The sequence below is a fragment of the Topomyia yanbarensis genome, chromosome 2 (genome assembly GCF_030247195.1).
Source record: "Topomyia yanbarensis strain Yona2022 chromosome 2, ASM3024719v1, whole genome shotgun sequence".
Lineage (NCBI taxonomy): Eukaryota > Metazoa > Arthropoda > Insecta > Diptera > Culicidae > Topomyia > Topomyia yanbarensis.
The window spans coordinates 139,148,376-139,436,733 of record NC_080671.1 but is presented as its reverse complement, the minus strand read 5'-3'; the positions used below and the strand labels follow the sequence as shown (position 1 = coordinate 139,436,733).

The window sequence follows — 288,358 nt, the reverse complement described above, 5'->3', positions numbered from 1 at the left end:
GCGCTATATGTCTAATTGAAACAGAGAAAAAGGGATTCCGCCAACTTACCTCAACCGCCAACTAGCCCCGGGCTCCCCTACGATATTTTTTGCTTCTGTGGTTTAGACAAAATGATACACGGGTAGATTTATCTGTTGGTAGCGGTGGAGCAGTTTTTAGCTTTTGTTCTTAGCAAGAATAAGGTAGCAAATTCAGCTCGTAATTCTCGTTTAACCCTACAACGGTTTCTTAACTTTTTCTATACGTAAACGGTTTTGTGGGGTACATTCGTACCCCAGAATTAAAACCGCTCTAATATGCCTAGTTTTTATTGAATTTATAATTAAATTAGATAGTTTTATTCAAAAATAAGCCAATCAAAGCAGCCTTTTCAAAACTAATCGTGCTTTGCAAATTTTTTATGCACATTTTCATTTTTATACAATTTGTCCTAAAAATACGTCAACATCCCTTTTTAACCTTAATATTGCTATAACTTCGGAAGCTTCTAACCGATTTTTACTATCTATACGGCATTGTAAATATTATTAAATTGCCTTTTGAACAAATAGTAAATAATTCAAAAACCGACCAAAAAGTGCATTTATTCCGATGCTTGTTTGAACACCAAATACAAATACAATACAAATAGTAAATATACAGCAATATGCAGTAACGAAGTTAAAATTGGCGATGAAGGAACAGACCAGTGCATTGTACGTTCCAGAACTTGGGCTACAGAAGATGCGGAATTGAGTGGTGCGTAGTACATATTATATACAAATCATATTTTGACATCAAAACCAAAAAATACGATTACGATTCAAGCGCCTTTTCTAGTTACTTTGCTATAGTAGCATTATTAAATCAAATAACAGATTTAATTGTTCAGCAGTGTTGAAGCCTATACAATTTCACGCAAGTTACTATGTATCGATATTTTGCTTATAAAAAGATATAATAAATTTTCCGAATTATATACACATGATAAAACACTAACGTAAACGGTTTTGTGGGGTACATTTGTACCCCAGACAAATTTTAAGCAGGCACTGTTAGGTTATTTAAGTGAAACAAATAGGTTGCACCAGCTTTAATGGAAGTTTAATAATCAAATTGATTTATGATAAAGTTTGCTTGCAGTTAAAATAAACCGTAACGGAATAACAGGGATTGCAAATAGCTCTGGGGTACAAATGTACCCCAAAAAAACCGTTGTAGGATTAAAAATATAGAACAACCGAGAAAATTTTCTAATCATAGCTTTTATGAAGGTTTTTTTGGAAAGGAATGTGACGTTTTAATGTAGAAGTCGGCTTTAATACGCTGTTGGAATATGCAGTAATAGACAAAAAATGACACAGAACGCAGTAATAAGGAATTAAACGCAAATAAAACAACTGCGAGTACAGCGGGCAAACGACTGCTAGTACTGGTGACTGAATTGAACTGATTTGATTTCCTTATTTGGCACATAGCAATTGGCTTCTTATGGATATCACAAACATCTCTAGCGACGCCCAAAATTAGTGTTCCATCTTAACACAAAGCATTTTTGGCGAAAAATTATTTTAACGTGCTATAAAAATACAAATATACAAATAAAAATTTATTTCAATTACCGGTTAATTAAGGTCAGTCTACATTCTCATCCCTCCCGGAGTCCAAGCTAAAATCGTTCCGCCATAGATCCCCGGCAAAAACTAGCCCCACTGTGGATAAATTGTGTTGCTATTGTTTTTTTTTTGGAAATGTTCTTTGAGACCAGCTATTCGAGAAGTGAAACAATTACTAAAAGTGAAAAAGGTGCTCAATGTGGCAGGAGCTAATATCCTACAATTGCACCATATAAAACATTAATCACAGTCATTCGTTACGCGAAACAACATACAACACGCCAACGAATGCGGCAACGTTAACTAAAGCATCCCCGTATATATAGACAACGGCTCTAAACAGGTGCGCTTACACGATTTATCTCTGCCCACTCCTGACATGGCGATAAAAAAAAGTTTATATCAAGGTACGGAGCAATGGATTTAATAACATTGAGGAACATTTTCCAGGGTAATTCTAATCCTTTTCCTGTGGTGAGAATGCTTGTGAACAAACTAATTCCTTTTTACAAAACCATTTTATGCATATTAACCGGCAACATGGAACATCTCATCAGACAACACCGGTTATGCACCCAGGGTAGATTCCTATGCGCAAATTCTCCAAAAAACACTGCACCACCTAAAACATTGTACAGAAGTAGCTAAGAAAGGTCCGCCTACTATAACCGCTAACAGCACATCGTTATCTTATGCCAAACCACAAAAAGCTTCAAAACCAAGATTTGTGGATCTTACAGAAACAAATATTCACTCAATAAAATACTCCCAGTGTCTGCAATCCAACAACCGGTTCCACCAGTAAAGAAACGAACGCAGAAGAGGACGGATACGTCCGTGTGCTTGCATTTCTGTTTGGCGCTGTTCTCTTCGAAAATACATTGAATTGGCTTCTGAACGTTTTGTAAAGTATTCTGCCAATTCAAACAAAAAACTCGGTTTTGTTGACCTAGTACATAAAGTAGACAACTCCTCTAAGAACGTTTGTTTTAACAAATGTTAAATATATCATCGGGTGTCACGGTAAAGATGGACACGTCTATCGATACCAGGATACATGTTAGTGAACTCGGGTGATTCGTAGTTATACTGCCTAAGCTCGACCCTCATTAACAGAAGACAAAGATTAAGCCCGTACGATATTAAGCCACTTCTAGTTTTCCGATCTGTTTACATCACATCCTTGCTCTCACTTGAGTACTATGGCTCTAATTTTCATAAATTTCCCTACCCAGTAATCTCTAGTTAATTGAATGTCGTTAAAATGTAAAAAGAAAATGTGACTAACATAGTCGAAATAAAAAAGGAAAAAAGTTAAATATAAAATAAAGCTCTGGTATCCACAATTTCGAATTCTCAAGTTATTAGATTAAAACGTCTTTCAAATTTTTCTCCGCTTTCATCATATGACAATTTAATAGGGTGAATAATTACAAAGAAATTACAATTCTTATTTTTCTTGCTCTTCTATGAATACCAGACGTTTTCATCCATCTTCCGGATAAAAATTCGGGCCCCCAAACGCGACCCGGGCCCCAGGGCAATTGCCCCGGCTGACCCCCCCTCTCATCGGGCCTGGTTATTAGGGCAGAGAGTAATGGTTTCCCGACGTGACCGATTCATGGGCGCGCGAAAACGGACGTTTGTAGGTTTGCGTTTGAGACAGCGTTTGAAGCTTCGTAAGTGCTAAAACGTTCTCCTCATTACCGGGGTGTTATTGAGTTTCCGCGTTCGCAAACGTAGGTGTGCGTTGTTAATCGCGAAGTGCTTAAGCGTTCGTATATTAACGCGTTTGTCACGTGTGCTCGTGTTCATGTGACTTCGCGTGTACAAAACTGGATTTTGTAACCGTGTGGCCATTCCTATAAACGCGTGCGTTCTTGGATGGTCACGCGGACCTTTATTCTGATAGTTAGTTTTCGGTGTACAATTCACATTCTGACAGGGAGTAAGTTACCCCATATCACTAGAGTCCTCGATCATGTCGCCATGTAACGTGGTGTCCAGTGGATATGAGAGCTTTCTTTTTTTAATTGATCCAATTGAAGGCATGGACCTAGTCTGCTCATATCAAGGATAGAACCATCCGTAAGTGACCGATTCATGATCGTGCGACCGCGGGAGTTTTTAGGTTCATGCTTGAGACCGCGTTAAAAATTTATGGGAGTTGAGACATTCACTTTATCACCGGGATGTTATCATCTTTACGAGATCGCGGGTGTAGGTGCCGTGAATGGTCGCGAAGGGCTCAAGCATTTGTATATTAACGTGTTTGTCACGTGTATGTGACATCGCGTGTATAATTTCGATTTTATAATGATGTAGTGTTGTTTGATCGCGCACGAACCGTGAGTCAGATGTTTAATTTTTACTGTATGGTAGAAGAGAGTTCGTTTCCCCATATCACTAGAATTCCAGGTCATGTCACCATGGAACGTGTTGTTTAGTGAATATGAGCGTCACTTTTTTGATTGAAGACATTAGTCCAGACTGCTAGGACCGAGGCAAGGCTTCCGGACGTGACCGTTTCATGATCGCGCGAGTGGAGGGTTAATGTTTGAGACCGCGTTTGGAAGTTTAAAGCTATGATTTAAAGTTTATAAGTTTAAAGACGCTACGTTTACTTAACTACCGGGGCGTTTTCATGTAGGCGAAATCGCGGGCGCAAATATGTGTGGATTATTGCAATTGCATGGTCGCGTTTGTGGCCTATATAGATGTATAGATAGCGTATAGTAGAGATATACTAATAAAAGGAATCATAGCATGTCGAATAAAGAAAACAAAGATATAAAGAGCTTCATTAGAAGTGTATAAATTGACCGATACTTTTTTGGTATACATCAATGATAGAAAAGCGAACTAATAGATGTATAAAAGAAACAGACTAGCGAAGTAGAATAGAAAACACATGTAACATGCAATCAAATTCGTCTAAATGCAGCAAATGTTGTATATTTACCATTAACGACAATTGTATGCTGTTAAACTTTCATCATGCTATGGTGGCCGGGAATGGATGACTCACGTGCGTCGGTAAATTCATTGTACCCTAATTTATCCAATCCGACTTTCCCGAATGAATAGAACCAAATGCACGAATTGAGCACCAAATGTATTAGCCACCATTCTATCATATACGCCAAACCTGCATTCATTCACTGGCCCAATTGTCACAAATACTCAGACGAACACATACATAGATAGACATATGACTATCACATAACAATTGTACACTAGTAGGAAAAACTACGATTATTACAAGGCGACAACTAATAGATTTCTACCTATTTCACTAAATTAAATTAATTTAATTAGTATATGCACGATGACGAATTGGACCGATAAGTGGACACACACTAACTCCCACTGTGAGCCCCGTCCACGAATACCGCCATCAAATTGTGGAACAATATTTGCAAACACGGCACACAGCAAAAGTCAATGCACGTCAACCCGCCAGTCGGCCATATTACCGCACACAGACCAGTGGTTGCGTGTTTGTGTGCGCAGGTGCAGAGTATGAAGAAACATAGAACATAAAAAGGCGCATAAGCCCTCTCGGTCTCCTCGATGCACCACTATCGAGGCGTAATGCAATAACCATCTTAAAGCAGTTGTTCTTTAGCGCTGATGCACGCAATATGCCGGATGATGTCTGCAATACCGTCAAACTCCTCAACCTTAGGGAGGGGAGTCGCTTGTAGATATTTTTGCATGAAAAAATTACAATTCACTTCACCCATCTTTTTAAAAAGTTGACATGAGAAACTGATTTTTGCACGCTGAAACCCTAAGAACCCCGCCCCCCTCCTGAGAAAATTTATGTCAAGATACGGAGAAGTGGCTTCCATAAAAGCTGTAGCTTCGCATTTTCCCTGGTGTCCCTAACGTTGTTCTTGTGGCGAGAATGTTTCCGTACAACTAACTTTTTCAAACGTAATTATTTTATGCGGATGCGGAAAATGGGACGTTTCAGCAGACTATACTGGATACGCAACCATGGTAGATTCCTATGCGAGAATTCTACAAAAAGACACTACACCATGGAAAACTTTATGCAAAAGCAGCTAAGAAAGCCCACCTACTATAACCGTAAGCAGCACACCGTTATCTTAAGCCAAACAACAAACGGCTACAAAATCAATATCTACGGATTTGACAGGAACAAATCTTCACTCAACAATAATCACGCCCAGTGTCTCCAAGCGTTTGTCCGCGCGCTCGCATTTCTGTTTGACGCTCTATTGCTTACTTCGAAAATACTTTGAATTGACTTATCAATATTTTGTAGTGTATTCCGTCGATTCAAGCAATAAAACTCGTTTTTTAAACTTGTACACAAAGTACATAACTTTTTTACGCTTTCATCCTATAACAATTTAATAACAACTAATTACAAAGAAATTTTATTGCTCTTCTATGAATACGGGACGTGTTCGCCCATCTTCAGGGTAAAAACGCGGGCCCCCAAATACGACCCGGGACCCAGGGCAATTGCCCTGGCTGCTCCCCCTCTCATCGGGCCTGCCTACATATCAGAGCTGATTGTATAGAGATGCGCGAAGACTGAAACCAAAAGTTCCAATCGAACCCAAAACAACGGTTCCGAATGAGCAATGTAAACAAATACGGCGTATTTAGGAAGTAACTAGAGGGGAGTATTGAGATTGAAATAAAAAGAAATGCACGTAGATATGTTTACATACGAAGAGTGTAAACTTTATGTATATACACACTAAATAAATTTTATGATATAAATAAAGTGCGAGTTAATTTAAACACATGTTAAACTTTCCAAAGCCATTGATCGATAGTCTAGTCCCTCATTTTTTATAACTGGCAGATGCAAAGTCTGAACATTATAAACTTATCGCCTTGTTTTCTCCTATTATCGTGATTTTTGTCATAAATATTAATTTTGAATGGCATCAGCAAAGTGCCAACTGTGCGATAATATTGCTATTATTCATCAACTGTATTTTCTATATATTCTCTCGAGTGCAACGAAAAACATTTTCACAGGTCAGTTACTTGAATCAATGCGTTTTCGAGTTGCATGGTTGAGTATTTTGCGAAATATTTCTTAAAAGAAATTCGTCAAGCATTAATCAAAATAACAAGCCACTCGCTGTTTACAAAAAAAATCCTGGTTGTCAAAACTAGCAGACAAAATAACTTGGTAAACCGTGCACCCAAATTCACTGATTTTCTCTTCGCGAAAACCAGATCGCGTCGAACATATTTTCATTGAGGCTCGTCATTTCTTTTTCAGACGATTTTATCTTCTTCAGGTTGATAGGTTGCGAAAAAATAGAAAGTCAAAGAAAAAATAATTGTGACGTCTTGTTCCAAATAAACTTTGAACCGCAAGTAATAATAACACCCCATTCATTGTACATCAAAAATAAAGGCGGAATGCAATTAAAGTGGCGGGTAATAAGTCAAAGCTTTTCGGGGTCGCTATCTTTAATGAAGTGATCTTAATGCAGCCAATCATGATGGGTTGCTTAAAAAAATGGAAAGTCCATCTTTCAGATAAATCGAATCTTAGTATGGGTGAAGATGTACAAATTTCAAGTACGTTCGTGGTTCAACTAAGAGTGCCATTGACAACAATGTGTGTGTGTCAGACAGAATCATTTCCTAACAGGCGCTGTTTGCTGAGCTCTGACTGAGGTGGAGCATGTCGAGGAACTCCACCCGAGCAATTTTCGCCCCATAACTCATTTTCCTTGCTAAACGTTACAGTGTACAGACCACCAGACTGGCCACTAAACCAGGGGCATAAATCACGCCACCGAGAAGTTGGATATGTACATCCAGACGAACATCAGCCATACATGATTATTATTTTTGTATTGGGTAAATATTGCTATGTCAGTTTCATCCTGTTGGTGTATTTTATTTTTTTTTGCTGCAGCAGAAACATCATCAATTTCGACTGAGGTATTGTCCCTGGGATAGTTGCCTACCACCAATTTGCTAACTCTTGACACATTGGGTACGCTACAACATCTTGACCGCAGCGTTAGAGATGTTCAACAACATTGAAAGTGCGTGGCTTTGCGGTACTATTGCAACAACCCTACTCTTGGCACACCACTCTTTTTTTTCTCGGACTCCGGTAAGTACCGATCGTTGCGCTTGCACTGTCATCTGCGATGGGGTTTCGTTTTATAATTTAATTAGCACTTCTCACGGAACGATATATCATGGAGTCGGTGTGAAAACTATCGATTTCCTGTTTGGCTGACAAAACTGAAGCTAAGCAGGAAATTTATTGGTGAAATGTTAGGTTGGCTCTGACTATAAGGGAGACGCCGTAATCTAGAGTGGTACAAAATTTCAATTATTTTATATTTTTTATGATAGATGCGATGTGATTATGAATTATCTCATATCTCAGGATAGCAGGCATTGCATTTATCGCTCATATGAGTAAATGCGCCCGGATAGTTTGCTACTGCGACAATAAAAACTCACATTTTCACACGAAAAGTTATTGGCACTCACACAACTTCTCCGGATAAATACAACGTGTTATTTCTCCGGATAAATAAAACAGCCGGAGAATGAGTGAATGAGTTTATAACGGTATCCTTTTGGCGTTCCCTGCTTTGCTGTCGTTATTCCAAAACACGATAAAACAAGTCCATCATACTTCTTTGCCGCTTTTCTTTGTAATTAAGTGTATTTTTTGAAGTTTTTATTGATTTCCACGAAATTAAAATTTTATCACCTTCTCCGGTGAGAAGGAAAAAGTCAAATAAATTTTATCCGGAAAATCATTCTCACGCTATTTGTGGAGACGGAGAATTTTGCGACTCATCTTATCTCGGAAAAGTTGGACATCGGATAAGCTACTTCTCGCGTGAGTGAGAGAGAATTACAACCACTGCAGGATAGGCTTAAATTATATTGAGCTTATAAGTTTTTTATGTAAAAATGTCTGAAGAACACGATTGCATTAGAATTTTCAAAAATAAAATATGTATTGAGAGCAAAATTAACTTTTAATATTTAACTGAAAAAATCGCATAGTTGGCAGCACTGCCGCCAAAAATAATATTTCTCGCGTACTTTTTGAAATGGACCTATGTGCAAAAGAGAGCCTCTCTTTGTTTACTTTCTCTTCCGATTATCACGGCATTACCATTAATCTTTCCAATAATGATCCAGTACATATTGGAAGAGCATGGTTTTGACTAGCATATTATGCAAAGAGTTAAGCAGCAAACGCAAATGCAACAGAGTTATTAGCGGAAGAGAAAGTAAACAAAGAGAGGCTCTCATTTGCACATAGGACCTTTTCAATAAGTTTGCTTGATTTTTTCTAGATTTCTCAAACAATGAGGCTAATGAGTCTCGTTATAAAAATTTGCCGTTATTGCGGTCATCCTCCTACGATGCTATGACCCACTATATCCCAGCCTATGAAATCCCATACGCAAAACCATCTTAATTGCGTACCGCAAAACGGGGGAACATGTGCACTAAACATTTAAAATCACGAAAATTTTGGTTCATCAAGTCGAAATGAAAGAATCTAATCTATTTTTAGCAGATTTACGAATGAATTCGTTCAGCGAAGTGAATTTTTTGTGCATAAATATTTTGGAGATTCTTCGAAAAACAATTCGTTTGATTAATAAAACAGTGTTGTAATAAGCCTACGGAAGTCGCTTCGTGGTTTTTACGAAAAATTCGTAATGATAATAAAAGCGTTCACGTAGATTTACGAATGATGAAAAATTAGTATATTTTCCGAAAGTTTTCTGTACGAAACCTATTCGTAGTAGCAAAAATAACAGACGTTTAGGCTCGACTCGAAACGTGTGTAAGTACTCGCCACTGTAATTCCAAATAAATCAGACTCTGAAACACGTTTGGCAAACATTTGTAGATGGCGCAGTGATCGACTTAATGCAGTTAGAGTGCAGTTGTCAAACGCGTGTAGCAAACAGTTGCGTAGATGACAATAGAGAAACACGGATTTCCAACGCTTATCCATTTGAAAGTTTACACAGGTTTTTTATCCCTCAAGCACTCGCGCTGTTGTACTTTGTACAATACTTTAGGATTTTTCGTTATCATTTTGTTGCAAAGATATTTACCAATGCCAAGCCACTATGTATTCCTCAGAAATCATATTCTGGGCAAGATATGATCATTTTCGTGCACTGGAATACCTTAAGTACAACAATAAAATCTGACATTGTTTGTTAAAACCAGGCCAATAGAACGCGCGATATTTGAAGTTCGTTCAAACAATATTCTGTTAGAGTTTGCTTTCTTTGGCAAACTCGCTCAGAAAATCAAGAGCTAGTCTATGGATGTTCAACTAGTTTGAAATAAAATTCTGCCGCTAGGCTGCGCCAGTGAGCATGTTATTTTCTCAGCTTGCTGTATCTCAAGATCTAGATTTTTTAGAAAGTCAGTGGCTTCGACGAAGTTGCTAAGCAACTCAAAACCTAAGAGGTGCTATAATGTTTGTTTCAGAAAACTACCATTAGGCGGCTCTAGTGGGCATGTCAGTTGTTTCCTGATTTTTCTAGTGGGTCAGTGCTCTTGGCAAAGTTGCTCACGAGATCAAAACCTTCGAGGTGTTGTACCGAATAGTCTGGGATTCTTCCACTGGTAGGCACTGGTGAACCAACCTATTCTATGTCAAATTTCTGACTCTTTAGATGGTTGTTGTTTTCATTTTCCTTCGAACTAAAACCGAAAATGCTCTTTCTTACTCAACTCAACTAGTTTTATTTAACACTGATGCACATGAAATCATGTTTATTAATGCTTTTGGAATATGACACATCCTTTCAAAATACAGAATAATACTAAACAAACGCAATTGATCTTCAATTTGCTCCAAGCGCTGATTTGATTCGAGAGTCTTATAGCTCACTAATGACATGAATTATAGTATCATACTGTCTAGAACAATATTAAAAACTACTGAATAGAATAAAATAATTTTAGGTGTATCCGTTCCTTTCAGTTATTTGGTTGGTTTTACCATTACCCCAGGTCAAGGATGTTTAACATATTTTCATAAGACGCTTTGGATGTAGCTAGGATAATAGGACTACGTAGTTAATAAAAATTATCAAGAAAGATCCGGTTCGCGGTGACATTCACCTTTACCACATCGCACGTCCTGTCACAGATTTCGCCTGGTGCCTGAATTTAAAAATTCTTGAGTCAACAACTCTGGCTAAGACACTGCTCTTCTAAATAGTCAAAATATTGAGATTCAGAAATCATGAATGTGCATGTTCGCTAGCGCTACCTAGTAGCTAAGTCCTCAACTATACACTGTATCACTTCGTAGGTTTTGATCTCTTGTGCAACTGTATCGAAGACACCGCCAAGCTAACAAGTCAGGAAATCGAGATGCAGCAGGCCAAAAATGGCATGCTCACTAGCACCACTTAGTGGCAGAATATGTTGCATACCACCTCGTAGATTTTGATCTTCAGAACAACATTGTCGAAGACACATATCTGCTGGACAATCAGAAACTTTGAATACAGTAGATCGAAAAAATAATGCTCACTAGCGCCGCCTAGCGGCATAATTTCGATATATTCATTCACCCATCCAATCTACTGTCCACTTTTGCAGAGAAAAGTAGGGGTCCAAATGATACGGATCACGAGGTATCCTAAAGAGTACACGGTGCTACAGTGATTTTGTATTTTTCAACTGACCTAGTCTAGGTTGTAGATATTGCCAAATGCCACATAAGACAATGTTTGAAAAATGTTTTGTGCCCTCAAAATCTGGATTTATGGCAAAAAAAACTATTTTTGCAGACATTCGGCATTAAAAAAATTTCTCCGCGATCATTTTTCAACCGATTTTGAATTTGAGTGTTCTGGAGAGAAGAAGAAATTACCTTTCCATCGGTATGCTATGTTATGTTCTTTTGTTAAAAATACGATTTTGGATCAACAATATGAAAACAACCATAATTTTGCGTTTTTTCCTTGAAAATTCTGAAAATTGCTCCGCATTCTTCTGTAGAAGCGCCTTTGTTTTATTACAATTTTAGAGAGCCCATTCAATTTCGCATCCAATGACCTATTTATCATCAAAATCGGATGAAAAATGACAGAGTTATTAATTTTTTTCCAAATTAGAAACTTGCTCGCATGAATTCTTAAGTGGTTAGTGAGGTATTGTCTTGCACTATAAGATGCTATAATTATATCTTCGGTTATTTTCTTCAATTTCAACTAACTAAGCCACTAAGAAATAACCCCCCCCCCCCTTACCCTCACACCTCGCTCCTTCATTACTCCTCTCCCTCTGGATCACCATCACATCCGCATTTCCTTCATCCACCCCGTATACCGAAATAAGATGAAGGATTTCTGACGTATCCTCCACTCCCACTCTACTAAACCCCCACCCGCTCCACTTCCAAACCCATTCTACCAACATTTCAAAATATAATCACATGAAGATAACATTGAACTCATGTTGATTAAGTTAATTAAATATTAGGGGAGCCCAGGGCTAGTTGGTGGTTGGGATAAGTTGACGGTATCCCTTTGTCTTCGTTTCTATTAGACAATTATCGCTGCCTCTCATTGTGTAGCTCAAGTTATGTGAAACCCATTATCCAATGTGTTTTCTTTGAAAAACATTTTGTTTTGTAAAAGTTGTGGGCGATATTGTGTTTTCGAGCATACCAAGTATTTTTTTTTAAATTTTTAACACATTGTGTTAAAATGATTTTAAAACTATTTTCCACTTGATTATATTTTTCAAATGTGCGTAAAAAGAGCTTTCAGTATACGTATAGATATTAAATCTATCTATGAATTAAAGTTATTTTTTAACTAGTTTTTTTTGTAAAAATGCGGTTTGGGTAATATGGCGGTGATGCACGCGGGGCAAGTTGGGCTACTAATTACAGTGTAAATGTAATCATCAAATATTTTTATTTTTGGAATTTACTCCAAAGTAAAACTTTGTGTATCTCACCAATGCAGGGTATATTTACTTCGGCGAATCGCCTGAAGAATTTCAAAAATATGCTTTTGAATATGGAATACGCGTCAAAGTAAAAAGCCGGTGTATTGAGACTGAAATATATTGGCAATTGTCGGTTAATATACATTTTTTTTGAAAAGACATTCAGCACGAACCTTTGATATACACTAAGGTTTTTTTACACGGGGGATACGTACCGTATAAAAAAACCGTGCAAAAAAAACCGCGTTAATTGCGAAATCCGTGTAAAAAAAAACCGCGTTAATTGCGAAATCCGTGTAAAAAAACCGTGTTAATTCAGAAAACCGTGCAAAAAAAAACCACGTTAATTCCGAAAATCGTGCAAAAAAAACCGCGTCACATTCAATGCAAAAGACTTAGACGATTTTAGGAAAAGGGATGATTTCGGAGTTTTATAAAAATGTTCTAAGTCCTTTTGAAGGCAAAAGACTTAGACGATTTTTGAACAGGTTTTTTTTTTGCACGGATTATGCAAGTAGCACGGTTTTTGCTTTTTCCAATTCCTTAGGTTTTTGGAAAAGTGGAAACGTCGGATCTTGAGGTTTCCTTTTGTCCCGCACTTTAACAATATGGTTGTTTTCGGTACAGGGTTAACGAGTAGGCACCAAATATCGATGCCTGAGGCCATTTGGAATACCAAGATGACGACTTCCGGTCTAACAGAATTTTCAATAACCCAATCAGTATGCATTTTTTCCGAGCGGGTCTAATGAGCGCATGATAGAGATCAATGTCTGAGGCCATTTTGAAGTACAACATTGAGACTATCGGCTTAGCGATATTCTGTATAACTCACAACATGGAGTGTTTTGGAACTGGATTGACAAATATGCAGTTGCCAGAGGTCTGACGTCATTGTAACACCCAAGATGGTTCTGATTATTTAGTATAAATATCCAGCGTAAAACAAAAAGATACATTTATTTTTGTATATTTTGCATTTATAAGATAAGAAAAATGTGCTCATGAATGGATTTACTCGAATTTGAGTTGGTTCGTCTGCTAGAGCTCATCGAGCGAATCTTCATGCGAGACTCAAAGTCAAATCAAAAAGCTGACATAATCAGGGGGAAATGATAAAATCAGGTCTTCGCTGTATTATTAAGGGGGGCGTCTGGTGTAAAGTGCTCAAACCGAAAGTTATTTTGTTTTACGATTTTGAAGGCAAGGAAACAATGCATCTTTTATGTAACGTTAAGCTTTAAATTTGTACGTTTATTCTGTACGAAAAAAATATTTGCACGGCCTTATTCTGCGCGGCGTGTGACGTGAGACGACGAAACCCACCTCACTTTACGTGACTTTTCTCACCTGATTCTGAGAGTCGACTCGGGTGAGGTGAGATTCCTCATTGCGGTTAAATGGGAGTCTCACGTCACCCGAAGTGACTCTTCAGAATTGGGTGAAGTCACGTAGAGTGAGGTGAGATTAGTCGTCTCACGTCACACGCCGCGCAGAATAGGGTCGGCAGCCACGCAGAGCCACACATACGAGCGTTCCAAGAGTAGACGTCCAACCATTTCCACGTCGAGGAGCGCCGCGGCTAACACGATGACTCTTGATAAAATTGTTTGACACAGGAAATTAAGTAAAATTTGTAAAGCTTAGACTTGTAGTTACTCGATGAACCCAAAAAAAGTTCGAGTTTAGGAAAATGGCTTCATGTAAACCGAAAAATCTCATATTTTTCTGTAAAATTCTTGCACTTTTCTTCAAAATAATAGAGAGAACAATTTTTTCATTCTGTTTTCTGTGGTTCACCGAGAGGCTACACATATTGTGCATTTTCATAAAAAAATCAAGTCAATTCTTTGATTAGTTTTTGAGTTATCGTGTTCACAAATTTGAAAAACGCGGTATCGAAAAAACGCTATTAAAGGGTACTCCATATCAAATAGCATCACGGAAAAAATGACGTGGAAAACAATTCATTTGGTATTTTCTCTTAAAAATTTGGGTGGAAGTAGTTTAAAGTGTATTGTTCACACTGTATTTTTATCGCTGTCAGTCTTAAGAAAATTGTTGCCGATAGATTGAAATCTGCATGTGTCACAGCAAATACGCGCGAGGAATGCATGGCTGTTTAAAACAAAAGAAGTTCAGCGTGGTCACCGAGATTGCGGGAGACTATTCTAGAGGCTCAATACTAACAATTAAGCGGATAAAAAAGAAGTCGATTTTTTTGCCCAATACACCAGACACCCCCTTAAGATGAATGAGATGTACACTAAAGCAGAGATGATGCTTATAGAGATGCGCGAAGACTGAAGCCAAAAGTTCCAATCGAACCCAAAACAACGGTTCCAAACTAGCAATTTAAACAAATATGGCGGATTTAGGAAGTAATGCGTGGGGAGTATCGAGATTGAAATGAAAAGAAATGCATGTCTGCATCCTGCATCCTCCATACATTTTTTCTAGTGCAACGAAAAACATGTAGACAGGCTCAGTAACGTAAATCGTTTCCAAGTTACATGATTGAGTATTGTGGGAAATATTTCAAAAAAGGAATTCGCCAAGCATTCATTAAAACTACAAGTCACTCGCTGTTTACACAATATTCCTGGTTGCCAAAACTAGCAGACAAATAATTTGTAAAACCGTGCAGCCAAATTTACTGTTTTTCTCGCCGCGTGTCTTTAAATTTAAAACATCGTCTTGGCACTAAAATAGAAGTCACCATCTTAGATGAAAACATGACTTCCGGAATTGACATCCGGTATCTATTCATTAACGCTATTACAAAAATTCTCACATTGTTGTGGTAATTGAAAATTTTACCAAATCGAAGTAGCCATCTTGATTTTCGAAACGGTCTCAGACATTGATATTTGGCACCTACTCGTCAATCCCGTCCAAAAATACTCATATTGATTGGGCTTTGGAGAATTCCACAGAACCGGAAGTCGCCATCTTGAATTTCAATATGGCACCAGACATCGATATCTAGCGTCTATTCGTCAATTCCATTCCAAAAATACCCATATTGATTCGATTTTAGAGAATTCCAATGAACCTGAAATCGCCATCTTGGTTTTCCAAATGGCCTCTGACACTGATCTCTATCATGCGCTCTATTAGGCCCGCTCTGAAAATATGCATGCTGATTGGGTTATAGAGAATTCCACTGAACCGGAAGTCGCCTTCTTGGTTTTTAAAATGGCCTTAAACATCGATATCTGACGTCCACTCATCAATCCCGTTCCAAAAATACCCATATTAATGGGGTTTCAGAGAATTCCACTGAACCGGAAGTCGCCATCTTGGTTTTCTAAATGGCCTCAGACATGAACATTTGGCATCTACTCGTTAATGCTGTTCCAAAAGCAATCACTTCCACTTTTCCAAAAATCTTCGAAATTCTTTGCATTCAAAATGGAAAAGCAGAAACCGTGTAAATTTCAAAATCCGTGTAAAAAGAACTTGGTCAAAAACCGTCTAAGTCTTTTGCCTTCATAAGGATTTTTGCTAAAACCGTGTTGATTGCGAAAACCGTGCAAAAATGCAACAAACACTTTGATAAAATTCAGGGATGTTGGCTAAAGCCGCATGTTCTATTTTGCAAGATCTATCCACATCAAAGCGGTATAAAATGGAAACTGAAAACCCCGCAAACTAGCCCCGGTCTCCCCTATACTTTTTTGTTTAAAGTGAATCTGCGTCTACTCTCGTGGTAGTCGTGGGATACGTGCTAAGCGAAATAACAATGTAATAGACATTTCCACAATTCTATTGAACAAAACCAGCTAATGAGTCATAGTTTGGATAAATGAGAAAGGCGCAATTGCACCACTAGGTGGATTAAAACAGGTTTTTTCAATTTAATATTACCGTGGCTGTTATTACTTTTAAAAATTTTTAGAACTCGAATAATGATTTCTTTTCTTGCATATAGTTGTCATGTCATGTATAATAAAATTGTAATATGTAGGTTACGGTGGGGAATTGTGATCCATGGGGAGTTGTGAACACAGTCAATTCCCTCTAAGCTATAGATGAATAAAATGTGGAAACTACTGCTAAATGTTTCTACTGTCATGACGTCACTTTCCCATTAGCAAATGTTGCATTAACTCATGTTCTAGCGTAACTAGTGACTAAATATACCAAACAAAAAGTTTTTTTACTCAGTTATATTTGTGGTATGTGGAGTCCCGTTATGTAACTGATTTCAAAGTAAATTAGTGCAAAACATTCCTTGGGTAATTGGCTTTCATCAACAAAAAAAATTGGAAGTGTGTCTATGGAGATAAGTTTTCTTCGAAGATATGTAAAGTGGGGAGTTGTGAACCGTACATTTCAGTGGGTTATAGTATTTTTAAGTAGAACAGTATCATAATCAGGAATGAAATTATGATATAAAAATATTCAATTTTATGAGAAGAACAGGATTCTGCCACAATTTTAATTTCCCCGTGCCACAACCACGAATTCAAGTGGCTTGGCGCGAATCATGTTGTCGCCGACTCATTGCGAATTAGATCACTTTTCCATCTCATCTTAAGTTTAGAAATATCTTAAATTTATCTTCTATAGCCCTAATAAAAATAAATCACAAAAATATTTAATCACTTCTACTTTTTGCGATGGTTCACAAATCCCCACCAAACTAAAAATGCCGATTCCACGTATTTCATGCATTCTGCCATATCTCAAACAAGACAATGATTTTTTTGAATTGCTTCAGCCTGCGGATGTATTAATTTATTTATTTATTTATTTATTTATTTATTTAAACTTCTTTCTTCATCTGACCTATAATGGTCTTAATCAAGGTGGAGGATGAAAAGCCAATTTGAAGATGGATCTTCAAATTCGCGTAAAAACCTCACTATCTTTTAGCACACACATGGTTAACAAAGTTTCACATTACATTACATTTATCTTAACTAAATAACAATCAGTCTTAAAATAATTCTTCATGTTTATCTTATATGCTAAGTAAATCGTCTAATCCTATCTTTAAAAACATCACTTGATACAGAAAAGTCGAAATATTCATAAACTTCATTAAATACATTGCACATTGCCCTAATGGGCTCGTTCTGGCCATATTCAGTACGTAGAAAGTCAAGTCTTAAAAAGTCTCGCGATCTTAAATATCTGGGGGCACGTTAACCTGTGATAATATATTTGGGGCATCTATCTTACTAGTTAGAAGCTTTCCAATAAAAACAGCTCTAGATATATTTTTTCATCTGGCAAGGGTATCCATGTCTAGTCAACGGCAGCGATCGTCATATGGTAGTAGCTCCAGTGGGTTTTGCCATGGTAAAGATTTGAGAGCGTAACGAATGAACCTAGCTTGTACTGCTTCAATTCTATTTGTCCAAACACCCGTGTAAGGACTCCAGATGACAGCTGACGCTTCGAAAATAGAACGGACCAGAGAGACGTACAGAGATCGCAAACAGTACGGATCGGTAAATTCTTTTGCGATTCTTATGATGAAACCAAGGTTTCTATTTGATTGGGATATAATGTTTGAATAATGATCTTTGAAGGTCAGCTGTGAATCCAGCAACACGCCAAGGTCTCTTACAACTAGCACTCTTTCGAGTGATTTTCCTGAGATCGAATAATTCCAAGGGATTGGATTTTTTCTGCGAGTAAATGAGATCACAAAGCATTTGGACACACTGAGAGTTAAAAGGTTACGAGTGCACCAATAATAGAAGGAATCTAAGTGTCGCTGTAGTGCGATGCAGTCTTCTATGGAACGTATGATGAGAAATAATTTCAGATCGTCAGCCTAAATCAGTTTGCATCCCGGCGGAAAAATAATGCAAACGTCATTGAAGTACAAGGAAAAAAGTAACACATACACAATTCGATTCAGTTCGTCGAGATCGGCAAATGTCTGTGTGTGTGTGTATGTATGTATGTGTGTGTGTCATTTAAACTCACACAATTTTCTCAGAGATGGCTGAACCGATTTTCGCAAACTTAGTCTGAAAGGTATAACGCTCTCAAAAGCTGCTATTGAATTTTTAGTTGATCCGACTTCCGGTTCCGGAGTTACGGGTTGAAAAGTGCGGCCACACAGCAAATTCCCATATAAACTGGTACCACCATGATGTTCAAATGATGTAAAACATATTAAAATTGATGTAACATTACTCTAGTTTGCGGGTCTGGATCACTAATGATCAATCAAAGCAGCTTTGACCACATTGGCCACCTATGACGGTTCATGACGCCCCCGGGGAACCCGCCAAGTTCCTAAACTAATATCACACCCATTCCACAACGAATTCTCTACAGATTTTTACAAACTTGATTTCAAATGAAAGATACAGTAATACCATTGACTGCTGCTGAATTTCATTCGGTTCTGACTCTTGCTTCCGGAGTTACAGGGGTGCTGGTAAGGATACACTGGAATTTTCCATATAAATCAGTACAATCGTAATACCTCAGAGGCTAAAAACTATTGAAATGGTCACCAAATTACTTCTAATCGCAGATCTAGATCACTGATTGCCAATCAAACATTCTATGAATATAATGTCCACTATCGACGATTCCGGAAGTCCGGAATTTCGGGCATATTCCACAATTAAAATCACATCGGTTCATCGGTGATGACTGAACCGATTTTCTCAAACCAAGTCTCAAATGGAACGCAAAATATGCAGTTGAGTATTGCGTCGCCCCCCCCCCTCCGCCTTGCCCTTACACCTCCCTCCTTCATCACTCCCCTCCTCTTGGACCACCCTCACGTCCGCATTTCCTTCATCCACCCCGTATACCGAAATAAGATGAAGGATTTTTGACGCATCCTCCACTCCCACTCTACTAACCCCCCATTCCCTACAAGTTCATTCCACCAACCTTTCCAAATTATAGTCACATGAAGATAATATTGAACTCATGCTTATTAAGCTAATTAAATATTATTCTTTTGCCTTTCTTATATAGAAAGGTTATGCAATTGCTCCAAAAACCGACTTTCTAACCGAGGCCCGGAGGGCCGAGTCTCATATAACATTCGACTCAGTTCGCCGAGATCGCAAAATATCTGTGTGTATGTATGTGTGTATGTATGTATGTATGTATGTATGTATGTATGTATGTATGTATGTATGTATGTATGTGCGTGTGCGGATTTGTTAACAAAATGTCCACATCGGTTTCTCGGAGATGGCTGAACCGATTTTTACAAACTAAGATTCAAATGAAAGGTATAATATTCCCATAGGTTGCTATTGAATTTCATTTTCAACCGACATCTTGTTCCGGATTACGAGTTGAAGAGTATGGTTACAAAACAAAATTTGTTGATTTGTCCATATCGGTTTCTCGGAATTTTCTGAACCGATTTTGACAAACTTGATTTTAAATGAAAGGTCCATCAGCTGCATTTGAATTTTGTGTGGATCCGAGTTCTGGTTCCTGAATTACAGGGTGAAACGTACGATCACGCAGCAAATCCTGATTCTAACGAATTTTGCGATGAATGTAAAAAGGTGAAATTTTTTTCCAAAATGTGCACAACTGTTGAATTTGTAGATCTAGGTCCCCAACAGTCATTCAAAGGCTCTTTGGTCACACTGGCCACCATCGACGGATCCTGAAGTATCCAAATTCAGAATAACGGTTATATTGGTTTCTCGAAAATGGCTAGACCGATTTGTTCAACTTAGTCTCAAATGAAAGGTGTCGCGTCCCCGGAAACTGATATTAAATTCCATCGCCATCCGACTTCCGACTCCGGAGTTACGGGTTGTGGAGTGCGATCACATAGAAAACTCCGATTCAAACCGATACCGCGATGAATGCAAAAAGGTGCTCTTGTATATGTACTTACCAAGTGTAATAAGAATGAAAGAGATTTCCATAATGTTATATTGTACGAACCAGCTATTATATCATAGTTTGGAGAAATGAGAAAGGCACAATTGCACCTCTAGGTGGATTAAAACAGCTTTTTAAAAACGGGAAACATGACCGATTTCTTCCAACACAGCGGAAACACTGCTAGGGAAAGCGATTGATTGAAGATTAATTTCAACGGAGCACACAGTGTGCTTGCACATTTCTTCAGGATTATAGCAGGAATCCCATCTGGTCCAGCTGAAGTTGATGACTTCATTTTTCCAAAAGCCGCAAGAATATCTTCGTCAGAAAAGCTAATGTTACTTAGGTTCAACACATCACAAGGAACATCGCAGATACCGCATTCAATTTCAGTTGGGGAGGCCGAAGCCTTTTTAAATACACTTGAAAAATGCTTCGCAAACAGATCGCAGATATCACGAGGTGTGTTTTCAGATTCATCTGCCAGAAACATACTGGAAGGAAGTCCATTCTCCTTGTGCTTTCCATTTACAAAAGACCAAAAGCTTTTTGGATTCCGTTTAAGATTGGATTGAGTTTTTGAAACATGTCTGGAATATTAAGTTGTCCTTAACAAATACCAGGTCTAACATTGAAAATCGACTAATATTTATGGTAGTTATGCTCCGAAAACAGAACTATGTTCACAATTCCCCACCGTCCTCTACATTTGAAAGCTTTTAATGACTATAAACAACGCAAAAATTCTTGTGTTCATGATTGAGAAAGGCACAATTGCACCGCTTAGTGGATTAAAACAGGGTTTTTTTAATTAAAACTAAACGATAATTTTTCAGTTCGTTAAGCGAAACTCTCCGCTGAAATGAGTTATAAACCTTCATTGCATGAAATAAACAATCCATTCAACCCAATGAACTTCTTAAATTTATTTTTGATTTGTTTCATTTTATCCTGAATTTGTTCAACTCGAACGTGTTTGTTCGGTTAAATTTGTTATGAACCACTAACATATTTGCTATTTCAAACGAAAGATTTATTGAAAGTTTTATAGTATCAATTAATACCCAACAGTTTATCTAGAATTAGAGGCAACTGTACTGATTGAATCAGCCCCGAACATTCTATGTCGCCATACCAAACAGAAAAATGATTGCTTAAAATGAAAATTTTTTCATTTTTTTTGCGTGAACGACATTATGAAAATGTTTTACATTTTGAATGCTGGTTGTATACTACCCTTACTACAAAATTTGACTTAAGCGTTAACCAACTTCACGAATTCTATTTCTATCCACTCGAAATTGTTTGTAAATTTAACTCCTGTAAGATGCAAACATTCGATTCTAATAAAACTATAACACAAGTGGGGATGGGATGTGTACAAACTTAAAAAGCCATTTAATAATGCTCTCATGACCACGGTTCACTTAGAGGAGCGATTTTTTAATGCATGCAGCCATTTGCCGCGAGCACGAATACATCAACCCACAAATTGATCGACGGAGTTAGATTAGGACACGATAATTGCACCGTGCCGCTAAAAGGTTCCACTGTTTACCCATTGGTTCTTGTTTTATTTTGTGCATTTTTTCTCTCTCCAACTTCGCACACTTTCCGTAGCTTCTACCGCGGTAATGACGTACCTACTTATTTTCGTTATCGATACATAAATAAATTTATTAGTTATATCGCTTTAATTTGATTGGCTGAAAAATTGCGTGCGCAGTTGGCGGTTTCACTTTGAGCTAATGCGTTGAGAGAGTGTTTTATCCTGCGCTGGTTGAAATCATGAACTAGGCTAGGAAAATTGTTTGCCGTGAGTACTGCACATTTCTGGGACGCGAAACATTATTGAGGAACAGTTTTTCTCGGAGTCTCAATACAATTTTGCCAACCTATTGCCTGGAATCGTTGCAGCGCCGGCGGGTGAGTCATTTCCAGCAAGATTGCCGATTACTGCGGTTTTACGAAGAAACTTGGCGAAGGCGTAAATTGGCGTGCCTGGCAAGCAGAACTCAAATATTGGCCGCGTTTCGTTCGTTCATATTGGCTGGGGCGGGCGTTGATCGCTTTGAACTTGGCCGCCGCCGCTGCTGCTGCCGCGTATCCGATCGAAGAGATGAAAGACCGTTGATAAGGTCCTCTGCTGAGCGAAACAAAAAACGAGAGGAAACAAATGAGTTGGCTGGAACAACGAAATAAAATGGGGCTGAAAGGATTCGAGCGGCGCTTTCCGGCAGTCAGAGCGGTGCACTTCATAACATTCGACAGTTCATTAAAAGGTTGAAATTTAAACAATGCCCGGGTTCGAACAGGTGATGGTGGTGGAGCAACAGGTAAAATCGATTGCAGTAATCGAGTAATGAGGGAATATCGGTGCCCTTTTCCGATTTTCCTCACCGCGTCGATAGGACAAGAAGTATAGGGCATCCGGCACTAATTATCGGCCACTGCCGTCCATTGAGCCACGTAGACCGAGGCAGAGTGATGCTGATGAGGACGATAATAACGATCCCGTTGACGATTGAGATAAATGGATCACAGTGGGAATTACCACATCAAGTGAAAAGTTCAACGTCGGTCCATGGTTACTTGATTGGAACGGCACTTGTGACATGAAAAACAGGGCGATTTGAGTCATTTCATGACTTAATTGTAATTTGTCATGTTTGCGAGTTTATGCGTCATTATTATGGACCCTTTGGTGTTTCCGTTGGCTGGTGTAGGTGCTGCTTGCTTGAGCGAATGGTTTATAACCGCGTTCGGATTGAACGGATTTCGTTGATCGATAAAATGTTCTGTATTTTGTTTAAATGTTGATCCGCAAAAATATGATTTTGAAATGACAAATAAAGATTTTTGGGAAAATAATTAAAACTCATCTTTTAGGAAAGGCAATAGCTGGTAGATAGGAGTATTGATGTTTATCGCAGGTTTGACATTCATGATGGCAACTTCCGGTTCACTAATCATTTCCTGAATATGGCTATTTTGGGAACAGGTTTGATCAGGGATGCCATTATGCCAGATGTATCTGGCACAGCCAGAGTTTTTTTGCAGCTTCCAGATAAAAAGACAACCCTCTCATTCTGTCAGATTTTTGAATTATAGAAGTGTTTGCACACACATTTTGGAAATTTTGGGCACATTTTCCCAAATTTATCAAAAATCGATTGAAAAATTTCGATAACTTTGAAGTCGCTGTTAAGTGACAGATTTTGCCAGACATTTTTAAATGTTCTGCCAGATATTATTGGAAAAATAGTGGCCACCCTGGTTTTGACAAGTGTATTTCGACCGGATCGTAGCCATTATAATGACAACAGGTCTAGATGGATTGTGCTTTTATTTATTTATTTATTTATACAGTTCCGACAGCATGAAGTAACAAGTTACTTTACGCTTGTCTGGACACGCCGTAGATTCAGGTAATTCGCATTTCTAATACCAAAAGATCCTGACTCCTGCGGTAGCAGACAAAGGGTTAAGTCGCCGGTAAACTCTAAGCTTGCTCATATGACCCTTTTCATGCTTTTCTAAACTTTCTTCCTTCAACTCCTTGCTCTCCCTTGAATACTATGGGTCTTAATAATGAAAAATACACATTCCAGTCCCTTGCTAATTAAATGCCGTAACAACAGTTCACTAACAGGTTGTTTGGCAGAAATCAGTTGATAGTTCAGGAAACTAGATACAAATTCAAAAATATCTCGACTGCGCAAAAGATATCATTAAAAAAATTCTCATCAAATTTACTGGTTATCTACTGCCACAAAACCTAGACTAAGCTGATAAAGAACCAAAATTATATTGTAGACCGATCACGATGGAGTTCATTGAAGACGAAACAAGGAGACGGTGTGTATGAGCAACGAATCACGATAACTGCTTGAATAACATCCCCAACTGTCGCTGCAGTGTGCTGGAAATGTCGAGTAAGAATCAAGTAGAAAAAGTTTGCGAAATGGGATCCAAAAGGTGCAGCGGCCAAGAAAGATTGACCAGATTGAAAGTGTTTTGCGAAATTTTCAAGTTAATTGTGGTTGGAGACGTACGGCCATGAGCTTTGAGACAACTTCTTGAGACAGTAAAGGACATCAGCACTTTAGACTTTAGGTTTGTATGGCAAGTAAGAATCGGATGCGAAGTAATTGGAAAGAGTAATTCTGGTCCCATGAGCAAGTTGTCATAGTTTCGAGAACCGAACTCCATAAACAGTGGCGGATCCAAGGGGAGGGTCCTGGGGGTCCGGACCCCCCCCCCCGAATTTTTTTAACTTGTTGAGAAATTTCAAAATAACTTCTATTTTAATTCGTTTTGAACTCAAAATCATTCCATGCCAGATTCGACCGCCAAAAGGACACATAAAATCAAATGTTAAAACATGTATCGCTTAATATTCGGACACTTTATTAATTCTTTAGCAATGGTCTGTACAAGTGGTAAGACTTGGAAAGCTCCGTCAGTTTGGAAAATACACGTATTTCAGTGGGAAATTTTTGTTGTCTTGATATGATCAGAAAAAAGTTGTGCTAGATGAAAGACGAGAATAAAAAGATGAGTGAGTAATGTCAGAGACATAACCGCAATTTCAGTAGAATACACTTAAGTTTTTCCCTTTTAACTTGTGCCATTAATTGTCATCGGAAACTCTAAGTAATTCGTTTGGAATGATTTTTTTTATCAAAGAAATAGCATCGCTTTCAGTATTTTGGAAGATGCAAACAATTTAAAAAAAAATGAACACTTTGTCCAGGACAATAATTACAAGGACTGTAACTACTTTCATAGTAATATTATTTACTACAAAAAACCTAGAACTAACCACTCCTGAACGTGCCCTTCGATCATTACTTGACTCAAAATTATTTTCCCAAGACGATCGAATCTGAGTGAAGCGTGCTGCAGGCCCGTGCGCAAGTGGAGGGTTTTGTGGGCTCAAACCCCTCCTGTGAAGGTTTTGAATAACTTTTAAAAAATTAAGAACTTCGTGTTCTGGAAAAAATATACTGCGAGTCGTTATGACACATAAAATGTCATTTAAGTTCCGTCACTTTAAAAACAAGTCGTTGAAGAAATCCAGGAAGAAACCTTGCACGGATGGCTGGAAAGGGAAATAAGTTGGTCTGCTTCTCTGGATTGGCTCACGTTTCGACAAGTTTCGATATTAGCAACACTTGAGAGTAGACTATTTAAACAGAAAAGTCGGTCAGGGGGGGGGGAGTGCTAAGCAGGAACAACACGAAATCGGAGAAAATGAAAATATCGCAGTATGGAGAACTTTCACCGCCGATAATCTCTCCGTTGGAGTAATCGACATTTAAAGGGCTCGCGAAAATAGGCATCGGTATCGAGAGAAATACCGCAGCCGAGGAACTCTCAATACCAGCAAGTAGAAACATAGGGACGAGTAGCGCCAAGAAGGGTAAGAAACCCACGAAGGTTGTTGTAAAGTGATGTGAATCATTATGGTTGATAGGTCAGATATATCGCGAAAGTTGCCCCGGATTGATGAGGATTGCGATATACAAGAGCATTAGGTTTAGTCGGTAGGCTTATCTACTACAAATCAAAACCATCCCCTTGAGAAATTTCTGTGCACGGGCCTGGTGTGCTAAATACTCTTTATTCAAAACAGATTTAAATGTGTTTTAAATAAAGCAACAAACCGAACGGCACCACATATCAGTTTCAAAATTCGAAGCAAAAATATTGAAATAATAAATCAAAGCAGTCTACTGGGGATGTGACCGTTTCTGTTGCAATATTAGTTTCCCATATTAAACCCCATACTGTTAAATATGCTCTAAGGAATTTGATCCGTATAAAAACTAATGCTTGCAAACCAGTGATAAAAATAAGAACCATTCTTGGTCACTGCTCTAACAAACTCAATCTCCTCACCCACCAAAATCTCCAACTAACCCCCGCCTTTAAGTAAGCACAAACCAAGTAGAGTCCGCCCGTGCTTTAGAAATACTTACAGAAGCATGTTATCGGATGCCTTAATGATATAAACACATCACGTGTATCCAAAATATGAAACGTGTGTGCCAATAGGTTCATTACCCTAGGTACTTACAAACCCGCCGAAAGCATTTTGACTTGAGAATTTCATAGCATAAAAATAAATTATTTTTCCCAACGCTATTTAACAAGCAGCACAATCCAAACCCACCCTACCAACCTATTTTTTCAAATCACCGTGTGTTCCCGACTCGATCCGTATCATAGCATTACTACACTCATTCGTTTCAAATCGCGCGCGTGATAAGCTTTGTACACAGCAAATAAACGATTTCGAATTCGAACATGGATAACGGTGTTTAACCACTTATTGTACCATCCAGACATTATAGTCATGACGTTGCACCTTTGGCAGGTGAGCGATGAATGATTCAAACGAACAGGTGGCACTTCTATTTATAACTTCACGTTTTTGATTGAGGTTCTCAGGTGCCACATCCCCCATATTGGTGGCTCTGGCTAACCAACGAGCGATCTGCTTTTGACGGACAACTGCAATCATGCTACTATGGAGTGAAAAAGCAAACTTCCCAAGCAAACGGTCACATCCCCAGTAGACTGCTTTGATTTATTATTTCAATATTTTTGTTTCGAATTTTGAAGCTGATATGTGATCCGGTTCGGTTTGTTGCTTTATTTAAAACACATTTAAATCTGTTTTGAATAAAGAGTATTTAGCACACCAGGCTCGTGCACAGAAATTTCTCAAGGGGATGGTTTTGATTTGTAGTAGTTAAGCCTACCAACTAAACCTAAAGCTCTTGTATATCGCAATCCCCATCCATTCGGGGCAACTTTCGCGGTATATCTGACCTATCGACCATAATGATTCACATCACTTTACAACAACCTTCGTGGGGTTTCTTACCCTTCTTGGCGCTACTCGTCCCTATGTTTCTACTTGCTGGTATTGAGAGTTCCTCGGCTGCGGTATTTCTCCCGATACCGATGCCTATTTTCGCGAGCCCTTTAAATGTCGGTTACTTCAACGGAGAGATTATCGGCGGTAAAATTTCTCCATACTGCGATATTTTCATTTTCTCCGATTTCGTGTTGTTCCTGCTTAGCACCCCTCCCCCTCCCCTGACCGACTTTTCTGTTTAAATAGTCTACTCTCAAGTGTTGCTAATATCGAAATTTGTCGAAACGTAAGCCGACCCAGAGAAGCAGACCAACTTATTTCCCTTTCCAGCCATCCGTGCAAGGTTTCTTACTGGATTTCTTCAACGACTTGTTTTTAAAGTGACGGAACTTAAAAGACATTTTATGTGTCATAACGGCTCGCAGTATATTTTTTTCCAGAACACGAAGTTCTTAATTTTTGAAAAGTTATTCAAAACCTTCACAGGAGGGGTTTGAGCCCACAAAACCCTCCACTTGCGCACGAGCCTGCAGCACGCTTCACTCAGATTCGATCGTCTTAGGAAAATAATTTTGAGTCAAGTAATGACCGAAGGGCACGTTCAGGAGTGGTTAGTTCTAAGTTTTTGTAGTAAATAATATTGCTATAAAACTTAATTTTTATAGTTTACACGTGTGTCACAATTTATTTGACGACAAAGAGGCCGTGCTAACAACGTTAGCTCACTCGGTCGAATAGTGCCCACCAATTATGGTGCAGATAATTACTATCTCCGCAAAATCCATTATTTCCGCTATTTGCACTAATTGTACATTCTACGGAATTAGAAATTTTGAAATGGAGCGCTTGTTTTGAAACGTTAGAAGTAGAGATGGGCGAGTGAATTGCGAATCGATCAAAAGAATCGACTCTTGAAAACAATTGAGTGAGCCACGATTCTTTTTTTAAAAAGTTTTCTTTTGATTCTTTAAAAAAATTGCTGTTGAACGACTTAGAGCAATGTATAATTTAAACATTTTGAATGGAATAATTTGTGTAAAAGTGGCCTATTTCTGAGAGCATTTACCGAAGCCAGAATTCAGTGTCAACGCCTCCTTCATACATTCACTTCCGAGCCTACTGAAGTTTCACACAGAATCGCCTTCAGTGCAGAGAAAATGTAAATTAATTCACAAACAAAAGCATTTATTTGTTATATGTGAAGGCAGAATGTGACCTCTTTTAAACTTTGGGGCATAAAAGAACTACGTAGTCTTATCTAATGCATTTTTACTCGATTATCCCACTCAGAGCCAGCACAGAAACAAAATTCAGTTTGAAACTGAAATTGAATTTGAACCGAAAATAACTGAATGCATGCACTGCACCGAAACAATGAAGAACGATGAGCCCAAAAATATGCCGACAAATAAAGAGAGTCATCTGTGGACATGAATAACATAAAAATAAGTAATCGAAATGAACACACGTACACTTTTTTGAATTTATGGAATCAAAATATCTACTCCAGATCAAAATCAAAGAGGTATTTTTTTAATCTTCCCAATTGAATCAATTTTTTCGAGTGAATTGGACACAATTTGCTCACTAAACTGAATCGGTTTGCCCATCTCTAGTTAGAAGTATTCTACTTCAAAAATTGATCCTGCACACACCCATGCAAGAAACCTGTGTCTGCATGCTCCCGGACAAAAGTTTTATCTGGCTACATACAAGGTGCTCAGCAAATTCAAGATTGTTTAAGTTTGATTTCTCGTCTTCCATCTTGCGCAATTATTTAAAAACTGCACGTATCGAATTTACAAATTGCAAATTACAAATTTGATTTCAAATAAAAGATATAATACTCTCATTGGCTGTTATTGAATTTCATCCAGTTCTGACTTTTGGTTTCGGAGTTACAGGTTGGTTATTGCGGTCACATAAGAATATCTCATATAAACCGGTACAATCGTGATACCTTATAGGTTTAAAATCTATGGAAATGAATATCAAATTACTTCGATTCGCAGACCTAGATCACTGATGACGAATCAAAGACTATAGGAATATATTGTCCACTATCGATAATTCCGGAAGTCCCGGGTTCCGGACATATTCCAGATCTAAAGCCACTTCGGTGATGACTGAACCAATTTTCACTAACCTAGTCCCAAATGGATGGAATAATATGATGTTCGGTGTTGAACTCTCCATCTACCCCTCCACCTCCTAGCTCTCAACCGCCTCCCCTCTCTCATCCCCAAACCTCTCAGAACAACCTCCAACCTGCATTCCCTTTATCAACCCCGTATACTGAAATAAGTTAGATGATTGGTGACGCATCCTCCCTCTCCCACTAACTATATCCCTTCCATTCTCCACCATGAAGTTAACATGAAGACAACATTGAACTCACACTGATTAAGCTATATAAATATTACATTTTTGTTTGTTTCAAGTGTGTCAGTGCCGACATGTTGCTTATCAGGTTTGTGGCAGTTGTGCACTTATATATGCTTAGCAAGTGTAATAAGAATGACATTTCCACAATGTTATATTGAACGTAACCAAGCATTAAATCATAATTTAGATAAATGAGAAAGGCACAATTGCACCACTAGATGGATTAAAACAGGTTTTTGTTATAAATAATGCTTTTAGCAATATATTCCAAATCTGGCAAAAGCCAAATGTAGCTGAACAAATTATTTATCCAGTGCTATCATTATCTCGCTTCTTGAGATTTTGCGACTTAGTCCGATCTAATTTAACACTGAATTTAAATGTAAATTTAAAATAAATGCTAACATAAATATTTTAATCATTTGAAGCTTTGTAGCTAAACTAACTGCAGTGCCATTTTAAGGGGCCATACAATAATTACATTTAGGGCATATGGGGAGAGGGGGAGTTCCAAAATATCTTACAAATTCTTATCTGAGGGGGAGAGAGTGTTCGTTCTTTCTTACGTAAAAACATAAAAGAGGAATTCCACGAAGATCCGTCCTAAAATAATTAAAATCCTGACCGACCATCTTATATTCCTATGAAACTTAACACTTTTCATCGGCATGAAAGACTAAACATTTTCCACAATCAGTAAGATTATTTTGATTCAAGAGCAATTTTTAAAAGGGCGTAAACATTTCTACGTGCATTAATTTCATTTCTTGTTCGATTACTGTATTTTATACAGCAAAACTTTCTGAGAACGAGGTTCAGAGAATGAATATTTATGTGCAAAAAAAAAAATGCACAGAAAAAAATATTGTGTCATTTTTCATTTTTTTTTTGTGTTAAAAATTTAAATTGTAAAAAAACCATTTTTTCTAATTTTTTTTATTTTGTCAATAAAAACCTCAAGAGAAAAGAAAAAATTTGAATGTAATTGTATGATGGAGAACTTATCGGTAAAAAAGTTTTTCTAACAATAACTTTATACATGTTTTTAAATTTCATGTTAATTGACATACAAAACTGTAATTTTATTACAGAATATAATTCTAAGTCTCATTTTAAATCAAAATGTATTTAACAAAAATCTTCTAAAATTCGATAGTTTGCGAGATATTTGAAATTTTGTTCCAACAAAAACAGTTAATTCGTGTGATTATTCCCTTTTTAAAAGTTGTTCGCGTTACCCAATCATAAAATGTCAAAAATCTAATGTTTATCGTTTATAAGACGTAAAAGAAACATTTTTAGTGTTTTTGGATCATGGAGAAGCTTTCAATAAAAAAAAGTTTTCCTAACAACAACTTTTGAAATATTTTTATAATTCATACTATTTGCAGTCAAAAATACAATTTTCTTTTTGAATATGATTCTAAACGCTATTTTAAATCAAAATTCCATTAACAAAATATTTTTTAAATATTGTAGTTCTTGAGATATTTCAAATTTTGTTTTAACAGCATAATTCTTTTGTTTTATTACGATCTTTTCAGAAGTTATTCGCATTTCTCCTTCAACAATAATAAGTTTTTCAAAAGGCCCATAATATTTCCTGTAACTCTCTCTTTGACATCAAGGTGATATTGTAAACCATTTGAAAGCTATACGAAAACAATCAAAATACTATTCAACCATAGGCTCTTATGATTAAACTAAATAGTTCGATCATATTTTATTTACAAAAATATGTCAAAAGTTGTTGTTAGGAAAACTTTTTTACTGAAAGCTTCTCCGTGATCCAAATACACTGAAAAAGTTTCTTTTACGTCTTTAAAACGATAAACACTAGATTTTTGATATTTTATGATTGGGTAACGCGAACAACTTTTAAAAAGAGCATAATCACACGAATTCTGTCTTTGTTGGAACAAAATTCCAAATACCTCGAAAACTGTTGCATTTGCAAGATTTTTGTTTAATACATTTTGATTTAAAATAAAACTAAGAATTATATTTTGTAATAAAATTACAGTTTTGAATGTCAATTAGTATGAAATTTAAAAACATGTATAAAGTCATTGTTAGAAAAACTTTTTTACTGATAAGTTCTTCATCATACAATTACATTCAAAATCTTTCTTTTCCCTTTCGGTTTTTGTTTCTGAAATATAAAAAATTAGAAAAAATGTTTTTTTTGCAATTTAAATTTTTAACGCATTTTTTTGTTTTTGTGAAAAATGACACAACATTTTTTCAGTTTATATATTTTTCGTTCATAAATATTCATTCCCTGAATCTCGTTCTCAGAAAGTTTTGCTGTATAAAATAAAGTAATCGAGCAAAAAAAAATTTTAATTATTGCACGTAGAAATATTTACGCCCTTTTGAAAAATTGGTCTTGTAACAAAATAGTTCAATTGTCAGAGAAAATAATGGAGATTCATATACCGAACACAACTTCAAAGTTTCGTTCGAATTGACGATGGTCATGTTTCGTGGTCGGCCGGTTTTTATGGAATCCCTCAAAACAAGTATGTAAAAAGAAAATCAATAAGAAAAGTATTCTTTTTATAGGAAAAGAAACTATTTCTAATTTGTGCCATGAACATTTTGAATATCGAACAAAATGAGCACATATTGTACATCAAGGCCAAGAAAAGGCGGACCTTGAATTGCAGTGTATTTGCAGCTACAGAATATGATTGTTGAATTAGTTATGGAATTGTGTTGGTTGTTCCCAACGTCAGGAGCGGCTTAACTGTCGAGGGTTTTGGAGTTAAATTTAGTCCTGAATTTTCTTGTAATATCGTTTTTGTTATCATATTATTCAATGAATTGAATAATATGGTTTTTGGAAACGATCCCCGGGCCTCAGGGTTTTACATCGATTTCTCCGGGTATTATTAGAGAAGACGAATAATTTTAACTGAATTTGATGAGGAGAATCCTAAACGCTAAAAACTAATTTTGAATTTGTTTGTTTCAAACAAGTTCTTCCAGTGTTAATATTGGCTGCTCCTGCAACGGTCCTTAACAGCTGACCAGACTTTGTTCCTTTGTTGAAACCTCCCCAGTGGATGACGAATAAGCAAATGTTGAGATGCTGCAGTGTGCTTCCCAGACATTGCCGCTTTCCTGCTAGCTTCGTCATGATTTTCCTGCTAGATGTGGCAGAGAGCAATTCTTGTTTGGGTTATCCTCCACAGCGAGAGTGGCCGGTGCCTTTGGATTTTTTTATTGTTAGCTGGGGATGTGAAATTCCACACCTATCTGAATCGACAAATTGGATCACAAACTCGAAAAAATTATAGCTTAACGAAAAAAGCTCCCCGAAAACAAAGCTGTAAACGGTATATGTGAGTCAATTTTGGTAATCGATACCTCGATGAGTTGCAAAAAGAATAAAAAATTTACTTGTCTCATTTAAATCCAGCAGGTAGGTGTGGTGAAAATACTTTATATAGGAAGGTCCTACAAGGCGTCAAAATGAAAACCGACTCTATACTCGTATGTGTGACAATTTTTTCAGCGAATGGTAGCGTCTACGTCATCAATACCAACTTTTATAGGCTGTCTCTGTTCACTACCACTAACAATTTTGACGCATGCTGGGACCTTTTTTTGTTAGGGGAAACTTTGCCACTGCAACCACTATTCAGGTTATCTTTTGTGGCAGCCCCTGTTTGCTCTACATGTTACAAATTGCCCGAATCCAATGTAGTTGGAAGCGAGTTGTTTGTTTGTCAACATGTGTCGTCCCAACCGGGTAGTACATTATTAATGTAGCTGAGGACAGGTATGCCATATCTCGTGAGGCGTCATAAGATGCCTTCCGAAGTATCGCTCCCGTCGAAGAAATAGTACTTTTGACTTTTGCCAATATTTTCCAGATGATGTTTAGCAGGACAATGTCCCGCAAATAAACCTGCGATTATACGTAAGTCTTTACGTTTTAGATCCATCAGTTTTTTGGCTCTTGTTGTATCTGGATGTATGAATTTCTTAGATTGTTGAGCGCCTTCTACGTTACGCCAGTCGTTTAGTAGTTGGTCTCTTGCCCAAGCCGAAAGTTCTAGTTTAATGGCACAGGTAGATATACCTAGAAATGGTTCTGGTCCAACAAACGTGTTTGATGAACCACGCCTGGATAATTCGTCGGCCACTTCGTTACCATCGATTCCTTGGTGGCCAGGTACCCAGAATATCATTACTTTATTCCGAGTTGCCAGTTGTTGCAAAGATGTGATGCACTCTCAAACCAGTTTGGACTCACATTTCGACGGCCTTAATGCCAACAGTGCTGCTTGGCTGTCCAAGAAGATTGCGATTTTTGTATGTCTGTAGTTTCGTTTCCTACAGATCTCCGAGCAGGTGTATATTGCATATACCTCTGCCTGGAAAACTGTAGGCCACTTTCCCATTGATATCGCTTCTTTAATTCTTGGTCCGTAGACTCCCGAACCAGTCAGCTCACCCATTTTAGAATCATCCGTATAGAATGATATTGTACCTTGAGGTAGTATAGGACCCCCTACATCTCACATCTGACGATCCACTATGTGGACCTCATATGAGATATCGAAGTTCGGTTTAGCCTCCATTTTATCCTGAATTTTTGTCAAGACAGGCAGGGCCGGCGGAAAGCGTGGGTAGTATGGGTAGTACTACCCACTCGAAAATAACCGAGTGAGTAATTACCCACTCGAAATTTTGAACCATTTCAAAAAATTTAGATGCACAACCCATGTATCACTACACACATTTGATAACATCGATGTACCACAATTCCATTTGCATAAACGAACGTGATTTAATGTGAATGTAATATAAGCGTGTGAATTGCGAAAAGGGAAACAATCCTTACTAATGGCCCCCTCACCCTATGCTTTCGCCCCACTCGGGCGTAAAGTATTTCGCCGTCCCTGCATGGCTTCCATAGCTGTAGTGGGTGTTGATTTCATAGCGCCTGTGATAGAGAGACAGGCTAGCCTCTGAACTTTAGTTAGTTTAGCTTGGGAGGTCTTTTGCTAAACTTTGGGCAGTGGTCTGGCGATAGTCGTGTAGGACCAGTAAGCTAACCTCGATTTGAGACCCTAAGTTTTCCCGAAGAGTTTACTGCATGCCCATTAGGGTCGTGTCATCAATGTTATTTACCAAATTTTACGTGAATTAGAAGCATTCACTAATCAGTGCTAAGCAATTTTCTTTCGATTGGTGAACAAGTTCTAAGAAGTTTCGCTCAGTAGATTAAATTCTGGGTAGTTTCCATTAGTAGATTAAATCATTGCAATATATATTTTACATTGTCCAAAAACCAATGAATTCCGAAATAAAACCTTCAATTGTTCAAATATAATATTTGCTTAATCTAGGTAATCTTCTCAAGTTCCAACGGTTTTGCAGGATTGCTGAAATTCAATAGAGCTAAGGTTCTTATTCTTGCTTTGTAGTGAAAGCAATAGTTTTTTGCACTCATTTTACATTTTGACTTTTACTATAATTTCAGGGATCTAGGAAAATCAGTCTACAATATTTTTAATTCGTAAGTCCAAGTATATGAAAAGTACCTAAAAAGAATCTACTTAAATAGATAAATAGATAGTTAATCTCAGTTGCCTGATAATATTGTCGAAGATAGTCTTTAACCCATTCCCCACGAGAGTCAAATGAAACAACATGTGTAACAACAGTATCATTTAAAATGAAAATTTCATAAAGTTGAGCTAACGCAAACTTCGGATGAAGTCACAGAACAAGTAATAGTAGCAAGACGCCTGATCATGAAAATAGGAGTTGAACCTATTTTCCGCATCTACAAATCCCCTGCATTATCAGAAGATTTGAAACAAATTTCGACATTCACTTTGTTCGGACATTCTTTGCAACGGTAAAATTGGATTTCACACTGATATATTCCTATCCATGGAGACAACTTAGAGGTTGGTTTCGTTCTCCTGATTAGCAAATGCGTGTAAAATTTCGTGAGACGGGCTTTTGGATATTTTTCTACTCATTCCAATTTAGCGTCTTCTACATCTTGTCTAGAATGCGTATCATTTTCAAGCAGCCCTAAATACTTTGAACTCTTGAATATTCATTTTTGTAACTAGAGAAATTTTTAACTTGGAATTGTTTTCGCTAAGAACTTTTCATAATTACGTTCAGTTTTCAGTAAATATTTCAAGTCATCAGAATTAATACATTTATGCAATAATTTTTAAGCCCCTCCCGAAACAAAATCCTAGCTACGGGCCTGGCGTCTACGTCATCAATACTACCTTTTATAGGCTGTCTCTGTTCACTAACCACTAACCACTAACAATTTTGACGCATACTGGAACCTTGTTTAGAGGGACTTTAGGTGTGGTGGTTCTATAAAAGCCAATCCCTGGTTAATAAAAATCTCCGTGTGAAAGCATCACCGGAGGTGGCAACCCTAATGAATAATATAATTTTTTAATAACGAATAATAAGATCTTATGTAGGTGGGCGGTTGAAAAATTCTAAAAACCCTTACGTAATTAGTGTGCGGCCCCTTAATATTTGCGTCGCAATATTAGGAAAACAAACTATCATAAAATGACAAACAACCACAAAGCAAACAAATGTGCAGCCGGGTAAACAACAATTTCGTACAATTTGTATAAGCAAACACAGAACGTAAAGTGGATACTCTAATTGAAGTAACTATCCTTACGGTCCGATCGCACGCGACCAGCGAAGAAGGAATCGAGGACTACTTCGATTAAAAATCATTCATTGCTAACAGTTTATACGCGACGCGCGACTGCCCTGATGTCCCCGGGAACCTTGCTGCGATGAAATATTATTGAATGACGATGAACAAGAAACGTCATATATTATTAATTCCCTAACTGCACATTTGTTGAACTGCTGCTATTTAGGACTTTTCTACGGTTTACAACGTGCCTCTAGTTCGATTCATTTATATATTCCTGCTTGCAATGATAAAATTCAAAGTAGGAGTAAGTGATTCGTGTCCTTCGAAAGGCACTGCTACTGTATTTAATCAGCTTTTTGTTTTAACTGCCAATTGCTAACATCAGTAAGCAAATACTCAGTATAATATATTGAAAATGTTGGTTTTGGACAGGCGCCAACTTCACGCAATGTTGATTGAATGCAAACGTTTTCAGTATTACCGGCTACCGAAAGCAATTTAATTCAGTTTGCTTAATGACCAGATAAATAAATTATATAACGCGGTAGGTACCTACATGCTCAAACGAAAGTCAAGCGATCTGAGGCAGTAAATTAATGAAACGCACAACCGAGTCTGTGGATAGTTTAAGACTCTAAATTGAATTTATGATTTTTCCATGTGGTGCTCGATCAAAAACTGTTCGCGTTATTTATGAACAAGGGCGATAATTTCCAAACGTGATGCCTTATCGCATGTTCGGCTGGAGAAGCACTCGTGGAGATCATTTTTAATTACCTGAAGCAAACAAACTGTTTCGATCGTTAGCTAGTCTAAATTAAAGAATTACACGGTAAGTGGTTTTTATAGCCGATGCCGTAGCGAAAGTAATTAGACAGAATTTCGCAGTAGGCGGCGCGCTTTGGTAAAGGCAGATCTCGCTTACAACGTGCGCTGTTGAAAGGGACTTGGTTCTCTTCCGCGGGAATTTGACTTATGTGAAGGAAACTCTTCAAAGTATTCAAAACTGAACCCTGAAAATTGTGCATCGTATTTACGATATGGATTGTACAATAATTGTTATCAATTATTCCGTCCAATTTGCCACACGATCCAATCAATCCAAAACAGCCCAATTCAGGGGATAGGCTAACATTCTGAAATTTCATTGTCAAACCGACGCCCCAAGTCAAATTACGGAATCGGAAAAGTGTTATCTTAATCCGAGTGCTACTCGACTTATAACTCATTCTGTTGCCGTTCGCCAAGCATCTGGCGTCCTTTTTGAGTCTCGAATGCCTTTTTCAAAGCGGCAAACGGCACATATGTTCTCTTGCAGCAGGAAGCTAATGGTAAGTATCTCTCGTTTGTAAGCTGCCTAAATACACCCCATTAAGGTTGAACTTCCCATTGTGGGCTTCATGGAAAGTCCTTCAGAAAACAGACTTTTACACAGAAAACAAATTCCTCATCGAATCGCTCTAAATAATCGTGGTATCATTCCGAAACAACAGTACGGCTGTGCTATGTGTCAGTCATTTGATCAGTTGCTACCCCCAGATCCAAGTAGAATTCAAAGTTTTGTAGTTCTACTCGGCTCATCCGCTTTCGCAGACCTGTGTCAAGAATCCGTACTACCTTTGGTCGAAATGCAGCCGAAAAGAATCGATCCGAACCGAATTGCTGCGCCGCCGCCGCCGCCGCTAATAAAAGCGGAATCCATCTTGATAATGAGGGTAATCAACGCGCGAACCTGTTATTAGGGACATGCCGACTTTGAACATTGCCGATGAGAAGTTGCGAAAAATTGCAACCACGGGGATTTCGGGGAGTTTTTTCTCCTGCTTTCCGTATCGGGATCCCAGGACTCGTTCATTGATTTATTTTTAGTGCGATTTTTTAGCTGCACGCAGCAGTGCATTGTTTTATTTTTTTTTAATCTGAATGCGCTTGAAAGGACCATGCTTGTTTGTTGCGCCACGCAGTCTGCCATCTGGATGGCTAATGATCGTCCAATTCTGGACGCAGGTTGAAGATTATAAATTGCTGGTTCTGGTGCTGGAAACAAATGAACCGGTGCCTTTTCGCGATATTCGAGATGTGACCACAATTCGACACCACAACTGACTATTTTTCAAAGAAAGTATTCTTATGAAGTACCTTATCATATAGGGTGACCATACGTCCTGGTTTTGTATTGACTGTCCTGGTATCCTGGGAAGTCGAGGAAAATGCTTGATTCGTCCTGGTTTTTCTCCTGTAAGCCTAATATATTTCTATTTATTCAGTCTTCGATTTTCACTATGCTCCAGATCGCAGTAACGACCGACCGCAACCATAACTCCTCAATCGGAATGCACCAAACAAAACTTAATATAGTCGAATATCCCAATTGTACCTTCTGATGATTTTTTTAAATCTCTGCAAGAGTGCAATATCGATGAAACAATGGTTACCAAAAAATAATCTGGAAAAAAATAATCTGGAAGATTTTAAGTCTGTTCCTATCCAAGGAAAAATTGAAGTTTTATAGCACGCTACAAGTTTAATCTTAGTTTAATAGTGAATACCAAAAAATATATGTTTAAATTTCTTATTTCTGGGAAGGCATGGAATATATAATTCCGCCTTCAGGACAAAAAGTTTTGGGGAACGATCGTCAAGAGATTACCTGATCACAACGTAGCAGCAAGTTCATAAGGTGATCAGTTCAGCAGTCACATGACTATCGGAAAACACACGAGGAAACTGGTTCGATGTGGAGTTCCAACGAGCAACAGATGAGAAAAATCAGACTACGAGCTTATTGTCACACTGGTTATATGTTAGAAAAGTGTAGTGAGCTGAAAGCCGCTGAAAAGAAGGATCAAGAAAGAGCGCATAAGGTTTGTTAATTATGGACTAGCATGTTAGATACAGTTTAAAATGTTTGGGACAGTTTTGGGCATGTAGCGAGCAGGAGAGAGACTCGTTAAATTGATCAGTAGACAACCTGTAAGGCGTCATCAACTTTTGGGGAAAGTGTTGAACTCACTGGAGGTATGATATCGAATAAAATATGTGTGTGGAGCGAGACTGGAAAGTGGCTCCTGTCTAATGCATTCATGGTTCGCATCAAATACCCAATCGCAATAAATAGCACAGGTTTACGAAAAAAAAATTGATTTCTTTCCTAACTATGTTTTCAAAATGTATTTTGGACCACTAACAAACTTCTAAAAGTGTTTTGCATGTTTTCCTACAGAAAGAAAGCATTCTATTTTCTACTTTATTGTCAATTTGCTCAGAAGTTTTTGTTTGTCATCATTTTTCTTATAAATTTATTAGAGATTCACCCAATACTATAAATAGAGATTATTTTCAAAATTGAAAATCTAGGCCATTCACATATCTAAAAAACCTATTTTAATCCACCTAGCGGTGCAATTGTGCCTTTCTCAATCATGAATCACGAGAATGTGTGCGTTATTCATATTCATTAAAAACTTTTAAATGCATATATTACATTTTATTATTATGCAACACATGACAACTATATACAAGAAAATAAATCATTATTCGAGTTCTAAAATTTTGAAAAAGAAAAAACAGCCATGGTAATATTGAACTGAAAAAAGGTGCGAAATCGGCAGTCTCAAAAAGTCGATTTTTAGAAAAAAAAAATTTTTCGAGATGACATAAAATCTCAACGTTTCATGCATTTTAAAGATGTTTGGCATCAAAAATGCGAATTCGATTTCTGAAATTTCATGAGGTCCCCCCTTTGAAAAAAAAAAAATTTGAGTTCCGGCTTATATGGGAATTTCATATGTGATCGGACGATTTAGTCTATATTTCCGGACCCATTTAAGCGATCCGTACAAAATTTTATAGACATCTATAGAGATATTATAGCTATCATTTGGGACTAAGTTTGTGAAAATCGGCCCAACCATTTCCGGGAAACTGATGTGAGTTCGTAAATTTTGAAAGATGGCCGCTTTTCCCGGGCACTTCCGGAACCATCTATGGTGGTCAATGTAGTCAACGAAAGTTTGGTTGGCCGTCGGTGACCTAGAACAGCAAATTTAAGTTGTTTGAGAGACATTTTAGCGAAATTTTTACCTTTTTTGCTTTCATCGGAGTATCGGTTTGAATCACAATTTGCTATGTGATCGCACGCCACAACCTGTAACTCCGGAACCTGAAGTCGGATCGGGATGAAATTAAATAGCCATTTACGGGGACGCAATACCTTTCATTTGAGGCCAAGCTTAGTCGAATCGGTCTAGCCATCTCCGAGAAACCGATGTGACTGTTATTCTGAATTTAGATACTTCCGCCGGGGCTTCCGGAACCGATGATGGTGGCCAATGTGGCCAAATAGACTTTGAATGGATGTTAGTGACCTAATACTACAAATCGGAGCAGTTGTGGTCATATTTTGGAAAAAAAATCACCTTTATACATTCATTGCAGGATTTATTAAAATCGACATTTTCTGCGTGTTCGTACTCATCACCTTGTAATTCCGGAACCGGAAGTCGGATCCATTAGAAATTCAATAGCAGCCTATGGGAACGTTGCACCTTTCATTTGAGACTAAGTTTGTCAAAATCGGTTCAGCCATCTCTGAGAAAAATGAGTGACATTTTTGGTCACATACACACACACAAACGCACATATACACACACATACATACATACACACATACATACACACACAGACATTTGCCGAACTCGACGAACTGAATCGAATGGTATATGTCACTCGGCCCTCCGGGCCTCCGTTAAAAAGTCGGTTTTCAGAGCAATTGCAATACCTTTCTATTGAGAAAGGCAAAAAGCTAAAAAAAAATTTAAAGTGAAATAAAAATTATTTTTAAACTTAAAGCCTACAGTGAAAAAAATATATCGGTGGGCCATAATCAATTACCAAATCCTGACGAGGTAGAAATAGAAATAATATATTTCGTAAATATTTTGATCTGATTAGGCCATTACAAATATTTTTTAAAAATTATGACACCCCCCCCCCCCTTCAAAATCGCTGAAAAAAATCAGGGGGCAAATAATTTTTTTAAATTAACCAGAATTCAAAAAATTGTCACGTTTTATAGAACAACAATAGCTTCCATAGAGTTTTGCTTTTCGTAAGTGAAAACTATTATGGTAGTTTTAGAAATTACCATCCCATGATAATTTTTATTTTGACCATTGTAAATGTGAAGTTTAAATGAGATCATCGATCCAGTCCAACATCAAATGAAACGTTTGCTGGTCGCGGAAAGAAGAACCCATCTGTGTATTATCAAACAAACATCCCGAGCAGAGTCTGATAACAAATTGAGAACTAAACTTGGTGTTGTGATGTAGTAGGGAATGATTGCTCAGGTTGTTATCATTTTGGTCGTTTTAACGGTTAAAAGATCAAAATCAAAAGCAGAAAAATTGCACTATGACATCAAACAGAAAACTATTCATGCTATCAGTGAAAGCAAATTGAAAACTCATTGAGATGGTGAAATATTTCATTGATAACAAAATAAGTAATCAATTTGATGAAATAGAAACAAACATTTTTTTCTAAAAATGTAAGCACATCAAAATGAGATCAAAATATGATTTTATATCTGAAAAAGTTTAAACTGATATCAAAATAAGATTTCAATTTGATGCTTGATATCAAAATATGTTGTCTATTTGCTGTAATTTTGATGTTGGACTTTGCTCGGGATCTCATGGAAAGGCTAATACAGACCGACTTCTGAATCGATTCCATTTTAAACGCAACAGTCGATAGAGACATAATCGATCATTGCATTCGAAAATAATTTCGATAAGGAAACAATCTGAATTCAAATCAAACTCCTGGAGATTTATATGTGGTTCAATATTCAATATACATGAGCTTTACCGAAAGGTTTTTGACATTTAAAAGTTTCATATGGGATCGTAGTATTCATACCGTATTTCCGCAGCCATATGTGCGATTCTTATGAACTTGATCAGATCAATATCTGCTACTAAACCTTCCATTTAAGGCTAAGCTTGTGAAAATCGAATAAGCCGTTTTCCAAGAACTCGAAGAGACATTAATTCTGAAATATTCCAAGAACCAGAAACATGCGAAATTTTCGAGATAGACGCTGGAATCAAAAGAACTTTGTCTGGCCATCAGCGATCAAGAATGCTCTAGCAAAACTAAATATAGATCTTACAAATAATGGTATCATCGGCACTTACCGCAGGAAGAACCGGGAATCCATTATCGATGTCAATTTTTGTAGCCTTGGAGTAACCGGAAAGATGGACTGAAAAGTGTGCGAGGATATATCCACAGCGACCACCAAGCGATTTGGTACAGCATTGATAACAGGACTATGAACTACACATGAATATGAATATGTAGGAGATATATAAACGAGTGAAGATGGAAAACAGCGATTTTTCACAGGAACGTGTCCGTCGAAGAACTTGAATTTAAGGGTATCCTCTTCAACCTAAATGCGAACGAGTTCACGGCACTACTAACAAAGGCGTGTAATGCGACCATACCAAGGGATGGGAAACTGAGAAACGTTCGCCGGGTGCAATACGACGATTATCGATCTACGTATAAGTTGCCTCCGAGCTTGGAGAAGAAGTCGGAGATCACTTCGGTTTCTCATCTCGCTCAGTTCAGAAGCTAGAAATCGCTCCGCTGCAATAGCAGGGCAAGTAATCAAATTTATCCGCGCGACGCTTGGCAAAAATTGATTCCTTCTGCCTAGTGTGTGATACGTGAACAAACAATGAGTGATAATGCCAAGCAAAAGTATATCACGATGCAGGCAAACTGTGTTGCTGTTGACTACACGAAATATCCGGTAATACCATCAATTCATGAAGGGGAGCAAATGTTGAAGGTGAACTTGAAGTTCAACGTAGCTTGCGGTACTTTATGCGGTGCAATTCCACCACTTACGTCATGCGGTACTGAATATGTTAAAAAATATTAGTCAATCAGAATCATTCGCCTCCCAGAACAACATGAAACACATCATCGAATGTAATAACATTTTATACAGTATCCCAACGTATATAGATGTTGACAGCATTGAAATAAAGATACATGACCTGGCACCACGTACTAGTTCCTTCGCTATCAAACAAACCCTGTCAAAATACGGAGAGGTGAATAGTGTTAAGGAAGATAGTTGGAGGAACTACTTCCCAAGACTCCGCAACGGAGTTCGTGTGGTGAGAATGCGTCCGACAAAACCTATTCCCTCTCACTTGACTTTCACATGCAAATGACCTCATGGTGTTGAATATTCTCAACGAACACTAGTCACGCACCCAGGACAGATTCCTACCTGTCAATATTGTGATCATCCGCTACACCACGGGAAACCTTGCGCAGAGACTGCTAAAGAAATTCCACCTGATACGACCAAAGCCGGTATACAATCATCGTATGTTAAACCACAACCAGTTGGTAAACTAAAGGCTGCAGACCGGAAATTCACAAACATCCAACAACGATCGGCCCCAGTACCACTAAACCAACTGCCGTTACCAACATCGAAGTAACAACGATTACAGCAAATGTTTCCAAACCAACAACCAACACCACCAATAAGGAATCTAATACCGATGAAGAAGGATTTACAATAGCGACCCGTAAGCACAAACAACAAATAAGAACATCCGACGATGAGCAAGATGAATGCAGTACCGATGATGACATGGACGTAAACGAAAACGCGAGAGAAGACGGACCAAATGACCCCAAGGTGCGCTCCACGGCTCAGTTGTGCTCACGCATTGTGCCGTGTCAAATATATTTAAAATTAAAAAAGAAGTCAGAAAGCTCGAGGGAAGCGAGCTGCAAGAACCGCTCTCAACAAAGCAGTCAAGCTGTACAAGAAAGCCTTGCCACAAAGCCAACGCGAATTTCCTTAGGAGAGACCTACAAAGTTGGCATAACAAAGATAAAAGGCTCAGTTGCACCACCTGAAAGGTGCCCGGAAAAGATGGAGGTCACCATCGAAAGGTTTTCCCCCACAACATGAATCTATTTACGCTGTACAGTGAGGAGGATGATCACAAAGATGAAGATCGATTTACCAACAAACAGCTTATCGAGATGGCGAAAGCCATAAAAGTGAAGCGATACATAAGAGCCCGGATATGTTCAAAACGATCCGATAATTGGAAGCGACAAAAGCTGATGTTGCTTCCGATGCCGGGACAACATAGAAATCTTTCAGTGTAGTCAATATATCCCTTGGTAATGTTAGAGAGAAGGAGTAATCCTGAACAAGCTAACGAAGTACGCGGACCGTGAGAACGGCATCTCATGTAATTCGGCTTCCTTATAGGCAGGTCTACAATGAAATCCATCCAAACGGTTGTGGGAGCTGTGGAGACAGCAGAGATAAGGATTTCGTGGTGGTTCCCTTAGGCGTGAAGAATGCTTCAATAGTACTAGCTGGGAAGCAATCGCCCATTCGCTGTACAGCATGAGTAACTCTGCAGGATATTATAGAGCTACTTTCAGTACCGAACACTGATCTACGAGACAGACAAGGGGGAATCACAACTACAACTGACGTTCCTCGACTCGACGCTGTGGAACGCAGTGTACGATGGAGTATTGAAGCTGAACCTTCCCAGAGATATAACGATTTTCGGCTTCACGGATGATGTGGTGTTCCAAGTAATCGGACAATCGCTAGAAGAGGAGACACTCGACACGGAGACGATTGCCCATCATAAAACAGAGTTGGTGAAGACTAGCAGCCGAAAGACAGCGCGGTCGGAAAATATATCATCGACTTGAACTTTTAAAGTCACGACGATTATGTTAAGGGGAAGGCTGTGAGAGCAACCACAGCTTTGCTTGAGGCGCCAGTGTACTGGGCACCACGAACCAGTGGAAATCGCTGGACCGAAGCATGTGAGCAGACTAGTTTCACCGTCAGGGACAAGATCGAGTAGATCGAGTGAAGCACCAGCGGTGGGTCGTCGAGTTTTCAACGAACCGGAAGCAGCGAACCAGAAGCTACGCTCCATCCGGTATCGCCGAACCGTCCTCGCCAAGTACTGGTTGGCCCTTTGAGTAGGATTTATGGACTATGCGAGTAGATTGCGACAAAACTGGGAGCTAAATGACTCGCGCAACAGGCATCGGTATCGGGAGAACTTCCGACGAGGAATTGAGATGGCTCGCGAAAACAGGAACTAAATGGTTCACAGAAACGGGTGCCAAATGGCTAACGGAAGTTCACCACTGCGATTAGCCGGATATGTGTTTGGAGCTAAACCGCTCTAATGTATCATTTTGTCTTAAGACTGAATCAGCCTCCCCACGATATAACGCTTCGATGCAGTCTCGTGGAACAAAAGGAAGGAAGAAAAGTGAGGACTGTTAGTAGTGGTTAGGCACAAAAGTGAGTCCCACCTAGGGCCAATGCAGTTTTGAAGCTATTTAACCATACTATAAAACATACAGACGTTTTCAGATATCGACGAACTGAATCTAGTGGTATATGACACTCGACACTCCGGGTGTAGCTTAAAAAGTCGAGTTTCAGAGTGATTGCACAGTCTTCCTTATATGAAAAACCTTTGACCGATTTTCATGCCTTGTGTGTACAGTCGGTCCTTATGCCGCCACAACGGAACGAAAACTATTCAAGCAACCAAAAGTTAATACCTTAATGTACTCTTAAATGTTTTCATTAAGTTCATAGAGAACCTTCAAGCTTTTATTGGGAATTTAGAAATTGCACTGTTCGGAAAATTATTTAAAACGAAAACTTTAGCATCCCTTTCCTATGTGAACTTTTGATTGATTCAGTAATGTTTGCTTGAATTTTTCTAGTAAAACAAATAGCTCAACCCCGCTATACGAAATCACCCTGCGGAAACGTCCACGAGAACAATCGAAAGAAAATGTAAAAAGAAAAAAAATGTGTTTATTAAAATAAATATTTATTTTTTGTTTGCCCCCCCCCCCTTCAGAAAAAAATTTGTACTTGGACATAATTTTTAAAAAAGATTTGTAATGGCCTTACTCAAATTAAAAAAAAAATAAATTTTGTTTTTTATATCTCACCATGAATTTTGTATGAATTTTTCCACCTCTCGAGCACGGTTCATAGTACTTTTTATTGATTTTATTTATGTTGCTTTTTGTTCAGTTGTAAAACTTTTCATTGAAACATTCTTGAGTTTTGGATGCTCAAGAAAAATTTAAAAAATTATTAAAACAAGCATAGACGTCCTATTAAAATTGAAATAGCTCGTACGTTGAGATCCACTCTGATTTTTTGACAAAATTTTCCCATCATACATTCTAAAAATTTAAAAAAATCCTGGTTAGACACATTTGAAACTCTATGAATGTTATGAGCTCTTTGCGGTCGGTTCGGTTGCGGTGACTGCAATTTGCTTACAATGTGCAAAAATTTTGAAAACAGTTAATGTTTTCATAAATTCTCACGCGATGGAAAAAGAAAGAATTTATTCTGCACAAAAGAAATGAAAACCCGAGTATGATGATAAACAATGACCAAACATTTATATGTGCAGTAGGTACAACAGATTTCATGTAATGTTTGTCTGCTGTCCTGGAGGTGCCATTCATTGTGTCGTCGTTTTCTTCAAATATAGGGCTATCAAGCAATCGAGCTGGCCGTAAAGCAAAACGTTATGGTCAAAATCGCGGGTCAGAGAAATGTATGATCAGGATCTTAACAAATTCAAAAAAACGCATCTGAAAGGGTAATGAAAATTTGACTTTAAACAGCTTCCGGAACAAAAGCTTTATGTTGCCAAAGACCACATGTTTCCAAGAAGTATAAAATTGTTGTTGCAGACAAGTTTGCCGGAAAAAGCACAGTAGGAAGAGTAAATTTTCAGTTATCGTCACAAAACTCCGATTTTCATCACAACCTACAATATGAACCGAGTTATACATCTACGATTGTCTTAAAATCGTCTAGTGCTAAATTAGGCCTCCCCATGGCCCTCCCAAATTTTTACCAGATTTGGCGAGTAGCCGCTACAGTAAGAATGCGCAATAGCAGTACTGGGATAATGATGTCAACGTCATTGAGAATAGGAACTCCCCAAACTGCCCGGAATTCCACCCAATCCATATCGACACACTCTATAAATATATAGAATGGATACATGGCTAAGGATGCTATTTCAATGACCAGATACTGGAAAAAAGCAGCCAGAGGTGTTGCTTGTGCAGAAATTAAAGACAGGTATCAAGCCCAAAGTTCAAATTTTCATTCGAGACTAATAAAAACCGCAAAAACCCACAATGCACAGTGGTCACAAATATGTGCAATGCAAATATCGTTACTAAACTTGATTTTTTTAGTAAATTTTGGGTAGCTGAATCCGAATTTTACAAATTTATTGTATCCACCTAACAGTGTGATATGACATTTCTTATTACACAAATCGTTCATATTTAATTACCATTGCCTCCAAAAAATCTTCGAGAGCATGTTGTTAGATGTTATCTATCCCGCAGTAAAACACATCATCAGTTTTGATCAGAATGGTTTTGTGAGAAAACGCTCGACAACTACTAACCTCATGAGCTGTTGGCGTCGCAGATTGATAAGGTGGAAAAACGACAACAGATCGATGCGGTGTATGTTGATTTTTCGAAAGCTTTCGATCGTGTTCCTCATCAATTTGCTGTAGAAAAACTAAGGCGCAATGGATTTCCGAACTGGCTGACAAATTGGATCTCATCGTACCTTTCAAATCGCAGTGCTTCTGTGCGACTTGGAACTACACTCTCAGATCCATTCCATATTACATCGGGCGTTCCTCGAGGAAGTCATCTTGGACCTCTTCATTTTGTACTCTTCGTGAACGACCTCTGCAGTGAATTGTCGTCTTCTAGAGTCATGTATGCAGATGATTTTAAAATGTATCGAGTTATAACAACTATGGTGGACTGTTTCGCATGCAAAAGGACCTCGAAAGGGTTATGGATTGGTGTGACAGAAACGGCATGATTGTGAACATTCAGAAATGCAGTATAATTACTTTCGCACGAGTTCGATCGCCCATTGTTTTTGAATACCTGATGTGTACTGTTCCTGTGCAACGAGTCGCATCAGTCAAGCATCTAGGTATCACTCTCGACTGTAAACTACGGTTCACCGCACATGTTTCTTCTGTCATAGCTAAATCCTATGCTGTACTTGGACTCATCAAGCGCAACACTCGTGATTTCAATGATGTTTACTGTCTGAAATCTCTATACATCGCACTGGTACGCAGTGTTCTGGAATACGGAGTTACCATTTGGGCCCCGTATCACATCGTCCACATTATCTCGAACGGGTACAGAAGAATTTCATCAGGTTTGCCCTTCGTCGGCTGCCTTGGCAAAATCGATTATTGCTACCTCCATACGAAGATCGCTGCGCTCTCGTCAATCTCTCTACGCTGCGAAACAGGCGAATTTTTCTGCAACGACTCTTCATCTTCGACTTGCTTACTGACAACATAGATTCCCCTGCGCTGCTAGCAAAGCTTGATTTCAACGTTCCGGGATGGTCTTTCCGGAGAAATGATTTTTTCCGGCGCTCAACACATCGCACGCTAATAATCCGCTAGATGTTTGCTGCCAGCTTTTCAACAATGTTTATCATCTCTTTGATTTTAGTATACGCAAAGAATCATTCAAATTAAAAATAGTTAGTTTATAGTTAGATTATAGTTATTTTGTCTGTGCGATGTACCATTTTTAATCGAAGACAGCACATACAAATCAAATTATTTTTTGCTCCAACATTTTTTAGAGTATTAAATAGTACATGTTTTGATGTGGTTGCAAAAAAACCATGATTTTTCATTCAAAATTCTCGAAACTGCAGCTTTTGTGCTTGAATACCAATATTTTGATATCGTTTCCAGTGAGCATGATATCTCGTGAACCCAATTACAGACCAATCTTAAATTTTGGAATGTTGTTCGTGATTTATAATAGCAAGCTCAAACAAAATTTAATTGTGAATGTTTCCCTAAATTTTTTTTAAGAATACAGTGTTTGGTCATCGTAAACATAAAGCTTTTTGCATAAATAAAATACCCTCATTATGGTACCTGTCAACACCGCTGGGCACACTGGAGTTGACCCAATCGACTAATGTGCCGAATCGGTTGAACCCTCTCCAGATTGACAGAGGATATGTGTTGATAAACAAATAGTAGCAGAAGGAAATCGTGAATTGAATTGGCAAAGTGTAGAAGAAGTTTTTTTTTGATATTTGGGAAAAGTAGAGATTTAGTAGTTTGTAGTTGTTGTGTCGACCTGTAAGTAAAAGCAAAATTCATTTAAAATTAAGTGTTAGGCGAAACAGTTTACTTACCCGTTTGTAACCTACCTGTAGACACACCTACGAAGGAATCTAGCAGAGAAGAGGAAAGGACACGGAAGAATCTGGGATCAGGTAGAGGATAAGAATTGACATTGTAAGTAAATTGAATTTATTGAAAATTTATCTACTGATACTATTCAAGAAAACAACAGGATAGTATATTTTCGGATTCATTACACCGGACGGTGAGAAGAGATTCAACTAGGGTAAAACCACAAATTGTGAGTCGAGTGTATTTAAGTTTAAACAAACGGTTAATTTTATTAAATTATATTCACAGTTTGAGCTGCTGAAAATTAGCTGCTACACAAAGGGTTTTAGTTCTATCCGAACAATCTCAAAAAATTGTGAGATGTCGGACCCCATCTCTATCACCGGTGCGGGAAATGAGCTGGATTTGACGCTGACTCCGTGCGCTGTCTGTAGCCAAACTTCCACCGAAAATGAAGCGATGGTAGGCTGCGACGGTTGCAACCGTTGGTTCCACTACCGATGCGTCGGAGTGACCTCAGCGGTGAAAAAGGAGAAGAGGTGGTACTGCACTGATGGTGTTTGTCAAGTGCTTGCTCAAGAGTACCTGAAGAACAAAAGGCCTCGGCCGAAGAAGACATCGGAGTCGTCGGAAGCTTCCGTTTCGAAATCAGGTACGCTCACTCTAGAGCAGAGACGAAAGGCTTTGCAAGAAAAGCAAAGGCGTCTTGAGCAGGAGCTCGAAGATGAGATGTTGCTGAAAGAGGAAGAGAGCAACATGGAGCGTGCGTTAGAGAAAAAGCGAATGCTTTTCGAGGAGAAAATGCGCCAAAAGGAGCTGCAGGAAACGAGCATCCTTTATGCAGAAGCGTTGCGAAAGAAGCAGGAGCATATAATGCGGATGAAGTCCAACCAGAGCTCATTTGAGAAGGCGATGGCTGCTCTGGATGAAGAGCTAAAAAAAGTCAAAGTTGAGAACGTTAAACCGCTAAAAGTTTCCAACGTCGAGCAGTTGGAAAAAGATGCCGGTGAAAGCGATACTGCTTTGGAAAGCGACGAAGAAGACCAACCTTGTTCGGTAATTTCGGAGATTCAATCTGCGAAAAGCGTCGAACGTACTCGGAAACGATCTGAGCAAGCAAACGATGGAAGCCAATACGGGCTGGGGCAACATCGGACCGGGCCGACGAAAGCTCAGTTGGCAGCTAGAAATGGGATTACCAAAAAGCTTCCCTGCTTTTCCGGAAAACCAGAAGAGTGGCCACTGTTTTTCGGTACGTATCAAGCCTCGAACGAAGCCTGCGGCTACACCGATGTCGAGAACCTTGTGCGACTGCAGGAGAGCCTTAAGGGACCGGCCCTAGAGTGGGTGCGCGGCCAACTAATTCTTCCGCAGACCGTTCCGAGGGTAATTATCAAGCTGCAACAGCTGTACGGTCGTCCGGAACAATTGCTACAGAGCCACCTGGAGAAAGTCCGCAAACTGGAGTCGCCGAGAGCTGATAAGCTTGCCAGCTTCATCCCTTTCGGGAACGCTGTGGAGCAACTGTGCGAACATCTGGAAGCAGCAAATCTCAAGCAGCACCTCGTAAATCCGCTGCTTATCCAGGATCTCGTCGACAAGCTTCCTGACAGTGAAAAACGACAGTGGGTTCGCTTCAAGCGGTGCGCCGATGAAGTAACATTGAGGACATTCACAGAGTTTCTGTCAGAAATAGTGGCGGACGCTTGCGAAGCGAATGTAAGCATGGAGTACAAGCTCGCGACTAAACCTGCAAGCGGTGGCCAGTTCGGGAGAGAACACGCAAAAGGGAGAGGAGCAATGTACTACCATAGTGAAGAGGAGAACTTGGATGAAACCGCGAACGTCGAGCGGACAAGCTTTCGGCCGTGCAAAGTGTGTCAGTGTACTGACCATCGTCTGCGGCATTGTGCAGAGTTTAAGAAATTACGATATGTTGACCGGCTGAAGGTTGTGAATCACTGGAAACTTTGCTGTGTTTGTCTGAATGACCACAGCGGACGGTGCGGTTTCAAAATACAGTGCAATGTGGGAGAATGCAGAGAACGACACAATCCGTTGATGCATCCGGTGAATACCGTGGTTGGTATAAGTGCTCACATCTGGAATCAAACGAAAGTTATGTTTCGAATGATTCCCGCTCAGTTGCACTTTGGAGGGCGATCGATTACGGTACTGGCGTTTTTGGACGAAGGAGCGTCCGTTACACTCATCGAGAAAAGGATGGCAGATCGTCTTGGACTTGTGGGTGTCCCGGAGAAGCTGACCATTAAGTGGACAGCAGATATCACGCGAGTGGAGAAGGATTCCAGCCGGATGAATGTGTGGGCATCGGCAGTCGGAAGTAAAGACAAGGTGTTGCTGCACACGGTTCGAACGGTAGAGAAGCTGATGTTGCCGCATCAAAAACTGGACTCCAAGGAGATTTCAACCCAGTTCAAGCACATGCGGGGATTACCGATCGCGTCGTACGATGGACAACCCGGAATACTTATAGGGCTCAACAATGTGCATTCATTTGTGCCGTTGGAAGCGAAGATCGGTGCGACTGCAGAGCCAATAGCGGTGAAGTGCAAACTTGGATGGACTGTGTACGGCCCGAGACAGTCGAACACTGCCTTTGATGGTGGGTATATGGGTTATCACCACGAAGTAAGCAACGAGGCCCTGCATGACCTGCTGAAAAGCCACTACGCTCTGGAGGAATCGGTCGTGGCGGTCGCGCAGGAATCGGCAGAGGATAAACGAGCGCGAGAGATAATGGAGCGGACCACAAAAAGGGTGGGAAATCGCTTCGAGACCGGACTACTGTGGAGGACAGATGATCCACGATTTCCGGACAGCTTTCCGATGGCCCTGCACAGGATGAAGCAGCTGGAGAAAAAACTGGAGAGAAATCCGGAGTTGCACAAGAACGTTTGTCGGCAGATAGAAGAGTTTCAGCAGAAAGGATATGCACACCTGGCAACTGCAGAAGAATTGATCCGTGCGGAAACAGATAAGGTGTGGTACCTACCGTTGAATGTGGTGACAAATCCCAGAAAGCCTGGCAAAGTGCGCTTGGTATGGGACGCCGCAGCTTCGGTGCAAGGAGTGTCACTCAACACGCAGCTACTGACGGGACCCGACTTGCTGATTCCACTGGTGCAAGTGATAGTAGGTTTCCGGGAGCGACGGATTGCATTCGGTGGCGATCTTCGAGAAATGTACCACCAGGTGAAGATCGTCGAACGCGACAGACAGGCTCAACGCTTCGTGTTCCGGAAGAATTTCGGGGAGAAGCCAAGCATTTTTGTAATGGACGTTGCGACGTTTGGCTCTACATGCTCTCCTAGTTCGGCACAGTACATCAAAAACAAGAACGCAGAAGAACACGCTGTTCAATATCCAGAGGCGGCAGCGGCCATAATCCATCGTCACTACGTCGACGATTATTTCGACAGTGTCAACACCGTCGAAGAGGCCATCAACCGGGCGATGCAGGTGCGTACAATTCACAAAAATGGTGGGTTTGAAATCCGGAACTGGGTTTCCAATGTACCTGAAGTTCTCCGAATGCTGGGGGAAGAAAACCAAGTCACGCCAGTACACTTTGGTCGGGACAAGCAGAGTTGCAGTGAACGAGTTCTTGGCATCATTTGGGATCCAAACATGGATGAGTTTTCCTTCTCTACGCTGCACCGTCCGGAGATGATGGCGTACTTATGCAACGAGAAACGACCCACGAAGCAGATTGCATTAAGCTGCGTGATGGGATTCTTTGACCCGATGGGATTGCTGTCTCCTTTCACAATCCACGGCAAAATAATCATCCAGCACCACTGGCGATTGGGCTGCGATTGGAAGCAGGAGATCGACGACGAGAGCTGGCACTTATGGAAGCGATGGACTGGCCTGCTGCCAGAGGTGGATGCAGTTCGGATCACACGCTGCTACCTCGGGAATGCTGCGTCTTCAGCCGTTGAGCCGCTGGAACTTCACATCTTTACTGATGCCAGTGAACACGCATACGGATGTGTAGCGTACTTGCGAGCGGTGATCAACGGAAACGTACGATGTAGCTTAGTGATGTCACGAGCGAAAGTGGCTCCACTGAAACGTCAGTCGATTCCACGGTTGGAATTAATGGCTGCCGTCCTCGGTGCTCGACTGAGTCGAACGGGATGCACTCCCTGGAAATTACACGTTGCATTTTATGGACGGATTCTCGTACGGTGTGTAGCTGGCTGCAATCGGATCAGTACAAGTTTAAGCAGTTCATAGCCTTCAGAGTCGGCGAAATTCTTGAACTGACAAGGGTAATCGACTGGCGCTGGTTGCCGACGAAGCTGAATATTGCGGATGTGCTGACTAAGTGGGGATCCGGGCCCCCGCTGAGCAGCGACGGAGAGTGGTTCAACGGGAAATCATTCCTGTATTCTCCGGAAGAGGAGTGGCCGAGCAAGGTGATGCCGTTTGAGGAAACTAGCGAAGAGGCGAGAGGAGTAGTGCTATTCCAAGAACTGATCGACGTCAAGGCTACTTCGCGGTGGATGGGACTGGTGAGAGTGACTGCAAGCGTGGTTCGCTTCATTGCGAATTGTCGGCGAAAAAAAATGGGACAGCCGATCGTGACGTCGAAAGCCACGGAGACTCAACAGCGGTCGATTAAGTCGAAGTATTTGGCGATTGTAAAACCGCTCCAGCAGGAGGAACTCCTGAAAGCCGAAACGATCCTGTGGAAGCAGGCGCAGTTCGACAGTTTCCCGGACGAAATGAGTGCGTTGACCAAGAATCTCAATCTGGAGCCGGGACAGATGCCTTCGAAAATACAGCGGTCGAGTACCCTGGTCAAACTGACTCCGATACTGGACGATGAAGGTGTGCTGCGGATGGGAGGAAGATTCGAAAAATCGGACGACATCTCGTTCGACCAGAAGTTTCCGATCATTCTTGCTCGGCAGCACGACATCACCAAGAAGTTGATTCAGTGCTACCACGAAAGGTTCGGACATGCGAATCGAGAGACGGTTTGCAACGAGTTGCGTCAGAAGTTCTGGATTCCGAATATCCGTGCAGCGATTATGGAAGTGATGCGGGAGTGCATGTGGTGCAAAGTCCATAGATGTCGTCCACAAGTACCAATGATGGCGCCTCTCCCGACTCGACGCATCAGAGCAGGAATTCGTCCTTTCAGTTCGGTCGGCTTAGACTACTTGGGACCAGTAGATGTATCGGTGGGAAGAAGAAAAGAGAAGCGATGGGTGGCCGTGTTTACGTGTCTCGCCATCAGAGCGGTGCATCTCGAGGTGGTGAACAGCCTGACAACACAATCGTGGCCATCCGCCGGTTTTCCTGTAAGCGGGGTGCTCCTGATATTATATTTTCAGATAACGCCACTTGCTTTAAGGGTGCTAACAACGAGATGCTGAAAACGTTACATGGCGATTGTGAGGAGGAAATCACAACTGCAAGAACGGCCTGGCGATTCATTCCGCCTGGCACCCCGCACATGGGTGGTGCATGGGAGCGAATGGTTCGTTCCGTGAAGGAGGCAATGAAGGCATTGGAAGATGGAAGGAAGCTGACAGACGAGATTCTGGTGACAACACTGGCGGAGGCAGAGGACATGATAAACACACGTCCTCTCACGTACATGCCTCAGGCGTCTGCCGAAAATGAAGCTCTGACACCGAACCATTTTCTACGAGGAATAGTAAAGGGCGCGAATCTCCTAGTGGACAGCGGTGGGAATCTAGCGGAGGCTTTGCGTGACGTGTACAAGCGATCGCAGTACCTGGCAGACCGGATGTGGGAACGTTGGAGCAAGGAATATTTGCCAACGATAAACCGTCGCACAAAGTGGTATGATGAACGAAAGCCGCTGGAAGCAGGCGACCTTGTCTTCGTCGTGGATGGTAAGGACCGGAAGAATTGGTCTAGAGGAATTGTCGAGGAGGTGGTTCAAGGGTCCGATGGTCGGATACGTGAAGCGAAAATAAGGACTGCGGCAGGGATCCATAGACGAGCCGTCGCGAATCTGGCGGTGCTAGAAATCAAGAATGGTAAATCCGGATGTTCCGAGGAAATACCGGATGTTACGGGCTGGGGTGTCAACACCGCTGGGCACACTGGAGTTGACCCAATCGACTAATGTGCCGAATCGGTTGAACCCTCTCCAGATTGACAGAGGATATGTGTTGATAAACAAATAGTAGCAGAAGGAAATCGTGAATTGAATTGGCAAAGTGTAGAAGAAGTTTTTTTTTGATATTTGGGAAAAGTAGAGATTTAGTAGTTTGTAGTTGTTGTGTCGACCTGTAAGTAAAAGCAAAATTCATTTAAAATTAAGTGTTAGGCGAAACAGTTTACTTACCCGTTTGTAACCTACCTGTAGACACACCTACGAAGGAATCTAGCAGAGAAGAGGAAAGGACACGGAAGAATCTGGGATCAGGTAGAGGATAAGAATTGACATTGTAAGTAAATTGAATTTATTGAAAATTTATCTACTGATACTATTCAAGAAAACAACAGGATAGTATATTTTCGGATTCATTACACCGGACGGTGAGAAGAGATTCAACTAGGGTAAAACCACAAATTGTGAGTCGAGTGTATTTAAGTTTAAACAAACGGTTAATTTTATTAAATTATATTCACATTTTGAGCTGCTGAAAATTAGCTGCTACACAAAGGGTTTTAGTTCTATCCGAACAGTACCAAATATTTTAAAACATAACAACAGTTCATGACTTCAAATTTATTTGTGAATTGGAACTACGGATATACAATGAATTGCAACGGGCTTTCTAAAAAATCCGTATTCGAGAACATCGTTGTGGTACGAAGTAGAGTGAGCTGTACATCGAATATTCCATTCCGACATGTGTTTCAAAAAGTAGTGTCCAATAATCTATTATAACTCAAGCCGAAATTTTGTGAAAATAATAATTAAGATATATAATTTCAAGGTCTGCAGCGACAATAAATAATTTAATATTAAAATGTGAAATTTTTTCGTCTTGTATTAACTCGTCAAACATGTACAACATCTTAGATTCTCCAGGCATTTTGGGCGCAGACTTGCGCAGCTGAAGCCTAGTATAAGTGGAATTAAATAGTCTAAAGACTATTTTAAAGAAAAAATTGCTAGGGATATCGAGGAAAAAGCCAATTTCAAAGTTTTTAGTTAAATTATTCGAATACATACTCATCTTTCTGCACTCCATATTCACCAAAACCCGATAATTATTGATCAATACACAGCTATCAGTAGCGTTTCCTGATAAAAATAATAATATTGATAACTACTTTTCGACAAAAAATTCTGACGAGCAATCAATTATCAATATTATTTATCTTATCGGTAAATAACGAATCACCCTATGAATTCATCTATATACTAAAAAATCAGTTCATTATTGGCAAAATTAAGTTTGAAACAATAAAACATATATCCATAATCATATAATCGCGAGATAAAAACACGCTTTTGCTGATTTTTTGTGTTATTGTACTATGGGGGGACCACTGTGCAATGTATCTTTAAACTACAATAAATACGTATTATTTTCTTCTAATAACGTTTTATGCTAAAGCATACTTCCAATTCAAAGCGTCAAATTGGCTTTGCTTATGGCAAATCGCAAATGTTAAAAAATAAGGCAAATGTTATAAAAAATATTTAAAAATTCCATGCATCAATAGTTTACGAGAGTTATGTGGGACTGCAAAATGGTCAATTTTATTAACTTCAAAAAATAAAAAATGGAAGAAAAACGTGAGAATTGTATTGCGTCAAAGACCACGAGAAATTTTTTTTAAGGAAGTTTACAATGATAATTGATAATTTTTAAGCCTAATTAAAATGGGATGATAATAAGATACAGAAATACTTTTTTGAGAAACCAGTTTCTATATTTAAGAAATAAATGAATCAACGTGAATTCCAATAACAAAATAAAATAAAATTACTGTTTTACAATCGAAGCTTTACCAGAAATTTAACTGATAATGAAGGCTTAACATAACTGAATGTTTTTAAGCCGTTAGCCCCCCCCCCCCACTAATGGAAAAGGCTGCGCACGCCTATGTTCAACAGCAAATGTTGCAAATGCAGTTTAGACTAACGGAAGTCGTCGTTATACCAGCTCATCACATTCGTTACTGATAACGTTTAAAACTTTGGCTATAACGGAAAGCTACGCTATGGAAGACAACATGCAATACGTCGTTAACCATGGCAATGTTAGGACCAAGATACCCGTTTATATTGACAATGATAAGATTGATATGCGTCTGCATGATTTACACCTGGGTACTATTAATATTATTTTTACAACCATCATGTCGGAATACGTAACGGTGGAATCCTTTAAGTTTGAAACCTGGAGGAAATTTAGGTATTTTCAACGGTTTTTGTTTTGTGCGAATGCTAGTGACGGAACCTATTCCTTCATATCTGAATTTTCAATTCAAAGCAAAACGCGTGACCAAATCTCAAATCACGCTGTGCACGTATGAAGGACAGACCCCTGCGTGCCCTACATTGTTACACAAGAATACACACTACGAGTACATAAACCTCTAACGAAGCAATGTCAACTGCAAGCATACCCTTCATCAACATCAACTAAATCACAAAGCACTGGAGTTGCAGCTCAGGCATCAACGAATACTGGAACAACAGAACGTACGCACAGCGTGAACGATCATTGTGATGCTCCTACTACTTCCCAAACAACTGCCAGCACCACCGATAATAAAGTAAATAATGCAGAACACGGATACGCGATCCTGACCCGTAGGCCCCACCCATTAGGCATAAATACGTTAGGCATACGAATGTTTGGCATACGTACGATAGGCATAATGGACGTTAGGCATAATGGACGATAAGGAACGTTATGCATAAATTATCACTTCAAGAAAATAAATTTTTAGCGGTGATGACCTAGAATGAAAAGAGCGTAAATTTTTAAACTTTTTATATGTGGTAGAATTATTCTGGAAGCTTATCAAACTCGATCGACATTTTATTCTTCAGTATATACTGCCGCTTTGATGCCCTTGAAACGTCTTGATCACATGAGATACGGTGCAATGTGCGATTCCGAGCTGCTACAGATCTATTGTTATCCCCACGCAAAAATGTTATGAACAAATATTTTTCGAAATTTAGTCTATTGAATGAATTTATATTCATCCTAAGTGCGGGGCCCCCAAAATCCCAGGGCCCCTGGCCCAGTGAGCCCATGTGTAAAGACGGTACCGTTGTGAAGATCTTTTTAGCGGTAGTGAATTCTTTGCTTCCTCGCCAACTGTATCTTGGGGGTCATTCATGTCTCTATCGTCATCGTATGCGTCCGTGTTATTATCATGGTTACTACCTTGATGTTCGCGATCAGGTGTTATTCCTAATTTCTTCCATTACGTGTCACGAGTATGAAGTCCTCCGTCCTTGGTAGTAGCTTCCTAACTGATGGTAATACAGCTGTTGAGTTTGTGGTACTTGACGTGGATTTTGCAGTTATCAATACATTGCTTGAACAGTAGCCACAAAGTTGACAACTGTTTGGCTGTTGGCAGTTTTTTTCGCCGATAAGCTCACCTTAGCCATTTCTTGGCTGCGAGAAAAAGTGTTTTCTAAACTAATTTTAGGTCGCTGGACACGAAAATCAATGAAATTTTCTCTCCCGAAGAAGCGTTCTGGAGATTTTTTTTTTTCAAAAAACGTGTTTTTGCGTACTTTTTTTATTGCATGGGTGCGTTTCGACTTCGTCTCATCAGAAACCGGAATAGATTAGCACCACATAATACTTTTTTTACTTTTTGTTGTTATGAAAAAAAATCTGGTCGTGAAAATCTACATACGGTTTGAAAGGTGGTAATTTACCATTTTCAAAAATATATAATATGTGCAGATCACATAGAAATGCATTTGGATTATTTGCGGCCAAAGTCGGAATTTTTTATACATTTTCAGCCGATTTTTAAAGATCAACTTTGAGCTTAAGATCACTAAAACTGGATTAAAAATGCGAATGTTATGAGGCACTAAGTAAACATAGGAACTGTAATTTTCACCTAATCACAATTTAGGTCGAAAATAAGCTTTTCCACTTCAACGTTTCCGTTTGCGTTGGATTGAATATTCTCAGAAAACCATGAGATTTAATTTTCCTCCACATAGAAAATATCTGTTGACATTTTGATGATCAAGTAGCAAGCATATTAAGTGGTTAAAAATTATTTTTCGTATTATTGGTGACAATTTTTTTTTATTAAATTATGAATAGTAAACTTACCAAAGTACGACTTTTCCAATTACGTTTTTCGTTTGACAATAAAACAGGTTTTTTTTTCAAATGGCGCTGCAGTTTGATCGGTGTATGCTACTAATCTACAATGGGGGACATGTTCCGGAATAACCCTATCTATAGTGCTCAAATGTGTATTAGATTCGTGTATATCCTGCATTTGAACATAAATAGCACAAAGCGTTTTAAACAACAGATGAACAGGTTACGATAAGATTCGAGCTAACTAGAAGTCAACATTACAAATTCAACAACAACTTTCGATAATTCGTATTTCGTTAGTAAATCAAATCTTCCCCCCACACACACAGCAGACGGGAGTAAAACCAATCGCTTGGATACGCGTGCAATTTCGCCGTGATCCCCCTAGCTGAAAACATTCGACTGAGAGCGGTACCTTTCAGAACAGTCGACTCCAACTAGCTGACCGACACAAAGTGCCGTTTCCAATACAAACGATAGCGGTGCTGTCCAGTGCGCTGGTTAAATATACCTGCCAGCTGCTCTTGATTGCGACTCGACGTCCGATGGAAGGAATGAGCTCGCTCCAGAAATGGTTACATTTGAATAGTCGAGAATGACATCATTCATAAAACCACAGCGTGACGTGGCTGCCCAAATATGGCGTCTCAGACTATGAAAGTACACCCTTCTGTGCGAAAATGCATGGTATTATGACTAAGCTTTACACTATACAAATTTTCAATGTCGTAGTATAGAAAATCTTTAGTATTATCTTCTAGAATCTGTTCTTGTAAGTATTTCTGAGCGATATCTACAAAGGTCTCGAAAATTGTTCGGCTGAATTATAAGCACTTTTCGTTATACATAATTTTTGTTGAATTTACAAAGTGCTCTCCCATATCAAAACAAAACCGTAGATTACGGTCCGTAGTTTCACGTTTAAACACAACCGGGGAATCTCCCATATCCAGCATCATCATGTTAGAAATGTGATTATGTAGTAAGCGTACAAATCTTCATTTCCCCAACCTACATACCTCCGGAGCGGAATTTATATTTCAGCAGACTTTGCAGACAGACAGACTTAGAGGACAGGACAATTGCAGAGCAAATGCTATTTATTTTACTGGACGCTAAGAATTCTTCCTTGTAGAGTATCGAGCATACGACAAGTGGCCTATTAGACTAGATCCTTACCTTCTGAATCACCAGACCAAGACAACCTCTTAAAACATTGCTACTAATGAGACTTGTAGGTTTTTCCCGAGCAATGATAACGGTAATCGTGTGCTGAAAATAAGGATTAACCCGCGCTACTTTAATCTTCGTAGCTCTGGCTAATGACGTGGGCAACAGTTACCACTGATGCACGCTCTCCAATCGTTTTCATTGAGAATGGCTTCTCAACATGGAGGGAGACTGGAAAATGGAATAAAAAACTATAACGAAGTATCACAACGGCATAGAAAATAGCCACGCGAATAAGGAAATCTGAAGCACGGTTGAGAAAAATTTAAGATAATTGGGGCTTCCGTTTGAATGAATTGTGCCCTAACTGTTTTCTTCTGCTCATTCACACAAAAAGTGACAAGAAAATGCTTTCAGTGATCGCGTATACGCAACATTCCGTGCCAAGTGTGAATAAGCGAACCTCCAGATAATGGCATAAACTTTCCAAACCGTAATTTCCTCACGATTGGTGCAGTGTGTACCAAGCAAAACCTACCAAAAACATTTCAAAATGGTGAATTAACTAGCATATGTCTGAAAATGGCAATTGGACGGTGAATACCACAATCATAAACAGTCGTATGAATTCTGCCGATGCAAACGAGTAACCCTCGCTCATTGAAGGTGAAACCCACCCTCGTCATCTTTTTTTTAGTCAATTTGAATGCATCCTGGCTTGAATCAACTCCAACTGACGAGCAGAGACAGAGAAAGGGCTAATGCTATGGAATTATTCATAATTAATAGCTAACCAACCTTTATTGGTATATTCTTTTTCCTTGGCACTTTGGTCAGTCATCCTGAGCTCAGTAATCAACAGAACCCATATAAATACTTAGCCAAAAGATGAAAACAAAAACTTGCACTCTCCGGACGAAGATTAAACACCACGTGAAAATGTTTTTCTGCTCGTGACGCGTCCTACCTATTACTGCTCCTAGCGATCCTATTTCTGATTGCTTTTCACGGCTTCCGGAACGTCGTATCGAGTAAACGTTGCCAGTTATTGTGTCTGTACTTACATGCCTTCAAACGTTGTGGCTTCGCTGTTTAACAAACGATCCCAGAAACGCCTATTATTGGTCAAAACTAAGCCCCAGTATTTGTACCTTGTCTTCCTTTGCGTGGTTAGTTTTTATTCCATTCCCCCGACTCACGACACGACACCATCTCCAGCTGTCACGAGCGGGCGCAGTGAAATATGACGTAAATAAATAATGCTGCAATGGAAATTAATACCAGGGGGCGGCCGTACGGGAGGAGGAGACCGAATGATACTTTCGCTGTTGGTTTTTCCCTGCCGGGGCAGGCCCTCAAGATAGTGAAAAGTGACACTAGCTCCCGATCGTCGCGTCGTCTGCCCACCGATGGGAAATGTTTGATGTCGGTGGAAACTTTCGTCTAATTAACGTCCGTCCTTCCTCTTCTAACCTTCTGGCAGCCAGGCGCAAAGAGACTCGTTGACGTCGATGTCTCAATCGGTTTGGGGAGTGTGGGGGATGTTTCGGTACGTTTGTCGAGTTTTGTTTTCATTTGGTTGAGCATAGTTTTTAGTTTCGCTGAGATATTCATTGTTTAGGGTAACCATATAAGGCAACCACTCAGGACAATCGAAAGGGGACCCCCCTCTTCGACGAAACCTTTTGCTCTAACGTTTCTGGTAAAATTCAGTCATTAAAAATGTCTAGGCGTTTGCCAGAATGTCTTACGTGACAATTAGATCACCGAGCACTTGTTCGGAGTTCGGATTTACACACACGCAGTTCTTGCTACACAACAATCAGCGAAGGTTTTTTGTTGTTGATAGAAAAATTTGCAAACCTCATTATTTTGAGATCGTCTGTGAAAGAGTCATCAACACTGAATATACAACATTGAAGTAAAGCAGAAACAAAAGCGGTCCCAAATAGCTTCCCTTCGCTATTACTGACGTAGAAGTAAGCATGAGTGTCTGACAATCTGTAATGAACACCACTATCTCTTGATCTGTGAGCTAAAATCGAAAATTACCGTTCCATCTGTGATCGCATGGAGGGCGCCAACACTAACTTTTGGGAATTTTACCGTAATTCTTCCGAAAATATCGATATTCTATCTTTCTTCTATGAAAAGTTAGTGTTGGCACCCACTATGCGGTCACAGGTGGAGCTAAAATTTTCTAATCAAAGCATAACTCGTATTATGTACTACAATCATTCTGAACATACTATTCAGCTAAATTTAACCATTATTTCACAAAAATGTATAGTTGGTGGAAATCGAGTACTAATACACAACTATGCACTGCCAGGCCCCATGCAAAACTGACTCAGACATCACTTCGTTAATTGTTTAATAACTTCTTTCAACAAAACCGGATTGACTAGTAGTCTTCGACAAAGTTATAGACAATTTTATTATCACAAGTAAATTTATGTTAAAATCTCGCTCATTTCCCTTTTTACGGACTGGAAACATATTTGCGGATTTACATCAAGATGGAAAAATGCCAATGGAAGAAATAGTCGAAAAACATATTAAAACGGAGTCACCGAATCGTCGATGTGACAAGTACCGAAGGAAATCCGATTGCAAGACGATCTCAGCTCAGCATATAAAATTGTAAGTAATTTAAATATTCCAAAAACTTCTTCGCATCTACAACAGAACCAACAGTGTTCCTAGAATATTTTCACTTTCAACACATTATTTTCCATTGAAGTGGTCCCTTAAATTGATTTCCAAAAATTTCTTCGCTTCTTACGCTTTCATCCCAGCTAGTTTCTATTCCAAGAATTATAATAAAAGAAGATGAAATTATTTGTTGTTGGATTTCTTTCATTTTGGCAGGGTTTTTCATTCGATTGAAATTTTGGCAATAGACCCGAAACTAGCTGGGATGAAAGCGTAAGAAGCGAAAAAAATTATGGAATTCAATTTAAGGCACAACTTCAATGGAAAATAATGTGTTGAAAGTGAAAATATTCTAGGAACACTTTTGGTTACTTTGATTGCTTTGACAAGACATGCCAAACAAAAATCTAGCGTTTCATTTGAAAAAGTCGTTTTTCACTAATGTTTACAACATGCTCAACAACAAACTCGGTGTGCGAAAATAAGATTATATCCTATAATTTGAGTACTGCATAATTGGAACTGGTCAAAGCATCATGTGGCTCATTTATTATGATAGTGCCATTAGTTTTGTATTAGATTTTTCGGATTCATACAAGGCAAGGTAACGGTACACAGCATAGATGGTTCGACACACAAAGAAACAGCAGAACTTTGCCCTTCTGGATGAGACAATCTTTATTTTATAACTGCTCGGAAAATTGGATTTAGTATATATTGACTCGATTGGTGCGCACCCCATGTTATTCGAAGATTTGTGCCCAGCCATGTCCCCTTATAACATTCCTAATAAGAAGGGAAAGGGAGACAAAAGGAAGGGGAATAGAAAATGGCAACACAATAAAATCAACACAAAACAGTAAACAGCCTGAATTCTTCATTCCCGGAAGAATAATTAACTCTACTGATAAAGCCTATAGCTCTTTGCCACACTAGGTTAGGAACAATAGCATATCCTTCCTAGCTCCCTGTACAAAAGTTCGTTTATGTATATGGAACCAAAAATCCGATTACGCTATTGCATTACTCTAGAGCAATTACATCAAATGATATGAAGTTCCGTAATCGAATTCACAAATATCACACAAATAATACTCAGCACGCTGAGTACGAAACATGTGATAATTGAGTTGACAATGTCCAGTCAGTGCTTTGACTAGAATATTGCAACCGACAGCAAAGTTTCATTTGAAGAAGAGGAAATATTTTAAAAATAAAGGATCTGGTGATTTTAGTCCGTCGATAAGGATTTTTTGTACAATTTGCCATCGAGTGTACAGTAAAATATATTCGTATGAAACACTAATTGCTGTACAGAGGAGGTAAGTTTTGCACAGCCTCCGTTGTATTCAAATTATCATTTAGCTACTCAATTTTTATAAATTTTATATAACTCATATATCTACTAATTCAAAAAAAAATTGTAAGCATTTATTGCTATAAAAGATATTTGTAAAACAATAATAACGACTCTAATCAGACTGGAAATCTAGTTGAAAATTGGCTTATGATCAGATCTGATTTCGTTTCATTTGTAACACAATGATTATTTATACGTTTTACTCATTTCGTCGCTGTTGTGCTATCTTATGACAAACGCCATTTTGGGGTAAACTGAGTTAGATATGCCACATTACTTGTTTGAAAAATCTGTACAAAGTGGCGTTTTCAGAATTTTGAAATTCTACTTGGTTACTTAGATATAGCGAGAAACATGATGAGAAATTGTGAGTTTTTTGCTTAAAATCACTGTATCTAGGGATTCGCTCAAGTTATATTGAAGTTTTAGATGTTTTTATGTATGAAAATGTCTGAGGAACACAATGGCATAAACATTTTCAAAAGAAAATTACACAAGTTGTGAGAAAAACACAGTTTTAGTTTTAAACTGGAAATAAAGGATATTTGGCAACACTGTAACCAAAAATAACATTTTTTTCTAGATTCCCTGTCTCATTTCCTTCAAAATGCATTTCACCGATTGTTTATAGACCATATGAATGCAAAAATATGAATAAAAGTTGAAAATTGATGATTTTTTTTCAATGGAAAATTTTCCAGGCACGATAATGACACGTCATACAAATTTTGTCATCAATACACGCCTATGACACGTGTGAGTGCGACTTTTGTTTACATTCATAGTAAAAACTCGCAACATAGTCAACCGATCTTCGTAATATTTTAGAGATTAATGCAGAATAGATAGAAGCATCAATTGTCTTCTTTGGAATGTTTATACCATTTCTATGTTTCAAGATATTCAATCTCAAACTTTAAAAATCATTTTTCTCGAAATGTGCTAAATGGCGCTTGTCATAAGATAGCACAACAGCGACGATTTGACACTTTTTTCTCATTTTAATGTCAAACATGTTATCACAATATTTTCAACTTCTTCTAGCGAGGGTAAATTCATCATCAATCCTTTAACTGTGTTTTCATTCTCTATTTGATTGTCCGTTCTATGACAACAGCTGGCAGTTGTCCTTGTTTAATTTGATAACAAATTTCTCATCCTTTCTTTTTTGTGTTGAAAAGAGTCCCATGAAATTTTTGCAAATCTTTCCAGCAAAAGCTTACCTCGTACTTCGAAAAATCTTTCTCGTGGTACCCCTTCTTACATCGATAAAATTTTATACCGGCTCTCACTTGAATGTGTAAGTTGCCTGTATAGCCGCTGTAGGCATTCGACTCGCAGTCCAGATTTTCTCGTTTGTCGCCATTGGTCATTCAACGTCGATCCAGCCGTTCCACCGATGCCCTTTTATGATTCCTAACACTTCGTGACTGTAGTAGACCGCCTCGTGAACTTGATACCTTGCTGTGTTTAGTTTATCTCTGATTAGTAGCTCATATATTCGTTCGTTGAGCTTTTCAACATATTCTTTTGCAGCATCCTGATTCTACAGTCACTATTTAACTAAGCACGTAAGGGACGATCCATAAATGACGTAGCATTTTTTGAGTGATTTTTAACACCCCCCTCCCCCATCGTAACATTTCGTCACAAACCTCTAAATATACTACTTTTAGTATCTTTATTCACTATTGAATACAACCGGAAATACCAACAAATGCAATTGTTCAATTTTTGCCACATCGGTTCCATAAATTTGATATAATCCCTTTTCGATTAGCTCACTAGATAAATCGCATGACAGCGATGAAAGTGTGTCAACAAATCAATATTAATTCGTCAAAAGGGCGAAAGAGTTTCTTGTAAACAAACTTGTTTCGTTCATTAGTCTGCTGCAGAGCGGAATTTCATGAAAAATATGCGTTAATGTAAATTTTTACCCTTCGTAGAAGTAATTTCAATTGTTTTCTGCTTTAAAATTATAGTAAATTAAGAGAAACCATCAAAATAAAAGTTTGTTTACAAATCTTATTCGCCCTTTTGCAAATTTAGTATGGAAATAAGCGAAACTATGGGTAGATGGCCATGAAATATAATTTTTATGAAACGTGTTTGCACACTGTAACAAACGAATAACCATGAATGGTCAATTATGTCGGCATGTTTCATTCAGTCGTTGAACGTAAATAGTAAAAACCTATTTTAATCCACCTAGCGGTGCAATTGTGCCTTTCTCAATCATGAATCACGAGAATGTGTGCGTTGTTTATATTCATTAAAAACTTTTAAATGCATATATTACATTTTATTATTATACATCACATGACAACTATATTCAGGAAAATAAATTATTATTCGAGTTCTAAAATTTTGAAAAAGAAAAAACAGCCATGGTAATATTGAACTGAAAAAAAGGTGCGAAATCGGCAAAGTCCCAAAAAGTCGATTTTGATAAAAAAAAAATTTTCGAGATAACATAAAATCTCGACGTTTCATGCATTTTAAAGATGTTTGGCATCTAAAATACGAATTCGATTTCTGAAATTTCATGGGGTCCCCCCTTTGAAAAAAAAAATTAGAGTTCCGACTTATATGGGAATTTCATATGTGACCGGACGATTTAGTCTATATTTCCGGACCCATATAAGCGATCCGTACGAAATTTTATAGACATCTGTGGGGATATTATAGCTATCATTTGGGACTAAGTTTGTGAAAATCGGCCCAGCCATTTCCGGGAAACTGATGTGAGTTCGTAAATTTTGAAAGATGGCTGCTTTTCCCGGGCACTTCCGGAACCATCTATGGTGGTCAATGTAGTCAACGAAAGTTTGGGTGGCCGTCGGTGACCTAGAACAGCAAATTTAAGTTGTTTGAGAGACATTTTAGCGAAATTTTTACCTTTTTTGCTTTCATCGGAGTATCGGTTTGAATCACAATTTGATATGTGATCGCACGCCACAACCTGTAACCGGAAGTCGGATCGGGATGAAATTAAATAGCCATTTACGGGGACGCAATACCTTTCATTTGAGGCCAAGTTTAGCCGAATCGGTCTAGCCATCTCCGAGAAACCGATGTGAATGTTATTCTGAATTTAGATACTTCCGCCGGGGCTTCCGGAACCGAGGATGGTGGCCCATGTAACCAAATAGACTTTGAATGGATGTTAGTGACCTAATACTACAAATCGAAGCAGTTGTGGTCATATTTTGGAAAAAATTTCACCTTTATACATTCATTGCAGAATTTATTAAAATCGACATTTTCTGCATGTTCGTACTTATCACCCTGTAATTCCGGAACCGGAAGTCGGATCCATTAGAAATTCAATAGCAGCCTATGGGAACGTTGCACCTTTCATTTGAGACTAAGTTTGTCAAAATCGGTTCAGCCATCTCTGATAAAAATGAGTGACATTTTTGGTCACATACACACACATACATACATACATACACACACACATACACACATACATACACACAGATATTTTGCGATCTCGGCGAACTGAGTCGAATGTTATATGAGACTCGGCCCTCCGGGCCTCGGTTAGAAAGTCGGTTTTTGGAGCAATTGCGTAACCTTTCTATATGAGAAAGGCAAAAGAATAGTATTTAATTAGCTCAATCAGCATGAGTTCAATGTTATCTTCATGTGATTATATTTTGAAATGTTGGTGGAATGGGTTTAAAAGTGGAGGGAATGGGGGGTTAGTAGAGTGGGAGTGGAGGATGCGTCAGAAATCCTTCATCTTATTTTGGTATACGGGGTGGATGAAGGAAATGCGGGCGTGAGGGTGGTCCAAGGGGACGGTAGTGATGAAGGAGGGAGATGTAAGGGCAAGGGGGGGGGGCGGAGGGGCTCTGATGCAATACTCAGCTGCATATTTTGCCTTCCATTTGAGACTTGGTTTGAGAAAATCGGTTCAGTCATCACCGAAGAACCGATGTGACTTTATTTGTGGAATATGCCCGGAATTCCGGACTTCCGGAATCGTCGATAGTGGACAATATATTCAAAGAATGTTTGATTGGCAATCAGTGATCTAGATCTGCGATTAGAAGTAATTTGGTGACCATTTCAATAGTTTTTAGCCTCTGAGGTATTACGATTGTACCGATTTATATGGGAAATTCCAGTGTATCCTTACTAACACCCCTGTAACTCCGGAAGCAAGAGTCAGAACAGAATGAAATTCAGCAGCAGTCAATGGTATTACTGTATCTTTCATTTGAAATCAAGTTTGTAAAAATCGGTAGAGAATTCGTTGGGGAATGCGTGTGATATTAGCTTAGGAACTTGGCGGGTTCCCCGGGGGCGTCAAGAACTGTCATAGGTGGCCAATGTGGTCAAAGCTGCTTTGATTGATCATTAGTGATCCAGACCCGCAAACTAGAGTAATGTTACATCAATTTTAATATGTTTTACATCATTTGAACATCATGGTGGTACCAGTTTATATGGGAATTTGCTGTGTGACCGCACTCTTCAACCCGTAACTCCGGAACCGGAAGTCGGATCAACTAAAAATTCAATAGCAGCTTATGGGAGCGATATACCTTTCATATGAAACTAAGTTTGCGAAAATCGGTTCAGCCATCTCTGAGAAAATTGTGTGAGTTTAAATGACACACACACATACACACACACACATACATACACACACAGACATTTGCCGATCTTGACGAACTGAATCGAATGGTGTATGACACTCGGCCCTCCGGGCCTCGGTTAAAAAGTCGATTTTTACAGTGATTGCATAGCCTTTCTTTATATGAGAAAGGCAAAAACGCATCAAAATTGTTTTTTTATGAAAAAATGCACTGTCGATGCATTGGTCTATGTATAAAGTTAATAAAGTTTCGAAATTTATGTCTCAAAGGATTCAATATTGAATTCTGATCACATTACAACAAAATGCACACAGTGCGCGCTAACTTTGACAAATTCCATAGTGTTGCCGATATGAATGTAAACAAAAGGTTACTTTCATAAAACTTTCGGACAGAAAATTCCGATTCAAGGGCCTTTTTGATGGATTCTACTGACTTGAAGAGCTTTCTTTGGGTGTCACAAAGGGATCAAGGTGAGTGGAGTACTATTTATTTGGTAGAGGCTAAGATAAACTACCCAGAAAATCGTAGCGTCAGGTAACACTATGACGTTGCAATCTGTACTAGGCCTTTAGTTTTCTGGACAGGAAATCTTTGCTAAGAATGAATGAATTAATTTTCTATTCATTTCAAAATATTTTCTATGCTCTATTTTGGGTATTGAAGTGATTTGAACGCCGTCAGCGCTTACGGCGAAAAAATCGTTATAAGCAGTAAGTAAATATTCGCAGTTTATTATGAAGTGGTCCGTTAATGTATTCCGGCAAAATCGTAATTTGTCAGAAAAAAAGTCTGGAGAAGAAGTCCTCATAGTCATAAATACAGAAGAAACAGAAACCACGAAACACACAGAATTTGAACATATATGGGCAAAGTAGTAATATCAGAAGTGTGAGTGAGAGCATGACTTGTCTTTCCCCTGGGCTAATATATTGTTTCCTAATCCTAACCCTCGAGCATTAAGCTCACTTTGATAGATACGAGTCGAGATTGAGTGCCAACTCGAACGCTGGCAGGCAGCGATGCCAACCTTCCAGATTAAACTGGATTATTCCAGTTTTTTACAACATCCAGTCAAACAGACAATCGGAAAAATCTTCCAGTTTTTGCCTTTCTCAATAGAAAGGTATTGCAATTGCTCTGAAAACCGACTTTTTAACGGAGGCCCGGAGGGCCGAGTGACATATACCATTCGATTCAGTTCGTCGAGTTCGGCAAATGTCTGTGTGTGTGTATGTATGTGTGTATGTATGTATGTGTGTGTATGTGTGTGTGTGTATGTGACCAAAAATGTCACTCATTTTTCTCAGAGATGGCTGAACCGATTTTGACAAACTTAGTCTCAAATGAAAGGTGCAACGTTCCCATAGGCTGCTATTGAATTTCTAATGGATCCGACTTCCGGTTCCGGAATTACAGGGTGATAAGTACGAACACGCAGAAAATGTCGATTTTAATAAATTCTGCAATGAATGTATAAAGGTGAAAATTTTTCCAAAATATGACCACAACTGCTTCGATTGGTAGTATTGGGTCACTAACATCCATTCAAAGTCTATTTGGCCACATTAGCCACCATCATCGGTTCCGGAAGCCCCGGCGGAAGTATCTAAATTCAGAATAACAGTCACATCGGTTTCTCGGAGATGGCTAGACCGATTCGACTAAACTTGGCCTCAAATGAAAGGTATTGCGTCCCCGTAAATGGATATTTAATTTCATCCCGATCCGACTTCCGGTTCCGGAGTTACAGGTTGTGGCGTGCGATCACATAGCAAATTGTGATTCAAACCGATACTCCGATGAAAGCAAAAAAGGTAAAAATTTCGCTAAAATGTCTCTCAAATAACTTAAATTTGCTGTTCTAGGTCACCGACGGCCAACCAAACTTTCGTTGACTACATTGACCACCATAGACGGTTCCGGAAGTGCCCGGGAAAAGCGGCCATCTTTCAAAATTTACGAACTCGCATCAGTTTCCCGGAAATGGTTAGGCCGATTTTCACAAACTTAGTCCCAAATGATAGCTATAATATCCCCACAGATGTCTATAAAATTTCGTACGGATCGCTTATATGGGTCCGGAAATATAGACTAAACCGTCCGGTCACATATGAAATTCCCATAAAAGCCGGAACTCAATTTTTTTTTCAAAGGGGGGACCCCATGAAATTTCAGAAATTGAATTCGTATTTTTGATGCCAAACATCTTTAAAATGCATGAAACGTCGAGATTTTATGTTATCTCGAAAATTTTTTTTTATAAAAATTGACTTTTTGGGACTTTGCCGATTTTGCACCTTTTTTTTCAGTTCAATATTACCTTGGCTGTTTTTTCTTTTTCAAAATTTTAGAACTCGAATAATGATTTATTTTCCTGTATATAGTTGTCATGTGATGTATAATAATAAAATGTAATATATGCATTTAAAAGCTTTTAATGAATATAAACAACGCACACATTCTCGTGATTCATGATTGAGAAAGGCACAATTGCACCGCTAGGTGGATTAAAATAGGTTTTTTTAATTGAAAGGTATTGCGTCCCCGTAAATGGATATTTAATTTCATCCCGATCCGACTTCCGGTTCCGGAGTTACAGGTTGTGGCGTGCGATCACATAGCAAATTGTGATTCAAACCGATACTCCGATGAAAGCAAAAAAGGTAAAAATTTCGCTAAAATGTCTCTCAAATAACTTAAATTTGCTGTTCTAGGTCACCGACGGCCAACCAAACTTTCGTTGACTACATTGACCACCATAGACGGTTCCGGAAGTGCCCGGGAAAAGCGGCCATCTTTCAAAATTTACGAACTCGCATCAGTTTCCCGGAAATGGTTAGGCCGATTTTCACAAACTTAGTCCCAAATGATAGCTATAATATCCCCACAGATGTCTATAAAATTTCGTACGGATCGCTTATATGGGTCCGGAAATATAGACTAAACCGTCCGGTCACATATGAAATTCCCATAAAAGCCGGAACTCAATTTTTTTTTCAAAGGGGGGACCCCATGAAATTTCAGAAATTGAATTCGTATTTTTGATGCCAAACATCTTTAAAATGCATGAAACGTCGAGATTTTATGTTATCTCGAAATTTTTTTTTTTATAAAAATTGACTTTTTGGGACTTTGCCGATTTTGCACCTTTTTTTCAGTTCAATATTACCTTGGCTGTTTTTTCTTTTTCAAAATTTTAGAACTCGAATAATGATTTATTTTCCTGTATATAGTTGTCATGTGATGTATAATAATAAAATGTAATATATGCATTTAAAAGCTTTTAATGAATATAAACAACGCACACATTCTCGTGATTCATGATTGAGAAAGGCACAATTGCACCGCTAGGTGGATTAAAATAGGTTTTTTTAATTTGAGGCAGTTTTTACAGTTTTTTTTAATAAACATTCATTTATATAGTTATTTTTTCTCACAAATTGTAACTTTATTCACAGAATTTTCAAGCAAGCGATAGGATGATGCCGAACGCCACCTGGAAGAAGCGGAGTGCGAGGAAATGGAACTGCTGTGCGGGTCTCAAGATACACGGAAGTTCTACCAGAAGCTCAACGCATCCCGCAAAGGCTTCGTGCCACAAGCCGAAATATGTAGGGATCAGGACGGGAGCCTGCTGACGGACAACCGTGAGGTTATCGAAAGCTGGAAGTAGCACTTCGACGAGCACCTGAACGGCGAGGAGAATGTAGGTACAGATGACCACGGCAACGGAGGATTCGACTACGTGAGTGCAGTTGAGGACGGGAATGAACCAACTCCCACGTTGAGGGATGTTAAGGATGTCATCCAACAGCTCAAGAACAACAAAGCAGCTGGCAAAGATGGTATCGCAGCAGAATTCATCAAGTTGGGCCCGGAAAAGTTGGCCACTTGTCTGCACCGGTTAGTAGTCAGGATCTGGGAAACCGAACAGCTACCGGAGGAGTGGAAAGAAGGGGTGATCTGCCCCATTCACAAGAAAGGCGACCAATTGGAGTGTGAGAACTACCGAGCGATCACCATTTTGAATGCCGCCTACAAAGTGCTATCCCAGATCATCTTCCGGCGTCTATCACCTAGAGTAAATGAGTTGGTGGGAAGTTATCAAGCCGGCTTCATCGATGGCCGGTCCACAATGGACCAGATCTTCACCGTACGGAAAATCCTTCAGAAATGCCGTGAATACCAGGTCTTAGCGCATCACCTGTTCATCGACTTCAAGGCGGCATACGGCAGTATCGACCGCATAGAACTATGGAACATCATGGACGAAAACAGCTTTCCTGGTAAGCTGACTCGACTGGTCAAAGCAACGATGGACGGTGTACAAAACAGCGTAAGGATTTCTGGTGAACTTTTCAGTCCATTCGAATCTCGATGGGGACTGAGACAAGGTGATGGACTCTCGTGTCTACTATTCAACATCGCTCTGGATGGTGTGATGCGATGAGCCGGGGCACGATCTTCACGAAATCCGGCCAATTTGTATGCTTCGCGGACAACATGGACATTATCGCCCGAACATTTGGAACGGTGGCAGACCTGTATACCCGCCTGAAACGCGAAGCAGCGAAGGTCGGACTGGTGGTAAATGCGTCCAAAACAAAGTATATGCTGGTAGGCGGAATCGGAAATGACAGGATCCGGCTAGGAAACAGCGTTACGATCGACGGGGATATCTTTGAGGTAATGGAGGATTTTGTCTACCTAGGATCCTTATTAACGGCTGACAATAACGTGAGCCGTGAAATCCGAAGACGCATCATCAGTGGAAGTCGGGCCTACTATGGGCTCCAGAAGAAACTTCTGTCAAGAAAGATTCACCCCCGCAACAAATGCACCATGTACAAAACGCTTATAAGACCGGTGGTTCTCTACGGGCACGAGACTTGAACCATGCTCGAGGAGGACCTGCAAGCGCTAGGAGTTTTCGAGCAACAGATGCTAAGGACGATCTTCGGCGGTGTGCAGGAAAACGATGTGTGGCGGCGAAGGATGAACCGCGAGCTCGTTGCACTCTATGGCGAACCCAGTATTCAAAAGGTGGCCAAAGCTGGAAGGATACGGTGGGCAGGGCATGTTGCAAGAATGCCGGACAACAATCCTGCAAATATGGTGTTCGCTAATGAGCTGGTTGGTACAAGAAGGCGAGGAGCGCAGAAAGCACGAAGGGCGGACCAGGTGGAACGTGATTTGGCGAGTGTTGGGCGTAACCGACGTTGGAGAGCTGCAGCTATAAATCGAGTATTGTGGAGGCAAATTGTTGATTTAGTGTTATCATGAAATTGACGTTGAACTAAATAAATGAAATGAAGGATGATGCCGAGTGCCTCAGAATAAGATTTTAATCCACCGTAACTTGAACTCTTTTCATACCATGAGTAAAACGGTTCGGGGATGTACATTTTGACCGGCCTCTTTCGTGTGCTAGCTGTGACAGTGGCAGGTTGAGTTCTCGTAGCACAGGGGTTCCCATTGAGTTCTTGTCGACCGGTCTCACGAACACTAATGCAGTGTCCTGGTTGAAAACAATCCTATTTACTTTTCCGTCTTTGTTTATTATTTTCCACCAGTTTGTGATGTAGTATTTGTGTCGTGTGGCGTGTACGTACATGAGCCGTAGAAAAGTTTATTGATATAACAACATTAGCAACTAGCGAAACTGCACAAGAAGAAGTGCACATATTCTCCTCTGTGTATTTTCCATCTGAAAATGCTCACAAAAATCATTTGAAATATTTTTTCCAACTGTAGGATCTATAATGTCAAACATGGAACCTGAAGTAAAACTGCATATTTATGGCGACTTTAATCAACGTAACACCACTTCATTGTAGACATTGAAAACGAATATATCTTACTCCCAGCCGTCGGCAAAAATGAAACACTTCAATACTTATTTGACAAAATATCAGGAAGGGGTGGGCGTAGCGTATTGGTAAATCGATTGCCTTGTACGCAGCGCACCTGGGTTCGAGTCCCGACCCCGCACATAGGGTTAGAAATTTTTCATAAGAGATTTTTCTAACCCGAAGAGGCGAATGACCTTAAGGTTAAAACCTCTATAATCGAAATAAAAAAAAATCAGAATTTGGCCTGCACCAAATTAACAATGTAAAAATAGTAAAAATTCATATTTAGACCTCCTATTCACGAACTGCACTGAAGACTTCTGTGTTAATGCATCTTTAACTCCATTATGGAAAATGAAGTATTTCACACAAAAACCCAATATTCAATGTTCATTTATCAAAACTCTTTCCCGAACGATTTGGAGTATGAGGAAGTGCCGGAATACCATAAAACCAGCTTTGAAGAAGTCAAACGTAGACTATGTAGAATAAATTGGAAAACTGTATTCAATATGGAAGGAAATGTCAACGAAGCAGTAACTAAATTTTATTCAATTGTCATAAATTTAATCTCTGAAACAGTACCAGTGAAAAGAAGAAGAAGAACTCATGACGGTCAACAGCCTGTGTGGTTCAACCAACATATGAAAAACTTAAAACATAGAAAACGAAAGGCACATACAATATACAAGAAAGAACATAACATTACTAATCGGCAAAACTATTTTGAAATTTGCTCCCAACTCGACATAGCCATTAACACTGCACATGAAGAATATAATCGTAAATTCGAAAATGAAATTAAGATTTGTTCAAAGAATTTCTTCAATTACGTGAAAACGAAATTGAATAGTGGCAACTGTCCAAATGCATTTTGACGGACATGTAGGACATAACAGTACTGAAATTTGCAATTTATTTGAATAATTCTTTCAAGAAGTCTACTACTTTTCATTTATACCTGAATTTGACATTTCCGTTCACGAACTATATGAACACGAAATTACCACTGCACTAAAAAACCTAGACGCATCCAGAGGACCTAGACCTGACGGAATTACCCAAATATTTTTAAAAAAATCTAGCAGAAGAACTTACTTTACCGTTACTACATATATTCAACATGTCACTGAAAAATGGAACATTCCCAGAAATATGGAAATCATCATTTTTGGTGCCAATTTTTAAATTAGGCACTAAATCGGACATTTGAAACCATCGAGGGATTTGCCATTATCTCAGGCATTCCAAAATTATTCGAAAAACTAGTAATTGACAAAATATTCCAGCAAATCAACAATCAAATAACAAGCAAACAGCATGGTTTTTATAACGGCCGCTCAACAACATCAAACGTTTTAGAATTTGTAACATTCACTGTAAATGCAATGGACAATGGTAATCATATGGGAACTCTCCACACAGACTTTAGTAAAGCATTACTCTATTATTACTTTATTACTCTTCAAACTGCAAAAATATGGCATGGAAAATAAACTCTTGAAATGGCTCAAATCATATTTAACGAAACGCGAACAAACAGTTCGCTTTCAGAATATACTCTCTGAACCAATTCGTGTCACCTCTGACGTACCCCAGGGTTCCCACCTAGACCCTCTTCATTTTATTTTGTATGTGAATGACATTACCTTTATACTCAAACATCTTAAAGTGCTTATATATGCAGACGACATAAAACTTTTCATGGAAATAAGAAATGTTAAAGACGCTGAAGTATTCCAAAACGAAATCAACCTATTCCAAACATGGTGTAGCAAAAGTCTACTCCAACTTAACGTAAAGAAATGTAACACAATAACCTTCAGTAGAAAAACTTCAAATATTCCCATAGATATACACTTAGGAAACCAACTAGTAGAATAATGCAAAATTGTACGAGACTTGAGCGTAATCTTAGACTCCAAGCTCACAAATGTGGAACATTACAATACAATAATAAATAAAGCATATAGTATGCTAGGCTTTATAATACGCTTCAGCTATAATTTTGAAGACCCCTACCCAATTGAATTATTATACAATATATATGTCAGGCCAATTTTGGAATATTGCAGCGTAGTATGCAACTTATACATGTCCTGTGCGAATAACGCATCTAATCAGTCCAAAAACAATATATTTTGTACGCACTTCGTAAGCTTAACTGGACGACATTTTCTCTTCCATCGTATAAAGCACGTTGCATGCTCATTAACATACAAACACTCAAAGAACGCCGCGAATTTGCCATGCTTTGCTTTATCAACGACATTATTTCTCAACGTGTACAATCCGCATCATTACTTTCGCAAATAAAATTTTATGTACCTAGCCGACAACTAAGAACTCGTAAACTATTCTAAAAATAGCCCCGTCAATGATGCGTCATTATATTGAAAATTGTGTAAAAATTGACCTTTCCATGTCTAGAAAACAAATTAAATCGTAACAACCGTAAAAATAATGTATAGTATATAAGTAATATTTGTAAAACCATTCAATGTAGTCTACATAAACTTGACGAAAATAAATAAATAATTATTTAAATTAATACTTGTGGGTATAATACTGCAGAAATCCACATTATCCCTTAAAAGGAAGTTGAGGAGAAGATGTTCTGCTGATATATGTTTGTAATTATCATGCTTTGCCACTACTTCTCTTTTGCAAGAATCCCCTTATTTCATCAAGCTTTCGAAAGTTATCATAGGCAAAAGTCGTAATGGCTTCAATCGTCGATTTCCGCCATCTCCTGACCACCACCTCTCAAATCATACTCATATTGATGTAGGTTTTCACTGTTTTATGCTATCTGGAAGCGGCCATCTTCGATTCCAAAAGGGCCTCAATCATCAACTTCTGTCATCTACTGACAAACCCCTTTAAAATGACACCCATATTGCCGTCATCTTGTTTAAAACCCCCTAGAAATGGCTTTAATCATCCTACCACATTGGACGTTGGACGAGTTCGACTGTGTACGCGAATCTCATTTGCCTGGTGTTCACTGCCAGAACCGCCTAAGGAGCATCAGTTGAATCATTGTACTGGGCCTGAATTTCTCATATATGCTAGAAATTAGTTGCGAAACTTCCGGAGTGTGAGAAAAAATTGAGGAATGCTTGAATTTTTTTAAAGGTATAAACCAATGATTTTATTACATCAAAGTTATAACTTTTTGATAGTACAGTTTCCAGTAAAAAACAAGCCTTAGTTTATAAAAACCTGTTTTAATCCACCTAGCGGTGCAATTGTGCTTTTCTCATTTCTCTAAACTATGGCACGGAGGCTTTTTATGTTCAACATAATTGTGGAAATGTCCTACGGTGTCGACGGTGAAACACTTGAAACAAAAAAATATCATACTCCATTAGCCTAAACAGCATTAGATCAATGTTATCTGCTTACTAACTCATTTTGTCATGCGGGGGTGGGTATGTGAGGAGGGCGAAAGTCCCATGAACGAACGACTCCCCAGCATAAATTGGTATGCTTTGTAATATAGTGGTGGTTTAAAGATGATGGGGTTGAAAGGGAGGGGTATGAGGTGGTGGTCTGAGGGGTGATTTAAGGAGATTTTTAAAGGAGGGGAGTGAACAGTAGAGGGGGGTGTAACCCCTCTCTGTAAACCATCAACTACGCCCCTGTTAAAATCCAGAAACCTTATGCGAGTCGAAAAAAAAATTAGGTTGACGTTTTTCAGAGTGATTGCATAACCTTTCTATATGAGAAAGGCAAAAATGTGCAAAATCCAAAAAAGTGAATCTTCGTCAAATTTTTTTCGCGTTTGCATCAAATCTCGACGTTTTATGCACCTTGAATACATTTAGCATCAAAAATAAAAATTCTATTTTTAATTTTTCCTATAGTTTTGATGAGAAATTTCTGTGTGGCCGCACTCTGAAACCCGTAATTCCGGAACCAGAATTCCGATCGATCCAAAATTCAATAGCAGCCGATGGGAAGGTTACACCTTTCATTTGAGACTAAGTTTGGGCAAATCGGTCCAGCCATCTCTGAGAAAAATGAGTGACATTATTTGACACATACGCACATACATACACACACACATACACACACACATACACACACATACATACACACATACACACACACATACAGACTTTTTCCGATCACGACGAACTGAGTCGAATGGGATATGACACTCGGCCCTCCGGGCCGGGATTAGGTTGACGTTTTTCAGAGTGATTGCATAACCTTTCTATATGAGAAAGGCAAAAATGTGCCAAAATCCAAAAAAGTGAATCTTCGTCAAATTTTTTTCGTGTTTGCATCAAATCTCGACGTTTTATGCACCTTGAATACATTTAGCATCAAAAATAAAAATTCTATTTTTAATTTTTCCTATAGTTTTTATGAGAAATTTCTGTGTGGCCGCACTCTGAAACCCGTAATTCCGGAACCAGAATTCCGATCGATCCAAAATTCAATAGCAGCCGATGGGAAGGTTACACCTTTCATTTGAGACTAAGTTTGGGCAAATCGGTCCAGCCATCTCTGAGAAAAATGAGTGACATTATTTGACACATACGCACATACATACACACACACACATACACACACATACATACACACATACACACACACACACATACAGACTTTTTCCGATCTCGACGAACTGAGTCGAATGGGATATGACACTCGGCCCTCCGGGCCGGGATTAGGTTGACGTTTTTCAGAGTAATTGCATAACCTTTCTATATGAGAAAGGCAAAAAGTATTGATAATTGGTGGAGCAATCATGTTTCCGCCGGAACCCTTTTTAATTTAAGAGGTTTGCACAAAACTCCAAAAATTCCGTTAGTATGGGAGCATTCTTCATAACTCAACGATTAGTTGAATATATCATAATTTTTTGCTGTTGCCGGGAACATTTGTTCCAAAAAATCGATATTTTGAGCTCTGTAAATTGCATTAAAAATTCTTAACTGCGAAATACAAAAAAAAGAAATCATTAAGGTACGAGAAAAATGATTACGAGCAGTTCGAAAGAAATTAAGGTGATCGCTTGAGTAGTTTTTTGGCAATCGTGATCACGGAAAACCTATTTTTTGACAAAACAACATTTCGAGAAATTAGAACTTCAAACTCCAAGTGATCACTGCTCTTGGTAGACGAGACATGCTTCGAAGCACTGTAGCTTGCGATCTATTGTTCGGATCTCTATGAAAATTTGAGCAAATGTTCTACACTTATATACAAGGAATTATGCAAATTTTATGTAAAATAAAAAGGTATGTAACCCCTTAAATGGTAGATCTAGCTCAAAAATTAAATGTAGTACAAACATCCTAATGCTGCTTCATATCCTATAGAACTATTTATTAAATATATTGATCTAGGAAAATGCATTGTTTGCTATATGCTGTACAGATTGCTGTGAAAGAAACAAGTAAGTATACATTTATTGTCAAAATAATATTATCAATGTGCTAATATCAGTTATTCGAATCGAAATTGTTGCATTTTATTCGACAACGGTCCGACATTAACATCGATCAAGTTGCCTGGTCAACTGGTATTCGATCAATTGGCATTCGACCAAGCCGCATTCGGCCAAACAGATCTACTAAACGGCATTCGGTCCAACAGCATTTGGTCAAACGGCATTCTCGCAAAATGACCTTTTCGATAAAATGACCCTTTCGGCCAAATGACCTTTCGGCTTAACAGCCTTCAGCCAAACGGCATTCGGTCAAATGGCTTTCGGCCAATAAACCTGGAACCCTTTGAACTTGCATAACATCGGCTACACACACTTGAAATTGATTGCAATAAGTGAAACCGAAAGTTTGCTGACAAAGCCAAAAAACAGTTACGAGCACCTCTACGATTTTTTGCAATCAAATGGATTAGATACAAATTACCCAAATCAACAAGTAAATCACTCGGTTTACTTTTCACGACAAATATAAGCTCTAGAATAAAATAACTAGCAAAGTCATTAGACGGGAACCAGAATAGAGTTTGTTCAAAGAAAACATGTTAGAATCCACCTTCAAACGGTTCAGTGGAGGGTCGGGGAAGGGGTGGTAAGTGGGTGCCAACCGACAGTCGGAAAAATCAACCCAGACGGCCATTGTCGTGTTGTATTGTGTTTGATGGCTCCGAGAGAGTAGGTAGGTAATCATGGTTGGAACTCGCAGTTAAATACCACCTTTGGCTGTACAATTGTCAGGAAAGACAATTAGCAGGTGAAATTCAAACACACACACACAAACTGCTGCCATTCGATTCGCTTGCTTTGTTGGTTGTCTTGGCAAAGTGCAACTCGGTGCTGTACGACTGGTAAGAGGTTTGCTGTGTCACACTGTTGATTTGCTAGAAAACTGCGATCCAAACGATTACTTCCTGGAAAGGTTCGTCTTTTTTCCATGCTGCTGATTTAAAGTTGCAATTACATGAAGGGGGAAACGTCAGATCTGTTATTTGCCATGAAATTATCTTGTTTCAACAAGAATGCTGTTATTAGCAGACATTGACAAGCACGATTCATTTAATTTTTCGAGCGTGAATCTCCGCGTGCTTGGGACATCGAAAAACTGAAATAATGCGTTCTTTTTCAACAAGAACTATCAGTACTATTTAAATAAGTATTTTCTTCTTACAACTATGTATTTTCTCTGCATGAAACAGTTGTTGCACACAAAAATCTCCAGAGTTTCAATGTGCGACGTCTGTCTTATTTCCACAAAGCAATCCGTGAGTAAGATCCATTCGAAATTGACTTTATTGAGAAAAGAAAGGCTGTGTTAAATGGACGGCTGCTGAACTGTTAACTCGTAGCAGCATGTTTGCTGAACAAAAGGGATCTACCATTAAAAAGGTCCAATTAAAACGGTTCGCACTGATTTTCTTTGCTAGAAGTATGTACCTCAAATATCTGCAGAGAATAAGGGATCTCGATTTGAAAGAAGGCATGAAATGAGCCAACAATAGGATCTCCAATTGGATGAGAACACTTTGTGTGTGCGACCTACATTCTATCAGCGTTTACAACAGAGGGAATGTTTTGACAGGACCAGATGACGGATGAGGGTTAGTCTCATTGCATGTAGATTGTATTTATCTTTCAAGTATTCAACATTTCGGAAAACAACACCTTCGGTTGGTTTGTATCAAACATCAGGGGGTCGATTATTTACATATTCGTTTGAAATAGACGCCGCTTCAGTGTAAAGTGACCAGATGTTTTTTTTTGAGAAATGCTCATTAAAAACGACTTCAAAATTATAGAAGCGCGGGCTGAATAATTTAGATTTATATGAGATGTATTTAAAACAAATACTTACCCTAGAATTTTAAAGTCGACGCCTGAACCGAATTGCTGGCTACATTGCTAGTATTTCCCAGTTCATGTAAGTAGAAGTGAATGTAAATGGCAATTGCAACTCTTTTTTTGTGTCAATTTAGAAAAAAATCCTCGTATTGGAAAATGCGGAACGTTTAGCCGAGCCGACGAAATCTAGTGAATTCGGGATTTCCCCGCCTAAACTTGTAAAAGTTTGAATTAGAACTAGGCCTGAGTGTCTTAAAAGCCTTACACACGCGTCACTCTGACCTTCATTTTGTGAATGGCAATCAATGTTAGCCAAGGTTAGTAACAAATTAAAATAATCTTCGCTCGGCTAGAAAGATATTTTTTATCCTCCACTAACAGTAATCCCATTACCACCCAAAGCATCATGCGGCTTATCCCAATGTCAATCGATTCTTTTCGAACCTTTTCCTTCTGCTTCTAGGTTCTTCCAATCAAAACAAACAAGCCAACAGGCTCAGTCACTATAGTAATGCGAGCTAGACTTCACCAGACATTTCGGCCTCGGACATTCGTCACACCTTCGGATAATCGTCTGTAGATCATAAATCCTGTCCCCTGGAGGCGCACCAAAATCCAGAGTCAAAAGTAGTTTTGAAACCCTCGACAAAGGACATTCCGTTTTTTTCATTCTTTCTTTCATTCTAAGAGTTCGATTTCACACCTGTATGTGGTCTGCTGTTTTGCGTTTACCGAACCTATACAGGACAGTGAATAATTGGAAAAAGTCGTTCTTTTCAAGCCGAGAATGAAGAGTGAAAAAAATATTTACATTTATTTACATTCTTTCGGTAGGATAATGCTGGGTAGTGTTTTGAAAACAGAGACACTCGAGGGACAACCTCGGGAGCATGTGTCGAAGGAAAGGACGAAAATCCTGCCAGGGAATCGAACCCTCTGCGGGGAACCAGGCACATTAGCGACGAGGTAAACAGAAAATGATTCTCGGTGTGTTTCCTGGACACATACCAGTTCCATTGAAGCTATAAGCTATGGCTTATAGGCTATAAGAATATGATGGATTTTGTCAAATTTTAAAATATATCCAGTGACAGATCGAATACTACTAATTTTATGTACTTTATTTTCACGAAAATTCCTTTTATAGCAAAACAAACTTTGCGTAAAGCAAAAAGATTTTTTGAGTTCTTGTTTATATGTTAACTGTTCATTTTTGAGTTTGTGCCCGCTACTTTAAGGAGTAACGCAACCATGCACGTCAACAAAAAGCACAATAAACTTGTTAGTTTAGTGTCTTGGTTAAGTGTCAGATACTGAGGAAACGAAGTCGAAAAGCAAATTTATTGACAGATAGTTAGGCTTTGTTTACATTATGCACAAAGTGTTTTTAAACACATTTACTCCTTAGGGAGAAACATTGAATTTATAAACAGGTTGACAACATATCGAAAAAACCTCTACGTGGTTCACTAGAGGTTTTTTCGATATGTTAGTTCATAAATTACGTAACCCAAAAATTATCCACCTTTTCAACATTGTTCAAACTAGCTAGGTAAAATCCTAACAAACAACTTATACATAATATTGTTGAATGCATCTTAAAATTTTTTTAAGATGCGTTTCAACTGATTGTGCGACACATTACTGTAGAGCTGGCCAATTATATCAAGTATGCAGAAATCAGGACTTAGTATAAATAAACATTTCCCATGTTCTTCGACGATTTTAGCCTTGCCATATAGCCTTATAATTTTCCTAATGGGAAGGGAAGGGAAGGTGTACAAAAAAGGTAGGGAAGAGGAAAACGATAGCTCAAAAGCAACACAACACAATACAGTAAATACGCTAGATTCTCTAGTCCGGAAGGAATAATGAACCCTACTGATAAAGCCTTCACCACATTGCGGCAGATTACATATTCTTGAGTTTTTGCTCCCTGTAGATGGGTTCGTCTATGTATGGATAATCAAAAATCAGGATACTCAATTGTATGACTGCAAGGCACACAATTCACAAAGATCACATGAATAATACTCAGCACGCAGAATAGTACTCAAGTGATAATAGGGTTTGGAATGTTCAGTCAGTACCTTGACTGGAATACTGCAATTATACTTGGAAAAATACAATACGTTTAAAGTCATTTTTAGATTCCCATCCGGTAGAAATGTTTTTATTTGGGCGGAATGTAGCAAGCTAAATGGTTGGCAAGTTCGGATGCAAACCAATGTGCTTTTTTCCATATTTTCCGACTTATACGGAGCAAATCTTTCATGTACCTATTTGATCGATTCAACTGTCATAACTCGAGCAAACGCCCAAGAATCAGCACTACCTGAAAAGAACTTAGAGACATCGACATAAATTGTTGAGTCCACCACTAAGGGGTTCCTCTCGCCCAAGGTGAACAAGCTTCTTGGTATGCTACAACTATGAGTGAGTTTGTTTTATCCACGACTACACCCAGGACACTTGTAGAGTCATTCGTTGGATATGCCCAAAACACCTTGTTGCCAAGCTTTCTTCGTAAAGGTCACAGTTCCTAGATTTGGGATTGCGATATCTAGGAAGACGTTTACTTTATCAAAGATATGCATTTTTGTTCAGATCGTTCGGTATGAGTCAATTTCTCAACTAATGCATAACACTACCAGAGTAGAGAGATACAGATAAGATAGGTGTTGCATATGAATTCTATAAGGTTAATATATCTCAAATTGATGTCTGAGCTGCACCAAATTATGTGATAGAGATTTGCATCACTACCGATTTTGAGTGGAAGCCTATTTCGGCCTCGGTACAAATCTTTTGAAATCATCAGAAAGTGATGATCCAGTATGTGGCTAAACTGCCGAACAATAGACATACTTCTTGTCTGTCTTATCAAATTTTATAGTGACAGTGAAAACACAAATATCGCGAATTGTGAGGTCGAATATAAAAAATGCGTCATTAGCACTAAGCAAAAATATACATTTCACGTGGATTAGTTATGTAACTTTTGTTGACACATATTATCTCAGCATTTATTGTACAGCAACTAGAAGATACCAAACACGGTAGCTCATAATCACCTATAGCGAGCCCCGAAACTTCTGCTGTGTCAGAGATTCGCTTAACACAGCAAAGGCGATACTCCGTGTGCGACTGGCATATTTTAATCCCGCTATAGCTATAGCTTTTAGTCTACGTCATACAGGTACAACTTGACTGCAACATTAGTACCAGTTGTGCAACAATTCAAACACTTTTCTAAATTTCACAACCAGTCCAACAAGTTGTTTGCCATTCTACTTTAAAGCTGAACCCAATAATTACCGAGTGTTTACAAATTGCATAATTATTATGCTTACTATTTTGCAGAAAGGACAAATATGCTGCACAACATACAAGAAAATTGCAATTTTGCCAGAATATTTTCACATCTTCCAAGAGAATTGGGAAAAACAATACAGTAACAAAGTGTCTTACTAGGACATAATATGGAAACATGCAGCCATAACATGTAACGCACTTAGAGACCATTCATAAATTACGTAACGGGTCTTCTTGAGGGCTTGACTTTTTCTCAGTGTGTTCAATAAAAAGATGAATTTTAACCACATCTCCATTCTCCCCGTTCCGGTCATTCTTTCTCGGTCTATCTATTTCCCATTGGACACGTTCCTAATAGTTATTCTCATAGTCAGAGATGCGCGGAGGAAAAAACAGACAAATTGGGAACCCTTCATTTCATTGTTAAAGGTTAGCAGTGCTTCCAAATAATGGCTGGTTTGTATTGGCCTGGCTCAAAAATTTGACAGTTTCGCTGGCGGCTTTGCATATCTCTTCCTAGAGGATGACTAGTTCTTAAGTTGTCCAAAAGCGAAAGAGTTGCAAACAATGCATTGCGGATACATTTTTGAAAGTCTTTGGAATGATTCTATATCCCTCAGTGTGGAACCTTCAAAATCTTCAGTGTGCCCATGAGTGAACATGGCACTGAGTCTAATTTCAAACTGAAATAACTTCGTTTTTTATTGTTATAGTATGTTGGATGGATTAATCGAACGCAATTTTTTATTTTCACAAGAGGAAATAGAAGTTTTTTTCATTGCTTTTGTGAAAGTGAATATGGTAACTTGTGTGAAAGAGTGCGTAAACATCAATCGGTTAAATCGTGTGAAATACTCTACTTTTCGTTGAAAACTTTGTGGGCGCCTATTGCTAATCGAAATATCATTCAGATAAGTATAGTGTGTAGTCATACAGACTATTATTGCTCTGTGATTTTCAGATTTCATTTCGCTGCGGCTGGCTTTATAAGCTTGCCCGCAGTGGAAGACGCAGTGTTATATTGTTCTTTGGTATTGTCCCGCTTCTCCAGCTGTAGTTTAATTTGCCTATAATGAGCGGCCTGTGTGCAAAGTGTACGAGCACGGTGAGTCTCGCCGAAGGCCTGGTTGTATGTCTTTTTTGCGGTGATAAATATCATCAAAAATGTTCCGGGCTAACAAAGGCCATGGTAAATTGGGTGGCTGATAATGCAAGTCTTTGCTACAAGTGTGCGAAGTGTTTATCAGATCAGTCTTCTGGTGTGCAGGATGTTAGTTCGATATCCATTGAGTTGAATAAGAAGATGGAACAATTCGCTTCCATTTTTGAGTCTCTCACTGATGCCCGAAAAAACATCGATGCACAGATAAACATCGCAGTAGAAAACGGAATAGAAAAACTGATCAGGTCTTTCAACAACTCTCTCGAGAGTAAATTGGCTAGCTTGGAAAACAGTGTTGCCAAAAAGTTGGAAGATTTGAAAAGTTGTTTAAATGAAAATGTTAAGCGTGAAATTGAATTAGTTGGAATGAACAGAAAGAGGAATTTTAGTAATAGGAAGGTTCATTCTGAATCTGACGGGAATCCCAGTAGAAAACGAAAAATTTTGACGAATAAAGAAGATGAACCGATGTTAATTGAAATAGACGATGATGGAAATAATGACGAGGTTTTTGATAAAAATAGTAGAATTACTTACGCGAATGTTTTGTCGGGAGCTACTGGGACGAATAAAATTAGAACTAGAAGTCAAACGAAACGTAAGGCTCGCCCGGTCATTGTGATTAAAGCAGTCGAGCCGTTGCAATCGAGTTACGACACGAGGAATGAATTAAAAAATAAATTAGATCCAAAGGTGCACAAAATTAAAAACGGTAAAGATGGCTCGATTATTGTGGAGTGTGCAACTCGGGATAATATTGAATCGGTGAAAGAAAACATTGTAAGCAATCTGGGTGAAAAGTATAATGCTGTTATACCGATACCGGGTAAACCGAAGTTGAAAATAATGGGGATGAGTGATCGATACTCTGAGGAAGTTTTCGTTGACTTATTAAAGAATCAGAATGAGGGCATTCCGGTCGATTATGTTAAAGTTGTTGCCAATTTTGAAAATCCACGCTTCAAGTATAACAAATACAATGTTATAATTGAAGTTGATAAGGACACTTATAGCGGCCTGATGTCAGCCCGTACGGTGAACATTGGTTGGGATAGGTGTTCTGTTTTAGAGGCCTTTAACGTGCTGCGCTGCTTCAACTGTGGAGAATTTGGTCATAAGAGTACGGGATGCGTTAATAAAGAAACATGCTCCAGATGTAATGGAGCACATAGAACATCTGAATGCTCGTCAACTGATTTTAATGTGTAAATTGTATAAAAAAGAATAGTGAACGCAAAATGAATTTGGACGTAAACCATGCGGCATTTAGTAAGCAGTGTTCAGTATATCGGAGACTGCTAGAATCGAAAAAAAGCAACGTTTTGTTGAGTGAATAGCAACTAACAAACGGGAGGCTGTCTGAAATATTATGTTTAAATATAGCTGGGTTGTCTACAAACTTTGTTGCAATGCGACATCTTGTAGAAAACAAACGTCCATTGTTGGTTTTTCTATCAGAAACACATATTGTTGATGCTGATGCATTTGATCAGTATAGCATTCCGGGTTATAAAGTTGCTTTTTGCCTATCTCATTCCAGACATACCGGTGGAGTTGCTATTTACGCCAAAGAATCGATTAAGTTCAACGTTCGGTTAAACGAAGCAGTTGATAATAATTGGTTCTTGGGTATATCAGTTGAAAGAGGCATGCAGATGGGAAACTTTGCAGTAGTATACCATTCTCCTAGTTCTAGCGATCGACGATTTTTAGAAATTTTAGAAAACTGGTGGGAGAATTTCGTTGATTTAAGCAAACTTAATGTAATTTCGGGCGATTTCAATATTGATTGGCTCAACGATCAAAATTCGAATCAGTTGAAGCAGTTGGCTGAGTTTTTCAATTTCAAGCAAACGGTTAGTGAGTTTACAAGAATTTCCAGACACAGTAGAACATTGATAGATCACGTGTATTCCAATTTTGATGGGGTTCATTCGTATGTAGAGGCCGATTGTAAAATTTCAGATCATGAGACAATTTCAATTTTGCTGGAGAGTGAACCAAACCGTGAGGAGGATAAAGTTAAAATTAAGTGCTGGAAAAGATATTCGAAACAAGCCATGTCTCAACTGGTTTCGAGAAGCCTGGATTTTACTGAATTAAATGGAAATTTGGATAACAAGGCAGCTGTTCTAACTAATGTGTTAAAAGAGTGTACAAATAGTTTAGTTTCTCAAAAGTATATTAATTTAAATAACTCGAACAGCTGGTACTCTTTAGATCTTTTGCGCCTGAAACGTAAAAGGGATAAAAAGTACAAGAAATTTTGCAGAACTAATAGTGAACGTCTTTGGAATCGGTACACACACGCGCGAAATATTTATTCACGAGCTTTGAAAAAGACCAAATGTGAGTACATTCAAAGGAAGATCGATCAACATCAAAACAACAGCAAAGAGTTATGGAAAATCCTAAAGAATTTAATTAAACCTAAACCTAGTTCCTCGCAGTCCATAACTTTTAACGGGGTAGAAGAACAATCTGAGCAAATAATAGCTGAAAAATTGAACAGTTATTTCGTTAACAGTGTGCAACTGATCAATCAAAGTATTGAGCTGGTCAGTGAACCTGCGGAAATAACACAGCCGATTAATATTAACTGTAGATTTGATGGATTTCACCCAATCACTTTTGAACAATTGAAAGATATTTGTTTTTCTTTGGGAAAATCGGCTGGTATCGATAATGTCAATGCAAAAGTGATACAGGATTGCTTTCATGTCATCGGACACGATCTGCTGGACCTTGTAAATGAATCGCTACAAACTGGGCACGTGCCGACAGTTTGGAAGGAATCACTTGTGATTCCTATTCCCAAAGTTACTGGAACGGATAAAGCCGAAGAGTACCGCCCCATTAACATGTTGCACACATTAGAGAAAATTTTAGAACTTGTTGTTAAGGGCCAGCTGATGAGTTATTTGAATAATAATAATTTGCTAATTCCGGAGCAATCGGGATACCGAGAGGGACACTCTTGCGAAACCGCTTTGAATCTAGTGTTAGCAAAATGGAAAGAGAAAATCGAGGTTAAAGATACTATTTTTGCTGTATTTTTGGATCTGAAACGCGCTTTTGAGACAATTTCGAGACCATTACTTTTGAAAACTTTAGAGCGATTTGGTATCGGAGGGATAGCGCATAAGTGGTTTGAAAACTATTTATGTGATAGAACTCAGAAAACTAGTTTTAACGATTTTGTATCTAGTCCTCTCGGCAATCCTCTTGGAGTGCCGCAAGGTAGTGTCTTAGGTCCTATTTTATTTATTATGTATATAAATGACATGAGGCGAGTTTTACGATTTTGTGACTTAAATTTGTTTGCTGACGACACTGTTCTGTTCATTGCAGCTAAGGATATAGATGAAGCCGTGGCGCATTTGAACGAAGATTTGCATTCCCTTGCTCGTTGGTTAAAATTTAAACAATTAAAGTTAAATGTTGCTAAAACTAAATATATGATCATCTCTTCGGCTAATACTAGGCCTGACGTTAACGTTGAAATAAATGGTGAGACTATTGATCGCGTTAGTGAATTAAAATATCTTGGAATAATCATTGATGACAAGTTAACCTTTAAGTCTCACATCGACAATGTCATCAAAAAGATTGCTAAAAAGTATGGTATATTGTGTCGTCTGAAAAATGATTTAACAATTAATAGTAAAATTTTATTATATAAATCTATTGTTTCACCACATATTGACTTCTGCCCATCCATTTTGTTTCTTGCCAATCAAACACAAATATTGAGGTTACAGCGATTGCAAAATAGAATCATGCGATTAATTTTAAAATGTAACAGATACACTTCCTCTAGTTTCATGCTAAGCGCATTACAATGGCTCTCTGTGAAGCAAAGAATTTATTACTTAACAATGGTGTTCATTTTTAAAATTATTAATGGAATGCTGCCTCGATATTTGTGTGATCGAATTGAAAGAGGAAGTGATGTGCATAGGTACAACACTAGAAACGCGTCGGATCCAAGAACACCAAACTTTTTATTTAGTAGATCACAGAACTCCTTGTTGTACAAAGGAATAAGTTTTTTCAATTCGATGCCTAGGCATATTAAACGTGCAGCAACATTAGCGGAGTTCAAAACACTATGTATTTCACACGTAAAATCTGCTTTGTAGACAGATTTTTTGAATTTTTATATTTTGGAGTTATTTGAATAACTATGTAATACCACGAAGATTGTATTTTTTTTTCTCTTCTATTATTTGCATTTAGTCACACTAAGTTATTATATTCGCTATGATGATGATGGATTTTTGTTACTTGTTTATTAAAGTTATTAAAAAATAATGAGATGTCTACAAAAGTCTGAGCCACGCGCGCGCTAAGCAGATAGAGACTAACTTGAAATCGAACATGGTGACCAGCACTAAAAGCTCATCGGGTTGAATCGAAGCTTTTAGACTTTTGTTATGATCAGGGTCTGATTTGATGATGGAGTTGTGTTGACTTTGCTCGACAATAGAGTTAAGTTCGGTTATTGCTGCGATAGTGGTAATAACGGAGTTAGCTCGTTGAGTATGGGGCTTGATGACTCCTTCTGATAACTACTAGATATCGGGTTCAATTCCTGATCAATCAAGGATGTTCTCGGATAGGAGTATCCCTTGATTGCCTTGGGTTAATGGTAGGAAACTTTCAATAAAGGGGTCTGATGTGGATGATATAACTCGACCGGACTCTGCACTGCCACTAGGCTCGTCACTGCTCACCTTACCAGGTGGTAGTACCGATGTCTTGGTCAGGCGGGAGGAGTCTTACAGAGAATTATCGGAAATGGAAGCTATTGGGTTCAATTCCCGATTCTATCAAGTATCTTCCCGGAATGGAAATTTTCTTGATGGACCCTAGTTGTTGGCGGAATATTCGAAATGTATCTGGTTACGTTCTTTTGAAGGAAAGCTATGTCTGCAAATTGAACCAGTACGTTTCTTTTTGTTAACTGGTTTTGTTATGGATCAAAATATTAATTATCTTTTAGATAAATCGTTCAGCTCACACCTTTGTGGGGGTATGAGGTGGGACCGTCATCATCGTCATCATCAAAATATTCGCAACAACTGGAATGATCTATGGTAGGTGTACTTGAAAAAATGCCTCCAGAAGTATCTTCTTCCACTTCTGAGGTCTCACGATGGTCCCTTGATTTTCTGGCCGGATTTAAACTCGTGCCTTTGCTGTCCAGATCTTTTTATTCGTACAGTCATCTGCATTCGTACATACATTGAAGCATTAACAAGAAATGAACACAAACAAATTAAAAACTGTATCTAATCGTAATGACAAGCAGCACATCAAAATTAAATCACGGGTTTGTAAACTGCATCGTGATTATTTGGCAAAATATGAATGTTGACGATGTTGTCGAAGATGTTTAAATTTTTACACGTTCAAGCAAAACAATGGGATTGCTGAGTAATTCGGTAGAAAAATGAAGTCAAAACATCTGATGACATATTTGCAGTGGCATACACACCAAAAAATAATAAAATTTAAACGACATGTAAATCAATACGAATGTAAACATATAACGATTGAATCAAAAATTGGATTGAAAATTACGTTAAAATCAATTGAAGCATCAAACAGCATAGAATTTGACACTTTCCTTAGTGTAATATTACATTTCATTCATTTTACAGCAGCATTCGAGTAAAAATACATTGAAGTGCATCAGTTTTCCGTTTAAAGAAACTGTAATTTTCAATCCATATGTAAAATTATAATAAAATTCGTTGAAGAAAGCATGACAAGTCTTGTGTACTTGTGGTGGAACTTAATTTTACATTTATATTCATGCTCCAAATATGTGCATGAAAATAAACTTAAAATTACAAAATATTTTTTTCTGTGTACCGTTAGCAGTTGCGGTAAAACAGTCGCAGTTTTCTAACATCCAAACATGTGAACGAGAATATCGAAGCCAAAAAGTGTAGGAAGAAGTGTCCGTTGCCTTCTCCAAGGGCTCACAGTTCGCTACCATTTTGAACAAACTTGAAATTTGAAAACGGCCACGCATGTATCTCGCGCACAGAATGGATGTACGGATTCAAATTGCATCACTTTCAAATTGCTATTACTGTATTTTCTGTTGAAATTTTGTATGAAATTAGTTCAATGTCGAACTGTGGGCGCGTCGTAACGTCTACTGCTTTCTTAGTCGCTATCGGAGAAAATTTCTTCAACTTAGGAAGTACCGACTTTAAGAATAGACACACTGCGCTAGGGCTAGAGGCCCCGGGGTCTAGAGCCCCCTGCTCAGTATAGACAAAAAATCATCGAAATTGAGTTACTTTTTAAGGCTTAAACATATCGATTGTTTTCAAGTAACGCGAGATTTGTCCTTCTGCTATCGATGAAACTTCCAATTTGCATTCATCCTGATGTTTGGACACCCGACTCACTCTGGGATGAGCTCGATGAGAAGGTGATCACCAGGCGATGATGATCAAATCCCTAACGCTCACGAATCCTATCCCATCCCACTGTTAGTCCCAAATACGATTTCGTAAACCCTATCCTACCAACAACGGTAATAGTGGTTCATGGCTCTCCATCGAGCTCTTCGCCCCACCATGCGATAGCGTCAACCACTGTCGTTTGACGTACAATAGATCATCCTATCGACAATAGCGGCTTGGAAGAAGCCGCTGCAAAGGATTTCTTTAGGTTTCCATGAGCGAGCTGCCAGCGAGTCAACACCGGTTTATGTGGCTGGAAACTAAGTCCGTTTTTTATTGAGTTTAGCTATCCGCGTGCGCTATAAGTGTGTTCGATAAAATCAGAGAGCTTACTGGAATCCGCCCGTTGACCGCTGCAATCGAGCCAGCCCCTCGGAAGTGATCCTGGGCAGAAGCCGAGGATAACCTCCAAGGAGTCGGCGGTGAACCACGAGTCAAAGGCAGCATCCATCACGACGAGTCCTGTACCGACGAGAGCGGTCGGAGGAGGTGAGTCTAATACCGGCTGCAATCCGAATCAGTGTCTTCTTCACGAGTGATAAGAGCGATCGGATGTACCGCACTAAGTGTTTATTGAGTGAATGTAGATTCATCGGTTTATCCCCCCCCCCATTTTGTTGCAGACTTGCCCTAACCTCAAAGCTCTACCGACACCACCAGCTGCAGTCAACGGGTGAGGAGCCCACGTGAGTCCTCGTACTTAAGGTAAATGTCCCTTTAAATACCGCCACACCCACGAAGGGTGCTCGGACGGACGGAGAAGCTTTCTGAGAAACAAAACGTGACTTGGAATCGATTTCTCCAGTTTCATCACAACAGGAACATTGTACTTCTCCGTTCATGTTCAGAATTACACTACTGTAAGTTCGGTAGTCTTACAACTAGAGAACGATTCTGGCGAAATACAATTTAGGACGTTCGAAAGTTCAATTTTTACTATATTTTTACGAGACTTTTTTCACTCCAAATTTCACCGCATACAGAGCGCCAACACCTTATTGGCTGTGGAACTTATCTACCATGAATCCAAGTAGGACCCGTGGCACAAAACGGTGAACAGATAGATGAACCGTGTCAACGAGCAGATAGTTAGGTAAATCAGACATAGGGGAAGATCACCCAATGTGAGCTTGAGCTGACATAGGTCTTTACTCTGTTAGCTGTGCTGATGTTGAATACAATCCTTTACAGTCTTCACTGGTTGAAGTATAGGGTTCTTAAAAAGGCAACCCCCTTGATTCAGCAGACTCACGTAAACCAAACTCGTCTCGGTGACCACGCCATCGATCTCAACTACTTTGGTTGGTACTTATACGCCGGTACGCCTTCGGAAAAGGGTCGTCACTAGTAATATCATTTGTTTGTTTTAGACAACACCAAGGTTTTTTTAACGCGGTAATTGGAAAATCCGCTAAAAAAAGCAGTAATTTGAAAATCCGCGTAAAAATAAACTCTCAGTAAACGACGGAAGTCGCCATCTTTGATTTCAAAAAGGCGCCAAACATCAATTTCTGGCAGCTACTCTTCAAGACTATTCCGAAAATACCCATATTGATTGGGTTATAGAAATTTTACTGAACTGGAAGTCGCCATCTTAGATTTCAAAATGGCGTCAAAAATCAATTTCACGCACTTACTCTTCAAGACCATTCCGAAAATATTATACTTATTATATTATAACGAATTTCGCTAAACCGGAAATAGCGTCAAGAATCAATTTCCGGCACCTACTCTGCAATACTTCCAGACCCGTCTCTTCCATCTTTCCGAAAATCTTCTAAGTTTTTTGCATTAAAAAAAAAACGCGTTAATTGGAACATCCACGTGAAAAACCGCGGAATTTGGAAAATCCACGTAAAAAAACCTCGTGAAAAACGCACAGAAAAACCGCGTAAAAAACCTGAGTGTAATTACCAAGAAGGACTTACTAGGGCGAATCTTTGGTTACCTTAGAAAATCCTAACGACCTGGGGTAGAACTTGGACTCCCTGAGGCGAGAAGCACTCACGTTTACCGTTCAAAGACCGACGCTCAGTGGCCCGAAAAACCGGTCAAAAGCGTATAATAAATTTCGATGGCGTTTCCTATGGGGACGAGCGAAGCGTAGTTGGTAAATCGATTGCCTTGTACGCAGCTACGCAGTACGCACCTGGGTTCGAATCCCACCTCGCACATAGGGTTAGAGATTTTCCAAAAGAGATGAAATCTCTATAATTAAACTAAAAAATGGCGTTTCCGTGTTCAGCAGAGTTTCATGAAAATTGATAACGTTATCTAAATTGGTTAGCACCCCATGTTCCTGTTGAAAATCTTTTTTGTATAACAATAAAAATATCTTTTCTTCTGGAACCTTTCCCTACTCATATTCCAGTAAGGAAGTTAATTTTTCTACCAGAGCATCTTCCCGAAATAAGCTTGCAACGATAAGGCATGCTGATAGTTACTAAAGGGTATATGAAATTGAATTGCATCACTTTCAAATTACCGTAACTTTTTTCATAAGGAGTATCTATTGAAATTTCAGGTGTGTTTAGTTCAATTTGTATTATTTACATTGTGTAAGTTTCACTAACAATTGTGTACCCATGGTGAAGAAAGAGTCAGAAGAACATCGGCGGCGTAAACATTTTAGCGCACGTATCTGGGAACTCCAGATGTCTCTCATCTTGTCATTAGCAAGAAGCAGGGAATGGTATAAAATCTACGATAAGTAGTGCAGGACGTTTAGCAGTCGATACGAAGGGAAAAGTGCTCAAAATGGATCTCCGTACTGTAAGAGGAACCTCAAGCGGGTTTTCTAAGCTTTTAAGAGGAATCCCAATAGTTCTATCAGAAATGTGGTGCAAAAACTAAATTTATCCAAAACTTTTGGGTAATATGCAAAAGAAACGTACAATATTCATAAGGCGCCAAATCACGATAAACGACAGAAAATGGTGTAAAAATCACGTGCGCGGAAGCTTTCTACTCAACTGTTGCTAAAACCGTATCATTTCGTTATCGATGACGAGACTTAGGTGAAAGCAGATTTCCGCAGCTTCCTGTTCTTTACAGCTCGGCATTAGTTGACATTCCTGAGAAGGCTAGAAAGCAGAAGATATCTAATCTTTTTAAAAAATGCATGATTTGGCAGGCAATTTGCTCGTGTGGAAACAGGAGCGCTCTGTTCGTAGTAACCAGAACGGTAAGGGACGCTGTAGAGGTTGGGACAGCTCGATAATTTCGTTCCTATGCAGTGTTTCCATCTGTTATTTTTAGCACATACTAGTCTCGGTCGTAGCTCACTTTTTATGCCAAATTGAAGTTATAGGGTGATGAGCCTATTTGCGCCATGTTTCTATTATCACCCTACCCATTTGACGCCGTTGGTTAGAGCAGTGTCTGCCATCTTTGTTCAACGCATTGAGTCAAATGGTAGCGCAACAATAGGGGCACTCGATTCGAGTTTTCATTGTGCTTAAACACGAGAATTTTACTGTTTTCAACGCATTTGTGTTAATATATTGGTTCTTAACAACGAAGCAAAGCGGTTGATGTCAATGTTTACGCATTCCATTGATTGTAAGGGAAGAAATTACCGAATTAGTGAGGCACCTTGCTTAGCATGGTGAAAATAGGCTCGTCACCCTAGTTCATTCTTGTCACAGCTGCACTGAGCAGTGTCAAAAAATGAGCGAAAAATCTTTTGTCGTGCTGATTTTTGGACCTTCTTAAATTGAATCATTTTCATCGAAATTGCAACGTAAATAATTTTAAAGTGTTAAGAAGTAACTGAAATGTTATTACCGATCAGAGTTTTGCGTTTGCTTAATTGGATTTTTTTTCTTCGAAAAATAGGCTGGGACAAGCGTGTCGTATAGGTTGGGACACCATGCACTTCCGCATGCGTACAAGATTGCGTACAAGTTTTACATGTAAAAACTGTGAGTCAGATTAACTTTGTCAAATGGAAGTAAATAAATCTTTCAGTTACTTATTCTTATTTTAAAATACCAATTAACAAATAAATATGACCCAAAAAATAAATATAATGCATTAAAATTAAAATTGCCTTTAATTATTTAAATTGTTTGAAGTGACACGATTTTTTTACCATTTTGCCTTCAAGCAGAAAATTGATCCTGAGTCTTATTTAAAATTGCAAGTAAACATCTTACATTCGCAAACATTAATCCACATAACATATCTACAAAATGGTGTACAACAAGCTAAAAAATATTGTCATGGAAACAAGATATCAGCTTCTAAACAAACCCGTCCCAACCTTGACTACTTTCCCTTACTTAAAAAAGTTCCTCCAAAAGTGCCTGCTTCCAATTTTGAGATCTCACGATGGCTCTACGCTTTTCCTGTCGAATTTAACCTCGTGCTATTACTCTAAAGATGTTCTAAAGTGGTACAAGGCTAAGGACCTCAATTTCGTGCCAAAGGAGCTTAATTTATCGAACACACCGGGATTGACGCCTATTGAAAAATACTGGGCCATCATGAAGCAGGCCTTCCGGTAGCATCCTAAGGAAGTGAAATCGAAAGGAGGAAAAACTGGATCTCCAAGTTGGCCCCAGCGTTGTACTAGATCTTAAGACCAGTGTTAAGAGGAAGGTACGTGTACGTGTAGTAACATAAGACATTAAAAAAAGCGTGCGCGGAAAAATTCAATAATATGCTTTATTTTATTCCCTGAAAATTGGAAAATGATGATGAATTTGGACGAACGTTTTCTTATGAAGTCATTTGATTTCGTATATCCTTTAATGCGCACATTATAAATTCATAACAAGGATTTTATTTGCACAAACGGAATGGTTTTAAGCGATCTCCAGTAATAAACCCCCACTAATCTTACTACCCAGTCAGGCTAAAAGTGTAAGGCCGGCTGTTTAGCTATATTTATCATATTGTTACTACGCCGTCTCAGGTGAATTTTGTTTTGACAAATATTCACCGAGCACCGACTATAACCCGACCAGTAATCACATAAAACGAACCCCGGTACGATTAACGACCAGATTCTGAACCACTAGAACAAATCTCTCACGATTAATCAGCCGTGACCCAGCTCACAATTATCTGTGACTTTTTTTCTCTCCCTAACTCTTCTTCATCCTGTCCACCCTAGCAACGGGCAAGTGGAGAAAAGCTGTTTTTATCCCATCACAATCTTGCGGCAGTTTCACAGAACTATTCCCGGGACGATCGAACCGCACCGATGGGAATCAGTTGGTACTGATAATAGCGGTCAATTAATCAACTGTTTCTGTAGGCCTGCACTGCTGGAAAAGAATTGGTTACAGAAAAGGAAGAATCACATATTGTTTTTCTGCGACCGTGTCCCAGAAGGCCGTCGAAAGAACTGTTCCTGCAGGTGTGGGGAACAGTTCGCTTCTGGTGCTTACGATTTTTTAGAATATTTCACGTAAAATATACATTCACTGGAACCTACTACAGATAAATCGGCTTAATAAAGAAGAATTTTCCGAAAATAATAGTTACGATTAGGATGAAAATCATAGTTTTAAACATATTTTAAGCTAATTTTCCGAATTTTGTTTATTCTCTGGTTTAGTAATTGAAATTTAAAACAATCGTTATGAACGGTTCTCTAAGGAAACTTGACAAAAACTAGTAAAGAAGGTCCTCGGTTGTGAGTCGGGTTTTATTTGTTTGTCTATATAAACCTGTTAGAGCATTTGTATGCTAAATTTTATATTTCGTTCGAAAAGGGTACTACACTATAGAACGAAGAAAGTATGTTAATATAAACTTCTACCAAAAGAACACAAAAGCTGCATTTTCCTAACGGAAACAACTGAACCGCATTCCACATGTCACAGTTCACCGTCTCAGCTGCAACAAAAGAAAGCCTCAAATTACCAATTACGATAACACAAGAGCATTGTTCTGCAAGCAATTACACAATACGACATTCGTCTTGAAAGTCTCCGACTAAACCATCAAAACGCAACCGTAAGGTCGCCTGCAAATAATTGCGCCTTTTTTGCGCCCTCTGATCGGAAAGTTCGCACCAAACCACCCCAAGACCAACCAATCAAGAAGAAAGCGATAAGGTCACCGAAAGAAGGAATAAAAAGTGTCAAATTACTTCCTCTTCGACTCTGACAGCAATTATTGTTTCGGTGTCGTCGTTTGATTGTCTGTTTGGTGTGTCCGCCGTTGATTGCCGATCTCGGGTTCGCACTTTCACTAGTCCGGGGATCGCAGCAGTCGGAAGTAACTGCCGCCAGTACCGACCGCTGCACTGTCGCCGGGACCACCCAGCGCTGGCTGATTTCCGTTCTCCGTTCGGAATGATGACGGCAACCGCCATTATGGGGTGTTGTTTTTTGGGATAATAACATTATTTTCAATTCAACTTCCGAACATGGGACGGTCTCTCATAATGACACTGGATGGCTTTTGTTCGCAGGTAGGCAGAGTAGTCAGAACCTCAGGCCGGCAATGTTGGCTTTTTGGCTTACTTTCACAGCTCCCTTTGGCCCAGCTGACCCAAAAAGGTGTGTAATTTGTACACTTGGCTATTCTTCGCGCCGAGGTTTATCCTTCAATTGCGGTCAGCTTGAAATAGCACTTTGATATTCACCGCCGTCGGTTTGTTTTTCTTCCACGCATAATGACACCTTCCAGCATAAGACCGTTGTCTAGTTTTAATTTCAATTCGTTCCCGTGCGCAATGATTTTATTTGTGGTTATGTATTGGACAAGTATCTTCAAGACGCACATCATGCCCGTTTTGTAATTCGAGTGCTTCCTTGTTGCGAGCGATAATTTATGTCCTGGTTTAGAGGGACGAAAATGTACTCCGTGAAATATGAACCAAAGTAGGCGCAACAACATGTGTAAACAGACCATTTTTGGTGGCAGCTGCGGTGGTGGTCCTGGGAAACCTCGATAGACCACACAGATGAACAAACATGGATGGAAATACACGCACTATGTCACGTAGAAATGTGGATGAAGAGGTTTTGGGTATATAGTAGGGTCTCAAAATCCGGCCACACTGACACTAATTTACATTATTGAAGTATAAATAAAAATGTTACATGGCACAAGCACTTAGTATCTAACCGAGGCATGTTTAACAATTTTAACAGAATGGAAGGCGGCATAAGGTGTATTCATGACGATGTATCTAGTCATGCTGATTGGCTACATATTTGCTCTCTTCAGTAAAGTTGTTCTTTCTTAATGTCCTAGAGAGTTCGTGTATTCAAAAATAGTTCAAAAATGACAATGATTTTAACTCGGAATTCTGTCATCACGTGGCGCCACGTACACGTACGTGTGTACGTGAAGTATGAATGGATTATTGTTTTTGTTTTATGTTATACATTTTTACATTTCTTACAAAAGAAATGTGTAGGATTCGCTCAAACTTTGAAAACCTTTTCCGAGGCCCGGAGGGCCGTGTCTCATACACCAATCGATTCAGCTCGACAAATTGAGACAGTGTCTGTATGTATGTGTGTATGTGCGTTTTTATTTTTTTTTATTTTTTTACAATGGAGAAGACCTTTACGTCCTAGCCCAGTACACGTGCTATTGGTAGGTGTCCAAGCTACCGCACGGGGTGTACTGGGGGCGTGTCGGGCTCGAATGGTGACGCTGCCATTAATACCGACTAAACTCCATTGGGCTCCACCATCGTCCCCCCCCAGGAACTACCTCTCGATATTACTTCTGGGGGATGACTGTACTTAATGTACTCATTCACTCTCACTCACGCATTCATACGTCCTGTATGAGGCTTACTTGGGTGCTCTCTCTATCGCACCTTGATTCACTCTCAAACACTCCACATGAGGCTGACTTTTGTACTCACCTTTTTCGTTCCTTGCGAGGCTGACTTGTGTGCTCACTTACTCATTCCTTGCTAGGCTTACTTTTGTGCTCGCCTCACCCATACCATGTGAGGCTGACTTGGGTGCTCACCCTATCACTGTGTGTATGTGTGTATGTATGTATTAGACTGCCCAGAAAAATGATGAATTTTTGAAAACTCAATCGGCCCACCCCTGAGTCGATTCCTAGTCCCACCAGGAGTACTTGCACCAAATTTTAAGCAAATCGTATAAGTCTTACTACCGGACCAACGTGCCTGAAGTTTGTATGGAATTTTTCAACAATTTACATGGAAAAAACTCCCTAGTTCGTATTTTCGCCACTAGGTGACACTGTATGCATCGTATTATCACAGTAAGTGAAAATAAGAAAGATAATTTAATTGTCTACAACTTTGTCGAAGACTGCTAGTAAATCCGGCTTTGTTAAAAGAAGTTATTAAACTATTAACGAAGTGATGTCTGAGTCAGTTTTGCATGGGGCCTAGCAGTGCGTGGTTGTGTATCAGTACTCGAGTCCCGCGAACTAAACACTTTTGTGAAATAATGGTTAGATTTAGCTGAATAGTATGTTTACAATAATTGTATTAAATAATGCGGGCTATGTTTTGGTTAGAAAATTTTAGTTCTGCCTGTGACCGCATAGAGGGCGCCACCACTAACTTTTCATAAAAGAGAGATAGAGTATCAAGATGTTCGGATGAAATACTGAAAAATACCTGCTCTATAACTTTGTAGAAGACACCAAATTTCTATCTCTCTTCGTTGAAAAGTTAGTGTTGGCGCCCTCTATGCGGTAACAGGAGGAACTAAAATTTTCTAACCAAAGCATGACTCGTATTATTTACTATAATTCTTGTAAACAAACCATTGAGCTAAACCTAACGATTATTTCACAAAAATGATTAGTTCGTGTGACTCGAGTACTGATACACAACCATGCACTGTTAGGCCCCATGCAAAACTGACTCAGACATCACTTCGTTAAAAGTTTAATAACTTCTTTTAACAAAGCCAGATTGACTAGCAGTCTTTGACAAAGTTGTAGACAATTAAAATTATCTTTCTTATTTTCACTTACTGTGATAATACGATGCATACAGTGCCACCTAGCGGCGAAAATGCGAGCTGGTGGGTTTTCTCCATGTAAATTGTTGAAAATTCCCATACAAACTTCAGCCACGTTGGTCCGGTAGTTAGACTTGTCCGATTTGCTTCACATTTGGTGCAAGTACTCCTGGTGGGACTAGGGCCGATAGGTGTCATTTTTTTCCTGTCACTCTAGTATGTATGTACAAAATGTCATGTAATTATCTCAGCAATGCCTGAACCAATTTTAACGAAACTAGTTTCAAATGAAAGGCCTAACGTTACCATTTGACACCATTATTTTTGTTTTTCGATATGTTGTTTCCTTTCTGAGATATGGGTGATCTTGCCAAAACAAGACGGGTTTTAAGCAAATAACTTTCGAACAAAGTGATCACATCGCGCAGACTAGATAGAAGTAAAAAGCTTATGAAAATACCTTTCTAACAAGCTATAGATTGTGTCAATCCGTTCACGAGCGGCGGAGATATTAAACATTTTGTATTTTTATTCCTCTCTTGCTAATTCTCACTAATTAAAACCTTTTCATACAGAGTATTGCTTTACTGGTGTTTTAGGGGCAAAACTAAACCGATTTTGAATATCGGGGCATGAAAACACATTTACGTGATTCAAGGAATTCGATATTGAAAAAAAAATGTTAATTACCTCTATAATAAATGAACTATTTCTCAAAAATTAATATGTAAGTTTATTTCAAAGACAAAATAATGTTTCATAGTGAAATTTTTCTAGAGTTCATGTATTTATCCCTTGGATTAGGCGTTGCAATCAATCGTGAGGTTGATGTTGATGGTATATCAATACATAGATCATCAATTAATTTACCTAGTAGTGAGATAAAAGATTTCTCATATAATTATACTCGCGGCATCATCGAAAGCAACTGTATTTTTGAATCCCAAAACTCTAGCCAAAATTTAGCTCTTTTGCGAGATTTAGGTTATTTATACTGGTCATGGCGTAAAAATTACTACTTACATTATTTATAACAAGGGTGTAAGGAATCAATATATCGCATAATATACCTCTAAATATAAGGTCACGGCACTAAACATCATTTTCCATTTCTCACACACCACCTCTCCCTTTCACACTCTCTCTTACTCTCTCTCCCTTCCTTCATGTTCCTGGTAACTGTCACGACTAACGTATTTCTTGCTTTTTCGCAGTCCATTTCTAAGTTGTGTGATAAGATCTTCTGATAACCTGAAACAGTTATTAATGTCCAATCATGTATGCGATGTAATTGTGGAGGTTTGAGAAGACAATACCACTTTTTTCTGTCGTTACTCTGTAAATAGATTTTTGCATTTTAGTGTACGAAAAAAGCTTATTATTACATCCTACTTGGTAAGTAAATTATTTTATAGTTCTGAGAAAATTTGCAAAATGTTTGTATTATGAGAAAACTATCACTATTTTCAAATGTTCACACCCTCAAGATGAAAGGTTGGTTGGTAGGCGACCAAAATTCGAAAACTACATCAAGTCCAATTTAATTCAGTTTTATTCAGAGTTTTTATATACACTATAATTAAGAAAATTCATGGCTCTCTAGAAAAATATTTAATTTAACTGGGTAATATGGATGTTTGCAAATGAAAATTTTAATAAGAGATATTCAACATGCGTTATTTAAACTTTTCGTATCTGAATTGAATTTTAAATGAATCATATGAACAAATATGTCATGTGAAAAGTAAGAATATCTTTTTTTGTGATGATATTATTGAAAATATATATTCTTTGCATTGGTATGAACTATTATGAAGAATAACGGATCAATGTCTAAAAATATCCACGAATTAGCTCCGGAAAAATAAGTTTCCCAAAGACTCCACTCTCGATGGGGGATCCAAGTACAATGTTTCTTCTAACTTATCGTTGTCCATTTTTGCTCTATACTAAGAACAATTCAATTGATGTTTCAATGGCAGTCACAATTAGTAGAGAAGCGTTGCATGTACTGTGTACGGAAACGTTTGATCTGACTACATTTTTGCCATACACATTACTGTGTAACAACAAATGAACCCGAAGGTATCCTTTACATGACCAATGTTACTAGAAACATAATTATTCGCAGAAAATTAAGACTTCTAATGTCAAGCATGTCTATCCATCAAGAGCAGTATTATGTGAAGTGACACTTTCATGGGCCGCTTGCGTTTCAACAAATCAAACACTTATCCTGAAAATTAGAACCATTTCTTTTCCATAATATTGGTTTATATAGCACTCATTTATCCATGTTTCCTGAACGAAAATTCCGAACGAAACAATATGAAAGCTATAAGGATGACTGGAACGAGACTGCATTATAATCAACTGAATGGCTTTTGTGCTATCGACATAGTATAGCTTTACACTGTTTACGTCAATGTAAATGAAAACTTTGAAATATCTACCTTTCCCATTCACAAATCGCATTTTCCGTCTATCGCTCTTTGTTTAAAGGGCTTTAAAGCACATGTGACCTTGTCTTACTTTACTATCCAATATTGAATTCCGAAACAAATTGAACTTTCCAGGTTTCTGATAACTAATTAAGGTCCATCAATAAAGTAGAAACACCAGATAATCGACAAGAAAAGAACAACGAAAAAGTGAAAAAAAAATGAAAACTTTACAAAGTTTATTGCATACAAATTCTCCATTTTTCAGATGGTGGGATTTTGAAAAACAATTCACAACTTTCTGATACATTAGTTCTCAAATTCGTACAATCCGGTTTATTCATTTACTTTATTTAAAAACGATTTCCATTCGAAATAGTCATTTTTTTTAGTTTCTTCATTTCATGGATTTTTTTTTAATTTTGATTATAGAGGTTTTAACCTTAAGGTCATTCGCCTCTTCGGATTAGAAAAATCTCTTATGAAAATTTCTAACCCTATGTGCGGGGTCGGGGCTCAAACCCAGGTGCGCTGCGTACAAGGCAATCGATTTACCAACTACGCTACGCCTACCCCCTTTCATGGATTTTATTCGTCTTGTTTATTTTATTCATTTTGAATATTTGACTAATTTCAAGTATATGATCTTTGCATTTTAATTATTTATTTCATTCAGCATTCTTTTTATTCATTTGGGTTCATTTTATCTATTTTATTCGTATCATTCTTTGTATTCACTCTGATCAGTTTATTTTTTCCGTACATTTTATTCATATCATTTATTTAACTTATTTTATTCATTCTTCATTTGCATTCTGTGTATTCTATTCGTTTTTTTTCAGTTTATACATGTTTTCAGTTTCTTCATTTTAATAATTTGACTATTTTTTAAGATTTATTCATTGCATCCAAATTATTTGTTTGACACAATTTATTTTTTTCTATTTATTTATAACTTTTAAACATTGTTCAATTTTTCATTTTAATCTATCCATTTTCTTCTTCTTTTTATTCATTTTATCAATTCTATTCGTTTTGTTTATTTGATTTGTTTGTTCTATTTATTTATTTTATTCAATGATTTTTTTTCTTTTCACTCATTCCAATCATTATATTCATTTTATCCATTTCATTCATTTGATTAATTGTATTCACTGGAATCAATGAATGCATTCTATCCATTTGATTCAATTGATTCATTTGATTCATTTCTTACAATTAATTCATTTGAATCATTTGATTCATTTGGCTCATTTGATTCAATTGATCAATTTGATTAATCTGATTCATTGCTCATTTCTTTATTTTTTTCATTTCATAATCAGTCAATCCACTTATTTATTTCATTCAATTTGTTAGTTTGTGTCAATTTAATTTGCTCAGATAATTTTATAACTATTTTTAAATATTGCCTAATTTTTATATAATGAGCTTATCTAATTTGTATTATGTATTTTATTAATATGATTTATATTGTTCATTGTATTCATTTAATGAATTTGAAAAAGTTGTGTTTTTAATTTTTTGTTTTATTTTTTTTTATTTTGCTTGTTTTATTGATTTTCTTTTTTCTATTCAGTTTATTCGAGGTTTTATTCGTGCATTCGAGTTCTGTAAAATAATGAATTTTTCAACAGTGGCATGTGTAAGAAATGTCTCATCTCACTGCTAGGTGGATTAAGTAGGTTTCTACAAAAGAAATGTATAAGATTCGCTCAAACTTTGAAAACTTTTTCCGAGACCCAGATGGTTTAGTCTCATATACCAATCGATTCAGTTCGACAAATTGGGACAATGTCTGTATGTATGTGTGTGAGTTTATAGGTACGTATGTATGTGCACCAAAGTCATATAATTATCTCAGCAACGGCTGAATCGATTTTAACGAAACTAGTTTCAAATGAAAGACCTAACGTGACTATTCGACATTGCTATTTTTGGTTTTCGATACGTTGTTTACTTTCTGAGATATGAATGATTTTGTCAAAACACAAGAGGTTTTTAGGGTTTTTTTACTCATTTTAAATAAAAATTACTATTTTTCGTGAAAAAATTCGCGTTTTTATGAGTACACCCCCTTAAATAAAAAATTATCCTAAAAACTCAATGTAGGGGTTAGGTATTTTTAACATAGAATGTGTATGCAAAGTTTGAAAGAAATAGGTTAAGCAGTTTTTAAATGTCAGTGAACACCGAAAATCATGTTTTTTCCACAGACGTTCTACAAAAAGCTTCGTCACCGAGTCGTTTGTCGATATTTATGCAAAGAAAAATTACAGCGTGTTTTTTTAATTGATACAATGAAATGTACAAAAGTTGTGATAAATTTTACCATTATGCGAACTTTTTATTCGTTTTACGTTCAGTCCGTTGTTTGAATATATTTTAAATTTATTTTCTAATGTTTTCTTTTAATGCTTTAAATAATTTAACCAATTATTTTCAATTTCTTTTTGCTATTATCTCCATTTTGCGTATTTCTATGCTATTCCATTTTGGTTTTTCTACTATTTTTTGTTTTCCATTTCATCCATTTACTTCGTTTTTGTTCAACCCATGTCTTCCAATTTTCTTTGTTTTTTTCTTCTTCTTTTCATTATTCCAGTTTTCAAACTTTTTATATTCTCCAGCTTGTCCTTTTTTTAAATTTCTGCATGGTTATTTTATTTTTGTCTTTTATATCTATTCCTCTAGTTTTACGAATTCCTAACGTTTTATTCACTTTTTCTATTGCTTTAAATATTTCTTGTTTTTAATGTTAAATATATTTTACTATTCGCGATTTACTGAGTTTTTTAGTGACATAAAGCATGTTTTATATTAATGTTTGTATTCTTTTTTATTTTCATTGATTCTCTAAATTTTAGTACTTTTACCGGTTTTTTATTATTTTTATCGTTTGTTAAATAATGTTCGACTTCATCAATCTTTGCCATTTGTTTGTCTAATTCCCTGTTTTTTTTATTATTTTTTATAGGTTCTGGTTTGGTTTTTTTTTTCGATTATACAGTTTTTGACAATTTACTATACAGGTAATCTTTGATACAACGTACCCTCGATATAGCGTCATTCGATATAACGTACATTTTTCCTCGATATAACGTACATATTTTTTAATTTATTTCTCAGGTCCAAATTTATCTTCAATTACGCATGTATTCCATATTTTATGAATTCAGTATGTTATACACAATCTTAAAACGTACTAATTAGGCTTCTAATGAGCATGTTAGGAATTGGCTACTTCATTGAAGGTTACGAGAGCGATTTTTTTTACAATTTCATTTGCGTATGATCGTGATTTATTAAAACCAACCATTTATCTCAATAAATAACCCATAAAAGTAAGGGAGCCCGAGGCTAGTTGGCGGTTGGGGTAAGTTGGCGGAATCCCTTTTACTCCGTTTCTATTAGACATATAGCACTGCCTCTCGTTATGTACCTCAAGTTATGTGAAACCCATTATCCAATGTGTTTTGGTTGCAAAACATTTTGTATTGTGGAAGTTCTGGACTATATTGTGTTTTCGAGCATACCTAGGATTTAGGAAATTTAATTTTAAACACTGTGTTATTTAGGGTGATGGCGGTCCTGCTCGCGGGGCAAGTTTGCGGTACTATTTACGATGCAAAAATTTTTATTTCTGGAATTCACTCCAAAGTAAGAAAATCTTTTTCTTGTGTATCTTGTCAATGCAGGAAACATTTACTTCGGCTAGTCACCTGAAGAATTTCGAAAATTTGCTATTGCTTGCTATGAAAATTTGCTATGGAGTACGCGTCAATGTCAATATTCCGGGATAATGAGACTGAAATATAATAGCAAATGTCGATTAATATACAGTTTTCCTGAAAAGATATTCAGCATGTTCCAAAAGGACCCATGAAGTATTTGATTCTCCATTTGATTGCTTATTTTATGGTGTATCTATACATATCGCCAACTTACCCCGGGGCCGAGGTAAGTTGGCGGTTTTTCCGCCTCATATATTTTTGTCTCTAAAAATGGAGACAATGCATCAAACATTTTAATAAAATTCAGAGATGTTGCCAACAGTCTTCCCTTCCATGCCACGTGTTCTATTTTGCAAAATCTAGGTACATCAAAGCGGTAAAAAATGAAAACTGAAAACACAGCCAACCAACCCCGGTCTCCCCTAAGTTCTAACTGAAAACTAAAATTGATAATATTTGTGTGACCATTGTTGGTTGGTTTCGGGACTGCGGAATCTGATTCTCCGGGCCGAATGACAACGTTTAAGTTCCACGGAATGCTATGCCACAAAAAGAATGAGAGGTCATATTTGTAGTTACACAGACAACTGTGCACGCTTCACGACCGGTTTGGGGTATTTAGGAAATCGGTTAGCGGACTGAAATATATCTTCAGAAATTTTTGAATCGTGGATACAAGTGGATCTTTATACTCTATTCTAATGATTAAAGTTCATAAATTGCTTTTATTGTATGAGGCGCAGACGGTGGGAATATTAAAATCACTTTACAAGCCCAGACAAAATAATAATTAATGATTTAATAATTAGGAAAGGAGTCAGAATAGAGAATATTTTCGGAGGTAGAGATAGCGTAGTTGGTAACTCGATTGCCTTATACGCAGCTCACCTAGGTTCAATTCCCAACCCCGCACATAGTGTTAGAGATTTTTCTAAAGAGATTACTCTAAACCAACAAAGAGGCGAATGACCCTAAGGTTAAAAACTCTAAAATAAAAATAAAAAAAAGAATATTTTCAATAAATTTAATTCGTATAAGCAAAAAAATAAATGATTATGGCACCTTTTTTATGGATCTACTATAATTTTCTTATTAGAAAAGTTGTTTCGCACTGCTAGGTAGGTAAGATTTTCAAAATTAGTTACGCTTTGTGAAAATTCTACAAAATAAAGTACCACGATCAATAGTTCTTTGAACATTTTGCATGCTTCGATATAACGTACAATTCGATATAACGTACAATTTTTAAACCTAGATGTACGTTATATCGAAGTTTACCTGTAGTTTGTTAATTTGGTTGATTTTGCTATGTTTAGGTTCTTTTGTCCTTTCTTTCGATTTTTTTTCTTTTTAATTTTTAATTTTTAATTTTTGTATTTACTATATTTTTAATCTTTCCATTTCTTTACTTTTACTAATACTAAGTATCTTTTCAATGTCACCAAAACTTTTGAAAAAAGTATTTAAAATAATTCAAAGTATTAACAACCCTACGTTTTTCCGTCATTGGCACTACAACAACTTGAGCAAAACACTGATACATTACTATAAAATTTCAGTATAAGATACATAATGTCAGTGAACTCCAATGGATTTCAAACTTTATTTTTTTAATATTCAGGCAATATACAGTGATGAAGGCCCGTATTTTCTCTCTACAGCCCTGCATGGGAGCAGGTTCCCAGTGGTTCTATTCTTGGCTGAAATAGTGCAAAAAAATTTTAGCCCGCCGGACACCACACGGCTTTATTGAATTTTGAAGAAGATAAAGATAAAAGATTTTCTAACAAAAACTTTTAATATAATTTAAACTTTATTTTTTCTTTCTGCTGCAACTATACAGAATTTACTCAAATTTCAAAAAGTTATTTTGATTCAAAATGCTTATAAAAGATTTTCTTTCAATAACAAGATGACTTGAAATTACGACCTTTCAAGAAATAATTAACATTTCTGCATCCAGAATAGCACGTTTTTCAAAATAAATATGACAATTCTTGTGAATGCTTAGTTTGCAGATCAATTTTTTTTATTGCAGAGATTTTATAACCTTAGGGTCATTCGCCTCTATTTCGGGTTGAAAAATATCTTTGGAAAATTTTTCAACCCTATGTGCGAAGTTGGGAACCGAACCCAGGAGAGCTGCGTACAAGGCAATCGATTTATCAACTACGCTATGCTCGCTCCCCATTGCAGATCAACGACATTTTGTATACGACTGTGTTGATATCCTTCCTTGAATATAAGTATACAAGTGTAACGTGATAGATTTTGGTTGTAACGTGGCAGATTGATCAAACTAAACCCCTATGTTATATAAAACAATAATTTTCTTCATACAAAACATATTCAATCTCATTTTAGTGTTCCAAACTATGACATAGAACTAATGTCACGCAATTTTGCCGGCTAATGGAACAGAATTTTTAAAGTTCGTCGGGCACCCTCAAAACGTAGTGCGAAAATTGTGTAACGTGACAGACGCATTAAAACGTCAATAAATCAAAAACCATTCATGATAGAAATAGACAGTCTGTAGAGTACATATATTGCTTAGGGACCTTAATAACGTGCAATTGTCATATAATTTGATTTTATCGTTTTTGCAGACTTATCTTATGAAAAGTGCGTAACCATATAACGTTACAGACAAAAGCCTTGGCCATAGTGAGATATCTAACGTTTAGTATACGCACACTGAGCTCTTGCTTTTTTTTTTCTTCTGCCCTCTCCTTCAAAGGAACGGTTTGTTTGACACTCGATTCGCTGTGTAAACGATTTGTTTGCCTCCCAAAGCAAAAGTAAAAACGGCACAATACCAAACAGGATATGTCTATAGCCACCATGGATTTACAGTACGAAGGTCATACGTTCGATTCAATTTTTGACAGCCCGTTTCAGATAACTTAGACTTTGGTTTCTAATATGTTTACTGTGTCGTGCTTGGCGGCAGAAACCAACCGTATGTAGGGAATAAGACCTAGATTTTTTCTTAAAAATGTCCATCTGATAGACTGGCCTCGAAACGATGGATAAGATTAGAGCGTATTTGGTGCAAAATTTATCTATTAGACGGCCGTTGGTCGACCGTGAGCGCCACAAACATTTAGTAGTTTCGAAGAAAATGATGTTGGAAAATGTTACGCCCAAAAAACACCCTCTAGTGCAACGATTTACTGTACTGTTAAAAGAAGTTGCTATTTTTAACTTTGAAATAGGAAACTTAATTTCCACAATTTTTATATTTTATGCTTCCAGTTCACGACGAGTCCTACTTCGCCTAATGTAAGAAAATCCTACATTAGGCATTTACAAAAAAAACCTAGGAACCTACAAAAAATAATACATTATTATTAAATCTCCAATAAAAACCGTATCCTCACTTGAACTTCATCACCAACACGAATAAAACCATTATCAAACAACCGATTCATCATGCGATGGCGACAATCTTCCAACAATTGTTACTAGTGTTACAAGAAGTGAAATAAACGCGAAGAATAAACAGCTGCTGAATTTCCAACCAGTTCACAGGAAATCGGCATGATCATCCGCTCTGTTCTCAAAAACCGTAACGAGCTAACGAGTGATCGGCGCTGATCCCCCACCGATGATCGATGTTTGAGCTTCGGATTGCTGTTTTTTTACATTGCTTTATTCAATTTTCCTACCAATAAAATCAGAAATCAAAAACGAATCTTTTCTACTCGAACCGATCCCGGGGTTCTACAGTCACCCCGCTTTCCCCGCTTCAATCACGAGCGCTGTCCATCCTGTGGATCCGTGCTTTGTTCGCTTTGAGAAGATTGAAGACCTGCTCCGCTGGTGAACCATCGCCGGAGTCGATGTCGAGCTGTGAGGTTTATTGTTTAATAAATTTGTCTATTTTCTGGGTAACGAGGAGTCATTCCGGCTGAGGACTCACGCGGATCGTGTGGTGGAAATCAATCGCAAGATTAATGTCTTAATGGGTGGGCGCCTTAGAAATGCCACCAGAATGGAATAAGGGTGTAGTGATAGTGTGACGGCTTCTGCTGCTGCAGCAGCAGCAGCAGCAACAGCAACTGGAGAGTCGGGACCCGGTTTCGCCATATTTGGTCACCATGTCGTTGTTGCCATCGGACAGACAGGCTGGCTTGTGGGGGGGCAGCTGGTGGCCAATCATCCAGAGGTGATCAGATGAACAACGACAATGGTGATCGAGGACTGAGCGTGCGTGAGGAGCGAGCCTGCTGTTGATTAATGAAGCTCATTTACATATTCATACGCGGATTTTTGTTTTCGGTGGTCACACATTAACCGCAAGCCAGCGTTGATTCCGTTGATTGTTTGCACACATCGACCTGGCAGTTACAAATGCGCTCTAATCGCGTTGGGCTGGGGGTGCATCAGCAGTGCATCCGAATCCATAATGTGCCAACAAAGGATTATATTTCAGATGAACGCAAATATTTCATTTGCCTGAGCACTGCAAATGGCTTGACTGCAGGCAGCGACAGAATTTATTCAAATTTAATGCAAATTAGCGAATCGTTTGCAAATACAGGACGCATGGAGCCAAGTGAGGAAGATCGCAACTCGACACCCAGTTAGCGGGCGATGCACTGAAAATGCGGAAACCCACCGTCGCGACTGGTATTTACTATTTATATAAGTTTATAAATCATAACTGCATTTGATTAACAGGCTGGAGAATTGATTTGCATATTTTGTGCAATATTTATAAAAAAAAATGGAAAGGTGCTAGAGGGTAGAATTTATTGATGGAATTTAGCCTATATCGTTGAAAGAGTAAACAAATATAATCTACATTGACTTGAAAATTCCTACTTAATAATCTGTTCCAAATGGTATATGCTTTCTGCTTGTCAGCGTATGTGGATACGCTCGGTAATATTGTTTCATTTTCAACTCACCTTGCTATCTAATATAATAGAAAAATCACAGTAGGACGATTCCGGACTTATGTCCAAATATGAAGATCTTATAATCGAGGAAGTTTTGGATGATCGTCCAGATTTTTATGCGGGAATTTCGGTAAACCGGAAGTCGCCATCTAGAATTTCAAAATGACGTCAAACATCGACCTTTGTCTCCTACTCGTCAAGACTATTCCGAAAATACTCCTATTGATTAAATTGTAGAGAATTTCTTTAAGTCGGAAGTCGCCTTCTTGGATTTAAAAATGGCGTCAAAAATCAATTTCTGGCACCTACTCGTAAAGACCATTCCCAAAATTATTGAGATGCGGGCCGTATGGAATCTTCCAGACCCGTCACAACCAGCTTTCCGAAAATCTTCTAAGTCTTTTGCATTCAAAAGGACCGCGCAAAAAGATCGTAGAAAAAACCTAAGTGTATCTAAATCATATTTTTATTGTTTTCTTGTAACTTTTAAATGGTTCGCCTTGATGCCAAGAGGAAAGAGGCAGAAGATTTAAAAACAAACGAATTGTTTTTGATAGAGAAACGCGGAATTCTTATGAAAAGGGCGCAATCAAACGAAATAATTGTATTTGTTGAAATAAAATTTGAAATACCATCAATAATATTACATTTTGGAAATTTTGTTTTGAAATGGCATTTAGAATCATATTGTATAGGACAATTATATATTTGACAGCAAATAGTATAAATTAATATATGTTAGAAGCAGTTGTTAGGAAAACTTTTTTTTGACAGTTTCTATATGATTCAAATATACTAAAACAAATCTTTTTCGTGTTGATGACGGAATGCCGTTAAAAAGGACATAATTTTACGAATTAATTGTTTTTACTGAAATAAAATTCCAAATATCTCGAAAACGGTCATATTTTGAAAGAATTTAGTTAAAAGCACTTCGATTTGAAATTACATTTAGAAATTATAGTCTTGTCTTTTAATTTGTATAAAATTTAAAAACATGTTTAAAGTTATTGATAGAAAAACTTTTTATTGATATTTTCTCCACGATGCAATAACATTCCAAATGTAATACTTCTGTTATGACTTTTGTTAACAAAAAAAAAACAGAAGAAAATTAAAAATGGATTATTTTGTAATTAAATTCTTTAACTTCAATCACTGTTTTTGTAAAAAACTTCACAACTTTTTTCAGTGTATATTTTATTCGAACAGAAACATTTATTCCCTTCAACTTGCTCCCGGATAATTTTGCTGCACAATTTTGTTTTTGAAAGTGATGCACGCAAAAACTTCTACACCCTTTTGAAAAATTGCTCTTATGTTAAAATGTTCTAATTGCCGGAAAATGGAGATTCATTAACCGAACACATCTGCAAAGTTGTGACGTTTACCAGAAAAGGTGTTTTTGTATGTAAAAAGCTCTGCAAAATTGATTGTTAGTATTTAGAACGACAGCACAGTACGATATTATGCCCGTTTTGTCCCTATTCCCTCTTTCGTTTGAGTTAAGAGACGGGACTGGAAGAACACTGAATATATAACTCGAAGGAAAGTAGAATACTGCTGGCCAAAATTAGTATTTCTTAGGTAAAAATGCCCAAAGAATCGATTGAAGATAATTATATCAATCTCACGAAACGTATGCAGACATTTTTCCCCAATTCTTCGGAAAACTAAAAAAATTAAGGCAATCCTGGCTTTATATTTCTGTTAAAGGCTATGTGCGGCTGATCAAAAGTAGCAATTGTTATGTTTAAAAATCCAGGTTGTCGTTTGAATATAGTTAGACTGACCGCCCGAAAAGTGTGTACTCGGGTGATCAAAAGTAGTATTTCTTATGCAAAAAATTCTGAGAAATCGATTGAAGATAGTTTGAATGACCGCACGAAACGTTTCTATACGTTTTACATTCTTCATATAATACAAGTGTGGAGATATGCCAAAAAGTAATTCTTTTATGTTAAATAGTCCAGGAAATCGATTGAAGAAAGTTAGAATGCCTGACAAAACATGTGTACCCGTTTTACTCCAACTTCCTCCCATAACTCAAGTATGAAGCTAAAGCTGGCTGTACTTCTCGGAACGAGGCTAAATGCGGCTTCAATTTTTCTCATTAGTGAACCGTGAAGTTCAACCTGGCTGTGGCACTCGTAAATAGGCTGAATGAAAAGTAATAATTCTTATGTACAAAAAATCGCGTTCAGCCTGTTTCTAAAATGTAGTCAGGTTTAACCCTCCGGCACTCGCGCCAAATTTTGTAACACGAGCACTCGCGCATTGTACTTTGTACAACACAGATAGTTTTTAGAATATTACGTAATCCGTATCGTTTGGGAGCTGCTATTTGCTCACGTTATTGAGTGTAAACTGTAAAGTAGATAAAAAATGTTTCAAGAAGAGAATCAAACAGTACAAAGTACAATGCCTCGAATTGGGCAAGTTCTGATTCCATTGTTGGTGTCGGTGAATCCAGAAGTACAGCGAAATGCATATATTACAACCCCAGAAGACAACTCTGAGCACTCGTACATGCACAATTCATGATATTAGCTTGCATCTATCCAGTGGCGTAGTAAGAAAATTTTTCGGGGGGGGGATATGAATTTTTTTTGTATATATATATGAAAAAATGTTCAAAAACATTCTGAGCAGGAAAAAAATGTTCAAAGCCAACAACTCAGGGAACGGATTTGGGTATTCAAGGTAGTAAAGCTGTTGGTATAGAATTAATGCTCTTCCCCTACGAGGACAATCTGGGCGGCAAACTTCAGACTGTCTAATTTACTGAGCCCTTCAGTTCCCTTGTGCCATTCAGTACCACTTCCTCGTTGAGCTTCCGACTGGTTCGCGAACTACTCGGTCTAGTCCCCGACGATAGATCTAGCCTACTCCGACGAAAAGTTCCCCGGCGAGAGACGTTCGAAAGCAAGCCAACGAGCCAGGTGCTGCGAGCAGTTCGGCGATTCCGGTAGAGTAGGGCATCCGGTTTGCTGGAGCCCCAGCGCGGCTGGTGGTGTATCGTCGCGATCTACGCGGTCTCGTTCCCGGCGGTGAATCTGACTACGCTGACGGAGAGGTCCCAGACGAAAGAAGTTCTCCCGATACCGATTCTTATTTGGTTTCAGTACTACAACTTATTGAGCCCTTTGGCTCCGTGGCCGGTGCCATTTAGCACCTCAACTCCTTTAAGCTTTTTAGTTCTCTTCTTGGGTCATTTAGCACTACTTCCTTGATGATCCATTCAGCTCCTCAACTTGTTCGCGAACAACTCGGTCTATTCCCCGACGATGGACCTGACCTACTCCGACAGAGAATTCCTCGGCGCGAGAAGTTCTCCCGAGATCGAGCTAATCAGCTAGGCGCCAAGGTCAGTTCGGCGATTCTGGTGAAGCAGGGTGTCCGGTGCACTCGTGCGCCGATAACCCGTGACTAGTGGTGCCTCGTCGCTGTCTACTCAGTCTAGTCCCCAGCGGTGAATCTAGCTTACGCTACCGGAGAGTTCCCTGGCGAAAAAGGTCTCCCAATATCGATTCTTCTTTGGTTTTCGCTATTTTCTATCGGAACAACCGGTGGGGTGCCGTGGTCGGTCTGACGAATCCGCATGGAGCGTGACGTCCGGTTCGCTGGCGTTTCGACGACTCATACTCGCTGCTTTGTTGCAGTCTACTCGACTAGTCCTCGGAGGTTCGATGTCCATTCCGTTGTAAGATGGTCATGATCTACATCAGCGGTTCTCAACCTTTTTCGTACCAATGACTCCTTAGATATCACACTGGGTTGCTGCGGAACCCCATAGTTAAACATCAATTTTGTATGCTATCAATATGTTATTTTCAAGTTGTTAGGAAACATGACTTGAAATTTCAATATGCACTCGGAAAATATATTTTTCTTCGCGGACTCCCAGCAATGACTTCGTGGCCCCCTAGGGGTCCGCGGACCCCTGGTTAAGAATCACTGATCTACATCATATCTCTGTTTGCTGCGTTCCACGTCTTTACGTTGCTTGTCATTCTGTAAGCTACATTATCCGGGTTGATGATGGTGAGGACCGTTTTAAGTAACTCCCTGCACATCACTCCAAACCTCGGACATTCAAAGACTCTCCGGTGTCTCCTCGACGATCTCACACTCCAAGTACAGTGTTGACGTTGCGTAACCACACCGATGAAGATGCTCCTTAAGCAGCCGTGGCTCGGTAGGAGCTGTGTCAGGTGGAAGGTCATCTCTCCGTGCTTTCTATTGACCCACGCCGATAGGTTTGGATGAGCCGGTAAGTCCACTTTCCTTTCTCCGTATTGTCCCATTCCTGCTGCCACGTCACCATCGAATCGATTCTCATCATCTTCCTCACGTTTCTGGCGTTTCATTGTTTGTAGCACTTGATATCCTCCGTCAGGGTAATGCAGATGGGGATCATCTCGGCGACAAAGCATACTGCCTCTGGTACGCAATCGCAACTCGTACGACCAGCAATCGAAGCATCCTGTTCAGCTTTTCGCGGTTTCATTGTCTCCGTCACCGACACCTCCATTTCTTCAAGTGTCTCACCGTTAGTGACACATCGTCCACGAAACCAACGATTTTCACTTTCCTGGGAAGCCGCAGTGTTAAGACCCCATCGTACATCCCATTCCAAAGTGTTGGACAGAGAATGGAGCCCTGAGGAACGCCCACTGTGACTCGCATTGCATATTGCCCGTTTGTTCGTCTGGTACAGCAGTGCTCTACTCTGGTAGTAGCTCTTCAGGATCTGGCTCATTCTTTTATGTCACGCTGCAGCATTGGTCTATTCGAGGCTGGATGGCCCGGTGACTTCCCTGACTTTAGCAGCAACATCAGTTTCTGCACCTTCATCATTTCGGGGATTACCATCATCTAAAGACTTGAGCAGTAGCATCCTGAATATGTCCGGATATTCCAGGATCGCAGCTTTCAGCGCCACGGTTGGTATTTCATCCGGACAGGGTGTTTTCTCTGATTTTAGTCATATCGACGCTTCTTTGAGCTCGTCGTTAGTCACTTACCACTCGGCTGTGTTACCTCCTTCTTCTTCGCCGTACGGTGTCGGTGACCAGGTAGTTGGATCGTGATTCGGGAAGAGACCCTCAACGATTATCTTTAGCTTACCCGGATATATTTCAGCTGGTGTCGACGGACCTTCGTCTTCGTCATGACGACTCAGTACGTATCCCCCAGGGATTGCCGTTTATTTCTCAGCACAGCTACTTATGGCAATTGGCTTGCTAAGCTTGATCTCCCGTTTTAAAGAGTCCCTACCTTCTCGAAACGTCGCTTGCGCTCCTCTCTCACTATCCGTTCTTACGATCTGAGCCCGCCTTCTGGATCTAAGACAAGAAGCGTGTACGCCGTCTACTGCATGGCCCTAGTTTTCGTGACATTGTATCGTCACAAGCCTTTCAAACGCATGCGACGAGACGGTACAAGCGAGAATGTGTCGACGTACAAATTGCTTTTGACCTCATTCAAGGCGGTTCATCGGGAAGCATACCGAGTGTATATCAGTAACGTTCAGAATAATTTGAAGCGTGATCCTAAAACATTCTGGAATGTCGTCAACAGTAAACGGAAAAAAAACTAACAAGATCGGTAAGGTGCGTTTCAACGGAACGATTTCAAATGGAGATGAATCTACATCCAAAGTGTTCGCCGAATACTTCAAAAGTGTGTACAGAGTAAACTCGAATCCCGAAGGCGTAGTATCACTCGGTGCCGACTTTACGAGCTTCGAAATCACGGATAACTGTATTCTTGAAAAACTGACAAAGCTTGATGGATCAAAATCCCCTGGACCCGTTAAGTTGGCGAACAGTGTCCTGAAACAATGTATGCATGAACTGCTCAGACCGCTAGGTGAATTGTTTAATACCTCTCTCTCTGACGGATATTTTCCCACGCTTTGGAAGATATCGCACATAACTCCAGTTTATAAAAATGGTTCCCGCTTTGATGCTGAAAACTACCGCGGAATTGCAATCCAATCGGCTATTCCAAAATTGTTTGAATCTATTGTTTGTGATCGGTTATACGATAATTTGGAAGGGATGATATCAGAAGCGCAGCATGGATTTCTGAAAGGAAAATCAGTGGTAACGAATCTGTGTGAATTTACCTCGTTAGTGACAAGTTACATTTCAAGAGGATATCAGGTAGATTGCATCTATACCGATATGAGCAAGGCGTTTGATGCTGTTGGAATCGATAGAGTGCTGAAAGCGGCATCTGACTTTGGAATTCACGGCCCACTGTTCAATTGGCTGACATCGTACTTGATGAGTAGAATTCAATTTGTCAAAGTACATAACATTGCATCCAAAACATTTACTGTTGACTCTGGCGTGCCACAGGGGAGTCATTTGGGCCCACTTTTATTTGTAATGGTTATGAACAGATTGCCACAACTCATGACGAACGCCATTATTTTAATCTACGCAGACGACGTAAAAATTTTCTACCCTATTAAAACTACTGCGGATTGTCAAACCCTGCAACAAGATTTGGCTAATTTCGGAACCTTTTGCGAAGAGAGCGGATTGAGTGTCAACCCTGGCAAGTGCTCAGTAATGACATTTTCTAGGAAAATCAGTCCTGTATTTTTTGTATACCAATACCTGAATACTACAATTCCTCGTGTTGATACCGTTAAGGACTTGGGAGTAACCTTCGATCGCTCGCTTTCTTTCAACGGACACATCGATCAAGTTGTAAAGGACTGCCTGCAACTGTTCGCTTTAGTCAGGCGCTTCGGACGTGAACTGGACGACCCTCACGCTATTCTGTCTATATATATTGGACTAGTAAGGTCGAAACTTGACTACGCAAGCGTAGTCTGGCGCCCGCTCTATGTAACACAGATCAACAGGCTCGAACAAATTCGGAAAAAAATTGTACGTTTCGCCCTTAGACACTTGGGTTGGAACAACGATGAGCTGCCTCCTTACCAGCAACTGTGCGGACTAGTCGATCTGGACACTTCATTCTAGACATACGATAGCGGATGTGACCTTTTTCTCAAATGTATTGGCTGGACGCACCAAAAGTCAACGTCTGCGTGACAATCTAACCTTCAATGATAGTCCTACGGTACTACGACGTCGTCGGATCTTCGAGCCACCTAACCGATCGCGAAACTACACGCAGCACGAACCATGCTCTAGGTTCATGACCGAGTTCAACCGTCTGGCAGATGTGATCTCGCTCAACACTACTCCGAGTGTGATGAGGCGTAGATTAAGCCTTTATTACAGAGGACAACTACTTTAGAGCTGTGATTTGTAGCTGTAATTTATAATTATTCCCTATTCTGTAAATTAGCTTTAAGAAATGGGTAACGGGCTTGTAGCCTACAGCCTACTACAAATACAAATACAAATACAAGCCGTCACAATCCATCTTGTTAGATCAGCCGCATCAACGTACTTGATTACGTTGTTCGCCGAAGTAACTAGGTTTTCGTTAAAGTCTTTCGTCTTCCACTTTAGCTTGCGGCCCGTCCTTCTTCATGCTGCAGCAGGGTTTCATTGGCTGATGCGGTAGCGAATCGCCTGGTGGTCTCTATGGGGATACTTCTCTCACACTCTCCAGTCCATGTTCGCCGTCAGTCAAGGACTACAGAATGTGGCGAAATTTCTCTCGGTACCGATATCCGTTTCGTGAACCAATAAGCTCCCAGCTCCTCGCTTCGCCGCGATCTACTTGTTATAGTCCTCGGCGGTTGAGCTAGCCTCCACACCGAGCCGTCAGGTAGGTGTCGAGTCTGCAGCCAATTTTCACTACAAGGAAATATTTTCACAAGATAACTTTAGCAAATGAAACTTTGAGAATCTTATTTAAAATTTTAGGCATATTTTTGTTTAACATATTGAATTTTTGCAAAATTCTCCAAAATATTTCGGGGGGGGGGGGGGGGGGGTTTCGTCCCCAACCACCCCCCCGCTACTACGCCACTGCATCTATCAACTGAAGCAATACAGGAATCGAAGCACATTCCGGATTGATATGTCATTCGACCGCATACATCATGTTAGGATGAACATGATTTTGGACATCGGAACTCATCAAAGCTGCGGTTTGAACAAGAAACGAATCCTTCTCTAATCTAACCGAGAGATCTTCTGCGATTGTGAATTTGAAGAATTTTTCAGGATTGAATTAATTCATATAAGGTTAATCGGACGACCATCGGGTGAGACCTTTCCTTTTATTCTTGTTAAAGTTGTCCTAATCCATTAGAATTTTTTAACTTATATTTATATTGTATGTTAGCTTGTTTCGGAAAGCCGAACGCCACACAAACCTTTATAGGTTGGAATTGTAATTGGAAAACCTAGCGTGTGAATCTAGCATCTTCAGTTTCATTTTATTTGTTTCACGGTTGTATGATTTGTTGAGGTTTTTTTCATACGTTGCTCCTCTAGTAGTTTATACGGGAATTGATGTCATCATTTTGTAATCTACGAAGCATACTGGGCTTACACAATTCCAATCCAATTTGTTAATTGATAAAAGTGAAAATTTGTAAAGTTTGTAAAGAAGCTGGGATATAAAAAATCGAAAAAGGAAAAATACTTTTGTTATAGGCGAGTATTGTTACATGTCTTCTTTCTTTTGTCACACGTGAGGCCAGTACTGTTAGAATACGTAAATAGATCACGGAATATCTATGGAAACTCAGAAAAATGCGTAGAAAAGTTCATGAGCTTTTCTTAGGAGATCGTTATTTATCTTAAAACCGCTTCATACAAACGTGCTCCGGAACGACCATGTCGCAATCAAATCTTCAGATTCGCCCATAACGACAAGGATCAATCTACTGAGAAAATCCCCAGAATGTTGACACTCGTAGTGCAAGAGTTCAGTATCAACCAATTTCCAGAATACCATTGCAGGGAAAATAATGGGGTTATGTTAAAAATAAAACACTTATCACACACCGCATGACACAGGTGCATGCTAATGCTGATTTTATTTTTGGATTCAGTCGCTCTAGGTTCGTACTGAACTTTCATTTTTTATATGACTTCAATAAATATTAGAGCGAGTCTCGGGCGACTCGGATCCAGGGATGAAATCAGCATTAGACCGCAGTCAGCATTAGTTTTGAGGAGAGCGAGTAAAGGCGCTTTAACCTAGGCTTAATGAGTCAGGGCAAGGTGTAAATAGCTTTGTCCCATCGCAAAGGACCAAAGGAGTGACATTAACCTTCTTAGCAAAGTTACTCCCAACGTTTTATTCTAACCCCCTATAAACTGAAACGGTCGGCACGGTTGTCCTCGTTTCTTCCTCATATAAGTTTCAAAACGATTCGTTGGTTGAATTGTTCATTAAATGAATAATTCAATTGCCGTATAATATTGAAACTTCTTCAAACCCAACTCTGCACAGTAGGGCCGTTTTAATATTTGCGACATAATATTATAATATGCTTCAAATATTAATGTTGACAAGAAAGACACTACAGAATAACTGAAGTGTTTTCCAGGACGCTTTTCAATACTGGCTGTGTAAGGGTTAGAATAGAATAGAATAGAATAGAATAGAATAGAATAGAATAGAATATTACGTAATCCATATCGTTTGGAGCACTACTTTCTTCTGCAAACTTGGGCAGTAGATAATGGCCTTTCGGATGGGCGAATTAACATGATGGAATTCTACCGCCAGGCGGCGCTAGCGAGCATTATTTTTTTTCGATCTACTCTATCTAAAGTGTCTGATTTTTCAGCAGATAAGTGTCTTCGGCAATGTTGTTCTGGTGATCAAAATCTACGAGGTGGTATGCGAAATAGTTCGATATTCTGCCACTATGTGGCGCTAGTGGCCATACCATTTTTGACATACTGCATCTCGAATCCCTGATTTATTAGCAGGACGGTATCTTTGATATAGTTGCACAAATACCTACGAAGCGAATCACTGAATAGTTTAGAATTCTGCCACTAGGTAGCACTAGTGAGCATGCATATTCATGATTTCTGAATCTCAAGATTGCGACTATTTAAAAGTATGATAATATAATTCATGTCATAAGTGAGCTATACTATTTTCGAATCGAATCAGTACGTTGAAGAAATTGAAAAACAATTGTGCTTGATTAGAACTTTCGGTACTTAGGGAGGTTGTGATATCATTTCTGTGCATGTTATAAGCAGCCCATTTTACAGATTATCATTGTGAGTGGTTGATTGGTGGTACAAAAATGGTATACATGAGTTTTACGACTTCCAAATCATAATTTCTTTGCGTACATATTCCAAATTATAAATGAATAAATTAGTTTAGTTGAGTTGGAGGAACGTCATCTGACTATTTAGTGAGCTTATTTTCGGAATATCATCGATTAATTTTTTCCCTTGGTGATATTCACCAATTTTGGTTTTAGTTCGAAGAAAAACGAGAACAATGACCTTCCAAAGAGACAAGGAAGATACAGTGGGTCGATAAAAATACATGCTCAAGTTCACTAACGCCTCCTAGTGGAAGAATCCCATATTATTCGATAGACCACCTCGAAGGTTTTAATCTCGTGAGCAACTTTGCCGAATGCACTTACGCGCTAAAAAATCAGGAAATTGAGATGCATTAGGTTGAACAACTGGCATGCTCACTAGCGCTGCCTAACAGTAGTTTTCTGAAGTAGCCGTTATATCACCTCATAGGGTTTGATCTGCTTAGCAACTTCGTCGAAGATACTGACTTTCTAAAAAATCTAGATCTCGAGATATAGTAAGCTGAAAAAATAACATGCTCACTGGCGTCACCTTCGGCAGAATTTTATATCAAACTATTTTATCTTCCATTGACTAGCTCTTGATCTTCTGAACAAGTTTGCCGAAGGAAGTATCCGAATATTGTTTGGTCGAACTTCCCACATCGCGCGTTCTATTGGTCTGGTTTCATCAAACAATTTGAGATTGTATTGTTGCACTTGAGGTATATCAGTGCACAAAAATGAGTATATCTTGTCTAAAACATAATTTCTGAGGAATACATAGTGGTTTGACATTGATAAATGTCTTTGCAACTAAATGATAACGAAAAATCCCAAAGTGTTGTACAAAGTACAACAGCGCGAGTGCTCAAGGGTTAACTAAAAACGCGAGATGAGAAGATGTAGGGTAAAATGGGCTCACACGTTTCGTACGGTCATTCTAACTATCTTCAATTACTTCCCCGGACTATTTTATATAATAATAACTGCTTTGGATGGGCCGTATTCGACGTTTTCCCTAAATGTAAAATCTAATTTAACTTTAATCTTGAATTATAGGAAGAATACGGGGTGAAACGGGTTCACTCATTTCATGCGGCCATTCTGATTATCAGCAATCGATTTCCAGGACCTTTTTACATAAGTAGTACAACTATTGATCAACTGAATGTAGACTCTTTCCGAAATATATTGCCATGTTTGGTTTCCCTCTTCAGTTTGGGAAAAAATAGGGTAAACGGGTTTGCGCGTTCCGTGCGATCATTCTATCCGAACACCAAAAAAATATGAATTTAAACATTGATGTAATCGAAAAACCTGACACAATTTAACAGACCGTAATTCATGCAATGACGAAACATAACCGTGTTCCGTTTAATTTTATATAAAATATATAGGCTTTACATGGCGCAATGGCATAAAACTACACTTACTGCAATTCAGATACATTTTACGAAACGCAACGTCATGTAAAATTAAAATCAAACGTAAAATTAAGTCATTTTTTATGCTCGTATATGTCAGGGTCAGGAGACGCAAAATTTACACGATTTCTTCATTCGCTTCCTTGGACTTTTTTACAATCAAGAGTGCTGATTCAAATGGTCCTTAGTGACAAATGTAAACAAACTGAGTTATTTGCAGCACAGCATGGGATTACAGCATAGCTAACGAATACCGAAAACCAGGATTCGTTATACCCAGTATTTATCAAAATAACAAGCATTATATAAAAAGTCGCAAAGTTTCCATGATCATATTTTGAAATTTTGCACTTGAGACCTTTTAAATTGAAAGGACTTATGCGCGAAATATTTCAAAACCACTGCAACTGTTCATAGGCGCCATGCAAAAACGACGCAAGATTCATTTCATTCTGTTTTTCCCACTGCACATAGGTACCTATTAAAAACGTCCTAAGCATCAAAATAAAAGAAATTATTTTCTCTGTTCATGCGACTTATTTTCGAAGTTGAATTTAGAGAGGATAATAAATGAAATGATAATTGGAAAGCTTAGTTATTCTAAAGTAACATGCCATTCGTTGGTTTTAACCACTTCCAGCCAATGGTTTGTTAATATAAACTAAAGTTTCCCGCATTTTTTTTCTGCACGACCTTTTAAATCCAGTGCAACTATTTACCATAGTAATGAAGAACATTCGTATTCCGGTGCTCATTTTGTCGAAAACTTTGAAGTAATTCAATATTCGTCGTAAGAGCCACCTTTGCTGAAAAAAGCCTTATGTGCAGCGTCGTATGATTCTTGGGCCCGAAAAAAGACCTATGTGAAAGGTCCTATAACTTTCAAAAGGACGCATCATTCTAAAGCGCTTAAAAACTACATTAGCACTAAACATTTCATATTTTTAGTATTATTTACCTAAAGAGCATAGTCCTTAGACTATAATTACGTAGGGACCTGGACACTGACCAGCAACGCAGACGCCTAGGTCAGCACATGAAGCCACTCACCGCCTCGTGTGGGAACATTAGTCTTGTCAGCATAATGTTCCCTTAAATACCACCTGCTAGACCAGCGTGGTTGTTCAGTATAAATGTATCTACGGTCAGGGCCGCTAAGTTTTAAGTCAATCAAGTGAAATAAAGTGCATAAAGTGAAAACAAACTTTTTTAAAACTTCGAACAGGTGGCCCAGATCAAGATTGGCGCAGCCTGCGGTTCTAGTGAAACAGTAAAAACTAAGTACGATAAACAGTGCAAAGGTTAGGATTGATAAATCCAACCAGAGTGAGCCCGCGAAGCATTTCAACAAAGTGTGAAAAGTGCTAGCATCTGCCGTCCCTCTAAAAGAGACACAGAGTTGAGACTCCGCCGCGTGCTTCAGACGTCCACTAGGAGAATCAAGCACCCAAGTGAACCCCGCAGAACACGATTGCAAAAAGGTGAGTTTGTTACTTTCTTAATAGTTATAACTAAGATTGAAATTGGACTCTCCTTGGGTAGTGTAAAATTTTTCTGTGCACCGAAGTCCGCTCTAAGAGAAAGGCTCGGGCAGCACATTTTCAATTTAACACTAACCATTTGGGGCAAGAAGCATTCCAAGAGAACTTCTACCCCACACGAAATTGTGAAGTTCTAAGCGAAGCACATTTTCGGAGGCCACACGAGTTCTAAGAGAACGTGTGCGCTGACAAAAAATTAAATTAAATACACCCAAGCAAAGGCTACATTAATGCCAAAAGCACCTAACGCCTTGAAGAAAACTCGCGCATTGTTGAGAAGTATCAAACGCAGCAATTGCGATTCTTCAGACTCTGACGAAAGTATTTCCTCAGCCGAATCAGGGGACCTAGCTCATATCCCCATCGAAAACACACCCGAAATAGAAACCATGTCTTTAACCAAAGACGATAACATGGAGCAAATTAATGCCCAGTTACAAAAAATGATGCAGATGATGAATGAATTTGCAAACAAGCAAAACGATCACGATACCATGTTTTCTCAAATTGAAACACATTTCAACAATATGGCAGCACCCAGACCGGAGCCTATTTTACAACCCACAACAAACGTCGAACAATTGTTTAAAATACCTGATCCAATAAAAATGCTACCCGCATTCGACGGTAATTCTAAACAGTTAAATGCCTGGCTGACAACAGCGGAAGAAACTCTAAACGCATTTAAAGAACACGTGACACCATTGCAATTCAAAATGTATGTCACTGCAGTCATCAACAAAATTCAAGGCAAAGCCAAAGACATAATTTGCCTTGCCGGTAACCCCGACAGTTTTGAAAGCATAAAAGAAATTTTAATAAATTCTCTTGGCGATCGTCAAGAACTTTCAACTTATAAATGCCAATTATGGCAATTTAGAATGACTGATGGCATGAGTATCGCAAGATACTACCACAAGTCTAAAGAAATAATTCAGAACATTAAAACCCTAGCAAAACAAAAGGAGAAATATAAAAACAATTGGGAGCCGATAAACGATTTCATTGATGAAGATGCATTGGCAGCCTTCATCTCCGGACTAACTGAACCATACTTCGGCTACGCTCAAGCAGCCAGACCTAAGGATGTAGAAGACGCCTACGCGTTTCTCTGTAAATTCAGATCTAAGGAAATAGCAGCACACAACATGGCTGCTGATAGTTCTAACAAGAAAAATCAAAAATTTAAAGGGTTCGATATTCAGTCTACCGGTAAATCCAACCAAAACCATCCCAAACAATTCAAATCAACACCCCGCAAACCAGAACAAGACGAAATAGAACCAATGGACGCAATGACTACACGAAGTAAGCTAACACTAAACAAAAACGTGTTTAATCCACCTAACAGTGTGATGAGACATTTCTTATAACTCTTATCACTCTCTTCGGATATTATATCGTTTGAGAGCATTTAGAACTTGATGCTTCGCGATGTTTTTGATAACACATACTACATGGGATAGTGGCAGGACTCAGAGAACCGCTCAAATCAGCATAGGACAACATCAGTGCTAGAAATCTCAAACCAAATCAATGGGAAAGCGAAAAAATGGCCCATAAAATAGACATACCAACGAATTATTGTTAACGCTCTGTTAATAAAATATCTATATTGTGGTGGATTTTTTTTTGAATCGATTTGAAGTTTATACTTTACTCAAATTTCCAACGCGACTGAGAACTAAGAAATCAACGCTTTTTCTTGAAAAGGGCGATACTAGCAGTGATACCATTCAAAGAAAATCAACAGTGAATATTTCCAGACTTGGTTTTATTTCCTATTTAAGAACTATTGTGTTTTTTGACATCCTAGATTGCATGATTCAGTGATCGAAACCCAAAACTTCATAAAGTATTTGAAATTATTAAATTAAAATTTGTTTTTGCTATTGAAATTGACAAAATGATAGTATCGCCCCTTTGGCGATTGTTTACTTTTTCGGTCCCATCTATCAGCATTGAAGTATCGCCCTTACTTTTTTTTACAATAACTACCGTTTTACACCACCGATTTCATCCGGGTTTTTTCAATAGAGATCATTGTTAATATTTTCAGCTGGTATCAGTTTGATAATCCTAAAATATACGAAAATAACAGTTTCGCCTCTAAACTGCTAGCAAAAAAAGTATCGCCCTGTTTGTTTGCATGGAGCGTGGAGGGCGAAACTTTAAATAAACAAACAAAAATACAGTATCGCCCGTTGTTTTTTTGCTGTAGTTTAAGAAAGCAATATCGTAGAATCAAAATTTTTAGGTTAATTTGTTACGTTTCAAAGCCCTCATTCGCATGTAAGAAAAAAGCCCTATGTTTACATTTGTAAGTATCGCCCTTTTCACAAAAAGCGTTGAAATGAAATCGCAGCTCCTGATATCACGCTATCTCTGAAGTGCATGCGTGCATAGTTTCAAATTTTACTTCGACATCGACTTTTTCTAAAGGTGACTTCCCAGTAGTATTCTTGATTTGAATTATTATCGCTAATCCTAATGCCAAAGAACAAATAAAAACCTCACGAAAACGAACCGTTTGGGAAAATCATCATCATTACTGGAACTTTCATTTTCATGAAACTTTTCGATAACCTTCCGTCACTTGCGTTAATGCACTGGGTGCACAGTAGGGTGACAGGAAAAAAATGACCCCTATCGGCCCACCTCTGCGTCGATTCCTAGTCCCACCAGGAGTACTTGCTCCAAATTTGAAGCAAATCGGACAAGTCTAACTACCGGACCAACGGGCCTGAAATTTGTATGGGAATTTTCAACAATTTACATGGAGAAAACCCACCAGCACGCATTTTCGCCGCTAGGTGGCACTGTATGCATCGTATTATCACTGTAAGTGAAAATAAGAAGGATAATTGAATTGTCTACAACTTCGTCGAAGACTGCAAGTAAATCCGACTTTATTAAAAGAAGTTATTAAACTTTTAACGAAGTGATGTCTGAGTCAGTTGTGCATGGGGCCTAATAGTGCATGGTTGTGTATCAGTACTCGATTCACACGAACTAAACATTTTTGTGAAATAATCGTTAGGTTTAGCTCAATGGTATGTTCAGAAGAATTATAGTAAATAATACGAGTCATGCTTTGATTAGAAAATTTTAGTTCCACCTGTTACCGCATAGAGGGCGCCAACACTAACTTTTCAACGGAGAGAGATAGAAATTTGGTGTCTTCTACAAAGTTATAGAACAGGCATTTTTCAGTATTTCTACTGAACATCTTGATACTCTATCTCTTTTCTATGAAAAGTTAGTAGTGGCGCCCTCTATGCGGTCACAGGTGGAACTAAAATTTTCTAACCAAAACATAACTCGTATTATTTACTATAATTCTTGTAAACATACTATTCGGCTAAATCTAACCATTATTTCACAAAAATATATAGTTCGCGGGAGTCGAGTACTGATACACAACCATGCACTGCTAGGCCCCATGCAAAACTGACTCAGACATCACTTCGTTAAAAGTTTAATAACTTCTTTTAACATAGCCGGATTTACTAGCAGTCTGCGACAAAGTTGTAGATAATTAAAATATCTTTCTTATTTTCACTTACAGTGATAATACGTTGTGTACAGTGCTACCTAGCGGCGAAAATACGAGCTAGTGAGTTTTCTCTATGTAAATTGTTGAAAAATCCAATATAAACTTCAGGCACGTTGGTCCGGTAGTTAGACTTGTCCGATTTGCTTCAAATTTGGTACAAGTACTCCTGGTGGGACTAGGAATCTATTCAGGGGTGGGCCGATTGAGTTTTCAAAAATTCATCATTTTTCTGGGCAGTCTAGTGCACAGTGCTCTAAAAATCTAGCGAAATCGTCTTAGGGCACCAGCGGGTCTGTAAAGAATACTAAAAATTAATTTCTATTCCATAATTTTCAGTTCAGCAATTCGAGAGTTCGTGCTCACCGCAAACCATGAAAAATAGACTACGTTGTGAAGCGATGATCACTATTTATTAAAAAATCACGGTTAAATAAAAATAAAACTATTAAAAAATTTCAAATAGTTTATAATTTTCACAAACCTATTAGGAAAAATTGTGTAATAAGCTTTCGTAATATTGTTTAGGAAAAAAGCTGAAAATTTGAAAATAAATCTGAGAATTATGATTGATTACAGAACTCTGGAATTTTCTATTGGAAGGTTTTCAGGCAGGAATTTGATATTGATGCTATTAGACAACTGTGAAATCAAGACCAATAGATCAGTTGCATATCAGGACCCCATTCCGACAATTTATCAAAAGTCCTCATGACGTTTACAACAACAGGTTATCAATCTACGGATCAGATAATTGTTATTGTAGTATTGAATTAAATCAGTCTGCATCAATAAATTTTCAACTTCAATCCAATATTTTTTTTGGTGTGGGGGGGGGGGTTGTATGGTGTTAAACCTCAAAACCTTCTCTTGGCTACGCCGTTGCTTGGAGTTATTTATTTCGCTTTTCATTTTCCGATATGTTTCAGATCGATCCGATTATTATAAGTTAGAAAAATTGCAGTCAGAAGGTTCGCATAAATGAACATTTTTGTACTGATAAGTTATCAAGTTCCTTCCAGACAACTTGGAAGTGTTCGGTGATTATTTCTAGCGGTTGTAGATAGTAAAATGAAATACAAAATTCGTTTTATCGAAATAATGTTTAGCTCATTTCAATGGATTATTACTATATTGAACAATAAATAGGCGACAAAGAGTAATCAACAAACAACAAGCCATAACTTTTAAAGTATTCAAAATAGATATTTGAAGTCTTCAGTAAAGTTATTCGCAAAAGTAAGAGCTACAAATTTGCTGAAGGCATCATTTCGATATAATCACTTCCAAGAAAATTTGTGAAAATATCTCACTCATAGGGGGATTAATCAGCAAAAGCACAATACCAAGAGAAAGGGCATATTACCTCCATTAAATTCTCCGAAGATACTATTGACCTAAAATAAGCCGTTTTGGCGTTAATAATAGATTACATGTTTTTGGTCATATTTCTGGCAATGGGAAATGATAAAAATCTTTCGTCCGCATTTATTGTTAAATATCTCTTTTGATAATAGTCCGATTTCAACAGTCTATAGCTTGTTCGAAAGGTATTCGTTAAAGCTGTCTAAAAACATATAAATTGTAAATTTATATTGTCAATTTCGGCAGATAATTTAAAAAAACTGCAAAAAACGCCATTTTTACGCATTCAAATATTCATATCTTGGAAACTGAACATCAGAATCAAAAACAAATTAATAGCGTTCATACTGTTTTTTAGTTCTTTCATTTAAAATTGGTTTGGATAAGATCGGTTCAGCCATTGCTGAAAAACACGAATGAGAATTAGTCCGTTACATACACACACACACACAGACACACACACACACACACACACACAGACATTGTCCCAAATCGTCGAGCTGAGTCGATTGGTATATAAGACTCGGCCCTCCGGGCCTCGGAAAAAATCTTGAAAGTTTGAGCGAATTCTATACATTTCTTTTATAAGAAATGTAAAAAGTAATAAATAATCATGAAATCACGAAAAACGAACACGAAGACGAGATCTTAGGAGATGCTAAGTCGGACACTGAATCCGAGGACGACCTAGATATAAATTTTCATGTAGTCAACACAAATCGAGAAATAACTTAAATTATCTTCCCTATCTAAAGACGATTCACCCAATATCAAAGAAACAACTCAAAATTCTAATAGACACGGGAGCGAATAAAAATCTAATTTCGCCTGACATCCTAGAATCCACTAAATTAGTACAGGATACACAAATAAAAAATGTATACGGAACAAATAACGCCACAAAAATAGGAAAACTAGACCTTTTTAATAACGCTTTTAAACCATTTTCATTCTACGTATTAAAGTTTCATCAGTTTTTCGACGGACTAATAGGATCAGAGACACTTGCTAAATTACAATCGAAAATAAACTACGAGAACGAAACCATTACAATAGCAGATAAACAATTTTCTTATTCAAAATTCTACCCCACTAAACAACTTTATAACCATTTCGTAACCATTCAAACCACAAACAACGGCGACTGGTTCGTCCCATCATACCAAAAGCTTTGTAAAAATACATTCATACGACCTGGACTTTACAGGGCCGAGAATAATAAAACTACGATAAATATAATCTCCTCATCTAGGAACCAAACAAAAACACCCAAATTGAAATTAGCAGTTAACAATTTTGAAACCTTTTCCCCCTTTCCTATAAAACATGCGAAAACAATATCTGAAAGTGATATCAGTAACATCATCAGAACAAACCACCTTTCAAAATTAGAACTAACCGAGCTAATTCGGGTTCTGAAAAAACACCAATCTGTAATCCAGAAAAAAGGGGAAAAACTCACATGTACATCGGCAACCAAACACAAAATTCTAACCACCAACGATTCTCCTATCTTTACAAAAAACTACCGTTACCCACACCACTTCAAGGGTGACATTCAAGAACAAATACAAGAAATGCTAGACAACGGTATTATTAGACCTTCCAAAAGTCCCTACTCTTCACCAATATGGGTCGTACCAAAAAAAATGGACGCCTCAGGCAAGAGAAAGGTGAGAGTCGTAATAGACTATAGAAAAGTCAACGACGTAACTATCGACGACAGGTATCCCATGCCTCAAATCGAAGAAATCTTGGACTCCTTAGGGAAGTCCGAATACTTTACTACTATAGATTTAAAATCCGGATTCCATCAGATCGCAATGGATCCGAAACATGTAGAAAAAACAGCTTTTTCGACGGACAAAGGGCATTTTGAATTTACTAGAATGCCTTTCGGTCTCAAAAACGCTCCTGCTACCTTTCAGAGAGCAATGAATGATATTTTGGGAGACTACGTAGGGACAAAATGCTACGTATATCTAGACGACATAATCATTGTCGGATATAACTTGAATAATCACTTAGAAAATTTAGAATTAATTCTAAAACGTTTATCTGACTACAACTTAAAAATACAGTTAGATAAATGTGAATTTTTGAGAAAGCAAACAGAGTTTCTGGGACACATTATAAGTTCCGAAGGGGTAAAACCAAACCCAGGAAAAATTGAAAAAATCATTCAGTGGCCAATACCAAAAAATCAAAAGGAAATAAAACAGTTCCTTGGATTAGTCGGGTACTACAGGAGATTTATTAAAGATTTTTCAAAGATCACTCGACCAATGTCAAAATATCTAAAGAAAGAGTCAACAGTAGATGTGCAGGACTCTTCATACGTAAATGCATTCAATGCACTCAAACAAATTCTATCCACAGACCAAATACTGGCATACCCACAATTTGATCTACCTTTTATTCTTACAACAGACGCATCTGGTTACGCACTAGGTGCTGTATTGTCACAAATACAGGATAATATCGAAAGACCAATTGCATTCGCTTCCCGAACACTGTCAGATACAGAATCGCGATATGCTACCAACGAAAAAGAGGCTCTAGCCATACTATGGGCAGTAAACAAGTTTAAACCATATTTATATGGCCAAAAGTTCACACTAGTGACCGATCACAAACCTCTTACTTTCATTAAAACTTCCGATAAGAATCAAAAAATTTTACGTTGGCGCTTAGATCTAGAAAATTACGACTATGAAGATCGAAGCAAATGTAAATGAAATAAATAATGATATAATTCCCTATCTTTCAGGTCAAGAAGATCACATAGATGACGCAGAATCCACTGCCAACAACTCACCCGAATCCTTTGACTCCCAAACCATTCACTCCGCTGACGAATCAGCTGACTATTTCATTCATTTTTCTGAGCGCCCCATAAATTACTACCGAAATCAGCTCATCTTCAAAATCTCACGTCTAGATACTACAATCCGAGAAACCTTTTTTCAAAATTATCATAGGACAATAGTGTCTAAAAACAGTTTCACTAAAGAAGACGTTACACAACTTTTGAAAACCTTCCACAACGGAAAACAGACAGCCCTTATGGCTCCAGAAAACATCATTCAGATGATACAAGAATCTTATAGAGAAAATTTTAATCAGAAAGGTCATTTCGTGTTTACCAATTTAATGGTCGAAGACGTCCAGAGCGAAGAGCGACAAAATCAAATAATTGCGACCGAACATAACAGAGCACACCGCGGCATAACAGAAGTAGAAGCAAAAATCAGGAGATCATATTTTTTCCCAAATGTATACGCAAATGTTAGAAAGTTTGTAAATTCATGTGAAACATGCAATACCCATAAATATGAGAGAAAACCCTTCAACATAAAAATATCACCCAGGCCTATTACAGAAAAACCTTTAGACAGGGTCCATATGGACATATTCATTATAGACAAATGCAGTTTCTTATCCTTAATCGATTCATTTTCCAAACATTTACAAATGATAGAGCTAAAATCAAAAAACCTGGTCCACGTTCAGAAAGCGCTAGGAAAATACTTCAGTGCTTTCGGAGTTCCTCGAGAAATTGTAACCGACCACGAAACCACCTTTCAATCAATACAACTAAGAAATTTCCTAAGTCAATTAGGATCACAAATCCGTTACGCCGCCTCATCAGAATCTAATGGGCAAATAGAAAGAGCACACTCCACAATCATTGAAATATTTAATACTAATAAACAGAAATTTAGAGGTATGGGCACAAAATCAATTATAAAACTATCGGTAGCACTATACAACAACTCAGTACATTCATCCACACAGTACACCCCGAATGAAATATTATTTAATCAAAACAATATTGTTAACCCAGAAGAAATAATTAGAGATGCGCAAGAACTCTTTCTTAAGGCTAGATTTAACATGGAAAAAGCACAAAAACAAATTTTAAGTCGAAATTTAAACAAAGAAGATCCTCCAGTCATAGAAGAAGGGAAAGAAGTCTTTATAATACCAAATATACGCACAAAAACCCAAGCCAGAGCAAATAAAACAAACGCCAACGAGGTACAAGACAAAACATTCAAAAATAACCGCGGTATAAAGCGACACAAAAACAAAATAAAAAGATTCAAAAAAACATAACAAATTTCTATTTCACACCTTGATTACAGATGCTCCAATATTACATAGGAATCAGCTTGATATTCTCGACCATTTCATGCCAAGAACTAACTATTCGGAACCTACAAAATGATCTAATATTAATGCAAAAAACAACCCTCTGCCAAATCCAAACCGGAAACATTCGTATTGTTCACCCAATTAACATAACAGAAATAGAGGTCACCATCAACCTACTCACAAATTTAGTGTACCATAAGCAAAGAAAAAATAATGCTTTAATCGAACTAAGTAAACACAAAATTCGAGAATTGTATTCAAATTTTGTACAAATAAAACCAGCATCGCACCAGAGACACAGAAGGATGGACGCTATCGGCACAATGTGGAAATGGATAGCAGGCAGTCCAGATGCCGAAGACTCACGAATCATTTACTCAAACCTCAACCAACTTATCAACGAAAACAACCATCAAGTGAAGATCAACAATCAAATCGACAAAAGAATCTCAGCTCTTACAAACACAATCAATCAAATAATAGACAAACAACAAATCAACCAAATCGTCCTCGACGAACTAGACGTTATCACCACCATTATAAACATCGACACTCTCAACAAAATTATAACAAGTATTCAAGAAGCAATGCTATTTTCTAGAATTCACGTCACTAGTAACGGTATACTAACCAGCCAGGAAATTCACTTAATCAAAAACATCATCAACAATCAAGGAGTCCAACTCAATATTCCCGAGGAAGCCCTAAATTTTGTTACACCGAAACTAGTAATGAATGAAAACACTTTACTGTACATATTACATGTTCCAGAATTGGAGAAGGAAAAATCCACAATCATACGGATCTACCCCTTGAACAAAAACGGTACAGTTATAAAATCTTACCCCCAATTTCTGATCAAACAGGCAAAACGACTCTTCACCACATCAAAACCCGAAGAGTATGTCCAATTGCAAAGCTACATCAGAGAATTCAACGACTCTTGCATACACCCACTCATCATGGGAACGGAACCACTATGTCTAATGGAAACTAAAAATGAAACTACTGCACTACTAATAAGCAATAACAAAATGCTCATTACAAACGCACAAAACAATGAGCTACAGTCCGACTGTGGCCCACACAATAGAAATCTATCAGGAAACCTTGTAATATCATTCTCCAACTGCACAATAGCTTTCATGGGTCACCACTTTACATCAAAGGAAAAAATAACCGAAAACGAGACTATTCTAGGTGCCTTCCACAACCTAAACATAAAAAGCGAACTTTCCAAAAACTATGACGTTGAAAAAATAGAAAAAGCTACCTTAATAAATAGGAACAAATTAGACGAAATATCACTTCGACACGAAACAGATTGGAAATGGAAATGGAGCCTTCTTGGAGGAACCTCGTTAACATCTGTTTTATTGTTCATCACCCTCTACTTAATACTTTTCCATTTAAGAGCAATTCATATAAGAGCAACAAAGAGAAATCAACGCCGAAGATCGTCAAAACCAACGAATCAAAACAACCCATCAAGTGCCGAGGACGACACTTTTTCACCCCCCCCGATGAATTACGTAGGGACCTGGACACTGACCAGCAACGCAGACGCCTAGGTCAGCACATGAAGCCACTCACCGCCTCGTGTGGGAACATTAGTCTTGTCAGCATAATGTTCCCTTAAATACCACCTGCTAGACCAGCGTGGTTGTTCAGTATAAATGTATCTACGGTCAGGGCCGCTAAGTTTTAAGTCAATCAAGTGAAATAAAGTGCATAAAGTGAAAACAAACTTTTTTAAAACTTCGAACAGGTGGCCCAGATCAAGATTCTATATTGGCATAATTGTTCAATCAAAACGCATATTTATTCTCTAATAGGGATTTGTTTTAGGTCCATGAAACTTCAGCCTCGTTTTTCTCAGTTCGAGCTCAATGTCACTTAGGACCTTTTGAATAAGTACTCTTGAAATACTACTTTTAATCAGTGACCTGCTTCCGAGATGTTGAGTATAGTTAAACTAACAACATAACATTCGGGGATAATTGGAGTAAAACGGATGAAACCGTTAATGCATCTATGGTAGCCCGCATGCAGTTTTCTTCCAAGCTATATAGTCAGTAATAAAAATAAACAATAACAAAAAGGGGAAATAAGGCAAAAAAGGATGAAAGCATACTTTGCGCTCATTTTAAATATACGCAATCGATTTCCAAGGAATTGTTACATAAGAAGTGCACTTTTTCGATAACCGCACTTTGCGTTCTATCACGCTATTGCATAGACGCGTTTTTGATACTTTTGACTCACTGTGCGACGGTTAAAGTGAAAGCGCGTAAGTACATGTTGAACGAGTTCAATTGCGTCTTAAAGGACGATTAGAAGTACTGCAAGGTGAATTACAAGCTTCCACGTCAAGAGTTTCTCACGGCTACCACAAAAAGAAAGATTTAAGATAAATTTAAGCAGTTAAAATTTAAAAACAAACTCTTGATTTGCCAAGCGATTTGCACATGTGGGCTGCCGAGAAGCGAAATTTTTTAATTGCAAAAACGAGTTTTGCCTATTTTGAAGAAATACAGTGCTGTTGAGCTTTCTGTCACAACGGAAAAATGACCCAGGAATAGTATATCTGCAACAACGTGCAATTCGTAAAAAAATACAAAAACCCTCCAAATTCGCCAGAGTTGCGCTCAATTAGAAAATATTAAGCAATCATCAAACAGAGGTCCTCAGCTACAAGAAAACTCTGAAAATAGTTGAAATGAGAAACGATCTTAAGATAGTTTTCGTCCGGCTCGAAATGGCGATGTTTGAAATACCCTAAATCGAAACACAGGGTTCTATTATTTTCAATAATGTAATTGATTCTAAAATATTGAGAAAGGTAAAAATGGATGGAACTCACAGTTACCTCTAGCCTAGCCCATGCTCAAGCCAGTCTAAGGTGAACCCCTAACTCCTATCGGCAATCCATAATTTTTCATCAAATTAGAATCACATTCGATCCCACTTCCCACCTCTTAGATTACTGCACAATATTGATTGCGGCGCTGCACGTAAGCCAGAACGAGACCGCACGGTTAACCCAATTCAGCGCGCTCATTACAGTGTAAATGAGCAAAAGATACAAAGAGTGCACAAGCACATAAAAAAAGTCGCTCCGATTCAGAACAGTTGAGAATCTGTGAATGCACACCGTGTAGTGTCATAGCAAACCCCTACCGGACCGGTATGTGAACCCGTCATCATCGTCATCAAAACAGCCGTACGCGATAGAACGAGACGTGGTAAGCGAGAAAGCCAGAGAGAGACAGGGCTAATATGTGTTTAGCATTCGATGAAAGGTTCAAATGAGGAGTAAAACAGAGGAAGAATTAGTGAGTTATTTTTTTCTCTTTAAAAGATGATGTAGAGCGCTCACCAACACTTTTACACAGCTGGGAGATTATCCACTGGAAGTGAGTTACCGCCTTAAGAATGCCCTTCTTCCGGAGTGCCTTCAGCGACGATTGAGTGCCCGGTATGCTTTGATTCTACATTCGTACACCATTCGCAGTATGCGAATGCAGTCACTTATGTATTGGTGATGGGCGGAGCTTGCAAGCCGTCTTCCTCTCTAACTTAAAGTGCAGCAGTTCGATCGGTACTATGGATGCAACACTCGGGAATTGTGGGCACAAGTTTTATTCGCTATGCCGTAGCTGAATATGCTTCAAGTAGCCACGTTCTCCACGGCAACTTCGTGGCCAGCAGCTGTATGTACATATCCATTACGAGAGAGTGAGAGGTGGAGGTGTAGGAATGTCTGGTTTTGGTTGCACAGGACCGGAGTTTAGTTGGCACTAGTACGCCTCAAGGCTCGCACACACGTCGACGGGTTGGTTTAACGGGTGTAGGCTAAGGCGAAAATAAAGGGCTTTGCCGCGTGGATTCGCGAGCGATATTCCGCGGCTGTTTGGCTGATGTTATTGTTGTTACTGTCGCCGTTGTCTTCGCGTCCATCTGTGGTTTCCATCGTATTCGCCCCTTGGTTTCGTGCTGTGTTTTGATTTTTTTTTGCTACGGCAATTCGCGAGCGGCCATATGCATTCCGGTGCAGTTGGATCCCGGTGCTACTGGTGCACGTGAGCGTTTCGGAACGAGATCTTTTTTGTTTTCCCGTTTGTTCCCGGTCGATCCCGTCGAGTGGAAATCGTGAGAAAATAGTTTTTTATTCGTCGCTGTGCTCCGTGGATTACTTGCCGTCGTAGGGAAAATATCAAACCATTCTGTCGTGACCGTATCGGATGTGTGAAGCTGAAAACATGTTATGATCTAGTGTGTAGCAGTGAGAAGATTTGAAAAAAAAGCAAACAAACAAAAAGTCGTCAGTTGAGAATACCAAGCATAGCAGGCTTGGAGAAGGGACGCACAAAACAGTCTCAAAATTGATACCTCAAATCCCCTCCGTCTGAGTGGTGGTGTCGCTGGAGGAGGCCGGATTGTTCCGAGTGTTGTTACTGTTGCCACTGGTGCTGGTGCCGCCGACAGTCGAGTGAGCACCGATACGAGTGAATTTCGACGCAGGCTGGCTACGGCCGCTATGCTACTGGGAACACAAAATCCGGCGGCAATGGCAGCCGCAGCGGCCGCAGCAGCTGCCCTGGCCGCTTCCAAAGGTTCGGATGGATCCGGTTCCGGAACCGGTAGTGGTGCGACGGATTTTTCGATAGCAGCCATAATGGCGCGAGGAGCCGCTGCAGCGGCTGCATCCGCCAGTGTCAGAGCAAACGGCAGTACCGGCGGTGGAAGTTCCAGCCGGGAGCCCTCGGAGAGAAGTCTGAGTAAGTCGCGATTTTGGATTATTAGTTGGTTGGCAGATAAATTGAACAAGTGATTCTGTTTTGGAAAATCAAGCGAACGGAATTGCCCACTTCAAGAAAAAAAATATATCACAGACCAGCATTTGAGCTAATAATTTCAAATATTCTGAGCAGAGAATTGAGTGATGAACCTAATTTTCTGATAGCATCACATCAAGTTAGAGTCGGGTAGTAAAGAATTTTTTTTATGAAGCTTACTTCATATCTTTCGATTCAATTCATCCTGAGTACAAGGAATAATGGAATTGAAAGATATGAAGTAAACCTCAAAAATATACGGCAAATAATAAAAGCATTACATGATTATAAATCTCTTCATGTATTTTCATATTTGACTAATAATATTATTTTATTCATACTATCGAATTTTAACCTCTACTGAGTTATTGAACTTTTTCTGTAATTGACTTGTTTGCTTTAACCCTAGAACGGTTTTGTATGGTACATTTGTACCCCAGAACTATTTGCAATCCCCGTTATTCTGTTGTGGTTTATTTTAATTGCAAGCTGCAAGTCATCTTTGTCATAAATCAATTTGATTAACTTGATGGTGCCCGCTTAAAGTTTGTCTGGGGTACAAAAGTACCCTACAAAACCATTTTAATTAGTGTTTTGTCTTGAGAACATAATTCGGAAAATTTATTATATCTTTTTATAAAAGCAAAATATCGATACATAGCAAGCGAGAAACTTATGTAAAATTGTATCAGATTCAACATTGTTTAAAAATAGAATCTTATAGTTGATATAATAAAGTTACTATAGTAAAACAACTGGAAAATGCGTTTGGATCGTTATCGTAATTTTTGCGTTTGCGGATGAAAGAGTCAAAACACATTCATGAATATGATTTGTATGTGATATGCCCCACGCACCACTCGATTCGTCATCTCCTGTAGCTCAGGCTCTGGAACATACTTACTTTATACACACATGCAATTCAGGTATCGGCGTTTGGTGTTCAAAAAAGTATCGGAATAAATACGCTTTTTGACCGGTTTTTGAAAAATTTACTACTTGTTCAAAAGGAAATTTATTAATCCTCACAACACCGTATAGATTGTCAAAATCGGTTAGCAACTACCAGAGCTATGGCAACATCAAGAAAAAAGGGAATTTTGACACATTTTAACCCTCAAACAGGCAAGCCAAAATTGTGACTTCAAGAAGTATCGCTCATAAGACCCAATGAAATCAAAAGCCTCTTTTATGTTGTTTTATCATTGAAAGCATCGAAAGCCCGATAACGCTCGATCATTTGTATTTTAAATTACAAGTCCAGTGAAACTAGAGAACTGCAACTGGCCGGGCCTCTCCGACCCTGTGCCTTTTTGAGGGTTAAAGACTTGTTCTATACAAAAATGTAACATTGTGAATATTTTTGAACAGGCAGAGAATAAAAATTAGGCATATTAGAGCGTTTTTAGTTCTGGGGTACGAATGTACCCCAAAAAAAGGTTTACGTATAGAAAAGTCACGGAACCGTTGTAGGGTTAAACTACCACTTACTCCAAAAGTATACTATGCATTTTCATTATTTTAGTTGTTTTAGGAACCTGGGATATTATATGTTCTTTTTACCTGGGTAACTGTTTCTTCATTGAGAAGACGAATGTTCAAGTTGAAAGGGAAGATCTTGCTTAAATTCTCAACTTGTGACATCCATGTGGATACCTTGGCTGGATTTGGGAGACGAGTATGTACTGGCGGTGGTCAGCTTTTTTCGTCCGCGTCCCTTATGCATCTATTTTTATAAGATGATTAATCAACATTGCTATACTATTAAAAATAAATCACGTTGGTTATGAAAGTAATCAATGGGTGTACCCCATTAGGCATAAATACGTTAGGCATAATGGACGTAAGGCATAATGGACGTTAGGCATAATATACGTTAGGCATAATGAACGTTAGGCATAATATACGATTGTCATAATGGACGTTAGGCATAAATTATTGAGAAAGTAAATTTTTGGCGGTGATGGCCTAGAATAATAAAGCGTAAATGTTTGAACTTTTTAGATGTGGTAGAATTAGGGGAGAGAGGGTAACAATGAAACACATTTTTTCTACAATTTAATTTTGATGATAATACTTGTTATTTGTGTAATCAAAAGTGATACATAGTGCCACTCTGTTGTTAACTAATACATATATTTTTTCCAGCTGGTAAAATTCACGGGAAATAACATTTTTTGGATAATAAACAGTCGGTGGTAAAACGTATCAGTGTGCCCCATGGGTAGGAACTATGAAACACGATGTCGTCTATAGTGAAATATTCTACTTATAAATTTTATTCTTTTGTTTTGACGAAGAATGATCCTAACGCTTTGAATTAAAGTTATATTGAGGCGAAAATCGTTTGTTTACGAAAGAATCCACTATAACATCGCGTAACATTGAACCACCATATATACATATCAGCTGCAATCCTGAAATAAGAGACAATTTCTACAAAACTTGCCCAAATTTACTAATTTTGCACTATATGAGTAGTATTTACTGTTGAAAATCGGAACCCATTCACATTTTGAGACAGACCACAAAAACAAAAAATTATCACTGTTCCCCATACGCCTTCGTTCCACAGTTACCCAATGGGTCTATTCATGAAAATTGTGAAATTACACAGAACCATGAGAAGTTACCAAAAAAATTTGTTCGCGGCATATGTTGAGCATAAAATTTGCTATAAATAGCAATAGACTAAACATTTATTCAATGAATGGTAACTCATAAAGATGGTATAATGTTTTTCATTGCAAATTTACTCTGGCTATCACAAAACAAACAAATATCCATTAAAAGAGATACAGTTATCAGATCTCTTCCAAAATATAGCAACACGAGTAAAGAATTAGAAATCGTGAAATATGAGAGAATGAGACGATTCTGATCATGCATTATGATTTTATTGCGAATGTTTCATAGTTCCTGCTGATCCACTGTTACCCTCTCTCCCCTACTCTGGAAGCTGATCAAACTCGATCAACATTTTATTCTACCATAAATACTTGAAAAAATCTGAACTCAAATAAAAGAAGAAGACCGAATGTGTGGTATGCAGAAACTCAGCTTGCGTTAATTTCTCTACGTACAACCTATAAATTTCAAATAACTAAAATAGCAATTTTCTTTAGACTGATATGAACACTGAAGAAGACTACAAGTAATAGTTGAAATACTAGTGTCTGATTGATGGTGAAAAACAATTGTTTTTCATTATTTTTAAAATAGTGAAATTAAACGGAAGACATCTGTCTTAAGAAGATTAATTGTGACATTCCGCCAAGTCGCTCAAAAAGGCTTGATTTTTGTAAAAAAATGTAATTCAACTTGTGTTCTATTTTTTTGATAGTACAGTAGAATTCCGTTTTTGGCAGCAATATGTTTTTTCAGTTGCCAAAACTGAAACCGTGCCAAAAATGAAACCTTACCTTAAAAACTTCTATTTTTAATTTGTGACATCACAAACTTTACAAGAACATTAATTATATTAGAATATGTGAAAAAATCAGCTAATTTAATTTTACACGCTTTGACCGCCCCCATAAAATATAGTAAATATGACTCCTTTGTTTGTAAATAAAGTCAAAAGTGATATGCAATATTATAACAAAATGTGTATTGAGCATTTTTTAAAAGATTTATTATGAACAAAAACAATGTTGCCAAAAGTGGAACTTTTTTGTTGCCAAAAACGGAGCGTGCCAAAAACGGAATCTTGCTGTACTCCGAACGAACTGTCTTTCGCTTTTTCAAATAAAAAAATCACGAACTTAGCTCATTTTATCGTCACAACTTTGTATATTACCCCTCAAGGTATGAACAACGCACATAACTTAGATTAGCTCTTATATACATTTATGGTGCAACTGTCCAAGAAGAAAATATGTGCTCTTCAAGAACAGCTCATGAAAGAAAGAATGATGCATTTTATTATTTATTCAACGAATATAAGAATATTACTACTTCAATATTGATTATCTCCTATATTATAAAGTTCAATGATTATATTCCTGAGGCCATCAAAATAGAACTACGAAAATTGTTTGATACGAGAGAGAGTTTATTTGTGTACCGTGACGAGGTGCCGAAACGAAAATGGTATCGTCACAATCGTAAAATCTGTAGCCTTAGGCTGATGCTGTACAACACTTAATGTTTGTTCATTATTTGGTATTTTTAAATATTTGGATATTGGTATTGTATTGGTTATACATATAATAGGCTTGAAATGTGCTTGTACCAAACTGTTGACTTAAATAAAGGGATACTATCTTCATCTCGTCCACGGGAAAAATATAAAAAAATCTATAGTTGCAAGTGATAAATATGTCGTATGGTATTTTTCATTTTGGAGTCTCGTTAAACTCGAAAAACAAGTGTAGGATGGATATCTCTATAATAACGAAAGCCTTGCGATTACTTTTATATTTTTGTGAATTATGCCTATCGTCCATTATGCCTAACGTCCATTATTCCTAATGTACTTATGCCAAACGTATGTATGCCTAACGTATTTATGCCAAACGTCGCGCACCCGTAATAAATAAGTAGTCTTCATTTTATAATGTTCCGAATTGCATATATTTTGTCATATACAATTTAAAATGTTCTTAGATTTATGGTATTGTAAGGGAACACGTATTCATTCATGCCAATCGAGCTAACATTTCTTTGGTCTGAGCAAACAAATTTCTTTGTTTGTTTAGTGTTTAGTTGACCAACTAGCGAACTAATCCTGTAGGCATTTAATGTGCGTGGGGAATACGCATGGTCTTGTCTGGGTGGAATGACGACTGTTAAACCAGGTATGAGGGTTGAGAATTGACAGTTGACGAGAAGAATAGTAAGCCAGTTACTAATTTTCAGAAGTCATATCAGCACGAAAAACAAATGTTTTATCGTTATATATCATCTTATCTTTAGCCCATTAAATCATCAACCAATTGAATTAACTGTTAATTTTCATATACATTTTGGAGTAGTACATGCACTATATTATCGATTGTCTTGTTGACCATATTTCTTCACGAGTGTAAAAATATTATAGCTTGAACAGTGACCTAAATGGTGGCAAGTTAGTTTTCTTTAGTTCTTATTTGTCCAATCTCTTTTGAGTAATACATATATAGAACAAAACATTTTTCAGATCGTACTCGGTAAAAATGCATATAAAGTTAAATTACAATGTACCGTCGTGCGGGGTATCTTTGCGCACTTTTTATCATTTTTTCAATTTTGACGAATTATAACTTCTTTAATAATCGATGGATTTGTATCATATCAGCACAGATTTATCGTCAGCGTGTATGTATTATTTATGCCAAATATGAGCAGAATTGGTTCACACATAAAAACTTTGTTCATATAGCGTTTAAAAATCTTTTATGTGGTCTAGCTGGGGGCTACTTTGCACACTTTTTGAATTGGATGTAAATTAAAAATTAACCTATTTTATTTACTTTTATTGAAATATCATTAGTTTATACTGATATCAGAGGCTTTTTCAACAATAAAACATCACCCATTTAAAGGATGGGCACAGCGTAGTTGGTAAATCGAATACCTTGTTCGCAGGTTCGAATCCCAACCCCGCACATAGGGTTAGAGATTTTTCTTAAGAGATTTTTATAATCCGAAGATGTGAATGACCTTAACCTATATAATCGAAATAAATAAAAAAAAACGCTTTTAATCCACCTAACAGTGTGATGAGACATTTCTTATAGCTCTTATCACTCTCTTCGGATATTATATCGTTTGAGAACATTTAGAACTTGATGCTTCGCGATGTTTTTGATAACACATACTACATGGGATAGTGGCAGGACTCAGAGAATCGCTCAAATCAGCATAGGACAACATCAGTGCTAGAAATCTCAAACCAAATCAATGGGGAAGCGAAAAAATGGCCCATAAAATAGACACACCAACGAATTATTGTTAATGCTCTGTTAATAAAAGTCAGTTGTGTGTATTCCCTCCGACCGGTTGTTTGTCAGCTGAGCTGCTTTCGCTTTTTCGTGGAAAATAGTCGCGCGATCGATTTCCATATCGTATTTTGCTGCCATTCGCTTTTATCAGTTATAGTGCACTGTTTTCGGATCGTACATTTTACATCGCTGGTGATATTATAGATAAAAAGCCGATTTTTCACCCGATTAAACGAACTATCCGTTTGTTCTATCTTTCGGTGCTACCGCTTTTATACAGTCGAAAACAAAAGAACGTTATTCTTCATCATACCAGCTGTATCGAACAAGAGAAAGTCGTGCTGATTGAAGATGTTTTGCTGCGAATGTGACTTGCCTATCATGCCTGGAGGGGTAACCATTTCTTGTGATGGATTTTGTTAGGATAATTATCATGCAGAATGTGCTGTGCTGTCTACTGCAGAGGTCACCTGCTGCAACAGGTACAAGAATATCTGGTGGATGTGTACCCCGTGTACGACGATCATGGACGGCGTTCGCAAGATGCAGGCTTTTCGAGATAAACGCGAGGCGATCACCGATGCTACTTCATTTACCCCTGCTCATGCGGCTACTGTTGCTGTCGATGTGAATACTGAGTGAATCAATTACCGAAATGGCTGTATCTCGTTTTTCTTTGGCGGAAACAAGTTCACCTCTAGCTCAATCAATCCCGCAAATGTCGTCCACTCGATTGAAACAAGGGTGTAGGGTTGCTGGTTCTTTGGAGTCAAGTAATTCTACAAATCTTTGTTGGCTATTCTTTACGCGTGTCAAGAACACAGTGAGTGAGAAAGATATTGCTACTCTGGTCGCAGAATCACTCGGAACTAGTGCTGCAATTGTGAAGAAGCTCGTACCTGAATGGAAGGACGAGTCATTAATGCCGTTCATTTCATTCAAAGTAGGAATTGACGCAAGGCTAAGAAAAATAGCACTATCTCCATCAACATGGCCATTAGGACTCTGTTTCCGACAATTTCACGAAAAGTTTGACATTTGGGAGCCCCCACAGCGCTGAATTTGTAATTAAATTTTGTTTGGAATACTGTATTGTTACCTTCGCTTGTTGCTCGATTGTCTGTGTTGTTATGTATTGTTACTGTACATGTTAAATAATTTTAAGTAACAGTCTGTATGGCAGAATTAGCCAAAGACGAAGGAATAAATAAATAATATATCTAAATTGTGGTGGGAAAACTGAATTTTCCTAAAGGGGTTATATATTGTACTGAGCCAAAAAAATCGAATTTTTTTTTTGAATCGATTTGAAGTTTATACTTTACTCAAATTTCCAACGCGACTGAGAACTAAGAAATCAACGCTTTTTCTTGAAAAAAGCGATACTAGTAGTGACACCATTCAAATAAAATCAACAGTGAATATTTCCAGTCTTGGTTTTATTTCCCATTTAAGAACTATTGTGTTTTTTACAACTTAGATTGCATGATGCAGTGATCGAAATCCAAAACTTCATGAAGTATTTGAAATTATTAAAATAAAATTTGTGTTTGCTATTGAAATTGACAAAATGATAGTATCGCCCCTTTGGCGATTGTTTACTTTTTCGGTCCCACCTATCAGCATTAAATGATCGCCCTTACGTTTTTTTACAATACCAATTTTACAATTGGTGGGGGTTTGGTAAAAATCGATCTTACTGCCCAAACGGCATAATTCCGAAACCGTAATTTTTGAAGTTTTAAAATTATGCAGAATTAATTTTTCAGAAAATAGTAACAGAGTTCGTGTCTTTAGCGAATTTGTTGAGACTTTATTGTAGTCATGAATATTAACCTGAGAAAATTCACCATAAATACTTCTTGGACGATATACCGTCAAAATTATTTTGTCAAATGATGCGCTGTTTAACGTTTGTAAAACTCATTGAAGATACTAAACCTCATACAACAAAAATCAAATGCTCATCAAAATCGATCAGAACCTTTTTCATAAATTTCTCTCTACATTTGGAAAGTGTTATCCTCGTTATTAATCATATTACGTTTTCGTCTCAACTCGACGCATTCCCAAAATAAAAACCTGTTTTAATCCACCTAGTGGTGCAATTGTGCTTTCTCATTTGTCCAGACTACGATTCCATGGCTGGTTATGTTCAATACAATGGTGGAAATGAATATTACATGTTCAGTACGATTTGCACATACATACAATGGATCGACAGCCACGATCTTGAGATACTATGTGATACTGAAACATCGCTTGAAACCAGCGGCGGATCATGGAGAAAGATCCGGGAGGTCCAGGTCCTGCCGAAAAATTTTCAACTAAGAAATTTTAAACTAGTTTTGATTTTAAAGTAGCAACCCCTCAATGCATACTCCCTCCGGGCCGGTATGATTGACGATTTTTAGAGTGATTGCATAACCTTTCTATATGAGAAAGGCAAAAATGTACCAAAGTCCAAAAAAGTCAATTTTTGTCAAACATCTCAATGTTTCATGCATTTTAAAGTCATTTGGCATCAAAAATACAAATTTGATTTTGAAAATTTTTCATTTCAGTTTATATGGGAATTTGCTGTGTGATTGCACTCTTCAACTCGTAGCTCCGGAACCGGAAGTCCAATCAATAAAAAATTCAATAGCAGGGGAAGGTTGTACCTTTCATTTGAGACTAACTTTGTGCAAATCGGTCCAGCCATCTCTGAGAGACAGAGGTCACATTTTTTCCACATTCACACATACACACACATACATACACACAGACATTTTCCGATCTCGACGAACTCAGTCGATTGGCATATGACACTCGGCCCTCCGGGTCGGGATTAGATTGACGAATTTTAGAGTGAATGAGAAAGGCAAAAACATTTTTAGCCAATGTTGAAAGTTATGCATTTTTTTGGTGAGCAGTTCTATGTTTCATAGACATTAAATCAATTTTAACTTCGCTTCCTATTAAATAAAGACCCTTATTACAGTATATCTCTACAAAAACGAGATCAATTTGAAAATAAATCTGAGGATTATGATTGATTACAGAACTCTGGAATTTTCTATTGGAATGTTTTCAGGCAGGAATTTGATATTGATGCTATTAGACAACTGTGAAATCAAGACCAATAGATCAGTTACATATCAGGAACCATTCCGACAATTTATCAAAAGTCCTCATGATCTGCATCAATAAATTTTCAACTTCAATCAATTTTTTTTTGGGTGTGGAGGTGGGGGGTGTGGGGGGGGTTGTATTGTGTTAAACCCCAAAACCTTCTCTTGGCTACGCCGTTGCTCGGAATTATTTATTTCGCTTTTTATTTTCCGATATGTTTCAGATCGAATTGCAGTCAGAAGGTTCGCACAAATGAACATTTTTGTACTGATAAGTTAACAAGTTCCGTCCAGACAACTTGGAAGTGTTCGGTGATTATTTCTAGCGGTTGTAGATAGTAAAATGAAATACAAAATTCGTTTTATCGAAATAATGTTTAGCTTATTTCAATGGATTATTACTATATTGAACAATAAATAGGCGACAAAGAGTAATCAACAAACAACAAGCCATAACTTTTAAAGTATTCAAAATAGATATTTAAAGTCTTTAGTAAAGTTATTCGCAAAAGTAAGAGCTACAAATTTGCTGAAGACATCATTTCGATATAATCACTTCCAAGAAAATTTGTGAAAATATCTCACTCATAGGGGGATTAATCAGCAAAAGCACAATACCAAAAGAAAGGGCATATTACCTCCATTAAATTCTCCAAAGATACTATCGACCTAAAATAAGCCGTTTTGGCGTTAATAATAGATTACATGTTTTTGGTCATATTTCTGGCAAAGGGAAATGATAAAAATCTTTCGTCCGCATTTAATGTCAAATATCTCTTATTCTGTTTTTGCACGCACTTTTTTTGCACGGTTTTTTTTTGCACGACTTTTTTTGCACGGTTTTGCAAAATAATACGATTTTTATGTATAAAATACCTATTTCGATATACAAGTTTAATGATTTGATCATCCCGTGAAAAAAAAAACCGTGCAAAAAAAATCCGTGCTATTTCGAGAAACCGTGTAAAAAAAATCCGTGTTATTTCGAGAATCCGTGCAAAAAAAATCCGTGTTATTTTGAGAAACCGTGCAAAAAAAATCCGTGTTATTTCGAGAAACCGTGCAAAAAAAATCCGTGTTATTTCGAGAAACCGGGCAAAAAAAATTAATGGGCATTTAGTAACGGCAGATGAAAATAAATGGCATTTGCAATGCAAATGGGGATGATCTGCCAATGTGTAAAAATCGCGTATTTTTCAATTTTAGGAAATGAGTTGTTATTCAAAATTCAAGTTATGGTAGTTGAAAATCAATAATGTTGGGCAATGGTTTTTCTAGGATTGTATGCTTTTTAGATATCATCAAATAATATTCCGATTCATATATCACATCGCATTGGCAATGGAGCAATTGGTATATGGCCAAGTGTAGTGCCACTACACAAAGTATATTAATTTTGCTTGTTCAGTTTGATAAGCTAGAAACTGATAGCGGAGATTTTAATATGCAGGGATACGCAATACGTATTGTTTGGTCTGAGTAGATAACGACTGATGTTTCTTTTTACCAACCCATTAGTGATCTCTGATTAAATAGAGCTTTCAAAGAGTTAGGGACAGGCACAAGTCTATTTTTTTTACTGAGATGGGACAAGTTGGTGCTGGACCTGTGGCTTTCGTCTGGTATGATCAATTATTATTGGTACGGATGTGTTCATGACTGGTGTGTGGATGAGTGGTCCTACTTACAAGTGAACTGATCACATCGCTTGGGTGGAGATATATGTGAATTCTGGTAGCTGTCGAGCTTGGATATGTTAGCTGGTTCCAAGAAGATGTGCAGGACTGGCACCTACGAGAATGTTGATTGTTTCACTCGAGCTTTGGTTCTTGGAAATAACAAATCGCTTTCTCGGTGTGATATGTTCGAGTTGAATGCTCAGTGGTATAAATGTGCATTCGGTTCGTGCAGATTGAGTCGTTTGGAGGATTGGTGGTCTCCGAGAGCAGATGCGAATAACTCTGAAGTATCCAATAAAGGGAGATTGTATCTGTGGAACTGAAAAATATTGTCACTACTCTAGCTTATTGGTACATCATAACAACTACCAATATCGACTATTTAGAACAGAGATTTTCAAATTCTGTTATAAGATCGAGAAGAAATATAGCACAGTTGTAGTGAATAAAGTATTTGCGAATAAGGGCCAATACTGCGGGCATCTTTTATCATATTTATTAATAGTCGATTGATCCGCTTCAGACCTAGGAGACGAAAGAAAAGAATAGGTGCAAGACAAAAGGCGGTTCTAATTCTAAATTGGTTTAGTATAGATACAGACGACTCAAACGCACTGACAGGAGAAAATTTTTCAGAATTAGACAAATTAGAGGACATCACACTTTTTGAGACTTACATGCACAAAACTTTATCGTCCTCCTAAAGATCGGTGTTTAATTGGCAGATAGTCGCCATTTCGTACGATTTTGCAAAGTTTGCCTCGCGGGACGGACCGATATCCACCCAGGCACAGGTTGCAGTCGTTAAAAAAACTAGATTCGCTAAGTGTAAAGTAGCGAATTTTCAGCTTTGCAGGAAATAATTTTTCACCAAAGTGCAGTTTTGGAAATTTTAATTGCAAAGAAGGGGTCTGTCAACATTGCAAAATGGCAATTGCTGCCTCTTATCAGGAAAGAGTATTTAATTAAGTAAAAGCCAATCAATAGGCCGTTGAAAATTGACAATTTCTGACATTTCAATTGCGCAAGTGAGTCTTTGTATCACAATGATTTTTTTTTTACTTTTCATGAAAATTCTTTTAATGAGAAGATAACCATTTACATGAAGAAATCGCAAAAAATGACAATTTTGATATTGTTGTCCCAGAATCGAACAATGTTTCGTACCAAACTGTACAGAATCGAACAATGTTTCGTACCAAACTGTATTGATATTGTTGTCCCAGAATCGAACAATGTTTCGTACCAAACTGTATATGACCGCATACTGTTCGAAAGGTCTAGTTTTCTTCGTTCAAAAAATGTTACAAAACCGAAAATCGGCTGAAAATGACAACGTAGCTAATTTTGTTGTGACAAAGGTCCCAAAAAAATGTTTTTTTGCTTCAAAATTTCGTGTGTACATTACTTTGTATCGCATTTGCTATACTAGTTCATTTTAAAAATTTAAAATCGCTGTAGCACAGTGTAATCTACAAAAAGTTAACAAACTATAAATAGTTGAAACATTTTACCATTTTAACTATTGCTTTTCAACGGACAATAACTTCTTTTAACGAATAAAAAAATTTACATCTTTCTAAAAAAAACCTCCTCGAAAAATTAAAAAACTTCTACTGGGCACATTGACAGCCCCCTTGTGCATTTAAAATGTCCAACAGTATTCATTGTTAAGTACGATAACCAAATAGCTGTTAATAAAAAAATTCAGATTTTTTTTACACGGTTTCTCAAAATAACACGGATTTTTTTTGCACGGTTTCTCAAAATAGCACGGATTTTTTTTGCACGGTTTCTCGAAATAGCACGGATTTTTTTTGCACGGTTTCTCGAAATAGCACGGATTTTTTTTACACGGTTTCTCGAAATAACACGGATTTTTTTTTACACGGTTTTTTTTGCACGGAACGCATCACCCGTGCAAAAAAAGAATTTGGTGTAGTCCGATTTCAACAATCTATAGATTGTTCGAAAGGTATTCGTTAAAGCTGTCTAAAAACATATAAATTGTTAATCTATATTGTCAATTTCGGCAGATAATCCAAAAAAACTGCAAAAAACGCCATTTTTACACATTCAAACATTCATATCTTGGAAACTAAACATCAGAATCAAAAACAAATTAATAGCGTTCATACTGTTTTTTTTGTTCTTTCATTTAAAATTGGTTTGGATAAGATCGGTTCAGCCATTGCTGAGAAACACGAATGAGAATTTGTCCGTTACATACACACACACAGACACACACACACACACACAGACATTGTCCCAAATCGTCGAGCTGATTCGATTGGTATATAAGACTCGGCCCTCCGGGCCTCGGAACAAATCTTGAAAGTTTGAGCGAATTCTATACATTTCTTTTATAAGAAATGTAAAACATCACCCACTGATCGCATTTTCTAAAACGAGCGATTCAGTTTAATTTAACATTTACAATGTTACTTGTCAAAAAACTTGAATGGGTTGAGAACGTATATTGTATTTCGCAGGAAAAAAAAGGAAAATGATGAAAAATGGCGATATCAGTTTATCTCTAGTATGTCAGAATAGGTTTTTAAGAGCATTTGAAGAATTTTTTGTATTATTGATTTTAAAAGTAGTCACACGGTGAGATTGAAAATTTCGCAAAATAAAAAAGTTATATAAGGGGCTATTTATGATGTACATTTGAGTGCTAAATTGATGACACAATTAGAACACAAGGCCACGTTTTCAAGTTATGCACTTTTTATGCCAAGAATTCTGAAATAAAGGTTCAAAACCTGTTTTTTACGGCAAAGATCACATTATTTCGCAACCAACAACTTTGAAGGTTCAATGTCTTCAAAGAAATTATACAGTATAATACAGAGCATCTCTTGAAAAAAACAATTTTGGTAATTAATTCTCTTGGAAATAATTACGGAGAATAAACTCAAAACATTATTTAGAGGCTTGATATCATCGGTAAAGTTGTTGATAATGATATTAAAAACAACTTTTTTAAAGACACAAAAATCTTCAAATGCTCATAAAACGTACTAGAAATAAACGGAAAACGCCATTTCTCATCATTTTTTTCTTTGTTCCTAAAAACAGTATGTGGTCTCAGTACATTTAAGATTTTCTGTTTTGTTGAACAGTTTCATTTTAAGAGCCTCCAATCACTTTTGTCGATTCTTGAAGTGTTTTGTTTGTTTTGGTAAACAGTGTTAAGAAAAATGACAAAAGGCATATGCAACATGGTTTAAAGACATGGCTCTACAAATGTCAAAAGTATATAAAACTAATAAAAGCGCGCCTGTTGATAAATATTAGAAAACAAAGTAGCCCCACATATCCAAAGTAGCCCCGCTCGACGATATAACCTCTCGGAAACGGCCGGCGACGGGTACATTTCGGATCCCAGTAACATGCAAACGAAAGTGATCTTCACCAAAATTCTTTCAGTGACGTATTCTCAGATAAAAATAAATTTAAATTACAGAATTCTATTCTATTACACTTTAACCCTATCACAGCCAGTATTGACAAGCATCCTGGAAAACACTGTCGTTATACTTTAGTGTTTTTCTTGTCAACATTAATATTTGAAGCATATTATAATCTGTCGCAAATATTAAAACGGCCAGGTCTACTGTGCAGAGTTGGGTTTGATGATGTTTCAATACATTCGGCTATTGAATTATTCATTTAATGAACAATTTAACCAACGAATCGTTTTGAAACTTGAATGAGGATGAAACGAGGACAACCGTACCGACCGTTTCAGATTGTAGGGGGGTTGGGTAAACACGTTGGGAGTGACTTGGCTAAAAAGGTTAATGTCACTTCTTTGGTTCTTTTGGGTGGGACAGAGGTATTTACACCTACCCCTGGCTAATGAGCCTAGATATAAGCGCTTTTTCTCGCTCACTGAAATAAGACATTAATGAATTTAAGTCTTAAAGGCGCCCACTTTGCGAAAATCACCTCAGTGTCAATAAGTTACTGTGATAGTTTTTAGATGAGTTTCGTAATGAAGTTTTTAAACAAGGTTAAGTTTAAGGGTTAAAGAAAATAACTTTTGTTATATGGATTTTTATGGGCTTCAATACTATTTCATCAGTAAAATAAAGGAAAGATGAAATAATTTTGGTAACTGATAAATTAATGAGTTCGAATACCATTTGTTTATTATGTTATTTTCAATTTTGATCTGAAAATTCACTGTCCGAAAAGCAGAAAATTCAGATGATGTATGAAATTATTGGTCCCATCATCTCCCATGACATGGAAGAAGGAAATCATTGAATCAGCTGATTGCAGCCGTCAGATATTTTACAGCATTAAAGCTGACTGGACCTGGAAAAAGACAAGTGTTTTTTAACCATTAGTGGAGTTTTTAATTAAATAAAAACAGTAAAATTCAATCAACCATCGAAGAAATATACAAAATAGAAACTATATGAATCATGAAATATAACCGGAACAGGTTATATTTCATGTGTTGTGAACTAAATCCTTGATGGGTTGCACTTGCAACAAATCCAACACTCGCGACGTTAGCTTACGGTGTCGAATTTGTTCGCGGGAATTCGAGAGGTTCGCGGGTACTAATGGGCCTTCGAATTTTTGATGGGAAGAAAAAAGACGTCGTGTCTCTTACGCATTTACATTAAAACTAACTAATATAATTAATTTGCTTCCCCTCGTGGCATTTGAGTGTATAGGTAGAAACCTGCGTTTTCCATTTCCTGCTACCAACCAAATCGCATATTCTTATTTTATTTACACTCTTATTTCTAACTAGCTATATCTAAATTCATTTCACAAATGAAACATTTTATTAATTTTAAATTGTTCTTATTTCGGCTTCACAACATCATGTTTCATACTATGAAAAAACTATCGAATTCGTAGAAAATATCGCGAGAAAAATTATCGACAGAAAAAATTAACTGTCTCGAATCAGATCTCGCCTACTATTCACAAATAAATCGAATCGAATTTTCGAAACCATGGAGGAGTTGAGAACCCCCGTAAAGCTATTTAAATATTAGCCAGTTCGCTATAGAGATAGAGAGAGAGTGAGAGAGAGAGGAACTACATGTATCTGAGCATCATTAATTTGAATTGCAAACATACGCCCGTGGGGATATTATATTTTAAAAATTTTAGCTTTCACAGAGTAAATTAATTTTTCCTGTAATTATATTATTTCTCAAGAGATATAATTTTTATTTCAATTCTTTTGATTTCGTATGAAAGATGAGAGAATTTTCTACTGAATTTTAGCAAACTTTGGTTTTTATCAAACTTTTGGAAATGAAATACTTGAAAATTCGCCCGAAAATTCTTTTATAAATGAATAAGAAGAAATCGAAAAAAAAATTAAAAACCCAAATAACCTAAATAAATTTAAGCATTTGGATAAATAATATTTTTAGTTTCAATATTTTGGGCTTAAATAAATGCATTTTTCGGTATTTCGTCCCTGGCGCATACAGGGTGTTTAGTTCATGATTAAGAATTTCTCAAGGGGTAAATACTGTCATATTTGGAGAAAAAATCGTTCTACACATGCCATCAAATCTCAACCGTTACAGAGTTATTGAACTTTTTGTGTAAAAAAAACTTATTTATCTTAAAATACATCTAACTCAAAAAGTATACCTCGTATTCCAAATCTTTTATTTCCATTGAATAGGTGAGAAAATGTTCTATTGAATGGTGTTCTCATTTTTTTCAAGCAATTAGTTTTAATTTCCTTTTAGATTTTAAGTAGTTAAAAGTTAGTGTTTTTGAAAAGGTTTTAGTTAATTTTCTCAAAATAATGAATAATGATTATAGCAATATCTATTATCCAAAAGTTGGGTTTGAGGACGATTCATAATTTGTTCTTCTACATAATATTCCTATCGCTTCTCGTTTCCTTGTAATTTCACTTCTAAACTTTTCCTGTAATCGACTTGCAAGTTCTTAAATGACTCTAATCTAAAAAATATTCTTTATATCGCTGTTACCAGGGCTTTATTTGAAAGCTGAGAAAATTTCCTTTCGGTGTATGTACAAATATCTTTTAGTTAAGTGTATTAAATGACTTTTTACTAGTAAAATAACTCAAAATTTGCGTTTTTGTAGAGTTTTAGTAATTATTCTATGTTTTGTAATTATTCTAATTATTAATCAACTGAACTTATCGTCACTATTGTTCATTTGGTGCCCCTCAATATTCTCTACAACTTGTTTTTTGACACTTTATCCCAATCGTTTTTTATTACGCTGTAATTTAATAGTTAACACAGCATGACCTCATCACAAATGTAGTGGGTTCGAAATCGTTGTTTTTGCATATGAAACGAGGAGATAAAAATGATTTTCCTTCGAAACTAAAACAGATAATTGAATGGAGTCAAAGATAGAATTATTGAACTTGCTGAGATGCTAATAATATCACTAACTTTAAACTAATTAACTTCTAAAAGAATACTAAATTTATTTAACTGAAAGGTATTAATACATTTTTCTCTGCAAAATTTACCTGACTTTCGAATAAAAATAAGAAAAGGTACAATAAGTGCCATATTTTTTCAATAAGAGCTAGTATTAGTGACTATGAGATAAAAATATTCAAGTTCAATAACCCAAACACATGAAAACAAGACAAGATAAGAGTATCATGTCAAATTATGCAACTCTTCAAGACTAACAATTTGAAATATTAAAATGGTAATGTTAAGATTTTCGCGAATTGAACGAAAAATCGATCAAAATTGTTAAATTTTAAATAAATTACTGTGAAAAGGTTACTTAACCTCATTAACTGACACATTTGAGGACATTTTTCAATTGGAAATTTTCTCACCTATCCAATGGATCTAAAATATTTGAATGAGTTAGAGCTATTTTAAGACAACTAAGCTTTTTACACAAAAAGTTCAATAACTTAGTAACGGTTGAGATTTAATGGTAAGTGTAGAACGATTTTTTTCTCCAAATATGACAGTCAATCTTCCCTCGAGAGGTTCTTAACCATAAACTAAACACCCTGTATAATGTATGAATAGATTTTTCAAATTGCTATCGCACATTTTCAATGATTATCTTGCACCTTTTTGATGGTCATTTTGGAATCTGCAGGCGCGTAAATTCGTATAGTGTGTCATTTGATAGCATTTTAATGCGCGGAATGAATACAATAATATTTGGTATTAATTATTTACCAGACTGTCTAACACCATTTCATAACTTTGTGCTCCCTATTGAAGGCTCTGCCCGGACTCATATTTGGGAGTTTCCACGTTTTTCAAGATCTATGAATTTCGGCTTGTTTTTCAATAGTGTGCTATTGAAATACGAAAACAATATAGCAGTAAAACATAATTTCAGTTAACTCCGAATTGTTTGGTGGTCAAGAGACAGAAATCCGTTCAAAAATACAAAGTTATTAAAGTTTAAAATAATGACGCAAAACGTGATGTCGATAGATATGTATTATATTTTAAAACAATATAAAATAAAACAAACACACAAATAGTGCAATAAGACATAATCAACGTCGAAAACGACCCAATCTACATTGCCGTGAGATGAGACATTTCATACACATATCACTGTTGGCTCATTCATTAGTTCGCAGATCTCTTGGGAACTAGGTACCGAACTAGAGGTGAGATGAGCACAATTTTAAGTCCTGCACTAGTAAAATCTCGAATATACTGAATTAATCATAGAAAATAGATAAAACAAGAAAATTGAAAATAATAGAGCAGAAAAACGAAAAAAAAATCTGTGACAAGATAAATAATAAAATACAAAATCATGTATTTTATTATTTATCTTTCTACTGTAATCAGTAGAAAGTTAAATAATAAAATACAAAATCAAATAAGACCGGATCATTAAATGAAAAACTAGGCAATATAAAAATAGTTTTATGTTATTTTAACTACTAACGAGACCTAACTTATTACACAATATGTTAAAAAAGTTTTATTCTGTTGTAATCTTGTTATTTCATTATGATCGAGAAAAGCTGTCGAGATTGAATATGGTCATCAAGCCAGGTTTCCGTAGAAACGTTAACATCGTTATCCAATTCTGACGTGGATAGAATCACCTGGTCAATCTTGGTCCTTAATCCACGAACATTCTAGTAATTAATATTTCAACCGATGTTGATGATTAAAGAAGCATAATTCAATGCACTTTCAATTGTGTCCTCATGAAAATTTGAGCAAATTACATATTTTTCACCAACATATTGTTAAAAATGGTTCCTTTCATATTGCCCCAAAACCACACAGTGTTTCTAAGACACGCGTGCACATGTCACAAAAAAGTGGCGGTGGACAGCAAGAAATGTTTTGGACCGAAAAAAGGCAGGACAGGTTGCCCGAGGTCAGCTCGAATTCCGGGAGTTACGCTGTCACCAAAAGCAAAATTAAAGCACTCGTATGTCAGTATTGGTCTTACAATTTTTGTGTTGATCCACGGAATGTACTTGGATTTGAGTGCCCAAGATTTGTCGAAAGAGTGACTACATTGGCTGAAGTCCATGCAATCTTTCTTGATTCTGAAATTGATTATAAGCGGTACAATTAAATTTTCTAGTCAAGAATTACCCCAACGTACTTAACTTGATCTGCGACAATAGTTTCAGAGTCAAAAAATTGCAACGGACGAGCTCCGGTTTGTAATCCTTCGTAACCAGAACTTCCTGAAAAGAACTAAGTAGAGCCTGGAAAGTGTGTGCCAAATAGACAGTTGAATACTACATATTCGTCAGACGAGTATTCACCATTAGCAGCTTGAATTGAATTGTCTTGAAGGTCTTTCGATTTCAAAAGTAAAAGTATTTAATCCGCTAGTCTCATTGAGACTTGAAACATTTGTGCAGAGGCTTTTCCAAGCACTCCGCTCGGAGGATCGAAGGACATTTCTGTATGCTTTGCGAGCCAACCTAAATGCTTCCGACCCGTCACTGCGTCTGCGATTCCAAGCACTTTTAGTCATTTTTAGTAGAAAAAGTTCGGTATTCCACCAAGGTGTTCCTCTAGAAGCACGCATAACTCGAAGCGGACAAGCCTCTTGGTATGCTGCTACTATGAATGAGCTTGTTTTATCCACGACCTCATCCAAGTCACTTGGAGATTCAATCGTCGGAAGATACCTCCGAATCCTAGTCGTCAAGCCGTCTTCGTAGAGGTCCCAGTTCGTTGATTTGGGATTAGAGGCCATGCATAAATGACGTAGCATTTTGGGGGGTAGGGAGGGTATACCAAATTTGTGACGAAGTGTGCGAGGGGGAGGGTAGGGTCAGAAGTTGTGCGACGCACAAAGGAGTAACTGGGGTCGAATCATGGCCAAAACTATTTATTGCGGCTAATGCTGTTATTATACCTTAATATGAACTAAAAATAGTAAATAACTAATTTTTGGGACAATTTGGCATGTATCCACCTACCAGTGCAGAGGTCATTTTTCTAGATCCTCCCGAATACTAGTATTTTCGAGGTCATCTTTGTGAATACATTTGTTTTTCCTGATGCATGAACAATTGGTCAGTGGAAAAAGGAGAAAAAAAGGGATACCTGTGCACATCTGCATAGATATACATTTTGCCAAACATAGTATTTGGCCCTACAGCATTTTGGTGTACCTCAAATTAGTGGAAATATCAATATTTTCAAATCGCTTTGAATTTGTGGATCGGAAAAGATCGGAAGAGATTGAATGTTTTTCGGATAGCCGGAATCTTGTTTTGTAATGTTGTTTCAGCAACTTTGCCGAATTTTGCCGTATAATGTAACTTTTTTATCATTCAAATTTGGAATAAAAAGTTTAAAAAGGGTGTTTCTAAAGCTGGTCTAATTCACAGAAATACTACTATTTTCGGTTATTTGTAAGCTGAGATTACACAAATAGTTGTGTTCAATTACATTTGTTATAATATTGTCTTATTTAATACAGTCATCATCATTAGAAAGCGATTTTGCTGAATATATAATAAAAAAATGTTTAAAAACCCCTTAAAATATCACCATTTTGCATCCATGCAAAAAATCTTTAGCAATTTTTGGCAAACTCTTTATTTTGCCACAATATGCAGTATGCTTTTAGGTATCTAAAAAAATATAAATAAAAATTCAAAAAACAATTTTTTTTTGGTTATTGGCCAAGAATTTGTTCTAGTTACTCCTCTGTGCGACGTAGCACTAAGTTTAAAACCCATTGTTCATAGAAAACAATTTAATGATCCTCCATTCCCAAGAGAAATAAATTTAAATTCAAACAAGTTACTTTTGATGGGGTTTTACATGAGGTAAATTTTACGAATCGTGGAATTACAAGTTCGCAATAATACGGAAAGATTTTGTATGCGGATTTAACTTGCTACATTAGTTATCTAATGCTTATAACTAGTAAACTTATTTTGGAAACTGAATTAAATTTTCACTTCGGATTCAACCAAGCAAAGTTTGGTAAGTTAGATGCACGTATGGTTCTTAGAATCATTGGCAGCTGCAGGATTGTGAACTGAGAGAACTTCTCTTCATGCTGCCCTTGACATATAAAATTCAAAACAAAACTATCAACACTATATTTGTCATGAAATGGGCTTATTTTGCACGCAATTTGCTGTTATGATTAAAATGTTGATAAAAGTCGGCAAGCATTTTGAAAGGACATGTATTTAAAATAATTGAAAAACATGTAATTTTTTTTCATCCCCCGGCCGCTTTGCATGGGACGAGGGGTGGGGGTAGGTAATTGCTACGTTATTTACGAGGGGGAGGTTAGAACTTTGTGACCAAATTCTACGAGGGGGGTGGGAGGTGTCAAAAATCGCCGAAAAAAAGCTACGTAATTTGTGTACGGCCCCTTACGATATGTGACGATACATATCTAGTGAGACGTTCAAATGATCAAAGACGGTGTACTTATGATCAGATAATGACGGTTCGAGCTCGTTTGGTACGAGCCAGTTTGCCAACTCATGCGTAATACCGTCAGAGCAGAGAGTTACATCTAACACCTCTTCTCTGCATGCTCGTGCAAATGTTGGGCGGTTTCCTGCATTAATAATGTGCAGATTTGTACTACTTAAGTATTCCATGAATTCGGTGCCTCTCAAATTGATATCGGAGCTTCCCCAAATTATGTGGTGGGCATTTAAATCATTGCCGATTATGAGGGGAAACCCATTTCTGCCACAGTATGATACAACCCTTTTGAAATCATCAGAAGGTGATGGTTCATTATGCGGCAAATATGCCGAACAATAGACGTATTTCTTGTTTAAGTTGTCAACAGTCATATTTTCCGTGAAAGCACAAATATCGTCAGCTATGAGGTCGGATATAATGTTGGGCGATACGATATCGATACAAGGAATATCGATACTTTAGGGCCAGAAAATCGAGATTTTAAATCGATATCGGGTCGACATTTTGTGGTATCGATACTGCTGTCCCGATATTTTTTTCGATACTGTCATTATAGCGAAAAGGAACAATTAACACAACTATTTAAACACAAAAAACTCAAATTCTGTCAAAAATGATACCAGATTCTTATTTTTTCCTTCAATGCCCATGTTCCGCTGGGATATGACCAATGCTCGAAAATTAGTTATGCTTCGCATAAATACAGGGTATTCTGAGGACAAAAAAATTGTCACGGAAAAATTGAATTTTCATGATCATTATTATTAACCGATGTTCAATCTAGTGGAATCTAATCACATCTATAAACTTGGGTTTATCTATGGGGGTTATAATTTTTGCAATCTGTTGTAGAATGGTTCAAACTCAAACTAGTATTACGACTAATTTTGTGGCTTGGGACTCCGTGTAACTTTTTTGGGGTTCGGGTTCGGAGTGTTGAAAAATAAATCAGAATGAGTATGTTTTTTATTTTGATCTAAAGTGCAGTCGTGATTCGCTGGTTGGACACTTTTTAACTGGACCGCTTTTTAGTTGGACCTCCGCTAGTTGGACCATTGTCCAACTAAAAAGCATCCGAATGTCAAAATCTCGTTTCAAATTTACTTTGACAATCAATCTGATAATATTTAGAGATGTGAACTGATGTATTTACACTGCCAACATCTCCTTTGTAGAGTTTTTGACATTTGTCAGTCGGTTCAACTAGCGAATCAAATTCGTTAGTTGGACAAGGCTGTGACCCAACCAGCGAATCAGGACTGTAGAACGATTTCCCCGGATGTTTCCGTTTTTCTTCTAAATGCTAGCTCAAATTAGTAAGCGCAAATCCCATTTCCGAAACCCGATAAGACGAGACAAAATAAAATATAATCAAAAATATGGATTTTAAAATCGATACCGAGATTATCGATAATTTATTCTCGATACTTCTAGTGTATCGATATTTTAGTTTTGCAAATATCGATATGCCAGTATCGATACTTTTTAAAATATTTCCCAATACTAGTCGGATATAAGACATGCGTCAATAGCACTATTCGCAAGTGCACGAGGCATTTCACGTGGATTTTGTCATACCGTTTTTGTTGAAAGCTACGAAATCGGGGTTAAGTAGCTTTCCGACATAGAAGTTTCCTGTATGGAAATACGGTTCTTGAACCAAAGCTAAAGCAGCTTTTCCTTCCTGCACAAGACGGGATAGATTCATAGTTGTTGTACGTTTATGCTGAAGATAAATTTGTTGTACCGTAAAACGGGGGACATTGATCAATTTTTCTACATTTTTTCGAATAACTTTCTTCAAATCAGGATGATGTAACTGTTTGCATTTTCAAAACAAGTACTGGAACCCATAGATTGAAAACGTCCAAATTGTTTGGTAATTTATTTCGTTTTACTATTAAAATAAAATAAATTTGTTGTAAATTTTCATTCGTTGATTTCGGGGTAACTTTGATCAGCAAAATATGTATATCGAAATAAGAAAAACCGCTTCAAATGGTGTGTAGATTGCATATCAACAGGCGATTTTTTGACCCGTTATTGTGTCGTCTCGTAAGAAAACAAAATTGCCTCGAAGGATACGGCCGACTATTATCGAACTTTTTCAGGAAAATAGTCGAAATAAAATAGTTAGCATTAAAATCTCGGATTTTTTAAATAAATTATTGGACAAAAATATTTACGGTTTCTAAAAAAGTGATCAGTTTAGTTGAAGTTGGTTGATTTCAATTATATACAAAGATTCCATTGTATCTGTATGTATATGTATTGTATTGTACAAAAATCAAAAGTTTGAACACCGTGTGTTGAATCTTCGTGAAAGACAATCAGCAGTACTGCAACAATATTAAACATAAGCTGAAGAATTTTCATAAACATCTAACACACGGTGTGGAAGAAATTTCCTTTTCGATTTTCGTACCGTTGTTCGTTCGTCCTTAACGCAGAGCGAGTGAAAGCGCTTTAACCTAGGCTTATTAGCCAGGGCAAGGTGTAAATACCTCTGTCCCATCCACAAGGACCAAAGGAGTGACATTAACCTTCTCAGCCAAGTCACCCTCAACGATTTATATATCCCTTTTAAACTGAAACGGTCGGTACGGTTGTCCTCGTTTCTTCCTCCCTTTAGATTCAAAACAATTCGTTAATTAAATTATTCATTAAATGAATAATTTAATCGCCATTCAATTTTGAAACACCTTCAAACCCAAACCTCTGCACAGTAGGCCTGGTCGTTTTAATATTTGCGACATATGAAAATATGCTTCAAATATTAATATTGACAAGAGAAACACTACAGGATAATTGCAGTGTTTTCCAGGATGCTTTTCAATACTGGCTGTGTAAGGGTTAGAATAGAATAGAACAAAAGGTACATTAAATGACGAAATAATCGTTGCCGGTAGATGCTGAACATGTTTAGAAAATGATTTGTATTTTGTTTTGATGATTTTGTTAGAGGGAATCATTTTATCGTACGTTACTGAAAAAAGTCTTATTTGATCAAACTTAACCCGGTGATCAAAGATACCCCGTTTTACGGTACAGCAACTAGAAGATATCAAACACGTTGGCTTATAATCGCCTATAACGAGCGATATTGGAGACATAACAATCATTTGAATCCCACGATTTACGAAGAACCAAACGTCCACTGTATCGGAGATTCGCGTAACACAGCATGGGTAAGACCCACGACACTCCGTGCGCGACTGGCATATTTTTGTCCTGCCAGCCAGTCAGTCCTCGGCACGGAGAAACACCTTGACTTGAGGACTCCTGTTTTCAGTCGCCTTTTACGATATGGGAACAGGAATCCAGTGGATCAATTATTAGTTGAGATACTTCAACCCGCCGGATGCCACAGGGCCCTTTAGGCTGGTTTTGTCCGTAGAAAGATAATAGACTGTTATCAACATCCTAGTGGACCACAGCTTGTAAGTTTGACCATTGTTTTTCCTACGATTTTTAGCACGAAATCCTTCGATTCGGTAGCTGGGAAATGATTTAACTGAATTAAGAAAAAGTTTCTTTTTTACGACTATGAGAAACAATAAATGGGAAATGGCAATCATTTGTAGTTTCCCGTGGCCTCTCGATGCCAGCTAAACCTGGGAACACTACACGTTAGGTTTAATACGAAACCAGATATCACTGGCGAATGAAATCAAAAGTACAACAGTTCAGATCTAATTAGGCTTATCATGCTCATAGCGCTGACTGGAAATAGATGCACTCATCTTACTAATTCAACCTTTGCTTTGTCGTTGTCGAAGTGGCTAATTACGCGATGCCAACTATAGCTAATGCACCGGAGGAAAGTGCTTGAACCGCCAACTGTTAATTGAAATTCAACAAGCAAACCGGAGGTTATTGTGTGTATGCAAAAAAAAATGCAAAAAACATTAACATAACTCGCCTGCTTTGGCGGCAATGTGCGTGATGAAATGCGGATTTTTTGTATCGAAGAAGGCGTTAAAATATGAACGATATCGATTCGCTCATGCATAGCAGTGACTAGGTTCTACTGTCGATGTTCTATGCGATAATTGATGGCTTTGCAATCATGACGCGAGACGGGACATGTAGCAGAAGTACATTCAATCAACGATGAGCTACGTATGTATTTTTTGAGTGATGCACCTATTTGTACCGTTGCTACCGGTTCCGTTACTGCGTTGATCTTAAGGTGTGGGAACACTCTTCACTAATCTGTTAAACTCGTTCAATCAAGGGCGAGCAGCAAAACAGTTTACAGTTTGACGTATAGCTTCACGACGCAAACCGTACAAATTCATTCAACACTCTAAGTGCGTCAAACAATTGAGGGGCGCTGAAAATTGCGAAAGTTTCTCAGCTATTTCATGAGCTGTGAACATGTTTCACTGATGGTAATTATTTGCGTAGTACATAATGGAGCTAATTGCTGTTCAGATGATTCAGATTAGAGGGAAAAGCTTTCGGTGGCTATAATCAACTTATTGGAAGCAGTTTCTCTTATGGTTATCGACAAACAATCCCTCCGAGCATCGATTCATTGTCGAGCTATAGTTCGAAACTTTACCAATATCACAAATTGAACTTATTAGAAATTCTCGATAACCAAGAAAAGCGGCTTCCCCGGAGAGGCATCAAAACTATCGAGCTCCGTTATAGCAAAAATAACAACCCTCTCGAGGAAACTGCTGCTGCTGCTGCAGTGGCCACACCAACACAACAACGTTAGCCAGCGCCGCACTGCATGGGAAAATTGTTCCAAAGTTCCAACCAAAGCGCGCTGTCTTCGAAATAATAAAGACAAAGAAAAACGACTTGGGAAGTGGACGAAGTAGAACTGGGATGACGAAAGAACCATAGCATAGGGTTAGTGGGTGGAAAATCGATAGTGGGATCATCTATTTTCCCGGTCGGTGTTCGGTTTAGCAATTCTTAGTAGGTCCCTGGAGTACCGTTGTGCTTCAGCTAGTGTTCGGTCACAAAACCATTGCTTCCAGTCTGGGAATTTATTTCTCGGGAATATTGGCGGGATGTACACATTTCCTAGTTCCTGAGATTCGGGATTCATTTAAAATTAGTTTTTGCAGATATTTATAGAATGATATTAATTACTTTAACTGAGAGTCTGATATCAACAGTTTCACTAGTGCACTAGTGTATGTGAATAACCGATTTATGATTTATTTAAGTTTTCCCTATAAAGTTATACCACTAATAACAGCCGCTTACCATTAACTCAATGTACCCACATATAATTTGAAAACATCGTGCCTTGTATGGACTGGCTTAGTCACCAAACAGAGACACATAACTAGATATTGTTGAGAGGAAGCAAAACAAACATCCAAAACTCTACAACTATCAGTGAGAGCGTAGACTGGAAACAAAAACCCACAGCGCTAACAGTAAAAAAAAAACAAAATAAAGAAAGTCATTTTAGTTGCAGAAAACGGGTCACGAAAACAAACTGTTTTTCTTATTTCTACTGCGAGTATCGGTTAGCACATGAGAAACGGAAGGTCAATCTATGCTTCATCCGTTCGGAGGAAATACAGCAGCAGTTGATTTTAAGCGTTGCAAGTTTCGCCCCTCTGCACACATTTTTTGACGCGTAAAACCCAATATTGATTTTCTGGACATATATTCTGTAGAGGAATTTTTCTTGAGGATTAGAGGTGATCTATTAAAGCAATGCTCAATAATTTTAATAATATATCAGAGAAAAAATCCTCTTGGTTGAATAAAGATATGGTTCAAATTACTGCTTCGGATTCACAGTATTTTTTAAAAGCCAAACAAAAATTTTTAATCTGAAAGCAATTTTTTTGATCAATTACGCAGGTAATTTTTTTTAAATTTAGGTATTTGTAATTTTTTTTGACAAAACATAGAACCGTCAGATACAAACTGAACTTTAAAAGTACTACTACTTAATTACCTCAAAATATACCGATGAAAACCACTGTAGTAAACTATCGTTATTCTATTATGACAAAACAACCGCAATAAGCTACTGTCGCCACAACATATTTTCATGCTTCTGTACCAGCCAGAGCAGCTGTTATCTCCTCAATATGCATTTTTGGCCACCCTGGTATTACAAGTGGAAAAAAATCTTACTAAAAACCTCAATACTTATATTTATCCTACTGAAAACTAAACGGGTGGGCTTCAGAAGAATGCTGTGATCCTCAATTTGGTTCCTATATTTTAATAAACAATATATTTAACCACACCCAAAACCGGGACCGATCGAAGAAAATTCAATAATAATAGGCTCCATTTTATCAGGTACTACTTAAATCGTGCCACCATATCATTCCGACCAACCGTTTAGCGGCCCTTGCAGAAGGAGATAGACCGTCATGTGGTCCGTCATAAACCGAAGAGACACATAAGCCGGCGCGTCTATGAGCGTGCTGAAGAGGCGTTTCGGGCAGAGTTTTCAATTATTAACATCACGCCGAAAAAAGGGTGAAAAAATTTCGTTTCGAAATGGTTGACGCTTCAGATCTACTGATTATATGTTCCTGTGCTTGTGGATGCCATCGACTTGTCTATATGTGGCTGGAAAATGTATTGGGGCACCGAAAGAAGACGCGTCACGCAATCTCGCTCCGAGTTTATTTTTAGCCGAAATATGTTAACAAGTGTTTGTTTTAACGATAATGTGGGTCAGCTGTAGCACGAGTGGTGTGGCTCATGTTTGGGAATTTATTGCCTGGGTTCTGATCTTTGTATAATATGCTGAAACGGCCGTATTTTGATGAATCAATATGTGTTATCTATTTGCATGTTTGACGGTAAACATCGAATCGAAACAATTACAAATTCTGAAAAGTTTTCATGTTGGCAACATTAGTTTGTTTTCGACATATACGAAGTGACATCAACATTTGGAGGAAAATTTACGAAAGTTCTATGTCCAGAACATAAAACGGACATATTTGATAGATCCACAGCATTTTCCAAACATTCGCCAAATTTATGCTAATGACGATGACGAAATTATTACAACCGGCTGTAACTTTTATCCTCACTGGACTGTTAACACGACTAGATCCGTTCACCTTCACACCCTCTCATTCTGCTACTATCGGCAGAAGGCTGATAGCATCCAGTCATCGCCGGTCTAAGGACCAAATGTCATCAATAGACTTAGACTCGCGTGGAGACATAAGAGAGGAGACTTGTGAGAACTATCTTATCTCACCGTTTGACGACCGCAGTATTTTCAGAACAAAAAGTCAGATCTGAACAAAATTCATTAGCAGTCAATGGGAGTATTGTATCTTTTATTCGAAATTAAGATTTGTAAGAATCGGTCGAGTTCTCGCTGAGTAATTGGTGTGACATTAACTTAATTTGCTATCAAATGTGTGGAGAAAATTGAGTTAAATTTGACACACATAAATACAGGCACAGGAAGCAAGGACCGGTTTGAAACGAGAGATCAAGCTTAGCAAGGCAGATTGCCACAAGAAGTTGTACCAAGAAATAGATCCCTGAGGTGACTAAAATGGAGGACCGGGCGACGCCAGCTAAAATGGTTCCAGGGAAGCTGAAGATAACACTGCGAAACAAAATAAAAAAAATTGGGAGCAGAACGAAAAAAAAAAAAAATGGCGAAAGTTTGAGGTCCCAGGAAACCTTGGTGAAGAAATTTTTGAGAAAATAAAAATGGAACGGGGCTTCACAGTTTAAAACCAAAGTTTGTATGGAGAACTAGGGGTGTTCAAAAGGCAAGATATCAATGAAAATGGTCATCTTAAATTAAATTTTCACATAAAGTCTTACATAAAATGTTAAATACATCAAAAAAGTAATCTACGCAAGATTTTAGCTCGATCGGACATCATTAAGGGGGTGCGGCGTTTAAATATTGTTTTCATATTATAAGAAAAAATCCAAAGGGGGGGGGGGGAGTACACGAAATGTTGAAAATCGATTTTTTTTGGTTGAAATATGTCTAAAAATAGCATGAAACATCAGCATCTAGTCTCAAAACAAACGAAAACCGCTGAAAACAAATCATGGAAATTTTTTAGATCCAAGGACTTGGAAATTTTTGAAAAAATGATTCCAAAATCGAAAATTTTACTGTAATGCCCTATGATTGCAAAAAAATTTCCCATCGAACTGGGCTTGGGAGCAGCACAAATAAAAATGGCAGGAATTTGTGATTCTAACTAAATCGCCGCGAAAAATTTTTTTGAAAAAAATTGGAACTGTACTTCACAGTTTAAACCTAAAGTTTTGCGATTTTTTTGAAAAATAGAATCTTTCAGGTGAAAATGTACATTTTTGATCGAATTTTCCCAACGAAGTGGGCTTGGAAGCAGAACAAATAAAAATATGGCGGGGATCTACGGTTTCAACTAAATCATCATGAAGTACTTTTTGAAAAAAAAATTGCAACGGGATTTCACAGTTTAAAACCAAAGTTTGGTTTGGTTTGGCACCCCCTTAAACTTGCATAGATTACTTTTTCGATGTAATAAGCATTTTATGTAAAACTTTATGCGACAAGTTAAGATGACCATTTTCATTGATATCTTACCTCTTAACCACCCCTAGTTCTCCATACAAACTTTGGTTTTAAACCGTGAAGCCCCGTTCCAATTTTCTTCACCACGGGTTTCTTGGGACCTCAAACTTTCGCCATTTTTTTTTCGTTCTGCTCCCCGGTCGTGTGTTGAACAGTGTAATAGTTGAGAGCCTCTACCTGAAGCACGATCCATCTACCAGGCCACTGACACCGTACGGAGGAGAAGAAGCAGCAAACATGAACAATCAGCAAGTGCCCGATCAAATACTCATGGGTTCAAACACCACATAGCCCCATGAAAAGACCTTAAACATGGTCCGTGCCAAAATTCACAACAATGAAGACACCATACTTTGGTCTCAGTAACCCAAAAATATACCAACATATGGTATTTTATATGGGGTCTACCGGACCATGGTGATGGTGTTTTCATGGGTTGAAACCATTTCAAACACCCATGTCAAACCCCATGAGCATTGGGGTATTAGGGGCATTTCGTTTGCTCGGGTGACTAAGTACGAGCTCACAGAAACGTCGATGTGACTGAAAGCAAAGAAAGCCCCTGGTCCCGATGAAATATCAAACGTGGCACGGAAAGCTGTGATCCTGGCATAGCCGGCCATGTTCATAATGATGCTGCAGAAGTGTCTGCAGTCCTACTCTGAGCATCAGTAGACTTTGGCACAATATTGCTCTTCTCTCGTTATTTCCATCAACAATTGATTCTTGCTCAGAATTCCAATGGTATTTTTAACCCTTTCATGTCCATGTTATGGATAAACAACCACCTTTCTAAACGACTAAGCACACATATATGTACAACGACAAGTAAGGCTAATAACTGGGACTAATATCTTTCAACACTAACAGTTATAAGTATTATCAGTAGAGTAGAAGTTATTACAATTAATCTGATTGGGTTCCGCTGAAGCAGTGCTGCCAGGGATAGTTCTGTTAATGGTGAAAATGAAAATTCGGAATATTTTGGTAGCCTGGCAATATTATTGAAACCCGATAAAGCTTTCACATTTAATACTGCCTTCACTTACCATGCAATTGGACTAGATCGGAAGGTAATTAATGAGCACTGCAAAAGAAGCACCTATCTTCATTAAACCAGGATTATCGTATTTTTATGGCGCCAACAGTTTTAAGGAAAAATAGTATTGGAACAGATAGAAAAAGTTAGTCGAGAAATGGTAAACACGACTCTGATAAGAGACCCGGCACACGGCAGACACTGGAGGCGATTTTAATTCTTGGATAGCTCAAGCAAAGAAGGATGTAAAACTGCGCCAGCAGTACTTCTTGCTGAGGCGGCCGGGAACCCATCATCTATATAACCTTTGGTAGTCCTTCGCTGGTGACAAACATGAGTGGGAAAGTTTTCGAAGACTACATGCACAGCGATCACCTGACAATCCGGTACTACATTGCACAGTGTTTTAAAACGTCCTTTTCGTGCTCAAAATTAATAGCGTCTAAACTGTCGGCTTCAGAAGTATAGTTTGTTCGGAGAAGTTGTTGTTCTTATGATTGCGCATCCACAGGAGTATACCGTTACGTGACAAATTCATCTATAAGTGATATACGAAATTTATTTTCCGAATTAATTAAGATAGAGACTTTGTGTCTTCGGCAAAGTTGTAGCAAATGTTACTACAAAAGAAATTGCTGAAGACACCATATATCTAGCTTTAATAGTTCACATGTTATGGAACATATTATATGGAAGACCCCTTGAAATTAGTTTTTTCATGATAACTTTTTTAGACATTCTTCTATCTTTTTGGAACCTTCTACAAAATTGTTTGGGGTATCGAAATATTTTTGCTGAACATCGTTACCTCCTATCTGTTGATTCTGGATATTCCAAATTTTTTGATATTTTTGGGGTAACTTCCACCTTAAACAACTCGTTAAGGAGCAAAAAGGAGCAAACAACATCATAACATACTGAAAGTACTAGTTTATAACTTTCATATAGTGGCCCGATTGTTAGTCGACGCGATTCTCCTCGAGTGTTATGTTCAGTACAATATGCCATCGCAGTGGTATAAAATGAAATATTCAAGCGCACTGCGACAAACAGTTTTTTATGGTAAATTGCATAGAACACGCTCGCTTATATCATGCAATGCATATGGTTTGTCTGTCAATAATCGAAGTGTAGATTTGGATGTGTTTAATAATGTCGATATTTTCATTATAAATTAGATAAATTTATTTTTAATAATCGCTTTTCTCCGTCATCTTCAAACCTTTCTTCTTCCTCTAGAAGAGGTTTAGCTTCTTCTAAAAATCGTTTTATATTTTATTCGCCATCCCCAAGCGTAAATAAATGTCACGAAAGACATTAACAAACCTTCTGGTGGGATTTCCATCATTTTTTCAAGCTTACCAGTATCCACTGATTGTTTAAATTTCACTTGACACACTTTTCGAAAGCACCATATATTACGTTTTGTACTTTAATCTTGATTGTTGTCAAAGTTCTCTTTTCCTTTTTTTGGACATCGATGAATATGTTTTATGCAATTTACCATGTAAGGATGAAGCTGCGATAAACAGCGCGCTTGAATATTTCATTTTATATCACTGCGATGGGATATTGTTTTGAACATAACACTCGGGGAGAATCGCGTCGACTAACAATCGGGCGACTATATAAAAGCTAAAAGCTTGTACTTTTAGTATGTTACGATGTTGTTTGCTCCTTAACGAGTTGTTTAAGGTAGTCGTAAAATGTGGAATATCTTTTTAAATTCAACAGATAGGAAGTAACTATGTTCGGCAAAAATATGTGTTTCGATACCCCATATAACTTTGTAGAAGATTCCAAGAAGATAGAAGAATGTCTAAAAAAGTTATCATGAAAAAACTAATTTTAAGGGGTCTTCCATATAATATGTCCCATAACTCGTAAACTATTAAAGCTAGATATATGGTGTCTTCAGCAATTGCAGTAATATTTTCTACAACTTTGCTGAAGACACAAAGTCTCTATCTTAATTAGTTCGGAAAATAAATTTCGTATATCACTTATAGGTGAATTAATCACTGAACGGTATACTCCTGTGGATGCATAATCATAAGAACAACAACTTCTCCGAACAAACTATACTTCTAAAGTTAACGGTTTAGACGCTATTAATTTGGGCACGAAAACGACGTTTTAAAACACTGTGTATTGGTCAATTAAATGATGCTACAAGGACAAGGACAAGGATATCTTTGTGGAGGCACAACGCGCACTCTTCTAACTAGAAAATTGGGTTTGAATAAAAATAAATAAAAATAGTCGAAAAAAAGAATTATGGAATTTGAATTAGATTCAGCGACCCAAAATTAGTTTAAAACCCAATTTTTAGCCACATAAACTAATTTTAATAATTTTGTCACAACTTTGTATGGCGAGGTGCTACTGTGTAGGGTAATTTCGGGAGAGACGCCGCGTCAGGAGGGATGCCGCACTCTCCATATCTTGTATATTGGGTCACTTTTATACGGTAATATGATATTGTGAGTTTGTCTTTCGGAGAATTATAACTCTAGAAATGTAAAATAATTCTTTTAATTACTCATGAATTAAATATAATTGATTTTGTGCATTGAGTTGCATTTTTCAGCAACACATTAAAATTTCGTTCTTTTAAATAGTTCGATTTTTTTTAGGTAAATCATGTATCGGTTGAATAACTGGGACCTTTTAGAAGGCACTCTGATCATGAGCACGGTCATCCATAATTTTAGAGGAAAATGTCGTCGTGTGGCATCTCTCCCCTACAATTGGGAGAGATACCGCATAAAAAATTGCGGGTGAGATGCCGCACTCAATGGAAGAGGATGCATAACCAAAATGCATTTTTTTCACCTCGGAATGTAATTAAATCATCATTTGCGTCGGGTACAGGTTCTTAATAAGGTATATCCACAAACTAACGGACCTGACACAGTGACATATAGGATTATGAGTCTATTTATCCATATATTTAAACGGTCAAGATGTATCTAAGTATTGGTTACTTCGGTTTATTCCTTAACCCCCTTTACCCCCTTAAGAAAAGTGAAGGTGCTAGCCGATTTATAAGTTTAATAAAACTTCATGAAACTCAGCTGAAGACACTTAATCACAAAAACATCAATGAGAGCCAAAAAATACTTTTGTTCACCATTTTTCAGTTTGTGACCACGGTGCGGCGTCTCACCCGCACATGCGGCATCTCTTCCGCAATGACCATTTTTTGTAAAATGTTCATGGAAATTTGATAAATTTTTTTTCGGGACAAAAACCATTTCACAGTATTTTAGAAACTAGACGCTATTGATAACATTGATTTCATCAATTATTGAATGGTTTACTTTGATGCAGGATCGGTTTTTAGAAATGTGCGGCATCTCTCCCCCAAATTACCCTATCAGTTTGATTCGGGATTTTCTATGTAACTGCACTCCATAATTCGTAACTCCGGAACCGGAAGTCGGATCAAGATGAAAATTAATGTCCGTTTCCGGGAACGCAACATCTTTCATTTAAGACTAAGTTCAAATCGGTCTAGCCATCTCCAAGAAACCGATGTACCGTAAACCGGGGTGACTTTGATCATCGGGGTGACTTAGATCACTCGAATCTTTTTTCGTAGATTTTCGCTTTTTAAACCAGAATAGTCTACCGAATCATTTTAGTTTGAAATGATTTTTACTCTAAACTTATGAAATACTGGTTTGTTATACCTTTTGAGTATTTTGTTCGGTTTTTGGGTAAAAAAACAACAAAAAACCGAAATTTGACTTTACCTTATTTTTAAGATGCTTCATAAAGTGTCTATTTTTTATAAAACATCTCAGATTTGAGTAAGAGTAATAAATTACAAGCGAGATTTTATTTTCCTTTAGAGTGGGATGTACCAAATTTACTTTTAAGAGTTTGTTTATTTTAAATACAATTTTTTGTGAAACTAGTTGGCAATTATTTCAAATTTTTTTAAGCTAAAACTCGCAACTTTTTTTATTGTTCAATATTCCAATGTGTTAAAATGGATGAAACATTTGGTACATTAATAAAGCACTGAAATAAAACAATTTTAGCAGTTTTAAAGGTTTTCAGAATCTTTTATTCTAGTTGGACACAAATTATACGAATTTTGTTTACTCGAATTTTACAGTACATTGAATACTTTGTATAATACCAATTAACATCTATTTAACAATGAGTATCTTTCCAGAATTAGTTTAAACAAACATTTGAATGAAAAACATTGACATCAATAACTTAATGTGGGTGAACATGCAGGTTATCAAAGTCACCCCGGAACACGAAAACGGACATCAACTTGAAATCATTTTTGGAAAAATAGCTGTAAGCGCACAATTTGAGGAAAAACCATTCAATCTTGTTCGCCTTACATCAGTACATGGTTTAAAAATATTAAACTTGAGAAAAATGTGTTGCGTCTAAAAATATGCAATGATTACTTCGAAAAGTGATCAATGTCACCCCGGTTTACGGTAACCGTAATACTGAATTTGGATACTTCCGCCTGGGCTTCTGAAACCGATGATGGTGGTTAATGTGGCCAAAAAGACTTTGAATGGCTGTTAGTGACTTAATACTATAAATCGAATCATTTGTGGTTACATTTTGGATTCACCTTTTTAGATTCATCGCAGAGTTCGTTAAAACCGGGTTTTGCTGTGTGACCGTGCTCATCACCCTGTAATTTCGGAAACGGAAGTCGGATCAATTAAAATTCCATAACGATGGGAACGTTGTACCTTTCATTTGAGACTAAGTTTGTCAAAATCTACCTCTGAGAAACATGAGTAACATTTTTGGTCACGTGCAAACACGGACGTACTCGACGAACTGAATCGAATACTATATGTCACTCGGCCCTCCGGACCTCGGTTAAAAAGTCGGTTTTCAGAGCAATTGCAGTACCTTTATATTGAGAATGGCAAAAATGTTGGATTGACGTATTGACGGGAAATCCATCATTCCGTTAATACGTCATTATATTGAATGTGTCGTGCACGACAGTTCGCAGCTGAAGTTGCCCTTTTCTGCACAGTGAGAATTTTGGATATAATTCACCGAACGAAAAATCTATCATAATTCTCGGCAGCCGGTTGCCTAGAGCAATAAAGCTTCATAACATTTCAAGATTTGTATAGATCGTATCACTTATCAATGTGAATCCATATTTATGTAACTCTTTATTGTTATTTTTAACGATATTCAATTTGCGCGGCTTCCGGAGGGTTAAGCTCGACTCCTGCCAGCAGAAAACAAAAGATTAGTCCGTAAGATTTAAAATCTGTTGCTAATGACCTGCGACTTCTAGTTTTTCGATCTGTATATTCCACATCCTTGCTCTCACTTGAGTACTATGGCTCTAAAATTTTCATAACTTTCCCTACTTAGTAATCACTTGCTAATTGAAGTTAAAAGTAAATAAATAATATGACATTATAATGCTTGCTGGACTGTTTTTGTATCTTCTTTAGTTATTACAGTACTGACGATTAAAGAAAGGATTTCTTTGCAAACGTGGAAATTGACAGCTAAACCGAAACTAAAATCTTTTGGAAAAATTGGAATGGTAAATTTTGTGTGGAATGCCTCATATACAGTTCTGTTAAATATTCAATCGCTAGGTTCGATAAGGTTTGCTTCCCAATATACACCACCAAAGGTTTTTAAATTGAGAACTCATTTGTTTCCTAACACGTCCGAGCTTTCCCTCACAATTCGAGCGGCCTAGCAAAAAAAATCTGCTGCTCCAAGAAAATAAAACACAACGCCCCAAAGTCTACCAGTATTCGAACAAATAAATCAGCCGACGAAATTTTATGATGATTTACGAGTCATCTCTCAGCTCTCGTCGTCATATAGCGCGGGGGGGGGGGGGGGGGCGGCAAACTCCGGCCGCGCCACTGGAACAAGATCCAAGCAAACAAAAACTGCTTGATTAGGCTTCGCCGAGTTAGAATAAATTAAGAAATTTGAATAATTCTTCACCACACGTTAGCGCGACCGATTTGTGATTACAGCGCTCCCGACGCGATGGTCGCAAATACCTACTTCTTCAACTCACCCTTCCCGAAGCGTTTGGCGTTTGGAATGGTTTCGCCAGACCCCTGTGTGTGTTGGCTCCATTTCTTCAGCGGTGGCGGTCTTATCAACCGTTTGCTCGAGATTTGCTTGTTTCTTTTCCCACTCGCTTACACTTTTAATTGTTTCACGGCTAATTTACATGCTAATTTAATTAGTCCATATTTATAAGCTAAACTTTTCTGCTGTTTTTTTTTTGCTTCGCGCCGCCTCCTCGGATTGCCGTAGATTACCAGCGTTATTCGGGCGTAACGAGAGCTGTTGTTTTCCTGACTCAACATACACAGCGCACTTATCGATTGGCGGCGGTTGTGCTTATTCGAATGCATATCGCTGCCTGGTAGCTTTACAGCAATTTCACGCGATAAACGGAATCACTTTTCAATGCATTCTAAACATATTAGCTAATCATAGGGGTTTTATCTCCGCTTCTCTCTCTCTCTCTCTCTCTCTCTCTCTCATCTGTCCGATTCAGGTCCAATATCGGTCGATCGGTTCCCGGAGGGCGATGACGATGCCGACGTCGATGTGGAGCAGTGTAGTGACTCGGAAACGCCTTCACGTGGCACCAAAAGGGGCAACCATTCGCGGACTACGGGCACACCAACCAGTCCGTCCGATGAGGACCGTTTGACGCCGGAACCTGCCTCGGTAAGGATTGCACGGAAAAAGGTGTGTGAGTCGGGTTGATATTCAATGTAAGCTTTCAAACTTTATTCACGCAGACAAAATCGCGGATCGTTGGAAGCTGCAACTCTGAAGATCTACGGCCGGTGCAGTGTCATCTGGAAACGAAAGAACTGTGGGACAAGTTTCACGATCTCGGTACGGAGATGATCATCACTAAGACGGGACGGTAAGTAGAATTAAAATATCAAATCTAGTTTTTCTACGCTTCATGCTGGAAATCTTCGTACAAAAAAGTGCTTTTCTCTTATACGGTATGATACGTTTCGGGAAATAGTTAAAAATCTGAACTTGAAAACTGGATAGACCGTTCCTAATAAGTGCAAGCATGTTGTCACTTCATTGTACTTTTGAACGCCCCATGATTAGCAATTATGTTCCTAATTCCATTTCACTTCCAAGGTCTCTGACGCATTCGCACGCTTCACTGACTAAATTCCGAAGTCAAGGTCAAATCGACGTGTGCCATCTAGATATGCCCTTCCACCGAAGCTTGTCCCACGTGACCCTGAAACTAGTAATGAGGTTTCAAATTACAATATTTAAAATTATATGCTAAGAAAATTCAACCTTGACTTCAATAGCACATTCCAGCTCGCACAGGTGCCCACGAACGAGAGAGGTAGCAACACAACGGAAATGGCAGGATCATAAATTCCAGAAACGCACATGCCATCACTCTCAGCAAGTGGTAGAAAAGTGCTTAATTAGCAAAAGCAGCAGCAGCAGCAGCAACACCGAAGCACACCTCCGAGTTTGTTCTTCGTTGGGGTTTGCTTTCCTTCTGGTGCTCTGAACCCACGAATTGCAAATCTTTCCAACTCAGCGGGCGCCAAAAATGTGTGTTTCTTTATTTTTTTTTCGGGAGGTTTCGCGTTAGCCGCGCACCCGATCACGTCATATTTTGCGATTCTGACTCAGAAGCATGCCTTTCCGTTCATAATCGTATTATTTATGGCCGATCAAAACATAAATCGCCATCCGCAGCCTCTGCAGTCCTCCCCTTCCCCCTCCGTACGAAGGGTATTCAGACGCCGTGGAGTAATTCAATGTGGCGGGTAACAGTGAGAAGCGGCGGACGGAGAAATGACTCGAATAATGTGACGGGTCAACATAAATATCAACACTTTAAAGTGGTGTAAAACAAAAGATTTAGGACCGCTCATTTAGGGTTCTTTATGTTCTGCTCTTGAACTGGGTTAGTTGGTTGGCACCAGGCATAAACCGTTATCGGAGCAGATTTTCAGAATTTTGATTTTCGACTTTTTGCCTTTCTCAATAGAAAGGTATTGCAATTGCTCTGAAAACCGACTTTTTAACGGAGGCCCGGAGGGCCGAGTGACATATACCATTCGATTCAGTTCGTCGAGTTCGGCAAATGTCTGTGTGTGTATGTATGTGTGTGTGTATGTATGTGTGTGTGTATGTGCGTCTGTGTCTGTCACTCACTTTTCTCAGAGATGGATGAACCGATTTTTACAAACTTAGTCCCAAATGAAAGGTGCAACGTTCCCATAGGCTGCTATTGAATTTCTAATGGATCCGACTTCCGGTTCCGGAATTACAGGGTGATGAGTACGATCACGCAGAAAACGTCGATTTTAAGAAATTCTGCAATGAATGTATAATGGTGAAAATTTTTCCAAAATGTGACCACAACTGCTTCGATTTGTAGTACTAGGTCATTAACAGCCATTCAAAGTCTCTTTGGTCACATTGGCCACCATCATCGGTTCCGGAAGCCCCGGCGGAAGTATCCAAATTCAGAGTAACAGTCACATCGGTTTCTCGGAGATGGCTAGACCGATTCGACCAAACTTGACCTCAAATGAAAGGTATTGCGTCCCCGTAAATGGCTATTAAATTTTATCCCCAACCGACTTCCGGTTCCGGAGTTACGGGTTGTGGCGTGCGATCACATAGCAAATTGTGATTCAAACCGATACCCCGATGGAAGCAAAAAAGGTAAAAATTTCGCTAAAATGTCTCTCAAATAACTTAACTTTGCAGTTCTAGGTCACCGACGGCCAAACAAACTTTCGTTGACTACATTGACCACCATAGACGGTTCCGGAAGTGCCCGGGAAAAGCGGCCATCTTTCATAACTAGCAAACTCATATCAGTTTCTCGGAAATGGTTGGGCCGATTTTCACAAACTTAGTCCCAAATGATAGCTATATTATCCCCACAGATGTCTGTAACATTTCGCACGGACCGCTTGTATGGTTCCGGAAATATAGACTGAACGGTCCGGTCACACATGAAATTCCCATATAAGCCGGAACTCAAAATTTTTTTCAAAGGGGGGACCCCATGAAATTTCAGAAATCGAATTCGTATTTTTGATGCCAAACATCTTTAAAATGCATGAAACGTCGAGATTTTATGTTATCACGAAATTTTTTTTTTTTTGGAAATCGACTTTTTAGGATGGAAGCAAAAAAGGTAAAAATTTCGCTAAAATGTCTCTCAAATACCTTTCGCACGGACCGCTTGTATGGTTCCGGAAATATAGACTGAACGGTCCGGTCACACATGAAATTCCCATATAAGCCGGAACTCAAATTTTTTTTCAAAGGGGGGACCCCATGAAATTTCAGAAATCGAATTCGTATTTTTGATGCCAAACATCTTTAAAATGCATGAAACGTCGAGATTTTATGTTATCTCGAAAATTTTTTTTTTATAGAAATCGACTTTTTGGGACTTTGCCGATTTCGCACCTTTTTGCCTTTCTCATATAAAGAAAGGCTATGCAATCACTGTAAAAATCGACTTTTTAACCGAGGCCCGGAGGGCCGAGTGTCATACACCATTCGATTCAGTTCGTCGAGATCGGCAAATGTCTGTGTGTGTGTATGTATGTGTGTGTGTGTGTGTGTGTGTGTATGTGTGTGTGTGTCATTTAAACTCACACAATTTTCTCAGAGATGGCTGAACCGATTTTCGCAAACTTAGTTTCATCTGAAAGGTATAACGCTCCCATAAGCTGCTATTGAATTTTTAGTTGATCCGACTTCCGGTTCCGGAGTTACGGGTTGAAGAGTGCGGTTACACAGCAAATTCCCATATAAACTGGTACCACCATGATGTTCAAATGATGTAAAACATATTAAAATTGATGTAACATTACTCTAGTTTGCAGGTCTGGATCACTAATGATCAATCAAGCAGCTTCGACCACATTGGTCACCTATGACGGTTCATGACGCCCCCGGGGAACCCGCCAAGTTCCTAAACTAATATCACACCCATTACACAACGAATTCTCTACCGATTTTTACAAACTTGATTTCAAATGAAAGATACAGTAATGCCATTGACTGCTGCTGAATTTCATTCGGTTCTGACTCTTGCTTCCGGAGTTACAGGGGTGTTAGTAAGGATACACTGGAATTTCCCATATAAATCGGTACAATCGCAATACCTCAGAGGCTAAAAACTATTGAAATGGTCACCAAATTACTTCTAATCGCAGATCTAGATCATTGATTGCCAATCAAACATTCTTTGAATATATTGTCCACTATCGACGATTCCGGAATTCCGGGCATATTCCACAATTAAAGTCACATCGGTTCATCGGTGATGACTAAACCGATTTTCTCAAACCAAGTCTCAAATGGAAGGCAAAATATGCAGTTGAGTATTGCGTCGCCGCCCCTCCCTCCGCCTTGCCCTTCCGCCACCATCCTTCATCACTCCCCTCCTCTTAGACCACCCTCACGCCCGCATTTCCTTCATCCACCCCGTATACCGAAATAAGATGAAGGATTTTTGACGCATCCTCCACTCCCACTCTACTAACCCCCCATTCCCTACATGTTCAAACCCATTCCACCAACCTTTCCAAATTATAATCACATGAAGATAACATTGAACTCATGCTTATTAAGCTAATTAAATATTATTCTTTTGCCTTTCTCATATAGAAAGGTTATGCAATTACTCCAAAAACCGACTTTCTAACCGAGGCCCGGAGGGCCGAGTCTCATATAACATTCGACTCAGTTCGCCGAGATCGCAAAATATCTGTGTGTATGTATGTGTGTATGTATGTGTGTATGTATGTGTGTATGTATGTGTGTATGTATGTGTGTATGTATGTATGTATGTATGTATGTATGTATGTATGTATGTATGTATGTATGTGTGTGTATGTGCGGATTTGTTAACAAAATGTCCACATCGGTTTCTCGGAGATGGCTGGTTACAAAACAAAATTTGTTGATTTGTCCACATCGGTTTCTCGGAATTTTCTGAACCGATTTTGACAAACTTAATTTTAAATGAAAGGTCCATCAGCTGCTGTTGAATTTTGTGTGGATCCGAGTTCTGGTTCCTGAATTACAGGGTGATACGTACGATCACGCAGCAAATCGCGATTCTAACGAATTCTGCGATGGATGTAAAAAGGTGAAATTTTTTCCAAAATGTACACAACTGTTGAATTTGTAGATCTAGGTCCCCAACAGTCATTCAAAGGCTCTTTGGTCACACTGGCCACCATCGACGGATCCTGAAGTATCCAAATTCAGAATAACGGTTATATTGGTTTCTCGAAAATGGCTAGACCGATGTGATCAACTTAGTCTCAAACGAAAGGTGTTGCGTCCCCGGAAACTGATATTAAATTCCATCTCCATCCGACTTCCGGCTCCGGAGTTACGGGTTGTGGAGTGCGATCACATAGAAAACTCCGATTCAAACCGATACCGCGATGAATGCAAAAAGGTGCTTTTATATATACTTACCAAGTGTAATAAGAATGAAAGACATTTCCATAATGTTATATTGTACGAACCAGCTATTGTATCATTGTTTGGAGAAATGAGAAAGGCACAATTGCACCTCTAGGTGGATTAAAACAGGTTTTTCAGTTCAATATTACCGTGGCTGTTTTTTCTTTTTCAAAATTTTAGAACTCGAATGATGATTTATTTTCCTGTATATAGTTGTCATGTGATGTACAATAATAAAATGTAATATATGCATTTAAAAGCTTTTAATGAATATAAACAACGCACACATTCTCGTGATTCATGATTGAGAAAGGCACAATTGCACCGCTAGGTGGATTAAAATAGGTTTTTTGTTACAGTCCAAGTGGGTGAATAATCTCATAGATCGCATGGTTTACGATTTGTTATCCCCAATCAATCTCACGCCCAACTGTTGTAAAATTCTAAATAAATCGTCTCCAACTTGCTAAGCAGTATTCAATTATGATGTCAGTTGTGGATTACCGGTAAAAAATCCTCTTCAAACTGAAATGTGCGATGACATCAACCAATTCATAACGCACCGCTTCGGGAAGCTTGATTAATGGCGACTTGAAAAGCCGATGATCTGACATTCCATTGAACTCATTGTCAGCCGGATGAACAATCCCGCATGAATAATTTATCGTGTAGCAACGGCGTCACGACCTGTGAGACATTTTAAAGTTTGGATGGGTGTGTTTTCCTGAAACTCCACTCGGAAGCTAAATCACGCCAACGGACCTACAGCGACGGATGTACAGATGAAAAACAATTTTTAAATCACGAAACCAATTCATCGTATCGCTTCGCTGGTGGAATCTGGTTTCTCCTGAACTGGAACTAGTCATGCAACTACGGTGCATACGCATCGGACACATTCTTTCGTGACGTTACAACGATTTCACGAATCTTCATTCGACAAATATATTATAACTTTATCAAATGAACGCCTACATCAAAACTTATTACAGATTTAGAAAGTAGACAAAATTTCACGAAAGATTCAATGAACATTAATTGACTATACTGGAAGAGGATTGTTTTATGACCGAAAATGTAACGTGACGTTACAACGCGTGACAAATTAGAACTTTCAACGTATTTCAATAAAAGTCAAATCGTCATATTCTAGTATATTCAGTTTATGTTGGTTGAATCATTTGTGAAATTTTGTCTACTTTCCGAATCTGTAATAAGTTTTTATGTAGGTGTTCATTTGATAAAGTTATAACATATTTGTCGAATGAAGATTCGTCAAATCGTTATAAACGTCACGAAAGAATGTGTCATCGGAGTTCTGCAACTTGCTCACCCAGCCAACTTTCCTGCCCATATGTAGTAGAGTGAATAGAATTTTCTTTTGTCGCACGATTCGTTTTGCAGCCCAGCTGCCGGTTGTGTAAATTCGTAGTCACAGCTGAAATTGTTCTGGACCCGCTCTACTGGATGGTTGAGAACAGTTACCAGATCAACCAGTTCGCTGTAATTATGGGTGATTTAATTCAATAGCGTTACAATTAATCTAGAAGTGCTTATTAGGAGTAATAACAATTTAAAAACTAATAAAATATCAATTTGAAGCTGTTGGAACGTTGTCACATTGACCTATGGCTGCAGTGATAATTTGAGCAGAATATGGTTTCCTAATTACCCCAAGGAATATAATTATAAAATCTCATGTGTTGCAAAAATGTACATGATATAATTAACTATACCTGTTAATAGCGCATGATAAATGAGATCAGATTCTTCTATGTTTATGCTATTCTAACCCTTACACAATCATCAATAACAAAATATATCGAGAAATGATAATTTTGTATTTTTCGAGTCAATATCAATATTTGCATCATACTGTAATACGGCACACACATTTAAATAGCTAGGCTCTTTGTGCAGAGTTACGTTTGAAGATGATTAAAAATTATACAGTAAATGCATTTCTCTCTTAAAGGAGAAAGTTATGAATACACCCGTACCGATCATTGCAGCTTGTAAAATTAGTGAATTGTGTAGTGGATTGAACGGTTAATATTACTCCGTTGATTCCAACTTCTCGAGTTGGTACATCGACGTAGTGATTGTATTAAGCGAACTTTTCGGAGATTAGTTCAAGAATGTTCCTAGATATTCTGAATTTTACCTGTTTACTCCACGACTAAAAAATGGAATACTTCGGAAAATCAATTCGACTCTCTGAGATACGAATTTTCAATGCTTGTCGATATGGTAAGGGTAGGGTGGAGCCAATCCGACCTAGTAAATGGTTTTGACTGTAGAATGCTCATTTTACATCGGATCAAGTCGTTATATATACCAAATTAAAGGTTTGGCTTCTGCATATGCATAGCATTTTATTCATACCTAAGAAAAATATTGAAATACAAGTGTTTTAAAAAAAATCATTCTTGCTATTTTCAAAAATTGTGGGGTAAACCCGACCGCCTATGTTTTAGGTTGATTTAGTACAGATTGAAAAGCAACCTAATCCAGAGCCCGTCGAAATCGGAAAAAGTATGTAAATATGTATGTGTGTCACAGCGAACGGGGTTGGGCTACCACCCGACCCGCTAAAAACCGCCCAGAACCTGATTCCTGTCCAGTACTACCTTACAGCATAATTTCGGGAGATGTCTTTTATATGCATAGCACTCACCCTAATTCAACTACTTAGTAATTGTTTCCTTTCAGTAGGGTTACAGCACCACTCCACAACACACCACCAGTTCACCAGTGTCAATTTCTGCAAGCCAGTCGGAAAGCTAGTAGTGGGCCCAGATAGTATTTCCCTACGAAGACAATCAGCATCACGACTCAGCTCTCTTGTGCCATTTAGCACAGCAACTCCCTTCTTGCACTATTTACTCCTTGAGCTTCCGACTTATTCCCCCCCCCCCCAGTCTCCGACAATGGACCTAGACCACTCCAACGGAGAATTTCCCGGCGTGAGAAGTTTTCCCGCAACCGAGCCAACCAGCCAGGTGTGGAGGCTTGTTCGGCGACTTCGGTGGAGCAGGTGTTCGGTTAGCTGGTGCCCTGACGACCTGCGACTGGTGGTTTCTCGTGGCGGAGTACTCAGTATGGTCTCCGGCGGTGAGTCTAGCCTACGCCGACGGATAGTTCACCGGCCGGTGCCGTTTAGTAGCGCAACTACTTTAAGCCCATTGGTTCCAATCTCGTTCCATCTCGCTCCTCTACCCCGATGAACCACTCAGCTCCCGCCATTATAAAAACCTTGTTTTCGAACTACTCAGTCTAGTCCCCGACGATAGATCTAGCCTACTCCGATGGAGAAGTCCCTGGCGAGAATTCCCGGTATCAAGAGGTAAATTTCTCCCGATAGCGATGGTGATGGAACCCAATTAGCTCCCCGCTTCGTCCCGATCTACTCCATCTAGCCCCGGCGGTGGACCTAGCCCACCCAACGGATCAGCCAGTAGGTGCAGTGATCCATCCAACGATTCCGAGTGGAGCGCAGCTTCCGGTGCACTGGCGCACCAACGACCCACTGCTAGCTATTCGATGCGATTTACTCGCTCTAATCCCCAATGGTAGATCTAGCCTACTCACGAGCCACCCGGTATGGTGTCGAGGTCGGTCCGGCGATTCCGGTGAAGCCTGTCGTCCGTTTCGCTGGAGCATCGGCGACCCGAACCTGGTACTACGTCGTGTACTACTTAACTGGTCTCCGGCGGTCTACACCGTGGGAGAGTGTGGTTTCCCGGCGGTGTTCTAGCTACTGTGTTGGTCACATCGCCAATTCCTCTGCAGCTCGACGAGTATACTCGTAACCACTCTGTTGACCAGATATGCTCGTCGGGGCACATCTCTTTGACAATATTGTTCACTGTCATGCCAGACATACCTATTCGGACTTCTTCGAACCTAGGGCATTCGATGACCACGTGTTTCGGTGTCACACTTTCACGCACTCCAAGCAATGCGGTGACGAAGCATGTGCAAACCGATGCAGGTACTTCCGGAAGCATCCGTGCCCGGACATAAACTGCGTCAAATGGAAGTTCACCTCTCCATGCTTCCTATGCACCCAAGCCGACGCATTTGGGATGAGTCGGTGGGTCAACTTTCCTTTTTCCACGTTGTCCCACTCCCGCTGCCACTCAGTCAAAGAGTCCGCTCGGACTAGTTTCCCTGCATTTCTCCGGTGGTAACATTCCATGTCCGCAGCCAGAGCGATACAAATGTCCTGTTCAGCTTTTCACGGTTCCGCTTTATTTTCAGGGCTGCACCCTAGACAGGAACCCCATATCGGAGTATCGATGACGAAACAGTAGCTGGCAGACGTTACGTGCCGCTTCTCGGGCCGCCGACGTTTGGTATGATCCTCGCTATTGCGTTCGTTGCCTTCGCCAACTTTTCGCAGGCATAGTCGACGTGCTTGTTGAAGCTCAACCTGTCGTCGATTAGCACTCCCAATTGCTTCAGTGCACGATTCAATGCAATCACGTGCCCTCGGACGTCGATCTGCATCTGCTGAATCGTTTTGCATTTGCTAACCAACTACACTCCCATGTGGTGGTGAGATATTTGCAGCTTGACCCCGTTCGTCCAGCTCTCAATCGCGTCTATTGTCTCCATCACCAACACCTCCACTTCTTCAAGTGTCTCACCCATCACCGACACGTCGTCCACGAAACTCACGATTTTCACTTTCCTGAGTAGCCGTAGCATTAAGACTCCATCGTACATCCCGTTCCAAGGTGTTGGACAGAGAATGGAGCCCCAAGGAACGCCCGCTGTGACTCGCATTGACTTCTGCATTTCGCTCGTCTCTTACAGCAGCACTCTGCTCTGAAAGTATCCCTTCAGGATCTGACATAGATAGTCGGGAACCCTCATTCTATGCAGCGATGGCATCCCAGCTGGCACTGTTGAACGCGTTCTTCACATCTATCGTGATCACCGCGCAGTATCGATCTCCTCTTCGTTTCTGTTTAGATGACTTCTCAGCACTCTCGAGCACGGTCCGAATTGCAGCCACTGTCGACACTCCTTTACGGAATTCGAACTGCGTCTTGGACAATCCGCGATCACCCTCCGTGCATTTCGTCAACCTGTTAAGGATGATTCTTTTCAAGAGTTTTCCGATTGTATCCAGCAATACCAGCTTCTGGATCTTCCACATTCCGGGGAAGTTGCTTTTATTTAAACACTTCTGCAGTACCATCCTGAATATGTCTAGATATACCAGGAGCGCAGCTTTCAGCACCACGTTTGGTATTCATCCGGACTGGGAGCATTATTTGATTTCAGGCGCCTCGATGGTTTTGCGAGTTCATCGTTAGTCACTTGCCGATTGTTCGTGTTTGCTCCTTCTCCTTCGCCATACGGTGTCGATGGACAGGTAGTTAGATCGTGCTTCGGGAAGAGATCCTCACCGATTATCGTCAGCTTACTCGGGCACATTTCGTCTGGCGTCTTCGAGCCATTCATTTTCGCCATCACGTCTCAGTACGCGTCGCCCCAGAGATTTCCGTCTTCCCGCCACAGTTCCTTGAGGCAATCTGACTTGCTAAGCCTGATATCCCGTTTAAAAGCGGCTTTAGCTTCCCGAAACGCTATCGTGCTGTCTTCTCTATTTTGCTCTGACATTGCTCTCTGAGCCCGCCTTCTTGCTCTGAGACACGCAGTGCGTAGCGTGCTAAGCGAATCAGTAAGCTGGACGCCGTTTGCTGCATTGTTCCAGCTCTCGCGGCATTGTGGCGTCACAAGCCGCCACAATCCTTCTTGTTAGGTCAGCCGCATCCTCGTTCTCGGTCCCGCCGTTCGGCCGAAGTGCCTCAACGAAGAGGTCTTTGTTGAAGGATTTTGTCTTCCACTTTCGTTCACCGGACTTCCTTCTTCATACTGCAGCAGGGTTCCGTTGACCGATACGGTATCGAATCGCCTGGTGGTCACTATGCGTATACGTTTCGCATACTCTCCAATCCAAGTCCGCCATCAATGAAGGACTACAGAATGTGACGTCGATGATAGAGTCCCTCCCATCTCTCCGAAATGTGCTAACAGAACCTTCATTGCACTACGGTATGTCTAACTTCGCTAGAGCTTCCTGCAGGATACACCCTCTTGTGTTGGTTACTCTACTGCCCCATTCCACAGACCAACCATAAGTTACCACCAATGAGTACCGGCTTCCGACCGATCAACTGTTCGGTTAACTGCTCCAGAATTAGGCTGAACTGCTCTACTGTCCACCTTGGAGGAGCGTAACAGCTACACACGAAGACGCCGTTTATTTTGGCGATGAATGGGGCATCTGCCCATAACTTGTATCGTAGCTGTTCCCGATCTATCCGCCACCCAGTTACCGTTATCGGAGTGGTTTTGATACGGCTCTGCAATCAAAGCGGCATCACACATTGTTTCTGTCGTAGACTGCCACAACAGTTGCTGTACGGTATCACAGTGATTCAGGTTTATCTGGGCTACCTCCGTTATCGTTGACCTGGAGTCGCCTTCTTGTCCAAATGTCCAAAAAAAATGTGCAAAATGTCCAAAACCCAAAGACTTGAAGCACTTCTCCGCTTGTTTATTTACTCGTGAGGCGGCAAATATACCAGAAAAGGTCTCTAAAATCCTTAAATATACCAGAATAAGGTTTTTAAATGGGATCTTCTGGACCATGGCGATGATGTTTTCATAGGTTGAACCCATTCCAAACACTATCAAAACACCATGCAGTGGGAGTGAATTTGGGCCATAATCATGGGGGCGTTTGCTCGGGTACGTCGTCGCGTCATTGGCTTCGACGAGCGAGGCTTCTCCCTTTGGCGCTTTCTGACGAGCCGAGGATGTTCCTTTCCTCTTCTGCTCCTCTTTTCGCTTCCCCTTTCGCTCCTCCTTCTTTTTTGCTGTGTCCGTGTTTCTCTTTCGGACCTTCAGCGGAACTCCAGTTTTTTCCCTGTTGGGTGACGTCCTTGCTTACGGTAACAACAGCGTCCTCGAGCATCTACTTCTTTGGCCCGCCTGCTCCTCCGTCTCCTGGCGAGGTTCTTGTTCTCTTTGGAGTCACGGTAACTGGCGTGTTATCCACTCCAATCTGGTTCACCTTCCCATATTTGGAGGGGGGGGGGGGGGGGGATAATAGCCTTTACCAACGCCAATGCTCGCTTAGCTACATCAGCCCTGCGTGTTGCCATGTCACTAGAACCTTTCGGATTCTTCACTTTAATGTCCTTATGGATATTGTTTCTCGCATCCACAAACTTGTGGAGCTCCTCCACTAAGTACTTCGCTGCCACGACTTTTTGCTTCTGTGGGGTGTAACTCATCCCGCTCTGCTCTGGTTGTTGTTGTTGCTGCTGCTGATGCTGTTACGGCCGCTTCTCCTTCTCCTGCTCTTGCTGAATGACATCAGCTACTGCTGGTGGTGGTAACCTCACCAAACCACCTCTGGCGAACGGATTCGACGCGCCTACTCTATATGTTTAAGTTTCTTGTTTTTTCTCCATTTTATCCGTTTCATTATTCTCATAACTTCGTTTCTTGTGATCCCATGATTATCTAGGCAGCAGATAAGTCATGCTAGGGTTGATATTAGCCTTCATGGAGAGTAGTGTTCAGAGCCGGGTCGGCGCAAAATCGGAAATGGTCCATCCGAACCTAGTACCACCAACTAAATGGTGACTAGTTTTGAACGTACCCGAAGACCTGCCAGGGTTTTGTCGGGACGGAGGTAGCCGTGCTGTTAGCCAACTCGCCATTTTAAAGTTGATGTAATCCTTCCTTACTGAAGAAGTAGAACAGCACAATTGTCAGCCCAAAATCTCCGTACATTTTGTGATCCGTATCCTGTCCCTTGAAGTTCGCCATGGCCAGTATGATATAATCAGAATGCTACTGGCTTCGATCCTGATGTGCCGGTTGGACTAGAGTGCTTTAATTGCTAAGATCCTTAATTACTGAAATCGAGGATCTTTGCAGAAGCGGCACAGGCTCGTTTCATCGGAGCTGCTGTCGGAATTATGGCTTTTTAGAGGTTTACATCCTAGCAAGACTCCCTAACTCCTAGGGAGGGGGGTGGTTATACCACTGAGCTCCTGTCCTTCCTGTACCTACTGATCTCTCCCTCCTGGTGTGTATGTGTGTGTAAGAAAGAGTTTTATTGAGGAGGAGACTACTGTCGACTTAGCATGTTGTACTGTTTGATTCTGTGACTGATCTGACCACGTCTTCTCGTATCTACACATCTTGGCAACGATATTCTCCACGGTAAGCGAAAGCTGTTTCGAATCTAGGGTGAACGAGCACCACATGGTCCTGTGTCTCCTCGACATTTACACACTCCGGACAGAAGAGTGATGCCGGGTGACCGCAGGTACTGTCTGAAAAAACTATGGAACTGCGCCAGTTAACAGGTAATTTCACCTCAACGTCAACCTGATTCTTGCTAAGACTTGGATAGGTTTACAGGAAAGTAGGTAGGACTCTAATCCCACCATTACACAAACCACCTTTGTACCACCCCTCCCATCACTCTTCGTCCACCACCCATCGCACTTCCCCACAGAACAAAGCATTTCACATACCGCCAAACGCTTCTTCCACTCTGCATGCCGAAATGAGGTAGGCGTGCGGTTAAAGGTTACGTTTCCCCATTCACAACCTCTTCCCTTTCATACGCACCCCCATCCCCTTCTCTTGCGAAGCAATATAAGCTAGAGGGAGTGCGGCGTCAAAATAAAGATAGATGCACATTAGAGTGACAGGAAAAAATGACCCCTATCGGTACTTGCTCCAAATTTGAAGCAAATTTTACAAGTCTAGCTACCGGACCAACGTGCCTGAAGTTTGTATGGGATTTTTCGACAATTTACATGGAGAAAACTCACTAACTCGCATTTTCGCCGCTAGGTGGCACTGTATGCATCGTATTATCATTGTAAGTGAAAATAAGAAAGATCATTTAATTGCTTACAACTTTGTCGAAGACTGCTAGTGAATCCGACTTTGGTAAAAGAAGTTATATAACTTTTAACGAAGTGATGTCTGAGTCAGTTTTGCATGGGGCCTAGCAGTGCATGGTTGTGGATCAGTACTTGATTCGCACGAACTAAACATTTTTGTGAAATAATGGTTAGGTTTAGGTCCATAGTATGTTCAGAAAATTTATAGTACATAATACGAGTCATATTTTGGTTAGAAAATTTTAGTTCCATATTTTACCGCATAGAAGGCGTCAACACTAACTTTTCAACGGAAAGAGATAGAGATTATGTGACTTCCACGATGTTGTAGAACAAGTATTTTTAAATAATTCTTCCGAACATCTCGATATTCTATCTCACTTCTATGAAAAGTTAGTGTTGGTGGCCTCTATGCGGTTAAAGATGGAACTAAAATTTTCTAACCAAAACTTAACTCGTGTTATTTACTACAATTTTTGTAAACATATTATTCAGCTAAGTCTAACTATTAAATTAAATCTTACAAAAATGTATAGTTGGTGGGAATCGAGTACCGATACACAACCATGCACTGCTAGACCCCATGCAAAACTGACTCAGACATCACTTCGTTAAAAGTTAAATAACTTCTTTTACCAAAGCCGGATTCACTAGCAGTCTTCGACAAAGTTGTAGGCAATTAAATTATCTTTCTTATTTTCACTTGCAGTGATAATACGATGCATACAGTGCCACCAAGCGGCGAAAATGCGAGTTAGTGGGTTTTCTCCATGTAAATTGTCGAAAAATCCCATACAATCTTCAGGCACGTTGCACAGTGGCCCCAAAGAGCAAAAAAGGTTTTTTTTTAGATTGCGTCAAAACGGTTGACTTTAGCAACATGGTGTCTTTGAGAAAGTTTCTTGGAGTAGAACTCCCCTTCTTTCTGTCTTATCGGATTGATGATTGAACCCCCTAATAGTGAGTTACGAATTTTTTTCTTCTTCAATAATTCAGATAGACAAATACTTACTTCAGAAAAGTTGTAGGAAAACTCGTTACAAACATTTTACCTGAAAACTTCAACTCTCCATCTTTTAAGCTTTTTGAGATATGAGATGAAAGTTCTTAGCGAACTTTCAAGCTGCTCAAGCTTTAATAGAACTGGCTTAACCCGCTATTAGAACATAAAACGTATTGCAAAATTACTTAAAACGAGAAGCTATGCAGCTCCTTTATATCAACTTTTAGTTGCTTGGGTATTTACTCAAGACGTGCTTATAAAAGTAAGAAAGGCTAACTATTGCGACTTTAACCCTTTATTTCAGAACTTACAGTAATATATAGTGATGTAGTTAATGCCGGAACAGCTCTAGTATGGACAAACTTCAGCTCTAGTATTTCCATAGAGGGCTGCCTTGGGGAGATCTAATTTTTCCAGTATTTGTTGTGCTTTTCTTGCACTTTAATTTGTTTACAAATTGGTTTGCCCGTTTAAAAGTTATCGGCTTTGGAAAAAGAGCTATTTTCAATAAAAAAAACGTGAATATCTCAACACATACTAGCGATAGCAATTTTCCGTCTTTGGCAAAGTAATGCAGTTTAATAGTCCAAACAATGTTCTAGAACATTTATATAATGGAAAAAATCTAGAAGAAAACTTATGATGAAAAAACTGTTTACAAATAATGTCCCATATCTCAAAAAGTTTAAAAGATAGAGCTGAAGTCTTCAGGTAAAATCTTTGTAACGAGTTTCTCTACAACTTTTCTGAAGTATTTGTCTATCTGAATTATTGAAGAAAATAAATTTCGTAACTCACTATTAGGGGGATTAATCATCAATCCGATAAGACAAAAAGAAGGGGAGTTCTACTCCAAGAAACTTTCTCAAAGACACCATATTGCTAATGTCAACCGTTTCGACGCAATCTAAAAAAAACCCTTTTTTGCTCTTTGGGACCACTGTGCGTTGGTCCGGTAGCTAGACTTGTCCGGTTTGCTTCGAAGTTGGAGCAAGTACTCCTGGTGGGACTAGGAATCGACTCAGGGGTCGGCTTATTGAGTTTTCATAAATTCATCATGTTTCTGGACTCTCTAATGAACACTTTTTGAGCTCGCGTAATATGAAATTTTATGTTATTTATCTAACCTATGTGACTATAGTTGTTATTATTTATTGTATAAATTTGAATGATTAATAAGGATTGGCTAATTTGTAATCCAATAGAACCCTTAGTTTACTTTACTTATGCTTTACTGCTTACTTTACTGGCCGGCTGGAATGCGGTTCCGTGAATTCATTATGCTGCCAAAAAACTGACTCCCTCGGCCGGGTTAGCTATTCCCTGCCTCGTTACTTCCACCGTCCCCGGACAATGTGCACCAAGCGCGGTTGATGCAAACAACACGATACGAGTGTATTATCAAAATACGAGAGGATTAGGAACGAAGGTGGACGATTATATTTGGCTGTTATGGATGGAAATTATGACGTTTATGTTCTAACTGAAACCTGGTTGTATGATAAAATTAACTCTGTGCAGCTATTTGGTGATTTATTCACTGTGTACCGAGTTGATCGCAATTCAACTAACAGTACCCGCTCGCGTGGCGGTGGGGTTCTTGTGGCTGTTTCGAACATTCTCGTCTCTTGTCGGATTGCGGAAGGAAGATTCTCTTCCATTGAGAGTGTCTGGGTGAAACTTAGCAGAGCATCTAGAAACTGTTTCATTGGAGCTGCCTACATACCTCCGGAAAAGCAACATGACTGTAATATTGTGCACTTTCATCTTGATGCCGTGGAATACGTCTGTCCTATCACAGACTCTAGTGACGAATTGTTCCTGTTTGGAGATTTCAACCTACCCGGGCTCATTTGGACTCCATCTGGTCACGATTTTGCATTCCCCGACCCGACTGCTTCGACCACCACTCCTGCGAGTCGTCTCCTAATTGACGGAATAGCCTTTCATGGACTGAAACAGGTTAGTCTAATTTCCAATCATCAGTCCCGCTTTTTAATTTTTCTGATGCATAGGCACATATTAATGGATCGTTTTACATTTTCTTTTCTTATGTATCGTTTTGTAAATATCCATGAACCATAAGTGTTCGATATATGAATCATTTCTAATGTTCATTTTTACATCTTCTATGGACAAAGAAAAATTATTTAGCAAACATTTTCATCAAATTTATGGAACTTTTTCTGACATTTTATTGCTCCATTTTGTAATACCGTGGAACATTTTTGTCGATATTATGGAACATATCGACGTGTTTTAATGTACATTGTTAATATTCTATGGATCAATGTCAGTTAATTTATGGCGCAAAATGTATCATTTTATGGAACATTTTCAATATTTTTATGGGGCATTGGTAGATTTTAATTGCTCTTTTATTACTATTTGAGTGCTCTTTTGCGACCATTTTATGGTTCAATTTTACATAATCTATGGATCAAATCACCCTTTTTATGGATCATTCACACTGTTTTATGGATTTTCAGTTTTGTTTTATGGAACATGGACAACTTTTTATGGATCGTTTTTCAATTTTTTACGGATCATTTTTGTTGTTTTCGCGGCGCAAACTTAGGGCTGCCGCCAAGAAACTAGGGTGGCCATACGTTCTGGTTTCCCAGGACATGTCCTGGTTTTTCAGTGACTGTCCTGGTGTCCTGGGAAGTCAAGGGAAACGCTTGATTTATCCTGGTTTTTGTCCTGCAAGCCTAAATTATTTTTCTTAACTGAGCCTTCGCTTTAATTTCTCTAGTTCAGATCGCAGTTACGACCAATCGCAACCATAACTGCAGCGTAAACTCAACCTCAAGCAAAATACGACAAAGTTCTATACACTCGAATCCCTCAGTTGTACCATCCGATGTCTTTTTTTTCTCTCTCTCAACTTACTCTCTTACGTGGAAATTGAAAAGATAAGAAAGATAGTTTGTGCATAGCATATGAATGACTTGTACTGCCGTGATAAGCATAACAGTCCCATATGTATAGGAAGTCCATAAATGGAACTGGTTCCCGTTGTGAACCAATCTCTGGCCGCAATCAATGTCGATGAAACAATAATAACTAGAGCTTCTTCTAACCTTTCAATCCAAGATCCGAAGAATTCCTTTTGGTGCCTCGGAGAAGACAAATTGCAGACGTTTTGGTGACTTTACTTCTGTTAAGTTCTCTTTCCGGTGGCATTTTTTCGGTTTACTGCAAATCCGCGAACATTTTTCCAATCTAGAAAAGGGAAATGACGAAACAACAATAACTATCGTTGAATAACTTCACACTCTCTAGCTGGTGATTATGGACCCACTTCAGGGTCAATGCTAGCAGTACTTAATCCACTATTAACATAGCTTCACTGGACGCTGAACAGCGACTAACCTGCCGAGTCTAGCATCATACATAACAGGAAGTATGGAAGGTCTCGCTCAAACTGATATTATTTGCACCAACCTATCCGATATGTTTCATATAACTATTGATAAAATGGAGTAATTTGCAATCAACGGCAGCTTTGCAGCTGTTTCGATCCCAGTTCTCAGATCAAGAGATAGTGATTGCAATTGGAGATTGGCAGCTACTTATTTTTAAATCAAGAATGGTTCAGGGAAGCTACTTGACACCGTTGATGTTTCTACTTTACTTCAATGACGTGTGTTTAGTACGGATCCCTCCTTACCGGTCCTGCATAGATGATTTAAGAATATTTCGTATCATCCGCTAAATTAATGATTGCCCATTTTTCCAACAACATCATGTTACCTTCTCTGATGGTTATGTAACAAGAGCTGCGTGTGTGTAAATCCGAAAAATGAGCTCGGTGATCGAATTCTCATGAAAGACTTGACTGAACTGTGCCTGCCTGACTCCAGAACAGAGATAATACTGCCGAATCTCTGGCTACCAGGGGTCCTTTGGACTGTCCTGGTTTTTCACTCGCTTGATATGGTCACCCCAAAGAAACCACCTTGGTCCAATGGAACTCTACGCAGACTAAAAAGCTTGCGTAGTAAAGCACTTCGTGCTTTTACTAATCGACGATGTACTTTATCGAAGCGATTTTTTTCGCTCGCTAGTAACTATGTGCAGTAGTATGTGCAAAAAACTTCAAGTGGATGCGATATATAGATTTTAAATCCGCCTTTGACAAAGTGAATCACGATATCCTGATTGCCAAACTAAAAAAACTTGGCTGCACGACTAGGTTTTGTGAGTGGCTTCGATCGTATCTCGTCCATCGTCAAGTTGCTGTTAGTATTGGCACTGCTGTTTGATTGCTTTTCAAACAGCTCTGGAGTTCCTCAAGGTAGTACACTCGGACCGCTGCTATTTTCGCTGTTTATTAACAACGTGGCTAGTATTTTAAATCCTGGTGGAAAACTATTTTTCACTGATGATGTTAAACTATATTACGTAATTCGTGATCAGTCTGACTGCCTGGTACTGCAAACCGTTCTGGATACTCTTAACGACTGGTGTGTACGGAATATGATGGTTTTGTGCATTCCCAAATGCAGTGCCATCAGCTTTCATCGCACTAGGAACACCATCCCTTTTGATTATTTTCTGAAAAATAGCTACAACGGGTTGACTACATCAAAGACCTTGGAGTAATACTGGATTATAAGCTAACTTACCATCGTCACTTCTCTGCTACAATCGACAAGGCCATTCGACAACTGGGATTCATGTTTAAGATATCCAACGAATTTCGTGATCCTTTGTGTTTTAAAGCTCTTTACTGTTCATTAGTGCGTTCGATTCTAGAATTTGGAAATATCGTTTGGAATCCTTACCATGCTGTTTGGATCGATGGGATCGAAGGCATTCAGAGACGGTTTGTCAGATGCGCTCTGCGTTTCTTGCCATGGAGTGATCCGCAAAACTTGCCGCCGTATGAAGACCGGTGTCGTTTGTTAGGCTTGCACACCCTTGCTGAAAGGAGAATGACATCGCATGCAATCTTTGTGGCCAAAATACTGCTGGATGAATACAACGTACCTGACCTACTAGCACAAATGCATTTCTATGCGCCATCTCGTACTCTTCGCCAAAGAGTGATGCTTGTTCCTGAAATGAGACCAACTGACTGTCCTGTCATCACAATGGTTCGGAGGTTCAACGAGTTCTCCGAATTATTTGATTTTAACCTCACCGCATCTGTATTTAGAAGACGAATTGAATCACACTAGTTTTAGGAAATTTCATTGAGACATATGTTAGATGAATGAATAATAAGATTTTTACAAATACAAACTACAAATACAAAAAACCGATCTATGTCTAAATATTACACAGCTTTGCATCCAACGTAGATTAAGAAAAAAACTATTCTTCGCTCTATGCTTTGCTAATAGCTAATGGAACTATTCTTTGTGAATGATCCGAGCAAATGAAGGAAACAGACCAATTGGAGGAATTATATTTTTGTAAATAACGGATATCTGTTTACTTGATCAAGTCTATGAAACGACTATTCAGCATCGAAATACTAACCACGGCTCAGGCCCGTAGCCAGGATTTTGTTTCGGGAGGGGCTTAAAAAAATTTGCATAAAGCTTTTAATTCTGACAATTTGATATAGTCACTAGAAACTAAATTAAATTTTGAAAAGTTCATAATGAAATCAATTCCAAATCAAAGACAATCCTAAAAATATGTTCATTGTCACAAGAAAGGTTATAGTACTTACTCTCGTTACAACAAAGTATACTCTAGAGTTCACAGTATTTATGCGCTAACCGAATATGACAATGCTTGACGGTGCTGGAAAACACTAGGTGTTCCAAGCTACACCTTTAAAAGGCGTAGAAGATGCTAAACCGAAATGAGTAGAAAAATATCCATAAAATGTTCGAACGAAGAGAATGTCGAAATTCGTACAAAATCTTCTGATTTAGCAAGCGATTTGTAGATGCGCAGAGACGGTTCAACTTCTATTTTCTTTGTCTGGTGTTCTGCGAGTATTACCAGTTCCAAGGCATCATGCTAACACAATTTTTTGATATATTCTATTTAAATGAAACTATTTTCAAGACTAGCCTTGGTCGGGTAGATTAGAACCCCAGTTAGGAAGGATTTTTGGTAATCAATAGGATCAAAATATAAATTTAAATGATTAAATCAACTGAAGGAAACTGCCCACAATTTAATTGATTAAAGAAAATTGTCTACAAATCGAATGAAAACACTGATTACTAATATCTTCTAATTTTCCTTCAAATCGCCAGTCGCCGTGCATGCTTCGTTCACCGTGCAGTTTCAAAATCACGAAATTTAAAGAACTAGCTCCCTAAATCCATCGGAGAGATCCTAAATCCTTTCGTTTCATCGTTTTATTGAAACATTCCAACTAAAGTTGAATCAAAATTTTAAATACACCGTAAGTTGATCATATAACGTGCACTGGTGCCAAACAAATGTCCTCAACTACTTATTCTCGTTTTGTTGGTAATAGTTTTATATTATTTCTAAATTGTGACGTATTTAGATAGGTATTTTTACGGTGACTATGAGGGCGGTTTTCATTTTGATTAAAAAAAACAGGATTTGAAGTCACGTCAAATCCACCTAAACGCACGGTAACTGGGGACTTGACGGTACGTGAAATTTGTTAAATGTATTACCAAAAGAACTAGAAGGTCTACCTTCTGATGTCGCAAAAAGCAGAAGCAAAAAAAATTGCTACGCTATAGCAGGCTACAGGCACCAGTGAATCAAGCTAGCTATTGTTCTATATCAGTGCACATACAAATTGTATCGTTGCCCCCGGCTGCGGAGTAAAATGAGTTTGCCAAATGAAGCAAAAGTGCCTGTGCTACGGGATAACACGAACAGTTAAGGAAGTGGAACAATTAGTTAAAGTGAAAATGGAGCTTAATCTCGCTGAAGTTACCTACATTCAGCTACATCACGTAAAAACTGTGTTTTGATCACGTTTAGAAGCTTAGCACAGGCCGAAAACTTTATTGCAAAGAACAACATGCAACACGAGGTCGAATTTAATAACACCAGAATCAAGATCCCCGTGCATATGGAAAACGACATGGTGGACGTGCGTATCCATGATTTGGCCCCGCGCACGAAGGAGGATTTCATCAAACAAATCATGTCGCAATATGGAGAAGTAGAATCTATTACGAATGACACCTGGAGAAATTTTTTCTCCGGCATTCCCAATGGCGTTCGTATTGTGAGAATGCGAGTGACTAAACCAATACCTTCTTACATGACTATCGAATGCAAATCACTGAAGGATGGCGTGACCTATAAGCAAACAACGCTAATTACATATCCCGGGCAGACCCCAACATGCCAATTCTGTAACTATACAGCCTACTACGGAAAAACATGCGCCGAAGCAACTAGTCAAAACTCATCTACTACAGCCAACTCTAACACGCAGCCACCGATACCTTCAGATAAACCTAAAACAACGATCCAATTACCCAATAATGCAGGTACAACGACCACGACAACCGCTCCCAAACCAGCAACTAGCATCGCCAATAAAGAAGCAAATACCGATGAAGACGGATATACAACAGCGACCCATAAGAACGAGAAACAAATAAGAACCTCTGATCGTGAACAGGAAGAAAGCAGTACCGATGACGACATGGACGGGAACGATAACGTGAGAGAAGGCAGACTGAATGACCACCAAGCGGCCTCACCGCCAAGGAAAAAGATCTCAACACGCAGCAGCAAACTGCGTCAACAAGATCTGGCAGACCGACATTCTTAGAATTTTTTTTATTTTTACTTATTGTAAAAAAAATTAAAAGACCCACGGATCAGTTGTGCTAACGCATTGAGCCGTTTCAAATAAAATTTTAGATTGAAAAAAAAGAAATATTATAAATATGAACAAGCTCAATAATTTCAGCATCTCTTTATTCCGACATATGGACGGGTATACATCGCACTTACTTCACCTCTGTCGAAGAGTAACGTAGATGTAAGGCCAACTTTCTTTGATGATTTCTGTTGTTCTGTAGTTGAGTGCCCAGAAAATATAGAACAGCTGCTCTTGGGTCGATTTCAATTTATTTATTATTTTTTCTCTCTTTTTCTTCGTGATCTCTGCTCATCTCTCTCATTTTATTCCATAACGAACACAAATAAAACGAAAACATGAAATCGAAACATTAATTCCAATTTATTGACTGTAGACTCAACTAGTTACAACATTTTAGTCGCTCTCCGTGATAGGCTACTGATGTTTGTTCACTGTATCGTCACGTCGTTTTTAGACTTACATGGACATTAATTGGAAACCATCGAAAGAGACAGAAATGCTGCTGCTTACAACATTAAGTTTATTATGATTGATTGACTAATATGTGGTTTAGCATCTATTGACATCCGTTGAAAAGTAAGGATAAAGTCACAACAGATAGTCCTACCGCTACTATGTACGTTTCTGTATGTGAACAACATTAGTAATATACGACGGTATACAATTCTTGGGTTGATGAATACCTCAGAAAAACCGCTGTTTTACCACTTTTTGGCTTGTTTATTTTTTGGCATTTTTCTTGCTTATTGTTCGATTGTTTAAAATATCACTACTTTGCGGACTAATAATGTTTAAATACGGACCGCATTCTCCGCATAAAATGAAATTGAGTGTCAACAGAAATACTATTGCATTAAAATGACGCGAAAACAAAAACTGTCTTCTCGACTATATTGTCATCAACTAACGGAAATGTTTTTGTCTAGCACGCTTGAGTGAGATGCCTGATGTTTCTACTAAGCCTACAGTGCACTAACCTATTACAGAAATTCAATCTGCTTATGCTTTAACTAACTTTATTCTGGCTAATATATAACATAATATCTGAGTTTTGTTAGACACAACCACTAGCGATAAAGTTCTCATTTTGGGACAGTTTTTGAGCTCACTTTTCTATAAAACTTCTGCAATTTTATTATATATTTCGTTTATTTTATTCGGTTCAATGCATTAGCTAAATGAAGCCTTGTGTCTTCAATATATTTCCATGATGTGAACAATGAAAGTGATAAAACGTAAATGGTTGTCCTACAGATCTCGTGCGAACAACTAGCGATTGCATGTGGAGAACTATTTACTAGGCTGAGAAATATTTTTCCTAACCAACAGTGTCGCGGTGGTGTTCATTTCTATCTCGTACACTTCCTTATCATCATAGTGGTTACTGCCATGTCCATGTTCGCGAATTTCTGACGGGTCACGAGTGTCGACTTCCTCAATGATGGTGCCGACCGTTGATTTTGAGATACTAGACGCAGTTTTTGTCGTCAATATTATCCGAACAGCAGCCAAAATTTGGCAAATGTTTGTTTTTCAGGAAATGGTTTTGGAGACTATCGCATTCAGTTTTTACGTGCAGGGTCAGGTTGGAGGAAATATGTCTGTTCACCTAGATTTTCACCACAAAAACACCATTTAATATACTTCCTAGATGTGTCCTTTATAATGAATACCATTTTTTCCAAATGTGACAGGAATCTTTTAATAGCCACGGTGCAAGTAAGTGGTATCAGATCTTGTAGCCGAGCATTGATTTTCTCATCGTCCATATATATGAGGATCAACCACATGTTACAAGTTGTTATGCAAAATGACTGGTTTCGCCTGGGCTAATTTGTTAAATGGCATCAGCACTGAACGCCTGACATGGTTAAACTCGTTAAAGGCGATGTTCGTAAGCATAACCTCCATAATCACCTTCAGCAAATATTTCACATCATTAATGTTGCTCCAGACAAATACGGAGGCTATTGACTTCAGGTCTTTTCGCATAAGATCGATCTTATGCGAAAAGACCTGAAGTCAATAGCCTCCGTATTTGGCTGGAGCACTACTTCTTGCTTCTGCGACTCAATCATTCGACAGATCCCCACAGCAAGAATTAAAGTAACAGTTTCGTTTGTCTTCCGACGAGTCACACAATATGAAGGGAACTGTTTTATCACACTCAGCATACTGAGTAGATATCCTGACCGCTGTCTTCGGTGGTTCGAAATAGCAATCTTCCTCACAATTCTCGCATTAATTTGTTGAAACCAAACAAGATTCAATTTTTTTAAGAGTCACCGAAAAACATGTTGTTTCTTAAATTTATTTTTGAAAATTTTCGGGGGGGGCTTTAGCCCCCTAGCCCCCCCTCTGGCTACGTGCCTGCCACGGCTGATGGAGTGATAAAACTCCTTTCTCATTCCGTTTGAAAGAAAAGGAAACAAATTGGACTCAATTAGTTGCTGATTGAAATGTTTCCCAACGTTCGTTTGTGCAGTCAACCTGCATACATACATACTGTGTTTTGACCGAATCGTGACGCTGATGCGAGTATGGAACCGGTAGCATCGATGAGGTTGGGTGTGGGGCCGTTGCAGACGTCAACACAGTAGTGGCGACTCATTCATAAATATCAGTAGCCTCTGTTGCAGTTGGGTAGCAAAGCTGAGAATCGGCGTTAGAGTTGCATACACACACAAAAAAGTGAAGAAAACAAATCGTTGCTGCTCGTTGGAGCAGACCTGGGCAGAACGACATCAATAATTTATTGTAATAACCATCATTAAACTATTCATTTAAGTAGATGACTGTTTGCATAAAGATGCTCAACTGGGCTGGCCCGGCCCCCGTTCCGAGACTGATGGCAGGGTGATTACTCGACGGGACAGGCTGATGAGAATGAGACATTAGCTGGCCAACTGTTGGTTGGAAGTCATCTGGGCGAAATTGAGCTCGCTAAAGCGCGGCGAGAGAGAGACGTTTCAACGGTAATTTGGTAACAGGAAATAACTTGGCTGCAGGAGGAAACGCTCCGTACTTGGCTATATGCATATATGATACACACTGATCGAAGATAATAACGTTTGACTGCACTCAATGGGGTCTAATCTACGCTACCTTAATGGCAGGATGATCTGGCAGCTTTGGCGATGTTAACGTGCTGATGGATGCCGTAATTTTCGAATTTAAATTAACAAAACGGTCGAAATGTTGTCGACTCACTTTGTGCTTAGCTGAGTTCTACTGCTGATGGGTGCATGGGGGGAACGTCTATACGTCTATATATAGGGAAAGTGTTAAAGGTGTTGTATATACATACAAAATAACTAGTGTAAAAGTTTTGAGCCAACCGTCTGAAATTATTTCTTCGAAAAATAAATCACGCTTTGTTAGACAATATAAGTACCTCTTAGTAATTGCAGTTTTCAGAATATTGTATTTGCGTTTACATATCAACCAATAAAAAAATTCAGGGTCGAAGGGAAATTGCCATCTACTATGCGCAAGTAATACGTCAGCAACGTGGCAATCACCGATGGAACAATAACTTTCGTAACTAATGATGCTTGAAAACGGTGCCAGCTTTTTCCCAAAATACTGGCACATAAAATCGGCAGAAGCAGAAAAATTTACGTCACCGACCGGAAAAACACAAAAAAGGTAATGAAGTGTTTCGAATGTAAAACATATTGCGCGACTCGAATCGCTCTCCAGTGTTCAATTTCGACGGGTCGTTATTCGAGTGCTTTGCAAATGCGCTGGCTCCTCCCGCTACCCAACCTCTAGTAGTTGTACGTACATATTGTGCGGAAAATCGAACACGAATGGCATAATGAAGCGATTTTGGAACGGTGCACAATACAGGGCAACTTTTCGGTGCTTATTGATTGCCGGAACCGAGTCCCTTTGCGCTGCTGCTCGGAATGAGGTTGATTGAAACAAACTACATCCGCTCATTTTTTTTGTGGGTTTTCAATCTTCTTTCGGCTGGCTTACGGTACTTGGTACGGTACTTATATGAAATAGGTGACTAATATTGTTTAGCTCTTATTAAGTAGTGCTGTGTATGCAAAAGGACTAAATGCCTTGGGGGATTCTGAATACTCATTCCTTTGCCAAACGAAAACCTTTTTTCGCACACTGGGCCTATGTTACAGGCCCGCGATTTTGAGAAATCCGTACTAAAGCTGGTATTCAGAAAAAGGTGCACTTGAATATTTTTAATTCACAGGTGCATTGCTAAAATGGTAGAAATTTGAATTGAAGGTCGTTTATAGTTTAAGTTTACATTGGCATTGTTTTATCAGTATCCGAATGCCTCAGAAGCAGAACAGTTCGGAATCGCACATTGATTCGTATCCCATGTGATGAAAGCATTCAACTTATTTTCTAGTCTAGTCTAGTCTACACATACACAGCCTGTTGCAAGAGCATGCAACAGAAAGGCAGTTTCCTAATATTTAAACGCAGTTTTTTTGTAGATAGGCGTTAATTTTTTCTGAAATAAGTACATGTTAGATTTAGTATTTAGAAACTAGAATTGAGGTTATTCACACATACGTTTAGTGCCTTATTGATCCGTTCACACTTTCCGGATGCTATTCCCGTGAGTAGCAAATCCTCAATCTTGGCACCTGATTAAGTATAATAATTTTACGCATTGTATAGATATAGATAGCAATACTTTTAGCCTAATTACCTCTTAAATAATCCTATAGTTATAATAGTGCTCGCAATAATTTCGTTCGGCTACTTCCAATCGACCATAACCTTAGCATAAGGTATTATTAATTCAGTATATTTTTTTGGATCATATTATCCACACTATTACCTTTAGTTCAATCACTTTTAGCAAAATAAATTCATAATTGTAAGTATAATATAAGTAATTATAAGTAGATTGTAAGTAAATTTAAGCGAAAACGAAGACTGTGATCATCTGACTGGCTAAGATACATGTGAACTATTAATTGTAGATTTCTTTTCATTCCCATCTATCGGTTGAAGGGCATCTGACGGGCAGTCTGCTAGCGGTGACAATGCCGCCGCTGGTACCGGGTGTGGTATGCGTTTACCTAGGAGGAGTTCGCCAAAGGGCGCAACATAGCCAATACATGTAGGGATCCTGGAAAATTGCAGACGTTCGTCCAAAATTTTTCATGTTTTTTTATTCAATTCGTTTATTTAATAAGGCACGTTGCGTTAGCTTAAAGGTGCCAATTTTGTTTTGTTTTACATTTTAAATTGCTTAAAACTAGGGGATTGCATATTGATTTTTTTAAAATGAAACTAATGCGATTTTATAGCTATCTTATATATCTACACAAGGGGGTAATATGATTTTCGTAAGATTAGGGGGGTCATTTAGTTTTTGTGGCAAAATGGTTTGACATTTTTATCAGTGAGATTATTGGAGCAAATAATGTTTAACTAATGGAGACAATTTTTACGACTATCTTAAAAATAGGAATAACTAGAGGGCATGATTGAATTTTGTAAAGATTCGTAATTAGAGTTATTTTTTGTGGGTAGTAGGGTTGGGCATTTTCAACGAGATTATATAATATAATAGTTAAAACTAGAAGAGACAGGAAGAGCTAAATGCTTCGTGAAGATATTGAGGGGGGGGGGGGGTAGGGGTGTTACTTCTGGGTATAAGAGTTAAGGGGGGGAGGGTATACAAAGATGGCAGGGAGAGAAAATTATTTCAGTTTCAGGCATCGGGAGATCAACGGATGGATTACAAACTCGGATGGCCTTCATCAAGAGGAATCAGGGGTTTTCCAGACGATTTCGTAGTACGGCTCAGATGTGGATCGGCTACATTTCGAGTTAAGCGTGTTATGTTCGTGCTGTAGGTCCCATGTTTGTTGGCTCATTCGATACAGATGCTTTGATACAGGTGGAAGAGGATTCTGAGAATGATAAGGAAAATATGAAGTGGCGGTTAGACTTGTATATTGATGGTTTTCACAAAGGTGTATATAAGGGACATATAGAGGACATCGCGGCTTGCCAGCACATCTCAAACCGGGACGTTGGTTGGTCTTCCTCGGGCCCGAAGGGTATCCATTAGCCGACACCTGGTGGAGCTGTACTCGGTGCACGCCCAGACAATGTGCTCGATGTCGTGATAGCCGTCGCCACAAATTTTTCTTATCATTATTAATGTTTGTGGCACATATTGAGTATGACACAAGCATTAAAGCGGCCAGGCCAACTGTGCAGCGTACAAAATAAAGATGATTCAACATTATACAGCAATCAAATAATTCATTTAATGAATAATTTTACCAACGAATTATTTTGAACCTTGAATAAGGAAGAAACGTGGACAACCGTACACAACCGTTTCAATTCGATGGAGGTTTGATAAATCGTTGGGAGTGACTTTGCTAAGAGGGTTAATGTCACTCCTTTGGTCCTGGGTTCCTGGGATGGGACAGAAGTATTTAGCCCTGCCCTGGCTAAGGAGCCAGGGTTATAGCGCCCTAACTCGCTCTCTGAAACAATAGAAAAAATTGGCGAAATTGGTTAATTAGTAGTAATATAAACAAAAACCTGTTTTAATCCACCTAGAGGTGCAATTGTGCCTTTCTCATTTCTCCAAACTATGATTTAATAGCTGGTTCTTACAATATAACATTATGGAAATGTCTTTCATTCCTATTACACTTGGTAAGTATATATATATTTTTGCATTCATCGCGGTATCGGTTTGAATCGGAGTTTTCTATGTGATCGCACTCCACAACCCGTAACTCCGGAGCCGGAAGTCGGATGGAGATGGAATTTAATGTCAGTTTCCGGGGACGCAACACCTTTCATTTGAGACTAAGTTGATCAATTCGGTCTAGCCATTTTCGGAAAACCAATATAACCGTTATTCTGATTTTGGATGCTTCCGGATCCGTCGATGGTGGCCAGTGTGGCCAAAGAGACTTTAACTGACTGTTGGTGACCTAGATCTACAAATTCAACAGTTGTGTTTACATTTTGGAAAGAAATTCACCTTTTTACATTCATCGCAGAATTCGTTGGAATCGGGATTTGCTGCGTGATCGTGCGTATCACCCTGTAATTCAGGAACCAGAACTCGGATCCACACAAAATACAACAGCAGCTGATGGACCTTTCATTTAAAATCAAGTTTGTCAAAATCGGTTCAGAAAATTCCGAGAAACCGATGTGGACATTTTGTTAACAAATCCGCACATACACACACATACATACATACATACATACATACATACATACATACATAAATACATACATACATACATACATACATACATACATACATACATACATACATACATACATACATACACACATATATACACACAGATATTTTGCGATCTCGGCGAACTGAGTCGAATGTTATATGAGACTCGGCCCTCCGGGCCTCGGTTAGAAATTCGGTTTTTGGAGCAATTGCATAACCTTTCTATATAAGAAAGGCAAAAGAATAATATTTAATTAGCTTAATCAGCATGAGTTCAATGTTATCTTCATGTGATTATATTTTGAAATGTTGGTGGAATGGGTTTAAAAGTGGAGGGAATGGGGGGTTAGTAGAGTGGGAGTGGAGGATGCGTCAGAAATCCTTCATCTTATTTCGGTATACGGGGTGGATGAAGGAAATGCGGGCGTGAGGGTGATCCAAGGGGAGGGGAGTGATGAAGGAAGGAGGTGTAAGGGCAAAGCGGGGGGGGGGGGGGGAGGGCGGCGTCGCAGTACTCAACTGCATATTTTGCCTTCCATTTGAGACTTGGTTTGAGAAAATCGGTTCAGTCATCACCGAAGAACCGATGTGACTTTAATTGTAGAATATGCCCGGAATTCCGAACTTCCGGAATCTTCGATAGTGGACAATATATTCAAAGAATGTTTGATTGGCAATCAGTGATCTAGATCTGCGATTAGAAGTAATTTGGTGACCATTTCAACAGTTTTTAACCTCTGAGGTATTGCGATTGTACCGATTTATATGGGAAATTCCAGTGTATCCTTACTAAGACCCCTGTAACTCCGGAAGCAAGAGTCAGAACCGAATGAAATTCAGCAGCAGTCATCGGTATGACTGTATCTTTTATTTGAAATCAAGTTTGTAAAAATCGGTAGAGAATTCGTTGGGGAATGGGTGTGATATTAGCTTAGGAACTTGGCGGGTTCCCCGGGGGCGTCATGAACCATCATAGGTGGCCAATGTGGTCAAAGCTGCTTTAATTGATCATTAGTGATCCAGATCCGCAAACTAGAGTAATGTTACATCAATTTTAATATGTTTTACATCATTTTAAAATCATGGTGGTACCAGTTTATATGGGAATTTGCTGTGTGACCGCACTCTTTAACCCGTAACTCCGGAACCGGAAGTCGGATCAACTAAAAATTCAATAGCAGCTTATGGGAGCGTAATACCTTTCAGATGAAACTAAGTTTGCGAAAATGGGTTCAGCCATCTCTGAGAAAATTGTGTGAGTTTAAATGCCACACACACATACACACACACACATTGATAGACATTCAAACATTGAAAGATCGACGGACTATGCTATGATTTCGTTCCAAAACGATATCGTCATACAGCGTGCAGACTCATTTTACCTATTGTCAAAATAAAATTTGTATATTTTTAATCGTCAATTACGGTTTTAGTAAGAAGAGTCATAGAATTGAAATTTCCTAATCGATTTACGATATCATTCCTTCTTAATCAATTAGCGCTGATCACAATACACTGACGTGACGGTTCGTTGATAGACCCGCGCGAATTTCGTTTCGATGTCAAATCTGCCAACCCTGAATACACAAGCTCATTACTGTTCTATTCTCAATTATGAATCAGTTGACAGCGAGAAACATTAGAGAGGTGGGAAAATTCGCACCCCTCGTGAATGATTTCGCAAAGATACTTTACTGCTTCGAACATTATTACCGACACCGACCGGTTGGTTTGTTCGGTACACTTCCGAAACCAATGTTTACCGGGTGGCAATCATCCTGGCGCGGGGTGAGAAGGGAGTCAACAGAAGAGAAGAAAAAAACAGCAAAATGACATGACAGGACAGCATCCCAAACAATCGCCGTCGCCGCTCAGCGTGTCACCGAGAAGCGAACCTCAACCGCTAATCTGTCAATCAAAATCTACTCACGCTCGGTGCTCCGAGGGGAAATTGATGCTGCTACAGGGAAAAGCAGAGCACAATCGCGTAGAAATGAATATCTTCTCTCATCTGCGTCAATTAAATTCCAATCAAAAACCATGAAATTTGTCTTTGTTTTCCGGACAGGTTTCCAGGAGATGCTCCGCTGCTCAGAGCGGTGATAAAAAAGGAATTTTTCTTTTATTCTGTTTGTGTGAATTTTGGTCAGAAATTAGATTCCTATTCAACGCGTCAGGTATTGACTGTTTATTCTCAGCATCCCCGAGTTTAAGTACCAGTACTAGAGTCGTTAGAATTGCCCTTAAATGGACAGATTTTCGGAGGGGCGAAAGATCCCTATCGGACTTTTTACTACCTAAAACGACACACCAAGAGACACCAAACTATCATCATCATTAGGGTTCGTCGCGGTGCGGATGTGGGCGGTAAATGGATAGTCCGCACCGCAACCGCAAAAAAATAATGAAACCGCACCGCTTACCGCAACCGCACTGCATTTACCGCACCGCACCGCGCGGTAATGCGGTAAATGCGGTAAAAATCTGTATTTTTCAAAAGTGTGTTGAAAAAATATTAATTTATTTGTATAACTATATATAATTTCCTATTTACACGAACATTAACTTTGACGGACTCCTCAGAATGAAAAATTTATTAAAAAAATGTCAACTTTGCAAGTTTTATTAATAAAATGCCGTACATCTTGAGATAAATACTTTCGAAACAAGGTAAACATTAGCATAGCACTGAAGTCCTATGAAATGTAGCTGTATTTCATCATTATACATACAAAAACGTTTTTCAGCTGCAATTAATAGGAAAACTTTTAATTAATATCAGATCAGGTATCCATCCCATCTCAACCGGTACAGAGTTGTTGAAGGACATTTGAAAAACTGCAAAATATGTATGATCTACAGCATACAGCAGAAATGTTTATACAAATAGGGGATTTAAGGAACAAAATACGTTAAAACACTTACTTCGTATTTTTCAAGAAATCGATGTATTCTTATTAAAATACTAAGATTGCACCCTTAAAATTGTATGAGTTGTAATTTTCTAATAGCTAGTTCGAAAGATCTACCTTTTTATGTAGTTTTTCTAATATTTTTCCATAATGCCAATGCAAAAACTTCAATTGAAGTTGGTAGAGGTCAAAAATAGTCCTGTGCAAAATTTGGTATCTGGGCTAACTTTGACACTTGTCGCAATATGAAAAGAGGCTTTGAGAAACACAAAAAAATCGAAATACCCTATACTTACTTCGAAAGCTTTAATTTCAAAAAGTTACAAAATACTCCTAACTGAAAAATATTAGTTGTTAAATTGGTAGAAAATATTCCCAGTTGGACGAACAATGGACGTATGCGAAAAAAAGTTATGTAGAAGGAGTCTGAAAAACGAACTGCAGGAAAATTCATTGCGAATTTACACAGAAACCAACAGAGATAGAAATACGATGTTGAAGAACGAATAATAAAGTTATCAGCCTAATTTGGACCCTTGCTTATTTTGGACGCTCTTCAAACATTTGTCTCCCTTACTGCTGATTCCTCCAAATTCGTTTGTTTTGATGATGATAATTTCATTCTTTGGGTTGTTTTTAAGTCTTAAGACTTTTTTAAGTTCATCTTTAAGTTCTCCAAATTAATTAAAATTTACAGTTGAGAAAACGCCATCGTACACGATTCATAATTTCACGATTGCCAAGAGGAATCGGGAGAAATGAGACTTTTTTAAATTGAATTTCACAGTACAATTCAATTGTTTTTCAATGATTGGATTGTGCATTTTATATATTTGAAAAGGTTCGCTTGTAATTTTTTCAAAATGTTCAAAATATGTCGTAAATATAATGGTGCCAAATTAATAATGTAAGTAACGATGGGTTGAATATAGATTATATTCAGATTTCTTTTCAAATCATTGTAAAGTCCATGGAAATTAGAGCAATTAAATGTTTATTATGTTTCCCTATTGTAAGGTAATAATTTGCGTCGTTCTTAAATGCTAAAAGTCAAAGTTTTAATTCACTTTTTGAAGCAGACTTTATCAATTATTTTTTTAAGTGCGGTTGCGGTAATACCGCGCGGTAAAAGCTCATTTCCCGCACCGCATCCGCGAGAAAAAGTGTCTCACCGCACCGCAGTTTTTGCGGTGCGGGTGCGGTAAATACCGCGCGGTTGCGGTAATTACCGCAACCGCGACGAACCCTAATCATCATCATCATCGTCACCATCTACTGTTGTCGGAACAACACATAAAACATTCGGGGTAGCATCTCTATGTGCGCGTGTAAAAGCAGCTTGTTCGACATCAGCATGGCTATCAGGTTTCCCTGCCATGCGCTGGTTGGACTATCGATGGACACAAATCGAACGCTCGCGGTGGTGATTTATCGACCCCATTTGGGCAGTTTTATCTTGTTTTAATTAATTGAGATTATTTCCTCCCATCTCCTCCTCCCGATTGTAACTCCACCGAGAGCCGAATTCGGTCGATGCTGGTGTCAACCGATCCCCGATGGATAACGGAATTCAGCGCCGACCAACGCTCGATCCACGCTCGACAGTGTGGTCATTCAGCAGGCAGGTATAGGATTCGTAGAGCGCTAGCACAGTCTTCGTGTCCGCCGGGTGGTGACGGATTTGATAAAAGTGCTGAGTTTTTCGAGGAGCCGAGGTGCATCCCCGGGTGACAGAATGGCGGTGGTATTGGTTTTCAATTTCATCGGGAAATAAAAATTATGTTAATTGAATTGTTTTCCGAGAGAAGATTTATGTTTGATGTGGAAGATTCTTCACGATGGAAGGGTTATCGATTTCGTGGCGATTGTGGAATGTTTGAAGGTTTGGTAGTTGTCACCAATCATTCCGGACAAAACTAAAGCAGGGGTTATATATATCTTTGAACTCGATCAAATGCAGTGTTTTATATGATTTGTTTAATGTATGTAGTGATCGATTTAATTTTTAAGGTACTTAGATTTTGATTCGCTTTTTCCATTTCTTATAAAACAAATGTATAGAATTCGCTCAAACTTTCAAGATTTTTTCCGAGACCCGGACAGGTTCAATATATCAATCGACTCAGCTCAATGATATTGGACAATGTTTTCAACATTAGAAAGGCAAACAGACATTAACAGCAGCACTAGTCATTGAGGTCGTGAATCGTCGACAAGCTTCCAGTGGTGATCATACGTGACATCGCTTTTGTCGGCCTACATGGTAAAGAAGAAAAATTCTGTCTTTGCCATCAGCCATATTGGTAGACTTGAGCGATTGGTAGTAACTCTACCTAAACTGGACTCCTGCCAGCAGAAGACAAAAGATTAGCCCGTAAGATTTTCAGCCTGTTCCTAATGATCCTGCCACTTCTAGTTTTCCGATCTATATATTTCACATTGAGGAGCTTAAAACTGCCTTCAATTTGATAACAATATCATGAAAATCGATCAGCCGTTCTCTTGCAATCCGGACGCTAACTAATCTAATGAACGTATATATTCAGATGGCAAAAAATTAACATAGAAAAAGTTTACGCCTTTTACATGGAAACTATTTCTGACCCACGCGCAAAGATTCAGTATGATTTCAACAAGTTATATGATAATCCCTCCTTTTAATGAAGTTTAAAATAATGTCGGGTCATTCTATGTCAGATGCACAACCCAGTTTCCCAACTACTCCAGATAAAATATTCGTTTTATTTAGCGCAAAATAATCAACAGGTTTGTTTTTGCTATATGATTTGTTTTCCATTTTTTGGAACTTTTGAAGTTTATACAATTGATAACTTTTCAATCTCTTATAACTCATAAACGATTGATGCCTGAAATTTTTTTTAGAATAATATTGTTATGATTTGTATGTTTTGTATGAGCAGATCGGTAATATCTCTAATTTTTTTTTCATATCTATATATATAAAAGTCAAAGTTTGTATGTATATGATTTATAGACTCCCAAACGGCTCAACCGATCTCCGTAAAAAAAATTTCACAGTAGGTATTTGTTATGGGGCGTGTTTGTGTGCTATTAGTTGGAGATTATCTACCTGCCAGATGGCGCTTTGGAACAAATTGAGGTTTCCTCATATTTCGTTGAAAATCGCAGCAACGCGTGATGGGTATTAGCTAGTAACTTATGTATCCTACAACAAACAAATTAAAACCCTGCAATAAAATAAAGGAAAATGTTACATATTTACTATAGTTCAAAGGTATATTGTCGGTTTTGCGGATTTTATTCCCTCGAATGAAAGTTCTAACTTTTGACTTAATACGTGTCTTAAACTTCTTCTCAAGCTGGTATTACCACTATATGGTCGGTGTTAAGTCAGACCGAGCTAAGTTGCAAAACATCAAAAAATGAGATACTAATAGCACTGGACAAAGAATTTCTTCAGCTACATTTGACGTTTGCCAGATTCAAAATATGTAACAGTAAGCAAGAATTATAGCAAAAAAAATTCAATTATAACATAAAGGATGCTGTGATTCAAACTTTAAACTCGTTTTCTCGAAATAAATACATTGTCACTTAGTCCGGTCTGACTTAACACCTGTGGTCTGTGAAATGTTTACATTGGAATTCAGTGAAAAAATGAAGTTTAGGGAGTTCGTCCCATTTTGAAGAACGATAGCGTCATTATCGCGGTATCATATTGTTGGTTGTTATGAAAACCGGAGTCATACGACCATAACTGCAGATTCCCTGGCAGATCATCAGTTTACCGACAAACTTTTCTGCAAAAACAAAATTATATTTTTGGGAACATCTCCGTTGCCTTTAGCAATACAAAATTTCTGTTCCGGAAGCTGTTTAAATCAATTTGGATACACGTTTCATCGTCCTTTCAGATGATTTCATTGAATTTGGTCAGTTCCTGTTCAAACAGCTTGCAGACCGGCGGTTTTGGCCGTAATATGTTGTTTTACGTTTGTTTGCGTAATAGCCAAGCACCTGAAGAAATCTTTCCGGGTGTTTGTCGAACTGTGATGCAACCAAGCTCCGAATTTTTGACCAGATCTATGCCTGAAGGTTCCGGATTAGTTATGAAAGCCTTCATGACGTTCTGCCGAAGATTCTGATCCACTGTACCACTTGGCCGACTCGATGGCACCTTCTGGAAAGCATCCTCATACACTGACTCGGACGGCCTTCTTCAGAGAACATAATGACGCCGGGTGGTCCTCCTACGGGTCAGCCGCAGATCGGCAACACACCGAATTGCGCGCGTGATGTTTGTGCCAGTGATCCCGTGTTTGTTAACTCATTCGACAGTGGTGTTTTATGTTGCCTTAAGGCTCCAGAAACTTTTTTAGCATTGAAAATGCTTTACTCCACTATATGTGGAGTGTAAAACTAAAATCTAAAACACGATCCGCGTCACGAAAATATCACAATCACAATCAATTCAGAGAAGTCCAACTTAAAAATTGAAATTAACTTTAAATTGGTATTTCAACTGTACACTTTTGAAAAATCCATATAATTGTAAATCTATTTGGAAAATAAAAGAAAACAGACAAAGTTTTCACATACGTTTTGATAATTGTTGATGTATTTTCACGATTCGAACACTAATCAGTTCAGAAAATTGCCAGCAATAAATTGTTATCAATTTTTTCTATGTATTTTATTAGCACACTATTGAAAAATCCGTAAATCCGCAAAAAATAGGGAAAACATACACAATTTTCACAAATTTGCGCAACACTTTCCCTAACACCGACAATATCTCGACACTCATAAACGTCTTTCATTGCTATACCTACTCTGCTGATAGAACGAGGTAGGTTATCGCTACTGCTGCTGGTAGGATATCTGTGGGACCGTTCATAAACCACGTAGACCGAAATTTGAGAATTTTTAACCCTCCCTCCCCCCTAGTAGACCTTAGTAGACTTTTACCGAACCCCCCCCCCCCCCCCCACGCCAAAAGTCTACGTAGACTTTTATTTTTGTTTATTCGCGGGAAATGTGAAATTAGCAATTAAAAATTAGCGTTCAGATTTATTTCAAGCTTTCGAAATATTAAAGAAAGGTTTTTCACTTTTGTTTTTTGTCTATAATTGATCAAATCAATTAATACCAATTTAAGGTGTAGCGGAATACTTCTTTTCAAGGTTAGTCACTCAAGTATATGTAAAAAGATATATTGTTATAACTATTTTAAATTTTGGCCGAAGTGCGACCTACACCAACAACGCAGAATTGCTAGACACTTTTTGAGCCTTACTGGTGCATTCAAAATTGATAAATTATAAGAAACAATTACAAAATAATACTGTCGATGTGTACTATCATCTACATTGATAGAATATTTTTGTAAATCGCTAGGAATTAGTTTCGTACGAAAAGTTTTCATAATATATACGAATTTTTCGTACATATTATGAATCGTTCGTAGTTCTATTGAAACACTTTTATTTTTTATTACGAGTTTTTCGTGAAAACCACGAAACGACTTTCGTTGGCTTATTACGAAACAGATTCGTTCGGCGAACGAATTGTTCGCTGATATATACGAATATCTTTAAAATATTTACGAGCACCATTCGTCAAACCGTCAACGTCAAAAGAGCTTCAATAGAGGTAGAATATGGAGTCATTGTTGTTATACGTCAGATAATTGTTGATCATCACGACGGTCTCGGTCTGACTATTCAGTAGCCGTATCCGTGTCTGCCGGTTTCAGGAAGATTTTCTGAACCTCTTTTGCTTCCAATTAATCCAGAAACTGGAGCAGTACGGATTCAGTTGAGCCATCGCGAACGCTCATTGGTTTTGTATGAATAAGATTGAGTTTTTCTCTGCCGGCGCAAAGTCAAAATAATATGCTATTAAATAAGAAAAATTCTTTTAGATGAACGAAATGAATTCGTGCGACCAACGAGATTGTTCGTAATATACACACATATTTTTTAAAATAAACAAAACATTTCGTTTCATTCACGAAAAATAATGTCGTTTTCAACGACGTCATTCGTGCAATGTACTCTAAATAAGTAAAATTTACGAAAACCTTCGTTCATCAAGCGGCCATTTCTAGATACCACAATAAAATCGATTTTGCCGGATCTATTTCTTTAATTAAAAAAAAATCGGTTTTGTCAAACATCGATCCCAAAAGATCGAATGAAAAAATGAGACGATAATAAATACGAAAACTTTTCTAAGATGAACGAAAAGATTTCGTGTGACCAACGAAGTCGTTCGTAATATACTCAAACATTTACTGAAATAAACGAATCGTTTCGTTTCATTCACGAAAAATAATGTCGTTGTCAACGATAACATTCGTTCCATGTACACTAGATAATTCTTTACACAACAATCTTTCTAGTCCTCTATAGAGGTGAGCAGGTTGAAATAAAATCGATTTGAATTCGTGCGACCAACGAAATCGTTCGTAATATACATAAACGTTTATTAAAATAAACGAAACATTTCGTTTCATTCACCAAAACAAGGTTGTTATCGACGATAATATTCGTGCAATGTTCACTGAATAAGTAAAATGTACGGAAACTTTCGTTCACCAAGCGTCCATTTCTTCGTATCACAATAAAATCGATTTGGCCACACCGATTTTCTTAAATTAAAAAAAATCGATGTTGTCAAACATCGATCCCAAAAGATCAACTGAAAACAATAAGAGGCTAGTTCGTGCGGCCATCGAACCATCGAAATCGTTCATCATTTATTGAAATAAACGAATCATTTCGTTTCATTCAAGAAAAATAATGTCGTTATCAACGATAACATTCCAGCAATGTACACCAAATATGTAAAATTAACGGAAACTTTCGTTCATCAAGCGGCCATTACTTCACACTACAATCTTTCTAGTCCTCAATAGAGGTGAGCAGGTTGAAATAAAATCGATTTTACTAGATCGATCCTTTTAGTTAGTTGAAAAATCGTTGTTGTCAAACATCGATCCTAAAATATCGATTGAAAAAATAATATGCTAATGAATACGAAAACTTTCCTAAGATGAACGAAATAAATTCGTGTGAACAATGAAATCGCTCGTAATATACGGATAATAAATTTCAATATTTCTAAGATAATAAGATAATCTAAATTGCCTTATTTGATGAAGGGAACTAAGCTATTTAAATCTTCCCAAAAATATTTATTTTTCTTATGTAATTAATAGCTATATCACCTGAGAGTATTATCGCAAAGTATCAAAGTTTGATTCCAAATATTTTCGAAGATAAATATAGTAGAACCGGTTTGCACGGAGTTGCATAGGGTCAAGACGTAAAATTTAACGGGTGTTTAAAGATTTTGAAATCAGTTCAAATGATTGCAAGAGAAACTGAATAACTCGAGTAAACACTTAGTTGTAGAAGTTTAACTACACTACTACTTTAACCACCGAAATCAATAAATAAAAAGTTAAAAAAAAATCCACTTATTGTTAAAAATCGGGTGTTTTGTTGTTACAATGGTGGTTTTAATGTTTAAGTTTGACCATTTTTTAACTTTTTATGGTTCATGCATTTAATGGTCCATGCATGTCTGCTAACTAGTGGTATCTCAGATGGTTTCACAGTCAAAATCTTCCGTCGAGAGGAATTTTGGGCGATCGTCTATGGAACTGTCATTTTGTATTATTCCTAGATCGAAACTATATCAAAATATACGCAAGAGACAACAACGTGTCAGGTTGTCCAAAAAAATCGTGGGTTCTGGGTTGAGTGGTCGCTTAACGAGTAGTTACCTCAATAGTGTACTAGTTTTGAAGTGTCTGCATAAATACACCTAGCTGAATAGACCGATATTTTGAATACAACTCTCTTTAAATCCCATTTACAATTAGTAATACGAGAATAACAAAAAATAAAAGTCTACGCAGACTTTTTCAAAGACCCCCATCCCCCCTCGTAGACAAACGTAGACTTTTGCCCGACCCCCCGTCACCCCTATGAGTCGACGTGGTTTATGAACGGCCCCTGTTATATCTTTCATTTGATATTGTCCGTGCTTTTCAAAAGGAGACGCGACGATTATTTTTCGTCGCAGCAAGATTCGTAGCGGTATTCGGCGCACATTAAACTGGGGTAATACATATGTTTCAACCTTTTTATGCATTTATTATCACATGAGCTTATTCAATTCATCGCCTCAAAATGATTGAATGGCTCGTTTCCAACGAAACGTACAACACGAGCCACGGAAGGGGAGCGTTTGTGAGTACTGGAAGGACTTTGCTCGCAGTTTCAAGCGACGATGACGGAACAAAAGCGAGATGGCGAATTGTTGGTTTATGCAGTGCGTTTAATCGTGCAGGCAAGGCTCAAAATTGCTTTTATTAACTTGTATTAAGTTTGTGCTTGTTAATTCTGTACCATTGCCAGTAAATCATAATATAAGCAAATATTCTTCAAATTAAAAATGTACAAACTAGAAGGTTTTTGCAAAATGAATGAATCTGGCAACCCTGCCACTAAGCGAAAGCATCACCAAAAAGAAGGATGAAAATATTTTTATTTGTCATATAAAAGGATGGTCTTCCATCTGCAACAAAAAGTTAATAAAAGAGATCACCTTGTTTCAAAAAGTGCTTATTTGACATGAGCTGCGAAAGGGAAATGTTAGCGCGGGTGTGTGTGTATCAGAAGCGAATCGCCGGCAAGATTCGAATCATTTCAAAAGGTTCTCGTCCCGTATCATATGTTATGATGATGATGATGATGGTCCCACCTCATACCGCCACAAAGGTGTGAGCTGAACGATTTATCTAAAAGATAATTAATATTTTGATCCATAACAAAACCAGTTAACAAAAAAAAACGGACTGGTTCAATTTGCAGACATAACCTTTCCTTCAAAAGAACGTAACCAGATACATTTCAAACAACCAGGGTCCATCAAGAAAATTTTCATTCCGGGAAGATACTTGATAGAATCGGGAATTGAACCCAGTCCATTTCCGATAATTCTCTGTAAGACTCCTCCCGCCTGACCAAGACATCGGTACTACCACCTGCTAAGGTGAGAAGTGACGAGCCTAGTGGCAGTGCAGAGTCCGGTCGAGTTATATCATCCACATCAGACCCCTTTATTGAAAGTTTCCTACCATTAATCCAAGGCAATCAAGGGTTATTTCTATCTGAGAACATCCTTGATTGATCAGGAATTGAACCCGATATCTAGTTAGTTATCAGAAGGAGTCATCAAGCCGCATACTCAACGAGCTAACTCCGTTATTACCACTATCGCAGCAATAACCGAGATTAACTCTATTGTCGAGCAAAATCAACACAACTCCATCATCCAATCAGACCCTGATCACAACAAAAGTCTAAAAGCTTCGATTCAACCCGATAAGCTTTTAGTGCTGGTCACCATGTTCGATTTCAAGTTAGTCTCTATCTGCTTAGCGCGCGTGGCTCAGACTTTTGTAGACATCTCATTATTTTTTTTTAATAACTTTAATAAACAAGTAACAAAAATCCATCATTTAGTGTGACTAAATGCAAATATTAGAAGTGAAAAAAGACAATCTTCGTGGTATTACATAGTTATTCAAATAACTCCAAAATATAAAAATCCAAAAAATCTGTCTACAAAGCAGATTTTACGTGTAAAATACATAGTGTTTTGAACTCCGCCAATGTTGCTGCACGTTTAATATGTCTAGGCATCGAATTGAAAAAACTTATTCCTTTGTACAACAAGGAGTTCTGTGATCTACTAAATAAAAAGTTTGGTGTTCTTGCATCCGACGCGTTTCTAGTGTTGTACCTATGCACATCATTTCCTCTTTCAATTCGATCACACAAATATCGAGGCAGCATTCCATTAATAATTTTAAAAATGAACACCATTGTTAAGTAATAAATTCTTTGCTTCACAGAGAGCCATTGTAATGCGCTTAGCATGAAACTAGAGGAAGTGTATCTGTTACATTTTAAAATTAATCGCATGATTCTATTGCAATCGCTGTAACCTCAATATTTGTGTTTGATTGGCAAGAAACAAAATGGATGGGCAGAAGTCAATATGTGGTGAAACAATAGATTTATATAATAAAATTTTACTACTAATTGTTAAATCATTTTTCAGACGACACAGTATACCATACTTTTTAGCAATCTTTTTGATGACATTGTCGATGTGAGACTTAAAGGTTAACTTGTCATCAATGATTATTCCAAGATATTTTAATTCACTAACGCGATAAATAGTCTCACCATTTATGTAAACGTTAACGTCAGGCCTAGTATTAGCCGAAGAAATAATCATATATTTAGTTTTAGCAACATTTAACTTTAATTGTTTAAATTTTAGCCAACGAGCAAGGGAATGCAAATTTTTGTTCAAATGTGCCACGGCTTCATCTATATTCTTAGCTGCAATGAACAGAACAGTGTCGTCAGCAATCAAATTTAAGTCACAACATCGTAAAACTGGCCTCATGTCACTTATATACATAATAAATAAAATAGGACCTAAGACACTACCTTGTGGCACTCCAAGAGGATTGCCGAGAGGACTAGATACAAAATCGTTGAAACTAGTTTTCTGAGTTCTATCACATAAATAGTTTTCAAACCACTTATGTGCTTAATCGCTCTAAAGTTTTCAAAAGTAAAGGTCTCGAAATTGTCTGAAAAGCGCGTTTCAGATCCAAAAATACGGCAAAAATAGTCTCTTTAACCTCGATTTTCTCTTTCCATTTTGCTAACACTAGATTCAAAGCGGTTTCGCAAGAGTGTCCCTCTCGGTATCCCGATTGCTCCGGAATTAGCAAATTATTATTATTCAAATAACTCATCAGCTGGCCCTTAACAACAAGTTCTAAAATTTTCTCCAATGTGTGAAACATGTTAATGGGGCGGTACTCTTCGGCTTTATCCGTCCCAGTAACTTTAGGAATAGGAATCAAAAGGGATTCTTTCCAAGCTGTCGGCACGTCCCCAGTTTGTAGCGATTCATTTACAAGGTCCAGCAGATCGTGTCCGATGACATGAAAGCAATCCTGTATCACTTTTGCGTTGACGTTATCGATACAAGCCGATTTTCCCAAAGAAAAACAAATATCTTTCAATTGTTCAAAAGTGATTGGGTGAAATCCATCAAATCTACAGTTAATATTAATCGGCTGTGTTATTTCCACAGGTTCACTGACCAGCTCAATACTTTGATTGATCAGTTGCACACTGTTAACGAAATAACTGTTCAATTTTTCAGCTATTATTTGGTCAGATTGTTCTTCTACCCCGTTAAAAGTTATGGACTGCGAGGAACTAGGTTTAGGTTTAATTAAATTCTTTAGGATTTTCCATAACTCTTTGCTGTTGTTTTGATGTTGATCGATCTTCCTTTGAATGTACTCACATTTGGTCTTTTTCAAAGCTCTTATGTTCTATGTGCTCCATTACATCTGGAGCATGTTTCTTTATTAACGCATCCCGTACTCTTATGACCAAATTCTCCACAGTTGAAGCAGCGCAGCACGTTAAAGGCCTCTAAAACAGAACACCTATCCCAACCAATTTTCACCGTACGGTTTGACATCAGGCCGCTATAAGTGTCCTTATCAACTTCAATTATAACATTGTTATCAGCAAACCGTCCTTATTAGGACGAATACATAATGGAAAAAGAATTAAAAATGAAAATTCCTTTTATTAACTTATATTAAGCTTGCGCTTGTTAATTTTATACTAGACTGGTTCAATTTTCGACTTTTAGCTCCACCAAGCAATGACCGAACTAATTGACTCCATCATTGACCAATTTGAATGCAAAAGAATTGTTGGTGCCCTTTTTCTGGACCTAAAAAGAGCATTCGATACTCTGGATCACTCAATCCTGCTTAAGAAGTTAGAGTGCTATGGTATCAGGGGATTAGCAAATCATATTATTCGTAGCTATCTGTCGTATAGGAACCAATTCGTATCTATTGGAGACTCGTGTAGCTCTTATAGACCAATAGAAATATGAGTGCCCCAAGGCAGTAATATTGGGCCACTGTTATTTTTATTGTATATCAATGACCTAGGTAGACTCGGGTTAAAAAGGACTCCTCGTCTTTTCGCAGATGACACAGCGTTGTTCTACCCGAACAACAACTGCCTGGATATTGTACGCGACATTGAATCGGATTTAAAAACACTAACGACGTATTTCAACGAAAACCTTCTTTCCTTGAACCTATCAAAAACTAAATATATGCTGTTTCGTTCATCTAGAAGAGCTATAGGCGTGCATCCAGACCCAAGAATGGGACAGTCTGTAATTCAGGAAACTAACTGCTTCAAATATTTAGGACTTCACTTAGACCCCACACTCTCCTGGATTGAGCATATAACATCTATAGAGAGAAAAGTTGCATCGTTATGTGGGGCTATGCGTAAAGTATGCTCGTTTGTTCCCCAGCATGTACTTCTCAAATTTTATTATGCGCACATCCACTCATTGCTGAACTACCTTGTATCTGTGTGGGGCCGTGCCAGTATTTCGAATCTGAAAAAGCTACAAACGCTTCAAAACAGGTGTCTTAAAATTATTTATTAAAAACCATTTAAGTACTCTACTATTTTGTTATACAATAATAATGCCCATAACATTTTACCTTTGCTTGGGTTGACTAACTACCAAACAATAATGTACATCCACAATGCTTTGCATAATACTATTGCTCATAATAATCTAGAATTTACAACAGGCATTCGAGCTCACAGCACTAGACAAGCCAATCATTTATTATACTCCAGAGTATCCACGAACCTTGGTCAAAGTCGCATTTCTTTCATCGGACCTAAGTTATTCAACCAGCTTCCTACTGATTTAAAGCAAATAATATGTCGCACTCGTTTCCAAGCACAATTGAAACTAATTTTAAAAAATAAAATAGGAGAATTTTTTATATAAACTTCGTTCACCACCAATCGAGCTTATTTCTTTAGCTATAATTGGTTAACATTTTTTTAAATAAAAACAATTGATAAATGCATTTTTTATAGCAATAAGTAATAAATAAATTTAAATTATTATAAGCTTTCTGCAAAGCTACGATGGGACCCTTAAAAGGATTCTTTTCCGCTGGGTACTCGCCGTAGCTTCTTGTCAAATTTTGTGTTTTGTCGGTCTCGTATTGTTTTTTTTTTGTTCTCAGCGTTTCCGCGATTCGTAACTTTGTTTTGTTGTGCTGACCTTTTTTTGTACGCTGAGAACTGATGTGTCCACTACCAGGGGGCTCCGTTTGTGAGCTTTTTGATGTGGGGGTAAGACGCGGGCTCTTAATAAAAAAAGCTCTACTGATTCCTTTTATGGCCATTAGTAATTGTGAAAATTTTGGTACCTATCGGTTGTGTCTACGGAAAATTTCAAAGTTAGAAATTAGTATGGAAAATCGGTTAAAATTGAAAATAAATTCATAAAAAAAATCACCTTATCAATCAATTCATGAGTACACTATATATTTCTAAAGGTATTTTTCTACTGAACACATTCGTGGACATTGTAACTTTGTGAAAATTCTCTGAGAAAAGTTATTAACTTATTATATTACTTCTTTAACATGACTTCAAATGAAGTGGATTTTATTATTATTATAATTAATATGTTTCAATAGCACCATCGTAATACACGACAACACTGATATTAGTTCGCGTAGTGCATCCGATTTTCGATAACAGAGAGAGGTCGGGTTTACCCAACGGTCGGATTTGGTCCACCGTACCCTGTATTGATTAGGTTATTGAGAACTCAGCATTTGCCACAAAAAATGAGGTGCCGGCAACCGACCATATTTGGGTGCCGACAACCGATTTTGGTAACCTTTTTGAAAACTGATAAAAAAATGTGACGAACATATCGGTGCTATTAAATGTTGAATCACAAAATAGAATAAATGCAAATCGTAAATATTCAATGCGCATACTTTTTCGATCGATTTACTTCTTTCTATAACACTAAGCAAATCAACAAGCAAACTTTTAAGTATAGTTTCACTTGTTCAAAAAATATATTGGTTGTAGAACAAAACATTCGAGTCTGTTTGCTTCAACAATCAGCACAAAAAGATCGTGCTAATATAACACACAAATGATATTTATCAGAATGTCCATGTCTGCTTTCTGTCAAAAGTTACGTAAGGGTGCCGATAACTGACCAGTGCCGGCAACCGACATCTTTTCCCTATTTAGGTAGCTGGCTTATAGGCCATAATCATTGTCACTCGATATATTGGAATTTGAGACAGCTCTCTTAGCATGTATCAGTGTTGAGTGTAATTTATAATCGTTATATGAACATTTATAAAAATCAATAAGTTTATGTCCATTCCAGAACTGACTTGATCAGACTGACAATTTTCATTATAACCTGTCTCTGTTTATTTTGAAAAATGTACTCGGTATCTTTACACTCTAATATAATAATATACATTCCCAAACAAAAAATAACGAAATCGCATAACGATTTTGAAAAGACCACCAACTATTCAATCTGAAGAGTGGGACCCAATCAAGGGCATCAATACGATTTTCGAACATTTTATCGCTTTATTGCAAGGAAAACCGCTCGCAACCAGTTAGTTCTGTGTCGGTAATAATGTTCGTTCAAGCAAGTCAGCCATCGTGAAAATGTGTTAAAAATCAACAAGTTTTTTTTCGGAATGACAAACCCCGCAAGAGGCATCCGAGCAGTAAAACCATAAAGTTTTACATTCCAGTGGTCTTTCGATTAACTGGATTTGTAATCACCGTTTCATCACTATTCCTAAAATTTGCCTCAACACATTTAAAACATTGCCCTTAACACAGATCAAATTAAATCGAACTCTCGAGATCTTCGGACAAAAAACAACTAATTCCAATATTTACGAGCTGCGATCGTGTGTCTACAATCCCGAACATTTCTCGCCGGGATCTAATCGTAACAAACGATTCCTTCCCCAAAATCGTTAGCGTTAGCCGCGAGAATTGGACCGATCAGGATGGCTGCGAAGCGCGACAATCCACGGCACCAGAGTCAGCGCAAGGCTCAGAGACCAGTCACACCACCGTGTGTCGGTCAGCGGGCACTCGGAGCAATTAAAATTTAATTTATGTATCAAATTACTATAAAACACGGTAGATAATCGCCGTTCCGATCCTCCCGGTGCTTGGAGGAGCGCTTTTAAATGTGACAAAACAAGATAATAAAAGGTGAGCTTCTCCTCATCAACAGCGCCCGATTTGTGAACTTACGAGCCAAAGAGAGACAGCACGAGATGCTGAAGCCTCTTCGCATCATCGGGGGTAATCAGTGCGATGACAGCTTTAGTCGTTGTTTCTTGTTAATTTTACGATAGGTTTAATTTTTCTTCTTCCAACCAGCACCTGCCCGGGGTTTGCTGATGAGACTGGTTCGTTTCTTCTTTATCGGGACGACGGGAAACCATTCGGATAGGGACAAACTGTTAAACACCTTGGATAGGTGCCATTAACGGGGGAGGTTGTTAATTAGATTTAGTTGTTTGACTTGAGGAAAATAAACAATGAAACGAAGGAAATATCACGATTTGGAACGGATTTTTATTTCGCTTTATAAATCAGACACCAACAAATTTTTCGTCATTGCTTAACGCCATTCCGGTAGTAACTCACGAAATGTGTACAATAAACGAGCATAGTTTTACGGCCTCCAGCCAAGCTGAAATCCTAATCTTCCTAATTTGAGCCAAGGTGGATACATCAGAAATAAAAATCTTGATCGTACCCTTTTGTTGACGTATTTCGACACGCAAGCTCGGTTCGGTGAAACTTTTATTCTTTTATCGTGAAAAGCAATCCTGTATCACGTGAAGAAAAACTTGTCACAGATTGTATACCAAACCTATTATACGCGATGTAATTCACACGCAACTCCTTTCTGTAGGTCGTAAAATTGTTGGTTTTCTTTTCAGCACAACATCCATACAATGTATTTAGGCAACACACAATAAAAACTAATTCAATAAAATGTTCATTGAAAGGATAAATCATACACCCATTTTTACAGACGGCTTTCAGTTCGTTTTTAACACAGGCTAACGTTATCGAATTAGAGTATGTACTAGCAACGTTGGTATGGGGTTTCCAGCAATTCAATTTAACTCCAGTATAATTTTAAAATGATCATTACACCGGCGAAGAGTGTCCCTGCTGCTGCGCCAACTAATCAGACAGCTGACGGACAGCCGACGGCAAACGGAAGGGTGTGAAGCTAATTTGCTAATTAATCAACTGGAAGTAGGCGGTGTTTGTATAACTCATCTGATAGTAACTGAAGACCTGTTCTAACAAACTTGGATATGGTGGGCTTTGGAAGCAGCCTGAAAATTAATTCTAGTTTGCTTAGCATCAGATAGTAAGTAATGTTGTGATTTGCGACGGGGGAATTGGGGTTTGTGAATAACCCAAACCACACGTTTTAGTTACAATTTTAATGAACCATATACCATTAAACATGTCGTATGTAAGGTCAATTCTGGAATACTGTAGCATATTTTGGTCACCTTTCTCAATCACACATGAAGAAAGAATAGAATCAATGCAAAGGCAATTTTTCATTGTTTGCACTTCGCAAAATAGGTTGGACACGATTTCCTCTCCCATCTTAAAAAGCTTGCTGTATGCTCATTAACATCCAAACACTAAAAGAGCGCCGAGAATATGCAATGGTCTCATTTGTAAACGATATCATTTCGTGTCGTATTGATTCAGTAGAACTTCTATCTAAACTTAATTTCTATATACCTTCCCGGCAGTTACGAAACCGAAATACATTTATAACAAGCAATTATCGTATAAATTATACCAATTTTCCCCTTTGACGAATTTTAGGTTGATAAAACAGGGACATTGATAAAATCGGGACACATATTTTTCTGTCTTTTTAATAAAGCGAAGCTCTTAAAATATTCTTCTTTAGACCTTAGATATTGCCTCGCAACCCTTGCTAATTATTTGCTTTAAGTTCCCCTTAAGGGGTCTGACAGGGCAAAATTAAAAAAAATGATATTTTTATTTTTGCATTTTTCGGATCTCTAAGATATGAAATATATGTCCAAGAAAGGATTTACTCGAATTCAACTTGATCCGTCTGCTAGAGCCCATCACACTACCTACTATCAATTTTCATATGAAGCTGATAAAATCGGGTCAAAAAGCTGATAAAATCGGGGGTAGATAAAATTGGGGGCTGATAAAATCGGCTGTTGATAAAATCGCCGCTTGTCATATACTACTCGACTAAGTTCGTCGAACTCGGCAAATGTCCGTGGGTGTGTGCGTATGTATGTGTGTTTTTATAGTAAGGTTAAAAAAACCTTCAAAGGCCTGGCCTGTAGTGTGTTGGCACTGTGCGGGACTCGCGACTCACGTTCGTGCCTAACCACTAAAAACATTCCTTACTTTTTACACTCTTCTTCCCCACGGAACTACGTCATCGTATTACTTCGTGGGGGGGTTCGTTGCGCTTTTGTCGCACCTCTTTGGGACCATCCATAAATTACGTAACGCTTTTAGGGGGGAGGGGGTACGACAAGTTGTGACAAGTTGTGACATAGGGGGGAGGGGGTGTTAACTAGATCGTTACGTAACATGTTTTCATCGAAGAAAAAAATTTTTTTCTTGGAATTTGTTACGTAACAGGGGAGGGGGGATGGAAAAATTTGTGACAATTTGTTACATAGGGGGAGAGGGGAGTCAATTTTGGGCCATTTTTGCGTTACGTAATTAATGAATGGTCCCTTTCTGCTGCTCTATCTGGGAGCGGCGCTTGGTTCATGGAGTGGCACGACCTATGAGCTTTGATTTAACATTCGATTCCTCTACTACTTCTTGTCTTCATCCATTACGTCGCCGTTTAGTTCTCGTCCCTGTGGTGAGCCGTTTAGGTGCTGATTCCCTGAGCCATTCAGCTCATGTTTCCGTGAGTCATTCAGCTCCCGACCTTATCACGATCCGCTTGGATAGTGCTCAACGGTGAACTCATCCTACTCCGACCGATAGTTCCCCGACGGAGGAATTTCCCCCGACACCGATACCCGCTTTCTTGAACCATTCAGCTCCCAGCTTTACCGCTTATCCTACTCCGATTGAGAGTTCCTCGACAACGAAATTTCTTTCGTTACCGGTGTTTGTTTCGTGAGCCAATTAGCTCCCCTTTTCGTCACGGTTCTGTCAGGTAGTTCCCGGTGCCGAATCTACCCTATCATGAATTCTCCGGCGGTAGACCGCTCCCGATACCGATGTACGTTTCTGTGAGCCATTAAGCTCCCCGTTTCGTCTACTCGCTCTACTCCCCGGCGGTGGACCTAGCCTACTCAACGGCCAGCCAGCAGGTGCTGAGGTCCATCCAGCGATTCCGGGTGGAGCGTAGCTTTCGGTTCACTGGCGCCCCAACGACCCACTTCTGGCTATTCGACGCGGTCTACTCGGTCTAATCCCCGACGGTGGATCTAGCCTACTCACGAGCTACCCTGTAGAGTGTCGAGGTCGGTCCGGCGATTCCGGTGAAGCCTGACGTCCGGTTCGCTGGCGCCTCGACGACCTGAACCCGATGCTACATCGCGTACTACTCAACTGGTCCCCGGCGGTGGACCCAGTCTACACCGTCAGTGAGTTTCCCGGCGGCGGAATTTCTCCCGAAACCCTATTTATGGTTCCACTGCGGCGTTCTAACCAATGTCGATACTTTGTTGGTCCCTTCGCCACTTCCTTTGTAGCTTGGAGAGTATACTCGTAACAACTCTGTTGACAGCGTCCCAGATATACTCATCGCGGCACATCTCTTCGACGATATTGTCCACTGTTATATCAGGCATACCCCTTCGGACTTCTTCGAATCTGGGACATTCGAAGACCACGTGTTCCGGTGTCTCTTGCACGTTCACACACTCCGGGCAAAGGGGTGACGAAGCGTGTCCAAACCGATGTAGGTATTTCCGGAAGCATCCATGCCCGGACAAAAACTGCGTCAGATGGAAGTTCACCTCTTCATGCTTCCTATATACCCAAGTAGACACATTTGGGATGAGTCGGTGGGTCCACCTTCCTTTCTCCGCGTTGCCCACTTAGCCAACGTGTCCACTCGAACCAGTCTCCTTGCATTACGTTCATTTCTCCGCTGGTAACATTCTACGTCCTCAGCCAGAGTGATGCAGATGGGAATAATCCCGACAATTACGCATACCGCCTCCGACGATATCGTTCTGTACGCACTCGTGACACGAACAACCATTAGGCGAAACGTGCTTGTCAACTTCGTCCGGTTCAGCTTTGAGTTCAGCGCAGGCTGGTACTCCATACCTCAGTATTGAGGATAAGACACCTGCCAGGAGACGATTCTTGCCAGTGCGATAGTTGTCCTCGCAGCCTTCTTACATAGTCGACATGGCTGTTTGTAATTTAACCGATCGTCGACCATCACACCCAGGTGCTTCAGCGCACGCATCGATGGGATAGACTGTCCCCCGACGCTGATCTCGATACGCTGATTTTTTTACAGTTGCCAGCACTATCTCGGTCTTGTGGTGAGCCAGCTGCAACTTGACTTCAGCCATCCAGGTTTCCACGATGTCTATTGTCTCTGCCGTCAGCATTTCCATCTCAACCGACGATCTCCACTCCTCTGGGCAGTTCCAGTGTTAACACTCCGTTGTACATTATATTCCAAAGTTGGGCCGAGTATGGAGCCCTGAGGTACTCCCGCCGTGACCCTAATCGACCTCTTTCCGATGTTCGTTTCGTAGACCAGTACTCGGTTCTGGAAGTAACTTTCCAGAATCTTGCACAGATAGTTCGGAACCCGCATTCTGTGCAGCGCTGCGACGATTGCTTCCCAGCTAGCACTGTTGAACGCGTTCTTTACGTCGATCGTAGCGGCGCAGTAGCGGTTTCCCCTTCTCTTTTGCTTCGACGCTTTCTCCGCGCTCTCGATGACTGTGCGGATGACCAAGAGTATCCAGCAGGCATATAGGCCGATACGATGCTGGATCTCCTGGTGGTTTCTCTGGTTTTGGCAGCAACACCACCTTCTGAATCTTCCATCTATCCGGGAAGTAGCCTTCGTCCAGGCATTTCTGTAGGACTATCCTGAGCATGTCCGGAAACGCCAGGATCGCAGTCTTCAGTGCCACGTTGGGGATACCATCCGGTCCGGGAGCTGTCTTCGCTTTCAGCTCTTTTGCCGCAATAAGGAGCTCATCGTTGGAAACTTGATTGTCACCAGCATTTCCACCGTCTGCATCAACGTACGGTGTAGGCGGCCATACGGTTGGGTCGTGCTTCGGGAAAAGACCCTCCACGATAATTTTTAGTTTGTCAGCGCACATTTCGACTGGCGTCATTGGACCCTTGATCCTGGCCATAACGACACGATATGCATTGCCCCAGAGGTTAGCGTCTACTTCTCTGCACAGATACTTGTAGCAGGTGGACTTACTTAGCACTATCTCGCGTTTAAAATCAGCCCTGGCCGCCCGGAATGTTACTTTACACTCTTCTCTGACCGCCCCTGATCTTGCTCTTTGAACGCGCCTTCTGGCTTTTAGACAGGCAGTCCAGAGGATGCTGAGCCTTTCGTTCCACCAGTACGCCGGACACCGCCAGTTCCTCGGCTCCATTTTCCTCGGGATTGTTACATCGCATGCCCTCGCTACTGTTTCCGATAGCTCATCGGCGCTCGGAATTGGAGTGACGCTGTCAGCATGAAATGCTTCCACAAAAAGGTCCTTGTCGAAGTCCTTTATTTTCCACTTCCGCTCGCCAGCCCTTACTCTCCGCGTTACAGTACAATTCCGCCGACCAATGGTGTAGTGGATAGCCTGGTGGTCGCTATGTGTAAACTGCTCACTAACTCGCCAATTCATATTATCCATCAGCGACGCGCTGCAGAATGTTACGTCTATGATGAATTCCCGGCCACCTTTGCGGAATGTGCTAGCGGAACCTTCGTTGCACAGTCTTACGTCCAGCTTTGCCAGTGCTTCCAATAGGCTGTAACCTCTTGCGTTGGTCAGCCTGCTACCCCACTCCACGGCCCAAGCGTTAAAGTCTCCTCCTATAACAATCGGTGTTCGTCCGACTAACGAGTCAGTTAGTGCGTCCAGCATCCGATTGTACTGCTCTGGTGTCCATCTTGGGGGAGCGTAGCAGCTACAGACGAATATGCCGTTGATCCTGGCGATCACGAAGCCTTCGTGTGTGTTATCCACCACCTCTTGAACAGGAAAACCGCCCATCACTTGTATTGCACTATCCACAACCCAGTTACCGTTATCGTGGGGAACACGATACGGCTCTGCAATAATTGCAACGTCGCACTTCGTTTCTGTTGTCGACTGCCACAACAGTTGCTGTGCAATGTCGCAATGATTGAGATTAAGCTGGGTTATCTCCATCATCACCGTTGGCCTGCCTTCGCCTTTAAGTACGCAGGGCATTTGAAGCCTCCCGCCATGTGGTCGTTTCCGTCTTCCGGTTTGCAGATCAAGCACCTTGGTTGCTTCGTGCAGTCTCTAGCAACGTGCCCTTTTTCTCCGCATTTTCTGCACATCTGCATTGTCCTGGCCCTTGCAGTTCCTCGCCAGGTGTCCGAGGTCAAAGCATCTGAAGCATCGCTCTATCTGCTTGGAAACTCGCGGAGTGACTCTCAGTGAACACACCGACCATCCTACTTTTATCTTGCCGGTCTCCGCCAGCTTGCTGGCAACGGCCACCGGTAGTCGAATCGCCGCCGTTTGCCTTCCTCCATACGATTTCCAAATCCGGATCGTCGCTGGTACATCCAGTTTACATTGATCGATCAGTGCATGCTTCAGTTCTTCGATGGTCGTTATCTCATCTAAACCCTTGCACTCGACTACGGCTTCCTACGGCAGGGCTCTCACGTTCGCTTCGTATCCCAAGAATTTAGCAACGAGCTCACGGTAAGTCGAGCTCTTCACGGAAGGATCATTCTTCAGCTCGAAGATCATCTCGCGCTTCTGTGTGCGCCTCGTTCTAACGACGTTCTCTCCCAACTCCTTCAGCTCTGGGTCCTCTCTCACTTTCTTGGGAAGAGCGGCGTAGGACTTCGTATCGTTCGACGATCAGTGCATCTCCTTTTGGCGCCTTCTGACGGGCCGAAGGTTTTCCTTCCTTCTTCTGCTCCCTTTTTTGATCTTCCTTCTTCCTCTGCTGTTTCCCGTGCTTCTCCTTCCCACCTGCAACGGTACTCCAGCTTCCTCCATGTTGGGTGTCGTCTTTTTCTTCGGCAACAGCCACAGCATCCTCTAGCGTCTGCTTTTTGGGTCCACCTGGTCTTCCGTCTCCTGGCGAGGATCTTGTCCTCTTTGGAGTCACGGAAGCTGGTGTGTTCTCCACACCAATCTGCTTCTCCTTACCCGGCTTCGGAGGGGCTAGGACGATAGTAGCCTTAGCCGACGCCAATGCTCGCTCGGCTACATCAGCCCTCCGCGTTGCCGTGTCGTACTCATTTACGGCAGACAGTAGCACCTTTCGGATTCTGATGACCATTTCTTTAATGTCCTTATGAACATTGTTTCCACAAACTTGTGGAGCTCCTCCAGCAAGTGCTTCGCTGCCACTACGTTTGGCTTCTGTGGGGTGTAGTTCATCCCGCTCTGCCCTGGCTGTTGTTGCTGCTGCTTCTCCATCTTCTGCTCTTGCTGAGTGAGTTCAGTTGCTGCTGGTGGTGACCTCACTAACCCGCCTCTGGCGAACGGATTCGCCGTGCCTGCTCCGTTTATGTTAGTTGCTTGCTTATTCTCCATTTTATTGGGTCCCAACTTAGGCCCCGCTACCTCCACTCGCTGCACATAGTCGCCTCTCGTGATCCCATGATTATCTATACTGCCAAAAGGCAGCAGGGAGGTCATGCAAGGGTTGACACTGTCCTTCATGGGGAGTAGTGTTCAGAACCGGATCGGCGTAAATCGGGAATGCTCCAACCGAACCTAGTACCACCAACCAAATGATGGCGAGTTTCGAACGTACTCGGAGACCTGCCAGGGTTTTATTGGAATGGAGGCAGCCATGCTGTTAGCCCAATCGCCATTTCAGGTCGGTGTCAGCCTTCCTTACTCAGGGAGTAGAACAGCACGCCTATCAGCCCAAAGTGGCCGTACTATTCGAAATCCGTGTCCTGTCCGTTGTCGTTCGCCAAGGCCAGTATGCCATAATCAAGATGTTACTGGCGTCGATCCTGATGTGCCGGTTGGCACTCCGGTTGGGCTAGGGTACTTTTATTGCTAAGATCTTCGATTATTGGAATCTTAGGATCTTAGCAGAAGCGACACAGACTCGCTTCGTCGGAGCTGCTTTCGGTATTTTGGCCTTTTTTAGAGGTACCATATCCTAGCAAAACTCCGCAAATCGTAGTAGGGGGGGAGGGGGTTTCGTTAAGCCCGTAGACTGGACTGCTGTCCTTCTTGTCCCTGCTTTATGTGCTGTATGTGTTTTTTTAGAGAGCAGTAAAAAAATTTCAGGAAAACCCTGAGACCTGAGGGAAAATGTACAAAAACCCCAAAGTCTCAGGGAACGGGTTTGGGCTGCCATCACCCGACTCGCTAAAAACCACTGCTCTTGCCCAGAACCTGATTCCTCCCCGGCACTACCTTACGGCATTACTTCGGAGAGGGGTTTTTATGTGCATAGCACACACTCTAATTCAACTACTTACTAGTTTGTTTCTAGCTCCTCTACACACCACCAATTCTCTACCATCCACACAGACTGGCAAGTTCTGCATGGCAGTCGGAAAGCTGGCTGTGAGTCGAGGCTTAGTACTCCTCCCCTACGAATACAGCCTGGGCGGCAAACTTCAGACTGTCTAATTCACCGAGCCCTTCGGCTCCCTTGTGCCAGTTAGCACAGCAACTCCCTTCTCGCACCATTCAGCGCCGTTTACTCGTTGAGCAACAGACTTGTTCGCGAACTACTCGGTCTGGTCCTCGACGATGGACCTAGCCTACTCCGACGGAGAATTCCCCGGCGAGAGAAGTTCTCCCGAAACCGAGCCAACCAACCAGATGTCGAGTTCAGTTCGGCAATTCCGGTGGAGCAGGGCGTCCAGTTCGCTGATGCCCCGACGACCTGCGACTGGTGGTATTTCGTCACGGTCTACTCAGTCTAGTCCCCTGCGGTGGATCTAGCTTACGCCGACGGAGAGTTCCCCGGCGAAGGAGGCACTCCCGATACCGATTCTTCTTTTGTTTTAGCACCACAATTTCTTGAGCCCTTTGGCTTCCTCTCGTTCCGTTTCGCTCTACTTTCCCGATAAGCCATTCAGCCCCCGCCCTCGCTTGTTCGCGAACTACTCAGTCTAGTCCCCAACAATGGATCTAGCCTATTCTCCTGCAACCGAGCGGTAGGTTTCTCCTGATTCCGATGTTCGTTTTTGTGAGCCATTTAGCTCTACGCGTCGTCGCGCTCTAATCGATCTAGTCCCCGGTTGTGGATCTAGCCTACTCAACGGGCCATACAGTAGGTGCTGAGGTCTATCCGGCGATTCCGGTTGGAGCGTAACTTCCGGTTCACCAGCGCCCAAACGACCCACCGCTAGCTCTGCGACGCGATCTACTCGGTCTAATCCCCGACGGTGGATCTAGCCTAATCACGAGCTACCCGGCAGGATGTCGAGGTCGGTTCAGCGATTCCGGTGAAGCTTTACGTCCGGTTCCCAGGCGCCCCGACGACCCAACTCGGTGCTACGTCACGTACTACTCAACTGGCCCCCGGAGGTGGACCTAGTCTACACAGTTGGAGAGTTCCCCGGCGGCGGAATTTCTCTCGAAACCCGATTTGCGGCTTCTTGCTGTTCTCTTCGTCACTTCCTCTGCAGCTCAGAGAGTATGCTCGAGACCACTCTGTTGACAGCATCCCAGGTATGTTCGTCACGGCACATCTCTTCGACGATATTGTCCACTGTCATACCAGGTATACCCCTACGAACTTCTTCGAATCTAGGGCATTCGAAGATGTATGTATGTATGTATGTATGTATGTATGTATCTGTGTATGTGACCAAAAATATGCACATCGGTTACTCGGAGATAGCTGAACCGAGTTCATAAAAATTAGTCTCAAATGAAAGGTACAACGTTCCCATAGGCTGCTATTGAATTTCATTAAATTCCGAGTCCCGGTTCCGGAGTTACAAGTTTAAGAGTGCGGAAATTCACATGTTTGCCTTTCTCCTATAGAAAGGTTATTCAATCACTCTGTACATCGTCAACTTAATTTTTTTGACTTACATAGGTTTTCTGTATTTTAACAGGGTCGTAGTTAGGAGGATACGGTGAGGCCCTCCCCTCCCCCCCACATCACTCACCACCCTTCCCTGAACCGCCCTTCTCTCATCAAGTACCCCTCTACGCGAATAAAAAATTTTAATTGCTCTAGAATAAATTTTCCTAGTGGGTCTGAAAAACCATTGCAAAATTTGGTTTGAAATGATTTTGAGTTGAGAAACTAATTTAAAATTTCTTAACGTTTCAGCGTCGACATATAGCAACTCAAGTTCGTAGCTGTCGTTTCATTGTACGTATGTGTAAATCGCACTGAATATCTAATAGATATTTTCACCATTATATTAAACATAACCAGCCATGGAATCGTAGTTTGGATAAATGCGAAAGGCACAATTGCACCACTAGGTGGATTAAAACGAGTTTTTATTCCAAAAATTGTAGTTGGTCTCTATTGTAATCGATTTGTGTATGAAAATATGTATTACGTCGCATTGAACTTAAAGTTATAAGTAAAATTTTTGTACTTCTAAGAAGTTTCTAATTTTTTTTTTAGAAAATGTCGATTCTTCCAGAAATTATAGCTAGGTGTGTAATGTAGATCCCAAACTATAAAAAAATTGTTCAAATAATCGAGTTAATGTTGCCCTATAATCGGATTATGAATAAACAAGTCATTTTCTAAGGATAATCGAGTCTCTGGACAATCGAGTCTGGCCTGCATCCGATTTTTACATTCTAATATATTTAAAACGGGTTTTGTAAAACATGCTCTGCCTTGTGGCATTTATTTTCGGTCACTCAATTATTGGTTCATATTGTTTCCGCGCAATTCATGCTGAAAAGATCAACCATCATTAACAATTCTACAAGCTAAGGCTTTCCACCTTTGAATTAACTTGTTTCGAAAATTTTCGTGCAGTTCAACAATATTCAATTTCGTGAAATATTGTCATTTTTTTCTCATTCTGTCTCCCAAAATTACCCTTAATATCCAGTCATAATTGCGTCAAACATGTCTTTTCACTTAATAACTAGCGCTCTGGCGTACATTCGTTGTCCATTTGGCACTAGAGTGAATGGGAAATTGAGCTATATCATAACATTTAAGTGCTGTTTCGGAACGAAGGAAAGAAAAACCACGACGAACTAAAAACCGACCTGTTCCACGGCATATGAACGATGAATGGATAAGCAGCAAAAATAAATTAATAAGTTTGATGAGAGTAAAAAGGTGGGAACAGAAGTTATTACCATCTGTCACTACTTTGTAAAGTGTTTTAAGCAAACGGTCCTCTTACTGCATTGCTTTCCCATAAGTGGCGTGATGCAAATGATCAGCACAGTTTTTGTGTATAAGAATTGCTTGGACGAGAATTTTCCTTCGAATTAAATACAACAAAACATGAGCCTATTATTTGTCTCAGTGCTCAAATGCAACATCTTATTGGATCCTTCGGTGGATTTAATGCAATACATTTTTCTACAGTACAGTCAAGTGCATCGTAATGTGCGGATAAAAAGCGCCTTGTTGCCGGTGCAAAAAAAAACCTTTCCGCGTTTATTCAATTTCCCCACGGGTACCCGCGAAATGAGCTCTGATCAAAGTAATGAGACATGTATTTAAGAACCGCCGCAATTGCTGAGCTAAATCGACTCGTTAAACGGCTGCTCGCATCGCTCCGGCGAGGAAAATGACGTGGAAAATTGAAATTTATCTAGGAAATTGCTTCTGATGATGGCATTTTGTATTTTTTAGTTGCCACACCATAGCTGATGCAATCCGGTCGTGGAAACTAGGTTTAACAGTCTGAGTGGTGCTGTGAAAATAGCCATGTAACAACCGGGGTTCAATGTTTTCCGACCATCTCTTTTTGAAGAGTTCTTGGAAGTTGGGTTCGACAACAAAACTTGACATGTGTTACACACATTGCTATTCCGTGTCATGCGAAACTATTCCTGGCCGGAATAACCCCAAGTCTAACCTCCCAAGACCACCCACATTCGAACAGTCCATAATCGTGGATCGTGATAGCATACCCAACGATATGCCTTCAATCAATTTTCATGCAAATTACTACCGCTAACTATGTGCTGAATGGATGCCTTTATCCGTGATATTTTACGACTGAACCAACAAGACCCGGCGAATAGAACGGGCTGGCTGCGATGATACTGCGGCCCGTGGAGAAAGAGAGGAGGAAAATTCACATTTTCAGCACCTCCGCTTCGGCAGGTCTGCGGATCTACCTGCCCTCGACCGAGTTCGAAACTTCAAAAAGGCCTACTACTACGAAAGGGAAGACCCAGAAGCAGCAGAATTAGCCTGCTTATCTTATCCCTCTAAATCGCTCGAATTTACACGAGTAAAACACGCTCCCGGAACCGGTTTCGTGCGCTTACCTTGCCTCTCCGGGGACCCTTTTTCCGAACCCCATCCAAGCAAACGGCGACGGCGGCAAGGTGTTTTAACGCGCACACCGTTTCGGTTGCTTTTGCCTCTTTGCATTCAACATCGTTTTGATATCGCATCAAAGTTTGTTTCGTATTAAAATGCTTGTTTCATTTGCCTCTGAAGTACCAGCACCATATTCAGTCCTTGTGCGGTCACGTGGTTCGGGTGGGGAGAGGTGTGCTCGCTCGGGCCTTGAGCGACCCGAAACAGATCGTTATCGATGAACATGCTGTAGTTTCATGCTTGACCTTTTCTGTTAAAGCTTAATTAGAGAATGGGCGATATTTGATCGTTATTTTTTGTGATTGGGAAACGTTTACGGTTCTTTCATAAGTAATAAAGTTTAATAATTCACATTTTCTGTTCCGTTTCAGACGTATGTTTCCAACGGTGCGGGTGTCCTTTTCCGGACCACTCCGGCAGGTTACCCCCGCCGACCGGTATGTGGTCCTGTTGGATATCATTCCGATGGATAACCGGCGCTACCGATACGCGTACCATCGGTCCTCCTGGCTAGTGGCTGGTAAGGCTGATCCACCGCCACCGGCGCGACTGTACGCCCATCCGGACACCCCGCTGGGAGCGGAAGCTCTACGGAAGCAGGTCATCTCCTTCGAAAAGGTCAAGCTGACCAACAACGAGATGGACAAGAGCGGTCAAGTAAGTGTACGTAACGACAAAACTTTCCGAATTTTGCACGATTTACAGTAGAACGTTGAGTTGTTTGTATTTAGGTATGGTGATGAGTAGATGTTTCCATTGTCTTGTCATCTTACAGGGTTTTTTTTTGTCAAAATCGTTGAAGCACTTATTAGAGCGAAAATCGCTAAGTTTGGATCAAGGGCATCTTCGAAGGAATTTATGTGCGTTATGAAATATTTTTTCTAGTGTTGTGATTACAATGAGTAATCCCTTTCAGAGCGAGACATTTACTATTTTTGCCTTTCTCATATAAAGAAGGCTATGCAATTACTCCAAAAATCGATTTTTAAACTGAGGCCCGGAGGGCCGAGTGTCATATCAGTTCGTCGAGATCGCAAAATGTCTGTGTGTATATATGTGTGTGTCAAATAATGTCACTCAATTTTCTCAGAGATGGCTGAACCGATTTGCACAAACTCAATTTCAAATAAACGGTATAAACACATTCCACGCACTTGTATCGCTTACCTCATGAAAATAAATCTGCTAATATAAGTAAAAGTTGTTCTGAAATATGTTGGTGTAGGTTTAAGGCTCCCAAATCATAGATATACAAAAAAATTTTAAAAGAATTTTATGACGGTCGTCAATGGAAACCAATAATACATTTATGACTCGTTTTTAATAATTGAATTCATTTTGCCGTACCACACCGACAGGTTTGTAAGAAAATTTATTTGGAATAATCTTAAATTCCATTTTATTGTTCACATATTGTACAAAGATTTCATCTTCGGACGCAGATTTATTGAGTGAATTGATCATCGGATACAAGGGGGGCAAAAATTGACCATTTTTGCGTTGTCCCCTAACGCAAATATCATGTTTTTTTTTAATTTTTCATGAAAACAAAGCACGCTATCTATGAAATCTTTTTAGAAGCTGTTAGTACTCATCAATACCTTTCTAAAAATATGCTATTTGTATATAACAAGCTTTGGAATCGTTCTTTCAGAGGGGTGCACTGAAGTGTTGTCCCCTAACGCTTTCCGTTGCAATACGATAAATCCTTCTGCAGAGTTACTTTGAGAGCCTACAGAACAGTATATTGACATAACAGATATAACCAACCTATTTCAGCAAAAGCCATGCAGTGTCATAGGTGACCTCAGAGGCTGGGAGGGGGGGGGGGGTTCCATTAAGGGGGAGGCCTTATAATATCGAAAAATTATCAAGTTTATTTATTACATGTATCAGTAAATAAGCTATCTAAGGATAAATCAACAATTTCAGAGCAGAGTTCGAAGTGATTTCAAAGATATAGAATGGAACGCATTAGAATACCAAATAAGTATGAGAGCGCGCGGAAGAATTTGGTCATAGGGAATAACACTCACTCGTCGTCACATTCTTTCAAATTAGCGGGATAATTATTGACTACTTGGAACTAACCCGATTTGTCTTTTCGGGATAGATTTTCTTCAACATGAACCAAACATCGTAGTTTAATGCTGTTTTTTTATGTTTGTATACGTTAAATTCAAATTGTTATCCTGAGGATGCGCATTTCTTAGAATTCGCTAATAAAAGATACAATTTCACGAAATTCTCCAGTTTTCCATTATTTAGATAATTTAATGATAAACCAGCCATCTGAGCCATAAGACCGCAATTGTGTGAATTTTTTTAACGAATTTTTTTGTACTCTAATATATCTAAATTTTCAAAAAGCTGGATCTTACCCTTCTTTTCCTAAAATTGCGTAAAACGGCTACATTTTGATTAATTTCCGAAATCATCACTAATAGGTGTCGTTTTGCAGATCTATGAGTAGAAACAGTTGTGCAAACGCCAGAGGATGAACTGAAAGGGCGATATTCTCTTTCGAATTTTTTTTTTCAACCGTGTTCCTCGTATTTCGCGACAACATTATATACAATATGTAAATTGAATAACTGCTCGACTGAGTATAATCGTTTGACAGTCTTTACTTTGTTGAATTGCTTCTGAGTCACTGATTTGTAACGTAGCAAGAAAATAAATATTGAACCACCCTATGGAGTATTTTATCTGCCCTAATCGCGAGTCAATTTTATTTTCAAGATTTTATAAGGTCAAAAAACAAAGTCAATGCATCAAACTTACATGAAAAAACTTAGTTGGTGAACGAAATAAAAAAAAATTGAGTCACCCTAAGAAACAGTCAATTTTATTTCATATATTTTCCTATGTCAATCAGGAGCGGATCCAGAAAAAAATTTCGGAGGGGGTCCAAAATTTCGACTTCAAAATGTTCATTGTACAATACGTAATATATAATACCCTCATTTAATTAAACTCAGTTTTGGTAATCGAATCTGGTTTGCAAAGATTTTGAACTTAGAATGAAAAAAAGAAACTTTTTTAAAAATTATCAAGATGTTAAAAATTTTCGGGGGGGGGGGGTCCGGACCCTAAGACCCTCCCCCTGGATCCGCCACTGATGTCAATAATATATTAAACTTACCAACACTTCTTCAAAACCACCTTTTTCGATCTATTAGAAAGTGGCGATTGTGGTCTATAATCTCTTCTATACCGGGCCACACTGTGGTATGCGGTATGTCCTGTTCTCATTTCATATTAATTTGATTTCATAATAAAACACATGAAGGTGAAACTAGAAATACATCTGGTTTGGCATTTCAAATCTTTATTTTGAGTTATTCACAGGTTCAGAGGTAATATACATCGCTTTGTTTGAGCTTCAACTAATTCCTCAGTCGCGTTAGGGGACAACACTTCATATGCGACCGTTTGTGTTCATTTTGGTGTTGTCCCCTAACGCAGTGTTCGTAGCAGCCGTGAAAAATATTTCCTAAAAACTCGAAAATCTAAGTATACAGTATTGTTCTGTGACTAACGATGATCAAATTTCTAGAACAAATAGATGCTCTAAAGTTCGAGACAGAGCAGGTTTTTTGATAAATACAACTGTAGGTTGGAAAATCAATTTTTTGCGCTGTTGTCCCCTAACGCGACATTTTCACCTCTCAGAATGAAAGGACAACCTGGAAAACATCAAACCCGTAAAATTAACGTTGTGTTAGGACTTTTAAAGTATTCAATTAAGTTTTTTGAGCGTACATCGTAGGATTTTTCAAACGACGAGCTGTTAACAGTTGCAAGATGCGTGCAAACGTTGTCCCCTAACGCTGGAATGTGTCTATAACGCTCCCATAAGACGCTATTGAATTTTTAGTTGAATCTTCCGATTCCGGAGTTACGGGTTGGTCACACAGCAAATTCCCATATAAACTGGTAACCCTATGATGTCCAAATAATGTAATACATATTCAACATTACTTGGATTTGTGGATCTAGATCACTAATGACCAATTGAAGTACTTTTGATCACATTGGACACCTATGACGGACCTTGATGCCCCCTGGGAACTCGTTCTGACTTTTGGTTCCGGGGTTACAGGTTGGTAATTGCGGTCACATAGGAATTTCTCATATAAACCGGTACAATTGTAATACCGTATAGGTTTAAAATCTATTTAAATAAACATCAATTTACTTCGATTCGCAGGCCTAGATCACTGATGGCGAATCAAAAATTATTAGAATGTATTGTCCATTATCGATGATTCCGGAAGTCCCGGGGTTTCAGGCAAATTCCAGATCTAAAGCCACTTCGGTTGTGACAACCAAATTTCACTAACCTAGTCTCAAATGGCAGGTATAATAAGAAGTTCAGTTTTAAACTCTCCATCTACCCGTCCACCTCCTACCTCTCAACCCACAGTCCACTCACACCACCACTCTCTCAGACTTCCCACATGCATTCCCTTCATCCACCCCATATGCTACAATAAGTTAGATGATTCCCGATGCATCCCTCCTCTCCCACTAGTTATATCCCTTCCCTTCTCCACCATGAAGTTAACATGAAGACAACATTGAACTCACGCTGATTAAGCTATATAAATATTATATTTTTGTTTGCTTCAAGTGTGTCAGTATCGACATGTTGCTTATCAGGTCCGTGACAGTCGTACCATTAAATAATAGTTTGAATAAATGAGAAAGGCACAATTGCACCACTAGGTGGATTGAAACAGGTTTTTTATAATTAAAATTGATAAAATGCTGTCTACGAAACTGCTAACAATCTTTCTGAACTTCAATCTATTTTGCAATGCATTCAACATAATTACTTTCACATGTGGGTGACCCTTTCAAAATTAATTCTTCAATGTAACTTTTCAAATATCGTTCTGATGAACTTGAAATGTTTTGTACAATGAGTTGCATCGTCAATTTTTCGCAAAACAACTTTGACTCTCTCTCGTACCCAGGGTCGGCGGAACATTTTTTTTCCCGAGTGGGTAGTAAGATTCGGAATGATTTCTACCCGTACCGACGAAAATTCAGACATGGCGTGTGTAAGTAGAAATAAAAATTCCCTGATAATTGCTGGTGGTCATTTAAAAACACCCTTTTTAATAGGCTGTAGGTATGACCAACGGCTCAGCGAAAATGTGTTTGTGGATTACTGATACTAGATGGAGCATTGGTACAGCTAAGTCTCAATTACTCCTTCCCTTTAAAATTCGTTGCATTGATTTTTCTTTGGTGGGTACTGAAGCCCGCATGATAGTGTTGACCAATGGGAAGGTATCTCCGACGACCGACATCTTTTCGCGTTTAATGAAGGTCGATTTGAATACCGAAGGCAAAAATAACGCCGATAAGTCTCCTTTTGACTTCAAACCATTTCTATTTAATACATCCGGTCCCTAGATGGTCTACTACTGGACCAAAGATAAGCCATTTAGCATCATTGATATATCGCGTGATCTAACTGAACAACACTCGGGCGTGTACGAAGAAGTATTATGTCTAAGTAACCACCCGGAAAGTAAAGATTGATGGTGGATTCTTCGAGAGGGGTCTTCATTGCCAAATATGGGGTTGGCTCCTTCCGGAACCCTTTGCTTCAGTCAATCAAAATTCTGGTATGAAAGCAATTGCGTTTAGCAAAACTCGAGGAGCATAAGAAAATAACTTATTTTCCATTAGCCTCATTTCGAGCCTTTCGCTGGATGTGGTCTTCCAAACCTGCTCGCTTTTTGTGTCGCGGGGCTTCGTTGTAAACAATGGAGTCATAGATTTACCCATTGTAGAAACAAGACACGGTGTGCAAAATGCGAAGAGAATCATGAAAGGTTTTGCTTATGTGGAGAGACTACGTATGAACTGTCGACATATCTCGCATAGAAATTATACGGGGAAAACTGAATCATTCTTTTGAGGAACGCTCCGAGACGAAATGCTAAAGAGGGCTACGCCTTCGGCCACGACTAATGTCTACGGTCCCCAGTTCACTAAAGAGCGAGATACTGACAATCCCATTGAGGGAACATTTTCTAATATGTCTATAAATTTTCGAACGAGAAGAATCATTTCCTATCATAAGCTTCCTCATAAAGACCTGAGAGTGTCCCTTGATGGGTGCTGTTACAAAACCGACGTAAGTTTGCTAGTCGTATTATTTCCTTGGTTTTACACAACGCATTTGCATTAAGTAAAACCTGGTAAACTTCCGATGAAGACGAAACGAGTACCCGGCGCATACAATCGTGGACGATCTCTCACTCCTTGGTGGGCAAGGAGTGCACATAATTGTACGCGTAAAAGCCCTATAAGAACTTTCTGAACTTAGGACCACCCGCATTTATCCGAATATACGCGACTTTAGAAACGCAAATGAAAAACTTGATGAAACATAAAAACGCGGTTATTGGCACCGTTTCGTCGACGGATTAATGAGAGAAACAATATTTCATCTGGTGGCTAGGCCGTACGTTGTGTTCTCGATTCAACTATTGATCGGAATACACAGAACCAAGAATCCATTTTCGGTGACAACAGCATTCCATGTAGAATTCAAACATTCAAACGAGAGACGTTTCGCGATGAAATGATGATACTGTATATACACGTAATGATTGTTCTTCAAACCCACAAATAGATCTGACAACATAGATGCTCGCGCTACGCATTGAAGTGCGTATATTACCGTAATGTTCAACAGATTATGAGAGCTATGCATAGCTTCTATGCTAATTATTATGACAGTAGCGGAAAGAGCGATTATAAAAGAGGCTTTGCTTCAAACATTCTCCCCACAAATCTTATGGTTTTAAATTCACCCATCAGCGACCATGCCCACATAGTTACATTTCCAAGGAGGCTTTCCGTTTTAATGGAATGGAAAACATTTCTTGGTTGAAAAATTGGGAGCTCCTGGGTGCTTTCTCTGAAAATCATACCAGATTACTAGATACAAATATTAGTTTGAGTTCTTTCGCATTGGTCCAACCAACAAACCTTGGTTTAAATGGGATGGAAGGAAGGTCGCGACTTCCTTCGGGTGCTATCTCGGGTCATGTCCAATCATTGTACGTTGAATGCACGTCTCTGGCGTATTGGGGTGGTGGACAGCTATCTCTGCGCTTGTGCTGACGGTTTTCGCAACATTAATCATGTTATCTGGTCGTGCGCCTAGTGTCTATATGTCTCTCTGGTTGAAATGCTAACAGCTACCTGGAAATTTGATCCCAAGAGTTCCTAGTTGATATAAGGAGGCCAGTTGACGATCATGTTCACGATAGTGATTTTCCGTTTGCCAAAAAGTCGCTAGTTTAATTTCATTTTCCCTGTCATTCTTGTCCACTCTCTCCACACTATCCCTGATCAGCGTTTTAAACTTTAACTCGTTTCAAGTGTTAACTCTAGTTTTTCGATCTAGTGTACATGATCTCGAGAGAAAAGAAAACATTGTATTTCCTCTTGCCACCATGAGTAAATTCGCCGAAAAAGCTCTGGTTCGGCCCTATGCCGGTCGTTGACTTAAAATTTTGTTTAATATGACCGAGTTTTTGAGAGGTGGAATAAATTCTGAAGGTGAAAATGTAGCTTAGGCTTGCGGAAGTCGCGTACCTTCAATATTATCATCTCCGAAATACAGTGTTAATATCATGTATCAGGGCACGCGAATCAGAATATATTGGCTTAAATGGCACGTTCCCCGTATGAAGTTGAGGATAATTTCCTCAGCGGAAAGAAAGGAGAAGGTGGAGGGAGGAAATAACATTGACAGGGTGGGAAAAATAACAGCACAAAAGCAAACAGCACGTATGTTTTGGGAGGGGGGCAGGGTTTCTTCTCTAATCTTCCAGCCATCACATCACATGATTGGATATTCTTAGTATGTATAATAAACATAAAGTTGTGACACAAGGTGCTGAACGCGCACTAAAATCCTATCAATCGTATTTTTCATTGGATTGTCGGCTCAAAAGATATGACCAAGGGGCCGATCATAAATGATGTCGCGTATTGATAGTTGGGGAGAGCATCACATAACACAAATTACCGAGAACATTATTCCCTCACGAATACCATGTAACATCGATGACGGAGCAGTGGGATTAAGGCTAAGTTCCCTCCGGGTCGTGCAAAAGCAAGCAACAACAAGTAACATCAATTTAGGCGCCGACGTCCTTTTCAAGCGTAAAAGTTAAGTATAAAATTTAAGGCACATCCAAAGGTAATTCTGATGTTACCACCAGATGATATGATTACGTCCTACCTACTTCTCCTAAGATTTTTTTAATTTCTATTTAGCGTTGATACCTAAATACGAACTCTTTCATTTAATCAACTCTTAGGGATGCAATGAGTACAACTAGCACAAAAAATTATGTGAATTTGTTAATTACTTATTAGTTATAAACAATTAAACTCGAAAATCTCATTTTTGCCTTTCTCCTATAGAAAGGTTATGCAATCACTCTGAAAGCCGACTTTTTAACGGAGGCCCGGAGGCTGCTATTGAATTTCAATTAATTCCGACTTCCGATTCTGGAGTTACAGGCTGAAGAGTGGGGTCACGCATGAAATTCCCATATAAATCGGAATCAGCATGGTATCTAAAAGATGCAAAACTTCATAAAATGTGTTCGAAAATGTTTGGATTTAGACTATCAGCTCACTGATGCCCAATCAAACCCACGTTGGCCACATTGGAGACGTTCGGCGGAACCGGAAGCCTCGGGAAAGTTACTAAGTTCCCAAATTGAATTCACATCTGCTTCTAAATATTCCCGAACGGAGGGCTTAGTGGAATGTACGTAATATTTCAAAGGTTTTTTTCCATTTAATTCCACTATGTTTAAATGCACTTGCACTTCACTATTTAACAGATATCGGCATTTCGATTACTACTTGTAATCTTCTTCAGTGTTTGTATCAGTCTATAGGAAATTACGACCACAACATAGTGGAATTAAATGGAAGAAAACCCTTGAAATATTATGTATGACTCGATTTTCACATATTTAGTCTCAAATAAAAGCCACAACAGCCCTATTGAATACTATTAAATTTTTCTTTGAATCGGAGTTCTGGTTCCTGTGTTACGGGTTTAAGTGTACGGCCACATGCAAAATTCCTATATAAACTGGTCTAATCAATGATGCAAAAATAATTAAAATGAGTTACAAATTGCTTGAAACTGTTGGCCGACACTCTTATACCATTCGACTCACTTTTTTGAGTTCGGGAAATGTGTGTATGCGTATGTGTGTATGTCTGTGTGTATGTCTGTGTGTATGTGTGTGACCAACAGTTGCGCATCGGTTACTCAGAGATGACTGAGTCGATTTTCTCAAAACAAGTCTCAAATGGAAGGTATATTATGCAGATGGGTGTAGCATCGCGCCTCCCCCCCATTTACCCTTACACCTCCACTTTTCATCAATCCCCCCCCCACACACACCCGGCCACCCTCGCTCCCGCTTTAGGGCATTGCAAAAAACACTCATTTTTGAAATCGCATAGGCCTACTATTGTGACAAATATCAATGTAAGCTCAGATGCCAAATTTCATATCATTAAGGACAATTTTGGACCTCCATCTTGCTTGAAATTTTTGAAATTGGTACTATGGGAAAATACAATGTGTCCCATATATATATACGTTCACCCTAATTTTTCAGAATAAATTTTTGCCTTTCTCATATAGAAAGGTTATGCAATTGCTTCGAAACCGACTTTCAAACCGAGGCACGGAGGGCCTTATATACCATTCGACTTAGTTCGTCGAGATCGAAAAATTTCTGTGTGTATGTATGTGTGTATGTATGTATGTATGCATGTATGTGTGTATGTGCGGATATATTAAAAAAAATGTCGATCTGTACAAAGATTCAAATGAAAGGTATAATATTCCCATTGGCTGCTATTGAATTTCATTTTGATCTGACATCTGGTTCCGGAGTTACGAGAAGAAAATCTTGTTATAATTTATCCACATCGGATTCTCGAAATTTTCTGAACCGATTTTTACAAACTTAGGCTTATATGAAAGATACAACGCTTTCATCAGACACTATGAAATTTTATATGGATCCGACTTGTAGTTCCTGAATTACAGGCTGATGAGTACGATCATGCAGAAAAACCAGATTTCAACGGGTACTGTGATGTATGTATAAAGGTGAAATTTTTTTCAAAAATGTGAACACAACTGCTTGGATTTGTAGTTCTAAGTCACGAACAGTCATTTAAAGTCTCTTTGGCCACATTGGCCACCATCGACGGTACCGGAGGCCCCATCGAAAGTATCCAAATTTAAAATAACAATGACATCGGTTTCTTGGCTAGACCATGTGGACCAACTTCTGTTTCAAATGGAAGTTTTCACAGCAACGTAAACCGACCTGATTTATGGTTCCGAAGTTACAGGTTGCACAACAAAAAATAAATAAAATTTAAACGATATGTAAATCAATACGAATGTAAACATACAAAGCTTGAATCAAAGATTGTATTGATAATTAAGTTGAATTCGATTAACTCAATGAGAGCATCAAAAAGCATATGATTATACACTTTCGTTCGTGTGATATTACATGTCATTTATTTTACAGCAATGTTGGATTAAAAATACATTAAAGTGCATTTGTATCCCGTTTAATGAAACTGTAATTTTAAATCAACGTATAAAATTATAATAAGATTCGTTTAACAAGGCACGATAAGTTGTGTGTATTTGTAGTGGAACTTAATTTTATATTTATATTCATGATCCAAATATGTGCATGAAAATAAATTAAAAATCACAAAATATTTTTTTTTTCTGTGTGTGGCATGCGGTCACATAGAAAATTCCGATTCAAACCGACACCGCGATGATTGCAAAAAGGTCGAAATTTCGCTAGAATGTGTGTCAAACAACTTGCATTTGCAGTTCTAGGTCACTGATGGCCAACCGAAATCTCATTGACCACATTGACCATCACAGACAGTTCCGGAAGTGCCACGGAAAAGTGGCCACCCATCAACATTAACAAACTAACAAGGTTTGGCCGATTTTACACAAACTTAGTCCCAAATTAAACGCATATTATCCCCATAGACGTTTATGATATTTCATACGGATCGATTATATGGTTCCGGAAACATAGACTGAACCGTCCAGTCACATATGAAATTCCCATATAAGCCAGAACTTAAAATTTTATTTTCAAAGAGCATGAACTCAAATTGTATTTTCGATTCCAAATTCAATTTAATAAATCTCTAGCTGCTCCGAAAAAAAATTTGTGAACACTTTTTGGCGTTTAGACCTTTTGGGCATAAAATATCCTTCCTACACATGGTACGGTACCCTACTTCTTTCGCCAGCTGATTAAGATAACCAAACTAAGTCTCAAACCGTCAATTACTGGTCCTGATGGTTCAAATTTTCGATTTGGTCTTTTTTTTTAGAAATTGAATATTGATTTCTTTTCTTATATATTGACAACTATGCCATGTATGATGAAAATGTAATTTGTACATTAGAAAGTTTATAATGAACATTACCAGCCATGAAATACTTGTGTTCATAATTGAGAAAGGCACAATTACACCGCTAGGTGGATTGAAACAGTTTTTTTACAGTAAATTCGGCTCTGTCTGAACTAGAAGTCTTAGAAATCTAAAAATTTGTTTGTAAGTATCTCAAACATTGAACTAAATAATAGATTTTTTGCAGAATTTTTCGTAGGTCAGGTTTTTCGAAAAAAAATTATCGCAAAAATAGAGTTTATTATTATGTTGATCTATAAAAGATGCTGAGAGACAGGGATAACTTATCAACTAGCATAAAAATAGGTTATATGGTTTTTGAGGTTGCTGATTATGATTCTGATAACAGAATTTGAAAATTCAAAATGGCGGCTACACAATGGCAGTTATTTTTTACGAAATTTGCGAATTTTGTTTCAATGAACATAAAACTCGATTTACGAGAGTTTTTGGGATTGCGATTCTGATGACAGAATTCGAAATTTTAAAATGGCGCCTACAAAATGGTAGCCATTATTTATGAAATTGGCAAATTTTGTCACATTCAGCATAAAACTCAATTAACGGAGGATTTTGGGTCGCGCAGTTGTCATATTAGATCCTCCATTTTGAATTTTACATTTTCGACATCAGAATTAGAATCACAAACCTACATAAAGCGAAAAATAACAGTATTACAAGCGAAAAATAACAGTATTAACAATGAAAAAAATTTGCGTCGCAAAGGGTTATATAAGATAATGACTGCTGGCCTTTGAACTTTCAACATTCTATGAATAAATTTAACCATTTTTATAACATTCGCCATTGGAAGCCCAACCCACCTAAAGCAAAAAGCAAATTTCAGATTAAGCCATTATTGTTGCTGAATCGTTTCCCGCAACCATTCTTGCTAATCACTTCTTGTATTTCGTCATAAAAACCGACAATTGTTTCGATACATGAAAGAAGCTCGTCTCCGCACGGCACTCGCCGTTTCGATCGTTTTTCTCTCATCGCGATAACTGTTTTATTGTCATTAGTTATTTCGTTACACCTCTTCGAATTGGATCATCACAATGGGTACCAAGACGACAGCGGCCATCAATTGCTTCAAGACGATGGCGATGGTCTATATCATTTTGATCAAATCATAATTTATGGATTGCCATCATACTTCGCCATCGTCCGATTCTGAATGGGAGCTCGTTGGGTAAGAGTGAACCAGAATGAAAGAGAGTGAGAGAGAGCAAAGAACTTTTATTTATTGGTATCCAACCAACTGCTTCGTAATTTGAAGGGTCGCTCGGTTATGTGCCTACATGTTACCAATAAATGGTGACCACATACCTACGGCATGTCCCCATCACGATTTGTACAGCGATGCTCATGAGCGGGTTAGTTGGTCGCTGATGGGATCTATTTAAAGCTGCGATTGTTAAAAAATGGCTTTCGTTGCAAATAAATCAACACTAAAGTGATATATTTGAGCTAATCGAGGTATATCCAAATGTTTGAACATGACCATTGAAATTACTTAATTGATTCATGCTCTAATGAGCGACCAGAGGTTACCCGCAATCTTCGAAGCAACTATTACACAGTCATAATAACTATCACCGCATAGGTATGGAATTATAGACTAGGCGGTGAAATGACACTCAAATAGTATGTTATCAGTGCTTACTTAATGGTAGCGTCTGTGTGGGCTATATCCCTGATGTCACCGTCACGGAGTCGGTTGTCAGCATGCCATGTGGTGACGTCAATAGCCACAAAGAGTTATGAGCACAGTTCATTCACCGCGGTGTCATTCTGTATCACGGCTGACTGGACCGGGTGGGTATTTAAATCATCAGGGACGCTACATATCCTGCGGAAGTGATGATGTTCGAGCACTTTTGTGGAGATTGATTGCCATTATATCCAGGGCTGTCTTTGCGCCCGCTACACAGTCCTGTACAATGCAAATTACAAGTTTACGCATAAGGCGATTAAATCAGATTCCATCACAATGCACCATTATTAAGGTCCCTAAACTCTAATTTTTTTCTAATTTTTCTATCATGAAAGGTTTTCGCATTATTGACATTTTGATGACAATTTGAGAAACCTTTCCCCTGAATATAGATTTTATGGAGCTTGTTCTAGAAACTGAGTATTTACTGGAAGTTTTATGTTTATTTTGAACAGGGGAGGATCCAGAAACAAATTTCGGATGGGGTCTGAAATTTCGATTTTGAAAAGTTCATTGTACAATACGTAATACATTACGTACCTACAATTTCCTCATTTAATAAGAATCAGTTCTGGTAGTCGAATTTGGTTGGGAATGATTTTGAGCTTGGGACGAATTTTAAATTGAAAGTAATTTAAAAATTTTCAACATGTTAAAAAAATTCGGAAATCTGCACCCCCAGGACCCTCCCCTGGATCCGCCACTGATTTTGAAAAGCATTTTATTCTTGATGGAGAAACCTGAATAACTTATGAAAAAGGTTGTAATTTCACGAAAGGATTCTTTGTTTCGAAAGATTGTCTAAAAAATAACTTGAAATGGCTGCATTTTGAAGGACAATTTTTCATGTGTATTTTGGATTGAAATAACAACTTGAAGCACATTCTATAAAAAATTATTTAAAGTTGCAAACTAAATGAATTGCAAAAATATGTTTAAAGTTTTTGTTAGAAAATCTTTTATTGGTAATTTCTCCATAATGCAATTCGATTTAAAACTTTCTTTTTGCAATTGTACTTCAAACAATTGATTTTGCCTTTCTCATCTGGAAGAGTTATGCAATCAGTCGAAACTTCTACACTTCAACCGAGGTCCGGAGGGCCTATTCTATTATACCAAACGACTCAGTCCGTCGAGATCGAAAAATGTCTGTATGTGTGTATGCATGAATGCATTAATTGTAAATAATAATATAGATATATCTAGTATTTGTGAAACCTTGTTAAACGAATCGAATTTTTTTCGCATTCCTTATTTTAATATTTTTAGGAAAGACCAAAACGATTCATTTCGTGATGTTATGACTGGCATTCGTAAAAATATTGAGTACTGTACCTAAAATCTTCCTACATCTAAGGGGCCGTTCATATACCACATGGACAAAAAAACCTTCGATTTAAACTACCTCTTCCCACTCCGTGGACAAGCGTGGACAATTACTGTAGCCCTATCCCCTCCCTACGATGTCCACATGGACTTTCCAATTTTTTTCGAGTGGTTTCAAAAAATGGGTTTTCAGAAAATTTTCCAATATGTTAGACTACTATGGCGAAGAAGGACTTAATGAAAATCGTTCAAACTTCAACCACAGAATCACGCATAGAAATAATTTTTAATTTCAACAATATTTGAAATAATACAGCATTGAAACAACAATATTTATTTGTTGAATCTAAACAAAATATCTGTTGAATGTATTACTTCAAATCGTTGATTTAACAATATGCATAGTTGGTTCAACCGTATTTACGTATTACTGAAATCCGTTCAAGATATCCAAAGTTGTATAGGCGGACCATTCTTTCACCACAAAATATTTAGCAATTTTTACGGCGAACTTTTAAATTTTAGTTTTTAGTAAAATGGTGGAAATTTCTGGTAACGCTAGGCATATACAAAATCTGCCATTAAATTGTTTTGTTGAACCAACAATATATTTTTCAAAATATTTTTTTCGGATAAACTAACAACCATTTTTGATTCAAGTTTAATTTATATATAAAAATTTAATTAATTTAATTTTATATAAAAAAAATCGAATTTTTGAGTTGAAAAATGTTATAATTGGTTCAACTACACGAAATTTCTCTGCGTGATCATACACTTCTTTTGTGAAATTTCAATGGAAATATCTCATTTCTGAACGAAATTATGATCTTTCATATTTACGTTTTAAAGATTCATCATAATAATATAAAACTGTGGTAAACTATGGATTTTTGAATTGGCCTGTAATTACCACCACAAGCTTTCAAATCCGAGAGTAGTGGTATTTGACCACACAAGATTGAATCAAATGAGTCAGACAGAATTTTTTTTCTCGAATTTTGTTTCGCACGATTTCCTCTGATTTTTTAGTTGCTAGTTATCATCACACACTATGCTGTTATAAGCACTTTGACTATTTCAAAATCTAATGAATAGTACACGTGGACATTTCCAATACACTCACCCTACCCCTACCCTCCCCTAAATTATCCACGTGGTATATGGATGCCCCCGTTACGGATTTAAACTGTTTGTATATTTCTGCCGAAATAAGGAGAACATTAATAGGTTTCTCCTTTTTCCGGAAATATACCGAAAATGGACCTTCAGCTGATAGAGGATATTTTTTATGTGGTTCCAAATTTTGACCATGAGATAAATTATCTTGAGAATCAAAAAGCTCAAGAGGATCACCCGTCCATGTGAAAAATAGTCAATGAATTAAAATAATTTTAAACGTAACACAAAATTAAAATAACACATACACAATAAAAAATAAAAGAAGCAAAATAATACTTATCCTTTTCTTTTTTTTTCAATGCTTCTTCTTCAAGAACTTCGAATACCGCTTGTCTTTTTCAGCTTAGGATCCAATCCTGGAGCTGCGTGGCTTCCTTCCTTCTACGAGCAAAATCGAGAATTCACTTCTATTGTCTCGTTCCCAACTTTTTTTTTCTTTTTCCGGTCCTGATAGGGAACCGCAAACACTGCTATTAATTTTCATCACGCTAGAATGAAGAAAAAATAATAGGCATAAAAGAAGCACAAACTCGTCACTTCCTTCAAAGCTTGCTTCGATCAATCAGTGGTGTCCTTGAACGATTCTTTAAAAGATATTTTTCTTCTTTTTCCAAAACCAACACTATTTTCTCTTGAAAAAATTATTAATAAATTCATAACAATTATAGAAAAATTTTCACGAAAAAAAGGTATTTTTCAAGCACACAACACTTAAATTTCGAACAAGCTAAAAAAAGTTTTGAAATCGGTTGAAAACTTTTTTGGCAATCGTAATCACCGCACAGACGTTTTTTGGGAAAACAGTGTTTCGTCAGGTTTCGTCCTGTCAGTTGAAATGTGATTCGTGACAATACCAGTTTAAATACTGATTGTTTCACTACGTAAGTAATAATTAGTATTATATATTCGATATTCATTTATTCAATTAATTTAATTTAATTTTGAAGTAGAAAAAAACCGTTCTTATTTTTTGCTGATTTTTATTGTTTTATTGTTTATTTTTAATAGTTTTGCAAAATAATGACTCGCAAGTATAATTTGCGCACAGTATCTGCTGTAACAGTAACGTTGCGTGTTACAAATGTATTACTGATCAGAATTTTTTTTTCATTTCAATTTACACCCCATTTAGTGGCATTTTCCAAACCCGGATTTTTAAACCTTCACTCATCCAAATAATTACACTTTTTCAAAAATTACGAAATTCCATTTAAAATCTTTTCTAGACCATTCTTTCAACTTTTAGAATCATTTGATTTTTTTCAAATCGGTTGAAAATTCGCAAAGTTAAATTATTTTTTTTTGTTCAATCCAATTTATATATCATTGATTTAATAAATTCCGTACTTTCACTCACACATCTGTTTTCGCAATTAAAAAAAATGAAGAAAATGATGTATTATACATTTCTTTTGTTTGCATTTTTACCTGCGAAAATTGCGATCAAACGCATGGGGTACATTTGTACCCCAGTGCAACGTTCTAGGGTGGAAAACGCAAGTGCAACGTTCTAAGGTTAAGAACCTGAACTTTACGATAGAAGAATAAAATGAATTTGATTATTTGGTCGAACTCAGCATATGTAACCCCTTAACCGTTATGTGTCCGACGCGGTACCCGGGTACCTTTTTAGATTTCAATTCATGAAATTCCCATCTTTTATCCATAGCTGGAAATTGAAACTTTGTGACATCTTAGAACTTCACTAAGTCAAGCTTTTGGATTAATAATATTGTTGATATAGTAAGGGGAGAGTTAGGAGGGGCTCCTGATTTTTTTTTACCACGTAACAGGCCGACGTGGATACCCGGGTACCCACAAAACTGAAATACCAATAACTAAGCTAATTTCCAACCGATTTTGATGCTTTTGGGTGTTTGGATTCAGGAACTCATCCGCTTTTGGACTTGGTAAAAATGAATCGGGTTACTTCATTCGGTTTCCGGGAATCAGGATTTCCGGAAGCAGGTTCCAGTACTGGGGTACTATTTGTGAACTTGTGAATGGAATACTAGCAATATGGGTATCAAAATTCTTGGAATTGCATCACTAGGCTGCATCTCATGGTTTTGGAACCTTTTGGCGATTTGACCCTGGAACGGACATTCCGGAGCAGGTTCCCATGGGGCCGTGAGTGGCCATTCCATTCCAATTCCATTTTTTAAATTGCCATAGGGTCCCGTAACAATAAATAACAGACTTCCGAGACAATTTGAAGAGTTTTAATACTAATATTGCTAGGACATTATTAAAATTTACAAATCTTACCCTAGTACTGGCACATTACCCCGGAAAAGGATTACCAAGCACCAGATCCATTCATCCGGTTCAATTTTCTTTAATCAAAAAGTGGACGTTCCTGATTCCAAAAAATCTAAAAGTGTCCAAATCGGATAAAGGAAACCATAGCTATGAGCATTTCAATTTATGGGTACTTGGGTACCCACGTTGGCCTGTTAAAGGTGTTTTTTTGTTGGACACATAACAGTTAAGCAAATATTATATCTGAGCACATGAAGCTTACAGGTTTCCTTTCGGAATTCATGGATTTTTGAACAATACAAAAGAGATGTTTCAATGAATTAATTTACTAAACTTGCCGGAATTTTATCTACTATAGGACTGTTCACTAATCGAAAGGAAATTCCCTGATTACTGTTATCTTGCAATTTACGTAAAATTTGTTAAATGTAACCAGAGTTTAAAAAATTGACATCCCTGTGTGAACTTGAAACCGAAATTCAATTCCTGCCCGCCGCGATAAATGAAATGTTTGGTTCGTTTCCCTCGTCATTCATTCTCCCGACTTAGTGCATTCGGGTTCGCATATGTTCGGTTTCAGAAGCAAACTGAATTTTGTTTCTATGCTAGCTTGGTCAGCAAAAATGCACTAGACATAGATTATGCAGCTCACTAATGCTCGAACTGTCCACATAATAGCAAATGAATGCTTTGGTTGGTGAAGGAATTTATATTTCCTCTGCACTCAAACATTCGATTCTGCATGAAATTTCAGTCAGTTGAAAAGTTAATGAATGACCGAAGCGTTGAATCTGAATGTCAGTTTCGATAAGCAGAAATAGTTGATTTTGAAATTTCGACGCACTGAATGTAACATTGATGATACCACTAGAATTACTCGAAGCTATAAATATGGGTGAGCTAAATAATTTTAGCATCACACTTGCTTCCGACAAATCAAAGAAAACACTTCGCACTGGCTTCTTCTGTGCCGAAGAGACTTTCTTTCAGATTTCTATGTTTTTAAATTATTGTAATTTATCCGATTTCTGTGAATCTTTGGCAATTTTTTTGTCAGCGGCAGTTTTCGTGATGCGAAAATGCTTGCAGTTACACTTTCTAACTCAATTCAAACAATTATCTCAGTAATTGGTTCGTTTTTAATTAGCTCAAGCTTTTTTAACAATCTTCATCAAGATTGGAAGAGATGCATGACTTCTTGAAGAAAGCTGTAATCCTTTTTGATTACAGGTTTGTTTTATCAAAATTAGGGAAACAATTTTTATCAACGTTGTTTCACCTAACGTTGAATGTTGTGCGGATAACGAAGACGTAATGTGTTTTCGAAAATGCCGTTTTATTCAGACCGAATTGAGAGGATCAGAGCGAAATTCCGAAAGCAATCGTTCTGAGTGCATAGAAAAGATAGAAGAGGTGCTCTTGAAGCTTCTTAGATTAGCTGATTATTTTTTCCTCCTCCGTTATTTCTGATCATCTCTCATTTTAGTCCAAAACGAATAAAAAACAGATCGTGAAACTGCTATATACTGAAGACATAAAATCGAAATTATTTGACTAATAGATTCAACCAGTCACAACATTTTAGTCGCAACAGTGTTGCGAACTCGCATGAACGGAACGAATTCCTCGCATGAAAGTGAAATTAAGTGCCAATGAAAATGATGATGCGTTAAATTGACGCGAAAGCAATAACTGTCCCTTCAGCTATATCGTTCTCAGTAAATTGAAATATTTTTTTTGCCTAGTACGCTTGAATGTGATGTCTAGTATTTATACTAAGAGTACAGAGACCTAATACAGTAATTCAAATTGGGTACAATTCAAAAACCGGCCATTTAAATTTAAAATAGAGTTGCCAAAATCGAGTATTACATCTGAGTTTTATTAAACGGGACAATCACTTGCGATGATGCTTTCACTTTTGGAGAGTTTTAGAACTCAGTCGTCCATTAAACTTCTTCTACTATTTTTAAATAATTCATACGTGAGCTCGGTTCAATGCTTTAGCCAATCGAAACAGTGGTGCTGTTATCTAGTTATATGTATTTCCAACAATAAAAATAATAAAATGAGTTTTACTGGTTGTCTAACAGATTTCACGCAAGCTCTTAACCATTGCAGAAACAGGGAAATATGTTTTCCTCACCAACTGCGTATAGGGGGTCGTTCATATCTATCTCGCTATTGAACACTTCCGTGTCATAATCGTGGTTACTGCCTTTATGTTCGCAAACATGTTTGCTTGTTGCCTTTATAATTGTGAATTTCCTCAATGATTGTGCTGGCTGTAGATTTTGAGATATTGACGCAGCTTTTGCCGTTGTCAGTATTACCTGAACATGTGCCACATATTTGGTAATTGTTTGTGTTCAGCGGTAAATAAATCGTAATGGGACGTTTTTTCACAGAACTGGAACGTACTAGTTTGCCTTTGATATGTGCAAAGAATACTATGTGTAATTGTACTATCGCATTATGTTTTGTACTGCATTTCTTCCATATGTATCTGCAATTAAGCGGTATCCGATCTTGTAACCGAACATTGATTCTCTCACCGTCCATTTATATGAAGATCTTAATTACAGCATTGTCACACATAACCATTAAAATTTAATGGCTTTAAATCATTCAAAATCAATGATTTCGCCTGATCCAATTTGTTGAACGTTATGAGCGCAGAATACGTGAGGTGGTAGAACTCAATAAAGGTGGCTATCGTAAGTATAGCCTCTATTTTCACCTTCAGAAAATGTTCCTCATCACAAATACTCGGTCTTATGCGAATCACCACTAATCACAGTATTTGGCCGGTGCACCACTTCTTGCTTCTGCGACTCACTCATCTCGACAGATCACTAGGGCATAGTATAGTAGCAGTTTCTTTTATTCTTCAGACAAGGAACACAATATAAAAGTAACTTTATTTGTCGTTCGCTTCACACCGGCTGGGACAGAAGCATAAACCACATTGAATTTCGTGACCATTGATTTTGGTTGTTGGAAACAGCAATCTTCTAACTTTATCTCAAACCAAACGAGCTACAAGCTAAAATCGCTGATAATAATGTTATTGGGGGGGGGGGCTTCAGCCCTCTGCCCCCCCCCAGCTACGTGCCTGTACGTTATCAATACTTGGCTTGGTTTTGAAACACGCAGACACAACAATCAACTTGGCATGATGATTGAGCAAGAAGTCATCCATCCATATAAAAAAGTAACCCACGCCGTATTGCGCCGCCGCTGGTTTTTATGAACGGTGGCACGCAGATACGCCGCCGCCGCCGGTCTACATCGCTCCAACGCCGTCTATATTTTTGTTCATTCTTAAATAATACTGAATTTAATACTGTTACGAAAAAAATCCAGTGAGCTCATGTAAAAACGCAACTTTCTTTTTTTATTATTTTCCCACACATCGATTAGTTTCAGAGTTATCAGTGTTTGAAATATGCTAAATTTTATAAACTTCAAAGTTTAAAACTTGAAAAAATATCACTTTCAGCCACAACCAAATTTTAGCTAAAGAATGCTAGAATTTTTTTTGGACGGAAATAAAATTTTGGTTGTAAATCTATGGTAACATAAATACATCTCAATTTATGTTTGCTTGGATTTCAGTTTGTACACACAGTTGCTTGCTGCCAATTTTTTGCTTACACGCAGCCTGATGCACGCTTCTCGGCTAGTTACTGTAAAAGTCGAATCATCTTAGAACACTAAGCTGCCATCTTACGGTTGCGTGGATTGAATCCATTTTGAAGCAAAATTCAGTTTATCATTTAGAACTCCTTACGTAACTAAGATTTTGACTTTTTTCATATCCTGACCGGAAGTTCTTACCCTGTCTTCCGCAAATATATTTATAAAATAGTCATCTCCAACGAATTTTAATCAACGCTCAGCTTGTCTCCGTGCCATTTTTATTCGTCCTATAGAAACAGCATTTTTCCGCAAAGCCTCTATATGTAGGTAACTGTCGAAACCGCTCAACCGCTTTAATTAAAGAGATGCTGAAAATAAACCTCTCACAATACTGTCAATGTCTTTGGTAGCTTTTCCCCTTTGCTTCGTTAAAAACCCTTGCCTTGTCCGGAAACTGCCAACAAGTGAAGGAATGAGCTGCGAGAAAGTTCGTTAGGAGAAAGAATCGATTTGTCGTCAGCTATAATAAACTGCTTGCTACCCGACCGACCTGCCCGGGCAAGTCCACTGCTTGGCGAAAAGTCTTACCGACCGTCTTGTGTCGTCTTACCAAGCAGACAGCTTGAAATGGTGTGTTAAACTGAAGAAGCTGGGTTGTGGCTGTCATGGCAACCATCGCTGACTCCGATCCCTTTGGAAACGGTACTGTTGGACTATTTCGCCTTTCCATTCCTTTGTGTTAGTCGGTATACGAGTTTGAGCACCAGGGGGAACCACACCAAAGAAAGAACCACCCCACCTTCACAGCCACCCTGTTGATTGAGGGTGGCCAGCAGGGTGGCGAAGCGCATGTCCTCACCGCGTTTTTCCAACTACGACGGTACAGCCTTACGGAATGGCGTAGTGTTGGTGGCCCGTTCGTTAGGTACGTGTTTTAATTGGGTGAGGGTGGTTGACGCTCGGAAGGTTGTCATGGTGCAAAAAAAAAAGAACGGCTCTTTCCGCACCGACGACCAACACAGAGACGATAAAGTTTTCCTGTGTGTGCCACCGTGGTGCCGATTTTTAGCATATAAATGGCTCACAGCGAAGTTAGGTGTTAGGTTGATAAATTAGGTACGAAACATCAACTTATGCACACTCGTTGATGCCAGTGTTGATGTGGTGGGCGAAGACAATTTCGCTGGAACCAGTTGGATTTGAATTTTGCACATTGAACCGAGATCCCGAAAAAGTACGGAAGAAAAAATGCCTTCCTTCAGTTATGCGACATTTCGTTAGCAGAAGTAGTACACGTTCGCACACAAAAAATGACATCGAAGGTAAAGCAATGTCGGGGTCATCGGTAAAATATACTTCTTAGCACCCACTTTTGGGATTAGCCGGAGCGCCGAAATGTGGAAGCAAAATCGAAGGTGTGAATGTGTTAGGTTGGCAAAATAAACATAAAATTGGGATTCGTCCGTTTAGGAGTCTGGTTAGAATTCTGCGTGTCAACGGTGCTTTCCGTGCAATATCAGCGCACGGCTTTGGGATACGTTTACTCAGGATATAATTTATTGATGAGACCTCCCACTAGATTATGGTGGTTAATATTGTAAGTAGATATGAGGTGGTCACATATCGAGATGTGGCTTACTGTTGCTTGGAATGGATATACTATAATATAGTTTTTTTGCATTCGAATGATAGAAAGTTCATTCGTTATATATTCATTTTGAATTATTCAAACTTTTCAAAACAGAAATGGTGTTGAACATGAATATGCTGAGATGTTTTTTTAGTCGCCTTGTCCACTTTGTTGACCACAGCCAGTTTGCTTAAACAGTTATGGGTCTTATTCAAGCTCCGCTTGACGATGAACCAATATTTCTCGATTGGGCCGAGCTCTTGTGTGCTGGGAGGCTTTTTGTCCTTGGGCGCCACATAAACGTGGTTGGATTCAAAAACCGGCCAAAATAGCATGGTACAATCGTGTTTCTTCATGAAAGGTAGCAAACTTCTTCAACTTCTAGTATTCGGACAAAAGTCAAAAAGATTCCGTTCGATTTTTGAGATTTTTTCCCATTAGAAAAACAGCAAAATATGTATGATTTGTATCGCGGATCAGAAAAATTATTAAAAATAGGGGATTTTGTGGAAAAAATATCTAACAAAAATTTTTCTCACACAAATGTTTATTGATGAGCGTAATTTTTTGAAAATTTCAGTGAAAGTATCAAGTCTCATCATGATTAAAAGTTGACCGGTCAATAAGAGATCAAAAGAAAAAAGGGGGATTTTGGTCGGAAAATAAAAAAAGGTGGAATCAATTATCATCTTTTGTAATAGAGTTACGGTGTTTTCGAAAAGGTTGCTATATGGCACCTAGAACTTTATTTGTTTGAATAATGCTAGTTCGAAATCCAGTCGCTAGGCAGCGCTGTTATCAACTTTTTAATAATGAAAAATGGAATTGTGGTGCTTTCGTAAAAGTTGTTGGTCCCATCATTTTCAATATATCTTCTAAAGATGCAAAATTTCTAGGGTCCTTTATGTTTGGAGATAGAGCATGTCTTAGGTAAAAATTTTACTTACAGGTTACGTGTTAAAAAATGCGCCATATTTAAAAATTTGTATGACCTACAAAGTTAATATCTTCAGAAGATATACTCATAATTATATGACACACAACTTTATCGTAGACACCATCTCTCTATCCTGGTCCATTAAAAAGTTGATAACTGCACAGCCCTAGCGACTGAATTTCGAACTTATATGAAATGATCAAACAAAGCGCTAGATGCCAAGCAACAACTTTGCCAAAGACACCATTACTCTAAAATGAAAGATAAGGAAAGGATGTGCGAATTGTGGGTTAGCCCCTTTTGGACGCTAGAAGCCCCCGGGGTTACCCATTCGAACTATGAGAATGCTCGTGAATTGAAAGGTAGTTCATGTAATGTAGTTTTTTTCTAGGCAACATGGGCCCATAAACTACTTATAAAATCGTGTATTTTTTCAATAAAAACAATGTTGATTTGGAAATGCGGAAGTTTTTTCTATTTCCCGTAAAAAATGCAAAATGAGGATTTGCACTAAATTAGGGCTTTTCAGATTTTTTGAATATCGTACAATGAAATGCGTCAAATTTAGGTCAATTGAATTTTGATCGTAATATCTTTTAAACATCTGTACGAAATTTGCAGCGGTTTTGAAAGAAGCCGATTCATCAATAATTCATTTTTATTCAGATATCGGTATTGCATAGATTTGTTTAGATATTTGTTTGTTTTCAAGTAAAATTCGTTACACATTCGGTCAAGTCAAGGTGCGCGACAACATTAAGAGTCGCTGAAAATACGACATTGCATTTGTTCGATAGTGTAGCTGACTTTCTTCGTTTTCGGGGAATACTTATGCAGGTGATTTTTGCAAGTCCTTGATTTCCATATTTGGTACTATATTATTAAAAAACTCATAATTAAAACCTTGTACAAATTGTGAAATTAGTACCAAAATGTGACTGCACAGTGTTTCAAAATGCCGTGCTCACGATAAAAATGTAAAATATTTTGAATATAAAACCATTGTCAGACGGAGACTGCTAGGTAGGTTACGTATAAAATCAATACTCAATACTACTATCTCTCGCAGAATTAGAAAATAACTCAACATACAAAGAATATTAGTAGTCGTACGAATTATAGCAAACAAAAAAATTTATCGAAAGAACAAAGTTCGTACTTTCAACTGTAATTAAAGCTATTTCCGAATTTTTGCGATTAAGGAAGATGCTTAAGGTGTAAGTTGACCTAAAAATATTCGAAAATTGACAATAACTTTTTTGCTTCAAGTCCTACAGATTCACCGTCTTCATCAAAAATGTGTATTTTATCGCTCCTAAATACTTTGTAGAAGACTTTTTTAATATAAAAATTATCGTAAAAAGTTATGTTTGCAAAACTGTTTTTAAGGGTTCTATCTCAAGCAATCCTACATATCTTACTACCGACAAATTTCGCACTAAATCGTATTCAGAGTTGGCAGCACCCTCTCAGATTTTAATGAAACTTTCTGTACATGAAGACTTTGTCACAAAAAGCCACTTTGCATACTTTGTTTTTCCAAAAATGATCTAGACTGTCTTTTGAAAAGGGTCAAACTTTTTTTACCAATTTTTTCAAATGACTAAAAATGACAAGTCCTATAAAAATGTTGTAGGAGTGATTTTCACAAAATTAGTCAAATTTTGGAATAAAAATATTGAAAGAAATTAAAGGGTTGTGTACAGTACACGACCACAGTGACATTAAAAATGTAGCTTTTTCAAGAGCGTGCAAAAGAAATTTAATTTATCACACATATCGACTCACGTTCTTGCTCACTCGCCTATTTTCATATGTTACAATTTGCTATATACCCTCCCCATTAAAACATAATTTATTGAAGGTCATTTAACGGTAATCTATTATTACAATTAATCAAGTATCTCACTAGGTGATTGGCATTATTTGGCTGATTCATCTAGTAAAAATAGGCTGGTCTGTCCAGAAAATATATTCAAAAGAAAAGTTCCATATTGAAAACTGTGATGAGGAAGCCCACGCCCGCCAAAGGAAATATACAGATTCTCCATGAAATATGAAATTTCGATTTCCATTTAAATTTTCAATAATGTACTAATGAACTTAAGTAAACAATCTTAAGGTTAAGTATTTCTTGGTCTATTAGTGGTTGAAAAAATGGAATTATTTGATAAATTACATTGTTATACAACGTTCGCACTACCAGTTAAAACGTGTTTTTTGCTATCTTGGTGACATTTATCTTGTTGCTAATTATTATAACGTGTTATAACTCTGTAGTGTAAACATTGTATTATTAAACCAATTCTGTAGCGTTTTATGTTATATAGGTGTTTCATGTGGTAATAGGACTGACATAATTATATCTTCAGTACAGCGGTTTGTTTCATAATTTAAAAGATTTAATTTAAAATTTAAATTGGTACACCCCACCGTTCTATTTGTGGTATACTTTAAAACGCGATTAGAACTGTGTTTTAAAAACATAGGGCAGGACAGATACTCTGACTGCATAAACTGGGAAAACAATTTTAAGTCCAGTAACGCTTAAGACATGGCTTGATTTTTAATCGAAAAAGAATACCCGCTTCAACTGCTGCTGGGACGGAAAGTTCTGTTTTAAAATTTTCCGTTTTGTGCGGTACGAAAAAAAGTATTTGAAATTAGAAAACAAAAAGTTCTGCTGGGAATGTGATTGCTTCCGATGCAATTATACTCAGGTTTTTTTACGCGGGGGATACAGGCCGCGTAAATGAAAACCGCGTAAATTTCAAAATCCGCGTGAAAAATACAGCGCAAAGAACCGTGTAAAAAACCAGAGTGTACTCTCCTATATAAAATCCTACGCTGCTGAACAGTGCTATAACTACAGAAGCACGTTGTCAGATGCCTTACTGATAAAAAAAACATATAACCGAAATATGAAACATAGGCTCTTTACCCTACGCAACACTCTCAAGCAGCACACATAAGTCGCATCCTGCCGTATTGAATTAAATCCAAACCAACCCACACACCCACTTTGCAAATCATTCTGTGACACCGTGCAGGTACACGAAAAATCCGCATACGGCCACCGCTGCCGAAAATGCATAGCGTCTACCGCTTAGTGTAGCGTCCAGACGAGCCACGATCTTACCCGTTCGACATAAGAACAAAAACTGATTCAAACGTGTACGCGTCACCTCTATTTATAAACTAACCGTATATGGTTTAGTCACTTAGGTGCGAGTGTGTGCAAATGGCAACGTTGCCAAAAATCGATAGCGCTTATTGCATCGCCCGGAGACGATGTTGCTCGTATGGGATATTAGCAACAACTGATTTAAACGGACATGCGTTGCTTCTATTTATGACTTTTCGTGTGTGTGATTGAGCCACTAAGGTGCCCTTTAATGACGGCTGTGGCTGAGAAATCTGCCTCACGAATGGTAATTTTCCCGTTTTTCGTGAACTTTTTAATTTTACCAATTTCCAAAAGTCTACTTTTATTGGGGAGATATTAAATTATTGCCAATATTTATGTTAGGTGTTTCTGAATCGGTTGGTGTATGAATGATTAAAATCCATCTAGTAATATCGGAGTTATAAGCGTGCAAACCTTACATAGTTTTGTTACATGGGAGATGGTTTAGATTTTAGAATGACACCTAGCCCCAGATAGTGGAGTAAGACATTTTTAATGTCAAAAATCTTCATTGACTCCTTCACGGTGTCCTTTTTAACAACTTTATGCAAAAAAATTCAGCATCTCTGAAACTTTAGGATATGAAAGAATGGGCTTTCCCCTTTCATTTGAAACCAAAATCAAAGTAATCCGTCGGGGAGTCTAGAGCAACTTTTTTTTTGAAGTTTTTTTTTCGTGAAAACAAAGATATTACAATGGAACTGGTTCATATTTCTGCCCCTAGATGGTGCTTTAGACATTCGAACAACACTAAAAGTGAGAATCTGATGGATTATTTAATTGTCTACAACTTTGTTACCAACTACAAACCGATTTGAAATTATCCCGAAAAGTTGTTTAACATTTTAACGAATTCTAAGTTTAAGTTAGTTTCACAGAAGACCTAGTGGTTTGTCAATTCACAAGCACTTTTTTTATTTGCCAAATAGTTTTGTTTAGTTCAATAGTGAATTCAGCGGAATTTGAGAGCTTGGAAAGTCATCTTTTAGCTGAAAGTTATAATTCCCTGATACAGGACACCATTCATATTTTTGGGATGAGAAGTTTTAGATAAGTGTTGACCAAACTAGTATGATATTAATATTCTTTTTCATGATGGTAAGTGATTCCTCCCGCAGAAACAGCCTTTTCAATTATGTATGCCTTCTTTTTCATTTTTTCGATTGTTCTCAGGGATGACTGATGATTATTCTCCTACTCTGTTAGCATCTTCGTATAAAATTGACTTCAACCTTTATATTTGAACAAACTCAATGAAACTTTTAACGCACCATTGCAATATTTCGCGGATTTCATTGCAACGCTTGGTTAAAAACGCTGATTATCCGTTTTCAAAATTAACTCAATGTGACAAACAGCGAACAAAAAACTTTGAGTTTTTGAATCAAGAGAATTTTTTTTGGGGATATATTCGAGGACTTCTATGTATATAAGGTTATTGTTGTACTCAAATCGTATTTTGTTTTCAAAAGTAATACATATCGCATAATCTAGGATCAATTTAGTAACGATATCTCACATAATTGATAGGAAATGGCCGTAAAATCCACCTGCCACAATATGCTTTGCGGAGAAAATTTGAATAATTCATTTCACACTAACCACTAATTTGGACAGTTACTGCTGTGGTTTGCGTTAAATTAGAAACGTTGTGTCCCAACATTTCGTCTTGAACGGAATTATAATAGCTGACTTAAGCGATCATAACCTAAATTATACGACGTTTGGTCCTTTCTAAAACACCCGTGTAACAAAACATAAATGTAAGCAAACCCTTGTAACCAAGCAATATCTTCCGATGAATGGTAGTCCCTTCGAACCTATCGGGAAAGATTACAAACCAAAAGCACAAATAGTTTTCTGACTCTGTCAAACATCCTAATTTTCAGAAGTTCAATTAGAATTGTCAACGTCAATGAATCCCGTTCCCGTCTAATATTTTCATGCCACTAAATCCAATTTTTTTTTTCGATAATGTAATAAGTGCGAGAAAACATATTTCCAAACCCTAGGCCTCGTGTGAAACTATTTTAGATATAACTTTGTTAAAATCTTAAACAACTTTTCCGGATGATTTCAGATCAATTTTTAGTGGTCAAAAAACGTGTAGACAATTAAATTTTCTATCAAATTCTCACTTTTAGTGTTGTTTGAATGTATAAAGCACCATCTAGGGACAGAAATATGAACTATCTCCAGCAGTAAAACAAATATTGTTACGAAAAAAAAACTTAAAAAAAAAGTTGCTCTGGACCCCCCGACGGATTATTTTGATCTTAGTTTCAAATGAAAGAGGAAAGTCCATTCTTTCATATTCCGAAGTTTCAGAGATGCTGAATTTTTTTGCACAAAATTGTTCTAATAAATACACCGTGCCTACAATGAAAAAAATCCATTTTAAAAATTTAAAGTCGATTTTCAAAAAAATACCATTTTTGATTTGGAAGAAATTTTGTTCCAAGATAGGTAATTATGTTCCCTACCTACCGTCAAAAATTTAAGTTGAGCACTTGCAAGGAAAAAAAGTTATTTTAAAAAACCTTTTCCTTGTCCAAACTGAATTTTTTTTAGTGTATTTTTATCGAAAACTAAACCAATGAAAGTCATAATCATCTCAGGGTCCTCTTTCCCAGCTGCTAGTTGCCTGATACATGCAGCGGGGCTGCGCTAAGGCACATGAATGCCTTATTTGCACCGCTAAGAAGCAAGCCCGTAACCATGCTATTGGTGGATCTTCGTGTCCCTTCGGTGAGGCCAATAAGAGGAAGTCGTGAATGTCACAAAGCTAAATCTTAACCATTGTGCAGCTGTTGTGGCAGTCGGTCTCGGAGTCGAGGACAGATGTCGCTTTTCCTATCCGACCTGTACAACATCCTTGCCGGCAACGGCAATTGGGTGTCGGACGGGTCGGGGATGGCGGCAATCTGTACAACGTGACAGTTCCCGGTTCAAGAGGTAATACACTCCTCCGCCGAGGCTGTTGCGATTGCCAAGATAAATGGTGTATTCTATTGTAGCTGCTACGCTCCACTAAGGTGACCCATAGAACAGTTCAACAGGTTCTCGTCCGACCTAGTGGGCCGGAAACCGGTAGTCATATCGGGAGACTTCAACGCTTGGGCAGTAGAGTGGGGCAGCCGCTGCACAAATAGCAGGGGCCAAGCGCTGCTGGAGGCGCTTGCGAAACTCGACGCTGTGTTAGCCAATAATGGCTCCGTTAGCACATTTCGTAGAAACGGGTGGAGGCATGGATTGGCGTAACGTTTACCAACCCGGGTCTGGTTCCAGGCATGGGATGGAGGGTAGACGAGGGCTACACCCATAGCGATCACCTAGCGATTCGCTTTAGGATCAACTATGGTATGCAGCATCCGAGGGCGAAGCCTTCACCGCGGCCCGGGGACTGCAGGACAACACCGACAGTCTTAGCGGGGATGCGCTGCCAAGAAACGACAGACGTCCGGTATACTGGTGGAGTGCCGAGATTGCAGCCCTACGATCAGCCTGCCTCAGAGCTAGACGTAGGATGCAAAGAGCCCGCACCGAGGATGCAAGAGAGAACCGCTGTGAAGTGTTACGAGTTGCGAAATTGGTCCTTAACAAGGCTATTAAAAGCGGCAAGAGATCGTGTTTCGACAACCTGTGTGAGAGTGCCAACGCGAATCCGTGGGGTGACGCCTACAGAATTGTGATGGCCAAGACCAAAGGGGGCTCTCCACCTCCAGAACGGTCCCCGAACCGGTTGGCGAGGATTATCGAAGTACTCTTCCCGTCTCGAGTCACAAGCCCCTGGCACCTGCACCACAAGATAGTGTGAACGCGGCCGAAATGGTGCCTCCGGTGACGAATGAAGAACTACTCGCAGTGGCTAACTCCCTAGCAATGAACAAAGCTCCAGGGCCGAATGGAGCTCCAAACAGCGCTCTCAAGGCAGCGATCTTAACGAACCCGAACATGTTCAGGCTAGCTATGCAGAGATGCCTTGACGAGTGCCGCTTCCCCGATAGATGGAAAAGGCAGAAATTGGTGCTGTTGCCGAAGCCCGGGAAGCCGCCAAGCGACCCATCGGCGTACAGACCAATCTGTCTGATCGACACGACTGGCAAACTGCTTGATCCTCAACAGGCTAACCCCGTATGCAGAAGGTACGGACGGCCTGTCAAGCAACCAGTTTGGGATTTTAAAGGGTAAGTCCACAGTGGACGCTATCAACTCAGTGATAAAGACTGCCGAGATAGCGATCCAACAAAAAAGGCGAGGCATTCGATACTGTGCGTTAGTGACACTTGACGTGAAGAACGCATTCAACAGCGCAAGCTGGGATGCCATCGCGCTTTCGTTACACCGAAAGCGCGATGGCATCCCAGCTTGCGGTGTACCGGATCCTGGAAAGTTACATCCAGAACTGCGTACTGCTATACGAGACCGATGCCGGTCAGAAAAGGGTTCCGATTACCGCCGGAGTCCCGCAGGGCTCGATCATAGGCCCGGTGCTATGGAACCTCATGTATGACGGGGTTCTGAGACTGACGACGTAACCTTGGAGGTCTATGGGGAGTCAATCCCTGAGGTAGAACTAATCGCAGAACACGCGTTCAACACGGTGGAGGAATGGATGAACGCGAGAGACCTGGAGCTCGCTCAGCATAAGATGGAGGTAGTTATCGTCAATAACCGCAAGTCGGCACAACATGCAGTTATCCATGTGGGAGAAGTCGTGATCACTTCACAGCGGAGTCTGAAATCTCTCGGAGTCATCATAGACGACAAGTTGACCTTCGGCAGCCATGTCGACTCTACGTGCAAGAGAGCTTCGACTGCTGTTGCGGCATTATCGAGGATGATGTCCAACAGCTCAAAGGTGTGCGCCAGGCTACTGCCAGGCGTTGTCGTTGGCGTTGCAGTTACCTGCAGAAACTGGAGAGCACCTACCGCGTGATGTGCCTCAGGGTGATATCTGCTTACCGCACGGTATCACACGATGTATCTTGCGTGATACCGAGCATGATGCCAGTCGGGCTGGTCATTCGGGAAGCTGAGGAGTGCTTTGAGCTGCGTGGCACTATAGGAGCCCGCAAGCGCACCAGGGTGGCTTCGGTCGCCAGATGGCAGCGTGAGTGGGATAACTCCTCGAAAGGTAGGTGGACCCACCGGCTGATACCTAACATATCGAGCTGGGTGGGTTGACACCATGGGGAAGTTCACTTCCATCTGACACAATTCCTGTCAGGCCATGGCTGTTTCCGACAGTACCTCCACAGGTTCGGGCACACGGAGGTCTCCGTCTGTCCTGACTGCCCAGGTGTAGACGAAACTGCCGAACACATACTGTTCGTATGTCCTCGGTTCGACGTCGAAAGAAGAGCAATGCTTGACGTCTGTGGCTGGGACACAACCCCTGATACCCTTATTCAGCGGATGTGTCAATCGGTGGAGAAGTGGAACGCAGTCTCGGCTGCTACCATCCAGATTGCCAGTAGGCTACAGGTAATCTGGCGCACCGAGCAACAGACGACGGGCACGACTAACTTTAGTTAGTTGGAGCGAAAAAGGCCGAGCGCAAAAAAGTGAGCGAATGGTCTGTCCATGCTGAGGCAGGTTTGGCGCAGCGAATGGCAACCGTGTAAGGGGTAAACCCAGCCACCCCGAAGCAAGACAGAAGAGCGAGTGTATAGGCGTATATGTGGACTGCCTCATGCCAAGATGGGAGGGTCGTAGCGTAGTATGTTGGGACTTAGCTATTGATACCTCGTGGCGTGGCAGAGGAGTGAAGGGTGAGCATCCAAGTCAGCCTCACACGATATGTTAGGGGTGAGCACAAAAGTAAGCCTCATGTGGAGTGTTAGAGAGTGAATCAGGGTGTGACAAAGCGAGCGATGTATGAACGCGTGAGCAAGAGTGAATTAGTACAGATATAATACCGAGCGGTCGTCCTTGGAGGGAACAATGGTGATGTCCAATGGAATTTAGTCGCTATTACCTAGTCATGGTGTCCACCATGAGAGCCCGACACTCCAGTACACCCCGTGTGGTAGCTTGGCATCTACTAATTCACGTGTACTGGGTTAGTGCGTAAATTTCATTCTCCATTGTAAAAAAAATGTATCCAATAGCTGATTATGTTCCAAATAATTTTGCAAAAATCACGAGGCTGATCGGCAACATGTCGACAATGACACACTTGAAACAAAATATGAAATGAAATAATATTTGTCAGAATTATTCCTTCAACTTAAAGTCTGGGCCCCCTCTACAACTATGGTCTTAGAGGGAAACACCCCCGTCTCCTCATCGGCGGTCCTGATTAGATTGAACCAAGCACGTGCTACCTGTGTCCATTTCATGAGCTGGCGGTGTGTTGATTGTCTTAAAATCTTAGACAAAATATAGAATTTTTCTCTCTGTCAGCTATCATAAAAATACTCAACTTACAAACACCCGACAGTAGTGTCCAAAACTTAATTATCTCGAGAATCCTCCCAAGTAGTATATTAAATAAAAATTCTCCTTCTTTCACCCCTTCCCCCAGATTGTCCTCAACTCGATGCATCGCTACCAGCCCCGAGTTCATCTGGTTCGTCTCGGGCCCGGTCAGCAGGTTCCTACATCCCCGCGGGAACTGCAAGAGGTTGACCACAAAACGTACGTCTATCCGGAGACGGTTTTCACGGCCGTAACCGCCTATCAGAATCAGCTCATCACCAAGCTCAAGATCGATTCCAACCCGTTCGCCAAAGGATTCCGGGACTCATCCCGACTGACGGACTATGACAGGTGAGATCTTGTTTTCTTTTCTTTGTTTTTTTTGTCTTCTCCCGCCACTGATTGCTGTTTCACACATTCTTCGAACCGGGCATGATTTATGATATGTTGAGATGTTAACTTAATTACATTAAACTAGCAATTTATAATGCGTTTTACTCGGATTTTCGAAGAACAAAGCCCAAAAAGCCGCCCGCCGACAGCGGTTTCAGTGTTCCACCCTTTTCACCACTTCCCCAAACCGTCATACGTAAGCGGTGCCTATCATCGAAGAGTTAATTTGGTCTTCGATCTGAGATGCGCCGAAAGGCGTCTCGCAGAATCCACGCCCCGTCCGTTCGCCGGCCTCTAATTAACGGGTGTTGACTCGGTGATTAATGGTTCGCGGGCGTTTTGGTGCCAACCGGTTCGGAATGCTAGCCGGGGAATTTGTGATCAGCTTTCGGTTCGAATCGTTTTTTTTAGGACCCTCTACTGCTTGTTTTAGTTTCTGTTTCACATCGATTAAATTGATTTCTTTTTTTTAATTTCAGTTTCCCAAGCATGTGAGTACAACCTTAATTTATTTTTTTATTTCTGCGAGATTAGTATTTTGCCTGAGATTTTTATTTTATCGCATTATCCCCAACTTACCTTAACTTTTTTTATTTCATCCACAGGGACCCAATGGACGCCCTGCTTCTGGAGCAGCACCTGCGTGCCCCACTGCGTCTCTTCCACGATCCAATGCTGGCCCAATTTTCCATTGGACCCAGCCAGGACATGGACGGTGCTCAGGCGGCCTTCATCGAGAAAGCTCGCCAGCACCTGCAAATATGGGGTCGTTCACCGTACAGTGATCTGCTGTTGCCGCAAATATACCAGCGTCCCCCGCAAATGGGAACGGCAATGAACCTGGGAGGACTCTGGCAAAGCCAGTGGTCTCCGCAGCTTCCCCCGGCATTTCTACAGAATGCTGCAGCTGCCGCTGTTGCTTCTGCTTCGACAGCCTCTACTCCACCGCCACCGGTTTCAACACCCACCTCCAGTTCCGGATCTCCATCGCCGTCGGATATGCGGGCTAAGCACTTTGCCCGCTTCAGTCCCTATCAGCTACCGCCCCAGCACATGATGTCCCACAATCAACCTCAGCCACCCCCTTCGCCCAGAAGCCCATCCAACTAGGGAAGCCGACTGGCTATTAATGCGTAATTATTGATTAATCGGAATCATCGTTCATCGTACTCCACCGAAAAAAAAACTGAAATAGTTTAGTTTTGTTTTTGTACAATTGTAAATAGTAGTGTCGAACACCGTTATTTATTTGCTTATTTCCATAGTATTTTTGTTGATCATCTAATTGTTGAAATAAATCCGGAGTAACTTAAAATGACTATATACATATATGACAAAAGCTAATGAAGGCAAATCTACTGCGAGTATTTTAGCGTAACACTAAGAAGTGAATTTTATCGACATACAAGATGTGATGAAACTAAGCGAATTTCATGTGTATATAGATAAATCCAATAAATTTTAATTGAGTTCTTCAAAATATAGATTTGTTGTTAATCGATGCGTGAAACCTGTCCTTGATATTCAACACAAGCTTAATTCCAAAATGGTAAGTAAACATTTCTAAGAAGACTGTACCGAAAATAAGCACATTTTTCTTTGAAATCATATAAAAATTATAAATTTTATTAAAACAACTCTATGATTCTTTAATATACGAGATTAAACAATGTGAAGACAAGAATTTTTAAATTTTAGATCGAGCACTTTCCATTAAATTAAGGGAAAAGTGTTTCATCACATTGTTCCAATTTTATTTGAACTTCTGCATATTCCCAGCATCTCCACTAGTCCTTTTGAACTCTCTTAACCCGAGTAACGTTTGACTGGTCGAAGTTGATAACAATTTGGTGGATTAATATCTTTCTCAACGAAATGTAAACCCTTTTTCCTTATCCAATTGAGAATAATTTGGGTGTAGTGCGCCGACGCTAAATTCAACCGAAACAGTGGAGGGGTCTACGCTACTCATATGGCATCAACCTCTTTGGCAGCCCCTCTGATTGATAGATTTTCACATTTATAGTTCCGATAGTATTAAAAATGGCCTATCGCAGTAACATATTGCTTGCCATACCAGCACTTTTGTTCTAAATCCCTATCGCTTACATTTTCCTCTAAGACGGCAGTATAAAATTGTAGAGCTTTTTGAATCATTTCGACGCTCGTTCTCGCTTCGTTGACCAAATCTCGTAGGTTTAATACCTATTTTTTCTGAAGAGAGATTTGTTTATTTGTATATGAAACATTTATCTGACATATATTGTCTTAATGAATAAAAAACTTAAAACCATTTGTCACGAACAACATTAAAAAGGTCAAGTAGTCGCTGTTAAAAGACCTTGGGCGACACATTAAAATTGAATAGTTTTGCAAATTCGTTGAACCGCGTGCAAGCAAATCGAAGCAGATCATGCTGACCATATTACGTGTTGCGTGGTTCCAGGAACAGCAGGTTACGGCGACGAAGAGGTATGTCAGGAGCGTACACATTCAGCTGAGTCAACAAAGCAGAGCAGTCGATGTCGCCCGTGAGTAGTTTTGCGACAAACAATGCTTGTGAAGTGATCCGTCTTATGCGCAGTGGCTCGATTCTTAGCAACCGACAGCAGTCCTCGTATGGCGGTAAATTGATTGGGTCACGCCACGGCAGAAACCGCAGAGCGTACCTTATAGATTTACGTTGAACACTCTCAAACCTCGCGATCCAATTAGCATGGTAGGAACACCATACAACAGCATTATATTCCAGCAATAAGCGTACAAGTGAACAATACAATGATCGTAAGCATAGAGGGTCTCGAAATTCTGCTGCAATTTTGAGGATAAACCCCAATTGCCGGTTTGCTTTTGACAGGATATCGTCGTAAAAGTCCAGAGTGACGCCAAGATCTTTAATGTGCTCTACTCGTGTAAGAGGGCTTCCGCCAACTTCATAATCGTACACGATTGGCGAACTTTTCCGATGGAAAGAAATAATGCTGCATTTTGCGATACTTAAACACATAAAGTACCTCGAACATATGTAGCATATTCTGTAGCTCCAAGCAGTCTGAAAGCCACTTGATGATTTTGAAAATGTTCGTGTCATCTGCATAAAAGAAATGACAGCCCGGTGGAAGCAGCGTGGATACGTTGTTTATAAAAATTCGAGAACAGCAACGGACCGAGGTTACTGCCTTGTGGAACTCCGGATCGGTTTGAGAAAGATTCTGATGTTGTCGATCCAATTTGAACTTGTACAGAACGGTTCGTCAAGTATGACCTGACCCAAGCCACAGCCATCAGGTAGTTCGAGGTAAACTGCATAATATTAGCAGATACTGAGCGTGCTGGAAAAAAGCCATGCTGTTCACTATCTATGTAACTCTTACAGCGAACGAACGGAGTGTCGTTCACAATTATTTCGAACAGTTTTGAGCAGGCGCACAGAGAAGTGATTCCTCGGTAATTAGAAATATTACGCTTGCCGCCTTTTTTGAAAACTAGGAACAAGTGGGAAAACTTCCAGCGTGTAGGGAACTCACTTTGCTGAACCGAGAGATTGAACAGCCTAGCCAGTGGATTTCAAAGACCGACTGCACAGCGCTTTAGCACCGAGGATGGAACACCATCAGGACCAGCAGCAAACGATAGATTCAATTTGTGCATAGCAGACGCTACCATGTCTTCTGTTATATCTGGAATACTGAAATACATCATTGCGTATTGCGGGATCAACAAAAGCGTTTAGTTTTAACGACACTGCTATCAAAACGCCTCCGTCGCGAGTCTTACGGCTGTTCAAGGGGGACCGATTATTCCTAAAAACGACGTATTGATGACCAACCAGCTGTGCGGAATAGATTGGGTCATTCAACCAGGTTTCCATTAGGACGATTATGTCGTACGCAGATTCCGAAATCACCAGAAAGAATGAATTTATTTTAGTCCTTAATCCGCGTACGTTTTGGTAGTATATCCGGAGACTGCTTGAAGCAACGCTGCTGGAATGCGAGAAATTAGTACATTTTCCCCTGGAAGCCCCCTCTGCCATCACCGACCTCATGAACAGAATTATTATATAGAAGGCTGTTAGCGGAGTGGGTATATGGGTCGAGAGGCGCAGGGGATTCCGCAATGCTTGCTATTGTTTCTCGTGAATTCGAAGCTGCAGTTACGATTGCTAGTTCCCCACTGCTGCGTTGATAAAAGGGGTAAACATTCCTTCTGAAACGCGTTGTTTAGGCTGTTCCTCGAATTCCCTGAACAGAAGTCCACTTGACAAAGTTGAAGCATCGAGCGATTGTTCCTTCCAGATAAGATCCAGTCCAATTTTGAACGATATGAACGACATTTTTTAAACGTCCGCTCCTTTGGCAACTAGACGCACCACGTCAACAGCGTCGGTCACATCCAAGCAGCGAGCCACAATTTTTTGAACATCGTCGACTGTTACCATTGGTTAGAAACCGGACAAGTAAAGCCAGAATTTCGGTGGTGGTGGTGAAGTAACAACGACCGGAACTGACAAATCGCTTAAGTCAATGGACTTCGTTCCACGCTCGGCAGAGGCTTGCACGGGTTGTCCATTATTGCCGCGGCGCCGTTTAGCACCTAATTTAGGCCAGTTGGAATCGTTTGGTGGTCCACTAACAGCGCACTCAACTGCGATATTTTCAACCTGTTTACTAAGCGTTTCAATCAGGTTGAAAAGTTGACGAACTTGAGCAGAGAGAGAGAGTATTTAAGTCTGACGGTTGAGACTGCTGCGATTCTATTTCATCGTTGATGTAGGAAAAAACGCTTCGACCATTCAACTTATCCTTGCATTTGCAGCAAACGAAAATTGCCTTTCCCTGCGCAAACAGATTCCTGTTCGAACGGTTGTTGAATCCACAGCATTGCTGACTAATGTGGAAGAACGCGTCACAAAAGCCACAACGTACAGGTTCCAGCTCGTTTATTGGCAAATTACATTCTCCACACACTTTTTCTTAATCCTTGCTTTGCTCAGATTCGTGGCTGATGAAAACAGAGCAGAGGGGGGAAGCTGCTAACTGGTACTGTCGGTGCCAAAAACAAGCCAGTAGAACAACGCGAATTGCAATTGCTGTTTACAAAACTCGATATTTAATCGCTCGTAATTGCAAGTAGGGTGATAAATCAAGGTGAACTTCAAACACTAGGCACTTCTTGATAATCAATTTATAAGGATGACACACAATTTTAGCGATTCAACGGGGTTTTACGGTGGAAAATTAAAAATTGTATTTCAGCGGTAAACACACGATCAACACAATGGTACGATCATTAAAGTTTTCTAAAGCAGTTTTAGGTTGGAATATTTTTGTTCTAAAAATTAATTTACGGTGGATTTTCGTCTCACAAAGTTACGCTTCGCCAATTTTCGCATAGTTACACCCTGTTGACCTAGAATGTGTCCAAAAGCTCAATTTCAGTTCATGTTCAGTCTACGACAATTTGTAAATGAAGAATTTAAGGTGAAGATATATGAAACCCAGACAATACAACTGTAATATCATTCCTGTATTTACATTGTATCCATACAGTGATGATGTTTGTTCGAGAAAGATAATACTACCAACACATTTGTAGCAACAAACTGTCAAAGTAAAATTAACTCTAATTTGATCTCTAATTTGATCAATTCACCTACCACTATGCAACCGACTCATCTAATGTGTATTTGGTTTGTCGCAGAATTTTATGTGAATCTTCGTTCATGATAATTGTAGACGGTGAACAAATTAAGTTGTACAGTTGTCTGCTAAATAACACTAGTTTACAAATTTTGGGTTATTTGCATGAAGTTAAGAAAAAAGGTGTTTTCTATGTCAATTTTGGGTCGCTGAGCACGAAAATCATATCCATTTTCTTTTTCGAAGAACCATTTTTGTGATTTTTTGAAAAAGGTGTTTTTGAGCACTTTTTGCAGTTTTTGGTCAATATCTCAGGAACAAATATTCCGATTAACACAAACGACTCGCCATTCGAAAGGTATTGATGTGCTCATTCCAAAAATGTATAACATGTTAGGATAAAATATCAACAATTTAGGGTTAAGAGCAACCAAATTAAAAAAGTAGTGTTTGGTAAAATTACTAATTTTTAGTTTATTTTTCATAAAAAAAAATCAGCAAACATATTTTTTTTAAATCTTATACGACAGACAAACTTCTCACGTGAACTTTAAGCCTAAGATCACGAAAATCCGACAAAAACTGGTGATGTTATTAGGCACCGAGTGAAAATTGCTCTGTTTTTCACATATCTCTTTTGGTCTTAAATTAGATTAGACTAGTTTGCAAGAAAAATGAAGTTACGAGAAAAAGTGCTTTCTAGATTAATTTTGGGTCGCTGAATATGAAAATAATACTCCATTTCTCTTTCAAAGAAGTTCGAGTTAAAAAAAAAGTTTTTCTTTTGCTTCCGCTTTTTTGTTTTTGCTCTATTTTTTATTACATATTTTTCATAATTTCAGAATCTAATGTGACAGATTTTAACAATTTTAAGGTAATCGCGATAAGCTTAGAAGCAAGGTGTTTCCTCAGTTAATTTTGGATCGCTGAATACGAAAACAAAGTCCAATTTTTTCAAAGCAGCATTTTCAAGATTTCTTTGGAAATGGTGTTTTGGGCACTATTTTAGTTATTTGTCCATATCTTGTTCAAATAGGATCCGATTGAAATAGTTCGAAAGGTATTGATGTGCCCTTTCCAAAAATGTATAATATGCGTAGATCAAATCTCGATAAACATATGATTACGGCTTAAAAGCCAACTGTCAAAATTCTCTTTGAAAAGAAATTTCAGACAAACTGTTACCCGCCAATCACAGATGTTTATAGTAACCAAAAGAAAAAAGTTCATAAAATTTCAATTTCGCTCAATGTACCATAGCATCAACATTTTTCATCCGATGTTAGTGATATTAGGCCTGAAATTAACATAACATATTATCTGTCATCTTAGATTCTAAAAGGTCCGAAAAAATTTGTTTTTCTGTAAAAAAAAATCATTTAAAAATGAGTAACTTTTAAAAATGGTCAAAAATGAACTTTTTTTACACTTTGGTCGCTTGCAGCACTAAAAATTTTACATATGATCGACACATATTATATGTTTTTGGAAAGGGCATCTTGGTACCTTTCAAACTGCATATTGATTAAATTAATTGAATGATTTTGACACGAAATATTGACTAAAAACTACAAAAAGTGCTCAAAAACGAGTTTTTTGAGAAAATCACAAAATTGCTTCTTTGAACAAAAAAATGAATATTGTTTTCGTGTTCAGCGACCCAAAATTGGTCTAAAAATACTTTTTCTTGAAGCTTCATTTTTCTTGTAAACTAGTGTAATGAAAAAGTAACACCCTCATTTTCTACAGTAACGAGCAAAAAAACGCAAAAAAATGTATAAGCTGATCGATTCGATTAACTTTAATTGTTTTATTCGAGTGACTAAGCTATACAGGTTTGCCGCGGAGGAGCTATTAAAAATATTCTTTTTGGCATTTCGCTTTACTTGAAAATGGCTACTGCGGTTAATTTGGTTTATTATTAAACAACATCTGCTGTCTGAATTCATAATTTTGTAGATTTAATTTATCAACTAATCACCTTGAATGTTCGCGCCTTCAGCGAAGTTGTTTCGGAGGTGAATACTGTGATGATGGTGGTGTGTTTGGTTCGAAACTCTGTCATTACGTTGCTAGTAATAGAAAAAGCTCGTGTCTTCAGCAAAGTTGTTTATATGGTCATGACCGCGTGCATTACAATTCTTTTGATTTTAAACTGTAGCATCTGATGGCGCTAGTGTATATGTACTGCATTCTTGAACTCAAATTACCTAGTAAAACTCGCGTCTTTGAATAATTAAAATGGAAAAAAACATTGTCATATTGTGTAAAATTATTTATGACATTTAAGGCTATTAAGGCTGACTCTCTCACCACATGGCCCTTGTGTGTTTTTGAAATATATCGAACGTAAAATGGTTATTTCCCAGAAAAATTAACAGCACCAACCTGAAAATCGTTGAATCACTAGGACATCTATTTAATATCACGTGAAAAGGAATAACTTGAAAATGTAGTAAAAAGATCTGGTATCGTTTTCATTTTGTTCATTGTGAAGGCCAATTCCGAATAGATAAATCTTGTTTTCTATTTTAGCTTTCTCGAAATATACTACATCAGTATTGATCACTGCCTGGTGCACCCTTGACATACGATTGATAAGCTTGTATAAGTTTCTTTGTTTAAATCGGTGGGGAGGTAGGGGGCGATTCTGTTAAACTTTACCAAAGTAGTTTATTATTGCGTGGTTGCATTTTTCTCACAAGATTATCATCTATGCGGCCATTTCCTTTAGAAAAGCATTGCTGAAGAAACGAACTATGTGGGTCGTTAGGAAAACGAGATAAAACAAGTTAAAAGGCTCAACTTTGCATGCGCACCAGCACCCCGTAGTGATAAAATTTTGACTCAAAATGTTCACCTCCCGAACCCTATTGGCCTTTAGAACAACTTTGCTGAAGAGAATTGCTTTGCAAAGAGAAGGATATCGAGATATAGCATCCTGAATTTACCCTTCTAAGGCAATGCTAAACTTTTCGAGGTGTTGCAATACTTATTCAAGCGATTCCAAACTTTTGACGGGTATTAGGGTGGGACAAAAATTAGATTCCTGCTCCGACCAACTTTTTAGGTAGCATTTGCGTCCCAGAATAACTATGTAAATTCTTAGCTCGATCCCTGAAACTATATTTTTGCGACACCATTTTAAAATTTTCATGAGATCATGGGAATTAACTTTCCCAAAATAATTTCTCCAGGAGTCATCCATTGCTAAAAATAAATCATTATGTGGCTTGTAGAGGAAATTTAACAAAGAAATCAAGTCTCGAAAACTACGAAACGATATGACGCTTGAGAAAAAAGTTATTAAGCAGAAACCGATTGATGCTCTGACGATTGATAAAATATTATATTTTTCTAACAGCACTGCTGTTGGTTGTCCGATCAAAAGCAATTTTGTTTTGATCTTCTCTGTCTAAAACAATTATCTGCACTGTTTGGCCACTTGACACGAATTTTGAGGGATAAGTTGACGCTTCTTTCGTACATAATAAGAGAAAGTTGAAAATTGTATATATATAATACGACCGTCAGTAGCAGTGATGCTATGAAAAGTAAACTTTCATTTTTAAACTTTGCTTAATAACTTTTTTCACAAGCATCAGATCGTTTTGCGCTTCTTTAGACTTTGTTTCCTTAACATATTTCCTATAAATATCAGACATCAATTAATTTTTAGGAGGTAACGGGTGACTCTTGGAAGAATTACTTTGCAAAAGAAGATTTCCCCATACGAAATCCCATGTAAACTTTAAACCATGGGCGCAAAAATATAGTTTCATCGATCGAGCTTAAAATTTGCAGAGTTGTTCTGGGAGCTAAATGGAACTCAAAAAGTTACTCGGAGCAAAATTTTATTTTTTTCATATAATTGTGTCCCACTCTAATATGTATGCCCTGAGCATACTGAAAACTTTAATTGCGATTTTTTCGAGACCACTTTTTTTGAACTGGTCGGAAATCTAACTCGAACAAATTATTTTTGAGCATTTTAAAATTTTCACAGTATATTCAAAATACTTTTTCCAGATACGTACACAGGATTTTATTTTTTTTATTGCAGATTTTTAAAAGTAATTTTGTACTCATTTTTTACACGTTTTCAGAGTTTTTCTGTTAAAAGTTTACCATTTCGTTAAAATCTGAATATCGAAAAAATTCTACGTACGTCGCTGCTATCGTTCTAAGGAATTGGAAAACTTTGGTTTATAGCGCTAGGTAAAAAATTAAGGGAGATAAATTTCTGGCCTGGGCCCTTTCCACAAAAACTCGCCGGCGCGGCGGGAAAATGCTTGCACTATGGGGAAATATTAGGAAAAATATATTAAATTCTATATCTTTTGAAGTAGCAATCGAAAAATTATAATTTGCACAATTTTTTAAAGAAAAATTTCTTAGCATTGTAGCGAATGTATCTTCGTTTCCCAAAAAATAGGGAAAGCTGGAGTTTTGTAGAATTTTGTCCAAAAATGCCTTATTCTTAATAACCATTACGCTCTGTGCTGCAATTCATGCATTTTTTCTAAGGAGACAAAATCTCAGAAATCGAACGGACCTTTGTCAGAATACGACAAGTAGGTATTCTAGGGCATTTTGTCATTCATATCAAGTTTAATCATTTTCTCGTGCTTATTTCTCTATTATTCATCAATCAATTTTTATTAAAAGTACCTTGTTGAACGTGGAAAATTCTCAGGAACAAAATGGAAATTCGTTGCCGGTAAATTTCTGAGATTTTTTCCCATTTGCACACTGAAAACCATTCTATGAAGAAAATAACAAAACAAATTATTGTTTTCCTAATTAGTTGATTTCAACAGAAAAATGAAAAACGTAACTAAATTTTCTCCTTATTCTCAAATAATAGTTATTGAAAATTATTATTGATTTTGATTCAAGACGCACATCCAGGGCCGTCGAGAGCCGCGCCGGGCCCCGGGGTTTGAAGTACTGACGGGCCCTACCATATATGATTTCTTATTTCAATATCGATTAGAGAAACTATACGGATGCAACCGTTTCAATTAAACTATTTTTTATGAAAATTGTTTTTTGACACGATTCAATGCGTTAGCTTAACAGAGCCATCAGTATTTTAAGCATGTAATAGATGGAAAAAATAAAAATTAATAAAGGAATATTTGTGGCTGACCATTGTGCCCGACTTGCCATTGCAATTGGAAACCCTTTTTGCGGCGTTGCCATACAGTCTATATCGCCATCGTTCATGCTCCCTTGACGCACGTTAATGCTACCATCGTTAATTATGCCCAGAATCAGAGCTTCAGAGAAAAATTGACAACCCTTCTTGAGCTTGAGGGAGAAACAAAATTCAATTCATGCCCACCACGATGAATTGAATGTTTGGTTTGTTTCCCTCGTCCTTCACTTTTTCGGTGCAACGCATTCATGTTCGCATATGATCAAGGCTCCGAAAATGGCAACCACAGGTGAAATTTTTTTATCAAATATTGCGTCAAACTGTTTGTTTTCCGTATGTATATAACCACTAATATTTAAAAATATGAATTATGAGCCCAGAAAAAAATTCTATTTCTGTCATTTATAAAAGGTTGTTGATGCAATTTGCATGACCTTAAAATGACTAAAAAACCGTAAGGAGATAAAACTGTACACAAAATCCATATTTTCAACTTTTTACCTGTAACCACATTTTTCCATCGTAGTCTAATTTAAACTTGATGATATTGCTTGAAAAATTGAGATGAATATGGATAAATGCTTATTTTCAATTGTGAAGTAATGGAAACCATCTAACTTGTAACGTGACAGATCAAAAACTCGAAAATGTTTTGTGGACCACACTAAAAGCATGCATACAATGTCAAACCTATATTTTTACATTTCTTACAAAAGAAATGTATAGGATTCGCTCAAACTTTGACAACTTTTTCCGAGGCCCGGAGGGCCGAGTCTCATATACCAATCGACTCAGCTCGACAAATTGAGACAATGTCTGTATGTGTGTGTGTGTGTGTATGTGTGTATGTATGTATGTACAAAATGTCATGTAATTATCTCAGCAATGGCTGAACCGATCTTAATGAAATTAGTTTCAAATGAAAGGCCTAACGTTGCCATTTGACACTATTATTTTTGATTTTCGATATGTTGTTTGCTTTCTGAAATATGGGCGATTTTGTCAAAACACAGCAGGTTTTTTGCAAATAACCTTCGAACAATACAATATTGTCTGCACATAAATAGAAAGCTTGTAAAAATACCTTTCTAACAAGCTATAGATTGTCTAAATCCGTGCACGAGCGGCGGAGATATTAGACATTTTGTATTTTTAGTCCTCGCTTACCAATTTCCACCAATTAAAAATGAGATTGTTTCATACAGAGTATTGCTTCACTGGTGTTTTAGGGGCAAAACTAAACCGATTTTGAATATCGTGGTATGAAAACACATCAACGTGATTCAAGGAATTCGATGATGAGAACATTTTGTGAATTACCTTTATAATAAATTAACTATTTCTCAAAAATCAATATATAAGTTCACTTCAAAGACAAAATAATGCGTTGATAAAGAAACAGTGAGTTCTAGTATTTATTCCTTGGATTAGGCATTGCGTTCAATCATGAGGTAAATGTTGGATGGTATATCAATACACAGATCAACAAGTAATTCACCTAGTAGTGAGATAAAAGATTTCTAATATAATTATACTTGTGGCGTCACCGAAAGCAACTGTATGTTTGAAGCCCAAAAATCTAGCGAAAATTTAGCTCTTTTGCAAGATTTAGGTTATACTGGTTATGGAGCAAAAATTACTACTTACATTATTTATAATAAGAATGTAAGAATCAATATATCATAATAATATACCTATAAAAATAATGTCACTGCATTAACCATCATTTGCCATTCCTCACACGCCCCCCCATCTCTCTCTCACTCTCTCTCTCTCTCTCTCTCTCTCTCTCTCTCTCTCTCTTTCTCTCTCTGTCTCTTTTCTATCGCATCTATCTAGCTATTTCTGTATGCATTTCTAAGTTGTGTGATAAGATCTTCTGCCAATATGAAATATTTATTAATTGTAATTGCGAAGGTTTGAGAAAACAAAACTATTTTTTGTCTGCTGCTACATCAACTCAACTTTAATTCAATTGTATTCAAAGCCTGTATCTACTCTATAATTAAGGAAATTCATGGCTATATCAGAAAAATATTTGGCTTAACTGGGTAATATGAAAGTTTGACAATGGAAATTTTCAAAAGAGACATTCCACGTGCGATATTTAAACTATTCGTATCTCTATTGAATTTTGAATGAAATATATACTCAAAGACTGAAAGCTAAAGCCAGCAGGATTGGTCTTGCCATCAACGTTTCGAAGACAAAATACATGAGAGGAAGAGGTTCTAGAGACGACAATGTGAACCTCCCACCCGAGTTCGGATTGACGGTGACGAAATCGAGATAGTCGACGAATTCATGTATTTGGGCTCACTGGTAACCGACGACAATGATAACAGCAGAGAAATTCAGAGACGGATCATAGCGGGAAATCGTGCCTACTTTGGACTCCAGAGGACGCACCGGTCGAACAAAATTCGCCGCCGCACGAAGTTGATTATCTTCAAGACGCTGATTAGATCGGTGGTCCTCTACGGCCACGAGACCTGGACTATGCTCGTGGAGGACCAACGCGCCCTTGGAGTTTTCGAACGAAAAGTGTTGCGTACCATCTATGGTGGCGTGCAGATGGAAGACGGAACGTTGCGCAGGCGAATGAACCATGAGTTGTATCAGCTGCATATTCGTTGTATTGGTACGAACTTTCATGAAAAATAACGGATCAAAGACCAAAAATATCCACACATTAGATCCAGGAAAAGAAGTCCCCAAAGTACCCACTCTTGATGGGGGATGCAACTACAATGTGTCTTCTAACTAATTGTCGTCCATATTTGGATATACTGAGTAGTTTGAACCATTTCTTTTTCACAATATTGGTCTGTATAGGACTTATTTATCCATATTTCCTGCACGAGAATTCCGAACGAAACAATACAAATACGGCTTTTATACAATCGACATAGCCTAGACATTTCACACTATTTACTTCAATGCAAATAAAAACTTTGAAATATCTACCTGTCTCATTCACGAATCGCATTCTCCCTCTGTCGTTCTCTGTTCAAGGGGCTTGAAAGCACATGTGACTTTGTCTCACTTTACTATATTCAATTGCGCGTTAAAATACTGCACCAGTAAATTCTGTTCTGCACATAAATCTTTTTTCGGGAATATGTGACCAAAAAGTAAGCTTTGAATTCGTCAAGTAAAGAAGCATGAAAACAAAAAGAATAAAACCAAAAAAAGATGGAAGCCCTAGAAAGTCCATTGCATATTTATTAGCCTTTTCTCAGAAGATGGGATTTTCAAAAACATTTCAAAACTTTCTGATGCAATGGTTTTCAAATTCGTACAATCCGGTTTATTAATTATTTATTATTTATTCAAAAATGTGTTTGGCTTCAAATATATGACGATTTCATTTTATTTAATAATTTCATTCCGTATCTTTTTATTCGTTTTGTTCATCTGCGTTCATTTTACTTATTTTATTCGTTTCATTCTTTGGATTCACTCTGATCAGTTTAGTCTTTTTGTGCATTTTACTCATATCATTCATTGTTTTCATTGTATGTATTTTATTATTTTTTTCCAGTTTTGTTCAGTTTCTTCATTTTAATAATCTGACTACTTTTTCAGTTTTAATCATTTCATCCAAATAATTTATTTGATGCAATTTATTTCTTTATATTAATTTATAACCTTTCATTGTTGTTCAATTTTTCATTTTAATCAATGCATTTAATTCTGCTCATTTTCTTCTTTTTATTCATTTTATCACTCCAGCTCATTTTATTTATTTGATTCGTTTGTTTTATTTATGAATTTCATTTATTTTTTACTTTATTCATTTTGTTCATCCATTCTTTTTATTCATTTGATCCATTTCATTAATTTGATTCATTGTATTCACTGGATGAATTAAATCAATTTGATTCATTTAATTCATTTGATTCATGTGATTCGTGTGATTCATGTGATT

The 288,358-nt window shown here is 38.6% G+C and overlaps 2 protein-coding genes across 7 annotated transcripts; both read left to right on the top strand.

Annotated features, from left to right (window-relative positions):
- The first annotated feature begins 50,083 nt into the window (after positions 1-50,083).
- On the top strand, positions 50,084-55,856 carry LOC131679806 (uncharacterized). Its single transcript, XM_058960552.1, has 3 exons — positions 50,084-53,838; positions 53,946-55,059; positions 55,113-55,856. The coding sequence occupies exons 1-3, from the start codon at positions 50,084-50,086 to the stop codon at positions 55,854-55,856; spliced, it is 5,613 nt and encodes a 1,870-aa protein (XP_058816535.1).
- An 84,084-nt stretch (positions 55,857-139,940) lies between these two features.
- LOC131681532 (T-box protein H15-like) lies at positions 139,941-275,069 on the top strand. Of its 6 annotated transcripts, none has more exons than XM_058962355.1 (7): positions 139,941-140,983; positions 178,807-178,982; positions 179,057-179,187; positions 239,753-240,038; positions 273,338-273,582; positions 274,104-274,115; positions 274,230-275,069. In XM_058962355.1, exons 1-7 carry the CDS (start codon positions 140,743-140,745, stop codon positions 274,732-274,734), a joined length of 1,596 nt encoding a protein of 531 aa, XP_058818338.1. In that variant the 5' UTR covers positions 139,941-140,742; the 3' UTR covers positions 274,735-275,069. The 6 variants fall into 6 exon arrangements, with proteins under 6 accessions (XP_058818338.1, XP_058818337.1, XP_058818334.1 ...); XM_058962354.1 differs by having other exon boundaries at positions 239,753-240,044; XM_058962351.1 differs by having other exon boundaries at positions 178,807-179,003.
- Positions 275,070-288,358: the final 13,289 nt, after the last annotated feature.

What these genes read in the sequence shown, in the direction of transcription:
- LOC131681532 (XM_058962350.1), top strand. Translation starts at nt 140,743, where the DNA reads ATGCTACTGGGAACACAAAATCCGGCGGCAATGGCAGCCGCAGCGGCC. An exon ending in GCCCTCGGAGAGAAGTCTGA is followed by an intron (nt 140,984 to 178,806) that starts GTAAGTCGCGAT and finishes TGTCCGATTCAG; the next exon opens with GTCCAATATCGGTCGATCGG. An exon ending in TAAGGATTGCACGGAAAAAG is followed by an intron (nt 179,004 to 179,056) that starts GTGTGTGAGTCG and finishes TTATTCACGCAG; the next exon opens with ACAAAATCGCGGATCGTTGG.
- LOC131679806 (XM_058960552.1), top strand. Translation starts at nt 50,084, where the DNA reads ATGTCGGACCCCATCTCTATCACCGGTGCGGGAAATGAGCTGGATTTG. An exon ending in AAACGTCAGTCGATTCCACG is followed by an intron (nt 53,839 to 53,945) that starts GTTGGAATTAAT and finishes TACGGTGTGTAG; the next exon opens with CTGGCTGCAATCGGATCAGT. An exon ending in GGCCATCCGCCGGTTTTCCT is followed by an intron (nt 55,060 to 55,112) that starts GTAAGCGGGGTG and finishes ACTTGCTTTAAG; the next exon opens with GGTGCTAACAACGAGATGCT.